At 37.5% G+C, this 288,358-nt stretch overlaps 2 protein-coding genes, 2 long non-coding RNA genes and 1 pseudogene across 7 annotated transcripts in view; 2 read left to right on the top strand and 3 right to left on the bottom strand.

Moving 5' to 3' along the window:
• The first annotated feature begins 38,914 nt into the window (after positions 1-38,914).
• On the top strand, positions 38,915-157,570 carry KYNU (kynureninase). Of its 2 annotated transcripts, XM_055397943.2 has the most exons (14): positions 38,915-39,047; positions 48,742-48,933; positions 64,879-64,999; positions 74,175-74,257; positions 87,057-87,118; positions 89,061-89,132; positions 90,605-90,679; positions 93,444-93,590; positions 117,762-117,860; positions 118,627-118,700; positions 146,575-146,627; positions 148,849-148,934; positions 155,044-155,274; positions 156,583-157,570. In XM_055397943.2, the coding sequence occupies exons 2-14, from the start codon at positions 48,765-48,767 to the stop codon at positions 156,700-156,702; spliced, it is 1,392 nt and encodes a 463-aa protein (XP_055253918.1). In that variant the 5' UTR covers positions 38,915-39,047; positions 48,742-48,764; the 3' UTR covers positions 156,703-157,570. The 2 variants fall into 2 exon arrangements, with proteins under 2 accessions (XP_055253918.1, XP_088685302.1); XM_088829176.1 differs by lacking the exon at positions 93,444-93,590.
• LOC129538008 (cytochrome b-c1 complex subunit 8 pseudogene) lies at positions 154,375-154,880 on the bottom strand (annotated as a pseudogene).
• A 74,069-nt stretch (positions 157,571-231,639) lies between the features above and the next one.
• Positions 231,640-245,121, bottom strand: LOC129538486 (uncharacterized). The gene is made up of 3 exons (XR_008682223.2): positions 244,787-245,121; positions 243,314-243,373; positions 231,640-231,959 (listed from the first exon to the last, which is right to left on the bottom strand). It is a non-coding gene; the product is annotated as an uncharacterized LOC129538486 (long non-coding RNA).
• Positions 245,122-257,035: 11,914 nt separating this feature from the next.
• The window catches only part of ARHGAP15 (Rho GTPase activating protein 15), a 725,608-nt gene continuing 694,285 nt past the window's right edge, over positions 257,036-288,358 (top strand). For all 3 annotated transcript variants that reach the window (XM_055398711.2, XM_088829189.1, XM_088829187.1), the window contains exon 1: positions 257,036-257,192. The gene's annotated coding sequence lies outside the window, so the exon portion shown is untranslated. The remainder of the gene's footprint in view (positions 257,193-288,358) is intronic.
• On the bottom strand, positions 273,956-282,126 carry LOC148778556 (uncharacterized). The gene is made up of 3 exons (XR_016035548.1): positions 281,956-282,126; positions 277,646-277,715; positions 273,956-274,705 (listed from the first exon to the last, which is right to left on the bottom strand). It is a non-coding gene; the product is annotated as an uncharacterized LOC148778556 (long non-coding RNA).

The following is a 288,358-nucleotide window of genomic DNA, read 5'->3' on the forward strand; positions in this document are numbered from 1 at the left end:
TTATCAGAGAAATGCAAACCAAAACCACAATGAGGTACCATTTCACACCAGTCAGAATGGCTGCTATCCAAAAGTCTACAAACAATAAATGCTGGAGAGGGTGTGGAGAAAAGCGAACCCTCTTACACTGCTGGTGGGAATGCAAACTAGTACATCCACTATGGGGAACAGGGCGGAGATTCCTTAAAAAACTGGAAATAGAACTGCCATATGACCCAGCAATCCCACTGCTGGGCATACACACCAAGGAAACCAGAATTGAAAGAGACACATGTACCCTAATGTTCATCACAGCACTGTTTATAATAGCCCGGACAAGGAAACAACCTAGATGTCCATTGGCACAAAAATGGATGAGAAAGCTGTGGTACATATACACAATGGAATATTACTCAGCCATTAAAAAGAATGCATTTGAATCAGTTCTAATGAGGTGGATGAAACTGGAGCTTATTATACAGAGTGAAGTAAGTCAGAAAGAAAAACGCCAATACAGTATATTTACACATATATATGGAATTTAGAAAGATGGTAACAATGACCCTATATCAGAGATAGCAAAAGAGACACAAATGTATAGAACAGTCTTTTGGACTCTGTGGGAGAAGGCGAAGGTGGGATGATTTGAGAGAATAGCATTGAAACACGTATATTATCATATGTGAAACAGATCGCCAGTCCAGGTTCGATGCATGAGACAGGGTGTTCAGGGCTGGTGCACTGGGGTGACCCTGAGGAATGGGATGGGGAGAGAAGTGGGAGGGGGGTTCAGGGTGGGGAACATATGTACACCATGGCTGATTCATGTCAATGTATGGCAAAAACCACTAAAATATTGTAAAGTAATTAGCCTCCAATTAAATAAATTTTTTAAATTGTTTTAATTGCTTATGATATGCCTGCAATTGGGAAATAAAAACAATTAAGGAAAAAATTTCAAACATTAGCCTGTCTTCTGAAGCTAAAACTCTAGCATTAGATTAATGAATAAGTTAAAACCAAAATATTATTATAGATTGCTATAAATTTCATGAAACAGGGATCTGTGCAAAACAACAGCAGATGGCATTAGTGATGATATGGCATCCTTTCAGTCACTGTGTGGTTTGCTCAGAAATAGTGTTTTCTGGGTATGATTTTGTTTTTGAAAATATTACTACATTACATCTAAAGAGTACAGAACCTGGGTTAATGTTGAAAATACTAGTTTAAAAAAGAAGTGTTTAACTGTAATGAAACTGAAAGTTGTATCAATGAAAATAATTAAAAATGTAAGAAAAGTGACAAATTTGGCATGCTGGGTGTGAATCTTTTGAAAATAATATCCATTTTGAGGAACAAATAGCAGAGCATACATCATGTGAAAAGTACTGTGCCTACACAGAAGGCAATAACCCGCAAGAGGGGTCTGCTGTTCCCTCATCCCCCATCTGCTCTGTTTTTCCAGAATTTTAACCAACATCAAACAACCCTATACATGTTTCTTATTTACCAGATTTTTTGCTCATTTATTCCCATAAACCATAAGTTTACAAGATCAGGGTTTTCTCACCTGGTAAATTTCAAAGCACCATGAATAGTACCTTATGCATCAAAGTGTTCAATAAATATTTGTTAAATCAAGAAGCATTAAGTAAATGAGTACACAAATGAACCAATAAGGAATCTAATAATTAGAAAATGAGTACTGTTGGATGAATTCCAAAAATAACTCACACTATTGTGCTTTTTAAAGTACTCTGAAGCAGACCCATTTAACCTTGCCTATTTTTCCTTTTTCCTATAGAAACCTGGTATAATTTCTACATAAAAGTAATTTTGATTACTTATTTTTATTGAAGTAAAATTGAATTAAAATGTGTTAATTATTGCTGTACAGGAAAGTGACTCAGTTATGTATATACATTATTTTTCATAGTATTTTCCATTATGGTTTATCAGATGATATTGAATATAGCTCCTTGTGCTACAGTAGGACCTTGCTGTTTATCCATTCTATATATTGGTATACCAGTTTGTTGAATCCCAAACTCAAAATCCAGCTCTCTTCCACTCCACACTTCGGCAACCATCAGTCTATTCTCTATGTTCCTGATTCTGTTTCCTAGAGGGGCTTATTGTGTCATATTTTAGATTCCACATTAAGTGATTTGGTATTTTGTTGTTCAGTCGCTCAGTCATGTCTGACTCTTTGCAACCCCATGGACTGCAGCACACCAGGCTTCCCTGTCCTTCACTGTCTACCAGAGTCTGCTCAAACTCATGTCCATTGAGTCGATGATGCATACAACCATCTCATCTTCTGTTGCCCCTTTCTCCTCCTGCCCTCAATCTTTCCCAGCATCAAGGTTTTTTCCAATGAGTTGACCCTTCACATCAGGTGGCCAAAATATTGAAGCTTCAGCATTGGTCCTTCCAATGAATATTCAGGGCTGATTTCCTTTAGGACTGACTTATTTAATCTCCTTACTGCCCAAGGGACTCTCAAAGTCTTTTCCACTACCACATAAATTCTTCGGTCCTCAGCCTTCTATGTGGTTCAACTCTCACATCCGTAAATGACTACTGGAAAAACCATGGCTTTGACTATACAGACCTTTTTCAGCAAAGTTATTTCTTTGTTTTTTAATATGCTCATATAGTATTTGTCTTTGTCTTTCTGATTTACTTCACTGAGTATGATCATCTGTAGTTGTATCCCTGTTGCTACAGATGGTTTATTTATTTCTTTTTTACAGCTGAGTAGTATTTCTAATTTTGATTACTTATTTCTCTTATTAAAATACAAGAAGATGAGGCGAAAAACACTGGCGTAGTAATTTATATGAGCAAATATAGGGATTCTTCTAATATTCTAATATGATGGCCAACATACTCATTCATCAGTTTAAAAGATGTGTTTTAAGCATCTGCTATGTGTCAGGAGTATAGTTTTGAAAAGGAAGACAATATTATGGACCTCATGAAAGCAATGTAAAGAAGTAAACAAACTGTGTTATTTCAGTTCAGTTCAGTTCAGTTCAGTCACTCAGTCGTGTCCAACTCTCCACAACCCCATGAATCATAGCACGCCAGGCCTCCCTGTGCATCACCAACTCCCGGAGTACACTCAAACTCATGTCCACAGAGTCGGTGATGCCATCCAGCCACCTCATTCTCCGTCGTCCCCTTCTCCTCCCGCCCCCAACCTTTCCCAGCATCAGAGTCTTTTCCAGTGAGTCAACTCGTCGCATGAGGTGGCCAAAGTATTACAGTTTCAGCTTTAGCATCAGCCCTTCCGATGAACACCCAGGATTGATCTCCTCTAGAATGGACTGGTTGGATCTCCTTGCAGTCCAAGGGACTCTCAAGAGTCTTCTCCAACACCACAGTTCAAAAGCATCAATTCTTCGGCGATCAGCTTTCTTCACAGTCCAACTCTCACATCCATACATGACCACGGGAAAAACCATTGCCTTGACTAGACGGACCTTGGTTGGCAAAGTAATGTCTCTGCTTTTTAATATACTATCAAGGTTGGTCATAACTTTCCTTCCAAGGAGCAAGCATCTTTTAATTTCATGGTTGCAATCAGCATCTGCAGTGATTTTGGAGCCCAAAAAAAATGAAGTCTGACACTGTTTTCACTGTTTTTCCATCTATTTCCCATGAAGTGATGGGACCAGATGCCATGATCTTTGTTTTCTGAATGTTGAGCTTCAAGCCAACCTTTTCACTCTCCTCTTTCACTTTCATCAAGAGGCTTTTGAGTTCCTCTTCACTTTCTGCCATAAGGGTGGTGTCATCTGCATATCTGAGGTTATTGATATTTCTCCCAGCAATCTTGATTCCAGCTTGTGCTTCTTCCAGCCCAGCGTTCCTCATGATGTACTCTGCATATAAGTTAAATAAGCAAGGTGACCATATACAACCTTGACGTACACCTTTTCCTATTTGGAACCAGTCTGTTGTTCCACGTACAGTTCTGACTGTTGCTTCCTGACCTGCATACAGGTTTCTCAGAGAGTGATAAATGTAATGAAACTTAAAATGGAGGAGGGGCGAGGATCTTGCTTTCAGTCAAAGTATTTAGGGAGAGTTTACATCAGAGGTAACTTTTGCATTGAGACCAAAATGGAGAGACTACACACTCAATAGGAAGATAGGAGAACAGAGTTTCCTAGGAGAGAGGACAAGTATTAGAGATTAGAGTGAGGCAACATGGGCACTGTTACAGAGAGGAATGAAGGCCAGGACGGCTGGAGGCCACTGAAGAAGGAAGAATACAATGTGTGTTGAAGTCAGAAAGGTCTCAGGGACCTCAATCATGTTGGGCCTTGTTGACCACAGAGAGTGTTTAGCCTTTCGTTCACTTGTATTTTGCTGGAAGGTTTCATCTTGCAAGTAACACAATTTGATCTATTTTTGTTAAAAAATATCCCTAGCTGTGTACAGCAAAAACCTGCACTAGTGGGGAAAAAATATCTTCCTAGTGTGTAATTTTCTTTTTCCTATGAAATTGCTCAGTGAAAAAGATACTATGTTGAACTACTATTACAATTCTACATGTCTTACCTTCCATACTTTAAAAGTCACAGTTTTGTAATTTTATTCATGTGTACCACAATTACAATTTTTTTTTTTTATGGATCATTATTGTTTGACAAAAAGTCCACATTTCTTTAAAACTAACCTCAGTTCTGCAGAATGTGGCGGGGGAGGGGATTAATGACTGTTATTCCAGTCCAAGGATATTACTTTTGATATAAATATTCTAAATTTTGGTTTACTTAAGTCTTTTTCAGTACAATTGCACATTAACTTTGGGAGATAGCAATGGGTAAAACTCATCAATATTTCACTTGTCATTCCTTCTAAAAAACTAAAACCTGATGGGCTAAGGTTAATTTAAAATCTAAACCACAATGTTATATTAAATTCAGTTTTGGCAGTTAGCAGATATTTTTTATCCTACAACAACAGATGTGACTAAAAAAATTGATCTTGTTTACATCCCTACAATTGTATGGATAGAAATCAATATTAACAATATCATTTACCATTGCATGTTCTGGCCAGGAAATTTTAACCATTCATAAGTCAGGTTGAGCTTGTTCTCCACTGCAGTGTCACAGCCTACTTCTGATGGAAAGCAATTTTATCTGCAATTGGCTAAGTCATTTATCTTTGTGAGACATCACAGGCAGTAGATGGCATCAGCAAGTAGATATAGGGAAACTGCCATCATTAATTATAGTGAGGGCTAGAATTGGGGTCACTGAGATTCCAGTGACAGACTCTCAAAGAAGGTAATACAACTTGTGATTCAAACACAATTAAGTGTAATACATTAATGTCCATTTAGTCACCTCTTTAAGTTGCAGAATTAACTCTAAGTCTTCATGATGATGACTAGTGTCCAACCAAATTTGGGAGTGTTTGATCTGGATTTAATATTGTCTTTGCAGTTGAGCTTCCTGACAAGATTCATGACAACCATCCATGTGCAATGGGGAACTTCATCCAGTATTTGCACACAAAAAAATAAAGTGAAGAATGAATACTTCAGGTAGTTTTTCTCCCACATTTAGTTATTTACATGACTACAATTTTCAAGAATAATTTGCAGAGAAACAACAAGTTTTGATTCTATGGAAAGTTTTCTGTAAATGTTATTTAGCATACAGTTATGTAAAAACATCATTATTTTGACAAATAGGACACACTTTCAGAAAATAAAATAGAGTATACAGGATTATGTGAAAAATGTGTGGCATGTTGGTCCCTGGTACAAGATATTTAAATCTAGCTGATTCTAAGAGCTATTAATCAATATTAATTTAGTTATTTATCCATTTAGCTATTGACCTTTATATTTTCTGTAGGAAAATTTGTAGTTTTTAAATACAGTTCTCCTTATACTCATCCATATTTATTATAGTTTGTTTCTCCCCAGCCTCTGGTTCTTACATTTGATGACTTGTATAGCACTTTGCCATGGTATTCCTTCTACTTAAACTCATTAATCTCTTTTAATATTTTGAGTATATTTAGCATTGAAATTTAATTTTGACCTGTTTCATTTTTTTTCTTTTCTAAAATCACTCCAGTATGTCTACTAAAGCTTAGCAGAACTTTTATGTACTGTTTTATCCATTTTTAACTTTCCTAAATTAGAAAGTAAACATTTGTAGTAAAATTCACAACCCATTCAGAGAATTCCCTGATTACATAAATCAGTGATCAAATACATATCTGTTACAAATAGTGTGGTTTTTTTTTTTTGCTTTTTTGCTTTTTAACTGATTAAATTAAAAATATGTTGCAATATGTAAGGTTGCTTTTGGTAGAAATTCTAAGTTTACATTCAAAAAGATAAAATTTATACATGTCTCAGAGATGAGTATGGTTCTTATAAACACCCATTATTTACCTGTCACCTATCAGTATTCACATTTATAAGTTAGTGTGTGTGTGTGTGTGTGTGTATTTTAAGTGGTCAGTGGATTGGGGGAATTTGTTTGTTTGGCACAATCACAGGAAAACTTTGTGTGAGTGCTTAGTCACTCAGTCCTGTCTCTTAGTGACCTCATGAACTAGACCCCACCAGGATCCACTATCCATTGGATTTTTCAGGCAAGAATACTGGAGTGGGTTGCCATTTGCTTCTCCAGGAAATTTTCCCAACTGAGGGGGCAAACCCACAGCTCCTGTGTCTCCTGAATTGTAGGTGGATTCTTCACCTGCTGAGCCATCAGGGAATCCAAGTTTCACCAAACACTGAGAAAAAAATGATAAGTTGTATATGTCCCTTTTGTTTCTGTTCTTTCTTTCATTTTACTATTGACTTACAAATATAGACTGTATTGGAGTGATGGAATAGCAATTTACTGTCTCTAGCTCGCTTCACATTATTAAAAGCAAAACAGCACACTGCTTTTGATTCAAAGGAGACAGTAAAAATTTACTCACATTCTATAGGTGAACTCTTTCCAGATACATTTCTCCATCCAGACCGATGTTTCTTATCTTCTACATCTGTTAAGCAATGGATGGAATATAAGAAGAATAATCCCTGAGCATATTATTATGAGCACACTGTTCTCAGGCCATGACTCATCCAGCGAGCCTCCTGTTGGAGTATTCTTACATGAATATTATCTCATGGAATCCTCGCAGCTGTCTATGAGGAAGGGAGACATGATATATTACTTCAGATGGGAGGAACCTGAGACTAACAGAGGCTGCCTCTCACAAGACTACATACTAGAAAGCGGCAGTTTCTCACTAAGGATTCTGTGTGTTCTGACTTTAAAATCCACATTCTCTCCACATCACATAGCCTCTGAAGCAGATCTTAGCACAGCTGGCAACATCAGCAAAGCACCATTAACTACTGGGTTCTGTTATTCAGCCTCTAAGAACTTTTTGGCCAGATTACACAGCACCAGTTCTTGCTTTAAAATTTAAAAAAATAGAAGAAAAGAAAGGTAGAAAGCAGTAAGAGTCAGTCTTCTTCCCATTGGAATAAGTGGTAATATATATAATTTTTCAATTAAAAAATGTTCAAAAGTTACCAGACAGTTTCAGTGGCCTTCCGCTGACAGCTTCAAAGTCCACCAACCTTAATCCATTAATACATGTGAGGCATTTCCTTCTCATGCTTCTAGTCGCAAATATATCTGGAACAAATGAGGCACTGAAATTTGTGTTACCTATTTAATTTTCCTACATAATTGAAAAGAGTATGGTAGCACTGGGAAAACTGAAATGGGAGAAAGAGGAGAATGAAGGAGCCCTCTCCATTTCACTATTTGTTTACATTTGACCTTGTTCATAAATCAAATATGACTGTGCAAGTTAGAAAAATAAATAGCATCATTAATGTCTTTAAAAAGACACCGATGACAGTTCCACACAGGCTTTCAAGGGAAACAATGGTGTTTTGGAAGCTCTTTTTTTTTTTTTTGTTTTAACATTTCGGGTTAGCATCAGGTACAACTACATCTCATAGCAATTCTTTTGTGCCCTACTAAGTGTCAGGATTCTGACAGGTGCAGTGCTCAACTGACTCAGAGTAACAAATATCATACTTTTGGCTCATATGTATGGCCTCTGCTTTTATGATGCCATCTGCAGAGAAATAAATCATCATAAAGTTGACTGAGTGTGTCCTATGTACATATGCTTGACTGTGTTTGATATAATTGACTGACGACAATAAAAAGAAATTAGAGAAAAGAGACATCAGTGTTGTCAAGTGATTGGCAGCTGACCCAGGACTCCCAAAGGACAGTCAGGATATGGATGGGCTAAGAGGGAAAAAGAAGCCATCTGAGAAGAGTAGGAACAGATAGTATGGAAAGATGATAACTGCATGACATCTGTGTCTTGTGTTTGGAGGGGATTGCATGTGGTGGAAGAAAAAGGAGAAATATTTTGCAAAGTTAAAACGTTAGTCTTATTGAAATAGTTCATGTTGCTAACTAACAGGAGATCATTTGAAACTGTAGAATTCGGTGAAGTTACTGTATACCATAATTTGGGTTTTATTTTTATCTCACATTTGACATCTCAGCACAATAGCACTTTTAGCACACAGAGAAAGAATTAAGTGAGCATTCTGTTTAGGTTGTGACTTTCACGCTTGTTCAGTCTCTGTATGCATGCATTTAAGTCATTAAGTCATGTACCATGGACTGTGGCCCATCAGGCTTCTCTGTCCATGGGATTTCTCAGGCAAGAATATGAAAGTGGGTTGCCATTTCCTCCTCAGGGGATCTTCCCCACCCAGGGATCAAACCCACATTTTCCATATCTCCTGCATTGGCAGATGGATTCTTTACCTCTGAGCCACCAGGGAAACCACCCAATCTCTTATATACCAGAATATAGTAGAAATTCAATGTAACCGATTTAAAAGTCAGTGTCCAGCCAGACTGGGGCACTCTATATTTAAAGTAAAATTTTAAGATGTTTTGGGAATGATTGCATAAAGAGAAAGAAATAATATATATAAAATAGGTGAACTCATATCTGTTATGAGAGTTAAATATATGTTACTCTAAATATTTATATGCAATGAACTATAATATCCACACAGGAGGTTTTGGTTTAATGTTAGTTGCTCATGTTAAAGAAGTAATGGAAAAAATTATGCAGAGTTTTTCTGATGATCTGTTTGGATTTATTGCCATCTTTCTCCTGCTTCAGAAATCTTATTACTCATCAGATAAGTTGAGTTCTTAGTATTTTCTTGTTAATTCCTTCAATTATTTTTGAAGCTTTAGTCCTGCTTTTTTAACTTTAGTGCCCTGCACATGTCATCGTGTCCTTTGGAGAGCAGTGTTCCTAAATGAGAGAGAGGGGATTTTTTAAACTTTTCCTGGAGGATCTTTTGAATAGAGTTGATATTAAAAGAAAATATAAAAGCCTGTACACCACTTATACATGTTGAAGTCCTAGATTTGAATTATCCCAGTCTTAGAAATTGATTGGGATAGAAATCTAAATACTTAGAAATCTTAGAAATCTGAATATTTTAAACTTGGTCTTATAAGTAAATGGTCAAGGCAAAGTATTTAATTGCTGTAGGGTGGCAGACTACAGACTATGCCATTGCAAAATATGCCACTTAAGCACAGGGGTTATTTTGAACTGAAGTTAACTGCAAGGAATTAGTTACAAAAAGTTCTCTGACTTGCTCCTTTATCTCTAGAAGCAAAGCATAAATTTACAAAGGTATCTCTACTCTCTTATCAGTAGGAAGAACAAAGTTAACCATCAAACAGTAATTTGTACCTCTTAATAACATACCTCTAGTTTGTCCCTGCTCCCTTAATAGATAAGTAACAAGGCTACAAGGAATTAACCATTATCATATAATAACTTTGATAAAGTATAATCTATTAAATTTTTGAATTAGTATGCTCTAACTTGAAACTAATATAGTATTGTAAATCAACTATGCTGCAATTTTTAAAAAAAAGAAAAAGAAAGAAAAGTTAATTACTGAAGAAAAGTTTAGATAATAGCCTGGAAACAGCATCAGAGGAACCTACATGACAAGATACAGTAACTAGGCTTTATCTATCAATAGTTTATCAATAACTTCATATACGCAGATGACACCACCCTTACTTCAGAAAGCAAAGAAGAACTAAAGAACCTCTTGATGAAAGTGATAGAGGAGAGAGAAAAAGTTGGTTTAAAACTCAACTTTCAGAAAACTAAGACCATGGCATCTGGTCCCATCACTTCATGGCAAATAGACGGGGAAACAATGGAAACAGTGACAGACTTTTTTTTGGGAGGCTCCTAAATCACCACAGATGGTGACTGCAGCCATGAAATTAAAACACGCTTGCTTCTTGGATGAAAAGCTATGACCCACCTAGACAGCATATTAAAAAGCAGAGACATTACTTTGCCAACAAAGGTCCATCTAGTCAAAGGTATGGTTTTTCCAGTGGTCATATATGGATGTGAGATTTGGACTATAAAGAAAGCTGAACACCAAAGAATTGATACTTTTGAACTGTAGTGTTGGAGAAGACTCTTGAGAGTCCCTTGGACAGCAAGGAGATCCAACCAGTCTATCCTAAAGTAAATCAGTCCTGAATATTCATTGGAAGGACTGATGTTGAAGCTGAAACTCCAATGCTTTAGCCACATGATACAAAGAACTGCCTCACTGGAAAAGACCCTGATGCTGGGAAAGATTGAAGGCGGGAGGTGAAGGGGATGACAGGATGAGATGGTTGGATGGCATCACTGACTTGATGGACATGAGTTTGAGTGAACTCCGGGAGTTGGTGATAGACAGGGAGGCCTGGCGTGCTGCAGTCCATGGGTTCACAAAGAGTCGAACATGACTGAGTGACTGAACTGAACTGAAGAGTTTCTCATATATTTACCTTTCCACATTTTCCTGCCCCTACAGACTTAGATCCTTTCCACTTCTTTAGAAATGCATTATTTCTTTGTTAAGATGCTGTGTAAATCCAAGTTCTAACCAAATCTTTGAGTTATTCATATCTGAGTGCTCCCATGTGCCACGTGTGATGTACATATTAATAAAGTCTGTTTCTGTTTTTCTCTTGTTGAATTTTTTTTCCAATCTAATTTAAAGGGCTCCAGCTAGAGAACCTTGATGGGTAGAATAAGAGATTTTTCTTCCTCTCCATCAATTAATTCCAAAGTTCTGTGAGTTTCTCTGTAAATGTTTATGGCTATATAATTTTATGCCACGCTTAGCTATAACATTCAATACGAGAACTTTGAGTTCCAGCCATATAATGCTGGGCAAATCCTTTCTGTACCCAGCCTCACCATATGGTGTAGCCCTTAAGATGGATAGGAACAATGAACCTAGTGAGCTCCTGTGCAGGGAGTGGAATAGAAATGACAGATAACATGACAAATAGAAGAAACAACCAGTTAATCAGTCAATATTGATATATAGTGTTCCTACTAGATTCCGTGTCTGGCATCAGTCAGAGATAACATGGGCTTTGCCTTAAAATATCTGATTTGGAGATCTCATATTTATTCCCATATTTCCAAATATTTATTCCAATGTTCCAAAATTCTAATATTTATTAAATAATTAAACATTTAAGAGCCAACAGTGACATTGAAAATAGTTAGATATCAATGTTATATAGAACTATTAGGACTGAAATGTTTAGGGAAAGACTTTTTGGGTAGGAGCTTGTAGCAGGATTTAAGATGAGGAAGTTTCAGAAACAAATATTCAAAGTATTCTAAGAAATGGGAACAAATGAAGTGGAGAAAGTAAAGAAAGACTAAAGGTGGAATATTTTGGAAATAGTGAGGTTTCACTCAAGGGAAGACTCGATCAAGGCATTCCAGAAATAACAAGAAGTTCAGTTCAGTCGCTCAGTCGTGTCCGAGTCTTTACAATCCCATGAACCGCAGAACACCCGGCCTCCCTGTCCATCACCAACTCCCAGAGTCCACCCAAACGCATGTCCATTAAGTCAGTGATGCCATCCAACCATCTCATCCTCTGTCGTCCCCTTCTCCTCCTGCCCTCAATCTTTCCCAGCATCCGGGTCTTTTCAAATGAGTCAACTCTTCGCATCAGGTGGCCAAAGAAGACCAGCTTTTATTGAAAATATCATGAATCATTCAGCAGCGGAAAAGGGGACACAATTGAAGGACAGAGTGCAAAAAGTGTTGAAATAGAGTTCAACAATTAAAACAGATTTAAAATCATCTTTCTTACTGATAATCTGTTGATATTCTGTACATAACAGGTGTCCAAATAATACCAGAGAATTATTGTCTGGGCAGAATGAAATATGTCAGTTTAAAAGTCAAGTTGAGACTTTTCTCCCCTGAATATGTTCTGACTTTGGAGATTTAAAATGATCAGTTTCTATCACTGGTAGAGAGAGAATACACGGAATATTGAATTTAAGATCTATCATTTGCTTGAGCTACAGTATAATAGTTTAATTTTGAAAACAGTATAGCTGAAATAGTCTTCATACAGGAGCTAGATAATAGACTGTAACAGAATAGAAGAAAGTACAGTATATTTTTTTAAGGTAAAAAGCAGTTGCCTTCAAATGTTTGTATATTTTAAATGTAAATTATTTTCTTTTAAGAGAAAATATTGCATTGATAATTGATGCAAAGGGATTATATATATATATATATATATATATATCTGTGTGTGTGTATATATATATATATATATATAATCTGTTTTATTTTCCTGTGTTGTAAAACTCATTTTCTTACTCTAAAGAGAGTTCTGTGAAATATTCCACAATGTTTGGAACAAATCTGACCTTTAAGGAAATGGATTTATATAAACTATAGCTAGGATTTTTCTGTATTTCTATGCAATTTATTTCTTTGTAACATTTCATGTAGGCTTATTATGATGTTATCTATAGAAGCATTTAGGCATGTTTAAAATAGTAAAGAAAAAGTCAAAACTTGAAATTGAACAAAGAATTTAAAGTAGTTACTAAGACTAGAGTTCTTCAGTAATGAATTTTAGAATTAAGATCAAATTCTCACTACAGAGATTGTATATCTGAACAATTTCCAGTTGTGACCCAGTAACCGAGACTTCTCTATAGACATGGCCTATAATTGCCATCATTAAGAATTTTATGGATATTATATATAAAAGAAACACTAGAGAGGCCTCCTTTGAAATTGATGACTGCTATAACTCAGAGGCATTTACATGAAAAAATTTGTAATAAAGAATAAGTCCAGTGGTGTAAGAACAAGTTGATTTCAATCACAGTTTGAAGTTAAAGCATTTGGGGGCCACAGTGAGTGTCTATGATTACAGGAATGTTCTGTAGAATGGTGTGGGGAGAGTTTCTGAAGCTATTCTGAAGAAGATAAATGAAGCATGATGGCAGTATTTTTCACTGGTTATTTTTTTCAATAGATATTTTGTAATGAACTAAACTGAATAAACATAAGGTGACTTGGGAAAAGAAAATCTGATAGATCTGAAAATATAGGTACTAGAATGATCCCTGTATGTAATGATGAGCAAAAGAAGTAGTTGAATTCATCAGTGTAACATATCCATGGAAAATGGACATACCATGTACTGTTATTGTTAGGAAAAGAGCTGGAACTTCACAAACATCAAGTAAAAACATAGTAACACAAAAGGCATTTTGGAAAAATGCTGCCTGAATGGATGTTCTGACCATCCAGTCTTCTCAATTACAATAATATCCTCAACTATTGTTTTTCAGGTGGTCATGTATGGATGTGAGATTTGGACTGTGAAGAAAGCTGATCGCCGAAGATTTGATGCTTTTGAACTGTGGTGCTGGAGAAGACTTTTGAGAGTCCCTTGGACTGCAAGGAGATCCAACCAGTCCATTCTAAACGAGATCAGTCCTGGATGTTCATTGGGAGGACTGATGCTAAAGCTGAAACTCCAATATTTTGGCCACCTCATGCGACAAGTTGACTCACTGGAAAAGACTCTGATGCTGGGAAGAATTGGGGGCGGGAGGAGAAGGGGACGACAGAGAATGAGATGGCTAGATGGCATCACCAACTCTGTGGACATGAGTTTGAGTGAACTCCGGGAGTTGGTGATGGACAGGGAGGCCTGGCGTACTGTGATTCATGGGGTCATGAAGAATCAGACATGACTGAGCGACTGAACTGAACTAAACTGATTGCTCTTATATGAATTACTATTGAATAGATTGTTAAAGTTTTAGGCTTTGTTGGGTGTTGAGGTAATGAGGAAATAATTAAGAATACCACACTCTAGCAATCCCACTACTGGGCATACACCCTGAAATGAAATGAAGTGAAGTGAAAGTTGCTCAGTCATGTCTGACTCTTTGTGACCCCATGGACTGATGGAGCCTGCCAGGCTCCTCTGTCCATGGAATTCTCCAGTCCAAAATACTGGAGTGGGTAGCTGTTTCCTTCTCCAAGGGATCTTCCCAATCCAGGGATCGAATCCACGTCACCCTCATTGCAGGTATATTCTTTACCATCTGAACCACCAGGGAAACTCATATACCCTGAGGAAATTGAAAAAGTTACATATACCCAATGTTCATTGTAGCACTATTTACAATAGCTAGAACATGGAAGCAACCTAGATGTCCATGGGCAGATGAATGGATAAGGAAGTTGTGGTTATATATACACAATGGAATATTACTCACCTGTAAAAACAAACACATTTGAGTCAGTTCTAATCAGGTGGATGAATCTAGAGCCTATTATACAAGGTGAAGTAAATCAGAAAGAGAAAGACAAATATGGTATATTAACATATATATGTGGAATCTAGAAAGATAGTACTGATGATCCTATATGCAAGGCAGCAAAGGAAACACATACATAAAAAATAGACTTTTGGACACAGTGGGAGAAGGAGAAGGTGGGATGATTTGAGAGAATAGCATTGAAACATATACATTACAATATGTAAATATTATAATGTATTTACAATACATATGGATGTGAGAGTTGGACTGTGAAGAAAGCTGATCGCCGAAGAATCGATGCTTTTGAACTGTGGTGTTGGAGAAGACTCTTGAGAGTCCCTTATACTGCAAGGAGATCCAACCAGTCCATTCTAAAGGAGATCAGTCCTGGATGTTCATTGGAGGGACTGATGCTAAAGCTGAAACTGCAATACTTTGGCCACCTCATGCGGCGAGTTGAGTCACTGGAAAAGACTCTGATGCTGGGAAAGGTTGGGGGCAGGAGGAGAAGGGGACGACGGAGAATGAGATGGCTGGATGGCATCACCGACTCTGTGGACATGAGTTTGAGTGTACTCCGGGAGTTGGTGATGGACAGGGAGGCCTGGCGTGTTGTGATTCATGGGGTCGCGGAGAGTCAGACACGACTGAGCGACTGAACTGAACTGAACTGAGGAGTTTGATGTATGACACAGGGAAGTCAAAGTTGGTGCTCTGTGACAACCTGGAGGGATGGGGTGGGGAGGGAGATGGGATGGGGGTTCAGGAGGGAGGGGACACATGTATGCCTATGACTGATTCATCACGATATTGTAATTATACTCCAATTAAATTAAATAAATAAAAGGATACCACTATCTAAACTCTAAGATCAGAATAGCTCTATTACTGTTCAGAGCTGGTCTGAAGTGTACAGGCAGTGGGTTCCTATCCCTCGGCACTGCATCAAATATATTCCCCTGTAAAATCATAGGTGATTGCCCTTTTTGCACAAAACCCTGTCCTGGTAAGCTTAACTACCTAGGTGAACTGTATAAAATGCAACTCTTGCACAGACGATCACTTCTAAAATAAAGAAAACATCGAAGTGGTTGCAGTGAAACAGTTACACAAGCTGAAGTTTTTCCCTATGAAAGCCTGAGGCCAGAAAGACAGAACTCTTGTCTTCAAATTGAAACTCAAACTTGGATCTGGAAAGAAAGAGAAGCTATACTCAAAATATTTATCTTTTAGCCAGAAGGATGCCTGGAGACAGAGGGCAGACAGTCTTGTGGTGAGAATTCAGTTCTTAGGTTCTTAGAGAAAACTCAGTTTGCAGAAATCCATGGACTGCTGGGGGAGGGAAGGAAGGTGGCATTTGAACAACTGTGTAGTGCCAGGAATACTCTTGCCTGGGGAGCAATGCTGCAGCATCATACCATTGGATACACTTTAACCTAAATCGCATAGGATAGCAAGGTTTTCAGCAAAAGAGACTGTGATGGAGGCTCATCAGAGGGCAGACAGGCTGTGGGTGGTACATCACCAATACCCAGCTGTAGATACTACAGCAACTCCCACCACTTGTATTCCTCAGTGTAGCTCAACAGCTTGATCTGAGTCATAAAGGCAAATAAAGCTGAGGGTAAATATATCCTCAGGGCTTCCCTGGTGGCTCAGAGGTTAAAGCGTCTGCCTCCAATGCGGGAGACCCGGGTTCGATCCCTGGGTCGGGAAGATCCCCTGGAGAAGGAAACGGTAACCCACTCCAGTATTCTTGCCTGGAGAATCCCATGGACCGAGAAGCCTGGTAGGCTACAGTCCATGGGGTCGCAAAGAGTCGGACACGACTGAGCGACCGAACGGAACGGAAATATATCCTCAAGGAAATTTAGCACAAAGCACAGAACACCCAAGGGAAACAACCCAAAAAAGTAGGGTCTTCTAGTGAATCTGAAATTTGAATATAATTTTGAAACTGAATCTGGAGAAAACAGATGAAATGGTTACAGAAACCAAAAGGAATACTGGAGATTAATTCAATGATCATAATAAGGCATCATTATGGAAGTATAATTTTTAAATTTGAAAATATCAAAAATACTGAAAAAGGAGATGGTCATTGTTAAAAATGAGATTAGTATTCTGAAATCTTGAAGTGGCAAAAATTGCAAAGAGACTAAAAAGGGATCTATTAAGACAAAACCAGGATGTCTGACATGTGAAATATAGGAGCTAAAATAAAAAGGGAATGAAGAGGTTGGGGAGAGAGAATTTAGTAATTGTCTCTAAATTACATGGGAAGAATTTTCCCATGCATGCACACACACTCACGCATGCTCATGTGCACACCCACGTAGAAACATTTGGTCAAATTTTAATTCATTCCCCTATAATCACTCATTCTTTTATTCATCATCTGCATCTTTTTCAAACCACCATTCATGACTTATTTACATTCATGTGGAACTAATAATGTATAGTTTGTGTCTATTTGCTTTATTCTCACAAATTATATTATGCAATACAGCTCATTGTGTAATACAGCTCAGGAAAATGTCATAATTTTGGGTTTCACTGAACATTTCACTTTTGATCTCTATTTTTTTGAATAGAGATAAATCTTGTTCTTCCACTATTATATGTATTCCATCTTATGCACGTCACACATTTGTCCATAATTTCCTTTCCTTGACAGCATTTCCATATCCTTGCTATGCAAAACATGCTAAGAAGGATATGAAGACACATTTCTTTGTGTAAGTGTGGGAGCATTTGGATAGGAATTAGAGCTGATTTCCAGCTGAATAACAAGAGCTATATCTTTATCTCAGGGAATGCCTGGTTGTCTGATTTTTGAATTGGCCAAAATAAGGGCAGTAGAGTATATGATATTCTGCTTAGAGTATGGTCTCCCCGACAATACTCAAAGTAAGCTTCTTTACTGATAGTTTGCAACTGGCCTAACCAGTTTGATGAGCCTGATTTATCTACTTAAAGAACCACTGAGAGCTTTTGGGAGGAACTCTCCCAAGATATAATTCCTTGTACATATCCTGGCAGTTCAAGTCAGAGACTCAGCCAGTCCCAGAGCACAGCGATTGGGTCCACAGGGGTTCACACTATGGACATCTCTGAGAGCTCTGAGGCTTGCCTGCATTCGCTTGAGAAAATCCTCAAGTGGTATACTCTGTGACTGGGCTGCTGCTGCTAAGTTGCTTCAGTCATGTCTGACTCTATGCGACCCCATAGATGGCGGCCCACCAAACAACCCCATCCCTGGGATTCTCCAGGCAAGGACACTGGAGTGGATTGCCATTTCCTTCTCCAATGCATGAAAATGAAAAGTGAAAATGAGTGAATGAGCTAAGTCAGTTGAATATTCAAACTGGGGGGGGAAACATAATTACAGATCTCTCTCCAGAAGTCAAATTGCTAAATCATAGGGGGTGTTCCTGTTTCATTTCAATAAATTGCCAAAAATGGTCTATACAATGTCTTTTCTAGACCTAAGGCCACAGGACATTGCACTTTTACTTATTCTCCTCAGCTCTAGATATCATTTGAATTTCTATCAACATGATAGTTAAAAGTAGCTCATCATTCTGTTACTATACACTTCTCTGATTCCAAAAATATTTGTGTATCTCTTCAAAATGTATCAGCTATTCAGGTTTTCCCATTGTGAACTGTGTATTTTAATCCCCTGTTTATTTTTGTATTATTTTTATTGTGTTTTGGTCATTTTTCCTGAGGAATTATTTAGATATTCTTAATATTAATCTTGATTTAGGTCATATCTGAATGGTCTAGTGGTTTTCCCTACTTTCTTCAATTTAAGTCTGAATTTGGCAATAAGGAGTTCATGATCTGAGCCACAGTCAGCTCCTGGTCATTTTTTTGCTAACTGTATAGAGCTTCTCCATCTTTGGCTACAGAGAATATAATCAATCTGATTTCGGTGTTGACCATCTGGTGATGTCCATGTGTAGAGTCTTCTCTTGTGTTGTTGGAAGAGGGTGTTTGCTATGACCAGTGCGTTCTCTTAGCAAAACTCTATTAGCCTTTGCCCTGCTTCATTCCGTGCTCCAAGGCCAAATTTGCCTGTTACTCCAGGTGTTTCTTGACTTCCTACTTTTGCATTCCAGTCCCCTATAATGAAAAGGACATCTTTTTTGGATGTTAGTTCTAAAAGGTCTTGTAGGTCTTCATAGAACTGTTCAACTTTGGCTTCTTCAGCATTACTAGTTGGGGCATAGACTTGGATTACTGTAATATTGAATGGTTTGCCTTGGAAACGAGCAGAAATCATTCTGTCGTTTTTAAGATTGCATCCAAGTACTGCATTTCAGACTCTTTTGTTGACCATGATGGCTACTCCATTTCTTCTAAGGGATTCCTGCCCACAGTAGTAGATATAATGGTCATCTGAGTTAAATTCACCCATTCCAGTCCATTTTAGTTCACTGATTCCTAGAATGTCTATGTTCACTCTTGCCATCTCCTGTTTGACCACTTCCAATTTGCCTTGATTCATGGACCTAACATTCCAGGTTCCTATGCAATATTGCTCTTTACAGCATCAGATCTTGCTTCTATCATCAGTCACATCCACAGCTGGGTATTTGTTTTGCTTTGGCTCCATCCCTTCATTCTTTCTGGAGTTATTTCTCCACTGATCTCCAGTAGCATACTGGGCAACTACCGACCTAGGGAATTCCTCATTCAGTATCCTATCATTTTGCCTTTTGATACTGTTCATGGGGTTCTCAAGGCAAGTATACTGAAGTGGTTTGCCATTCCCTTCTCCAGTGGACCACATTCTGTCAGACCTCTCCACCATGACCCGTCCCCTTATGATTATACAGTGGAAGTAAGAAATAGATTTAAAGGTCTAGATCTGATAGATAGAGTGCCTGATGAACTCTGGACGGAGGTTCGTGACATTGTACAGGAGACAGGGACCAAGACCATCCCCATGGAAAAGAAATGCAAAAAAGCAAAATGGCTGTCTGAGGAGGCCTTACAAATAGCTGTGAAAAGAAGTGAAGTGAAAAGCAAAGGAGAAAAGGAAAGATATAAGCATCTGAATGCAGAGTTCCAAAATATAGCAAGGAGAGATAAGAAAGCCTTCCTCAGCAATCAATGCAAAGAAATAGAGGAAAACAACAGAATAAGAAAAGCTAGAGATCTCTTCAAGAAAATTAGAGATATCAAGGGAACATTTCATGCAAAGATGGGATACATAAAGGACAGAAATGGTATGGACCTAACAGAAGCAGAAGATATTAAGAAGAGGTGGCAAGAATACACAGAAGAACTGTACAAAAAAGATCTTCATGACCAAGATAATCATGATGGCGTGATCACTCACCTGGAACCAGACATCTTGGAATGTGAAGTCAAGTGGGCCTTAGAGAGCATCACTATGAACAAAGCTAGTGGAGGTGATGGAATTCCAGTTGAGCTATTTCAAATCCTGAAAGATGATGCTGTGAAAGTGCTGTACTCAGTATGCCAGCAAATTTGGAAAACTCAGCAATGGCCACAGGATTGGAAAAGGTCAGTCTTCATTCCAATCCCAAACAAAGGGAATACCAAAGAATGCTCAAACTACCGCACAATTGCACTCATCTCACACGCTAGTAAAGTCATGATCAAAATTCTCCAAGCCAGGCTTCAGCAATATGTGAATCGTGAACTTCCAGATGTTCAAGCAGGTTTTAGAAAAGGCAGAAGCACTAGAAATCAAATTTCCAACATCCTCTGGATCATGGAGAAAGCAAGAGAGTTCCAGAAAAACATCTATTTCTTCTTTATTGACTATGCCAAAGCCTTTGACTGTGTGGATCACAATAAACTGGAGAATTCTGAAAGAGATGGGAATACCAGACCACCCGACTTACCTCTTAAGAAATCTTTATGCAGGTCAGGAAGCAACAGTTAGAACTGGACATGGAACAACAGACTGGCTCCAAATAGGAAAAGGAGTATGTCAAGGTTGTATTTTGTCACCCTGCTTATTTAACTTATATGCAGAGTACATCATGAGAAATGCTGAGCTGGAAGAAGCACAAGCTGGAATCAAGTTTGTCAGGAGAAATATCAATAACTTCACATATGCAGATGACACCACCCTTATGGCAGAAAGTGAAGAAGAAATAAAGAGCCTCTTGATGAAGGTGAAAGAGAAGAGTTAAAAAGTTGGCATAAAGTTCAACATTCAGAAAACTAAGATTGTGGCATCTGGTCCCATCACTTTATGGCAAATAGAGGGGGAAACAGTGGAAACAGTGGCTGACTTTATTATTGGGGATTCCAAAATCACTGCAGGTGGTGATTTCAGCCATGAAATTAAAAGAAACTTACTCCTTGGAAGGAAAGTTATGACCAACCTAGACAGCATATTAAAAAGCAGAGACATTACTTTGTCAACAAAGGTCCATCTAGTCAAAGCTATGGTTTATCCAGTGGTCATGTATGGATGTAAGAGTTGCACTGTGAAGAAAGCTGATTGCCAAAGAATTGATGCTTTTCAACTGTGGTGTTGGGGAAGACTCTTGAGAGTCCCTTGGACTGCAAGGAGATCCAACCAATCCATACTAAAGGAGATCAGTCTTGGGTGTTCATTGGAAGGACTGATATTGGAGCTGAAACTCCAATACTTTGGCCACCTGATGCAAAGAGCTGACTCATTGGAAAAGACCCTGATGCTGGGAAAGATTGAGGGCAGGAGGAGCAGTTGACGACAGAGGATAAGATGGTTAGATGGCATCACCGACTCAATGAACATGGGTTTGGGTGCACTCTGGCAGTTGGTGATGGACAGGGAGGCCTGGTGTGCTGTGATTCATGGGGTTGCAAAGAGTCGGACACGACTGAGCGACTGAACTGAACTGAAACTAACTTGTCACTTTTCTGTTCAGTTCAGCTGCTCAGTCGTGTCGGACTCTTTGCGACCCCATGGACTGCAGCACGACTGGCCTCCCTGTCCATCAGCAACTCCCGAAGTTCACTCAAACCCATGTCCATGAAGTCGGTGATACCATCCAGCCATCTCATCCTCTGTCTTCCCCTTCTCCTCCTGCCCCCAATCCCTCCCAGCATCAGGGTCTTTTCCACTGAGTCAGCTCTTCACATGAGGTGGCCAAAGTATTGGATTTTCAGCCTCAGCATCAGTCCTTCCAATGAACACCCAGGACTGGTCTCCTTTAGGATGGACTGGTTGGATCTCCTTGCAGTCCAAGGGACTCTCAAAAGCATCAATTCTTTGGCACTCAGCTTTCTTCACAGTCCAACTCTCACATCCATACATGACCACTGGAAAAACCATAGCCTTGACTAGACAGACCTTTGTTGGCAAAGTAATGTCTCTGCTTTTTAATATGCTATCTAGGTTGGTCATAACTTTCCTCCCAAGGAGTAATCGTCTTTTAATTTCCTGGCTGCAATCAGCATCTGCAGTGATTTTGGAGCCCCCCAAAAATAAAGTCTGACACTGTTTCCAGTTTCCCCATCTATTTCCCATGAAGTGATGGGACCAGACGCTATGATCTTAGTTTTCTGAATGTTGAACTTTTCTGTTAGCTGGATCTATAACATTTCATTTCAGTTTCCTCCTCTATAAATTAGAAGCAGAAGCAGTAATAGTACCTATAGCATTTTTTTTTTCCATCTAAAGATTAAGGGAGAAAAGACAGATTAAACACTAGTACATTACTTCACACTCAGGATTAAATATAGTTATTTATTAAGCTTGTTTCAAATTGAACTGATACTGTGGTTGGGTCTAGAGACACAAATAAAATGAAATTTACATTTAATTTTAGTTTAAATGGAAAGTGAATAATTTATCTCACCAAAGTCTAAGACTAGACACAGGAAACAGAGAATGTAGACTCTGGAGATAAATGGAGGAAAATGTGACTAAGAAACTAGGAGCCATTAATCTGCTCTTAAACCCATGTTAGCCTGGAACTCCTGCCTCTATGGGGTTTTCCTGGTGGCTCAGGGAGTAAAGAATCCACCTGCAGTGTGGGAGACCTAGGTTTGATCCCTGGGTTGGGAAGATCCCCTTGAGGAGGGCATGGCAACCCACTCTAGTATTCTTGCCTGGAGAATCCCCATGGATAGAGGAGCCTGGTGGGATACAGTCCATTGGGTCACAAAGAGTCGTACATGACTGAGCAACTAAGCACAGCACACCTGCCTGTGTGAAGAGCAGACTCTGCCGCTAAAGCTGACCTGTCTTTGTGCAGCAAGCATCTGACCTGCTGATGATGGAGAAACTCACATGTTTTCACCTGTGCTAAATATATCCATTGAATCCATACATTTATACTTTCAAAACTGCAACATTTTCATTACCATTACTCTTGCCCCTAGTGCACGATTTATCACCCATACTTTCAAGCCATTTTCAGGAAGGTATCATGAAACACAGAGTTGTATCTGATTTCTTTACTGATGAAAAACCCTGGTGGGGTGGGGAACTACACTGTTAATGTCATGATAGAAAGTGGAATCATTCATGAATTCATGAGGCAAAATATGTTTTCTAAAATCTATCACAGATATTGGCAGAGAGATATGAAAAACAAGGGGCAAGTGGAATGTTCTTATAAGCACATGGAGTTTTCTCTTGGTAGAAACTTTTCCATTTAGTTCCTAAACATATTCTCTAAACGTTGAAAATATTTTAGAACTTCTCAGGAAATGATCTTTAAAGTAAATGGCTAGTGTTTGATAAATTCTTACTCCATTGCCCTTCTGTGGCTCCTTCAATCAATACCTCTGTTCTTGGCCAGATTCTTCACTAGCAAGGAATTCTGGGGAGCATTTTATATTCACTTATCTATATCAGGTTTGTCTATGATACTCACCCTAGGTTGGTAAAAACATCCCATGCCTTGAAAAATTAGTTCCTGAAATACTCTGTTAAGGAGATGAAAGACCACAACGAGGCACAGATGAAAACGGCACAGTGTGAGCTGCATTAACGGGGACTGCCACCAGCAAGGAAGAAATGAGGAGCTTCAGGTGGGTATACACACTTCTTTTATTTTTTTTAATTGGAGGCTAATTATGTTACAATATTGTATTCGTTTTGCCATACATTGACATGAATCCGCCCCCGGTGTACATGTGTTCCCCATCCTGAATCCCCCTCCCACCTCCCTCCCCATGCCATCCCTCTGGTTCATCCCAGTGCACCAGCCAGGAGCATCCTGTATCATGCATTGAACCTGGACTGGCGATTCATTTCACATATGATAATAATCGCTCATTTCCCCAAGCAGAATCACCATTGCTGTTGCTGCTGCTAAGTCGCTTCAGTCGTGTCCAATTCGTTGCCATTTCCTTCTCCAATGCATGAAAGTGAAAAGTGAAAGTGAAGTCAATCAGTCGTGTCTCACTCTTAGCGACCCCGTGGACTGCAGCCTACCAGGCTCCTCCGTCCATGGGATTTTCCTGGCAAGAGTACTGGATTGGGTTGCTGTTGCCTTCTCTGAGAATCATCGTTCAGTTCAGTCGCTCAGTCGTGTCCGACTCTGCGACCCCGTGAATCGCAGCATGCCAGGCCTCAATGTCCATCACTGACTCCCGGAGTTCACCCAAACTCACGTGCATCAAGTCGGTGATGCCATCCAGCCATCCCAGCCTCTGTCGTCCCCTTCCACTCCTGCCCAATTCCATGAGGATGTATTTTCAGGATATTGTGAATAATTAAATTATAGTCAAGTTCTCTAGTGATTTAATTTGTCAAATGTAAATATGAAATAGCTACTATTCTTGGAAGCTTTTCAGACCAGTTAATCCTTTATTACACTAATCAATACATTCAATTAATTAATCAAGTGGATTACCACACACAATTCACGTAAGGACCATGCATATTCTATGGCTATCTAAACTGAGCTAATCCTCTAATATAATTCAGTGAGCATTATATGTGTTCTCCTATCATGTTTGGATTATTACAAAGGTATTGCATGCTGTTCTATAAACTCTATATTAGTGGACCCAAGTTTCACAAACATAATAGGCAGTGTTTCGTTTATTGTGTAATTATACTGTACTCAATATGTAGAGCACAAGAAGCTTAGTAATAAAAACATTAGTTGTATCTCAAAAATCATGAATGGGATACTTAATAAGCAAAGACTTTGGGTCAACTCTTAGACTAACAGGCAGGACTGCAAAAAATAAACTTTTCATAAAATCTCTTTAGCTGGAAGTGTAAAAAACAATCATTTTGTGGTTATACAGGGAAATGATTAATTCTAATTTTGTAGATATGTTTGTATTTCCCCAATCATCCTTATGATTGCTTATAACAGAAGCAACTTCATTTTTGAAAGAGTGGGCTGTGAGGTTTTGACAATGAAGAAAGAAGTTCCAATAAAGCATATTTTTCTTTCTAGCATTTTGACACTTAGTTTAGTATTTAATGGGTATTTTTATTTATCTGATGGCTTCTCAAACAATATTTTGTTTTATTGGTAGATTTTCCTTTATTTTAATTAAAATTGCATACCTCTATCATGTTTAACTTATAATTTTTATGACAATGATACATACATTAAAATAGTTTTTACAGAGCATTGACACAAAATGGTAGTATTTCAACACTGCTTTCTATTTGAAGACCACAAGTAGATCTTTGAATATTAGAAAACCTAAAAAATTAACATTCGAGAAATAAACATAACTTTCACCTTTATCAGTTTGTTTTGTGTCTACTTAAGACCTCATGTTCTTTTCTGATAATGCTGGGTCTACATGGTAAACAGATCCCCAGACTTATGGTTCAGAATTTTGTTTTGTTTTTAGTTTCATATTCCATTGCCATAATGCTTTTTCCTTTTGCTCTTGATTACAATTAATGATATGTTAATATATTTAATTATCAATGTAACTGGTTAATAATACATCCTGGTGAATAAAAGCAGTGCAGAGACAATATTTTAATAACTTGAATATACAGAAAAAATATATACTTGAAAAAGGAATTAAAGAAAGATAAAAGTTTATGCTCAAGTAACAGTGCTCTAAAAGGAAGGTAATCATGCATATAGATACATTAAGAAAGCCTATGCTAAGGGCTATTGACAGCAATACAGAAAGTGTTACAGGTACAAAAATGAAGGCATGCATTTTTATTAGCAGCAGAGGGAAAATAGAGTGATACTGGAAAAAAGAAGAGGCAAAGGAGAATGAGAAAAAAAGATTAAACAGATTTGCACTATAGAAGAACTGATAAGAACAAGAGATTTCAACGTAGAGGCTGTCAGCAGAGAAGGCGGTTTGGATTTGCCAATTAGGAAATCATTAAAGTTGTTACTAGAGAAGAGACTCCGTGACACAGCAGAAGTGGAAGTAAGATTTAAGAGGAGCTCACAGTTAAGGAGGCACTTTAAAGGCGTTTCCACTCTGTTCTTCTCTTTGAAGCCAAGAGAAAACTGAAAACTTCTTAGGAAATAGAGAAGAAATCTCTCTTTAATAAAATGGGCATTGGCTATAACTGCAAACCAAAAATATGATGAATAGCTGCCGAATACAAAGTCTCAGACCTAACATGTCTGGGTGCAAACAGTGCACTCATCTCATTTGAGCCCTGGAGTTCTCCCAAGGTGGTATGGTCCTATGGGTCCCGTAAAGAATATCTTATCCAGAAAGTAATTCTGGAAAATTGAATAGGCTGGAGAACAATCTCTAAGCTCCATTCTACTCTGAATACAGAAAAGAGACATAAGAATGGAAGAGGAAGTACATAGATCAGCCATCATCATACAGAATTGCAGTCAGTATGGTAGTGGGAGGAAAGAGAAGGAGCAATTCACTTTACTTAAATCATCTCACAACACAAAAATCTGTGTCACCTGGAGCTAAATTCTAAGCCATGTTGATTTACTGCTTCAGCAATAACAAAAAAGAATCGAAACATACTGGGCAGATAAATCCCCTCACATCTCCTGAATATATCAGTCATGCTTCTGAATTATGGAGGATTTGAACTCTCTCAGCATAATCAGTCAGTTAAATAAAATAAAAATAAGAAGCATTATAAAACAGACAATAAACTTTGACTAGAATATAAAGAAAATTTTAAATTAGGCAAAAATATAAGTTCATTCTTGGAAGAGAGCAACCAAGAGAGAAAAGAATATTTCAAATAGAAGAAAGAAACTACATAGAGGAAAAGAGAAGAGGGTGGAGAGTTTGGAGCCATCAGATTCTCAAAGTGAGTTTCGCATGACTGGATTATAGTACCCATGGGGAAGAAGCACCTAAAATGAGGTTACAGAAGTAGGCACAGGCCAAAGCATAACGTTCTTCATATGTCAAGTCAATAATTTCATTCCTCCCGCATACAATTTTCAAAGGTCTTTAAGCAGCATTTAACACATGATTTGAAAGATTAATCTGCAAATGACAAGGAATTTAGATTACAAGGGAAATATTTAGACACGGAAGCAAATTAAGACATTGCATAAAGGAAATTTTTTAAAAGTCATAAAATGATGACAAGTTTGACTTGGACAAGCAGTAAGGGTAGAAAGGGATAAAAGGAATGACTAGACAACACTTGGTAAAATTGAGGACTCCATAGGTACTTTCTGTAAAGTACCTATAGAGTGACAATTCCATGATCTCATAAAGAGTCACAGATAAAAGGAAATTAAGAACATTTCTCCTGCACATTGTTTCCTGCTGATGATATTTTTGTTTTCTATTAGTGTCCTTCAAAAATTTAAATTTAAGATCATCCTGCTTGGTTACTAATTGCTGTTAATAAAACAGTAATGTCCAATTGCATCCATCCTGTGTTAGGGCACTGAGTCCAAAAGTCCATTCTTGTAGGCACAATAAAGTTACAGGATTCTCATGAGAGTGGAATAGTTACAAGGAATTCTTTAGGGATAATTACAAGCGATTATCTATATTCTGACAAAGAACAAAGAAAATTAAAAACATAGAAGTTAGAGGATTAGAGGATTTATAAACTGCCCTATTGAAAGTAGGTCTGATGTAAGCTGGACAGAAGATGTAGCTAGTCACTGACCACTTTACAGTTACCTCCTGGCTTGGATACCACAGTAAACATACAGACCATAAAGGCTTCTTGTCTTATAAAATATCTGATCAAACAAGGAGGGCTAAGGAGATATGACCCTACATTTTGAAGGCTTCCTCAGAGGAAGGACCATGAGGGTGAATATTTTAAATAGATTCTCGAGAGCATATAATACTAAATCAACAGGTAAGGAGTAACTGAATTACTGAGCAGCAATTAGGAGCCAAAGTGAGACAAGGTAAATTAGTATAGGAGCAATAATTGCCTTCATATTTATTTATGTATCCATTATTTTTAACTAGGGTGGCTAATTTATATTATCAATTAAAAGGTTACATGTAGGCTGAAAAATAAATATATTGATGCCATAGACAGATTACTATATAGTAAATATAAGAGGAAATTAGAACTGAGTGATGTAAATGAAAAGTCTCACAGAATGCTAAAGTGTTAGTTGCTCACTCGTGTCTGACTCTTTTGAACCCATGGACTGTAGCCCACCAGGCTCTTCTGTCCATGGAATTTCCCAGGCAAGAATACTGGAGTGGGTTGATATGTAGGTAGGGCAAAAAATTGATTTTAACCTTCCCAGCAGCCAAACAGTAGTGCAATTCTTCTTGATTTAAAAAAAAAAAGAAACTAAGATTTGAATGATATTTCTCCTATAATTTTTCAAAGAAAAATCAAAACATTGAGGTAAAAAAACATAAAGTGAAATGCATGATTCTATTTTTGCTTCTCTCAAGTCACACTGAGGCAGTAAGTCAAATCGGAGTTCTATAAGATTCAAATTCATTAAGAGCCAAAAGAAATGACGTTCAAGTGTGAAGCCTAAGGTAAAGTCTTAAGATTGTGAAAAGTCACTCAGATGTCCCTGATTTCCCCAGGTACTTCTAAATGCTAATGATATCCTTGAATATTCATCCTCAGAATGCCCTCCTTTGTTCCAAGGATATGTGTAGAGGGGAAAATATACTTTTAATCACCTCTTTCCTGTATTCTTATTTGAATAAATATCTTTCATTTAGTAGATTATTTTAGTCCATTAGACGTTTTCTCTTTACCAAATCATAATGTGCTAAACACCAACACTATTTTTTTTATTTCCACCAAGTATAACATGGACAGGCTTCCCTTTTAGCTCACTGGTAAATAATCCACCTGCGGATGCAGAAGACACGGGTTTGACCCCAGGACTGGGAAAATCTGCTGCTCGGAAATGGCAACCCAGTCCAATATTCTTGCCTGGGAAATCCCATAGACAGAGGAGCCTGGCAGGATGCAGTCCATGGGGTGGTAAAAGAGTCAGATATGACTTAGTGACTAAACAACAACAGCTATAACATGGACATAAGACTTTTGGCTGGAAATTTAGGTAGAAAAAAAGTTTACATTGTAGGACAGTAACATGAGCAATCACTCAGCTTCTTTGTCTCACTCTTATTTTATCTTGCCTATTACAAAATCTTCCTGCTTGGGCCACCACCCACATTTGATTGTTTTCTATATACTGTAGAAAGGTAACATAAAATTAAAAGCAATTACAACTGTTAATAATAAATATTTGAAATAACTGGGAAAGAATTATGAAGTAAAACCAGTGAGATTATGTGAAAAAACAGAATACAAAAAATAAGAAATTGAGTAAAAATAAATAATAATAAATAGTAAATGACACAGCAAATAATAGCAAATTCTTGACTATGTCAAGAAAATAATTTAAAATAACAAAGATTAAAATAAATAAAAACTGAAAATTAAAAGTCATTTAGGAAATAAAATAGGGAAAGACATTTTAAAAAGTAAAATAATTAAAATTATAAAAGAATCAATATTGGAGTAATAAATAATAAGTGAACATAAGAATCAAATTGGACAAAACTGAAAAGTTAAAGCAAGAAAATTGTTTGGAAAAGATTAATATTAAAAAATAAGTTTGAGTTCTATGGCTGTCCAGTGGTTAAGACTTCGCCTTCCAATGCAGCAGGGTGTAGGTTCCACCCTTGGTTAGGGAGCTAAGACCCCACATGGCTTGCAGCCAAAAAAACCAAACAAAACAGAAGCAATACTGTAAAAAGTTCAATAAGAACTTTAAAAAAATAAGTTGAGAAGGAAGGAGTATATGGGAATTCTCTGTGCTTTCTGCTCACTTTTGATGTGACTCTAAAACTGCTCCAAAAAGCACAGCCTACATAAAATAAAAAAAGAGAAAAACAGACAAATAAGTTGAAGAAAAAAAAAGTAAAAGCCATATAAAGAAGAAAAAAATATGCTAAAATGTATGTCTTCTGAGGCAGGAAACAAAAAGCAAAAATAAGCAAGTGGGATTGCATCAAACTAAAAAGTTCTTCACAGCAAAAGCAACTGTCGACAAAATGAAAAAATAACTCACTGAATGGGACATTTACAAACCATGTATCTGACAAGCGAGTAGTATCCAAAATATGTGAAAACCTCATTCAACTCAACAACAACAAAAAAACAACAGCCAATTAAAGAAATGGGTAGAGAACCCAAATAGACATTTTTTCTAAACTACTTCCCCCAAAACAAGCAAAGAAACAACAAAAAAAAATAGAGGTGGCCAAAAGATACATAGAAAGATGTTTAACGTTATTTATTACTAGGAAAATGCAAATCAAAACCACAACTATCGCCTTATGTCCATTTTAATGACTATTACTAAAAAGGCAAGAAATAACTGTTGGAGAGAATGTAGAGAAAAGGGAAGCCTTGTGCAGCCACTGTTGAAAACAATAGAGAGATTACTAAAAAACAAACAAGAATAGAACTACCATACAATTCAGCTAATCTACTTCCAGGTATTACTATTTCCCTGAAGAAAACAAAAACACTAATTCAGAAAGATGCATACACCCTTATGTTCATTGCAGTATTATTTACGTTAGCTCAGATATGGAATCAACCTAGTGAAGTGAAAGTCACTCAATTGTGTCCGACTCTTTTTGACCCCATGGACTATACAGTCCATGGAATTCTCCAGGCCAGAATACTGAAAAGGGTAGCCTTTCCCTTCTCCAGGGGATCTTCCCAATAGGGATCAGACTGTGGTCTCCTGCATTGTGGGCAGATTCTTTACCAGCTGAGCCACCAGGGAAAGCCAGAAACAACCTAAGTGCCCATTTATAGATGAATGGATAAAGATGTGGTTTGTTTGTGTGTGTGTGTTTATACACATATATGTGTATATATATACACACATATATATATGGGCTTTGCTGGTGGCTCTGATGGTAAAGAATCTGTCTTCAATGCAGGTGACCAAGGTTTGATCCCTGGGCTGGGAAGCTCCCCTGGAAAAGTGGTTGGTTACCCACTCCAGTATTCTTGCCTAGAGAATCCCATGGACAGAGGAACTGGTGGGCTACAGTTCATGAGGTCACAAAGAGTCAGACATGACGGAGCGAATGTTTTCGTTTCAGGTTCATACACACATACATACACACAAAGGAATACAATTCATCCATAAAAAGTAGTATTGTCATTTTTGACAACATGGAAGGATGTAGAGGGTATTACGTTAAGCTATTATGATAAGTCACATGGAGAAAGACAAATAACATTTGATTTCACTCACATGTGTAATATAAAAAACATACAACAAACAAAGAATCAAAATAAATGAACAAACTAAATCTAACAAAAACAAACACACACATAGAGAGAGCAAAGTAGTGATTACTAGAGAAGGAGTGTGGTGGGAGACCAAAATGGGTAAAATGACACCACTAAATGGGTGTCATACAGAGGGAAACTAAATTTTTGGCGGTAAGATGTCAGACTTTATTTTTTTGGGCTCCAAAATCACTGCAGATGCTGATTGCAGCCATGAAATTAAAAGACGCTTACTCCTTGGAAGGAAAGATATGACAAACCTAGATAGCATATTAAAAAGCAGAGACATTACTTTGCCTACCAGGGTCCGTTTAGTCAAGGCTATGGTGTTCCCAGTGGTCATGTATGGGTGTGAGAGTTGGACTGTGAAGAAAGCTGATCGCCGAAGAATTGATGCTTTTGAACTGTGGTGCTGGAGAAGACTCTTGAGAGTCCCTTGGACTGCAAGGAGATCCAACCAGTCCATTCTAGAGGAGATCAATCCTGGGTGTTCCTTGGAAGGACTGATGCTAAAACTGAAACTCCAATACTTTGGCCACCTCATGCGACGAGTTGACTCACTGGAAAGACTCTGATGCTGGGAGGGATTGGGGGCAGGAGGAGAAGGGGACGACAGAGAATGAGATGGCTGGATGGCATCACCAACTCGATGGACATGAGTTTGAGTGAACTCCGGGAGTTGGTGATGGACAGGGAGGCCTGGCGTGCTGTGATTCATGGGGTCGCAAAGAGTCGGACACGACTGGGTGACTGAACTGAAGTGAACTGAACTGAAGCTCACTGAAGTGTATACAAAAGTTAAAATATGATGTTGTACATATAAAACATATAATGTTATAAACTAATGTTTGATAATAAAGAAACAAAGAAAAAGAAGCGAAAGGAAAGAAGAAAATAACTTTTGCATTGCCTGTTCCCATTTTGCAGTTATCACAATTTCAATACTGCTGTCGTTGAATTAATGATGTCAATATACTTATTACATTGTGTCTTCTGTTTTATATCAATGGAAACTTCAAGACATCTCCCCTAATCAAGAGAATGATGACTGCAGCAATGATATTACTTTGAGAAAATTTGTCGTTAAATAAATAAATAGTAAAAGCAATAGGAAATGGCAACCTGCTTCAGTATTCTTGCCTGGAAAATTCCATGGACACAGAAGTCTGACAGGCTACACTACATGCACTCCCAAACAGTCATACATGACTAAGCGTGTACACACAAACACACACAAGCAATAATACTATTACAAAATGGTTTGCTGCTGGTACTGTTACTGCTGCTAAGTCACTTCAGTCGTGTCCGACTCTGTGTGACCCCATAGATGGCAGCCCACCAGGCTCCCCTTTCCCTGGGATTCTCCAGGCAAGAACACTGGAGTGGGTTGCCATTTCCTTCTCCAATGTGTGAAAGTGAAAAGTGAAAGTGAAGTCACTCAGTCATGTCTGACTCGTAGCGACCCCATGGACTGCAGCCTACCAGGCTCCCCCGTCCATGGGATTTTCTAGGCAAGAGTACTGGAGTGGCTTGCCATTGCCTTCTCCAACAAAATGGTTTACTTGAAAGCAAATCTTTCTCTACAGTGGGAGTTTTAAAATCCTTAATGTTCATCTTATAATCATCTAATTTTCCTCTGTTCAGATGTGATGACTCATTGAAAGCAAATTTGCCTTTTTCAAAACTATTTTGAAAGCATTTATCTTTTCCAGACTAATCTGAAAACTCTTTGTAGCTCAGCTCTGATTGTCTTATCAGCTAACTATCTGAATACAGAGGAGAAAATAGACACTTTTAATAATTCCAGTTCTTCATGTAAACAGACATTTGGGGAAAGTGATATGCAAGCATATATAACAGACAATATTCAGGTTCCCCAATAGAGCACAAATATAGACTGCCTTTATGCCTCTGAATTTAACTGTAAGGGAGAAAATGCAATCCAATAAAAAGTGAGTAGGTTATAGGAATTTTAGTTTACAATTTTAATTATCAAATGGCAAAATGTCCTTTGCTTATAATAGGCTCCTGTATTTCTTCTTCTTTTTTTTTTTTTTTTTAAGAAGAAGTACAGGAAGAAGAGGACAGAAGAAGTACAAGAAGAAGAGGACAGGAAAGCCTGTGCTCATCACTGGGGAATTTTCCTAATTACCAAAATTCTAATTTTTATAATAACCAAATATATGCCTCATAGGAAAGAGAGAACAGATTATCTATTGAGCCTAGTGATTTGTTATTTGCTATCCCTGTTAGATGTAAGGAAGAGGGGAAAAAGGGGAAGAGAAGGGTAAGGGGTAGAGGAGAAGGAGATGAGGGGAAAGGACAGGAGGGAATAGGGAAGAAGAAAGAATAGGGAAGGGGGCAAGAGAGTGAGAAAAGGCAGGAGAGGAGGATTAAGGAGAGTGGAGGAGGAGGAGAGGGCGTAAGAAAAGGATAAGGCAAGGAAGGAGAGGAAAGGAGAGAGAAAAAAAAGAGGAGGGAACAAAACAGAGGAGAGAGAAATCCAGGTGTGTGTGTTCTGTTCCTTCTATTTTTCCCTACCCATGTAAACAAGACCCAGCATCCCTTGGCTTCAGAATGGAAATTGCTAGACAAGAACCCCCTGACCTTACTGCAAGGAGATCCAACCAGTCCATTCTAAAGGAGATCAATCCTGGGTGTTCATTGGAAGGACTGATGCTAAAGCTGAAACTCCAATACTTTGGCCACCTCATGCGACGAGTTAACTCACTGGAAAAGACTCTGATGCTGGGAAGGATTGGGGGTGGGAGGAGAAGGGGACGACAGAGAATGAGATGGCTGGATGGCATCACCGACTCGATGGACATGAGCTTGAGTGAACTCTGTGAGTTGGTGATGGACAGGGAGGCCTGGCGTGCTGTGATTCATGGGGTTGCAAAGAGTCGGACACGACTGAGCGACTGAACTGAACTGAACTGAACTGATGCTATATTGGTTAACCCCAAGAGGAAGGGGAATGAGTGCTTGGGAGTGCAGAGTCATGAAGCTGGGAAAGGAGAGGCAGAAGGAAAAGTGAAAAGGAGGCTATTAGGCTGTCCCCAGAGGATTTGCTGTTTGTAAAATACCTGGGATATTTCCAATATCCCCTTTGAAGAAGGAAGGAGAATCCCAATAATGATAGATTAAATTTCCCTCCACAGAGTAAAAAGTGATCTCCTAAAATATTCATATTTAATTAAAATATAGATTAATGTAAAAGTTACTATATAGTGTAGAGGAGGAAAAATAATATTCCCTCTACCCTTTTGCATTCTTAGCCAGTACCTCTGCAATAAAAAACAGATTAATAAGAGAAAACAGAGGTTTATTAATATAAATACCTTATGTATACATAGGAAATACCCAAGAGAAAAAACAAACTCTCAGAGGTTGTTTAAAATTCAGGCTAAATGTCCATATTAACAAGAAAATGTAAGGGGGTTGTATGACAATTTGTGGAAAACAAATGATTTTTAGGAAATATCAATGGACCCTTAGAAGAAAAAGTGAAAGAGAAGATAGTTTGTGAGAAGTTTTGTTGATGTGATGTGAACTTCTGGTTCCTCTGTGATAAGAATCAATATTCCCTGGTTAATCGAACTTCTGAGAAGGAAATTTATGAAAACTGAGTTCCTTTCAGATCCATGTTTAAAAGGAATTCACAGACATCTCGTCCCTGCATTTGCTATTTTTCAAGTGCTACAGCTCAAACTAGTAAATATACCACAGTGGCATGTTTGTGGTGACACACAGACAGCATATTAAAAAGCAGAGACTACATTTTGCTGACAAAGGTTCATATACTCAAAGCTATGGTTTTCCAGTAGTCATGTACAGATATGAAATTTGGACCATAAAGAAGGGTGAGTGCCAAAGAAGTGATCCTTTCAAACTGTGGTGCTGGAGAAAACTCTTGAGAGTCCCTTGGACAACAAAGAGATCAAACCAGTCAATCCTAAAAGAAATCAACACTGCAAATTCATTAGAAGGACTGAAGCTGAAGCTGAAGCTCCAATCCTATGGACACCTGATGCAAAGAGCTGAGTCATTGGAAAAGACCCTGATGCTGGGCAAGATTGAAGGTGGGAGGAGAAGGAGACGATAGAGGATAACAGGTGGATGGCATCACCAACTAAATGGACAGGAGTTTGAGCAAGATCTGGGAGATGGTGAAGGACAGGGAAGGCTGGTGTGCTTTAGTTCATAGGGTCGCAAAGAGTTGGACACAACTGAGCAACTGAGCAACAACATCCTGAACTCCTACAATCATTTTTTGGGGTAGCATATTCTGCTATACTTCCACACATGAGTTTGAGATTACAGTTTTTTATCAGTTCATCCTCCCTGGCCTCCAAGGTTCTCTTTTATTTCTACAGTTCAGTTCAGTTCAGTCTCTCATTCGTGTCCAACTCTTTGTGACCCCATGGACTGCAGCACGCCAGGCCTCCCTGTCCATCACCAACTCCCAGAGTTTACTCAAACTCATGTCCATTGAGTCGGTGATGCCATCCAACCGTCTCATCCTCTGTTGTCCCCTTCTCCTCCTGCCTTCAATCTTTCCCAGCATCATGGTCTTTTCCAATGAGTCAGTTCTTCACATCAGATGGCCAAAGGATTAGAGCTTCAGTTTCAGCATCAGTCCTTCCAATGAATATTCAGGACTGATTACCTTTAGGATGTATTAGTTGGATCTCTTTGCAGTCCAGGGACTCTCAAGAGTCTTCTCCAACACCACAGTTCAAAAGCATCAATTCTTTTGTGCTCAGTTTTCTTTATAGTCCAACTCTCACATCCATACATGACTACTGGAAAAACTATAGCTTTGGACTAGACAGACTTTGTTGGCAAAGTAATGTCTCTGCTTTTTAATATGCTGTCTAGGTTGGTCATGTTTTATTTCTACAGATCACTTCTAATAGCTGGAGCTGAACAGACCACTAGTCAGCATCTTTGTCTTCAATCTCATACTCATTTTTACTTATTGAACATTTAGCATAAGAGTTTCATAGTTGGATTCTATACCCTGGGATTCTTACAGGAATAGTGTGCCACACTGAATTTAATTTGATTAATAATAACCACAAGCTCTCACTGAAATATACTCTATGTCAGGCACTGGCCCAGTCTTAATGAATAAGCCCTGAAGAGTAAAGATAAAGTTCACAGTTTAAGAATTAGCTTTTGAGAGAAGGGAATTTCTGTCATATTCCAAATCATGAATTTTGATGGAAAGAACTGAATCAACTTCTGAAAAAAAAAATTCAACAGATATTTTCTTAGCTTCATTCATGGGCAATCTCAGAGGAGGATAAAATCAAATTCTCTGCTTTTCAGAAACATGTTGTAGGTGAGATGTCATACATGGAAATTAGTAGACAGCTCTGAATCGGTACAATAGTTTAACCTGGCAACATGTTTCTTCTTTCAGTTTCCAAGAAGGAAGAAATATAAGCTCACTCTGTTCTCTCTTTTCCCTTTACAGCTGGCTCTGCAGTGGATCTTGCATTCACCACTCCCCCACAACTTGTTTTCTCACAACCTGTTTATATTTTTAGGTGCTTATGGGAATATTCCCTGGAGAAGGCAATGGTAATCTACTCCAATATTCTTCCCAAGATAATCCCATGGACAGAGGAATCTGGAGGGCCACAGTGGTCACAAAGAGTAAGACATGATGCAGTGACTAAACAACAATGTGAATATTATAAAGATTTTATATTGAAAAACCATTATATCACCAGGTACAAAGAATATGCTTAATAATTTTAAAAAATAAATGAAGGGAACATTTTTTTTAAAGACAGATTTATAAAATATAAGATATAGGTTGATAGAGTAGACTCCAAGTGAGTTCTTTAAAAGTGGCTATGCTAAACACTAGTTTTTAAGACAATATTTTGATGGAATGGTCTTTAACATTATCAAAAGACTTTAGAAGAAGTGTGAAAGCAAGACACTTAATCTCTACTTTTGTATGTATCTATATCTGTCTCCTGTAGTTAAAGGAGTATAATTCTACCAAAAATGACAGACTTCAGACTCAATTCCTAGATATTGGAACATGGCAAATTATCTAACATTCTTACAGTACAAGGAATAACTGAAATAGAAAAAAAATACAAAATTTTAGATACTCTGGATTCAAAGTTTTATTCTTCCAACTTAAAAAATTAAGACATTCCTCTTACACTATAGTATTATTTTAGATGAGATTCATGGGATGACACATATTTTCTTTTCACTGTACAATTACTTGTACAGAAGTAATTTTGTATGTATCTCCATTTCTTGGATACTGGAGGGTAATACTTTTGTTCTGGATCTTTTTTATTTTTTTAAAGGATGCGTTACTTATTAACTTGTGTGTCTTGGTACACTGGCTTTCTACAAGCATTGTTTTCTATATCTCTCAGTAATCTCAGTAAATAAAAGTGATTTAATTATTTCGCTGCAGTCTCTATCTTTGGTCTTAATTCTGAAACATTTTGCTCATGGTTTTTAATATCTAAAAGAATATACAATAAAAGCCCCAAGCTTGGGAATAAACACAAAGAGATAATGAAGGTAGAATAATAGATAGCCCACAAGCTTAAAGGAATAATTTTCATTTACAATTTCCTAAGCTAGTTTCTCTTGCCTAGAAAATCCCATGGATGGAGGAGCCTGGTGGGCTGCAGTCCGTGGGGTCGCTAAGGGTTGGACACGACTGAGCGACTTCACTTTCACTTTCACACATTGGAGAAGGAAATGGGAACCCACTCCAGTGTTCTTGCCTGGAGAATCCCAGGGACGGGGGACCCTGGTGGGCTTCTGTCTATGGGGTCACACTGAGTAGGACACGACTGAAGTGACGCAGCAGCAGCAAGCTAGTTTCCACATGATCTTCTAACACTGACTCTTTTTCTTCCTTGATTGTTTTGTTAACCATCTAGACTGATGATTTAGGACTTTTTTAAATGCACCTATTAGGCAATAAAGTATATCCTAGAATTGAGGGCCAATATTAAACTTTCAACTAAAATGTTAATTCATTAAGTGTCAAACTCTGTTTTCAGACCAGAAACTCACAATGCTTTTGACAGTGAGGCACTACCTCAAAATCCAAGTTTTCTGGATTACCTCCAGATTTAGGAAATAACTTTTCTCCAGTCCTTAGCGTGTTTCATAGCCCAAAGCAAGAAGGAATATGAATTTGGGGATTTAGTTCCTGGACAAGCTGGTTCAGCTCACACACAAAAGAGGATAATCCATTTACTCTGCAAGAGTATTACAGGATGTGGTTGGTTTACATTCCCAAAGATCTTAGTGAACAAGAAAGTGTTTACCTAAGTCTAAAAGGCAGAGCTTCATAGGGGACAGTGCCCTAAGCAGAGTCCCTAGTGTTTGAAATACAGAGTAGGAGCAGCATTTTGTTTAGATGTCTGTCAGTGACTGGTGATTTACCGTCAGAATACATAAGAGTGGGAAGAACTAAAATTAGTTCACAAATTCCCCATAGGGCGGAGTCTAAGCAGAAGTGCTTTGACTTTCTCACTCAGAAGTCTTGCCTATATTTGTAAGCTATTCTTGAGAGGTTTCACTTTGTTGAAGAGAGACACTGGGAGCTGTGGACACCACTGGAATCCTAATTGGTAAGTTCTGAGATATTGATATACTCTACACAAATATACATTCAGTGATTTTTTTTAAAGGGATATTCTCTCTGCTGGAATTCCTGTCATAATGCTTTAGCAGTTTCTTCTACTAGATTCTTCTCTTTCTTTTTTTTTCCTCCAAATTATTTTCATAAAAATGGTGCAGCACTCTAAGTGTCTTTACCATTAAAGACCCTTTATCCCTGTGGGTTAAATGAAGTTATTAAAATATAAACATATAGTATAAAAGTATCAAAGTCAATAGTACCCTGCGATTCATCTACTATAAGATAGTTATAGATGAATAAGTTAATCTTGGTGTGGTGTGGATACTCTCTTAGTCGTGTCCAACTTTTTTGCGACTCTATGGACTGTAGCCTGCCAGGCTCCTCTGCCCAGGGAATTCTCTAGGCAAGAATACTGGAGTGGATTGCCATTTCTTGAGTTTAAATGGTAAGATTAGATGAAAATTCAGATCCTGAAGTAAGCTTTTTAGATCCTGTAGTAAGCTTTTTAGATCCTGTGCTTTCTGGGGACTCTTGTCTGATGTTGCTATTAATTATGTTTAATTTTATTTAGAGAAGTGAAAATGTCTATTTCTTGAATAAGGTTTCTTCCCCTTTCATTTTGTGAAATATTTGCCTAAGAATGGAAAGTTGAAATATTTTTTTCTATATAGTTAAAATAGTTTACTTCTTTCCTGTTTATATTTTGAGAAGGGAGAGGTATTTTTTAGGTAGTAATATTGGACCAAACGCCTTGAATTTATTAATGTGAAACAGTATGTGATTCATATAAGCTTAGATATAAAGTGTGCAGCTGTGTCAGTGATGTCTCTTCATTCCTCAAACAACTATACATTTAAAGAGCATTGTTCTGTGCACATATATTAAATAATACTCTCTTTCTCAAGCTACACACTTTCTTTATAATTTGCTTTGCCAGGTTCTAAACTTCGAACTCATGTGAATAATTTGCTCATTTCAGGAATGAAATCTGAAACTGTGTAAAGATTAACCACTGGGTGAGGTGAAAGTCCCTGTCATGTCTGACTGTTTGTGACCCCATGGACTAAACAGTTCATGGGATTCTCCAAGCCAGTATACTGGAGTGGGTAGCCGTTCCCTCTCCAGGGGATCTTCCCAACCCAGGGATAGACTATCACTTATTTAACTATTTAATTTACTTGTTAATTTATTTAGCTATTTAACCTGAGAATCTGTGGGTAACTAGGAGATCTTGAATTCCATGATTCCACAAAAATGTTTTTATAACTATAGAATTTTCTTCTTTAAAATTTTAGTCTTTTTATAAAGAAATTTACTTATTTGATCCTAATTTATGATCTTGAAGTAGAATTAAAGATAGTTTTATATAAATCGCAGCATGGAAATTTTAGGTGACTTGCCTAAGACCATCTGTGTACATAACCACTTTTTAAATAAAACTAGCACTAAATATATGAAATATAAAATTTGGAAGTTTTAAATTTGGCTTGAATTGCTTTATTTCAATATCAGAGCTCGTCAATTTACCTTAAAATGGTAAACCTAAACGAGGCATAACATTCTGGTTTGTGAAGTGCTAACTGACTTGGTGGCAAGGTAAGTGCAGAATTTAGCAGGAATCATTCATGATGAGTTAATAAATTGCTTTCTTAGAGTGAGGGTACTGTGAATTGTATTTACTCCTGTTGGGGGCTGTTGGCAGGATGGCACCCAGGGTGCTCTTCTGGAAAGAGTATTTCACCATCAAGTATCTTACTACCGGGGCAGGTGAGGTTTTGATACTCAGGCTGTGACAGGTCTAGAAGCAGGCCTGGACTTCACCCTTGCCCTCACTAGGACTGAAAGGATTGATTAAAAAGAGTAGATGGATTTATAGCCTGTGGAGCTTTGCAGAGTGAGTACAGGGGTTAAAAGAAAGAAAGAAAGGGAATGAGCCAAAGAAACACTGCAAAAGAATAAAAAATTAGATGGAAGAAATGAAAGGTTCAAGTCTGTGTCAGGATTCTCTGCGTATTCCACCCACGTGCCCTGTCAAAGACAAGTACCGCTTGACTCAGTTCCTCGGGCAAAGTGCTGTCCCAAATTGTGAGCTCTGTTATCTTTCTCTTTCATTTTTGTTTCTACTCTATTGATTCCAGAGTTTGCTCTCAAAATAGGGAAAAACGACTCTAATCCCTCAGAATTGGTACAGGGATTAAACAGGAAGCAAATATAAAGAGGCCCATGATTTAATATGAATATCTTTTTTGTTAAACAAAGAAAGTCAAATTTTACAGAGGATATAACAAGAGAAAATGAATATATGTTTGTTTAGGTAACCCATTAGAGTTTAGAGTCAGCCCTGATGAACTCACAAAGTGCTGACTCTCCAAAGGAAATCACGAATATAAGGCAAGCTCTCTTAATTCGGAATCCCACTGAAAAAAATCTTTTTAAAATCACTTCCCCATGGTTAAAATGAGAAGGGTATTCCTAAAGTAACAGTCATTAATCCTGTCAAATAATTCACCAAACTATTTTGTGCGTCTTATTCAATTGCCAGTTTAAGGGATTCAGTTCAGTTCAGTCGCTCAGTCGTGTCCGACTCTCCGCGACCCCATGAATCACAGCGCGCCAGTCCTCCCTGTCCATCACCAACTCCCGGAGTACACTCAAAATCATGTCCACAGAGTCGGTGATGCCATCCAGCCATCTCATTCTCGGTCGTCCCCTTCTCCTCCCACCCCCAACCTTTCCCAGCATCAGAGTCTTTTCCAGTGAGTCAACTCGTCGCATGAGGTGGCCAAAGTATTGCAGTTTCAGCTTTAGCATCAGTCCCTCCAATGAACATCCAGGATTGATCTCCCTTAGAATGGACTGGTTGGATCTCCTTGCAGTATAAGGGACTCTCAAGAGTCTTCTTAAAGGCACTGCTAAGGCATGGGATGGCTGCAAAGATAAATTACATGAGATTCAGTCCCCCGACTCAAATATAGTTCAGATGTCCTTTTCATTATAGGGGACTGGAATGCAAAAGTAGGAAGTCAAGAAACACCTGGAGTAACTGGCAAATTTGGCCTTGGAGCACGGAATGAAGCAGGGCAAAGGCTAATAGAGTTTTGTCAAGAGAATGCACTGGTCATAGCAAACACCCTCTTCCAACAGCACAAGAGAAGACTCTACACATGGACATCACCAGATGGTCAACACCGAAATCAGATTGATTATATTCTTTGCAACCAAAGATGGAGAAGCTGTATACAGTTAGCGAAAACAAGACCAGGAGCTGACTGTGGCTCCGATCATGAACTCCTTATTGCGAAGTTCAGACTTAAATTGAAGAAAGTAGGGAAAACCACTAGACCATTCAGATATGACCTCAATCAAATCCCTTATGACTATACAGTGGAAGTGAGAAATAGATTTAAGGGACTAGATCTGATTGATAGAGTGCCTGATGAACTCTGGACGGAGGTTCGTGACATTGTACAGGAGACAGGGACCAAGACCATCCCCAGGGAAAAGAAATGCAAAAGAGCGAAATGGCTGTCTGAGGAGGCCTTACAAATAGCTGTGAAAAGAAGAGAGGCGAAAAGCAAAGGAGAAAAGGAAAGATATAAGCATCTGAATGCAGAGTTCCAAAGAATAGCAAGGACAGATAAGAAAGACTTCCTCAGTGATCAATGCAAAGAAATAGAGGAAAACAACAGAACAGGAAAAACAAGAGAGCTCTTCAAGAAAATTAGAGATTCCAAGGGAACATTTCATGCAAAGATGGGCTCGATAAAGGACAGAAATGGTATGGACCTAACAGAAGCAGAAGATATTAAGAAGAGGTGGCAGGAATACACAGAAGAACTGTACAAAAAAGATCTTCACGACCAAGATAGTCACGATAACGTGATCACTGACCTAGAGCCAGACATCTTGGAATGTGAAGTCAAGTGGGCCTTAGAAAGCATCACTACGGACAAAGCTAGTGGAGGTGATGGAATTCCAGTTGAGCTATTTCAAGTCTTGAAAGATGATGCTGTGAAAGTGCTGCACTCAATATGCCAGCAGATTTGGAAAACTCAGCAATGGCCACAGGACTGGAAGAGGTCAGTCTTCATTCCAATCCCAAAGAAAGGGAATGCCAAAGAATGCTCAAACTACCGCACAATTGCACTCATCTCACACGCTAGTAAAGTCATGCTCAAAATTCTCCAAGCCAGGCTTCAGCAGTATGTAAACCGTGAACTCCCAGATGTTCAAGCAGGTTTTAGAAAAGGCAGAGGCACCAGAGATCAAATTGCCAACATCCGCTGGATCATGGAGAAAGCAAGAGAGTTTCAGAAAAACATCTATTTCTGCTTTATTGACTATGCCAAAGCCTTTGACTGTGTCGATCACAATAAACTGTGGAACATTCTGAAAGAGATGGGAATCCCAGACCACCTGACCTGCCCTTGAGAAACCTGTATGTAGGTCAGGAAGCAACTGTTAGAACTGGACATGGAACAACAGACTGGTTCCAAATAGGAAAAGGTGTACGTCAAGGTTGTATGTTGTCACCTTGCTTATTTAACTTATATGCAGAGTACATCATGAGGAACGCTGGGCTGGAAGAAGCACAAGCTGGAATCAAGATTGCCGGGAGAAATATCAATAACCTCAGATATGCAGATGACACTACCCTTATGGCAGAAAGTGAAGAGGAACTCAAAAGCCTCTTGATGAAAGTAAAAGAGGAGAGTGAAAAGGTTGGCTTGAAGCTCAACATTCAGAAAACAAAGATCATGGTATCTGGTCCCATCACTTCATGGGAAATAGATGGAAAAACAGTGGAAACAGTGTCAGACTTTGTTTTATTGGGCTCCAAAATCACTGCAGATGCTGATTGCAGCCATGAAATTAAAAGACGCTTGCTCCTTGGAAGGAAAGTTATGACTAACCTTGATAGTATATTAAAAACCAGAGACATTACTTTGCCAACCAAGGTCCATCTAGTCAAGGCAATGGTTTTTCCCGTGGTCATGTATGGATGTGAGAGTTGGACTGTGAAGAAGGCTGACCGCCGAAGAATCGATGCTTTTGAACTGTGGTGTTGGAGAAGACTCTTGAGAGTCCCTTATACTGCAAGGAGATCCAACCAGTCCATTCTAGAGGAGATCAATCCTGGATGTTCATTGGAGGGACTGATGCTAAAGCTGAAACTCCAATACTTTGGCCACCTCATGCGACGAGTTGACTCACTGGAAAAGACTCTGATGCTGGGAAAGGTTGGGGGCGGGAGGAGAAGGGGACGACGGAGAATGAGATGGCTGGATGGCATCACCGACTCTGTGGACATGAGTTTGAGTAAACTCCGGGAGTTGGTGATGGACAGGGAGGCCTGGCGTGCTGTGATTCATGGGGTCGCGGAGAGTCGGACACGACTGAGCGACTGAACTGAACTGAACTGAACAATAGGCCAGCAATTCAATCAAACTATTGTAAGTAGCGAGCTTGTAGTAAAGATGCACTCGGAAGACAGAAAAACAGCTCATGGGATTCTTGGAACATTCAAGAAGCTAACCTCCCAGGCCTTGTAAATGACTTCCTGATTGGCTTATATTGTCACCTTTTCAGGAGCCATAGCTATTTATCTCTTGCCATCCATGTAACTAAGTGATTCTTACTTGCCTTTGAAGTCACTTCATGTTTTAATAATCAGTGGTTCAGTTTGACTCTGAAAAAATGAGTCACTCAAGACAATACTCCTTCCAAACCCTACCATTTTATTGCTTCTCTCTCTTAAATTTGTGCTTGCTTCTAACTGAATAAATAGCTATATCTCACAGCTCAGATTCCTGAAAGAATCGAATTATATGCTCAGCTAAACACCATCAGGACTGTTGGGCTAGAGCTTTTATGAGCAAGTCACTCACAGACCATTGATAAAATAGTGCATTGTCTTTAGTGCACCAAGTGTCCAGCAAAAGCCTGATCTACTATTAGGCAATTGATAATGTCAAACAGTAGTGCTATTTAAAAGGCAGGTTCCTTCATCAGAAAAGTAAAGCTAGAAATGCAGATAAAATCAAGTTGTAGGCATGCATGCATGTTTTTCCCATATATACATATGTATCTAAATAACTACAGTAACTAACAGAATGTATTATTTTAAGAGGTGTGCTCACAAGTGTTACAGGTATTCAGAGGGAAAAAAAAAAAACTACTTTTAGCTCAGATAACATGACAGAACTCATGAAAAACAATGATATCTGAGCTAGGACTAGAAGAGTGACCAGGATTTGAATATGTAAAAGGAAAAGTAGTATATTTTAGGCAAAGGGGATGATAAAAATCATAGAGATAGAACATTTCATGAAGATGACAAATAATTTAATATGGAATCCATCCATCCATCCTACCATCATGCGCTCAGTCATGTCTGACTCTTTGCAATGTTATGGACTGTAACCCTCCAGGCTCCTCAGTCCATGGGATTTTTCCAGGCAAGAATACTGAGTGGATTGGGATCTTCCCGACCCATGGATAGAACCCACAACTTCTGCATCTTCTGCATTGCAGGTGGATTCTTTACACCTTGAACCATCGAGGAAGCCCTAAAGTGTGTGTAAGCATGTGCTCAGTTGTGTCCAACTCCTTGCAACTCCATGGACTTTAACCCACCAGGCTCCTCTGTTCTTGGAATTTTCCAGGCTAGAATACTAGAATGGGTTGCTATGCACTCCTGTAGGTGAAGTTCCTGACCCAGGGATTGAACCTGTGTCCCTTGCTTGCATCTCCTGCATTAGCAGGCAGATTTTTTACTACTGTGCCACCTGGGAAGCTCCAATTTAGTATGGTCAGGTATTAAAAGAACCAAAAACATTAATAACAAAATCAATTAACATTCTTATAAGAGCATGGATCAAAGCAGTTGAAAACTACTATGAGCACCAAAGCTAAAAAACATACACATTTAAAGCTCAGTATTCTTACCTTTGAATATAAAGGATGGCTCATCAGGGGAGACCACTGGCAACTGAGAAAGGAAGAGTTCAAATAAATAAGCAGGAGAATTTAAGTACAGAATACAGGAGGTGTGTCTACTTAGCTGGCATTGTGAAACATTCAGCTATGCAACTCTTAATTGTCTAACACTGTGTGTTGGTTGGGGTGGAAGGAGATAGAGTGAGGAATAGGAGAAAGATGATTGAACTGCGATCTCTGTTAGTTTCCATTGGTCCATAAGAGTTCTAACCCCTAAGTACTGTCTATGAGTTGAAAAGTATTAAACTTATATCTCATGATTCAATTTTCCCATGAGCTACAGACTCAAACATCCAATACTTGACATTTTTACCTGGGAGTCTTAATAATCATCTCAAACTTAACATGTCCTAAACATAACTCTGATTTTCCTCCTGAATTTGTTTCTTTCCCAGGTATTTCTTATTTCATCACTTTGAATATATTCACTCAGAACCCAAAGCTAAAGGTCGCTCCCTTTCTTGTCCTCACCAGAGATAATTTCTTTACTTTTCTCTCCAAAATATACCATAAATCCACACACTTCTTCTTTTCCCCTCACCACAATTAATTTACTATCATTTTTCCCCTGAAGTACTAAAATAATCTCTTTTTCATCTTATAACTCATCAAAAGCAGAAAAATGAGTTTTATTTAAAGTTATATCACTCTGCTATTCAAGATGCTCCAACGGTTTCCCACTAAACATAGAAAAACAGCCAAACTCCTTTCTGGCCTTCAGAGTCATCATGATAAACTATCACCTCCCCCTCTCTTACATTATAGTCTTCCCTTCTCTCTGCTTCCATGAGTTGAACAACCCAAACCTGTCTACATGTCAGGACTTTGCACATTTCATCATCTTCCAGATCTAGGTCTTCTTCATATATCTGACTTCCTAACAGGATTCAGAAATTCTCCTATGTCCTTACCTTGACCCACTCCCTAAGGTAGCAATTCCATGCCCCAGTGACTGTATCCCATTCTTTACTATCTCTACTCATAGCTTTTGAAACTATCTAAAGTTATATTATTTTCTTCCCTTCTTGCACTAAAATTTGAACTCAACAAAAGTCACTATTTATATACTTTGTTAGATGCTGCTGTTTTATAGTACTTGGAGCGATAGTACAGGTGCTCAATAAATATCTGTTGAAAGAGTACAAAAATGGAATACTGTATACATGGGGTCAACAACAGTATAAGTATTTAAAAAAACTAGCTTGAGAAAATTTCTTGACACCCACCAGTATCTAATCTCAGAGAGTGTTCTAGCAGGCTCCTAGCTGTGTGTGTTAAATTAGATGCCAACCCCTCAGGCCACAGTTTAAACATAAGCAGCTGAGCCTCCTTGACTAAGTCTAAGCATAATTGGCTGCCTTTGAGACAGGCCCTGGGACAGGTAAGTCTGAGCACTCAAGCCCATTAAGAGCTATTACTCAGGCTTCCTACTCTTTTGTGTCTTGGGACTTCAGCCCTATGGGTTTTCACAATTTTATGTTTTGGGGGCTTATCTCTTAAATACATGTCTTAAAATTTGAAGTATCTGATGTGGGAGCAAAACCCTTTGTGCCTTAGGGAGAAGCCCCAGCCTTTGCTTCCCTTCAGAAGGTGGGTCACCACACAGGCAAGAGGGGGTGTTAAGGCCAGACAATATCCTAGCCTCTGCTACTCACTTCAGTGTGGTTTTCTCTTTGATTTTCCAATGTGTAGTTGATGCTCAGCCAGTCTTTACGTTTTTGGTTCAAAGGACATTGTTCCATATGTGGCTGTAGACTCTGTGTCTATCAGTATATACCTGCACTGCCATCTTGACCTGGAAGCCTGTACAATTCTTGCTCAATTGAAAAAAAGAAAGAAAAAAAAAACTGAAATTTGGGGAAATATAAGTATTTTTTAAAAAGAAATAGAAATCTCCATTGCTGTTTATCCCTTTCAGAAATTTAAGTTTTCTTTCCAAAAATGCAGGAAGTGTTAGATGATGATTAAATGAAGCAGGATGTGGTTTCAAGTAACACCAGAGGTCCACGCTTTGTTCAAGAACGATCTATATTCTTGTAAAAGAGAAGTGTTTCATAATCAGCAGTTCGTAGATCTCTTTGGTCTTCATATGGGGAAAAAAAATCACTAACATTATTTAAAGTATTCAAATATTTTTCATTGATATTGTTTTTATTCACAGTAAATAATTTGCTAGGGTTCTATTGTATATATGTCTCTATTTTTAAAACTATGATACAAGAATTACTAGGGATGGGAGAATTGAGGAGAGCTAGAGAAAAAGAAGATGAGCTCAGCAGAGCACTGCTCTTCTACACTTTCCACAAAAGTCACAAAAGCCTCTTTACTCTCACCTCCTAGTAAGTAAGATGTCTAAAAACAAGATGCTGACATTATATATGTTTGAAAATCATTAATTTGTACCATTTCTCAGAAAATAAAAATGGAAAGAGCTAACATTTATTGAAAGTTGACCTTGTCTTAAGCATCATTACCTAATTCAGCTTTTCAAATGCCTAAGTTATTATAGTTTTCATTACATAAGAAAAACTCAGGCATGGGTTTGAATTCCAATTGTTAATTATATCATTTGTGAGGTTGGAAAGACTAGAAACAGTTAAAAAAAAAAGTGTTTTACCTAAAAGGCTAATTTTCTACTGAAGAAAAATGACGGTGGCTTGATTATTTTTAACTTTTTTTCAAAGGTATTTTTAGAGGAGAACTTGTAATGGAGCCTTCACCTCTTGAGTTACCAGCTGATACATTGTGGCGCATCGCATCTGAACTTAGATGTCACCCAACAGATGAGAGAGTTGCTCTCCGCCTTGATGAGGAAGATGAGCTGAGGCACTTCAGGGAGTGTTTTTATATTCCCAAAATGCAGGATCTGCCTCCAAGTAAGAACACTGGAAAAGGTTTTACTTTCCTTAATCAATTTATTATTATATTTTCTACTGAATGTGTTTATCACAAATCTTTGAAAAGCATTGTTCTGTTACATAATAGAGCCATTACAATCGTGTCTGCAAACAGCAGATTCCTGGTGGCATTAAATCCACCTGTCAGCCTAATTTAGTCACAGATCCTATATGTTTCCTCTCCTCTGCTGAAAAGAAAAATACTTACAGTGTTCTTATATTGTCATCTAGTTCTCTGAACAATAGAATGCCTGATTGAAAATTATAGCAAATTTACTTGTTCTCTTACTCAGAGCTCAAAACAATTCCTTTTCAATACAGTATTAGAATATCTTTTATGTTCTGGTATCTAGTTCATGACAGCACATTAGTCTAAGAGGGGATATTATTCTGGAACTTGGATATATTAGGAGGGGTATTACATAGATATCGAACTCCGTGTACTGTGGCACGTATCAGTTCAGTTCAGTTCAGTCGCTCATTCGTGTCCGACTCTTTGCAACCCCATGAATCACAGCACGCCAGGCCTCCCTGTCCATCACCAACTCCCGGAGTTCACTCAAACTCATGTCCATCGAGTCGGTGATGCCATCCAGCAATCTCATTCTCTGTCGTCCCCTTCTCCTCCTGCCCCCAATCCCTCCCAGCATCAGAGTCTTTTCCAGTGAGTCAACTCGTCGCATGAGGTGGCCAAAGTATTGGAGTTTCAGCTTTAGCATCAGTCCTTCCAAAGAGACTTACTTAATAAATAAATAAAATAAATCCCTAAGAAATGCATACTGCTTTTTAAAAACTTAATACTGAATCTGTTCTTGTTTTGGAAGATGTTCTGTTTAAAAAAAGAAACTGACTCTTATATTTGGAGGATGTTCTGTTTAAAAAAATAAAGGTAACAGGTTAAAAAAAATGAAACAATAGTTCTGTATTTGGCTTTGCTTCATTTTATGTCAATGAAAAAGGCTACCAGTTTGAATGGAACTGATCTACCAAAATGGATTTCACATACTTTATAATTCAGTCTAATTTCCTTTTTTCTTCAAATTAAGTGTGGCAGATACAATTCTGGATATTGTAATCTAAGAGCATTACCTAATATGATTTTAAAATGAGAATTTTTTAAAAAGTGCACTTTGCTTTGAAACTTAAGGGATAAAAAGGAATATTAATGTGTGAAAATGATAAAATTAAGTCCAGGAATATTCTATCATGATGGGAAGGCAAGGGCATGGTAGTATACAGAACATAGTGTGGAAGTCCTTGAAAATTACAAGGACCCACTTAAGACACGTTAGATGGGATGACCCTGTTGTCCCAACACACTCTCCAGCCTCTGGGCTACCTGGGGCTTTAATGAGCCCCTAGATGAGGGTTGCTTCCCTGGTGGTTCAGAAGGTAAAACATCTGCCTTCAGTGCGGGAGACCTGGGTTGGATCCCTGGGTTGGGAAGATTCCCCAGAGAAGGAAATGGCAACCAGCTCCAGTATTCTTGCCTGGAGAATCCCATGGAAGGAGGAGCCTGGTAGGCTATAGTCCACAGAGTCTCAAAGAGTCGGACATGACTGAGCTATTTCACTTTCACTTTCTTTGACTTAGATGAGGGATGACAGCAGAACCCCGGAGTGCCACAGAATTTATGATTGCCCTCCACACACAACAGAACTATGAATTGGGAATCAAGGCTCTAAAATTTTATGATATTCTAATTTTCTCATGATTAAAAAAAATATTTTGTTCCTTTTCATGAAGGATAAGAAAAACAGACACAACAAAGTAGGCAAGCAACAAAGCCTTTCCAGTGAGGGTAGATAATAGTATCAGAGACAAGGAAGAATAGAAAAAGAAAATGGCTAGTGGTACATGGTAGCTGCAGCCTGGGCCGAGATTTCTTGGAAAATAATGCTAAATAATGGCTACATCTAGACACAATGGCTATTTCCTCAACATTGGAGGTGATACAATAGGAGTTTTGACTTCTTTGTCTGTCTTTCTTTTCTTAAGATGTCTTTTTCAATGTAATACCATTAGGGATTTGGGTTTTCAGGGACAAAAGTCTATTGAAATGAATGCATAGACAGAAAGTTAAAATGCTATTTTGAATTCATCATTTTTTTCTTAAGCCTTAAGAATTAAGCCTTGAACTTAAGCCTTATTAACTAACATAACTCTCATCCTCATGTTGAGTCACTTACTTTCAACAAACATTTATTAGTTGCCTCTACACAGTCCCCCTCATGCCTTGAAACATGCTCACAGTGTTTATCCTGGGAGGCACTGTGGTCTGATTTTAATACAGATCAACATAGGGCTCTTTAACTAAGCTTTGAGATAATTTAATCAGAACCCAGATAAATATAGCAATGCACATGTAACCACTGATTATACTTAAAAGCTGACTCAAGTATCCTAATTATGGGTATCACATTTTTATAAATAGAAAATATCTTAAAAACTACAAACTTGGTTAAATTACTGTTGATTCTTAAAATATATGTATAAGTGTGTTAGTCACTCAGTCGTGCCCGACTCTTTGTGACCTAATGGACTGCAGCCCACCAGGCTCTTCTGTCCATGAGATTTTCCAGGCAAGGATACTGGAGTGGGTTGCCATTTCCTTCTCCAGGGGATCTTCCCAACCCAGGGATCAAACCTGGGTCTCCTGCACTGCAGGCAGATTCCTTACTGACTGAGCTACAAGGGAAGCCCAAATATATATATATATATATATATATATATATACACACATAAAGGGAAAGAAGATGAATTGATTCAGTAAAAATTAAATCAATTTAAACAATTAATTTGTTTAAAAGTATAGTTTTGAATGATACAAGGTTTTACTTCATTAACCCCAAGAATTTTTCTAAATTAGTTATTGTCAAAGTGTGATCTTCTGACCAGCATGTGAAGATCACCAGGGAACTAACTGGAACTTGCCAGTTCTTGGTTACCACCCCAGAATTACTAAATCAGACACTCAGGGAAATCCAGTCATCTGTACTAGCTCATTTTGGGTTGTGTCACAGAGAGTTAGACTAATTAACTTCTGCTCTCATTATGCTTACTCTAGGAGTTCCTTACTGTCTGAAGTTTCATCCTTTCAACAAATATTTGTTAAGTACTTAGTCTGTTTGAGATACTATTCTCAAAACAGTTTATCAGTGGACTAAAGAGCAACATTATCACATCCTGAATGTTTTGTTCTAGTATAAGGACATCTAATCAAGAAAATTACAAACAATGCAAGGTGTACTCTGTCAGATAGTGCTCTAAGAGTTATAAGGGCTGGGAGGGTGGGAGGAGTTTCATTTTACTGAGGGGGCTCAGGGAAGGAAACACTGATGAGATGATATTTGAACAGAGGTTAAGAATTAAGTGAGGAAGTGAAACTCAAGAATATGGAGATGAAGATAACCCTGATGGCTCCTTCAATTTGGCACTGCCAACCATCTTTAGTAAGTTAAATTTAAGCTATCTAAATAAGATCTACTCTTATTCTGACTTTGTCATATTTAGCACTGATTACATAAAACTGACATAGAAAACTGTCATGCTTGAGTTTGTATCCAGGGCTTTCACATAACATAATGCAGGCTCTTTAGTTCAGCTATTGGTAGTCTCAGAACAGTGATGAGTAGGAGGTAACAGTAAACAAAATGAGGGAAAGTATGCTTTTCAACATAAACTGGAATGTTTTATTTAAGGACAGTTAACATTGTGTTAGACAAAGGCTTTATCCAGTTATAAAAGACATATGGTTAGGACTATGTGATTTTAATAAGGACTTCCCTGTAGCTCAAACAGTAAAGAATTTGCCTGTGATGCAGGAGACCAGGGTTTGATCCCTGAGTTGGGAAGATCCTCTGAAGAAGAGAATGGCAATCCACTCCAGTATTCTTGCCCGGAGAATTCCATGACAAAGAAGCCTGGTGGGTTACAGTTTGCGGGGTCACAAAGAGCCAGACACAACCAAGCAACTTACACACACACACACACACGTGATTTTAATAATGACTTAAATATCTAATATACATAAGAAAAACAATGGAGTATCTCTTAATTAAAAGCTAAATTTTGTAGACATGTTGAACTTCTAGAGGCAGTTGTATTCTGCATTTTAGGGAGGAACAATTAAGACTTATTTGTATCCTTCTCTTTTCTTTTGTATTAGGCTATCTGTTCCCTAGAAATAGAGACTGATTGCTCTATGTATGATTGGGTGTCATCTAGGCAGACTCCAGTGGGAAGGCAGCCAATAAAGTCTTATCCTTCAGAGGAAAGAACATTTTGCAAGCTATATTTCAAATAATAGGAGCAGATAGGGTCAAAGAAGAAAAGTGTGTGTGTGTGTGTGTGTGTGTGTGTGCTCTCCCTTGAAGAAAGCTCCCGGAGGTAGGCTTATTACATACCTACCTACCTGCCATGACCCCATCTATATGCAGGGAAGACTGAGTGTAAAATATAATTTTTATGCTTGTGTTACCAAACCAGGTTTAATCTGCAGCATGACAAACACTGAGATGCCGAGATTTGTAGCAAGAAAAGGGTTATTCATGAGAGACTGAAGCAAGGAGACAGGAGAGGAAATCTCAAAACCTCTTCCCTGAAGGTGAAGCGTTTTAGATACTATGAGATAAAGAAGCAGGGTAGTCTGAGGCATGGGGGAGGGGTGAAGAAGGGTAATTGGAGATTAAAAAAAAGTGAGGTAATGATCCTGCAGAGGCAAAACTGAGCTACATTCTTCTTCATGGGACACATGTGCAGAAAATGGTGAGCTTAGCATGACCTGAGGGTGGACTTTTTTGCCCTCTGACATCAAAAGTTTACTTATCAGATGCTGGCACATGCCCAGTGATCTCAACCAGTTTTAACTGGTTTGAGCTCAAACTGGCCTGGGTTGACTCCAAGTTCCTGAATGAAAACTTGGGAAAACATATTTATTCAGCTACATGCTGCTTAGAGGATATGCAAGTGTGTGTAAAAAAACAGTGAAAGCCAGCTTAACTGGTAAAGGCAGATTATAGCTTATTATTCATTAAGCAAGTTATCATTTAATGGATCTAATTGATGACTATTCTGTTTCACTTAGAAGCCACAAGGTATTGTTTTGCTTTGTTTTTAATAAGAGGATTATGTCCAGGCCTTCTGAAATTTGACTATATGATAGACTGGCACATATATTATTAATAAAATGAAATACATAAAGATCATCAGTTCAGTTCAGTCGCTCAGTCTTGTCCTTTGAGACCCCATTGATTGCAGTACGCCAGGCCTCCCTGTCCATCACCAACTCCCAGAGTTTACTCAAACTCATGTGCATTGTCGGTGATGCCATTCCAACCATCTCATCCTCTGTTGTCCCCTTTTCCTTCCACCTTCAATCTTTCCCAGCATCAGGGTCTTTTCAAATGAGTTAGTTCTTCGCATGAGGTGACCAAAGTATTGGAGTTTCACCTTCAGCATCAATCCTTCCAATGAATATTCAGGACTGATTTCCTTTAGGACGGACTGGTTGGATCTCCTTGCAGTCCAGGGACTCTCAGAGTCTTCTCCAACACCACAGTTCAAAAGCATCAATTCTTCAGTGCTCAACTTTCTTTATATAAAGATCATATGGGTATATATATATATAAATATAAAATTCTTAAAAATTAACCTTTCATAAACAGATTATAATAACTGGTATAAAGAGTATTACAACCACATATTTATGATTTTAAAATGAGTATCTCTTCCAAAGACATAATATCCAATACTGGTATCTACCAACATATTTACAATTAGGATGCTGTTTGGCCAACTCTAATATTAGTGGGGTGTTCTAAACACACTGAGTGCTCTTTTTGTGGACAGCATTATAGTAGAAAATTTATATATGTTGAAGACATAAAATTCTATTCAAAGACTCTAAAATAGTTACAACTAAAAATTTTAAATAGCTTCATTAGAATGTCAATAATTAATATATTAAGGGAGTATATTTCCTTTCAGGTAGCTGAACCTGATGAAATATAGCAGAATTTAAATCACTTCAAAAGCACCTGTTCTGGGAGGGCTACTTGTTGGCTTATTTTAACTACAACAGTAATGGTCTTGAAATATACTGAAAAGGTGGAATGTAGTGATAGTGAATAGGATCAAAAGACATCTGCTGAGGTGGGCAATCACTACTTGAGGCAACTAAATATAGGAAGTCTCCAGTAAGAGGCATTGCTACAGAAAAAAAGTACAAAAAAAGAAACCCATAAAGGAAAGATCTACTAATATAAAGGCACTAAAGCTAATGGACTGGTTCCAAATAGGAAAAGGAGTACGTCAAGGCTGTATATTGTCACCCTGCTTATTTAACTTATATGCAGAGTACATCATGAGGAACACTGGGCTGGAAGAAGCACAAGCTGGAATCAAGATTGCTGGGAGAAATATCAATAACCTCAGATATGCAGATGACACCACCCTTATGGCAGAAAGTGAAGAGGAACTCAAAAGCCTCTTGATGAAAGTGAAAGAGGAGAGTGAAAAAGTTGGCTTGAAGCTCAACATTCAGAAAACTAAGATCCTGGCATCTGGTCCCATCACTTCATGGGAAATAGATGGAGAAACACTGGAAACAGTGTCAGACTTTATTTTTTGGGGTTCCAAAATCACTGCGCATGCTGATTGCAGCCATGAAATTAAAAGACGCTTACTCCTTGGAAGGAAAGTTATGACCAACCTAGATAGCATATTAAAAAGCAGAGACAGTACTTTGCCAACCAAGGTCCATCTAGTCAAGGCTATGGTTTTTCCAGTGGTCATGTATGGATGTGAGAGTTGGACTGTGAAGAAAGCTGAGCACCAAAGAATTGATGCTTTTGAACTGTGATGTTTGAGAAGACTCTTGAGAGTCCCTTGGACTGCAAGGAGATCCAACCAGTCCATTCTAAAGGAGACCAGTCCTGGGTGTTCATTTGAAGGACTGATGCTGAGGCTGAAACTCCAATACTTTGGCCACCTCATGCGAAGAGTTGACTCACTGGAAAAGACTCTGATGCTGGGAGGGATTGGAGGCAGGAGGAGACGGGGATGACAGAGAATGAGATGGCTGGATGGCATCACTGACTCGGTGGACATGAGTTTGAGTGAACTCCGGGAGTTGGTGATGGACAGGGAGGCCTGGCGTGCTGTAATTCAAGGGGCCGCAAAGAGTTAGACACGACTGAGTGACTGAACTGAACTGAACTGAACTGAAAGCTAGATTAAGTTTTTCTTATCTTTATTTCCTCATTCCATTTACGAAATTAAAAGTAGCAGCAGTGAGGAACAAGAACAAACTACAGTCAACATATTCCTCTGTTTCAAACTATACTTTTCTAAATTAGATCAGCCCTGAGCTGGCAATGCGGAAAGCTTTGAATTGGAAATGATGTTGAAATTTTGATTTACATATATATATATATATTTTTTAATTGGAGGCTAATTACTTTACATTATTGTATTGGTTTTGCCATACATTGGCATGAATCTGCCCCGGGTGTTCACGTGTTCCCCATCTTGAACTCCCCTTCCACCTCCCTCTTGGATTAGATTTTAGACATATGAATGAACTTAAAGGATAAGCAATTAAGGACCAGAGTGATGAACATTTTTGATGCACTGAAATTACTAAGAAGCGAACAAATGAATATCCAGAATCATGAACTCAATATCAATCATATAACAACCTTTGTCAACAGATGAGACTTCAGACAAATGAGGTGAGGCCTGTTTGTTGAAAGCTGAAACTCTTGAGTTCTTAGACTATTTGAAGTCAAGTGAACCTTCAAGTTATGGGTTGAATTGTATCCCCTAAAAGTTTATGTGTCCTAACCCCAAGTACCACAGAAAGTTACCTTATTTGGAGATAGAGTGTATAAATGTATAGACATAATCAGGCTAAAATGAGCTCAATAAGATGGACCCTAATACCATACAAAAGGGAATATCTGGAGGCCAATGGCAAGAGAACTGATGAGAAATTACTAAAACGTATGCCCAAATTGATATCTCCTACTCAAAGAAAAGTAATATGAATGCATCATTTCCAAAATACATATTTTGACAGAATACCAAATCCTCAGTATGCTAAGAAACTACAAACATACAGCTAAGAAAATGACCAGTTTATGTCAAACTTGACTTTGGAAGAAAGAATAAATGCAATGAATATTTTCAGGAAAGGAAATCTTCCCAGACCATGAACAAGTAAATACCAAACAAACTTCCCAATAGACCCCAGAAGATGTCAAAGTTGTGCAATAGTTGGGCTGCTGGCACTGAGAGAACAGAAAATAAATTCTCACCTGGATCTCATCCATTCTCATGATTTTATTTCAGAAGACTCTAGACTTGGACTTAAACTATTAGGAAGTGGCAGAAAATTATCAGCAATGATCGGCGTGACAATCAAGAATAACTGACATGACAATTGATAATTTAAAGATGGAAAGCAATGAGTCATGACTGAATCTGAGATCCAGAAAATAATGGACATTCTAACCAAAGGACTTCTCTTGGCACAAATGAAGAACAGCTCCAGACATTCAGTGAACACACAATGAGTCCTGTAGCTGAGGAAAATTCAGAAGCTGATAACAATTTGGAAATGCTATGTTCAACTTCCTTTTCCCTTCAAGTATCAGTTCAGTTCAGTTCAGCCGATCAGTCATGTCTGACTTTTGCAACCCCATGAACCGCAGCATGCCAGGCCTCCCTGTCCATCACCAACTCCTGGAGTTTACACAAACTCATGTCCATTGAGTCGGTGATGCCATCCAACCATCTCATCCTCTGTCATCCCCTTCTCCTCTTGCCCTCAATCTTTCCCAGCATCAGGGTCTTTTCCAATGAGTCAGCTTTTTGCATCAGGTGGCCAAAGTATTGGAGTTTCAGCTTCAACATCAGTCCTTCCAATGAACACCCAGGACTGATCTCCTTTAGAATGGACTGGTTGGATCTCCTTGCAGTCCAAGGGACTCTCAAGAGTCTTCTCCAGCACCACAGTTCAAAAGCATCAATTCTTCGGCACTCAGCTTTCTTTATAGTCCAGCTCTCACATCCATACATGACCCTTCAAGTATGGTATATGGAAAAATTCCTGGGCTGTAACAAAGAGTTAGGAATTGAAGGGATTGTTTTCTTCGTGCAATTCTCTATTCTGGGATCTCTATTCTGTTCCATTGATACATGTTTGTGTTTGTTCAAAACCACATTGCTTTGATTACTGTGAGTGAGTGATTGAGTGAAGTTGCTCAGTCATGTCCGACTCTTTGCGACCCCGTGGACTGTAGCCCACCAGGCTCCTCCATCCATGGGATTCTCCAGGCAAGAATACTGGAGTGGGTTGCCATTTCCTTCTCCAGGGTATCTTCCCGACCCAGGGATTGAACCCAGGTCTCCCACATTGAGGGCAGATGCTTTAACCTCTGAGCCACCTGTAGTTTTATAAAATAGTCTGAATTCTGCGAGGGTGACACCTCCAGCTTTGTTTATATTCTCAAGATTTCTGGCAATTTGTGGCCTTTCAGAATTCCATATGAAATTTAGGGTTATTTATTCTAGTTCTGTGAAAAAAATCATGGGTATTTTGATAGGCATTGGATTGAATATGAAGATTGCTTTGGGTAATATGGTCATTTTAACAATATTATTTCAGCTCTACTTCATGGGACAACTTTCCATTTATTTGCAACACCTTCAATTTCCTTCATTAATGTTTCTAGAGTATAGATCTTTCCCTATTTTAGCTATTTATTTTTTTTTGTTTTCTGGGTGTTTTATTCTCTTTGATGTGATGAGTCACTGAGTATGAGTTTGGCTTAAATGGCCGTTATTATGTTGAGATGTTGTCCCTCTATATCTGCTTTGATGAGAGTACTTTTTTTAATCATGTGCGGATGTTGATTTTTGTGAAAAGTTTTTGCTGCATCTATTGAGATAATCATGAGATTTTTATCTTTCCCACTGTGGTGCATCACATTGATTTGTGAATGCTGAGCCATCCTTGTGACTGTGGAACAAATCCAACTCGATTATGGGTGTACGATCATTTTTATATAATATTGGATTCCATTTGCTAATATTTCATTGAGGACTTTTGTATCTATAGTCATCAAAGATACCAATATGCATTTTTTGTTTTTGTTGCAGTTTTTGTTTTGTAGTTTTTGTAGTCTGTTTAGTTTTTATATCAGATCAATTGTGGACTCATAGAATGAATTTGAGAGTGTCCTTTTGATCTCTGTGGGATAGTTTGAGAAGGATAGCTATTGCTGCTGCTGCTGCTCAGTCTCTTCAGTCGTGTCCGACTCTGTGCGACCCCATAGACAGCAGCCCACCAGGCTCCCCCGTCCCTGGAATTCTCCAGGCAAGAACACTGGAATGGGTTGCCATTTCCTTCTCCAATGCATGAAAGTGGAAAGTGAAAGTGAAGTCACTCAGTCGTGTCCAACTCTTAGCGACCCCATGGACTACAGCCTACCAGACTCCTCCATCCATGGGATTTTCCAGGCAAGAGTACTGGAGTGGGGTGCCGATAGCTATTAGTTATCCTTTATATTTTTGCTAGAATTCCCGTGTGAAGCTGTCCAGTCTTGGACTTTTGTTTGCTGGGAAGTTTTGATTTGATTTTGTTTTTTTCTATTACAAACTCATTTTATCTAATAATGATTGGTCTGTTCAAGTTGCCTATTTCTTCTTAATTCAGTTTTGGCAGGTTGTATGTTTCTAGAAATTAATACAGAACCCCATGAGAGCCCAGAGCACCAAATTTCAATACCAATTTTTCTTATTCTTCTGGCACAAGAGAAACCGAGGCCCCCACAGCTTAAAGGTCTATGGATCTTTGATGTTGTAAAGATCTGATGGGATTAGGCTGGAGAGAGGAATGTTATCTCATCATTCTTATTATAAAAGGTACTTTCTTGATACTCTATTCTACTTCTTTACCTAATGCCAATGGAATGCTCATATGATGTTATTAGATGTGCTTTAAGACAAAAAAAATGCAACCAAGTAAAAGGAAAATAAAGAAAATGGGGAACCCACTTTTGGAAGACATGTGACAAAATACTTTACAATTCTGCTTTTCTTTCATAAGAACATATTTTAAAAATGATTTTCTAAATAAAAGTAACCCAATACTTCAGTTCAGTTCAGTTCAGTCACTCAATGGTGTCTTTTTGTGACCCCATGGACTGCAGTACACCAGGCCTCCCTGTCCATCAAGAACTCCCAGAGTTTACTCAAACTCACCTGCTTTGAGTCAGCAATGTCATCTAACCATCTTATCCTCTGCCGTCCCCTTTTCCTCCTGCCTTCAGTCTTTCACATCATGAGGGTCTTTTCCAATAAGTAAGTTCTTCGCATCAGGTGGCCAAAAGATTGGAATTTCACCTTCAGCATCAGTCCTTCTAATGAACACCCAGGACTGATCTCCTTTAGGATGGACTGGTTGGATCTCCTTGCAGTGCAAGGGACTCTTAAGAGTCTTCTCCAACACCACAGTTCAAAAGCATCAATTCTTCGGCGCTCTTCACAGTCCAACTCTCACATCCATACATGACCACTGGAAAAACCATAGCTTTGACTAGATGGACCTTTGTTGGCAAAGTACTGTCTCTGCTTTTTAATATGCTGTCTAGTTTGGTCGCAACTTTTCTTCCAAGCAGCAAGTGTCTGTTAATTTCATGGCTGAAGTCACCATCTGCAGTGATTTAGGAACCCCCCAAAATAAAGTCTGTCACTGTTTCCATTGTTTCCCCATGTATTCAGCATGAAGAGATGGGACCGGATGCCATGATCTTAGTTTTCTGAATGATGAATTTTAAGCCAACTTTCTCACCATCCTCTTCCACTTTTATCAAGAGGCTCTTTATTTCCTCTTCGCTTTCTGTAATAAGTGTGGTGTCATCAGCATATCTGAGGTTATTGATATTTCTCCTGGAAATCTTGCTTCTGGCTTGTGCTTCATCCAGTCCAGCATTTGTCATGATGTACTCTGAATATAAGTTAAATAAGCTGGATGACAATATACAGTCTTGATATATTCCTTTCCCAATTTGGAACAAGTCTGTTGTTCCATGTCCAGTTCTAACTGTTGCTTCTTAACTTGCATATAGATTTCTCAGGAGGCAGGTAAAACCACCTCACACTGCATTCATCTCACAAACTAGCAAAGTAATGCTCAAAATTCTCCATGCCAGGATCCAATAGTAAGTGAATTGTGAACTTCCAGATGTTCAAGCTGGATTCAGAAAAGGCAGAGGAACCAGAGGTCAAATTGCCAACATCTGTTGGATCGTTGAAAAAGCGAGAGAGTTCCAGAAAAACATCTACTTCTGCTTTATTGACTATGCCACACCCAATACTTGGTTGTCTATAAAAGCACCACCAAGAAAGAACAAGAAAAAAAAAAAACATGGGAGCAGATATCTGGGTGATTGCCTCCTCTTCCTGGGTTGTTGATAAGGCTGACACACACAGAACATGTTTAGTCTTTAAACTATCTTTAGAATACTCAGTTGAAATCTAACCCATGATGCACTGACTGAAACTTCTGAATTCTGAATAAAATCCTTCAAAATTTGTTCTCTAGATTGACAAAGACCTGCTAGATTAATCCAATTTAAGTGTAAGAACAATATTTATATCTCTACTGGGACAGACTTCAATTCAGTTCAGTCACTCAGTCATGTCTGACTCTGTGCAACCCCATGGACTGCAACATGCCAGGCTTCCCTGTCCATCAGCAACTCCTGGAGCTTGCTCAAACTCATGTCCATTAAGTTGATAATGTCATCCAATCAGCTCATCCTCTGTGACCCTCTTCTCTCCTGCCCTCAACCATTCCAGCATCAAGGTCTTTTTTCAGAGAATCGTCTCTTTGCATCAGGTGGCCAAAGTATTGGAGATTCAGCGTCAGCATCAGTCCTTCCAATGAATATTCAGGACAGAGTTCCTTTAGAAATAACTGGTTTGATATCCTTACAGTCCAAGGGACTCTCAAGAGTCTTCTCCAACACCACAGTTCAAAACCATCAATTCTTCAGTGCCCAGCCACCTTTATGGTTCAGCTTTCATATTCATACATGACTACAGGAAAAACTATAGCTTTGAATATGTGGAACTTTGTTGGCAAGGTGAAGTCTCTGCTTTTTAATATTCTGTCTAGGTTTGTCAGAACTTTTCTTCCAAGTAGCAAGCGTCTTTTAATTTCATGGCAGCAGTCAACATGTGCAGTGTTTTGGAGTCCAAGAAAATAAAGTCTCTCACTGTTTCCGTGGTTTCCCCATCTATTTGACATGAAGTGATGGACCAGATGCCATGATCTTAGTTTTCTGAATGTCTAGTTTTAAGCCAGCTTTTTCACTCTCCTCTTTCACTTTCATCAAGAGGCATTTTAGTTTCTCTTCACTTTCTGCCAGGGCTTCCCTGGTGGCTCAGATGGTAAAGCGTCTGCTTGCAATGCGGGAGACGCAGGTTCGATCCCTGGGTCAGGAAGATCCCCTGGAGAAGGAAATGGCAACCTAATCCAGTACTCTTGCCTGGAAAATTCCATGGGTGAAGGAGCCTGGTAGGCTATAGTCCATGGGGTTGTGAAAAGTCAGACACGACTGAGCGACTTCACGTTCAGATATAGTGTCATCTGCATAGCTGAGTTATTTGATATTTCTCCCAGCAATCTGGATTCCAGGTTATGCTTCACTCAGTTGGACCTTTCACATGATATACTCTGCATATAAGCTAAATAAGCAGGATGACTATATACAGCCTTGACATGCTCTTTGTCAATTTGGACCAGTCTGCTGTTCCATGTCTGGTTCTAACTTTTGCTACTTGACCAAGAAAAAGAAATACAAAAAGGCGAAAATGGTTATCTGAGGAGGCCTTCCAAATAGGTGAGAAAAGAAGAAAATTGAAAGGGAAAGGAGAAAAGGAAAGCTATATCCATCTGAATGCAGAGTTTCAAAGAATATCAAGGAGTGATAAGAAAGCCTTCTTAAGTGATCAATGCAAAGAAATAGAAGAAAACCATAGAATGGGAAAAACTAGAGATTGCTTCAAGAAAATTAGAAATACCAAGGGAATATTTCATGCAAAGATGGACACAATAAAGGATAGAAAACATATGGACCTAACAGAAGCAGAAGAAACTAAGAAGAGGTGACAAGAATACACAGAAGAACTATACAAAAAAGATCTTAATGACCCAGATAACCACAATGGTGTGATCACTCACCTAGAATCAGACATCCTGGAGTGAAATCACTCACCTAGAATCAGACATCCTGTAGGCAGCATCACTACAAACAAAGCTGGTGGAGGTGATGGAATTTCAGTTGAGCTATTTCAAATCCTAGAAGATGATGCTGTGAAAGTGCTGCACTCAATATGTCAGCAAATTTGGAAACTCAGCAGTGGCCACAGGACTGGAAAAGGTCAGTTTTCATTCTAATCTCAAGGAAAGGCAATGTCAAAGAATGCTCAAACTACCGCACAATTGCATTCATCTCACACGCTAGCAAAGTGATGCTCAAAATTCTCCAAGCTAGGCTTCAACAGTACATGAACTGAGAACTTCCAGATGTTCAAACTAGATTTAGAAAAGGTAGAGGAAGGAGAAATCAAATTGCCAACATCTGTTGGATCATCGAAAAACAAGAGAATTCCAGCAAAAAACATCTGCATCTTTGATATGCTAAAGCCTTTGACTGTGTGGATCACAACAAACTGTGGAATATTCTTCAATAGATGGAAATACCAAACTACCTTTCCTGCCTCGTGAGAAATCTCTATGCAGGTCAAGAAGCAACAGTTACAACCAGACATGGAACAATGGACTGATTTCAATTTGGGAAAGAGTCAGACTTAAGAGATGCCAATGAAAAACAGAGACAGTATCTATAAAGGCTGTTGGGTTGAATTAAATGGTAGCCTTTAAAAAGTCAGCAAAGGTTTAAGTAATCTAAATAAAGACAAGAATACAACCAAATTATTCCAGTAAAATTTTAGCAGAAGTTTAATCTCTCTTTCAATAAAATTAAGATAAAACTTCAGTTCAGTTCAGTTCAGTTCAGTCGCTCAGTCGTGTCCGACTCTCCGCGACCCCATGAATCACAGCACGCCAGGCTTCCCTGTCCATCACCAACTCCCGGAGTACACTCAGATAAAACTTAGAAGAACACAATTATAAACCTGTGCATTTCTAGAAAATACTTTAACCCTATGGTTTGATTTTCTGCTGAAAGTGTATTTATTGCAACCAAGGTAGAATTAAAAATTAGTGTAGCTCTCACTTATTTGAATAAGAAGTAAATAAAGAAAAGAATCTTTGCCTAAACATGTATGCATAGAGAATAAAAATATACACATTTAATATATCCACTTCAGATATATCAATAATCATTTAGATCATTTCTACATGCTGCAACACCAGTTAATGCAGAGTATCATTACTTGTCAAATTCTGATAACTTTCTGCCATAACTAGATGGGCTGATATAATTTCTGTAAAAATTCTTGTTTTAACTTTTTTCTATTGGCTATTTATTATTGGAAGTACTTGTTCATCTAGATTTTTTCATGGAGCATAATACATATGACAAATCTAAACAATAGCTTCTAAATATTTAAATTATATTTTAAAATATAAATGTAAAATATTATTTTTAAGAGAACCTGATGCTATACTTGGAAGGAATTGTAAGATGTTTCTCATCCTTCTTGGAGTTGCTGCTGCTGCTGCTAAGTCGCTTCAGTCGTGTCCGACTCTGTGCGACCCCATAGACGGAAGCCCACCAGGCTCCCCCGTCCCTGGGATTAAGTACATTAATTGTTTGTAGTGGATAAACAGTGCCAAATGGAATAATGTTAATTAATTGAATTTTTTTTCATTTTCTTCTATTTCAGTTGATTTATCTTTAGTGAATAAGGATGAAGAAGCTGTCTATTTCTTGGGAAATTCTCTTGGCCTTCAACCAAAAATGGTTAAAACCTACCTGGAAGAGGAACTAGATAAATGGGCCAAAATGTAAGTATTATTTCAAAAACTAACAATCAACATCTCATACAAGAATTTTAAAAATCACTCTAGACTGTCTTATATTTGAAAAGGTGTAAAGTAGAATCTTAGAGCAGAGAGGAACCGGAGGGATTATGTTCAATGAGTGATAAAATGTTCTCATTTTATGGATGAAATAACTGAGGATCAGTAAATAAGGTCATACGGCAAGTTAGTGGTAGAATCAATAGTAAAGTTTTTTAAATATTTAAAAAATTAAGCTCCTCCTCTGAATTGGCACAGCTATGTCATAAGCAATTATTTTATTTTTTAAATTACTAACAAGGGACTTAATATTTAGGATTCAGTTTAGTGTTTTTATTATTAGTTCTTGGCTAAACTCTAGCACACCAATTTTTATAAATAAGAAAATAAAATTTTTTGAGGGGGGACAAGAGGTTGAGTAGAACAGAAGGTACTTCCCTCACCAAACTGAACTTGATTATTGAGAAGATAGGTATCCCTGTTGGCTCAGATGGTAAAGATTCATGCCTCTGCCTGCAATGCAGGAGACCCTAGTTCAATTCCTGGGTTGGGAAGATTCCCTGGAGAAATGCAGGGCAACTCATTCCAGTATTCCTGCCTGGGGAATCCCATGGCCAGAAGAGCCTCGCAGGCTACAGTCCATGGGGTTGCAAAAGAGTTGGCTACGATTAAGCAACTAATACTTTCATTGAGTATTTACATTAGTTTAATATTTTTAGCTATATTATAAATCCCTTAAGGAAAATAACTTAAATCTTATGTACTTCTTATCCTTCCCTAATAATTACTGACAGCTAAAACTGGAATTTTTTAAAAAATATATTAACTATTTAAACATTTATATTATTTGAATATTAAAAATAGTATAAGTATTTTAAAATATTTTTGATTCTTAGAATCTGAAAAATAGATGAGGGGGAAGCTAAACCTAAAGCACAAGGGAAAAAAAGAAATTCAGGAATATGAAACCGTACCAGATAAGAATTCTGAGCAAGATATTTAGTTCTCATAGAAACTCAGAATGACTTTTCCAGCTTTCTATATTCTTCAGGTCAGTGATCTTTTCTATTGGGAACAAAACCTCTTCTTTAAAGTTAAGTTTAAACTGACTGTGCCAATGATTACTACCATGGCTATTAGATAACACTGCAGAGTTCTTAATTTTAGTGGTTAAGAATGTAAGTTCACAACTCAGTGCAAGAATAATAGAGTTTTATACAATTTATTAGGCCTATTATAATTTTATTTGCATAACATTTATGCATACTTTGAAAAGTAAATATCACTACATTTGGAAGCATTCTGCACTTGCAGGCTTTGGTATTTTAAAATATGAGGGTCATAGTTAATAAAAATGGTTAATATTCATTTTTGGCCTGAATGTAAAATATAGCAGATAATTAGATTGAACTTGAAATTTGGAAAGTGTCCTTGCCTCTTAGATATTTGTTCAGCAAACCGTGCATGTTTATCCTTCATGTATATTCTAAAATATGCCACTCTGCTATCCTATTTGCATCCTTTCAGTTATCCTACTTTATTAAGAGAATGGTTGATTATTCTCAAAACATTTACTCCAGTTATGTTCAGGGAGAGTATCTCTCTGTCATAATATCCTCCTAATGTTGCTACCTTTCAATTTTATATTTTACGTTGTGACAACAGAAAATTACATACTCTTAACCCTCCCTACCTATTTTTCATCAGACATGATTTAGCAAGGAAGTATGTTGTAATACTTCAAGCAATGTAAACTGAATTTTAAAAAAACTTCTTCTGAGTAAAAGATTAGATAACTAGTTGGTTTTATTTAGTCTTTTTGTTGTAAACTATGGTGTCCCAGTCAACATCATAGTGCTGCCAGCCCAGCGATATCAGTAGTATTTGAGGTTCACGAACACAGTCTTGTTTCCTTCCATCCCACCCCCAATCTTTAATCTCAAATGCGTTTGTTCTTTCATTTTTTGCTCCTAAATATTTAGCTTAAAACTCCACTCTAGCCTTTTCAGCTAAGGTTATGTTGGAAATAAAACGTTTCCTCTATCAACTTACATTCTAGTGGTTGGGGGCCTGAGGATTAATTGACAACTGATAGATTAGGTTTCTAGGTGGTACTAGTGGTAAAGAAACTGCCTGCCAATGCAGGAAACACAAGAGACACAAGATGCATGTTCAACCCTTGGGTCAGGAAGAACCCTGGAGTAGAAAGTGATAACCAACTCCAGTATTCTTGCCTGGAGAATCCCATGGAAAGAAGAGCCTGGCAGGCTACAGTCCATGGGGTCGCAAAGAGTTGGACATCATACAGCACGTGCACACACACATACGCACACACACACACACGCAAGCATAGATTAGCAGGAGAAAACTTTATTTTACATGGGTACAGAAATGCACTACAGCAATTCACTTATCAGCCAGAGTTAGGGATTAAAACCAATTTAACAAAAAGCGGGGAGTTTTGGGGCTTCAGTAGGAAAGTATGGTCGGCTCTACTGGGCTTTTCCATCTTGATAATAACCAGCAGAATCTTTCCTGCTTGGGAGCTCCCCAAGAGAAAGATTGAGGGAAAGTAAATGTGTAACTCCTAGTACTAGGGGCCATTCCTCTCTGATGGTGGGTTAGTGGTGGTGGTATTTTCAGGAGGCTTTCCTTAAGTCTGGACAATGTTTCTTTCTTAGGTCAAATATGCTTTTAAAGTAATCTTCCTGCCACTCAGGTGGCCTATTGTTTCCTTCACTTCCCTTACTAACTATTGCCTTTGTTTTTGTACTAAATTTCCCCTGCATATGTTTGGTTTACCTATGGATCTGGAGCCACTCATTATTGTAATGAGTATCATCTGATTATCTGTTCTTCTTCATCTCCTCCAACCCTACTTTTGCCCTACTTCTCAGAAGATACCCAAACCAAGACAGTGCCCCCCCATTCCTGACCAGTGAGAGATTTTGAGAACTGAGTCAAAGAGAGCTACACAGTCACTAAATAGTGTACCTTAAAATTAGTTGCTTAACAGAGGAAAATAATATTAAAAATTTATAATCTTAACAGTAACTGAGACATTTGAGTGTTCTAAGTAAAATATTGCCCTGGGATATTGATATCAAATCTCTGGGCATCCATGACCTGTAACATTCAGTTCAGTTCAGTTTAGTCGCTCAGTCATGTCCGACTCTTAGCGACCCCATGAACCACAGCACGCCAGGCCTCCCTGTCCATCACCAACTCCCGGAGTTCACTCAAACTCATGTCCATTGAGTCGGTGATGCCATCCAGACACCTCATTCTCTGTCGTCCCCGTCTCCTCCTACCCCCAATCACTCCCAGCATCAGAGTCTTTTCCAGTGAGTCAACTCATCGCATGAGGTGGCCAAAGTACTGGAGCTTCAGCTTTATCATAAGTCCTTCCAATGAACACCCAGGATTGATCTCCTCTAGAATGGACTGGTTGGATCTCCTTGCAGTCCAAGGGACTCTCAAGAGTCTTCTCCAGCACCACAGTTCAAAAGCATCAATTCTTCGGCGATCAGCCTTCCTCACAGTCCAACTCTCACATCCATACATGACCACGGGAAAAACCATAGCCTTGACTAGACGTACCTTTGTTGGCAAGGTAATGTCCCTGCTTTTAATATGCTATCTAGGCTGGTCATAACTTTCCTTCCAAGGAGCAAGCGTCTTTTAATTTCATGGCTGCAATCAGCGTCCGCAGTGATTTTGGAGCCCAAAAAAATAAAGTCTGACAAGGTTTCCACTGTTTCCCCATCTATTTCCCATGAAGTGATGGGACCAGATGCCATGATCTTCATTTTCTGAATGTTGAGCTTCAAGCCAACCTTTTCACTCTCCTCTTTCACTTTCATCAAGAGGCCTTTGAGTTCCTCTTCACTTTCTGCCATAAGGGTGGTGTCATCTGCATATGTGAGGTTATTGATATTTCTCCAGGCAATCTTGATTCCAGCTTATGCTTCTTCCAGCCCAGCGTTCCTCATGATGTACTCTACATATAAATTAAATAAACAGGGTGACAATATACAACCTTGACGTACTCCCTTTCACATAGGAAATACCATTTGGCTTATGTTTTTCATCTTCGAGGTCACAATCTTTCATGGACTATTGTAGACATACTACCTACTTATCTACAAAATAAACCATCACCAGTCATAATTCAGCTCAACTTTATAATTCATGTGACTGCCATATTTGATAACTTTACATTAAAGAAAAGTCAAGAATACAGGCACACTTAGAAATATTTTAGGACTCAATTGATTTCTTCTAAAACTTCAAGTGATTCAATAAAGACTATGAAAATAAAATGCTTACCTCTGTATTTTTTAAATGCCTATTAGTATTTTCCAAATTCATTTTCAACTGTATATGATTTCTAAACTAGGTTAATAACACTTTATTTGGAGAATAAATTATTTGTTTGATGAAATGATAATATGTAGATTATTTTAATTTTCTGAAATAGAAAACTTTTAGTGTAATTTCGCTCTTTGATATATAATAATTAGTTATCAGCAAGAAGATAAAGCAACAATAAGAAGCAACAATATCATATGCTTGTTCATTGTGGGTCTGCTAAGATGGATAGGCAATAAACTTAATTTAGGGGAACATTTAAAATTGAATATTCACTAATGACCCAGATCAATTAAAGGAGAATAACATGAGTTAGTAATCATAGTGGTAAAATTCAGCTATGTGAGTCCTGAAGAGCAGATTGTAAATTGAAAGATGTATGTTGTATCCCTAGGTAGTAATCACTATATTATTTGTCTTCTGGGTTATCCTATTTGCTAGACACATAAATGTCTTTCTTTTTCATAGGAGCAAAAAGTTGCCACAGTTGTGTCTTTATAGGGATTCTTATAAAAACTGAGACATTTTAGGTAGAATTACTTAAAAAGAAAAATAGCACGCTGAATTACACAGTAGGAACAAACTGCCTGGCTTGCAGTGACTTAGCTTACATGGTAATATGTGTGCAGAAAGGGCGCTGGTGAAGCACACGGAAGACGTGTGCTTCTGCAGACCTGCAGTCTCATTCAAGTTAAGGGTTTCTTTCTTTAAAAAATATAAAGGTATATTGTAGAGGAGGAAAGACTTGCCCCCTACTCTCATAGGTCCATTACTAGGTCTAGGAAATAAAGTAATAGGCAGATTAACAGAAGAAAAGGCATAAAATTTTATTACTTTTCAATATTACATGCATGAGGGCACCACAGGTAAAAAAAAAAAGAAATGATCATCCAAAAAAAGCAACGAGATTTGAAAGCTTATATATTGTCTTAATAGGGGCTAAGGAGGAGCTATATGGGTCACTTTGAGAAAAGTAAATGATTTTTAGGAAGGATGAATAGGCTGTTAGAAGAATAGATGGGAAGTGTGGTAGTTTGTGACAAAGTCTATCTGGCTGTGGTGCTGACTTCGTCTCCTCTCTTGTGACCTGAGTCAATCTTCCCTTGTTGATGAAACTTCTGAAGAGGGAATTAATGACAATTGAGTTCTTTTGGAAGATCTGTCTTCAGGCAGATAAGGGGAGTTCAGAGATATCCTCCCCTTGCATTTGCTCTTTTTCAAGTACCTCCAGCACAAGATAATCCTTATGCCCAAGCAGCAAGTTTTAGTGTGACATATTCTGACTCCAGTATGATAAGAAAGTACATGGTATGACATGTTACATAGCTTTTCCTGACATCTCTGTTGGCTAATCATCAACTGGGTCACAGAAAAATGTTGTGATATCATTAAGGGAGACTCTGTGAAGTCTTATTTATTTGCGTAGTGGGGGGAGCTTTTAAAAGCAGGCGCACTTTTCATTCTGTAGGATGGTTAAAGCGCAGTCCTATTTCAAAGAGGATCCACATTTCTATTAACTTCCTAATTAGATTTTATATCCTGAAATCTAATTTCATGAGCAAATACTGCTCTGCAGACATCTCAGCCGACTCACAGCAATGATTGATGCAATGTTAGTGAGTGAACTCTTTGCTATGCTCTCTTTTCCTTCACAGAATTAGTAAAAGAAGATTGCACCTACACTGCAACTATTTTAAGCAGTTTAGAATGAAAACAACATAAGCTTTCTCTCAAATTGAATATGCATGTTTATAACTGCACTGTGATCCACATCAGCTCTCTCTAATGACAGGCCACTTTGAGTTTATTTGAGTAACACTTCCCAAATACATTTCACTACCCTAGGCTAGTAGACTGGCACAATGAAGAAGTTGATTCTGTGTGTGATATCTTAAAGGAAGGGAGATGCCAAAAGCATTGCAGGAAGAAACGGATCCTTAAAGATTATTACCATGGTGTCTACCAGGGTGAGAAGTAGGTGGCATAACATTCTGAGATATAAATTCTCTGAGGCAGAACATAGAATTTTACTGCCTAAATGCAATAAGATGTATTGTGCTATCAGCAAGGCCATGAGTTCTATGTGATTAAAATAAAAAGGATCCAAGTATCTGCCTTTAACTACTATTTAATAAAGATTTTTGTCTTTAGCATTTATATTGGAAGTCAAGAAAGAGGCAAGCTGCAGGCTATCTAACAATAATATGAATAATACCCACTAACAATTGTCCTCTTCCTCCTTAGTTCTTATGGTCTGTTTATTCTCAAAGTCTTCTTCCCTCATCTCACTTTATATAGTAACTGAAGTGTTAGTTTAAAAACTGTTTTACACCGCATGCTGATGTGTGTTAGTGGGCAGTGTTAGTTGCTCAGTCGTGTCTGACTCCTTGCAACCCCATGGACTGTACCCCGGTGCCAGGCTCCTCTGTCCATGGAATTCTCCAGGCATACTGGAGTGTGTGCCATTTCCATCTCCAAGGGATGGATCTCCAACCCAGGGATTGAACTCTGGTCTCCTGGGTCTCCCGCATTGCTGTAAGATACCATCTGAGCTACCAGGGAAGCCCTCACATGCTGATGAAGTGAGTTTTAACATTAGATTTGCATTAGGAAAGACAACTCAAAAAAGGAGTACCATGTACCAAGATCTTTCACATGGTATCTTATTTATTTTTCATAGAAATCCTTTAAGGTACATATTATAACCCATTTACTTTTATAAAAGTGGGAAATTAGGTACTATAAGCATCTAATAAATGTAGCCTCGTACGTAGTATTGACCTAGAACTAGCTCATCCCAGGTGATGGAGTCAATTGTTAAACATTCAGGATCTTCACTGATGGGGGTATTCACACCACAGAAATCAGCAAGGGCTCCTCTCCAGTTTCCCCACTGCTCTGTAAGGGGGAAAAATCCCTTTGGCCTTCTGAGGTTTTAACTGATAGCCTTGTAATAAAAGAGAGGTTAACAAAATAAAAAAAGAATTTTGCTTATTAACACAATTTATTAACATGAATACCTAAAGGATACATAGGGAATATTCAGGGAAAAATGAATAACTCCTGAAGGCGGCTGAGAATTCAAGCTTAGATCTCATTTAATAGCTAAAGAGGAAGAAGGATGCAGGCCTCTTAGGGGATAGTTAAGGACTTCTATGAAAGATGGATGGATCCCTGAAGAATAGATAGGAGGAATAGTCTGAAGTTTATCCGGAGGGTGGTGTTGCTTGTAGTCTCTCCTTGCTAAGAGACTTCCCAGGTAGCTCAGATGGTAATGTGTCTGCCTGCAGTGCAGGAGACCTGGGTTTGATCCCTGAGTTGGGAAGATTCCCTGGAGAAGGAAATGGCAACCCACCCAGCTATTCTTACCTGACGTAGTCCAGGGACAGAGGAGCCTGGTGGGCTACAGTGGACACAACTGAGCAACTACAATGCACACACTCTGCTAAGAGTCAATCTTCTTTAGTTGATGAAACTCCTGGGAAGATTTATGATAACTGAGCTTCTTTCGAAGGATCTACCTTTAGGCAGATAGCAAAGTTCAGAGAAAGTTTCTCCTTAGATTTTCTGTTTCTTCAAGTGCCTATAGCACAATATGATGAATGTGCCACAGTGATGTTTTAGGATGGCGTATTCTGCTACCCTTCACCTCTGAGAGAAGGTTTCCCAGCTCACCACTACCAGCTTATTTAATTCCAGAATGTGTATTCATCACAGTTAACACTATACATAAAGCACATGCTTATTCCTTTCTTCCAAGTTTACATAGTCTTTGGATTCCAAAACAATTAAGAACAGTCTATTCCAGAGCTTTCTAATATACAAGTTTGTAACAGCACACAAAGTCACTCTCTTCTTTATTTCTTCTCCTATTTTTCAAATGTATTTGCCTTCCTCATTTGATAGAAATGACTTGAGAGTTGACATTATCTTATGTATTTAGCACTTTTTACATTATGCCTACTGAGATACTTACTAGATTAACAAAATTGAGCTAGAATTTTCTAGAAAATACGGGATTCCCACGTAGCTCAGTGTGGTAAAGAATTCACCTGCCAATTCAGGGAACACAGGAGTGATCCCTGGGTCGGAAAGATCCCCTGTAGGAGGAGATGGCAATCCACTCCAGTATCCTTGCTGGGATAATCCCATGGATAGAGGAGCCTGGTTGGCTACTGTCCATAGAGTCACAAAGAATGAGACAGGACTGAGCACACATGCAGGTGAAGATATAGTATCGTCTCTGATTATTGCCAAGTTTCGCTATTAACTTAAAATGTCATCATGAGTATAGTCACATCTTATATACTTCTATTTAACTCACAGATTATAATTGAATTTTAAAATGTGATTAATAATCACTTTAATTCTAGCCTCAAGTAGTAGTAAAATGTTGTAGTATAGATATAATTATATGCAATGGTATACGTGTAAGATATTCAAATAGCCTTAAAATTTTCAAAAGAGAAAAAATAATATCTTAGATGCCAAAATAGGGAAAGATAATTAAATATTATATGGTCAACACTCCCTATACTTCCCATCAAAAAGGAAAACAAAGAAAAATTTTTAAATTGCAAGTTAAAAAGCAGAGTTCTCAAATATTACTTTTGGTTTTTTAAAAAGCATGCTTTTTATTAAAACATTACAAAGACTCACTTAGAAATGTTCAGTCACTAATGTTGATATTTGAAAATTACACACACAGTCACACAGACACACAGAGATACATACTATACACACAGATGCACACCAAAACTAAGATTGTTATATCCCTTTTCAATTTCAGGGGAGCCTATGGTCACGATGTAGGGAAACGTCCTTGGATTACAGGAGATGAGACTATTTCAGGACTTATGACTGACATTGTGGGTAAGTACAAAGTGACTTTTTTCTAAAAAACTCATAAAGACATAATCATTTGGTTATACACATAGGTTATAAGATAAATATTTTATTGAAGAACATCCTGATTTTTCATTTTAATCTATAATACTAAAGAGTAAATGTGCTTTTAACTGAGACTCGATTGCTAATGTTGTTTTTTTCCCTTATATATGCTAAGGCTATTATTTACTCATCAATGAAAAACGTCTGCACTTATAATTAAGGAAATTTTATAGAAATCAACTTCAATTAGTTTCCTAAGAGTTTATTATATGGTAAAATAAACATTAACCTTCACATGCTAAAGGCCTAAAACACCAATATGTTTAGGTTCATTTCAACTTAATCTGTGGTGATCTTTTAAAATTACGTTGAGTGCTGTTGAAAATAATATCATTGATGCTGTATTTTCAGTCTATGATGTATTTCCTAAAGTGAATTCTATATACTGTTGGTAAAGCTATTCAATATAGTTTTAAATGGAAAATGTGTTATCATATTGAAAAAAGTTATTTGTTTAATCGAGTAGATTATTCAGCATTGCTTAAATTCTTATATGAAATTTAAGGCATTAAACTATATATATATATATACTTGTATGTCTGTTTCAGTTCAGTTCAGTTCAGTTGCTCAGTCGTGTCCGACTCTTTGGGACCCCATGATTCGCAGCATATATACATATACACACACATATCTATCCCATAGTATCTCCTACATAAAGCCACTTCTTTAAGATCAGAAAATATAACAATCTTCCCTAAAATATACAAATAACCACAGAGAATTAAACAAAGTGAGGAGACAGAGGAATATTTCCCAAACAAAGAACAGCAGGAAACTGCAAAGAACTAAGTGAAGTGTTGATAACTAATCTAATCTACTCAATAAAAAATGCAAAGTAATTATTATAAAGATGCTCAATTAATTCAGGAGAATGGGTGAAAATAATGAAGAGTTAAACAAAGAGTTAGAAAATATAAAGAACCAAACAGAGCCAAAGGAAACAACTGAAATAAACTAGAAGGAATCAACAATAGAGCAGATGATACAGAGTAATGTATTCCTGAACTGGAAAACAGAGTAGTAAAAATTACTCCAGCTGGCTCAGAGGTTAAAGTGTCTGCCTGCAATGCGGGAGACCTGGGTTCGATCCCTGGGTCTGGAAGACCCCCTGGAGAAGGAAATGGCAACCCACTCCAGTATTATTGCCTGGAGAATCCCATGGACAGAGGAGCCTGGTGGGCTACAGTCCACGGGGTCACAAAGAGTCGGACACGACTGAGCGACTTCACTGTCACTAAACAGAAAAACAGAATAAAGAATTGAAAAACAGGGACAGTTTAAGAGATATCTGGTACAATATCCAACCTACTAACATTCACATTATAAGGGTTCCAGAGGGAGAAGAAAGGGGCAGAGAAGTTATTACAAGTGATGATTCCTGAAAACCTCCCTAACCTGTGAAAGGAAACAGACATCCAGGTCCAGGAATCACAGAGGGTCCCAAATAAGATCAGCCCCCGGAGGTCCACACCGAAACACATTTGTAATTAAAATGTCAACAAAATAAAGAGAAAATCTTAAAAAAGCAGCAAGGGAAAAGCAATTTATTATACATAAGAGAACTCCCTCCCCCCCAAAAAAAAAACAGTAGCTGACTTTCCAGCAGAAACTCTGCAGGCCAGAAGGGAGTGGCATGATATATTTAAAGTGGTGAAAATAAAAAAGCCTAAAATCAAGAATACTCTGCTTGGCATGACTATCATTCAAATTTGAAAGAAAGCGAAGGAATTTCATAAATAAGCAAATGCTAGAAGAATTCAGCACCACTAAATATGCTTTACAGGAAATGTTAATGAGACTTCTGTAGGTGGGAAGAAAAGGCCACAAGTAGAAATACAAAAATTATAAAAGGAAAAATGTCACTTTTTTAAATGTCCTATACACAGCATTCATTTGTTCTGTAATGATTCACATTTTAAATAGTGCTTTCTGACAACATGCCAGTTGGCTCTTCTTTAATAGGATAATAAGAATAGCAGTTCACATTCAAGGTGGCGGTATCACCAGACCACATGAGAAGGGTAAGCAGAGACCCTCTGGGCATGTTGCGGGCATGTTGTCTAGGGCAGAGTATTTCTAAAGGAAGGAAACAACAGAGATTGGGAGAAAGAACACCCTTGTATTTGCAGAAGTCATTACTCTTTCTAAGTAGTGGTCATATTACCCTTGCTGGTAACCCCATGTAGGGAGAAGAGGCAGAAAGGAGCATATCTTGCTTTAGATGCTTGGTTGGGGTGTTGCCTGCAAGAAGGAAGTTTACGGACACATTTGACAAGACACTATTACCCACATCTATCAGGTGAAGCTTCCTCAATCCTCAGCCACCATTCACACCCTCTGTACTGACAGCAAGACAGGACAGAAACCTTTAGCTTTCATTCTGTGTTTAGCAAGGAGAGATTAAAAATTATCATAGTCAAAATAATTTATGTTAATATAGTTTGTAAACAGACCACAAATAATTTAGGAACACTACATTTCTAACTTCTTATGTATATCTGGGACTCATCCCAGAATAAGGACTGTCTTCTGCCCCAAATAGACCCCCAAAAATAGATCCGCAAGAAATGATTTTTACATTTTCAGTTCAGTTCAGTCGTTCAGTCGTGTCCAACTCTTTGGGACCTCATGGACTGTAGCACGCCAGCCTTCCCTGTCCATCACCAACTCTCAGAGTTTACTCAAACTCATGTCCATTGAGTTGGTGATGCCATCCAACCTTCTCATCCTCTGTCGTCGCCTTTTCCTCCCACCATCAATCTTTCCCAACATCAGGGTCTTTTCAAATGATTCAGCTCTTCGTGTAAGGTGGTCAAAATATTGGAGCTTCAGCTTCAACATCAGTCCTTCCAATGAATATTCAGGATTGGTTTCCTTTAGGATGTACTGGTTGGATCTCCCTGCAGTCCAAGGGACTCTCAAGAGTCTTCTCCAACACCACAGTTCAAAAGCATAAATTCGTGAGGGCTCAGCTTTCTTTAAAGCTGCCTAAAGTTTCTGGCTTCCCAGAAAGCCTCAACACGATAGAGAACCAGATGATTCTAGATGGCTCAGTCTGGGCTGCAGAGCCACCACCCAAGTTTAAATATTCAGTTGACTATGAATTAAAAGTGATAATACCTGAAAACCTCCCTAACTTGGAAAAGGAAACAGACAGACATCCAGGTCTATATATCAACTGGGTTAAGCATGAATGAGCATGGAACACACTCATGCTTACTATAGGCCAAACTGCTAGACTTTTAAGAAAAATAAGTTCTTAGTTTAAGAACTATGTGAATATGTAACCTTTTCTATTCAAAAGTTAAAATAAATAAATAAATAAGCACCTAGATAGAAAGGTTGCAAGCAAAAGCAAGCTCTGTTTGCTGCTATTTTTGAGTAATCACTACACTGTACACATTTCTACCTCTTTTATGTGGTTATATTACAGGATCAGAATATCAGTTTCTAGTTTAAAATAAGAGGTTAAGTACAAACTGAAATGCTCCCTTCTGTTCCAAACACAGAAAAATAGAAAAAAAAAATTAGATTAACAAACATATAGCAACACTTAAAAATTAAAAAAAAAATCTCTATTGATCAGAAATACAGCATTTGCTAAAGAAAGAAGCACTTGGAAGCTGGAAGCACAGTATTTGAGGAGTAGTGCATGGAGCCAGCATGAGTATGTAGGGTCTGAGTGCAGGACTCGCACAAGAAGCCCCATGTTTAATCCACAGAGCTCTGGATGCCTGGGGTTCAAACCCAAAGTCACGACATTTTAACCAGGAAGGGTAAAAGTGAAAGCATAACATCTCCTTCCAAACCAGTCAGGATCTTGGGAGCACAGAGCACTTGGTCTGACTGCCAGCATAATCCCGAGGATATGTATACCTACATGTATAGTGTTATGGAGAAAATTCTCACCTGAACAACCCTGGATTGCATTTATAAGTGTGTTGCCTAGTTGTCTGATAATGCTTTTAATCTGTGTTCATTTCTTAGAAGCCAATTATATTCATTCAAATGCCTAACATGTAAATCAAAAAAAAAAAAACACTCAAAAAATCCTGCACTAGTTTGATCTGTTTTCCTTAGATGTGGACTGTTTTTTCTTTGCTAAATTTGCTTTCAGAACATAAATTGCATTCTAATTCTATTATTTTGTGATTAATATTTATCATGCTCTAAAGAGGAGTTAGGATGTTAGGCCAGAGAAGTAGTAAGGCAATTATTTAGTCAGATTTATAAAACCCACAAAACTTACAAAAAGATATCTTTTCACTATTTAAAAGTTTATAGTTCCACTGCAACTTACTAAATGTGCATGTGTTTTTTTCCCAGCAAATATGTATATGTCATAATGATCAATGAAATTTCAAACCAGCCCACCTCTCATTATTGTTAATAAGATTATTTAAAAAAGAATAAATATTCAGATTACTTAGATAAAAGTAACAAAATTGAACTTATTAAAAATGTTTTAAACAATATTTATCATTTCTAGCTTTAAGGATTTTTGTGTCTTTGAAATACCACACAAAGGCATGTGACATGTTGTGGTTTTGTCCTTGAATGTTGTATTAATTAAATTAAGTCATCTAATCCTAATTATATAGTATATAAAATAACAATTATCTTTTGAAATGAGCAAAGTCACGTTTGTATATGTGGAACTCAGTAAACAGTATATGTACTATTTATTTTATATATATATTTCTCAAAGTTTCAAGCCTTAATATGACAAACGAATTGTCATATTTAACTGGAAATATTATCAGTGCATCATTAAATCTAAAATAGCTTCTTTATTTTAATGATTATTTTCTTAAATGTCTATTTTGTTCTCTACAATGTATGTTTTATCAGAAGAAATAATTCTACAATTTTTTTTGTTATTGTTGACAGTATCTGCAAAAGAGGACAAGAACACTATTTTAAAAGCTTGTTTTTTAAATTTTTTTTCAGTAGCTAATACCTGTCCCCCAATTTATTTACTTTTAAAATTGTATGCATTAGTCAAATAAATGGTTCTTAATTTAAGTTTAAAAATGAATGAGTTTACTTTGTTTGCTTTAGTAGGAACTGATTCTTTTATAAGGTATTTGTGTATGTGTTCATGTCTGTCTTTTTTGCTGAAAATCCCAGGTTTCCTTTTTGCCTTGGTTACTAGTAAGTTCTGAGAAAATCTGGTAGAGTGAAGTAGCAAAAACATTTAATAGCTTCTAATTTGTTTCTCATCAGCATATACTGTACTTTGTGGCAATTTTTAAAAATCATTCTTTCTCACCTTAAAAGCAAGAAACCTAATATCCTCTTTGGAGGTAGATACTGTATAAATAAAAAAAATTTAATTATATGGTAACTACAGAAGACAGGAGCAGAAGTCAAATTGATTTTTGCTACTTGTGGGCTGTCTAAATGAGTCTGGAGCAAACAAACAAGCTGTAATTTTTGGACTACGATTGAATCTTCCAGGTAATTAAAACCACAGCCTTTATTTTGTCATAATACTTCTGAAAAAGAAGGAACAGGAGGATAATGAAAATTATTATGTGTACAAATTGATAGAGTGAATAGAGAGGAGAAAGAGGTAATGAGCAACCCTATTTACTCTACATAGAGAAAATAATTTCCATTTCATATGAGATGAAAAACTTTTAATAAAACATTTATATATATTATCAAACATTATATCCATTTCTTTCACTTTTCATATATATAAAAACAAATGAAGCTTATCACATACATGTTACATGCCTTTTTATAGTATTTCAAAGACACAGAAGTCTCTAAAGGTAGAACTGCAAAACATGGAATAACTTTCCCTTATAATTAATGTCACATTATCAGGGTGCTAGAAATAGAATTGCTGAGGAATATTATTAATATTATTATTAAGCCTAATTCTCCCTGGGTACATAAACATTATAGAGGGCTAGATACATTCATTTTGGCTTATAAAACTATTGTAATATGAACATAAATTTGCTTTATGAAACTTGAGGTTGACCCTCAGAGAGGTAATATCCCTGGGAGCTCTCTCCAGATAGCCATGAATCATCAAGCACACTCAAGACACCTCTAAGGACCACAGGAACTTGCTACTTGTAAAATAGAGTGGAAAGTTCTCAGATTTAGCTTAACTACAAACCTTAGAACAAAACAATAATATTTGCATCTGCTTAATAAAATATACAGAACTTGGCATGGCAGTTATGAGAACCCTTTTATCAAACACTAAGCAACTAGGGACCCTGTCATTCTTACTTCGCAAAACATTTGAAATTAAATGAGGATGAGAAAGGTGCAGAAGGATATTAGTAATGAACATGGGCTTCCTATATTTGATGTACAGGGAGCAGATAACCTAGACAACACTTCCAAATGTTATCTTGAACAAAAATGTTATTTATTTATTTTTCTGAGAGAGAAAGATTTTTGTCTCCTACTTCCTATCTGTGAGAATTTTAAGCAAGTTAGTTCATCTGCTTGTACATTAGTTTCCTCATTTATAAATGTGGAAAATAAAGTAGATAACTTATTGGATTACTGTGAAGATAATATAAGTCACACTAGAAGTGTTTGCACATAATAAGGGCTCAATAAACATTAATGTGTTAGGCGTGGATATAAGAAGGTAATGCTTGTATATAAGTTTCACCTTCTGGTAAAGCAAAAAATTGTGTTCAATAAATAAGCAGTTCTTACTCTTCAAAGGACAACCCTGTTTCACACACATCTCAGATAAAATAATTCAAATTTTTACACTTACTGCAGTGAGTTGTAGGTGGTAGGCTGCAGTCCGTGGAGTCGCTAAGGGTCGGACACGACTGAACGACTTCACTTTCACTTTTCACTTTCACACATTGGAGAAGGAAAGGGCAACCCACTCCAGTGTTCTTGCCTGGAAAATCCCAGGGACGGGAGCCTGGTGGGCTTCCGTCTGTGGGGTCACACAGAGTCGGACACAACTGAAGTGACTTAGCAGCAGCAGTGAGTTGTACATGATCTTCTAAAGTAAAGTTAAAATGAAAGTTGCTCAGTTGTATCCAACTCTTTGTGACCCAATGGACTATACAATCCATGGAATTCTCTAGGCCAGAATACTGAAGTGGATAGCCTTTCCCTTCTCCAGGGAATCTTTCCTATCCAGGGATAGAACCCAAGTCTTTTGCATTGCAGGCAGATTCTTTACCAGCTAAGCCACAAGGGAAGCCAAAGCATACTGGAGAGGGTAGCCTATTCCTTCTCTAGCAGATCTTCCCAACCCAAGGGTCTCGTGCAATGCAGGCAGATTATTTACCAACTGAGCTATCAGGGAAGCCCAACTTCTAAAGTAAAGACTCTCAAATCTTGATAAGATTTCAGGAAGTTTTTTAGAAATCCTTGGACTCCAATAAATTTTCATCCAATTCTTGTAGTACTTTCATTTTTAATTTTTATTTAATTATAGTCAGATAGATGAATAAAGAAAAACAAAAGTGTTAGTGTTAGTTGCTCAGCCATATCCAACTCTTTGTGACCCCATGGACTATAGCTCGCAAGGTTCCTCTGTCCATGGAATTTTCCAGGCAAGAATACTGGAATGTCCATTCCCTTCTCTAGGGGATCTTCCTGACTCAGGTATCAAACTCTGGTCTCCTGCATACAGGTGGATATTTTACCATCTGAATCATCAGGTAATGGAATATTACTCAGCCATAAAGAATAATGGAATAATGCCTTCTGCAGGGACATGAATGAACTTAGAACATATTATACTTAATGAAATAAGTAATACAGATAAAGACAAATACTTAATATTATACAGTAACAAGCAAACCTGGCCTTGGAGTACAGAAAGAAGCGGGGAAAAGGCAATAGAGTTTTGCCAAGGGAACACACTGGTCATAGCAAACACCCTCTTCCGACAACACAAGAGAAGACTCTACACATGGATATCACCAGATGGTCAACACAGAAATCAGATTGATTATATTCTTTGCAGCCAAAGATTGAAAAGCTCTATACAGTCAGCAAAAACAAGACTGGGAGCTGACTGTGGCTCTGATCATGAACTCCTTATTGCCAAATTCATACTTAAATTGAAGAAAGTAGGGAAAACCACTAGACCATTCAGGTATGACCTAAATCAAATCCTATATTATTGTACAGTGGAAGTGACAAATAGATTCAGATGATTAGATCTGATAGACAGAGTGCCTGAAGAACTATGGACGGAGGTTCGTGGCATTGTATAGGAGGCAGTGATCAAGACCATCCCCAAGAAAAAGAAATGCAAAAAGGCAAAATGGTTGTCTGAGGAGGACTTACAAATAGCTGAGAAAAGAAGAGAAGTGAAAGGAAAAGGAGAAAAGGAAAAATATAAGCATTTGAATGGCAGTGTTCCAAAGAATATCAAGGAGAGAGAAGAAAGCCTTCCTCAGTGATCAATGCAAAGAAATAGAGGAAAACAATAAAATGGGAAAGACAAGAGATCAAGAAAATGAGAGATACCAAGGGAACATTTCATGCAAAGATGGGCACAATAAAGGACAGAAATGGTATGGGCCTAACAGAAGCAAAAGATACTAAGAAAAGGTGGCAAGAATACACAGAAGAACTATACAAAAAAGATCTTCATGACCCAGATAATCACTATGACATGATCACTCACCTAGATTCAGACATCCTGGAATGCAAAGTCAAGCGGGCCTTAGGAAGCATCACTATGAACAAAGCTAGTAGAGGTGATGGAATTCCCGTTGAGCTATTTCAATTCCTACAAGATGATACTGTTAAAGTGCTGCACTCTATATGCCAGCAAATTTAGAAAACTCAGCAGTGGCCACAGGACTGGAAAAGGTCAGTTTTTGGTTCCAGTCCCAAAGAAATGCAGTGCCAAAGAATGCCCAAACTACTGCACAATTGCACTCATCTCACACGCTAGTAAAGAAGTACTCAAAATTTTCCAAGCCAGGCTTCAACAGTAGGTGAACTGTGAACTTCCAGATATTCAAGCTAGAATTAGAAAAGGCAGAGGAATCAGAGATCAAATTACCAACATCCATTGAATCATCAAAAAAGCAAGAGAGTTCCAGAAAAACGTCTACTTCTGCTTTATTGACTATGCCAAAGCCTTTGACTGTGTGGATCACAACAAACTGTGGAAAATTCTTAAAGAGATGGGAATACCAGACTGCTTGGCCTGTCTCTTGAGAAATCTGTATGCAGATCAAGAAGCAACAGTTACTACTGGACATGGAACAACAGACTGGTTCCAAATTGGGAAAGGAGTATGTCAAGGCTGAATACTTTCACTCTGCTTATTTAACTTATATGCAGAGTGCATCATGGATGAAGCACAAGCTGGAATCAAGATTGACAGGAGAAATATCAATAAATTCAGATATGCAGATGACACCACCCTTATGGCAGAAAGCGAAGAAGAGGAGCCTGGCAGGCTACAGTCCATGGGGTTGCAGAGTCGGACACAACTGAGAGACAAAACAGAATCTAAAAAATAGTACAAAAGATGGTATATGCAAAGCAGAAACAGACGCAGGGATGTAGAAAAGAAACAGTGGTTTCCAAAGGTGAGAGGGAAGTAGGGGGAAGAAATTAGGTCAGTTACAACCTACAATGTATAAAATAGATAGCAATAAGGATATATTGATAGCACAGGAAATTACAGCCCATACTTACAGTTTTTGATGTTTCAACATTAGTTCAAAAAAGCTCTTAGGAAAAACAAAAGGAACAAAGAAAACCAACTTGAAAAAATTTTGACTTGCTTTAAATGAAGATTTATTGTCATATGGAATGCTGATAATATTGAAATATCTTAAAGGTACAAACGTGAATTTCAGAAATACAAATTGGACCAAAAGAAATAGGTCAATTAAGTACATTTTCTTTTGAAAATAAGTTAAAAATCCATCTGATTTGTAGCACATGCACGTTAAGAACACTTGATTCCTTAGGTACTTTAGGTCATATTTGGAATAAACATTTCTGTTAATGTTCTGCAGCCTTAATACATGCACCATCCTTAGCTCTACAGGGGTGTGCATGCACACATGTTAAATACACTGACCTTCTCCTTGACAAAGTTCATAAGCAGTTAGGGAGGGCATTTGTGAAGAACTTGATTGAATTTAAAGTGCTAAGGTGGGATAATTTTTGTGTTTGTGGGCAGACAAATTCAAGTCAGTGAAGGGTTACTTACAAAGAACTGACCCAAGTTTTAGCAGGGCGTTGAGAGTGAGTGCAAAGCACAGGGCCAAATGTACGTCTAGATTAATTCAGCCCAGCACTTGTGGCTCATCACGTTCCACGCATGAAAAAAATTAGGTGATCTAAAATGAACACTGTATTCTTTGAAGGACTAACATTTCTTAGGCAAGGATAATTATTTTAATCAGAAGGTAATCATTAAGCAAAAATGGAATGCCTGGCCTTGTATAGAAATTCTACCTCTCTTTTTTTATGCATCTTCCATATCTTTGTTTTCATTTAATGGTCAATTTATAAATTATTTTATCCTCTTTTGATTTCTTCTCATTACATTGTTTCTGGCTTCCCATTGGCTCAGTGGGAAACAATCCCCCTGTGATGCAGGAGACGCAGGTCTGATCCCTGGGTTGGGAAGATCCCCTGGAGCAGGAAATGGCACCCACTCAAGTATTCTTGCCTGGGAAATCCCATGGATAGAGCAGCCTGGTGGGTACAGTCGATGGGGTTGCAAAAAGAGTTGCATACAATTTAGCAAGTAAACAACAACACAGTCTTTCAAATGCTTTTCTTTCTATTAGTTCTGCTCTTTCTTGATACAGTCATCCCTCAGTTTTTTGGGGGATTGCTTCCAGGAGTACACACTGGACTCCTGGAATGATATCCATTCCCTCCAGGATATCAAAATAGGTGTACGCTCAAGTCCCTAACATAAAGTGGGTTGTTCCATGAATACATCTTTCCTCCATATCCATGGGTTTCACATCCATGGATAAGGAGGGTGAAATGTATTATTTTTCCTTTCTTTTCTCCTTCCACATTCCCCGCCAGAATATTTTTTATTAAAATGAATAGTTTTCAGAAAAGATGTGTGTAAAGAAGTTAAGAGTAATATCAGATTGATGTCTTAGATGATGTTTTGTTTTATAAGTAATAGTGAGAATTCATACCATAATGCAAAGAAATAAAATAAAGCTGACAGCATTTTTTTAATCATATTTCAAAAATATGTTCATACCATAGGAGAAGATGTATGCCCCCGTATACAACATAAGCTATCTAGCATGTTTGAGACATCTGATTTAGTGTGAGGAATGCAGTATGAAGAACTTCCCTGTGGCTCACACGGTAAAGAATCTGCCTGCAATGTGGGAAACCTGGGTTTGGAAGATCCCCTGGAGAAGGAAATGGCAACTCACTTCAGTGTTCTTGCCTGGATAATTCCACGAACAGAGGAGACTGGCAGGCTACAGTCCATGGGGTCTCAAGGAGTTGGACACAACTGAGCAACTAACATATATATATACATACAGTATGAGGTTGTTATTGTCCTTGGACTTCAGACACTATTCACCTTACAATGACCAGAGATACATATTTAACAGCCACCATGTGTTTACCAATCTTGCATATCAAGTGGGGAAAGCCATCCATCAAATGCAACAAGTTTTTCTTGACTAGATCAAAGCAAGGCCTTTCTTTAAATGGTTATGTTGAAATATAAATTCCACTTATCTCCAGCGGCCTCCCCTCAAGTGAATTTAACCTAAAAATCTATCTACTAATTAGAATAATTATCCTACTTACAGTCTATTCTTTGAGTAAAATGGGATTCTATCAGAAGTATCTTATTGGCTACAAAGCGCAAGACTTGTATGAAGCATTTTCTCTTACACCTAGTACAGCCTTACAAACATTATGCTCATAGCCTCTTTTTCTCAGTAATGGTAAAGAGATACTATTTTAATTACCTTCAAGAGACATCATAAGAAGCAAAAAGGGGGAAAGTATTATTACCTTGGTTTGTGTTCTGAGTTCTTAAGTATTCACTGTGTGCTTTCTCTCTGGGTCTGTTTCTAGCGGTATAACCCTTGTTAATAGGAATTAGATCAGATTATGATTGTGTTGTGGTTATCTTAATTTTCCATGTTTTCTTCATCAAACAATACATATTTATATTAATTATCTCATATCTGTGTGAATAAAGAAAACCCAGAGCTATTTAGCGTTTACTGCTAGCTTTTTTTGTCTTAGGAACTACTGTATATTTCACTGTAATAACAGTGAATTATGTTTAGCAGCATTGCCTTCTTTTATTAAAGGTGCATTTTAATTTGATGTTAGAAACAACCAGCTTTAAAGATGTGATTGGCCTTCAATTCTTTTTAGATTCCTCTTGGAGATGCACTTACCACAAAAATGTGCTCTGTGGGAATTTGGCAACCTAGCTGATGATAGGATAAATCATTTTTAGTTTACAGGAGAAAGCAAATGCTTCACTATTATGTTTTTATTATTTATTATGTCAAAAAGGAAATGTAATTTTTAGCTAGCTATATGCATGTGAGTCCAAATATCGTTTGATAAAATTAGTCAAGTGGGAAAACTTTCACTTCTTTGTGATGACACATCAAATATGCCCTTATCACTAAAAACATTAAAGATGAAAGAGTGATACTTTGTTTTTCCAAGCACCCTTAAAACTAACAAAAAAAATCTAAATTATGATATATTTATTTTTCAGGAGCCAATGAGAAAGAAATAGTCCTAATGAATAGCTTGACTGTTAATTTACATCTTCTACTGGTAAGCCGCCTTTCCCACCAGTGTTTAGAATACATTCATTTACAGAATCTGATTTTTACTATCTTTAATTCATGAGGATTTGGAGTTTCACTTACTTAAAAATAAATTGTGAGATTATTTTCAATTCTACCAGGAAATGCTGGGCCCTGCTAGAATGGCTTCTTCATAATCATGGGAGAGTTGTCTCTTTACAAAGAGCTTTAGAATACATAAGGAATATTCCTTAGAACATAAGGAATAAGAGTCACAGTTGATGAAAAGCTAAATTGCTGCAAGCACACAAAATAATGATGTAAAAATGGTAGCAAGCAGTGATCTTTTCAGAAAGACATTTTTCCAATATGCTTAGTTTTAGAGGGTGGGACTACGGAATATTATGTTTCTGTACATCAATTTTGGGGGGTATATTAAAAAAGACCCTGCTGCTGGGAGGATTGAGGGCATGAGGAGAAGGGGGCAGTGGAGAATGAGATGGTCTCAATGGACACGAAATTGCACAATCTCCAGGAAATAGGGAAGGACAAAGAGTCTTGGCCTGCTGCAATCCAAGGTATCGCAGAGAGTCAGACATGACTTACTGACTGAACAGCAATAATAAACATCAACTGAGTCACTCTGTTTAGGTATTTCTTACATTCTAAGAATTTGATAATATATATACCTTAAACTATATATTCTTGGTTTGAAATATGGTGCCTAGAGTAATTGATGTCATGAAAATTTTGTATTTCATTTTTAAGTGAGATTTTGAAAGTATGTCTATAGGACAAAGATGCACTATTAAGATACTGATATTTTATTTTTATAATATTCAGACATAATTATTAAACATGCCTGAAGGGAAGTGCTTATGGAGTATGTTAAGTATGATGGTAAACAGCATTATTTTCAGTTTGGACAACTCTGGTTTGGCTCCCAGCTAGATTCCTTAATACCTATTTGATTTTGGACAAGGGTATTGGCATTTCTGGGTTTCCCAGGTGGGTCAGTGATAAAGAATCACCTGCAGTGCAAGGGACACAGCTTCGATCCCTGAGTTGAGAATATCCCCTGGACAAGGAAATGGCAACCCACTCCAATATACTTGCCTAGGAAATCCCATGAACAGAGGAAATTGGTGGGCTACAGTCCATGGGTTGCAGAAGAATCAGGCACAACTTAGCAACTAAACAATTGGCATTTCTAAATCTTAATTTTTTTCCTTTGTAAAAAATGAGGACAATAATATCTACCTCATCGTATAAAACATAATAATATGTGAAAATTGCTTTAGCACCCCGGCCAATGATCAACATCCAATTAACAGTAGAAATCATCTTCCTTATTATTATTGTCAGTCAGTATTCTCCAAGAACTGCATGGAGAAATGAAAAGGCTCCACTGAACACATGAGCTACTTCTCCCTGGTGACTCTAGAAATCCCAAATGTTTCATTAGGGCAAAGGAACTTTCAGTTGGACCTAAAATTAGATTTCATACAATCATAAAACTTTATAAATATTATGTACTAGGAACCAAATCTACAGCTCTAAATAAATCACTATGAATAAGACATACATATAGACAGGCTTCCCAGGTGGCACTAGGTAGAATATGATATTTCAGTCTCAGAGCAATTGCCATTAAGTGCATTGAGATTTTCAATTTTCAATTAATTTTCAATTAGCATATAAGTAAAGTTTGAGAATTTATTTTTATCTGATTCACATTTTTCTCTCAAATTTGCTTTCCTATTGGTAAACATAATGAGCAAATATCTTCTTTTTAGAATTCATTGGAAACAAGGCTAATTGGAAACATGTACCTTTGATAGCCATCTAATTGTATAATTAATTAACTCCTTTAAAATGCTGGAGATTATAAAATTAAAGTGTGGTATAAAAATGAACAAATGTCTAAGTTGTACATTAATGCTTTTCTCAATAAATCCATTTCATTGCAGTTATCATTTTTCAAGCCTACACCCAAACGGTATAAAATTCTCCTAGAAGCCAAAGCCTTCCCTTCAGATCATGTAAGGATTCTTCAAATGATATTTATATTCTCTCTACTCTTCCTAAAGGAGCATATCATTTGCCTGACTTGAATGTTTATTCACTAGTCTTTTCTAAGTAACGTTATAATAAAAAGATCTGTCAAATGCTTTTGATTTATGCATTTTTATAGATTATAGCTTTATTTCTTTTGTTCAAGTAAAACATGTGTTAAGGGAGGAAAGAATTGAATAGGAACATTGATTTATTAGTCTTTTTAAAGACACTGAACAAACTACTGGTCTAAATTAAGTGCAGTCATAAATGTTTTATTAATTCTTGTTGCTGTTTTATTTTATTAAATTAAATCAATACACACCCCAGTACTTAACCCTTTAGCTACCTAAAGTAGGAATATAAACATTTATCTGTCCATTTGCTTTCATAACACACTAGCATAATTATTGGTAGTTTTTAATTTAAAAAAAATGTATTGAAGACTTTAAGAATTTTTTTTGGTTCAAGGAAAACAATCATGCTACTTCTTCAGCAATTTCAGTTGATAAGAAATTTGACTGTTACAGACACCAACACAGCTAAAAGCATATTTCAGTTTTAGTATTAGAGAAACTTGATTTCCATTTTTATATTATCACTATTTAAGTATTCTAGCCTATATCTTTGGAGAAGGAAATGGCAACCCACTCCAGTGTTCTTGCCTGAAGAATCCCAGGGATGGAAGCCTGGTGGGCTGCCATCTATGGGGTTGCACAGAGTTGGACACGACTGTCGTGACTTAGCAGCAGCAGCAGCCTATATCTTGTAATTTCAAGGCACTTAATCATTCAAATAAATAGCCATGACTTACTAAGAAGGATCAAGAATCTTTATCTTGAAAAAATTCAGGGTCCCTAAAATTTCTGGTTCCCATTTTCATCCAAGGCTCTCAATGAAGGAAACTTTTTTACCCTTTTCTTATACTAGCCCACTCTTTCTAGGGCAAGCCATTTCTGTATCCTGCATTGAAGCCTAGCAATGCAGGCTCACTGCTCACGTTGGTTATTTTGTAAACTCTGTTTTGACTCAAATTAGGTGGGGAGGGAGGTGGGAGGGGGGTTTAAGATGGGAACACATGTATACCTGAGGCAGATTCATGTCAATGTATGGCAAAACCAATACAATAATGTAAAGTAATTAGCCTCCAATTAAAATAAATAAATTTTTTTAAAAAGATTAATTAAATATCTTACTCAAAAATTTCTTATATTTCTAAAGAATAAATTAACCTTACATTTCTATCCATATAATACTTCTGTTTCAAAGGATGTTCAGATTTCTGCATGTAAATTATGTTACATTTTTCTCTGATACATTCTGTTTAGTCACTTTTAACCTTGACCTTGAATTTAATATGATAATATGCTTTTATTGTTATTTTATTACCTTTTTTTGAGATATTCTAATGTACTTCTGTGCACTGGAATTGATTTAATAAATCATCTTTCTTTTCCAGTATGCTGTTGAGTCACAGCTGCAACTTCATGGACTTAACACTGAGAAAAGTATGCGGATTATAAAGCCAAGAGAGGTATATAAGAAAGAGAAATAAATATTCGTCATGCTTCTATTTAGTATTGATTTTTTCTTCATTTTCTTCAAAAGTTTATTATCTTCATTACTTTAATGGAACTTTCAAGAAAGTATAAAAGACCTATACTCTGTTACTATTAGGTCATTTTGCTTAAAATAGAAACTTAACTCAGAACTGTATTTATTTTAATTTTTTTGAGGGCTAATTGCAACCCACTCCAGTGTTCTTGCCTGGAGAATCCCAGGGGCGGCGGAACCTGGTCGGCTGCCGTCTATGGGGTCGCTTAGCAGCAGCAGCAGCAACAGCAGCAGTCATATTATAAGCAAACTATTTTCCTATTAATATCACTGGAGTCTGCCATATTCTTCAGTGGGATGGGAGGAGATAGCAACTTGAATATATCATTTTCAAATTTAAATGCCATTGCTTGTGGGTGCCATTAAAATTACGTTAAAAATCAGTTATATTTGTTGAAATTGAATGATGCCTATCTTTTTGCCCCTCTTAATCTAAATACCAAACGTTTGCCTCTGAGTTTAGTCTGGAGTATTGTAAGGAATTATTGTAGAAGAAAGAAATTAGGTTTACAATCTCGTTATTACTCCCCAGGAAAATCCCAGTGACTTTGTGTTACTTACTTTGTCTCTGAGATTTATTTATATTTAAACAGATAACAAAGGAAACAGTTTGACTTGACCATATGTTTAAGATCTAAAATACTGTGCCCTTTACGTTAATAAAGCTGTTAGGCTAAGTTGTACAGGCTTTGATATCTAAACCCTGCAGCTTGTGTAACTTGGCACCAACAGATCCACACAGGATAAATTTTAGGTTTCACATATGTACGACACTCCCAAGTCAATGTTTGAACAATTATTTCTTTCAACCCCAAACCAACTTGAGAAATTAAAGATCTACTCTATTCACTTCTTTTTGCCAACATGTTATTAATGGAACAGAAAGTTCTCACAGCTTTGGAATGATATATCTCATATATTATATATAAATTGCTTATTTCTAGCAAAAATGACTATAGCCATCACAAGTTTTTTGTTTTTTTCAAGTAATAAGTGTTGTGGAGTTGTACGACTTAATCATAAATTTGGGACTACTCTTTAACATTACTAGATTGGAGCAGGTCAACATGAAACAGAACCATATCTTATCACTGAAAAATAAATTTCTCATTTGCTTAGTTCCGATTCTTTAAAGAAATAAAGCATTAGTATATAGAGCACTTTCCTTACTTTTTTTAACAATTATATTGAAAAAAATTTATTAGCTTCCTCTACAGGAAAAAAAAAAAAGAGAGAGAGAGGTTGAGATGTTACTAATTTTACTTTAAATTTTTTTTCTTAGAATTACTGAAATCCTTTTCTGCATGTATAAAATACACATCACTTAGAAATTCAGAGATTTCATTGTCAACTCTATGTTTTAATTTAAAATTTATTTTTAACTGGAGGATAATTGCTTTACAGTATTGTGCTGGTTTCTGCTATACAGCAGTTTGAATCAGCCGTATATCCCCCTCCTTCTTGAATCTCCCTTTCACCCCCACATTCCACCTCTGAGGGTTGTCACAGAGCACCAGGTTGAGCTGCCTGTGCTATACACCAACTTCCCACTAGCTGTCTGTTTTACATATGGCAATGGATTTGTTTCAGTGCCATTTATTCAACTCCTCCCCCTCCCCCACTGTGTCCACAGTCTGTTCTCTGCGTCTTTGCCTCTATTCCTGCCCTGCAAGTAGGTTGACCAGTACAATTTATCACTCTTATATTTATAGATTATCATTTTTGCAAACAAGTCTCAGACTACTAGCAGAAATTAGCATACTATTACATTTGTGATATATATTATATATGCCTAATGTGGGACATACTAATTGGCAAATAATAAGTTACCAAAATTAAAAACAATTGAAAAAAAATCCATTAATACTCTAATGAGTTTTCCCCAAATATTAATGTAGTTAATGATGGTTTGACTTCAAGACCGTGTCAGATTTAACAGTGTAGAAAATTCATGAAGACTTAATAAATAGATGAGAATTATTAGGCTACAAATTTATAATTTGTATCTGGAAGAGTTCTTTCACTCAAGTTGTTTATAAGACCAGCTTAAATCATTCTGCACAATATTCACAAAGTAACTGATCACTGAATTGTGGGAGAAAAGTAACCTTGATAATATTGAATTTTATTGATAGCTTCTTTGTGTTTGGATCTTTCCCTTCAGATTGGTATAGAATAGATCTTACTCTTAAATGAATAGAAAATATTAGGCTAAGTTTCACTCAGATAATGATGTATATGTGTCTTTTTATCTGGAAAAAAATTAATAATTTTAGATTTATAAGTAAAATATTAATTTCCAAGAAATCAGTTTTGACATTTAATATTTTATGGACATCCTATTTTTTGGTATTTTATTGGATGGGAATAAAAATGAAATAATTTATAAGTATCTAAATAGTAAAGATCAATTGAAAAACTGAAGAATAAAATCAGGCAATAGAGTTTTTCAAAAACTTATACTTTATAAAATACTTCTTACTATTGTATTATCATTTCTTACTAACAAAAAGCATGTTCATATACATGTTCTTGCGAGATTTTTGAAGATTCTTAACTTGAAAAAAATACCTTTGCTTTTTCTTATGTTAAGAAAGATCCCAAGGTGATTTTTGGATTGGGAAATATAAACGAAAAAGTTGTCATTGTGGATGTTATGTGATTTATGCCTACCACGACTTTAGGGGGAAGACACATTGAGATTAGAGGATATCCTTGAAGTAATTGAGAATGAAGGTGACTCTATTGCAGTGATCCTTTTCAGTGGCCTGCATTTTTATACTGGACAGCTCTTTAATATACCTGCCATCACAAAAGCAGGACAAGCAAAGGTATGTGCACCATTTCCTCCTCCCTGCTTTGTCCAGAGCATCACTCTGCTGTGGAGCATTCAAGTGCACTTTTAGTAGAATACATTTGTCTTTTTCTGTGTGAAATTATGCATACATACACACACACACACACACACATATATATATATGAAAATGTTAGTCACTCAATCGTGTCTGACTCTTTGCAACCCCATGGACTGTAGCCTGCCAGGTTCCTCTGTCCATGGATTTCTCCAGGCAAGAATACTGAAGTGGGTAGCCATTCCCTTCTCCAGATCTTCCCCACCCAGGGATCAAACCCAGGTCTCCCATGTTGCAGGCAGACTCTTTACCATCTGAGCCACCAGGGAAGCCCCATGTGATATATATAAAGTTTACTTTGCCTAAAGTAAAATATTTATGCTTTAAAATATATTTAATATATATTTTTTAAAATATAAATTTTATTAAATGCACTTTAAAATATAAATACTTAGCTTTAGGCATCTCTATTTAAACCTCTTTTGTTACTTCTGTGGTCATACCTCCTTATTAGCATCTGCTATCTCAATGTCTACCTCTAATCAGCAGGATGGGTGAGCTTCCTTAAGTGCTGTCATTGGTATAGAACTGCTCAGTCAGCAGAAGTAGCCAATACTTAGGATAGTAACTATATATTAGGACTATTGGAAACCCAACTCTGGTGCTTTGTTGCACTATAACTCATTCTAAATATAATCTATGCTTATTAACCCTATGTACCTGAAGAAGGGGAGATGAAGAATAAAAGTTTACCATAGATGGGATTTTACCCAGTTTACTTTAAGGAAGTCATTATACTGCCTATAATGAGTAATTTTCCTTAAATACTACTGAATAATACTTACACAGTATATTATTATGAAACAGTAACTCTTTATATATGTCTTGTGAAAAAGTGTTTTAGTATGTTTGCTTGAAAAAAATAAGAGGGAAGACACTTAACAGTTATAATTTGTATTTAAAATCTTTAAGTAAGTGTTCTATTTGATTCCGCAAACAAGAAATATATTTAAAAAGGTAACAATCAAATTATATTCTTAACATCAGTAAGTGATGGGATTAGTACATAAGTGAGATCTAGTTAATATATTCAGTTATTGAAGCTAATGAATGGAACTAATGAAAAGAAATTTAGCACCATTACCATTGGTCTCTAGGAATTTCCAACCACAACTTCCAATAGATTTGATAAATGTGAAAGTGGTACATTACAAAAGATATAATGATGATGTCTTCTTAATTTAGATATTAAAGTTTAAGCACCAAAATAAACATAGTTCAACAAAATATCATATTTTAAAACGTTATGGAAGTAATTAGAAGTCCCTGATCCCCTTACTATACATGCATGTCTCATTAACTTTCATAGAAATGAGACAGGAAGGTAGAGAAGAAAGATGGTGGGTTTTGGAATCATTCAGTCTGAGGTTCCAATCTTTGCTAGGTCAGTTAATTTTATAGGAACGTGGGCAAGTTACTTGACTTTTCTGTCTTTGTTTTCAAAAGTGTTAGTTGGAGTAACAGAACCCATTTGATGAATGACGTGCTGATTATGAAGCTTGTGAAGTATCTATTCAGTTCAGTTCAGTCACTCAGTCATGTCCGAGTCTCTGCGACCCCATGAATCACAGCTTTCCACTGTCCTGAACAAGCATGAAGTTAAGAGTGGCTTAAATATACATTTTCTTTCATTTCTCATTAAAAACAAAATAAACTTGTTTACTAGATATTACATGTAACTCCCATTTGACTACTCTGATGCTAAAACCATTCTTTCAGTATTTTGCAGGCTTTCTTTCACTTACAAAGTATAGTAACCGCCTACCATGTAAGACTCTCATGGAGTTTTCGGTCATAGAAAGCAAGGTAGGAATGAGTAGTTCCATATAAATGCAACTGTACAGAAGTGATGGATACTACGGGAGTGAAATGGTGATCTAGCTGATTTTAATTTATCCATTATCAAAATTATTTTAACAGATATTTATACTACTGCTAGACAATTCCCTCCATTCTCAATGAAGATTTAGAAAAAGTATTTAAAATGTAGATATAACTCTCTTGGGTGGCCTATGAAGATAAAGCTGAAGAGAGAGAAAGAAAATTAAAGGTGTCCAAGAAAGAGTTGGGAAATTTGAGGGGAAAAAATGCCATTAAAAGAGTCACTATTATGAATGTCTAAGTGAGATTAAGAAAAAAAAAAGGAAAGTTTCCAGAAATATGGTTGGAACGAAAACTGATTGATTAATAAAAGCCAACATTAGTAGATTTTCAAGTAGAAACTTCAAATGAAAGAGAAGTGGGAGATAGGATTTTTCAAAAATATATTAAAGAAATACATATATATCAAAAAGATCACAAATTATAAGTGGTTAGATGAGTTATTCTGAACTCTTATAACCATCACCTAGATCAAGAAATTTCTAGAACATTTACAAAACTCAGAATCCTCCATGTATATAAATATGAATACATACATATTAGTTTTGTCCATCTTTGAACTTCATATGAATGGATTAACATACACTGTTTTATGTCTTTTTTTTTTTTGCTCACTACTATATTTGTGAGCAAATAAATATACTATATTCATCCATTTTTGTTCAAACAGTAGTTTTGAGTGTTTTACTTTTCATTTCAGTGTACTATTGGATTATATGAAATAGATCACCATTTAATTTTTTTTTTCATTCTAATCATTTGAGGGCTATTACAATAAATTCTACTCTATCCTTATAAATTTATATCCTTATAAAATTTCTTTGGGTATGCATTCATACCCATTTCTGTTAATTACATGCCTAGAATTGGCATTCTTAGAACATAATGTTCAGTTCAGTTCAGTCGCTCAGTCGTGTCCAACTCTCCGCGACCCCATGAATCACAGCACGCCAGGCCTCCCTGTCCATCACCAACTCCCGGAGTACACTCAAACTCATGTCCACAGAGTCGGTGATGCCATCCAACCATCTCATTCTCCGTCGTCCCCTTCTCCTCCCGCCCCCAACCTTTCCCAGCATCAGAGTCTTTTCCAGTGAGTCAACTCATCGCATGAGGTGGCCAAAGTATTGCAGTTTCAGCTTTAGCATCAGTCCCTCCAATGAACATCCAGGATTGATCTCCTTTAGGTGTATGTTAAATCCAGATCAACAATGACAACTTTCCGAAGGTTTATATCAATTGGTCATATACTCTCACCATGAATTTCTGTAACTCTACATTCTCACCAACAGCAAATCTGATTAGTTTGTAATAATAATGCATTGCAGTTTTAATATGAATTCCTCTAACTATTGGTGAAGTTGAGGATATTTCAAATGTGAACTTGCTAAGTTTGTTTTTTTCTTTTATGAAGTGCTTGTTCAAGTGTCTTGTCCAATTTTTCAATTGGCTGTCTCTTTGTTATAAATAGTATAGAAATTGATTCTGACGGAAGGAGATAAACGATTTCTAGTGATCATCTAAAAGGAAAACTAATAAATTAACCAAACAACAACTGGTAGTATAGTATGGCTTTGAGTCACATAATGAATTTAGAGAATGCTGAGGCTTTACTTAACTGAGGAGAAGACCTGGGGTCATGACGAGTGTATGAGGCCAATGAAAACTAAGCATAAGATCAGGTTGCTGCGGCTGCTGCTGCTAAGTCACTTCAGTTGTGTCTGACTCTGTGCAACCCCATAGACTGCAGCCCACCAGGCTCCACCATCCCTGGGATTCTCCAGGCAAGAACACTGGAGTAGATTGCCATTTCCTTCTCCAATGCGTGAAAGTGAAAAGTGCAAGTGAAGTCGCACAGCCATGTCTGACTAGTAGCGATCCCATGGACTGTAGCCTACCAGTCTCCTCTATCCATGGGATTTTCTAGGCAAGAGTACTGGAGTGTCTTGCCATTACCTTCTCCGAAGATCAGGTTAGAGAGCCATATTATAAGGGAAGGCCAGCATGTGAAAAGAGACATCATTTTCGTGTTTGTCTCTGAAGCTATCTACTTAATTTTGTATTATTGGCCAACCTACTATCTTTGGAGCTCTCCCTTACATATATATATATATATATATATATATTCTATTACTTATTTGTATTAATAATTTATTCTCATCTACACTCACTGGGTGTTCCCTATTTTCCCCTGAATTACTGTCCCTAGAGATTTTGATTATTATCACCAGTCAACTTTCACTACCAAGTAAAAGCTATAGGCTACTCCTACACTTGAAAATTGTTATTTATGACCACCTAACTATTACACTCAGAAGTTCTATATGCACCTTGAGATCAGTATGCTCCAGAGTTGTCTACCTCCAAAATACCACTACTGTTTCACACCACTATCCTTATAGTCCTTTATAGACTCAATCCTGATATTTTCCAGTTCTTTACCTTTTCAACCAATCACTTCTTAATTCTTTCCTCTCAAGGTTAGTCTTTCCTTTAATATTCCTCAATCAATTACAAAGTTTTTCAGCTGCAAGAGAAAAAGTCCCAGAGGAAAAAATAGCTGAAAATTAGAAATTTATTTTTCTCACAACAGAAGACTTGAGGCAGGAGTTTGCTAGGATGCACTAAGCAGTTTGGTAACGTTGGTATGACATCTCCAGGGCTTTCTGATCTGTCCTTCAGATTTCTCATGTCATAGTTGCTAGGAGAGTTGTTCCAAATCCAGATATCACAGGTCTCTTTAAAGCGCTAAGAAAGAAAAGAGGAGAAAGAGCACTACAGTTTTATCCATTCCTTTCATCCAAAGTGTAAAGTCTTTCCCAGAAAAACCTAGCAGTTTCCAGTTTATGATTCAATGCTTTTTGAAGCAGTAGCTTTGAAGAAGCATGAGTAAAGGAGTTTTTAGCTTTTATGGACCTAAACCAAAGAGAGGCTAAAAACAGAGCTGGGAAGGGGTTTAGGTTAACAAACCCCAGTTCTTCTTGCATCTTCCAATTATACCCCCATGGAACATCATTACTTCCATTCTTCTAGCCCTCTTTAATTTTTCCTTCTTTCCTTCTTTTTTTCATATTTGTTTTATGCCTCATTTCACAAAGCATTTGAAACCAATTCATGGGAAATTTAATAGGCAACATAATGAAATGTAAAGAGAGAGAAATAAAAAGAAAATCTAGATCATCTGGTTGAATGAATAATAATTATCACAAATAATAATTTCTCAACCCGGACTATGATAAGAGACAGGTAATTAGAAATTATTGTCAATGGGAACTCTTGGTATAGAAGGTAGACTAAGTCTTGGTAACAAGCAAATACAGCCATAAATGCCTTCACTGTGATAAATGTTTATTACTTGCTCATGCAGCAATCCAGGATCAGGTTACCAGGGGTTCAGGGTTGTATCCTATGACTTTCATATCCTAGAACTTCTGTTAATATTCAGCCAAAGGAATGGGATTTATTTCCACTTGTATTCCATTGATTAATGCATGGTCATTGTTGGGAAATGAAGTATATCTATGTGCTCAAGAAGAAGAGCTATTAGCTTTGCCACCTGGAATTCAGGTATTTTTGCTTGCTGATGGAATATTATACTATAATTCTGAAAGTAGTGAAACATTTTCATTAATGAAATATTTAGATAGTAGAGACAGAGCCGACTTGGCCTTGAACTCTAGCCTTTCTATTAGTTTCTAGCATAGCTTAAGTGGCTTAATTCATTTACCAATGTGACTTCATTTCTCCACTTCATAAATGGGGAAGGTAACTGTGCCTACTTCATGTATTTGCTCTAAGCAGAAACAAAGTACTATTCCTAAAACAGTGCATTACAAGTAATAAGCAAACATTATCAGCATATATAAAAAAAATCACAGTGTAGTATCCAACCTACAAAAAAAAAAGAAATAATTAATCCTTAGAAAATGAAATATTCAGAACTTTACTTGGACACTTCTACACTAGATTATGAAAGTAAACAAGAAGCAACGTGGTTAGGATTCAACAGACTAGACTGAATTTTTTTTTATTTATTTAGGTAATGAACTAACAACAATTTTAATAATCTTATCCTTAAAAAAAACTCATTGCCTAATGCTTGTATTCCACTTTCCCTCTCCAATGCCATACAAAACGTCCTTCAGTACTCTGGAACTCATGATGCCTGGCAGACAGTGGTTCCAAATAAATAATTTTTGACTGAATGAATGATTAATTATCTTATTTATCACATATTTTACACTATTTTCCTGTATATGGATGCTGGAATGTTAGTTTCTTTTAGCCTAAAAAAAATTGAAATGTAAATTACAGCCAAAAAGAAGACTAAATTTTGCAGCCCTGTGTTTTGTTTTATTAGCTTCTTTTTTGTTGTGTGGCACTCTCTAGTGGGTGTGAGTATGAACATCTCTTAGACCCAACTATAAGCTCCCTAAATTATTAATAAATAATAATTGCAATTATAACCACAAAATTTAAATACAGAATGAATTAATTCTGGATTCAGAATAATACATGACAAAAGCAGAAATATGAATAAAGACATCATTATAATAAAGAAAGACATATTTTAGCTTTAACATCATTTAATTAAAACTGAGGTATCTAAATAACATTCATATATAAATGCATCACTTCATTGATGCATCCACTTATCTTCAGGGAAGGTTTAAATTATTGTTAAAAATTTTTGAGACTTTTTAGGAGACAAATAATTGATCAAACCTCAAAATTCAACAGGCAGCTTGACTGAGATGCTTCTAGTACTGACGACTAGGAGTCATCTCTCATGGACTATTACAAAAGAATAATATCAGTAATACTTGCATGAAATCAAGATTTGAGCAGTGAATCAGTTAGGAAAAATCAGTACCAGATACTTTTATATACAACTATAACATAAACTGGCATGTTGTAGGAAATTTTTATAGATAATGAATAAACCTTTTCCTAGAAGATTTAATATTCAGATGCTCAACATTAAGTAATCTTTACTAGAAATTGTAGTACATTCAGCCATTATTTTATTAAAGTCACTGCCAGTTCACCAAACAGGATCGTGTCCTTAGTGCATAAAAAGAATATTGTCTCTATATTCTCTGTAATAGAGCAATACACATTTGAATCTTTTATCCATTCTTTCTATCAGTAAATATTTGACGAGCAAATTATAATAATAGAATTCTAAACAGGAACTCCTAATTTAGCCTGGAGTGTTAGACTGACCTTCTTAGACAAGATGAGACCTTAGCAAATTCTAAAATTATGAGTATGAATTAACTAGGTAAAAATCCCTCCAGAGGGCAGATAATATGGTGGAGCCATTCTACATATTAAAAAAAAAAGTTAGAATTGCAAGAAGCAAATATTTCAGTATAATTTGATATTTGAAAAGGCTGTATGATTTGATAGAAAAGGTATGATAAAAAATGAGTCTATAAAGCAGACAGAAGCTGGGTAAATAAGAGCCCACTAAGCTATATTGTATGTCTTGAACTTCTCTTAAAGATATAAGGAGCCATTGAAAGCTTTTAGACAATGAAACAAACTGGGTTTTGTTTAATTTTAAAAAGATATGCCCTACTTACAGGAATGGGTAGGGAAAAGATGAATAAAGAGTCATCTGCTGTCTCTATGCAAAAAGTTTAAAACTCTCTGTCATGATACAGTTCAAAAGATAGGGGTACCAGAGGACAGATCCATTTCTTACCAAATGAAATATTTTCTGTCTCTTCATAGATCACTCCTATTTAAACAATTTATCTTAGTGATATTAAAGACAAAATTTGTAAAAACATTAGAAATGAAGGATCTGTATTCAACTCTTATTTCACTCAGATTTACAAGACTAAAAACTAAATAACACACACACACACACATACATACAGAGTCAGAGAAAGAGAGAGAGAAGGGAAAAAATGACCTAAATTTTAGATGGACCATCTCATTAACTAAACATACTTTACTTGGGGAATAGCAAAGGATTATTCTGTTTAGAAATACAAAATACACTCTCTGTAGTTTATCCAAGTAGGAGCCTGGAGTCAATGTTGGTGAGGATCAATGCCCAAGAATCTAAAAATTTTGAGCTGTCGCTAAGAAGTTTTCATCAGATGTTTTATCTGATTTAAGCTTTTAATTAAATGGACCATGTGAGGAAGATTGATTAATTCTCAATAGAAGAGAAATTTGCACTCAAGATGTTTTAGGATTACAGATCTGAGAAAAGCAAGACTCCAAGTTGTCAATCAGGATTGTTGCTTTGGCAACCACTCTCATCAAAGCCATGGTGGATAATTATTTCTTCTGATCTAGCCCCATCCAAACCCAGCATTCCCCAAAAGAAAGTGTATACTTCGGGTTTCTTTTAGATGATATGCATTTTACAAAATACACGTTGCCTTAGATTAAGGCTGTGCTTAGTCACTCAGTCATGTCCAACTCTTGTGACCCCATAGATTGTAGCCTGCCAGGCTCCTCTGTCCATGGGATTCTCCAGGCAAAAATACTGGAGTTACTTAAGATCTATATTTTTTAGCCACTTGATAAACAAAGGAGGGGTGATTTAAGTCTTTGTTAAGCTGAAAAATAAGTGTTTCAACATGAAATGTACACATACATTTTGATTTAATCACTAACCACACCATAAGAATGGAAAGAAAAATGTGTATCTCATGGCAATCAATGGGAATTTCAAAAGACCTTTAAGCAGGAAAAAAAAATCCCCAATAAAATGTGAGATTTCTCTTAATGTCCTTCTTCATGTTATCCTTATTTAATCAGGTAAATTATGTAGGCAAACAAAATTAGAGATATCAAAGACTGAGCTGAGAAGGCAGTGTTCATTTTCTTAGGAAATCATCCTAAGTAAGGTGGTGAGCAAAGAGGATGACTATAACATTGTCTATAAAAACTAGATTTAAGGGAAGAAATTAAAGAATGATGTCTTTAAGAATTATCCCATAAACTTCTTTGCAATATTATCAAGTTCAATATACAGTAAGCTTAATAATATAAGCAAATTTGGTTAAGAAATTGAGCATTCAGATTGACATAGTAATCACTAGAAAATCATATTAGGGAAGAGTGTACTTTCATCTCTAATCAAAATGGTGCTTTCTTCGATATAGAGCACCATTACCACATGATGAATAAATTAAATAGTTGCTTTAAAACCAATGTATAATAGGATAGGTAGATAAAACAGATATGTAAAGGTTAAAGGTTTCCACTCACCCAGAAAGTAACTGCCCATTATTGGGAAGGTTGTAATTAGGTCCTGGTGTCTCCTATTTGATCCCTTGCCTCATTTTTCCCACATGATGCCCATCACTCTTCTACCATTTGTGGAATGTAGTTCAAACCACTTTAGCCTTTTTATAACTGTGCATATACTTAATTTAATATTGTATTTCCTCTGCTCTCCTTCACAAGCTTATATTTAAGCTAAACCAAATGTTTCACATGTTTTCTGTACAGATGCCACACTGTTTCCATGCCTTTATTCTTAGTTTTCCTTACTCTTAGAACTTTCACATATAAAGATTCTATTCCTCTAAACCAGCTCGACCACTATCTGCTTCACAGGTTATGACTGGTCCTAGAGAACTGCTGACCCTCTTTGCATATTAAAAAATTTTAATCACATGCCAATAATGAAAGATCAAAAGATTTCATATAAAAACTCCTAGTTTTAAATACCTTCTGAAAAGTGACATGTTTGGCAACATTAGACCATCTTTCCCCTAGGATAGCAAGTGGTAAGACTGAGTCATAGCTCTGCCCACTAGATGAAACTTTAGTTCTTCAACACAACTCCCATTTCTATCTACTGACCTCAGCACTGAAGCAGAGTGACAGCTGGCATATGTATTTCTACTTACATTGCATCATTCTTACAAAAATGAGTAAAGGGGAGTATTTCTTATAGGCTCAACTCACAATATTTCTTGACTAACTCCTGTGGAAACATGAGGGGGCGATCCTTGATCTTTGTCATAAAATTTTTCTCATTCCTCTGTGTCAGGCTAAATCTATCTTCCTGTTGTATTTCCTAGCATGATAGAAAATGTATTACTGGTCCCATTTTGCACTATCTTGTAATTATTTATATGCATATCTATAAAATTTAGGAAGCTTTGGTAAGTAGAATGTTCAATGACTGATTGAGGTTAGACCTTACAAACTGCACAGGCTCTTACTAGTGCTTTTCATATACATAATTACTTATCATTAAATGCATACCTGTTTGGTCAGTGAATGGATAAATGTGTATATCAGTAAGAATGGATTAGGCTGTTTTATGGATCACATATTGCATAAAAAGCATAACTGTGCTCCCATTTAGCTAGAATCAGAAAATTCTGAAGAATTACTTATAATGGTTAATTACTCTAAAAAAATCAAAATACTTGTAAAATTTGAGTTCTTTTTCAAATTCCATTTCTACAGTTTGACATACTTAGGGTATGCAGACAACTCTATTAAGTTATTAAACATTAAATAAACTAAATTAAGCTTGAAAAATTACCTTGAGCTATTTTTCCCATCTTGGGTATCCAAAATAAATCAAACTATATTTTGTGTGAGAACCTTGCCAGCTGGAGAAAGACTCTAGAAGAGAAGAGTATTACTCAATTTGTTTTATTTTTCTTCTTTGGTTTTGCACTTACTTCTGACAATAAATAGAGGAGACAATAGCTATTTTTTCTGGTAAAAGAAATAGCTGAAATTTACTCTTGAAAGCACACTCTGTTAGGTAGTAAGACATTTTTACCTGCAAATTACACAACACTTTAGAGTCTGAAGGGTTTTTGTCTTTTTTTCTCTCTCAAATCCTTTACTCTTCCTGCCAAAGTTAGCTCTTAGCTCTGTCTCAGACCTTCTTAACACACACCGCTCCCCCCCACACTTAAATTTCATTAGCAAAATGCTCCCAATACTCCTACTTTCTATTTCTCATCTCTGAATTTGCCAATCTCATCAATCTTTACTTTTAAAAAAGTCAGGCTAAAGGATGAATCTAGTTTCTGCAAGAGTGCTTTGTACAAAGGTAATAATACTAGGTGCTGCTGATGGCTTACTGTGCTTCGGGTACTTGGGATGTAGTATTTACAATATTCCCAGCTATGCTAACAGGGAACTTTTCCCATGATTCACTAAGGAAAACTGAGTCTGGGAGAAGTTAAGCACTTGTTCAAGCTGACTTAGCCATCCGGGAAACTGGAGTCTGGCTCCATACCTTTCTTTCCACTATATTTTCTCCTTTTACTTCTGAAAACTTAATGTGTAATGACAAAACAGCCTCAACATTTGGAAAGTCTAAGAAAATATTTATAACCCTCTTTCTTGGTTATTTTTCCTTGGGAAACTGAGGCCCATTTCTTCAGGGTTGCATGGTCATCTCTTCAGTTTAGAGAATGTTGAAAACTGCAGTTTTTACTTTGCCCTAGATGTCAAGGATAAGAATCAGAATTATTGCCGAATAAGATTCTGTCAGTGCCAGCATTCAACAGTACCCCAGCTCAGAAATTCAAACACACTCCTTCCAACTGCTCTCTTTAAGAGATGCCCCGAGACACTGATGGGTCTGTTAGGTAGTTCCACTGGTAAAAGCTCTCAACAATGACAGTGTCATTGCCCTTCCTGTTAGCAGCTCTTTGGGGCTTTTAGATGTGTTTGCAGGAGCCCTTTCTCTAATTAAATGAGCTGACCAACTTCTACATGATTGGGAAGCTAATCTACATGACACTGGGGAGATTTTCAACAGAAAGTCCACTGAACCCTTTAATGGTAGCTGAGTTACAGATATGACCTCAATCAAATCCCTTATGATTATACAGTGGAAGTGAGAAATAGATTTAAGGGACTAGATCTGATTGATAGAGTGCCTGATGAACTCTGGACGGAGGTTCGAGACATTGTACAGGAGACAGAGACCAAGACCATCCCCATGGAAAAGAAATGCAAAAGAGCAAAATGGCTGTCTGAGGAGGCCTTACAAATAGCTGTGAAAAGAAGAGAGGCGAAAAGCAAAGGAGAAAAGGAAAGATATAAGCATCTGAATGTAGAGTTCCAAAGAATAGCAAGGAGAGATAAGAAAGCCTTCCTCAGTGATCAATGCAAAGAAATAGAGGAAAACAACAGAATAGGAAAAACAAGAGACCTCTTCAAGAAAATTAGAGATTCCAAGGGAACATTTCATGCAAAGATGGGCTCGATAAAGGACAGAAATGGTATGGACCTAACAGAAGCAGAAGATATTCAGAAGAGGTGGCAGGAATACACAGAAGAACTGTACAAAAAAGATCTTCATGACCACGATAGTCACAATAACGTGATCACTGACCTAGAGCCAGACATCTTGGAATGTGAAGTCAAGTGAGCCTTAGAAAGCATCACTACGAACAAAGCTAGTGGAGGTGATGGAATTCCAGTTGAGCTAATTCAAGTCTTGAAAGATGATGCTGTGAAAGTGCTGCACTCAATATGCCAGCAGATTTGGAAAACTCAGCAGTGGCCACAGGACTGAAAGAGGTCAGTCTTCATTCCAATCCCAAAGAAAGGCAATGCCAAAGAATGCTCAAACTACCGCACAATTGCACTCATCTTACACGCTAGTAAAGTCATGCTCAAAATTCTCCAAGCCAGGCTTCAGCAATATGTAAACCATGAACTCCCAGATGTTCAAGCAGGTTTTAGAAAAGGCAGAGGCACCAGAGATCAAATTGCCAACATCCGCTGGATCATGGAGAAAGCAAGAGAGTTTCAGAAAAACATCTATTTCTGTTTCATTGACTATGCCAAAGCCTTTGACTGTGTGGATCACAATAAACTGTGGAACATTCTGAAAGAGATGGGAATCCCAGACCACCTGACCTGCCTCTTGAGAAACCTGTATGCAGGTCAGGAAGCAACAGTTAGAACTGGACATGGAACAACAGACTGGTTCCAAATAGGAAGAGGTGTACGTCAAGGTTGTATATTGTCACCTTGCTTATTTAACTTATATGCAGAGTACATCATGAGGAACGCTGGGCTGGAAGAAGCACAAGCTGGAATCAAGATTGCTGGGAGAAATATCAATAACCTCAGATATGCAGATGACACCACCCTTATGGCAGAAAGTGAAGAGGAACTCAAAAGCCTCTTGAGGAAAGTGAAAGAGGAGAGTGAAAAGGTTGGCTTGAAGCTCAACATTCAGAAAACAAAGATCATGGCATCTGGTCCCATCACTTCATGGGAAATAGATGGAGAAACACTGGAAACAGTGTCAGACTTTATTTTTTGGGGGCTCCAAAATCACTGCAGATGCTGATTGCAGCCATGAAATTAAAAGACGCTTGCTCCTTGGAAGGAAAGTTATGACCAACCTTGATAGTATATTAAAAAGCAGAGACATTACTTTGCCAACCAAGGTCCGTCTAGTCAAGGCAATGGTTTTTCCCGTGGTCACGTATGGATGTGAGAGTTGGACTGTGAAGAAGGCTGATCACCGAAGAATTGATGCTTTTGAACTGTGGTGTTGGAGAAGACTCTTGAGAGTCCCTTATACTGCAAGGAGATCCAACCAGTCCATTCTAAAGGAGATCAATCCTGGATGTTCATTGGAGGGACTGATGCTAAAGCTGAAACTCCAATACTTTGGCCACCTCATGCGACGAGTTGACTCACTGGAAAAGGCTCTGATGCTGGGAAAGGTTGGGGGCGGGAGGAGAGGGGGAAGACCGAGAATGAGATGGCTGGATGGCATCACCGACTCTGTGGGCATGAGTTTGAGTGAGCTCCGGGAGTTGGTGATGGACAGGGAGGTCTGGCGTGCTGTGATTCATGGGGTCGCGGAGAGTCGGACACGACTGAGCGACTGAACTGAACTGAACTGAGTTACAGAGTACTCTCTAGAAATTTCATTCTGTCGCAGGTATTTTGACCCCTCAACTTAATATCAGATTCCAGGATTTGAGAAAGACAGACAGACAGATGGACAGAGAGAATAGATTAATAAAAACTCCACTATCTCTGCCTTTAAAGAGTAATATGGGGCATGCTGCTGCTGCTGAGTCACTTCAGTCGTGTCCGACTCTGTGTGACCCCTTAGACGGAAGCCCACCAGGCTCCCCCGTCCCTGGGATTCTCCAGGCAAGAACACTGGAGTGGGTTGCCATTTCCTTCTCCAATGTGTGAAAGTGAAAAGTGAAAGTGAAGTCGCTCAGTCGTGTTCGACCCTTAGCTATCCCACGGACTGCAGCCCACCAGGCTTCTCCATCCATGGGATTTTCTAGGCAAGAGTACTGGAGTGGCTTGCCATTGCCTTCTCCGAATATGAGGCATCAGTCAGTCAGTTCAGTTCAGTCGCTCAGTCGTGTCCGACTCTTTGCGACCCCATGAATCACAGCATGCCAGGCCTCCCTGTCCATCACCAACTCCTGGAGTTCACTCAAACTCATGTCCATCGAGTCGGTGATGCCATCCAGCCATCTCATTCTCTATCGTATGGGGCATAGAGGCACATAAAAAGGAAACTGCTCTAGACTGTGTTAGTACTTGTCAAAGGTAAAAACAAATCTGTGAAAATGTCTTAGAAAATCAATCTAGTCTAATACCACAAAAAGTAGAGTTGTTCATGTTCCAGTTCATCTTAAAGATTGGGTCAAAACCACACACTGCAAATTCACTCAAGAATAAGTCAGATAGTGTGGGAGGTGCAATCCCACTCAACTTCAGAAACTGTCATTTTCCTCCAGGCATCTATTCACAGAACTAGAGCGCACAGCTATTAAGACAGAGCTTTCTTCCAGACTCTAGTTGCCAGTGTTCCCCACACGATACCTGGTTAGCTAAGTAAATTCTATAGCTGAAACAGTTCTGGAATTTAAACAGAGTACCTTGAGATACATATTAATTAAAAAAAAAAAAAAACACAGAGGCTGTCTTTCCCATGACATAAATAGAGCCTGGAAAGGTGTCTAAAAAGGCACTAGGTTGGCCATCTTCAGTATCTGGGTGAAGTTCTACCACCCCCATTCAGGACTCTGGGGTTTCCAAGCAAAGACAAGCTCTTTAGGATGTGCCCGTGTCCATTCTCTTCTTCCCAATATTCCACCTCCTGTCACTTTATCGTTACTTTTCCAACAGAACACATTCTTCATATTTTCTTTTATAACTGTAAGCTACTATACTTTCTGAAAGCATGGCTTGATGTAAGACGGTAACAAAATCCTAATACCATTTTACTTTACTTTGTACAGATTGACATATACATATTTCAGAATGTATTCCATTTTCACTTCTTAGCTAATCCAAAATTCCAAACCAGAGTTTTTAAGTCACCAAGTGAAAGCATTCATTCTGATTTCGATTTCAAGTTAAAGGTACTCATTTTAATTTAATGAACTCCTTTATATCTGTGCCAGCCTTTGTTATGACTCTTTTTTTTATTCAAAACTCTCCCTTGTTGAATATCTTATCTTTTTCAAAATTCAGTTCTCTGGAAACTTCCAAGTATAATCATGGCTCCCCAAATCCCTAGGAACAGCCCACATGAGAGGCAGACATGTTTGGTTTATTAGTGCTTATTGTCACTTCTGTACACATTTTTGCATAAATACCATCAATCAATAGCTCTAGGAGAAAAAGGTAGTTTTCTTACTCAAATTATCATGTAGTGTAAGGACTATCTGGGAAATCATCCTTCTCTGTACATTTACATTTTAAAATAATATTTTGATAGAAGATACATTTCAAATGATTACACAATAACCTTAGAAATAATTCATCATATGGTCTAGAGTAAAATCTTGTCTACCCTCCCAGTTTTTCTTGTTTCTGTTCCTGTTTGCTGCTGAACTTCAATATGAGCATTTATAATTATCAAGTCACAGCTTCCTGGATGGGATATTGTGTGTAGTTTTTCTCTTGCAGTACATATGCTGATTATTTACTTCTGGAATCATTTATTATCTGTAAGAGCCTCAGAGCTAAAATAGCTTTGAGTAGCATTTAGTTTCTGCCTTAAAGAAAATTTTAAACGTTGGTACTAGTTGCCAAGCTACTTGATTTCTAAAATATTTACTGCAGCTCCACTTGGAAGATTGTGTTGTGTACTTTTAACTTATGAGTTTATTCTCACTTTGTACTGCTATATGTTTTAATAGTGAGGAACAGCTATTCCCATCAAACTCTTGCTATAAATATCAATAAATAAATACTCTTGCTTAACATACCAATTCAAAACAACAACAACAAAAATAGTAGATAGCTCTGTTAGATAATTGGGGGAAGGAAAATGTTATACAGATTACTTATTGACTTTAAGTGAAAAATAAACACCATGCAAGAATTAATGCATAGTTCATGCTTATAGGGTTGGCTCAGATGGTAAAGCATCTGCCTGCAATGAGGGAGACATGGGTTCAATCCCTGGGTCAGGAAGATACCCTGGAGAAAGAAATGGGAACCCACTCCAGTACTCTTGCCTGGAAAATTCCAAGGATGGAGGAGCATGGTAGGCTAAAGTCCATGGGGTCACATGACTGAGTGACTTCACTCCTGCTTATAACCAGAGTTGGATGAAAAGGAAAAAAAAAAACTGAAAGGGTACTTGAAAATCATAATAAATTTATGCTGGGTGAAAGGAAATACCTTTGGGATAAAAATTCACTCTGAAATGATATACTATATTTACAGAACTGGTAGAGGCCCCTTTTACAGAGTATTGCTTCTTCTTCATTTTTTTTAAATTTAATATCTGTGCATTACTTTGAACCATAGCAATTGAATGAATTTTACAAATTTTAGTGCTTCAAGACAGTGGCAAGAAACCCTATCATCTGCCTCTTCCTCAATCTCACCCCGCCCTAGTACAATTCAACATCTCCTTAATTATGAGCTTCTCTGGGAAGTGCCAGGATCAAAACTAACTAGCCAACCAGTTGTTTTTAATCCCCCCTTTGTCTATCCTCTCTATCTAGATATGAACACACACACATACGCACTCCTATCATTTTTTAAAAATTTTTTATTAACTGTCTTCAAATTTTCCCACCAGTTTTTCTTTTTAAGGTAACATTATCCAAATGTATAGCAATGTACTTCTGAAATTGTTTCCTGTGACTTTATATGAACCAGGAGTAACATTAACAATACATAAAAATCTGCTTGGTATGGTGTGGAAACTGTAGTTCCCATAAACAGTCTTGAGAGCAGTCATACTCCTAATACTAGTATCCAATCACTAACCTTGAAGGAATCTTGCAGGCAACTATAATTTACCCACCATGATGCTAATGTCACTTCCAAGGGCATCCTGAAGTTTGGACATGCACCCAGCTTGCACGTAGGAATGGCCACAGTCTACATGACATGCTTCCTTTGCAGATACTGCCAAAATAACCTAGGTGGTTACTCAAGTGGGCCAAAGGCTACTTACCTATCTTAAGTATTTAATTATTTTAACAATTATATGAACATACAAATGCATACAACATGTCTTTAAGTTCTGTGTATAGGTAAAGTGTGTAACATAATTACCCTTTTCACACCAAATTTGCTACTTATTGATGATCTTCATAATTGATAGGTTTTTGGGGAGTGAATAAAGAAGAAAATAATGATATCAGTCCAAAGTCAATCTGTTACAGGATAAACCAAGAAAGTTATGAGGACTTGAATGCTACAAGGGATAAAATTAAACCGTACTATTCCATATTCCATTTTAATAGATAAAAAAAAAAAGATTAATTTGAAACACAGTGAGATAGCTGCCTAGAAATCTCAACACAGGCCCTATGTGTATTATCATACAGGTTAGAAAAATTCTTAGTATTGTGCTATTCATGATATTCCTTGTTTTATTGAAAGGAATTTTAAATATATTTTAAGCTACTATTGATTGCCCAAGAAATTTCATTTTAAAAGAGTCCAAGCCTGAATGAATGATTTATGCAATAAAATTGCAACAGAAATGAAGGATATCAAATAATATTCTTTTACATTTAGCTTCAGTTTACATAATAATTATTGACAATTACCTGGCTTTATTATATGTTCTTTTGTTTACTTATTCATTAAATAATTCAATACTTGAATTTATATTATATAAAAATAGAAAAATAGTAAGATTGGAAAATTGCTAGATGAAATTTATGCAAGGAGAACTATGAGAGAAGAGAGAGGTTTGGCAAAGTATCTTCCTATGGAAGTTACTTTATGATCAAAATCTGAGCTACTCAGGCAAATGGGAAGGGAAAGAATACTCTAGAGACAGAGAAATGTTTATGCAAGAAGAGGAAAGTAAGTGTAGGACACCTGAGATAGAAAGCTGGGAAGAATCAGGTCATAAAGGTCTTTAAAAACCATACCAATGAAAATGAGTTACATTCTGAATTGAACAGGGGATCACTGAACGGACACAGGAAGTCAAATATATGATTTAGAAAGTTCATTGGAAGAAGGCAGGATGGAAGGAGTCAATAATTTGGGGATTGACTATAAAGCCAGGTGACATGGTGGCTGAAAACTGCTGTGCTTGTAATGTCATTTATCATTTATATTTGTCACTGTCTTTTATCAATGAGTGAGTGAAAGTCACTCAGTCATATACGACTCTGCGATACCATGGACTATACAGTCCATGGAATTCTCTAGGCCAGAACACCGGAGTGGGTAGCCGTTCCCTTCTCCAGGATTTACCAATGAGAGTCAAAGCAATTGTGGGTAATTAATCCAAATCTGTTGAAAATATTTGATTTATATTTTAGCATTGCATAAAGTATGCACTCAAGTGTGCAATGTATGTTTTCAAGTATTCATATTGTTTTACCTACTATTTTTCTTAAAATAATAAAAATATTAACTAAATGGCCAAAGTTTCGGAAAACTCTTAGCGTTTTCTTTAAGATGCTGCCATCTAGTGAAACTTCTGTAAAATCACTTTGTGATGATCACATTCAAGTTTGTATCTTAAGGTCATTTACTCAAATTAATCGCATTTTAATAACTTATGTTCTCTGCCATCCATGGGGAAAGAATTGCACATGCATTAAAATATATTGTAGGAACCACAAGTGATGTTTTTTTTATATTGTGCCACATATGTGACCACAGGGCCTTTAACAACATGGTATGGTGGGTGAAATTACATAGTTTCTTCATCAGGCTATTCTTTATAATTAACTGATAATATAAGTGCTGCATTTTTATTCCTTGAGTTTCGTAAGAAAAATTGTGCTATAAAAACTTGTCTATGGGAAGCTGAGGAATAAAAATCACTTCATAAAAAATAACTTCAATTAGAAATGTCGGTGAGATAAAAGAGAATTTTAAATTCATAACTTTTTTCCCCAAAATTTAATTTCATTGAAATTATCAAAATTGTGTCTTAAAATACAAACTGCACATATATGTGCATTTGTATATATCTACTAAGCCTAAACATTAGTCTGCAAACCTGGTTTTTGTGTGTGTGCTCAAACGCTGTCATGTCCTACTCCTGGTGACTCCATGGAATGTAGCGTGCCAGGCTCCTCTGTCCATGGTATTTTCCAGGCAAGAATACTGGAGTGGGTTGCAGGTTCCTACTCCAGGGGAACTTCCTGACCCAGGAATTGAACCCAAGTCTCTGACATCTCCTGCACTGGCAGGCAGATTCTTTACTACTGTGCCACCTGAGAAGCCCCAAAACCTCTAAATCTTGATGGAGATTAATTGTACTTCTTCCCTGTTGCTCCAAAAACATGTTAATGTGAAGTATCTATCATGTTTTTGGACATGTTGCTCATTTTTTGTGTTTGGGAAATAAAATAGCTATAAGAACCTTTTTTCTTTTATGAGATTCTAGTTTTGGTCACATTATAATGAGTAAGTTTTCTAATTAACCGACTCTCCAGTATATTGAGTTTTCTCCATGGAAACCAACGCTATAGGGTTGGGGTCAGCAAATCTTTTCTGTAATGGCAAAAACAGCAAATATTTCAGACTTTCCTTTCATGTGATCTCTGTTGCAATGATTCACTTGTGCTTGCAAAAGCAACCATAGGCAATATCTAAACAAATGAGATTACCTGTCCTCAAATATTACTTTATTCATTAAAAAGCTCATGGTTTGCATCCCTCTATTCTGGGGAAAACGAAGTGTAGTCATTCAGTCATGTCTGACTCTTTGTGACCCTATGGACTGTAGCCTACTAGGCTCTTCCATCCATGGGATTTTCCAGGCAAGAGTTATACTGCAGAGGGTTGCCATTTCCTTCTCCAGAGAATCTTCCTGACCCTAGGATTGAACCCAGGTCTCCCACATTGTAGAGGGACACTTTACTGTCTGAGTCACCCACCAGCGAAGTCCCTATTCTGGGGAAAGTACCTGTAATAGCAGTTCGGAGTTATTTATTTTTAAGAGGTGTTAGAACAATCAAAAAGTGGGTCCTTCTTCAATTATTAACTTCAAAAAACATCAGTCAATAGATGTATTTCTTCAAAGTTGCAGGAAGTCTAATGTTTTAAGAAGGTAATCATTATATGTGCTCTTAGTAAGGTAACAATAAAAGAACTCAGAGGTAAGACATGTTTGCAAAATGAACACCCTCATTTAATGACTTTTTTAAAAAATTTATGTTCATGTACAAAGTTGTCTTAATGTAGAATGAATCACTATATTATCTAGCTAAATGTTTTCACATTTTGTTCTGCGGAGGAAATTGGTTTTGATGTTAAGCAATTAAATTAGGAAATTACTACTTGAGTACAGTTTGGATAATATAAATTTACTGCTCCATGCTTTCCTTCTGGGAATTTAGTGTAAAGAGTCTTACATTCTAAAACACTGAGTTCTACCAGGTAGACATACAAAATACTTGAAACCATACAAGTAAATAATTGAGATAGAATAGAGTCAGTAAAAGATTGTTCAGGTCTCAAGTCAATGCACACAAAGAACACAGCATAGATTCAAAAACAGCATTGTTTTTATGGCTCTCCTGAGAAATATGTATGCAGGTCAAGAAGCAACAGTTAAAACTGGACATGGAACAACAGACTGGTTCTAAATTGGGAAAGGAGTATGTCAAGGCTGTATACTGTCACCCTGATTATTTAACTTATGTGCAGAATACATCATGCAAAATGCCGGCTGGATGAAGCACAAGCTGGAATCAAGATTGCCAGGAGAAATATCAATAACCTCAGATTCGCAGATGACACCATCCTTATGGCAGAAAGTGAAGAAGAACTAAAGAGCCTCTTGATGAAAGTGCAAGAGGAGAGTGATAAAGTTGGCTTAAAACTCAACATTCAGAAAACTAAGATCATGGCATCTGGTCCCATCACTTCAAGGCAAAAAGACGGAGAAACAGTGGCAGACTTTATTTTTGGGGGGCTCCAAAATCATTGAAGATGGTGACTGCAGTCATGAAATTAAAAGATGCTTGCTCCTTGGAAGAAAAGCTATGACCAAACTAGACAGCATATTAAAAAGCAAAGACATTACTTTGCCAACAAAGGTCCATCTAGTTAAAGTTATGTTTTTTCCAGTAGTCATTTATGGATGTGGGAGTTGGACTAGAAAGAAAGTTGAGCACCAAAGAATTGATGCTTTTGAACTGTGGTGTTGGAGAAGATTCTAGAAAGTCCCTTGCTACAGATGAATGGATAAGAAAGCTTTGGTACATATACACAATGGAGTATTTCTCAGCCATCAAAAAGAATGCATTTGAATCAGTTTTAATGAGGTGGATGAAATTGGAGCCAATTATACAGAGTGAAGTAAGCCAGAAAGAAGAACATCAATACCGTATATTAACGCATATATATGGAATTTAGAAAAATGGTAACCTGAACCCTGTATAAGAGACTGCAAAAGAGACATAGGCATTTAGAACAGTCTTTGGGACTCTGTGGGAGAGGGTGAAGGTGGAATGATTGGGGAGAATGGAATTGTAGCATGTATATTATCATAAGTGACCAGTCCAGGTTCGACGCATAAATTTTCCTCTGTTCATTTCTTTGCAAAAAAAAAATTAAAAATAAAATAATAATAAAAAATAAAATAATAAAAAAAAAAAAAAAAGAAAGTCCCTTGGACTGCAAGGAGATCCAACCAGTCAATCCTAAAGGAAACCAGTCCTGAATATTCATTGGAAGGACTGATGCTGAAGCTGAAACTCTAATACTTGGGCCACCTGATGCAAACAGCTGACTCATTTGAAAAGACCCTGATGATATGAAAGATTGAAGGCAGGAGGAGAAGGGGATGACAGTGAATGAGATAGTTGGATGGCATCACCGACTCAATGGACATGAGTTTAAGTAAGCTCCGGGAGTTGGTGATGGACAGGGAAACCTGATGTGCTATAGTCCATGGGGTCAGAGGGTCGGACATGACTGAGTGACTGAACTGAACTGAAGTTGCTTCAAGCCATTTCTGACTCTTTGCAACTCTAAGGACTGTGTGCAACCCAGGCTCCTCTGTCCATGGGATTCTCCAAGCAAGAACACTGGAGTGGGTTGTCATTTCCTATTCCAGGGGCTCTTCCCAAACCAAGGATAGAACCCGAGTGTCCTACATTTCCAGCATTGGCAGGTAGGTTCTTTACCACTAGTGCGACCTAGTCAACTTTATGTTAACCGAACTAGGCAGGACTTGGTTGCAGGGATGCTTCTAGTTTAAGCTGAGGTCACTACTATGCCCTAGGTATTATAAATAGTGCTGCAATGAACATTGGGGTACATGTGCCTTTTTCAATTATGGGAAACTTTTACGTTCTTAAAAATTATGGAACTCCTCAAAGAGGTTTTAATATTGTTTATGTATACCTATATTTACTGTATTTGTAATAAAAACAACTTTAAAATATATTATCTATTTAGGACAAAAACACAAACCCATTACATACTGACATAAATATTACATTGTTAGGGGACAAAACTGCAGTTTCTAAAAGAAATGAAAAAAGAATGTTTTATATTTGGCATATATTTTATATAGAAATATAAATCTTTGCAATTTGACTTAATAGAAGGCAGTTGGTTTTATATATCTTCTGCATTTAATCTCTTGATTTTTTTCTTTGTGAAATATAAGAATAAAATTTGACCTTGTACAGATATATATTTAGAAAAAGTACAAGTAATATAATAGCTTTTTCAGTTAACTGTGAATATTCTTTGATCCTATACCAGAATTTGACAAGGAGAATTTTCTGGGATTTGTGGTATGAAATGTGAAACCAAATCAATGATCTTTCTATGCTTTGCTACTTTAAAATCTATTGGCTGATTTTTCATTTTGAATAGATCTTTTATCCATGCATAATATGTAACAATATGTCTTGATCATTTGGAAAATATCAATTCATTAAGTTATGTATATTTTCTAAATATTTCATATTTCATTATATGTTCTTTTTATAATTATATGTTACTTCTAAACTCACCATAAATATCTTTAAATACTGGAAAATGATTATATTTATGGAAATGGACACAAGCTTTCCAAAATTCCAATTTCTCTTGGTAACTACTTTTTTCCTTTGGCAACAAATCCTGCAAGTTATTTTCCTCAAATTGATAGACTCACTTCATTTTTCAAAATATGTCTAAAATAACTAAGTATGATTTACTATCATTTGTCTGTAAGTTGCTTTTTCATGCAAAAATGCCTTTCTATGAAGTTAAAGTGGGTAACTTAGCTTGCAACTCAAATAATTGCATAAGTGCATTACTTTGACACAAACATCCTACTTAGGATGTTGTTAAATGTTTTATGAATAATTCCCATATTAAACCTTAAAAGAATAAAATTAAGGTATTAACATTTTATACAAATGTATTATTTTTAAACTTGTACCAAGGAGATATATAACTCAAATTAACCTTTTCATGCTGTAACTGAATGCACACAATGACAATACAAGTTTTGACAACCTTGATTTGTGCGAAGATGCCAGCAATTTAACCCATCATTGCTTCTGCATTATCAGTGCAAAAGTCAACACAGTGAAGAAGGCAAAGAATGTCTTCTTCCTGGCCTGAAAACTTTTGACCTGGCAGGGTCTTAAGAATGCCCAAGATTTTATGATTCACACTTTGTGAGTCACTGCACCAAAGGATGAACTGCATTTATGGTACAGCATTTTGTCAACAATTTTCTTAAATATACTTGTATTTGTTATTTTGAATCATTAAGCAAATTCAAAATGTTATTATGTTCTTCCCCAGGGTTGTTTTGTTGGCTTTGATCTAGCACATGCAGTTGGAAATGTTGAACTTCATTTACATGACTGGGGAGTTGATTTTGCCTGCTGGTGCTCCTACAAGGTATCAACAGACTAGTTAATATATTTATATCCTTTTAGTCCACACTAACATTAATCTAAATGTAAAACTTGATCAGTGTTCAATTTTGGGTATTTTAATTACTTTCCTCCATTTCCTTCATTACTGTATTTTGTGACTTTAGTTAATTGTAGAATCACTTAATGAATAGTATAGGTTATTAAGTTTTGGTATTTCCATCCTTTATATATTTATTCCTTCAATTCTGACTTCTATGAAAAAATCAGGAAGTTCCGGACAAAACCTCCATACTTAGAACTTAATTCAAATTTAATCTAGTTTTTTGTTAATATGTTGAGAAATTTCTACATAAGTTAAAGATAATTCTTATGGAATCAACTTTGTATTGACATTTGAAGACAAGTTTATTGACAGGGAGCATAGAAATAGAAGTGATTTTAAGTGTTTTAAAAATATAATCTTTTATTATAATTTAAATATTTTGTGGCAAAATAATTGAAATGAATGAGTTTGAAATCATATAACTGTCAATAAAACTGAACTGTTATCTACCAGTTGGGGCAAAAACTGGCCAAAATAGTAATAGCTATTTATTCCTAATTAATAATGCTACATTTCATTTTTTTTCTTTGAGCAAAGTAAGCCCAAATTGTGTTTTATAATAAAAGTTAAAATAATCACACATTGTAATCTTTTCAAAGTTGATTTCATAACAAAAATGTCAAATTATTATTTTTATCAAATATATTTAGGCAAACCTATACAGTTTAATTTACTCTCAATCCAGTATTTAAATACAGGAGCAGGAGGTCTTGCTGGTGCCTTTGTTCATGAAAAACATGCCTGTACAATTAAACCTGCGTGAGTACTATCTTCAGATTTTCTTTGGTGATGGATAAATGAATTTGAATTAATTAGTGTGCTAAATTTACATGTGTTCTTTAAGATGCTATCCAATAAGAATTGGGTTTGATTATAATTATTTTACTACTTTGTGAACAATGATATGCTTTATCGGAAATAAATGATTTCCAAAGAGTTCACTCGGTTGAACAAGAAATTTAATCAGAAAAGGGAAGCTTCAATGCTAAAAACGAGTCCCTGTAATCATGTAGAGCAGATGGTTTAATGCAAAGAGACTACTTAACTTTTTTTCAAAAATTAGACTTTAGAAAATCCGGGTTTCTCACATTGATGAATAAATCAAAGGCAACCAGAACTGTGCCTAATAGAGCTTAAAAGTGCTACGTGATTATTAAAATTACATCTACCTTTAAAGCTGGAAACTTATAATATGGTCTTGTAAGGAATATCTTCTGTCCTAAAAGATTTTATAATCCATGAAAACTGAAGAAGCTGAACACTGAACAACAGACTGACTACATAAAAAGAAATACTCTTCAATTTTTATATAGCACTCTTCACTTTTTAGAGCAAGTATAAATGCAAATGTGATACACCAACAAATTTAACATTTTTATTTGACTGGGGAACTCTTCAGTGTTTCTATTATTTTTATCTGGTATGGAGGAAAAAAAATAATATTCTTTAAAAATATCCTTTCAAAATTGTATCAGAATGTGTGTGATGAGGAGACTGTCTAGACTCCTAATAGGTAATATAATAATGTTTGATTAATTTTCCGAATCTTCTCAGTCACTGGCTGAATGGTATAATCTTTATGAGAGTTGAAAGTGAATTAGTAATAAAGCTTGGAGCCCCTCACATTTTTTAGATTCTCTGCATATAAATCATACAAATTTAAGATGATTTTCTACAGTTCGTTTAATTACATCTAAATTTCTTCAAGATTTTAAAGTTTTAAAATTCAATAGAGCATTTTTTAAACAGGTATTTGCTAGGCACTCATCTACCTTGAATATATTGTCAGGACATTAGATTTCTCCCCTTGTTCCAAATTCTGCAAAGAATATCTTAAGTATGGGCTTCCCTGTTGGCTCAGCAGTAAAGAGTCTGCCTGCCAAGCAGGAGATGCAATTTCAATCCCTGGGTCAGGAAGATCCCCTGGAGAAGGAAATGGCAACTCACTCCAGTTTCCTTGCCTGGGAAATCCCACGGCCAGAGGAGCTTGGAGGGATACAGTAGCAGCTCATGAGTAGCACTCATGGCTACTACCATGAGGTACTACAGTTGGACACAAACAACTAAACAATGACAACATTAGATTTCTCCCCTTGTCCCAAATTATCTGAAAAGAATGTAAAAAGTATATTATAGGATGACCATGCACATTTTTAAAGATCTGTTTTTCCTTTATAAACAACCCCATTGCTAACATTTTACCTAGCCTAAGTGTTTTCCACATAGATGGTATGTAAGATATTGTTTGCTTTTGTGCGAATTCTCACCACCTTGAACATTTCCAACTCCCCACTTATTTAAACTGCACTAGAGGAATCAGCAAAGGGAAGCAGGGGTATGGTAAGTAATGTACACAAATTCTAGAGAATGCAAGCATTAGTAGTCAAACTCTGATTTTACAGCATCTCTATTGCACTTTAGAGTTCTTTCACCATTATTTGCCCTTCATGGCTGAGGAGCAGGAGAGGGCAGAAGGGTTGTAGTGTGCTTGCACGTGCCTCATCTTGTAGAATCCCAACATCCTCTAGACCCAGTGAGTAAAGTCGCTCAGTCGTGTCCAACTCTGCGACCCTATGGACTGTAGCCTACCAGGCTCCTCTGTCCATGGGATTTTCCAGGCAAGAATACTGGAGTTGGTTGTCATTTCCTTCTCCAGTAGGTAAGTGTTAAGTCTGTGCTCCCAGGAGAAAGACCATGCAGACAGTGCAGATTTACATTCCAGCCTGATCACTTCCCCGCTGGTCCTGAAGAATTTTCTTGATTTCTCAGTGTTCTAGTCTCTTGATAGAGAACATAAGTATCTACCTCATAGAAAGTTATTGTGAGGTTAAAATGGGATAATGCAGGTAAAACAGCACAGCCACTGAAGCGTGATAGGTGATCCATACATCTAGGGTAAGTATCTTTTTGCCTTACTATGAAGTTGCATGTTAACTTGTAGAATTTTGCCTAGTAGAGATCACTTCTCCTCAATAAGGAAACATACCCTTAAAGGTTGTGGTTTGTGACCTTTGGGATATCAAAAGAATTTTGTACCTATGGCCAAGCTCAGACTGACCCTGTAAGTCTCTATTCCTGGAATTCTCTCTTATACTGGCCTCACCATCTTACTGGCTCATCTGCTAATTATGAGTTGATTGAGATCTTTATATGTGTTCATTTTATATTTGTACAAGAGCCATGCTTGTACAATCTTTGATTTGTACAGTTTGAAAATCACATGCTATTAACTTCTGTTGCATTTTAAGTATCTAGTTTGGAGATCAACAAGACTCAAACCAGTCTGACACACGTAGTCCTTCTAACAGGAAACCCTGGTTGTTGTTTCTTTGTTTATCAGTTGTTAAAGCTTCTTTTAATGTGATATTAGAGGGACTAGTTCCAATAGTACCAACTTTTACCCTAAGTGCAATATAACTACTATTGTTGTTAACTTTATGAAGTAAACTTTGTGCTTAAAAAAGGGTGACATCTAGTGGCTAAACATGTTATTTCAAATAAATAGTACACATAACTTTCCTGGTCCATTTATTCTTTATCTATGATTAAAGTATAATTTTATTTTCTATCATTTGACCATATATTTATAGTGCAATAATTGTGTATCCAAAGGCTTTGATAAAGAGGTAGGACAGGATGGACATGGTAGTTAATGTCAGGTGCATTTTAGGTACAATGTTAAACAAAATGCATAAATGTTTATCAAGGTTGAGAAGAAGGGTACTATGGGAGTGGATCCTGCAACTTGTAACCCTGAATTCTGAAAGTTTAATATTAAGTGTATAATTTCAAAATATCTTTTATATGATGTTCCCATTAGCAACTGGCAAATTACATCTGTACCAAGAAATTTCACCATTTTTTGTTTATTTAAATAGGTGTTTTGGTCATTGCTCAAAATTGGTGAACTAAGACTTTCTCCAAGAACCCTTTGCCAATAAAAATAATGAGTAGAGGCCAGGGTCAATCTACTGTATTAAGTATTATAATTAAAATTATTAATCTCAGCTATAATTTGACCTTTTCCTAGTTTATCATCACGTTTTTCTCATTCCAGTATCATATTCTAAACCTTATCTGTAGCTAAGAATTATACTAAATAAGGACTGGTTCTGAGTAAATGTCATCTTGTGTTTTTTGTACTTCATGTCTGAAAATTTTAGTGTATCAGTTCAGTTCAGTTGCTCAGTTGTGTCCGACACTTTGAGACCCCATGGACTGCAGCGCACCAGGCCTCCCAGTCCATCACCAACTCCCGGAGTTCACCCAAACTCATGTCCATCGAGTCGGTGATGCCATCCAGCCATCTCATCCTCTGTCGTTCCCTTCTCCTCCTGCCCAAAATCCCTCCCAGCATCAGGGTCTTTTCCAGTGAGTTAACTCTTTGCATGAGGTGGCCAAAGTATGAGCTTCAGCCTCAGCATCAGTCCTTCCAATGGACACCCAGGACTGATCTCCTTTAGGATGGACTGGTTGGATCTCCTTGCAGTCCAAGGGACTCTCAAGAGTCTTCTCCAACACCACAGTTCAAAAGCATCAATTCTTCGGCAATCAGCTTTCTTCACAGTCCAACTCTCACATCCATGCATGACCACTGAATAAACCATAGCTTTGACTAGATGGACCTTTGTTGACAAAATAATGTCTCTGCTTTTTAATATGCTATCTAGGTTGGTCATAATTTTGCTTCCGAGGAGTAAGTGTCTTTTAATTTCATTGTTCTGCACTATGAAGGAAATACTTGCAGCTGTTAGAATTCATACATTAGAAATATATCACCTTTTAAAAAAAGTCCTTCAAGTGAAAGCATTAATTACTCAGTCATATCCAACTCTTTATGATCCCATGGACTGTAGCCTGCCACTCCTCTGTCCATGAGGTTTTCCAGGCAAGAAAATATTACTGGAGTGGGAGCCATTCCCTTCTCCAGGGTAATCTTCCTGACCCAGGGACCGAAACCAAGTCTCCTGCATTGCAGGTCCTTAAAAATCTTGCATTTTTCTTTTAACTTTATAAGTGTTGATCTTTCTGAAAGACTTTAGGTCAATACTTAACTTTTTTATTTTAGAAGATTCAAACATATGCAAAGCCTGTAAAATGATTCTTTTGCAAAAACCCACAGACTGCAATTCAAGACACCACCCATCACTTCTTGGTTTTTTTTAGAGAGACTCTAGTAAGAAACAGGAGTGAGTTATTAAGATTCTTTCTGTGGCTTACTTTTTTTTTTATTCTATTCAGTGAAATCATAGATACTAGAAAATTGCTGTTCCTCACTTTCCATGCTGGCATAAAGAATCTTTCAAATGCTCTCACATATTAGCTCTCCTGAAATTCTTGCCTCCCCCCATAATTTTTTTAAAGTTTTCTGAGTGGTCAAGAATGGAGCCTACTGATAATTTTTTGAAAATGCTAGAATTTCAAATCCTGCCAACACATTTCCATAAACAGTTAGAGGTATTTGATTGAAGGCTTTAAGTAGAGATGACATTTTTAAGGCTTTATTAAGAGCTTGAGTCATCTCCTTTATTGTAATAAGTAATTTGCAGGTTAGAAAGAACCAGCAGAAGAGGCTGGCTGACATCAGTGCATGGGAAGGCAAATTTTAGAACTCAGAAGTATAGATTATTACTACTATTATTATTATTTGGGAACTTAAAAAATAGACACATAAAACAACATAAGAAAGTCTAAGAAAGGATAAAAATAAGCATCAAAAAAATTTATAAAAATGGCTTAAAAATTATAAGCATGTTTCACAGTTGATCCAACAGAACAATTAGTGTTATATAGAGAGATCATCCACTTGTTCTGGGGTGTGATGATTATATATCTGATTATACTTCCTTCCCCAGGCAATGCTGAAGAATACCACAAACCCTAACTCATCTATAATTTAAACCCTGTTCTGGTTTCTGTGATTCTTTCTGACTTACTACTTATCACATCTTTTTCTAGTATCTATATAAGGTCTTGGTATTAAAGACTGGCAGAATGAGGGAGTGTCAGTAGTGGTAGCAAGGTGGGTGAATTCACAAGACTTCAGATACTTGTAAATGGGATAGGCCAATACCAATATATTTCTCAGTGAAAGTTTTCACAGAATCCTAAAACTATGACTCAGACCTCCCAGGGCATTTATTCTATGCATTTAGCTTGTTTCTGGAGTTAGATGTTCAGTATGAATTAACATGGATAGCATCTTAGCCACAACTTCCTGCCCTATCAGACAGCCATATTAAATGTACTTGGCCACCCTTTTTCCTTAAAGTTACCTCTCACAACCCTATGTTACCTCCCAGAGCCCTAATCTTCCAGTGTATCATTTCCCGTTGCTTCTGCTCCAATGTATGATTGCTTTTCTGTATTTGATAAACTTTACTCTTTCACTTTTTCACTGATTCTCTCAATGCTTCAACCCTGGTCGTTTTAACTCGGATGTATCTCATCTACTGTAATGATGTCAACAAGACATTTGCAGAAGATACCAACTGTATTTCTAGCTTTATGACTTGCTTACTTTCTATCCTTTACTTTTATCTGATTGCAAATTGCAAGAGCTTCTGATTATCAAAGTATTATTCTAGTCCCAAAAGATACATGACAATGTAGGAAAGTAAAAACTGTGAACTACTCACTTATAAAATTAACCTTTACCAAACACTTTCTCAATTAGTATTATCTCTATGCATTATTATAAAAAATATTTTGGTCTCTTGCTGATTATAGAATGTTATAACACAGTAAAACTTTTATGCAAATGAATTGTAAAGTAAAATTTTTCAAGAGATTCAGCATTTCATGATGCAAGTTATACTGAAGAACTGCTGAATCACAAAATCATGAACAATGAGAATATGTTAGCGTCAAAAGCATTAACAAACCAAGTAGAGGAAATTAGGCATGGTACTTCAGAATCAAATGACTTGAATATGAGGGATTAAGAGGAACTGATGAATGCTTCAAAACTTTAGTGGAAATGATCATCTTTATGCTCATTCTAAAAAGTTAAATATAACACAAAAAAGATTCTAGCTTGCTACCATGACATTTGCCAAATACACCAAAAAAAAAAAAAATCAACATTTGATTTACTATTCATACTTTTTAATAATTTGCATATTATTATTTTAATGTAAGTTTTGCCAAATTTAAATTAAATTTGTTATACAATTTAAAATTTTATTTTTCAAAAGCATCCCAATCAAATCTCTTATTTTTTCCTTCATTATTTACTACAAAACTATGGTTACTGGTTTAAAATAGATCCATTTTAAAAGGCCTTTTCCCAGTATTCCATGCATTCTCAGTTGCTCAGTCATGCCTGACTCTGCAACCCCATGGACTCTAGCCCACCCGGATCCTTTGTCCGAGGAATTATCCCAGCAAGCATACTGGAGTGGGTTGCCATTTCCTCCTCTGGGGGATTTTCCTCACAGAGGGATCAAACCCAAGGCTCCTGCAGCTCCTGCATTAGCAGGCAGATTCTTCAAAATAAAAGCCGCTTAGTCCTGTCTGACTCTTCATAACCCCATGGACTATATAGTCCATGGAATTCCCCAGGCCTACTATAGTCCATAGAAGGTAGCCTTTCCCTTCTCCAGGGGATCTTCCCAAATCAGGGATCAAACCCAGGTTTCCCACATTGCAGGCAGATTCTTTGCCAGCTGACTCACAAAGGAAGCCTAACAAATAATGAGGACTTCTAATATATCCATATATCTTTCCAGTCTTAGGAATTAAGCATGATGAAGCTTCCATTTTATCCTGCTCCAACACAAATATCCTGTCTAAGGTGCTCACTGCTTTATCAAATAAAGAGAATGTCTCTCAGTCATTTGAGGAGGCATGAGCAAATATAACCAACATTTATTTTTGTACAGGAAACTTTCATGGATAGAAATAAATATAGATGCTGCATTTTTTTTAAATCATACAACCCATTTGGAGAGATATTGTTTCAATAGTTGAATAAACAATTTAAATGATAGGCAATATAGGGTTAGAATATGTGCCACAAGGCAATTCCTAAATAACTGCTGGGTAAATTCTCATGTATCACCATAGGAACAGTGAAGGGATAGATAACTCGAGCTCCTTTGGACAAGCTTGAAGAAGTTTGTGGTGAAATTTACAGATACTGTTCCTCTACAAAATGGAATGCTATGTTAACTAAGTGCATAAATTTAATCTGTTACTTTGAAAGCTGAAATTGTTGCCTATGAGAGAGATTTCACTCTAGTTTCATAAATTTAAGGAAGTATAATGAATTACTTAAATGGCTTTTCTCTAAAGGATATGTCAAGTGATCTTTTTATACACTTGATAGAATTCTTATGGAATCTGAGTTATTGACTTCACATTTAAAAGTCTGCCTAGGATCATAATCTCACTCTTTATCTCTTTTCTACAGTATTTTAGAAATTATAAACAGTAGTAAAAACAGGTTTGCTTCATATTCTCACTTAGTTCCAGAGCCATGCTTGTGAGTGGCTTATGCCTATAAGAAATCCTAGTCTCCAAATCCTCATTGTAAAGGATCCAAAGGAAGACAATATGATTGGAAAAAACTCAACTATGGATCGATGACACATAAATCATTCCTATCTTCATTCAGAACCATTTTAGATCAATAATTCTAAAAGGATCCCTCACCTTCACAGCTTGACTTTTTATTATGCAAATCATCCAGATAATTTTTGAGTGTGGTGAATTTAAGCTGTGATGGTAAAAATAATGTTTATGCACTGAGGCATGATCACAGTTAAGAATAATTTCAATAAATAATCTGATTTTCTCAACTCAGATAAAGGAATCCTGACTCTTAAAGCAGGAAGAGTAATTATCAGCATAAAACTACATTAAAGTCAATGTTGTTTGCAAATCACTATTCTCAGATAATGATGACATAATCACTAATATGAGAAAACTGAAGTCCTTTGAAACCTCAAATTTTATTTTCTCTTCGAAAATTGCAGTCTAGTGTCCCTGAAGATTTATCACGTCAGTGAATCCTTTAGACACAAAATGCAAACTTGTCAAAGAGCTTCACCTCTTGTTTTAATTACTTCAAGTTTTGTCCCTAAAATGACCTTCAGAATATAGAAGTTTCTTTTTTAATATAAAATATAAAGAGCTATTGCTAAACTTTATTTGTTCTTGTTGAGAAAACACATGTATCCATCTGACTCTATAAGAGGTGCAGTGATACATGTTGTGTGGGGCAGCATGGGAAACTATTCATTGCACAAGAGCCAGTGGGTCCTGCTGCTTCCAAGATTGAGCTGGGCTAACTTCACAGGCCACGAGAATGCTTGTAATGCACGACTCAAAACAAAGGTCTGAATTCCTGTGATTCAGTTTCTCTTTGGTCACTTGTTTTTAATTCCACCCCAGAAGAGAGAATTTGATTGAGTGGAAATTATCCTTTTCTCTAGTGTTGAGGTTTGTCTTCATCATAATAAGTTCATGTAAAGATAGACTGCCTTTACTGTCTTCTAAATCTCTGTTCCAATCAGATTTGTTCAAAGTCTCAGAAGATTTGTCCTTAGTATGGAAACCTAGACAGAAAATGACCATTTGAATCTTTTTTTTTTGTAAGGGTGCCTGTGATCTTTGTGAGAATTCATTTTAGTATGTCCAGTGTGATTCTTTGAAAAATTGACTATAACATAATTCTAAATGTTAAAGTACAGGGACATTGTCCTTCTGATCTTCCTTTATTATCATAATCCATAATGCCCAAGAATATATATATATATCTTTATTTTGTTGTTGAATACATGGCTTTTTCTTTACTCTCAGAATAATGGACAAACCATCTTCTAGCATATGAAAGCATTTCTACTTTGCAAGTTACTCTGAAGTGAGTATGATTTGCAAAATACTGTCAAATTAAATATGTATTTCCATATGCTTCTACAGAGACTAAATATATCCATGAAAACCAGCCATAGACAACTTTAAAAATCCTTTAATCAACATTGCAAATAGTTCTTTCTAAAGACTTAGTTCAGAAATCTTGATGTGTTTTATGATTTTTAGCATCAATATCACATAGAGGATTATAAACCAATATTTTAAAATAATAATAGATTTCAAGAAGATAAGCAGAAAATTTTTGCAAATGAAGAAAATATTGATTTAGCTCGTGTAAGGACAAAATACTATTCTGAATCTTCAGGAAACAGTTTTCAATAACCAAAATTTATAATATCAGGAATTTTTGTAACTATGTTTATCATACTGTTAGCTCACTGGACATATTTTAACAAGCCTTCTTTTGAGTAAGATTTGAAGATGTAATTGAATATGTATCAGAACCAAGTAAAGCACTCTCTCATAACGATATTTCCAAATGATTGGGCAAATGAGTGGATGAAAAGGAATTGAATCCCCATAACTCCTCAAACTCCTTTCCAAAGCAGCATTAAATCAGTTGACTTAGAACAGAGCAGAGCAATAGTGAATACTTTTTTTTTTTTTAAATTAACAATTGATAAAGACCTTCTTTACTAAGAATGAGTTGGTAATATTTTACCTATCTAATGTTATGGCCATATTGAGCCTTGAAATAGTCATGCTTGGAAACTCATTGCTGACAAGGAATGAATGCACAATTCACAAGCTGAAACATCCCATTTGTCAAGATTTTCATCGTCATTAGCACCTTTGAATCTGTTCTATCACTTAGCCATAAGTTTACTTCTCCTTCAAATGTGCTCTTTACTAACTGCTTAGATTTAGATGCTCTCTGCTCCTTCTCTTACTTTTAGTTGAGCTTCTGTTTTTGTTTTTGTCATTTGTTATAGTTTATATCTACTGCTTTCCCTGATCCTCATTCCTATGCAGTAGCTCCACCTTTCTTATTCTAATATCAACTTGAACTTTAGCAATTTTCTTCCTCTTTCCCAAGCCTTTCTTCTTCTTCTGCATGGTAGCTTAGCAATATCAATGCTTCACTGTAAGAGGTGATCTAAAAATTTACTAGGATACTTATGTACTGTCCAACCATGCTCATGTCATACCCAACTGATCTTACTTCCCTGAAGGCAGAGTTGATCAAACCCACCCTTGTTTGCATTTGGCATCCTACTGGATTTCTTGCTTAGAAAAGACTGTCAATGGAGGCTAGAAGAAACACCTTGACCAATTGTAGAGGGATAGAGCTTCAGTCAGTTCAGTTCAGTCGCTCAGTCATGTCCGACTCTTTGCAACCCCATGAATCACAGCACATCAGGACTCCCTGTCCATCACTAACTCCCAGAGTCCACCCAAACCCATGTCCATTGAGTCGGTGATGCCATCCAACCATCTCATCCTCTGTGATCCCCTTCTCCTCCCGCCCCCAATCCCTCCCAGCTAAGGATCTTTTCAAATGAGTCAACTCTTTGCATGAGGTAGCCAAAGTATTGGAGTTTCAGCTCTAGCAATAGTCCTTCCAATGAACACCCAGGATTGATCTCCTTTAGAATGAACTGGTTGGATCTCCTTGCAGTCCAAGGGACTCTCAAGAGTCTTCTCCAACACCACAGTCCAAAAGCATCAATTCTTCGGCCCTCAGCTTTCTTTATAGTCCAAATTTCACATCCATACATGACCACTGTAGAAACCATAGCCTTGACTAGAGGGACCTTGGTTGGCAAAGTAATGTCTGCTTTTTAATATGCTGTCTAGGTTGGTCATAACTTTCATCCCAAGGAGTAAGCATCTTTTAATGTCATGGCTGCAATCAGCATCCGCAGTGATTTTGGAGCCCAGAAAAATAGTCAGCCACTGTTTCCACTGTTTCCCCATCTATTTCCCATGAAGTGATGGGACCAGATGCCATGATCTTAGTTTTCTGAATGTTGCGTTTTAAGCCAACGTTTTAAATTTCCTCTTTCACTTTCATCAAGAGGCTCTTTAGTTCTTCTTTCCTTTCTGCCATAAGGGTGGTGTCATCTGCATATCTGAGGTTATTGATATTTCTCCCGGCAATCTCAGTTCCAGCTTGTACTTCCTCCAGCCCAGCGTTTCTCATGAGGTACTCTGCAATAAGTTAAATAAGCTTGGTGACAATATACAGCCTTGATGTACTCCTTTTCCTATTTGGAACCAGTCTGTTGTTCCATGTCCAGTTCTAACTGTTGCTTCCTTTTCTGCATACAGGTTTCTCAAGAGGCATATCAGGTGGTCTGGTATTCCCATCTCTTTCAGAATTTTCCACAGTTTATTGTGATCCACACAGTCAAAGGCTTTGGCATAGTCAATAAAGCAGAAATAGATGTTTTTCTGGAACTCTCTTGCTTTTTCTATGATCCAGCAGATGTTGACAATTTGATCTCTTGTTCCTCTGCCTTTTCTAAAACCAACTTGAACATCTGGAAGTTCACAGTTCCAGTATTGCTGAAGCCTGGCATGGAGAATTTTGAGCATTACTTTACTAGCATGTAAGATAGAGCTTGATATAACTAAAAAGAAAGACAGGGAAAAAAAGTTTAAAATTGTATATGAAAAGAAGTTAATATTGTCACTGAACATTATGGAAAATTTTTGACTTATAATCCTTTCAGGCATAGCTGAATTATGTCCTTGTACCACATTTACATTCTTTAAAGAAACATTTATTGGACATCTACTATAGTCCAGGCATTTTTAAAAAATCTTTTGGATATATGGATAAATGAAGCAAGGAATCCTTCCTCTTATAGAGCTTACATTCCATTAAGGACAGATGGATTATGTACAGAGCAAATTACATGATACATTTAAATTGATAAATCCTATGGATAATTGAAAAACAGGACAGAAAAAGGGATATAAGAATACTCTGGAAAACTTGGCCATGAACAGTATTCAAAAGGCATTCAGGAAGGCTCATCATTGGGAAATATGATATGGATGAAGAGGTGAAGGAGGTGAAGAGTGGGCCAAACAATTATTTAGTGAAGAGGGTTCCAGGCAGTGGAGTAGTTTATCAAAAGCTCAAAGACAGGAGAGTGTTGAGAAAGCCAGCATGTCTGGAACAGATTGAGCAAATTGTATATTACTGAGACAAAATGGTCCAGGAAATACAGATCCCTATAAGGCAATGTAATGACTTGGGATCCATTCCTATTTTTCCTAAAAAGTGGCATGATAGAGCAGATTTAAAATGATCATTCTGGTGGCTTTCTTGGGAACAGGTGGTAAGAGGGTAATGTTGGACTTTGGAAAACCTGCTGGGGAGCCATTGAGGAAAGAAGACAAGAGGTGACAATAATTTAAAGCAGGGAATCAGCAGAGGAGGTGATGAGACGTTGTAGGCTTCTAGGGCTTCCCTAATGTCTCAGACAGTAAAGAATCTGCCAGCAATGCAGAAGACCTGGGTTCGATCCTTGGGTTGGGAAGATCCCTTGGAGAAGGGCATGGAAACCCAGTCCAGTATTCTTGCCTGGAGAATCCCCATAGACAGAGAAGCCTGGCAGGCTACAGTCACAAAGAGTTAGATACGACTGAACAAATGAACTGACTGACTGAACTGGGAGGAAATAGAGAAAAGTTTGGCTAGAGGGACAGGAATGAGGGGAGAATTAAAGACTGATGTCTGTTCAAATGACGCTGTTACTCAAATCGCATACCGTTGTTTCATTTATCAACTACAAACATATTTCTTGAGTATCTACTAGGCAAAGCAGTATGAAAACACTGGGAATTCAGAAATATCTTCTTGGAATTTATCATCCAGAGTGACAGGGAAAAGAGAGAGAGAAGTTGGAGAAACCTTTTGCTGAGGAGGTGATACATGAACTGACTGGAGAAATCCTAACTTTTAGTCAAACTGAAAGGGAACAGTCAGTGGTGGGGTGTTTAGGCAGGATTATCAAGGTCCTTGTGTTTCAAATTAGAAGTTTTGATTTTTATCTTAAAAACAAAGGGGCTCAAGTCCCAACACCTTTCCAGGTCTTGGTTTGATTATGGGAAAAATAAATAGTTACACCTAGACATCTCTAAGATTCACTTCCAGTTTTTAAACTCTGATTCTCCAGTAATAAATATGAAGCTCTGAAAAAAGAAAACTGCTGATAGGGATAACTCAGAAACTAAAACTAATTTAATGGAAATCTATTCATCATCGAGCATATTGATGAGTCTGATGACCCTCTGCCCTTCCGGTTTTTTTTTTTTAATAGGTGGATACAGTAAAGCCCAATAAATTGAGACAAATTTGTAACAAACTTTACTGCAATCTTCTCATCTTTGCCTTTTCTCAAGTATGAAAGGGTACCCTGTTCCCATTTCTTAAAGTCCAACTGCCAAAAAATCTTGTTGTGAAAATTAAGACTATATAAAAGCGATGTGAATTAATAAATTTCTCATTATGTCCTGAATGAATAACTTTCTCATTATGTCCTGAATAAAACAACCTTTGAGGAACTTTTGATTCTGTGAAACCTGATTATTTGATAAGGATTTTAAGTACTATACTTTCACTTAAGGTTAGCTTATAGAGGTGAAGAAAGAAACCCCAACCCACTACAGTATTCTTGCCTGGAGGATTCAACAGACTTAGCAGCCTGGTGGACTATAGTCCATGGGGTTACAAAGAGTCAGACATGATTGAGTGACTAACATACAAACACACACTAACTTATAGAGGACATTAGGATATGACAGACATTCAAACTTATCTGCAATTGCTATTATGGATTTTGTTTAAAAATAAACAATTATGTTGTACACACAAATGTTCTATTTTTTGTGTTGCTGTAACAGTTTCGTTGATTCAACACATTTTTTGAAGTCATGTAAGCAGTAAGACAATTGTATTTAGTTCTAACTTGTGACCTCAAAAGACAAAGAGAGAAAAATAAGAGAAGAGGGGTGGGAGGCTAGGAAAGAAGAAAATGAAGAAGAGGGAAGAGAAGATGAAAAGGAAAAGGGAAAAAAGAAGAAACTTGCTCCCAATCAAGTTTACATTTCTAAGCACAGACTTAAATGTATGGTAATAAACTGCCAAATAAAGGACATTATAAAAGCAGTTTTTATGCAAATATATTTTCTTAGAAAAGACTGTGATCTAATTTCTTTATGTGTTGGATTGTGTTCCAATGATTAATTGCATTTTTAACAGAAGTCAGGAAAACTGGGATAAGCTGTTTTGTTTAGTTTTGGTGAGTTATGGGGTGAGGAGAGGTAAGGGACTTGCAGAATAATTTAAATTAATTCAGTGCATGAAATATTTAGGGCTTCATACTGGAGATTTTGCCATTAAAGGCTTGCTAAGGAGATCAAGGAGCGTTTGGATATTTCATTTTATAACTCTTAGCATCCAAAATCATATTCAGTGGATCCCTGGTGGCTTCCTCTTACTGAATCTGAATATCACATCTCAAAGATGCCTTTATTATAAGTGCTGTTTTCCATTTGATAATACTTATTTGAAAATCCTTTTAGGAAATTCATCATGTTCAAAGAACAAAAAGCCTATTAAAATCTTTACTTTTTATTATTTATTGGATCTATTCCAACAACTTCTCTCAAAATTTTGCTAATATCTTCATTCCAAGTAAATTAACAACCTGTTTTATTTTTAATTTTTGATGGCAACAGATTAAAATTTCTATCCAAGTATGATGTGATAGCATCTTAATTGTTATTATTCATATTTAGCTCATAGATATGATTTATGAGCCTGTTGTGATAATAGCTACTTATAACTTAATTTAATGGTTTTTAATTTTACTTCATTAGCTTTAGAATATTTGCTTATTAGAATTCATGCTAAAGTTTCATTTATATTACATTTCTTTTGCATTTTGATTTACATTTCCTGTGTTACAAGTGGTGAGAGTCTTAAAATGAATTTAACTTTCCCTGAGATTTTTTGAAATGTATTTTGAGTTTGAATAACTGTGGTTCTGGAGAAGACTCTTGAGAGTTCCTTGGACTGCAAGGAGATAAAACCAGTCCATTCTAAAGGAGATCAATCCTAGGTGTTCATTGGAAGGACTGATGCTAAAACTGAAACTCCAATACTTTGGCCACCTCATGTAATGAGTTGACTCACTGGAAAAGACTCTGATGCTGGGAAGGATCGGGGGCGGGAGGAGAAGGGGACGACAGAGAATGAGATGACTGGATGGCATCACCGACTCGATGGACATGAGTTTGAGTGAACTCTGGGAGTTGGTGATGGACAGGGAGGCCTGGCCGTGCTGTGAGTCGCAAGAGTCGGATATGACTGAGCGACTGAACTGAAGTATTCTTTGAAATAATCATTTCTTTATTGACTTTAAACAGTCCCCATTTCATTTGTCGAGGCTTCAAGGTGCAGTATATGATTGATATGCTTATTCAGATTCACCGTATTAGATCCATAGGTTCACACATTTTGAAGAAGAGGAAATGACTACAGAGATTATCAAAGATCAGAAGGAATAATTTTTTTTTTTTTTTCAGGAGAAGCATTGTATATAAATAGAATGTGGCTGTCATCTAGCCTGGTGTTTTGCTAGGTCTGAACCCCAAGTGTAGTATTTAAGTAATCTAAGGATTATAGGGTTTTTTTATAAGAATCTGTGAAGAATTTTTAAAAAAAGTGTCTCGGGTGATTTTGCATATGTTTATGAATATACCTGGTCATGATAGTCCATATCTACATTTTGGGCTTCAAGGACCAATTATTGTATTATCTTCGACTATTTATACAGAGTCTTGGAACCTCAGCTTTCTCATCTGTATAATGAGGATGATAACATTATCTACATCATATGATTCTTTTGAAGATTAAGTGATTAGAACTATGTCTGACTCATAATGAAATCTCAATTAACGTTTGTTTTTTTTGCTCTCAAAATTAACAAAACAACTTATGAGAACCTAAATCAGGAAGAACCCACATATTCCCAAGTCAAACTCTTTTTGGGTATTTTTACAAGATCTTTACTTAAGGTTTGAGGACAGTCAATCACTTGTTTTCACATTGTTCATTTTTATTATTTGGAAAATAATATGGGGAAAAGACTTTATCTCTCAAACATATTATCTTAATAAAAAATATTTTCCTTTTCTTATTTAAATTAACAATGATTTTCAAAATTTTGATCTAGTTACGGTAAAAGTTATAAGAGTATGGACTCTTATATTTAAAATATATCATTGATGGTGTTTATCATGAAAATATTCAGAATATTCAGAAATCAAAGAAGAGATTCTAAGATTTTTTACTTCACAAGGAATTAAGTGTAAAAGGAAATTTTAATAAGACAAGGTGTCATTCTTTTGTTGTAATACACCATTTAAATTATTATTTTTTATCATGTAAAAGTATAGAGCAATTAAATTTAGAAAGCTGCAATTATTTTCATTGAAATAACATTTAGAATTTCATTAAGATTATAGATATCACAAACGATTACAAGAATATGACAATTATTAATCTTTTATATCAGAATAAATATTCAGTAAAGAAAAGCATCATATGAAAAATCAATCACACAACATGGAATATCTCCTCCATCCTATTTTTTCATAATTGTAAGAGTGTTTGTATTATGGTTTGTTGAATTCTTCTGATGAATATTTTCTTCAAGTTATTGCTTTGGTAACAGAATTCAATGATGTTACTGTCACATCTAGATATTAGATTTTCCTGCCATACATTTGATCCTCTGACTCTGAAGCACTCTGACCCAGAGTGAAAATTATTAGGGAATTTGGGCTTCCCTGGTAGCACAGAGGTTAAAGCGTCTGCCTGCAATGTGGGAGACCTGGGTTCAATCACTGGGTCGGGAAGATTCCCCTGGAGAAGGAAATGGCAACCCACTCCAGTATTCTTGTCTGGAGAATCCCATGGATGGAGGAGCCTGGTGGGCTAGAGTCCACGGGGTCGCAAAGAGTCAGACACGACTAAGCGACTTCACTTCACTTCTTCTTCATTGTATAAAAAGCCTCTATAAAGAGTCATCGTTTACTTTCTTATGTTGCTCTTACTCTACTTCTCTTAGTGAATTCAATAACCAGGTTGATGAAATTGAAACTCCTCACCCTTTCTGAGTCTCTAATTTCATTTTTTCAGTATTTAAATCCACTCAATATCTCACTCCTAACAAAATCTGTCAACAACTCTGCCTTCTTTAACTCTTGTTTACTATCAAACGTCTAGGTTTTGGTCCATTTTCCCTCTCTCAATTCTTTCCACTTTGTTATTTCACCTGAATCCATTATTATTGATGAAAAGTCACAGGTCCCACCCACAATTCTTAATAGTGAGCCTCATAATGTCATGAACACCAGGAGGCAAAGATGGGGGACTATGCACCCACCCTTTGTTGAATTAATATTTGTTTAGTTAGCTTCACACCCATACCCAAAGACTTTAAGCTCTTTGTGGGAAGGAACCATTTCTATTTTAGTTCAGCTTCCCACCCATACCCAAAGACTTTAAGCTCTTTGTGGGAAGGAACCATTTCTATTTTAGTTCACTGTACTATTTCTATCTTTTGCTTCTAGCAAGGTGTGTTATTAACTACTTTTGCAGAATTAATGATTGAAATATAGGAAAACTCTAATAAGCCTGTTTTTTTAAAAAAATGTAATTTAATTAGTACTACAAATGACAGAAATGAGTCACTTATAAAAAGCATCAACTCTAGCTTCATGGTAACCTCATTAAACTATTTTACTCTGCTCTAGTTGAGTCTACTCTACTTTACTTTTAGCTTCTGCTCTTCTGCTCAGCTCCTAGGCACTGATGATCTCAGGTTCTACTAGTTTATGGGTTCATTAAGATACTTGTTTTGAATTCCCTCCTTCAACTGCCTTCTGAGGATGTGTATCAAACACAGTTTCTAACTGTGGGTCAGTGTTCCTGCTCACTTACTGGGCAGGATATGGGCTTAACCAGCTATGTTCCTTTAGATGATCACTCAAACTCTGTAAGCCTTTTTTCAAACATGAAATGAGAGAAACAATACCTACCTCAGTATGTTGTTGCAGATTAAGTAAGGTGACTGAGACAATCTTGCCCACTTTTCCAGCAAACATGTCTTTATTTCTGCCCTTTTTTCCTTAGCAGTTCACTATGCAAAAGCTTTGCCCAACCATGTCTTTTGAATAGGATTTCCTGTTGGCATGAGAACAAATAATCTGATTAACTAGACCACTATGAAATGTTGTATAGGATTATATAATTTTCATCCAGAAGTGACACAGATGTAGGGGCCAAGGGTGATGGATGATAAAGAATTAGAATCGCCAATGGGACTTGTCCCAGTGTCTTTTGTAATAAGCCACTGAATTATTGTTGCTTAGTTGCTAAGTTGTATCTGACTCTTTTGCAACCCATGGACTGTAGCCAGCCAGGCTCCTCTATCCATGGGATTTCCCAGGCAAGACTACTGGAGTACCTTGCCATTTCCTTCTCCAGGGGATCTTCTCAACCCAGAGATCGAACCAATGTTTCTTTCATTGCAGGTAGATTCTTTACCACTGAGCCACCTGGGAAGACCAAGCCACACAATTTCTTTAGTGAATAAATTCAAAAGAGGCATCAGTTCAGTTCAGTTCAGTTCAGTCGCTCAGTCGTGTCCCACTCATTGTGACCCCATGAATCACAGCACGCAAGGCCTCCCTGTCCATCACCAACTCCTGGAGTTCCCTCAAACTATGTCCATCGAGTCGTTGATGCCATCCAGCCATCTCATCCTCTGTCGTCCCCTTCTCCGCCCACCCCCAATCCCTCACAGCATCAGAGCCTTTTCCAGTGAGTCAACTCATCGCATGAGGTGGCCAAAGTATTGGAGTTTCAGCTTTAGCATCAGTCCTTCCAATGAACACCCAGGACTGATCTCCTTTAGGATGGACTGGTTGGATCTCCTTGCAGTCCAAGGAACTCTCAAGAGTCTTCTCCAACACCACAGTTCAAAAGCATCAATTCTTCGGCAATCAGCTTTCTTCACAGTCCAACTCTCACATCCATACATGACCACTGGAAAAATCATAGCCTTGACTAGACAGACCTTGGTTGGCAAAGTAATGTCTCTGCTTTTTAATATGCTATCTAGGTTGGTCATAACTTTCCTTCCAAGGAGTAAGCGTCTTTTAATTTCATGGCTGCAATCAGCATCCACAGTGATTTTGGAGCCCAAAATAATAAAGTTTGACACTGTTTCCACTGTTTCCCCATCTATTTGCCATGAAATGATGGGACCAGATGCCATGATCTTAGTTTTCTGAATGTTGAGCTTCAAGCTAACTTTTTCACTCTCCTCTTTCACTTTCATCAAGAGGCTTTTGAGTTCCTCTTCACTTTCTGCCATAAGGGTGGTGTCATCTGCATATCTGAGGTTATTGATGTTTCTCCTGGCAATCTTGATTCCAGCTAGTGCTTCTTCCAGCCCAGAGAGGCATATCATCATCAAATAATGAGGCAACTTGTAAACAATTGAAATATTATATTTGTATTTTTTAAGATAAAAATTTAAAGTACTTCTATGGATTCAGTAAATAAAGCATAAAAATGATGCCTTGATCTCAGATACAGAATCAGATCCAAGTATTTTTTTCTCTAAAGAAGAACACATTTTCCGTTTGTGTATTTACTTATTTCTTTCTTATTTGGGTTATGAACACGTCATCAGTACTTTTGCTGCTGCTAAGTCACTTCAGTCGTGTCCAACTCTGTGTGACACCATAGATGGTAGCCCGCCAGGCTCCCCCGTCCCTGGGATTCTCCAGGCAAGAACACTGGAGTGGGTTGCCATTTCCTTCTCCAATGCATGAAAGTGAGAAGTGAAAGTGAAGTCGCTCAGTCATGTCCAACTCTTAGCGACCCCATGGACTGCAGCCTACCAGGCTCCTCCGCCCATGGGATTTTCCAGGCAAGAGTACTGGAGTGGGTTTCTATTGCCTTCTCCCATCAGTACTTTTAGCATTGGCTATTATTTTCTCCTGTGATACCATGTTCATACACTAGGTCTTTGATGTTTCTGTCAGATATACCCAGCAATCATAATTCATACTCTTGAATTTTTTAGTAGCACTACACAAACAAAAATGACAAATACGTAGTCTTTTTAATGAATACAGAAAAATGAAAGAAAAGTTGCCAAATTTAAAAAAAGTATTGAAGTACTCTTCCAATGTTTATTTTGAAGTCATTGAAAAAAATGGGAAAAATTGCCATTTTTTTAATGACCCTATTTCACAGCCACTGTATTTGCCTCAGATTTTTAAAAAGCATAATGCCAAGAGGAAATTTTTTAATTCATTTCCAACAGAAAGCTTTATGTGCAAAACTGCTTATACACTGTTTTTAATTTGTAACTACAGAAATTTTCATGAACAAACTGCAGTATTTTTCTTCTTTTTCAAAAGATAAAAGTAATAAAACAATAATCAATGCCTCTATACTAAATGATAGTGAATAAGTCTAATTCATTCAACTAAAACTTCTTTCTTAATTCCTTTTTTTATGCAACCATAATCTTAATCTCAATAGAAAGGATGATATTGCGTTCCCCTCCATAGTTCCCTACTGGCTAAAAGAATAAGTTTTCAATAAATTCACATCATGATAAACATAAGTACCTCAAACAAATTTCACAGTGATTTTGCTTTCCAGTGAGATTCACTTTATCTCATTGATATAGCTCAGTTACATGTTCAAATTAAGATATGTTCTGGTTCTGATACAAAGCATGTGAACACTTTGACAAATATATTTTTCATTTTTTTATTGATTCCAGTTGTCATCAGAAATTTGATAATTGTTTTAAAAGTTGTAAATGTCATCAGGTTATAAACTTAGGTACACAAGTAATTTTATTTATTTTTGTCTATCAACTCATTTGATGCAGTAAATTCAATCTTGTAACTTGGAGGTATACTTAATGACTTTTGTTATTTTTCTCAGAGTTTAAGCTCTGTCTGTTCAGAGTTTTTGTTTGTTTCCTTTTTTTTTTTTTTTTGTCCTTTTCTCCTTAGGATACCATTTAAGATTGCAAAGGTGAGTGATGTACACAGACATAGATAAAAGAGAGATATCCAGTCCACAGCCAACTCCTGAATCCATTAAATTGTGCCTGTCACACCGTTGGTTATCTGCTTCCATTACTACTGCACCCTCCAAGATGTCTATGGAACTATCATGACAATATGCCCTTTATCTCAAGTTCCACTGGGGATACTGAATCTCTTAGTCCCTTCAATTCCCTTCTCTGTGGGCACTGGAATTTCAGGATACTACCTTGGGTCTCTTGAGTTAATATGATCCTAAGTTATAAGCAAAAGTGCTATCACAGGTCCATTCTGCTAACATTTTTATATGAAGACTACAGCACCAAACTGGCCTGGAAGAATTCTTACAAATGGTTTTATTGCCTAGTAGGTCTGAGGGAATATGTTGCATGAATTTCTATCTATATATCCTCCTGAATGTATCTGGAGTTCCCATTTATTTCTCAACCATCCCAACTCATATCCCCTAGAACTTAACTTGGGGCAGGGTGTGTAGCCAGTTCTGTATTAGGAGTATGAATCCAGTCTTTCTCTTCCCATACTGAAGCTTCTCATTCCTCAGCATTCAGAACATTATTTTAATCATGGAAAACAGGAAATGGAAGAAACACTTATTGTTTCTTCCATTCTCTTTTCTTTTTGCTGTTTACAGCATAAACTTTATGCTGGGCTACTGTATGAGATGTGATAATCAGAATTCAAAAATGTCTATACATTGCAAGTCAGAAGCCTTGGCTTTTAAAGATTACCAACTCTGTATAAGTTTCAAAATCTTGTCTTGGAACTCAAAGCTAAAAGGAGTTTGGGTACTATATATATCCTTTGGTGCTTTCCACCTAACAAATGAACCTAACACAATAAAATTTGATTCACTATGGATAAGAAAGTTTAGGAAAATATTTGTAAATGATGAAAAAAACTTTAATTAAAGCCTTCAAAGTTTTTCTCTTTTACCACCCAAAATATTTTTTCCAAACAATATTATGTCAGTCCATTATCCATGAAGACAGATTTTTCAAACATGGGAAACTGGCAATTAATACCTGACTAAAAATATCGTTTTACTTATAAATATCACTATTTATTTATTTATTTATAAATAGTATAATATAGACAGTATAAATACTGTTTATTTATTTATAAATACCACTAAAACTCAACATTCAAAAAATGAAGATCATGGCATCCGACCCATCACTTCATGGCAAATAGATGGGGAAACAATGGACACAGTGAGAGACTCATTTTCTTGGGCTCCAAAATCACTGCAGATGGTGACTGCAGTTGTGAAATTAAAAGACACCTGCTCCTTAGAACAAAAGCTATGACTAACCTAGACAGCATGTTAAAAAGCAGAGATGTTACTTTGCTGACAAGGATTTGTCTAATCAAAGCTATGAGTTTTCCAGTAATCATTTATGGATGTGAGAGTTGGACCATAAAGAAAGTTGAGTGCCTAAGAATTGATGCTTTTGAACTGTGGTGTTGGAGAAGACTCTTGAGAGTCCCTTGGACTGGAAGGAGATCAAACCAGTCAATACTAAAGGAAATCAGTCCTGAATATTCATTGGAAGGACTCATAGTGAAGCTCCAATCCTTTGGCCACCTGGTGTGAAGAACTGACTCATTGGAAAAGACCCCGATGCTGGGAAAGATTGAAGGCAAGAAGAGAAAGGAATGACAGAGGATGTAATGGTTGGATGGCATCACCAACTCGACTGACATGATTTGAGCAATTTCCAAGAGTTGGTGATGGACAGGGAAGCCTGGCATGCTGCAGTTCACGGGGTCTCAAAGAGTCGGACATGACTGAGCAACTGAACGGGACTGAGAAATATCATACAAAAAAGGAATAGAACCTAAAATGGACTATAAATTTTCTAGTAAGCTTTTATTCTGCTTTATTCTGGAAAAATCATTTGACAACAATTCCAAAGTTGAATATTAAATGCACATCTAGAAATTTAGTAAACCAAATTTAAAAATCAGAAGATTCATTTAAAATCCACTCGTACAAAAAGAAAAAAATAAAAGTGGAAAAGGAAGGTGGTGGGAAATTTGCCCTCCTAGTCTATATGTGTTCGGTCTTTGAACACGTTGTTTTGATTATCTGGAACACTTTCCTTTCTCTGTGCTGAAATATACACATTCTTTTGCTCATCAGAGCCTCCCCTGACCATCACCACCCTGGTTCAGCTGTCCTAACACATGCTTCCCCTATCAACCATTTACCACACCTCACATCATTCGCATTAAAACCACTCCTCTACAAACATTAAGAGCCGGTCCCTGATCTCATGAACTTATATTCTAATTGAGGAAGAAAAAATTAAAAAGTTAATTATTTAGTTCATAAAAACACTATACGTCCTATCCTAATATATCTTTATTTTTTGGTTTCTGGTCTCTTGTAATCATTCCCTTTCAAGACACAGAATGCTTTTTTATTCACTTCTGATGTAATGACTATGTGATATTTTACAATATAGATTTACCATAGTTTATAAAACTAGTCTTTTATTGAAGAGAGTTTAGGCTATTTTCAATCTTTGATTATTACTGAAAGTTATACAGTGACTATACTTACGCATAATTCACTTCATACTTGGACAAGTTCTTCTGGAGAGCTAAACTCCCAGAAGTAAATTTTCCAGGTCAAAGAGTATATGTATTTGCAAATTCCACAACTGTTATTCATTTGTTTTCTAGAGGGGCGCATCTATAACACATATTCCAACAAGAATACATGACAGTAACTTATAAAATTTGTTAATATCAATAGAGTTCTTAATAAAACTTCTGAATTTTTGACACTTTGAGAAGTGGGCACTGGTTATTTGTTGCTTCAGTCACCAAGTTGTGTCTGACTTTTTGTGACCCTGTGGACTGCAGCACACCAGGCCTACTTGTCCCCCATCACCTCCCAGAGTTTGTCCAAGTTCAAGCCCATTGCATTTCCCTTTAACTTTAATTTGTATTTTTCTTAACAATAAATAGATGTCCCTCTTAAAAAATAATTGAGAGCCATTTCCTTTTTCTGTCTGTGTTGGTCATTTTTCTTTGGTTGTTACTTTTGCATTATGATCTCTAGGTATTTTTATACTAGAAAGTTCAGCTTCTTGTGACATAAGTTGCAAATGATTTTTAAAAAATAGACTGTCATATGATACAACTTTCTCTTATGATTTATTGGTCTATGGAGATGATCCTATAACTTTCTCTTTAGTTTTATTAATATTATGAATAGTATATTAATAGATTTGCTCATTGTTTTCATTTTGACATTTTATAATGTTGCAATGTTTTATAGAAATATTCAACTTCATTGCTCTTATTTTTTACGGATGTTTTACTATCATTTATTTTCCATATGGCATTAGAATTAGCTTGCAAGTCCTAAATGAAAACAAATAAAATCTATTTGCATATTTTACTGGGATTATTTAAATGTATAAACCCATTCAAGAAGAACTGACTTTTTTCTTGATGTTGAAAATTATTCAACTCTATGTTCTTGTTCAGATTCAGGAATATTTTTAAAAAATTATGTAAGTCTGAAATATTTTTTGCTAATATATCAGTTTGCTTTCAATTTCAATTTTTTAATTTCACTTTTAAATTTAGTTCTCATATTAATTTATTAATAGATATTTAGTTCTCATTTTAATTTTGTACAAGACCACCATGCTAAATTATCTTTTTGTTCATACTAGGTACACAATTGTATAATTTTAAAGCAGTGATGATTGACTATCTCTTTTTCAATTTTCAGCTGCAAAATATTAACATTAAAGAAAGCACCTTTGGTGTTTCTCCATTAAGTACAGGTGTGGTTTGGATGTGAATTAAGCAGAAGTTAAAAATTTTAACATTTTGGCCATAATTATATATAAATGCATGTAATATATATTTATCCTAAGATCAACTCTAAATATTGTCATCTCTATTTTATAATTTTGAATATATATTCTTTCAAATATGATTTTTTAAATGGCTATATTTCATAACATAAGCATCATATAATTTATTTTTTCTCTCTTACAAGATACTGGGGTTGCTATGACACTGTAAATAGTACTGTGCTCATTGTCCTAGCACACACGTTTTCAGTTCAGTTCAGTCGCTCAGTCGTGTCTGACTCTGCGACCCCATGAATCACAGTACGCAAGGCTGCCCTGTCCATCACCAGCTCCCGGAGTTCACTCAAACCCATGTCCATCGAGTCAGTGATGCCATCCAGCCATCTCATTCTCTGTCATCCCCTTCTCCTCCTGCCCCCAATCCCTCCCAGCATCAGAGTCTTTTCCAGTGAATCAACTCATCGCATGAGGTGGCCAAAGTATTGGAGTTTCAGCTTTAGCATCAGTCCTTCCAATGAACACCCCAGACTGATCTCCTTTAGAATGGACTGGTTGGATCTCCTTGCACACACATTTTAGTGTACTCCAAATAGTCTTTTGCATGAATCTTAAAAAGTAAAAGCACTTAGACAGAAAACTATACATAGCTTTAATTTATATTTTTAAACTGTACTCCATAAAGATTTTATTATTTATTATACTCATTATTCGGAGAAGGCAATGGCAAGCCACTCCAGTACTATTGCCTGGAAAATCCCATGGATGGAGGAGCCTGGTAGGCTGCAGTCCGTGGGGTCGCTAAGGGTCGGACACGACTGAGCGACTTCACTTTCACTTTTCACTTTCACACATTGGAGAAGGAAATGGCAACCCACTCCAGTGTTCTTGCCTGGAGAATCCCAGGGACGGGGGAGCCTGGTGGGCTTCCGTCTATGGGGTCACACAGAGTCGGACACGACTGAAGTGACTTAGCAGCAGCAGCAGCAGCAGCAGCATACTCATTATTGAACAGAGTTTATTTATTTTTACTGAATCCTTGATGAAAAAAGACATCTAAATTTTAAATAACTTTGCCAATTTAATATGTGAGGTATGTTTTCATCTTTATGTGGTTTCATATTTTTTAATTTTTACTAACATTGAGCTTTTTTCTTCCTGGAATTCATGGAGCACTTGCACTTCTCTTTTTATAAATGTCCTTTCCATGCTTTGTGACTGGGCAGCTTTGGGGACACTGCCCTTTCTCTGATGAAAAAACTCTTGGTGGAAACTCTTTTAAATGTGGCAAACAGCATCCTTCTCCCCATCATTAGGTCCTTTTGTCTGTCTTTTTAACACAGAATTTTAAATGTGTATGAATATATGATACTATCCTTTATATTTTATTTGGTTTTAATATTTTACTTTTACAAATTAAATAACTATGTGAATATATTTTCCTCATCTTTGCATTTTTTCAAATTTTACACTTATCACTTATTATGTAATTGTATGATCTGAGGACCATTTATATTTTCTGTCACATTCCATTTGTCTCCCTGATGCTTCTCGTGACAATTCTATCATCATTTATTTAATGAATTTTGTCATATAGGCTTCCCTGATAACTCAATAAAGAATCCGCCTGCAATGCAGGAGACCCCAGTTTGATTCTTGGGTCAGGAAGATCCCCTGGAAAACAGATAGGCTACCCACTCCAGTGTTTTTAGGCTTGCCTTGTGACTGAGCTGGAAAAGAATCCACCTGAAACGCGGGAGAACTGGGTTCAATCCCTGGGTTGGGAAGATCCACTGAAGAGGAGAAAGGCTACCCACTCCAGTATTCTGGCCTGGAGAATTCCATGGACAGTCCATGGAATCGCAAAGAGTCCGACATGACTAGCGACTTTGACATGTAATGTAGAGCATATTCACCTTTATACTCGGTTTCAAAATTTATTATTTTTAGACAATGAGATGGCTGGATGGCATCACCGACTTGATGGACATGAGTTTGAGTGTACTCCGGGAGTTGGTGATGGACAGGGAGGCTTGGCGTGCTGTGATTCATGGGGTCGCAAAGAGTCGGACACAACTGAGCGACTGAACTGAACTGAACTGAATTGATTCTGTATAAACATAAAAAAAATTGCCAACTTTAAAAAAAAGTACACTGGAATTTTTAATTTTGGCAGTGTTAAAACTAGCGTTTTATTTAGGAAGAGTTGATTATATTAAGAATACTGTACTTGTATCTTTCTCAAATTTTATATTTTCTTCATACTATTTGTAATTTTTATCTAATAAGCACACATATACATATGATTTTTCCTGTATATTTTATACTTTATGTCTGGCCAATTAACATTCTTATGAAACTCTAAAAGTAACCAATTTCTTTAGAAAATTATTAAAATTTCAACAATTTAGAGGTTATTTTTATGTCATTTCTCTTTAGGATTCCTATTGCAAAAAGAATACATTATTGTATTAATCACTTTTCTTTTTTATTTTCACCTGTTTTAAAATCTAAAGAAACAACATTTTTGTTCATTTTATTTTATTTTAAACAACAAGGTCATTAAATATAGCTCTTCAGATTATTTAACTTTGCAAATATATAACCAGTAATATGAAAAAATTAATTTTTATTCTCTCTGAGGTTAATTGTCTTATGATAGCACATGACATTTATATGCTTAAGTATTTATGACTCATATCACAAATGATTTTAATATGAAGGCCCAAGAGTCCTATATTAATTCTGATTGTATTTATAGTCCAAAATAGCTAATGCTACTATATATGTTTCAGGTTAGTGGGATGGTTCGGCCATGAACTAAGCACCAGATTTAAGATGGATAACAGTAAGTGTATTCAATGTTGCTTCACAAGTCATTTTATTTTAAGTTTATTTCAGTTTTCATCTTTGTATGATATGTAATATGCATGCCTCATGGAGAATGCACTTTGAAAATGCCACTAAAAATTCTTAAAATAAGAAATGACATTTCCTCAATGTAAGACTAAGTATTCATAGATTTTAGTATGATTTTGAGTCTATCCTTTTATAGGGAAATAAGAGAAAGCAAAATCAGACAGCAGAGACAGAAAGGAATCACTGTCCTTAGAGTCAGGCCCAGAGAGACTTAGGTATCAAGCCCATTTTGCTGTTTTGTGATGCTGTACAAATTTGATCATTTTGGACTTTTAATTTTTTTCCTCATGTATCTAATGTGAATAATAATATCTATTTCAGGGTTTGGTTTGAGAGTAAAACACGTTCAAAGCTGTAAACTAAGCAACATACTAATTAATGAATGTTCAATTTTATCCACTCTTTTCCCAAATTGTCCTCCTTTTGTGGCTTTTTCCACAAGCATGCATATGTGTATGCTAAATCACTTCAGTCATGTCCAGCTCTGTGCAACCCTATGGATTGTAGCCTGCCAGTCTCCTCTGTCAGTGGGATTCTCCAGACAAGAATAATGGAGTGGGTTGCCATGCCTTCTTCCAGGGGATCCTACCCCCTCCTAAGGGATCAAACTTGCATCTCATGTCTCTTGCATTGACAAGCGTGTTCTTTACCACTAGCACCACCTGGCAAGCCCGCTTTCACCACATACCAAACAGTAACCCCAGTGGGTAGAAATTAAAGTACATAATTAGTGCAGGGAGTTCTTAAACTGCCCTACTTCTCTTTCCTGAGTGACTTTATTCTTCCATCACACGGGATACAGAAAACTTCCTAAACATTCTGAGAAATCAACTTAAACTTGATCCTTTAGACTGCTTCCAATCCTGAGATTTGATGTTACATATATACACATTTGCACCAACCAACATGCAAAGGATAAAGATGGGCCCTTTGAGTCAAATCAGGAAAGCTATATTTTATCTTAGCTGCTGAAATCATGAGCTATTTTATACAGTTATTTAAACTGTTTGTAATAGGTTTTCTTATCTGTAAATGAGAAAGTTGGATTAGATCAGGAGTGGGCAAAGTGTTTTTTTCTGTGAAGGATCAGACTGTAGATATGTTAAGCTTTGGAGGCTAACTGTGGCACGTGCACAACTGTGCTATTGTGGTACTAAAGCAGCCATTGAAATATATAAATAAGTGAACAGGGCTATGTTCCAATAAACTTTTATTTGCAAAAATAAGGAGTGGGCCAGATGTGACCCATAGGACATAGTCTGACTAGCCCTCATTAGATGAGTATCTAAAGACCCAGAAAATTCTCTCACTCTAAGTTAGTATTAGTTTTCAATTTGCTCTAACTAGTAATTTTAACTTTTGGATTTAACTTGCAACTATTCAATATAATGAATTATATGAGAATATTGTCTGTTATTAACTTGCCTTTTCAATATATTCTTAGGCAGATCATTTTTGTAAACCACATTTTTTCCTCTTTTCTAAGAGAAGTCACTTGATGTAGTAATTCTAGTGTTAAAAGTCACCTTCATACATCATTTCATTCACATTTCTGCCTTTGGAGGATATTACAATTACAAGCCATTCAAGTCTTGATATTTTGCTGTCATTGACATGGTTTCTGGTAGGAGGCCTCTATGGACTGTGACCCGTGGAGACTGCTACCGCCATTAGGTCTCAGAGGTGGGGATGAGGGAGAGGTTTGCTGCTGCATCATGGCCTGGGCCCGGCTAGTGGACAGCTGTAGAGAGAGCTCTGGGGCTCTGTGGAATGCAGCCCTGGGGCCCCTAGTTCATCTGCCAGTTCCAAGGCCTAAGGCACCGATCCGTCTCTCACTGTGCTCTCCTCTACAAGCACCACTGCCAGGCTGACTGTTAACAGAGCAGGACCTCTAACTGCCTGCTAAGAATCTTGCACTAGAAGCTGCGTGCCTACCCTGTCCCTGTTACAGAAGCAGACAAGATGAAGCTGCAGGTGAAGGAAAAATAAACCAGTATTTTAGGTCCATGAAGTTTCTATTAATTATCTCAAAAATCTTGGGAAAAAAAGCTTTTAAGTCTTACATTTTTCCCTTCTACTTTACTGTCATTAAAATATCCATAAAGGACACTTTTTTGATACATCCTATAAAAATGATATTAATTTTTCAGAACTGCAGTTAATCCCTGGAGTCAATGGATTCCGAATCTCAAACCCTCCCATTCTGTTGGTCTGTTCCTTACATGCTAGTTTAGAGGTAAGTGATCTATGCATCAAACTTCCCACATTGTCACCTTTCTCTTTATCTGATTGTGACATGCTGTCATATTTTATCTGTTAATCAGCTAGGTTAATATGCACTGTGCATAAACAATGAGCAAAGGACAGGGTTCTCCTATAGGACAGTGACTGTGGCTCATGTCACCCTTCATTTATATCTCCAGTCCCCACCCAGCACAAGGCTTGGCAGTGTTGGTACTTAATGTTCAATAGAACTTAGTTGGGGTGACGTATATTTAGTTACACTTAGAATTTGTGTGAAGTTGAATGAGTCACTGGATCTTCTATTAGTCTTTCTATATGTAAAATAAACCTGAAATATTTGTCTTTGTTAATTCACTCATTCAATCATTTATTAAAAATTTATCATGTGTCGGACAATGTTGTGATTACTGGGGACTCATTTCTCCTAGTTCTGTGAGTCAGTGAGCTCACAAAGTGCCATATGACAAAATTATAGGAGGACTTACTGTAAGGGGTGAGGGAAAGTATGAATAGTCAGAGTAAAGCAGAGATTGAGTAAGGCTGTCCCATGAGATAGGGTGTATTTTCCCCCTTATTGGGGTTTCTATGTCATTATATCCATGTGTAATCTTCACTGTTAATGGCTTAGTATTTTTCTTTAAGTTCTTTCATATTTTTACTTGAAAGTAGTCTCACTCTAAATTATAATACCCAAAGGGTCAGTTTGATTTTCTAGACATGCATGTCTATTACTTCTATATATCTAGGTACTTACCTATAACTATTCGTTTATATACACATGTAATGCATATACATGTATATGCATATACATACCTTCTAATTATTTGGATATCAGATATTCATTAGTTTCAGATTGAGACAAAAATTTATCTAAGTAAATATATATTATTAATAATTATATACTCTATGATAATGAGCTTCCCACGTGGCCCAGTAGTAAAGTGTACCTGCAATACAGGAGACACAGCAGGAGCCTTGGGTTCAATCCCAGGCTTGGGAAAATCCCCTGGAGAAGGAAATGGCATCTCATTGCAGTATTCTTGCCTAGGAAATCCTACGGACAGAGGAGCCTGATGGGCTATATAGTCCTCGGGGTTGCAAAAAGAGTTGTCAGATACAACTTAGTGACTAAAACAACAAATATGATAATAGTATTAATACACATATTAAAGAAATGCATATTTTATATACATAAAGTATATTTTAAGTAAATATACATATATATTTCTAATAGAGATCTTAAATACATAGACATTAAAATATAAATTTGATTTTTTTAAGTATTGAAAGCCTCCTAAAATCATCTAGTTTAGGAAATTCTGTTGTGCCGTATTACAGCATGAGTGACTAGATAAAGACTTCAAAATCTTTTCCAAACCTAAAATTCTAGAACTCTGCGAAAATTCACAGCAGCTTCTCATTCTGGCCACTGGGCGGCAGTGTCAAGTTCCTCTGTTTTTATACAGCTTCACCACTAGATAGTAGTAATCAGCTCGTTTCATTTCATCCCAATTTAAAAAAACACCTACTCAGTGTTACCACTAGATGGAGCTTGTGCTATTTTCAGGTTTTGGCAGATTTTTCTGTTTTGCGATGAAATAGACCCAGTAACAAGATTTCTCAGTGATACAAATTATATTTGGGGAGGGGTGGGGGAGTGATTAAATCTGCTTGGCAAACCAAATAATTATATTTGACTTGTTTTTAAAACATTCAACCTGAGGAACAGTTCCATTAAACATTGTTGTTTTTTTTTTAAAGAAAATAACGTTTTGCAAACTTTGCAAACTTATATCAGGAAGAAGATGAATTATTGATACAATAAGGAGAAAACAAGGCACGAAGCCATACCTTAGAAAGAAGTTGCACTTAAAGTTATTTCCTCTGATTTTACTCATCTTTGCAAATTATTTCCTAGCCATATCTAGAAAATACCTTTTAGACACTATCACTTCGGTGTTTTTTTCAGGGGACTGATTTCAGTATTCACCTCTCTGCCACAGAAAAAAACAGATTCCTATTTTCCCTGCCAATAGTTTTGCTCCACACTGTATAACAGTCACCTAGATATGGTTTTTATTCTCAGCTGGAATCTGAAAACTGATGTATCTTCTACTTTAATATCTAAACTTAAGCCTAAGAAAAGGACCCTAAAGCCCCAGAAAACGGATGTACACTTCTCTTGAATTTCTCATCACTTAAGTATTTCTCTTCAGCCTCATGGAAATACCGTATTAAATGATTCACTGTCGAGGCTATATTTTTACCAAAATTATCTTTAAATAATCAAACCTTGAGTTGAAGAAAGTATTTTTTAAATTCTTACTTCCCATTACAAATTTCAAAATTCTGAAATTACAAAACAATATATTTCACTATTTCTCATTCTCTAGGTAACTGTTAAACTGTTGTTCTTTCTAGATGTTTCTGAACTTACTATATGACTATTAGTTAATTAACAATTCAGCACTTATTTATTTTAAAATTTTGCATATAGGAGATAAGTTGAAGTTTGAGTAAGTGAAAGAAATAAACACACAAATCAAACTACATTTGTTATCTCTACTTCCATTTAGAAAAATATTCTTACACAGTAAAATACCAACTGAAGGAGAGATTTTATATTTAAGAATCTATATATATTGGGACTTCCCTAGAGGTCCAGTGACTAAGACTCCACACTCCCAATGCAGGGGGCCTGGGTTTACTCTCTGTCAGGGAACTAGATCCTAAAGGCTGCAACTAAGAGTTTGCATGCTACAACAAAAGATGCTGCATGCCGCAACAAGGGCTGATATTCCCATGTGTGAAAACAAAGACCTGGTACACACAAATAAATAAATATTAAATAAAACTGCAAAAAAAAAAAAAAAGAATTGATGTACATGGACATGATTTCAGATTTGTAATACAAAGATTTTTTTTTAATTAGTTATGGCATTGTTCACAATGTGTATTTGATTGAGGGATATGGTGAAAAATAACACTTTATAATCAGTTTCAAACCGTTTCTTTATACTGTTTTCTATTTAATAAGTTATGCAATAATTTTAAAAATACTGTGAATAAAGAGGAAGAATAAGGTAGGAAGCAGGAGGCAAATATTCCATCCCTTACTGTGACACTAAGTATGACCTTAAACAAATGACAACTGCTCTTGAATTCATTTGCCTCCGCCTTTTAATGAAGATGTTTGGACCAGATTACTTCAGAGGTCACCTCAATCTTCCAGTTAGTAAACATGACATTAAACAACACTTACATTTTATATTGAAGGGTCTTATTTATACAGAACAACAGGTAGGCAATATAATTATTTAAATAGCTTCAAAATATAAAATTAGAGCATGCAATTAAAATATAGGGCAAGTCAGAAGAAATGTACTCTGCACTTCCTCAGAAAGTTATTAGGGACCAAATTTTAAGAACTTAAGAGTTGAGAACATCATGTTATACTTATTTTTCTTATTTAAAATTATCTAACTTTGAATTTATTTTAGCTAGTAAGAAAAATAACCCAAGTAGTGGAAATTCTGCCAAGAATTCTGTTATAAACTGAATATTTTCAATTTGCACTTTTCATTTTTCCTAATTTAAAAAAAAAAAATTCCACAGTGTTGAAAGCATGAAAATAATGAGAAGCAAAAAAAAAAAAAAAGGCTGTGGGGGATATTTGCTCTACTTCATTCACTGTTAACTCCTATTATCCCCTCTTAATATTTTTAACTGAGGCTTCTGAAGAGACTTTTACACTCTGTGAGAAGAATTTAAAGCCACCTCAGAATGCAGCTTCTGACTGTAATGTGGAAAATAGTTTTACATTTAAACCTTACTTGATTATTTACAAAGAGTACTGATATGTTAAAATCAAGATAGTTGTCATGAAAAACTTTTGCGTTTTTGTTATCAAATCTGCAAGAGCAAAACTTCATTAAAAAAACCCTATAATCTTAATATTCCACAAAGTCTTACTGACTTATGAATACAAGTGAAATATCATTAAAAGTACTAATTTATACAGTGCCCCATCTGCATCTTATGGGACCCAAAGCAGATCCAGCAAGTTTACTAGAATTACTTAAATAATTAAAATGTCTTCAAATTACTATGAATCTCCAAAGAGAAGCTTGGAAAGATTCCTGTTTGGGTTTTTGTTTTAATTCCAAGCCTGACAGTCAGACCACTGGGTGGACCACACTTTACCTGTTCCTTGCTCCTGCCTCCTGTGAGAATGTTGATTCTTGAATCAGGCTCTCTGTGGCCATTTTGTTTTACATAGGAAATGAAGAGATGCCTCCTACCAAACTCCATGTAACGAGGGTTACCCGACTACTAAAGCAGCATTTTTTTGCACTGAATATGTCAGACATTAGCTTCTACTTTCAGCTGAACTCTTTCCAGGTTGCAGACACACTCCATGAGGTCTGGTTGGGGAAACAGACAGATGCCTTGCTACTGTCTGATACTCTTCTCTTCTTTCAATATATTAACTTAAATATAACTCCCATCTTCTCCTTCAGCCAAATACATACCCTCCGCAATAGGTCAAGAAAATCTGCCTGGACAGTTTGAGTCCTATTAGAATGCCTACCCACACATGCCATGTGTATATACAGAAAGAACTATTTTCATAGACTTCATAAAGTATAGATATCACCAAATGACCCTATTTTTGCTCTGTGGCCTGCCATGATACAAAAAAGGGACATTAAGTGGCTGCCACTGCATCATTCTCTGTTTGCAGTTCATTCAGTTCTTATATGTAGGATATATTTTTAAACTCTACTTGACCTTAAGAGATAAGCTAAAAAAGCTTGTCTGTTCTGACCCCTAATGTTCCAGCACCAGTTATTGTGTGCCCTTGTCACTCATCTTAATACAAAAAACCTCAAGAAGCAAGTGGCAGTATTTTCACACCAGTGTTAAAGAGTTGAGCAGCAGAAAAAAACTATGAAAGAAGAAAAAAGAAAGACTTCAATGCTTTCAATGCAAATGCTTCAGTAATATATAAGCATTATCTAACATTACTTGCTTTCCTGCCTGACAAAACTTAGCATCATTTTTAACTCCTTGTTTTCTTATTGTTAAACTGAAAGAGATTTAGGAATTGGTAAAATGATTATGAATAATATTGGTAACATTGCCTTCCACATAAGCATTGAACTCTCACTGTACTTTTTTGTGGACTAAACAAACTTTATACAGGGATAAAAAGAAGAAAAAAATCTTGATTATAATTGTATAAAATGTTTGGAGGAAAAATTCTGACATTTCTAAAATTTTAAATCCATTTATTAAGGTATGTTTTACTTGTACTAATTATATGAAGCTAATTCAAAATAGCTCTGAAGGAACATTACGTTAACTTATTTTTTTCTGCTTGTGCAAGTATTTTTTAAACAACATTTGTACAGCTATTCTATCACGGAAACTTTTTTTTTTTTTTAAAGCCAATAATAAGTTTATTGTGTCTTCAAGACACTACAATATACACTCCTCTCCCAGAGAAGGGTCTTTCAGAGACAAGGAAGCATTATCCAGATGAGTAGCTTATTTGTCATTTTCATAGGCAGCTGGATTCTTCCTCTTCGATTTCTCAAACTCCTGCGTTCCCCATGTGTAGACAAGATAAAACACTATGAACGGCGGCGCGACGCGAAGGATGCACGCCCGACTTCGGCGCAGCACGTTGGGGATGCCCTTGCTGAAGTAGTGCGGAAAGGAGCGCTGCTCGAAGGGCGACAAGCTGTAGGTGATCACATGCCGCACCCGTGTCAGATGCCCAAATTGGCGGCCCATGGTCGCGGCGGCCTCGAGGTCACCTCGCCCGCCACAGCGCAGGACCCTCCGGCTTCCGTCCGCCACTTCCGGTAGGATCGGACACCGCGCCCGGAGGCAGTGAGGTCACTTCCGGGAGAACTAGTTCAATATTTAATGGCAAAGTACTTAAAAGACATGTTTTTTATGAAAAGATTATCTAAAATGCGATGTTTTATTGGAAAGGACAGAAGCAGGCCTTCCCTTTTTATACGTGATTTACAGTTAATTTTACTTTATAAATGAACAAGAAACTGTGAATCTGATTGTTTCTCATTCTGCAGATCTTTAAACAAGCAACTATGAAAGCACTGAGGAGAAAATCTATTTTGCTAACTGGTTATCTGGAATACATGATCAAGCATTACTTCAGCCAGGACAAAGCAGAAAGCAAGAAAACAATCGTGAACATAATTACTCCATCCTGTATAGAGGAACGTGGCTGCCAGCTCACCCTAACATTTTCTAGTCCAATAAAATACATTTTCCAAGAACTAGAAAAAAGAGGAGTGGTTGTAAGTGTATCTCTTGTTTTCCTACCAGGTTTTCTCTATGGGTTGCAAATGTTGAGGATAAAATTTGAATTTTTCAGTTTATGCATTTTTCTATGATACTTAATTTGGATCAGTGAGGATAAATTAAGTGCCAACTAAGTATTCAGCACTTTGTTAACTAAATGCACAGAGATCTGTTATTTCTGATAAAAGGGAAAACACCACAAATTTTGTTGTAGGAAACAGTTTTATGTAACTTATCCATTCTTTTCGTTATAGATTGGGCAGAAAAAAAAAAAATAGTGAAAACCCCAATATAAATTTGTGGAGTAAGTGGAATTAAAGATCACGTCAATATAGCAGAGGAAGAAAAAGGAAATTAGTCTTGTTTAGTTTGATTGAAATAAGTTATTTTCAACCTGTTCACTGCAGTCAAGAAAGATATGTAGACAAATCTTAAGAGTGTTAACATTGTATGGAATATATGTTTTTTTTTGGTGTTTTTTACTATTGTGCCTAAAATCATCCTCTTTGTCTCTTGAAGAGAATTAATAATTGTTTAATGAGCAATTCCAGGATAAATAGTGATATCTATTTCCAGGGATAATATAATTTAGAAAATACTGCACTCAGTGTTCCAAACCTTTAGGAGAGATTTCCCCAGTTTTTGGAGACACATAGAATATCAGCAATCCAAATAAAATTCTGCCATTTGCAAGCCATGTGCTCCTGTGAAAGTTGGTAAACATCTATTGACTTGAGACTTCTCATCCATATTGGAATCAAATATACTTACCTCAAAAGATGTTATTGAATTAAATGTGACAGCAAGCACAAATCATTTGTTATATTGTCTAGCCTGTAGGGGTGTCTCTTAACAACAGAGTCACAGTGATCTTCAGACAACTGAATTATCTAATTCATGAGATTAGGGATTATTGAATTCAATGGAAATATAATTGACTAAAACTCTCCAGATCTCAGTGAAGTTCTCATTCATTGAAATGTGTGCAAGGATTCCAGTCTCTTCAGGGTCTCCCCACAGATAAACTACATACCCGATCTATTGGATGCTTATAAAGGATGAGTACACTTCAGGAAAGTACTTCAGACATTAATGTACCAACCCATTAATATTTTAATTATTATTAAGAGAATAGCTTCAAATAACACAAACATGACATTTTACTTAAAGTGAAAAAAATGCTTACATATTAAATTTTAGGGTAATCAGTATGAATGTTTTATGCAAGTTTCTCTTGAAGGCAGATTTCCATTATGTGAAAAATGTTAACATTATTGTGGCTTTACTTTTTGTTTCCCCTACAGTGTGACAAACGGGAGCCAGATGGCATTCGAGTGGCTCCAGTTCCTCTCTACAATTCTTTCCATGATGTTTATAAATTTATCAATCTGCTCACTTCTGCACTTGGCTCTGTAGAAACATAAAATAGCAGTATTTTCCACAGCAACTAAAGCAAATAAAATGGAAAGCCTGCAATTACCTTATTACTATTATTCATGTCTTAATTATTGGAAGTATTTAAAAACTGATTACAATTAACTGGAAATGAATTGCATACTTCATAGGAAAACATGACAATTTTGCTAAGGATCTGTGGTCTTGAGATCTCTATGGCTGTCCAACTTCTTGGTGTTTGGTGAATAAAAGTATTTATTGGTGCAAGTATTATGTACACAGTCTTGATTATCTGTCACATTTCATAGTTAATGAAATGGTTTCTGTTGGTTTAATTATAATTTGAATGACAACTTCACATGTATGTAGAAATTTTTGTATCAATTTTAGAAATATTATTTTAATTTTAATTTTAATTTACCAAGCAATTTCTTATAGGCACTGCCATTGAACAGTCTGAAGAATGTATGCTTTTTACAATGTTCCACCTAACTCCAATCTAAGGAACACAAAATACATTTTCTAGGGCAGTGGCTTTCAAATACTTTCGTCATAATCTATACTAAGAAATGCATTTAATATCAGGGTGTAATTTGTGTACATGCCTTACTTCATTGATTCTAATATACAACTTTTAATCACATTTTAACATCCGGTAAAGAAGAAATATCTTTCAACTTTAAATCAACAGCTTCTTAAAATTGCCACTGGCCATTCTTTCATGTTACCATCCCTGATGCTGCCATGATTCTCATACTGAGTATATATCATCCTAGATCTGGTTTTAAAGTTGTATACATAGTAGAAGCAAAAGTTGCATAAATTATTTGCCTGTGCTTTAATATTCATTACTTTATGTCATCACAACAAATGTTGGTTGAAGTTCATTAAATTGATTTCTTTATTTTTCATGGATGTCCTTTTATTTAATGTTATCATAATCTCTTGCTTTTGTTTAATGGGAATCACTCTGGATAAAAGACTTTAGATGCTTCTCTTCTGTAAAAGAGTGAAATAAATCACGTGAAGATTCTTGCAGTTGAGGATCAGAGTTAGGAAATAAGTGCTCACTTCTCAAGCCCTGTCCCAAATCTATGGACTTTTCTTACTCACTGTGAAAGGAAAACTGCAGTTACATTCATCCCTGTAAGATTCCCCTAGTTTTTAACTGTTAATGCCATAAACACTATGCAAGAATTGGCAAAATATTCCACACTTCTGTACATAAGCAGCAAGAAAAAGTAAGTATGATGTAATTATTGCCCATGATGAAACAAATTAACTTAGCCAACCACTTTGAATGGCAGAGTTAAATAAAAGTTGCAGAGCTCCGACACCAACACCAGCAACAACTGATATTTATGGAGAACTTCCTACATGCCATCCATTCTGCTGTTCTATTTATATGCTATCTCATTTAGCTGAGTAGTTGCATAATTACTTTAGAAGTGCTTTCCACCTCCACTTTTGGCAAAACTCATCCTCATAGATGGAAAAATTCTCAAGACCTTAAAATCTGACCATAAATGACATCATCTACAAGAAACAGTTTTTGAACCTCATCAGTTCAGTTCAGTCTCAATCCTGTCCAACTCTTTGCGACCCCATGAATCACAGCACGCCAGGCCTACCTCCATCACCAACTCCCGGAGTCCACTCAAACCCATGTCCATTGAGTCGGTGATGCCATCCAACCGTCTCATCTTCTGTTGTTCCCTTCTCCTCCTGCCCTCGATCTTTCCCAGAAATAGGGTCTTTTCCAATGAGTCAGCTCTTCACATCAGGTGGCCAAAGTATTGGAGTTTCAGCTTAAGCATCAGTCCTTCCAATGACACACAGGACTGATCTCTTAGAATGGACAGATTGGATCTCCTTGCAGGCCAAAGGGCTCTCAAGAGTCTTCCCCAACACCACAGTTCAAAAGCATCAATTCGTCGGCGCTCAGCTTTCTTTACAGTTCAACTCTCACATCCATACATGACCACGGGAAAAGCCATTGCCTTGACTAGACGGACTTTTGTTGACAAAGTAATGTCTCTGCTTTTTAATATGCTGTCTAGGTTGGTCATAACTTTCCTTCCAAGGAGTAAGCGTCTTTTAATTTCATGGCTGCAATTACCATCTGCAGTGATTTTGGAGCCCAGAAAAATAAACTCTGACACTGTTTCCACTGTTTCCCCATCTATTTTTCATGAAGTATTGGGACCAGATGAGATGATCTTAGTTTTCTGAATGTTGAGCTTTAAGCCAACTTTTTCACTCTCCTCTTTCACTTTCATCAAGAGGCTCTTTAGTTGTTCTTCACTTTCTGCCATAAGGTTAGTGTCATCTGCATATCTGTGGTTACTGATATTTCTCCTGGCAATCTTGATTCCAGCTTGTGCTTCTTCCAGTCCAGCGTTTCTCATGATGTACTCTGCATAGAAGTTAAATAAGCAGGGTGAAAATATACAACCTTGACGTACTCCTTTTCCTATTTGGAAGCAGTCCGTTGTTCCATGTCCAGTTCTAACTGTTGTTTCCTGACCTGCATATAGGTTTCTCAAGAGCCAGGTCAGGTGGTCTGGTATTCCCATTTCCTTCAGAATTTTCGACAGGTTATTGTGATCCACACAGTCAAAGTCTTTGGCATAGTCAATAAAGCAGAAATAGATGTTTTTCTGGAACTTTCTTGCTTTTTCCATGATCCAGAGGATGTTGTTAATTTGATCTCTGGTTCCTCTGTCTTTTCTAAAACCAGCTTGAACATCTGGAAGTTCACGGTTCATGTACTGCTGAAGCCTAGCTTGGAGAATTTTGAGCAGTATTTTACTAGCGTGTGAGATGAGTGCAATTGTGCGGTAGTTTGAGCATCCTTTGCATTGCCTTTCTTAGAGATTGGAATGAAAACTGACCTTTTCCAGTCCTGTGGCCACTGCTGAGTTTTCCAAACTTGCTGGCATATTGAGTGCAGCACTTTCACAGCATCATCTTTCAGTATTTGAAATAGCTCAACTGGAATTCCATCACCTCCACTAGCTTTGTTCGTAATGATGCTTTCTAAGGCCCACTTGACTTCACATTCCAGGATGTCTGGCTCTAGGTGAGTGATCACACTATCGTGATTATCTGGGTCGTGAAGATCTTTTTTGTACAGTTCTTCTATGTATTCTTGCCACCTCTTCTTAATATCTTCTGCTTCTGTTAGGTCCATATCATTTCTGTCCTTTATCAAGCCCATCTTGCATGAAATGTTCCCTTGGAATCTCTAATTTTCTTGAAGAGATCTCTAATCTTTCCCATTCTTTTGTTTTCCTCTATTTCTTTACATTGATCGCTGATTGGGGCTTTCTTATCTCTCCTTGCTATTCTTTGGAACTCTGCATTCAGACGCTTATATCTTTCCTTTTCTCCTTTGCTTTTCGCTTCACTTCTTTTCACAGCTATTTGTAAGGCCTCCTCAGACAGCCACTTTGCTTTTTTGCATTTCTTTTCCATGGGGATGGTCTTGATCCCTGTCTCCTGTACAATGTCACGAACCTCCGTCCAGAGTTCATCAGACACTCTATCAGATCTAGTCCCTAAATCTATTTCTCACTTCCACTGTATAATCATAAAGGATTTGATTTAGGTCATATCTGAATGGTCTAGTGGTTTTCCCTACTTTCTTTAAGTCTGAATTTGGCAATAAGGAGTTCATGATCTGCGCCATAATCAGCTCCTGGTCTTGTTTTTACTAACTGTATAGAGCCTCTCCATCTTTGGCTGCAAAGAATATAATCAATCTGATTTCGGTGTTGACCATCTGGTGATGTCCATGTGTAGAGTGTTCTCTTGTGTTTTTGGAAGAGGGTGTTTGCTATGACCAGTGCGTTCTCTTGGCAAAACTCTATTAGCCTTTGTCTTGCTTCATTCCGTGCTCCAAGGCCAAATTTGCCTGTTACTCCAGGTGTTTCTTGACTTCCTACTTTTGCATTCCAGTTCCCTATAATGAAAAGGACATCTTTTGGGGGTGTTAGTTCTAGAAGGTCTTGTAGGTCTTCATAGAACCATTCAACTTTAGCTTCTTCAGTGTTCCTGGTTGGAGAATAGCCTTGGATTACAATGATATCGAATGGTTTGCCTTGGAAACGAACAGAGATCATTCTGTCATTTTCGAGATTGCATCCAAGTACTGCATTTCTGACTCTTTTGTTGACCATGATGGCTACTCCATTTCTTCTAAGGGATTCCTGCCCACAGTAGTAGATATAATGGTCATCTGAGTTAAATTCACCCATTCCAGTCCATTTTAGTTCACTGATTCCTAGAATGTTGACGTTCACTCTTGCCATCTCCTGTTTGACCACTTCCAATTTGCCTTGATTCATGGACCTAACATTCCAAGTTCCTATGCAATATTGCTCTTTACAGCATTGGACCTTGCTTCCATCACCAGTCACATCCACAACTGTGTATTGTTTTTGCTTTGGTTCCATCCCTTCATTGTTTCTGGAATTATTTCTCCACTGATCTCCAGTAGCATATTGGGCACCTACTGACTGGGGAGTTCATCTTTCAGTGTCCTATCTTTTTGCCTTTTCATACTGCTCATGGCGGTCTCAAGGCAAGAATACTGAAGTGGTTTGCCATTCCCTTATCCAGTGGACCTCATTCTGTCTGTGGACCACATTTGAACCTCATAGTGGTACACAAAAAAAGGCATAGCTTCAGCTCGCAGAGACAGGTAGCTTAGTGGGGAAATAGATTGTAAACCCATAAACATCCAAGTAAATATATACTCACAAACTATAACTTCTTCTAGGAAGATAAATGGTGATATTTTTACAGAAAAATCTTAGGGGTATTCACTAAATGGTTGAGTAAAAGAAGGTATATGAAGGCACTTATCAGTTTATGTTCCAAAGTATTTCATGTTATTTACATCAGAATTACATCAAATTGTGTTTAAAAACCATTCAAAGCATAATCAGCACTCTGTCTTTATCAGGTAGGTGAGAAACAGTATTAGAAACTAACTTTCTCCCACTTGCATCCCCTTCCCTCCCTAAAGAGATAATCATTGAATTAAATGTTGTGTTAATAATTTCCTTTCTCTAAAATTTTATAACGACATATTAACCCATAAAAATATATTAGCCAAACTTGCCTGTGTGAGCTTTATATAAATTTAATCATACTGTATATATTCTTCTGCTTCTTTTATTCAGGTTCTTATTTTTGGAGATTCATTCATTTGTTAGACATAATTTTTCATTCATTTTCATTGTGGCTCAGTAATTTATTATATAATAGAAATTGTTAATTCATTTTACTACTGATGAAGACGTGAGTTATTCCAAACATTTGTAATATTGCAGCAATGCTGCTATTAACATTCTTAGTGTACACATTCAAAAGTACAACCAGGACACACTACTGTGAAAGTGCTGAGTCACAGGCCAAACACATGGTCAACTTCACTGTGTACTGGCAAACTTTTCCAAAGTGACTGTACCAGTTTCCATGCCAACCAGTGGGACATGAAGATTTCCATGATCCTCACCTTTGCCAGTGGTAGCTGTTGACTGCCTTCGTCATGTGTGCGTGTTAAAACAACCAAGGTGATTATTAAAATAACAGAGAATAAATTCTTCAGCTTCCACACAAGAAGAAAAAAAAAATGAAACACACACACCACACTAGTTAATGCTTCAGACAACATTCTTAATTTGTGGATTAAACCAAAACCAGAATTTTTTCCTGGATTTTACACTTGTCCAGCCTCTTTTGCTTTCTGTTTTCTCCTTCCCTTCCCAGGTTTTTTGTTTTTTTTTTTGTGATAAGTAATAATTGTTTCAGTAAAATATATTTATCCAAATCCCTGTCTGAAGGTCTATTCCTTGGGAACTAAAGCTAAAACAGCATTTCCTTTAGCTAATCTTAATAATCAAAGATATTAATATTTTATGTGTGTGCATGCTCAGTCACTTCAGTTATGTCCAATTAGTCACAGACCCTTGAACTATAGCCTGCCAGACTCCCCTGTCCATGGGATTTTCCCATCAAGAATACTGGAGTGGGTGGCCATGTCCTCCTCCAGGGCATCTTCCTGACCCAGGGGTTGAATTTGTGTCACCTGTACTGCAGGTCGATTCTTTATCCATTGAGTCATCAAGGAAGCCCAAGAATTTTATATTCCATATCTAATATATGATGAATTTACAGTTGTTTCTGTTGGTTTTCACATAAAATGCTAGTTTTCTTGTATATATTGCAATTGCTAACTTTATGGCATTCCTTTATCTTGGCCTTTTGAAATTCTTTGAGAACTGGGTTAAAGTGTATTATTTGATATTCATGCTTGCTTCTGCCAGCTGCCCTGGGTCACTTGTGATTTTTTTTTCAGGCTTTTCAAATCACATGAACAGCATGCAACTGGATAGGTTAATCCATGTGGGGACCAATTAATATTTACAAATCTTCAGAAGATAATTAATTTTTCTTGCTGATCTTTTCCATATTTTTCGTTGTCAATATTATGCCAACCTCTACTATCAGCATACTTACCTTGACCACACTAGGCTTATCTCATGTCCTATTTAGTTATCAGCTCTGAAGCTCAGTGACTCTGGGATTTGGCACATACTCAGGATGAAAGCCATGCTTTGATCCTAAGCTTACTTTGATCTTTGCTTACTTCCCAGGTTCCTGTTTTAATTCATTTTGGGGTTCTAAGAATTTCTCACTTTCATGCCATCTCAATTTAGAAGGTTTTTTTGGTTGTTGCTTTTCTTTTGTTCTTTTTTATCTGTTATCGGATCCCTTACAACATGCTAAACAGTCAAGTGAAGGTTTATGACTGAAAACCAAAACAATGTATATACTTATTGTTTTCTTAAGTATAGCATGTGACAAATGAATCTTACTTTCTCAATAACTCATGCATATCAATATTAATATCAATTATTTTATAACGATACCCTTGGGTGCTATTGTAATACACAGGTCTGTTTATGTAACACTAAATTGTATTTATTATACAAAACTTACTGGAGAAAAGGCTGGATGTAAAGTCAATAACTTATTTTCAAATTAAAGAAATAAGCATTGTCTACAGCTATTTTCTGCTCAATAGCTTTCAACATACTCTTGCATTCAAAACTATATGGGTTTACATTCAAATTCCATTATATCTTTTGTTTCATAAATTGAGATTGTTAGAGCAATGATTTTTAAGTACTGATAAATGGATTTTGGCATAATCTTAAGAAAGAAATCCACAAACAACATGAAAGCACATCATAAAACAACGCAGTAATCACTGGGTTAGGGTACTACTCTCTTACTGAGAAGGTTGATTTGTTGCTTCTGTGGACCATTATTATCTGCATTATATGTTTGATAAAGGTATGAGATATGTACCTGGCCCTCTAAAATTCATTTTTAATCTCAGCAAGATATTCTCAAAGAACAAAATGATAAAGAGGATTACTATAAACTAATGGATTTAAACGTTTTTGTTGTAGTTTGGCTTATTGCAATTATCATTTTTTTTAATGATCTAGTGTTTCAATTTTTGACTGTTTCAAGTGGCTCCTGAATCCTTTTGACATTACCTTAGCTATTTTTTGATAGCTTCGTTGCTTTTTAATTGACAAGATATAGGCTTACTTTGAATATTTCCTTCTTCAAACTTGACATCACCCATTTCTTTAAAAATATTCAATCTCTTTTGGAAAAAATGGTATTTAAAAACTATAATCTTAACAGTAAGAGTTCTCATTATAATTGGGTTGATCATTACTTCCACAATTTTGAGTTAAAGAGGATAGGAAATAAACATCTTTGAGAAAAATTACATCTTTTATTTCATATTCATATTTTCAATTTAACCTAGGATAACAGAACTTTTAATCTACTTTATATTTTATTTATTGTGCTGGAAACTTTGGTTCTAATTATTAATCCTAGTTTTATCATATATACTATATACTATTGTATATACATTCAATACAAGCATATATAATATATAAATAGTTTTAGAATTAGTAATACTAAAGCTGTCATAAACAGTATGGTGAAAACACGTTAAGAGCTTTTGGAAGCTTTTGTTTTTTCCTTAGAATATGTTTCACTAGGAATAGTTAGTCAGATTACTGTGTTTAATAGGCGCTTGTAATAACTCTTCTTTGTGTGGTTGTGCTCTGTATGATTATATGTATAGAACTATATACATAGTTAGAGTCACTACTTTGGAATCAACTTTTCAATCTTTATAAATTCCCTTTTAAATTTAAAAGTTATTTCAGAATTGTGGAGACCCAACCAGTCCATTCTAAAGGAGATCAATCCTGGGTGTTCATTGGAAGGACTGATGCTAAAGCTGAAACTCCAATACTTTGGCCACCTCATGCGACGAGTTGACTCACTGGAAAAGAGTCTGATGGTAGGAGGGATTAGGGGTGGGAGGAGACGGGAACGACAGAGAATGAGATGGCTGGATGGCATCACCGACTCGATGGACATGAGTTTGAGTGAACTCCGGGAGTTGGTGATGGACAGGGAGGCCTAGCATGCTGTGATTCATGGGGTTGCAAAGATTGGGACAAGACTGAGTGACTGAACTGAACTGAACTGAATATACTCAGATAATTTTAACTTCAAATCTGCAAGCCAGCTATACTCAGAAAAGTCTGGATTCTCTTCGTATTCCCTTAACCCTATCTCTTCACCCTATTTATACATATCTTTTATGCTTTGATTTACCCCTTCTATTATTTTACATATATATAGACAGATAGATATACACATAGATAGACATAAACATAGGTAAATACATGTATATTTCTCTCCTTTACATGTAGTAAATATAGTAGCATGTTGCAAATACTTGTTTCCACTTTGGAAAAACATTCATTTATAAACAAAAAAATTAAAGTTAATACTTAAGGAATAATAGAATTAGGATATAACTCATTTTCAATTATTACTAGAATAGTTCAGCAAAGATCAAACATTTTAGGAAAAGTTGATAAGAAAGTCCATAGTGGGAGAATTGGATTGTTACCACCCGAACTCACTGATCACCACCAGTACTGCTAAAAATGGAGCAACTTCTTACTATGTGCCTGAGAAGAGAAGTCGCTCAGTCGTGTCCTACTCTTTGCGACTCCATGGACTGTAGCCCACCAGGCTCCTCAGTCCATGGGATTTTCCAGGCATGAATACTGGAGTGTGTTGCCATGCAGTATTAAGCAGACACAACCACTTAAGCAATATACTGTTGTCATTCAGTCGCTCAGTTGTGTCCCACTCTTAGCGACTCCATGGACTGCAGCACAGCAGGCTTCCCTGTCCTTCACTATCTCCCTGAATTGGCTCAAATTCATGTCCACTGAGTCGATGATGACATCCTCTGTCGTCCCCTTCTCCTCCTGCCCTCAATCTTTCCCAGCATCGGGATCTTTTTCAATGAGTCAGCTCTCTGCATCAGGTAGGCAAAGTATTGGAGGTTCAGCATCAGTCCTTCCAATGCATATTCAGGACTAATTTCCTTTAGGATTGACTGGTTTAATCTCTTTGCTGTCCAAGGGACTATCAAGAGTCTTCTCCAGCAACACAGTTTGAAAGCATCAATTCTTCAGCACTTAGCTTTTTATGGTCCAATTCTCACATCCATACATGACTACTGGAAAAAAAAAAAAACAAACATAGTTTTGACTATACAAACATATGTCAGCAAAGTGATGTCTCTGCTTTTTTAATATGCTATCTACATTAGTCATAGTTTTTCTTCCAAAGAATAAGTGTCTTTTAATTCTGAGGCTGCAGTCACTCTCTGCGGTGATTTTAGAGCCCAAGAATATAAAGTCTGTTACTATTTCCATTTTTTCCCCATCTATTTGCCATGAAGTGATGGGATCTGATGCCATGATTTAGTTTTTTGAATGTTGACTTTCAAGCCAGCTTTTTCACTCTCCTCTTTCACTTCATCAAGAGGCTCTATAGCTACATACTTAGGAAATAATAAACCTGAGTCCATTAAAACATGTAGGGCTATTTTCCAGTTTTATAACAACATGAGGAATGGAGGAACAAGCTAAATGACCCAACAGAGAAGAAAATATGGGTCACTCTACATGACAACTGGCTGCATTTCTTCAACAAATCACAGCATGAATAAAACAAGGAAAGGGTGAAGGAGAAGGAACTACTCTGGATTATAAGACTGAAGAGACAAAGCAGACAAATGCAATATGTGGTTTGGATCTTCATTCAAAGATCAAATATAAAAAATATGTTGCTGAGATAACATTTGAATGAGAAAATAATTTTATTCAATTTGTTAGCTGTGGATAGCCACTAAGGATATAAGAAGATCCTAATATATCTAAATATATATACCATGTACAAAGAAATAAAATGACGTGAAGCTTGGAATTTGTTTTAAAATTCCCTGGTCCCCTTCAGTGCTCCTCCAAAAAAAAAAAAATATGAAGCCGAACAAGTCACAACAAACTTGGTGGCTTTAAACAACACACATTTATTATCTTAAGAGTTTTGTAGGTTAGAAATCTAGTATGAGTCTTCATTAGACCAAACTCAAGGTTTTAACTGGATTATATCTCTTTATGAAGATTGCAGGGGAAAATCCATTTCCTTGATTTTTCCAGCTTCCAGAGACTGTCCGAGTCCTTGGCTCTGTCTTCAAAGACAGCAATGTTGCATCTCTCTGACTCTTTCATAATCACAGCTCCTTCTAACTCTCCTCTTCTGAGTTGTTCTCCTTTTAAGGGCCTTTGTGATTGCCATGAACTCAGTTGGACAAGCCAGGATCATTTCCCTATTTTTAGCAACCTTAATTCCATCTGCAATCATTATTCTACTCTGCCATATAATGTAAGATATGCACACGTTCTGGGGATTAAGACATGAATATCTTTCAGGGGCATTATTATTCTTTCCCAAGAAGATGATGAATGGATGGAAGAAAGAAATTAAAGAAGGGGGAAAGTGCTGCAAAATATTGACAATTTTAAAACTAGACAATAATCTTTGGAATTCTCTATACTTTTTTAATGTTTGAAAATTAAGAAAATACTGTTAACAGTGATGACTTAGCTGAGAATCCAGGACACTTGCCTCAAAATTCATGCTTTTAATAAGATCATTTATTTAATATCCCCCAGTACATATTCTCATGATGGAAACAATCTCTTCTGCCCCCATGTGTCAAAAAGTTGTTTCCATAATTCCCTTATGAAGGATTTTTGCAAGGAATATTATATTTTACATGGTATTTGCATATTTGTTTTTTCATCCTACTTTAATATCCTTAATCAAATGAGAATAATACTTTAAACCATGACCTCACGAAAACAAAGAAGCTAACAAACACTGGATTTCTGGGCCTCAGTTGCAATTTCAATCACATATACTCATATTATTTTAGGTGAAAAGAACTGCATTTGAGTGCCAATATTTACTAAACAGAGGTCTTAATTTACTCTTTCCCAGTATGTGGGAGCTTCATTTCATGCAGCTCTTCTTGCACTCTATTGTGCTAAAACAGCAAGCTTGTCAAGAATGGAGACATTGCAGTGATATATGCAGAGTCTATGGGAGACATTTTCTCTATGGGTTAACGTAAGTAGCTGGATCAAAGTCAGGACATAGATGCTACAGCTGGTCTGGGAAAAAAAAATGGCAATTAAGAAGAAAAAAAAAGAACAGAAAGAGAGAATTGCAGACAGTCTTTTTTTAGGTGGCAACAACAGAACCAGACTGTTTGAATTTGGGAACTGACTCCAAATGTCACATTTTTCACTGAATTCTAAATAATATTGCTATTTCATAACTGTTATTTGGTTGTATTGATGGCCATACTAACTTACTTTATAATAAACTTGTTACATGTATTTCATAAACTATATTTGTTATCTTTCTATTTCTTATATATCATTCTCTCAACAATACTTAGGAGGATTGAAGAAAAGCATATTAAAGCTTAGAGAACACTTCCTTTGAATGGCTTTCAATCCAGTCAAAACTGGCACATTTGTTGTGATCAACTCATGCACTCTGTGCTGTTCAATAGCCAGTACCCATGTGATTACCTATCCATCAGAAACCTCCCTCTTCTTTAAAGATTTCAATGTGTATTTTTGTTAGAAAAGCAAAAATAAAATAAGATAAAGAGAAAATTAAGTGTTTTAAGTTAATTTCTTTGGGAAAGTTGGGTAACATCATTTTCGGGTAGCAAAATTACTGTATACTAATCTATATTTCCAGGTAACAGCCATCTTTCTCACAAAATGATAGCAAATTAATAAATGTGCATAAACATAGAAATACCCTCAAAATGATAAGGGTCAAGAGTGTATGGAAGATGCCAATACACTCAAAACTTGAAAGTAAGCTGACTTAGCATGACAAAGAAAACTGAAATATAGTTGCCAAAATGAGAAGGGAGGCTATCAAAAAGTATTAATCTAATACAGGTCAAAGCCATTGAAATGTTTAGGAATTGAAGATGCCTGTTATTTATGAATACCAGGATATATACATGTAAATCCTACCTTCTTACACCCACAAAGTCAAGAGTTCACTTTCTAGAAAGGATCAACTCTTATAGCTCTAAGACTTAGGGACATGAGGACAGTTGAGAAAATAGACAAACCATTTAACTATAAGTTGAGTGATTTGGTAAAATTTTGCAATAATGGTGAAAGTCCTTGTTCTCTTTTCTCTACTTGGCTCCCAAGAAATTATACATGCAGCCAGGGTTCAGTTCCCCTCCAGCCCAACCCAGGAATACGATTATAGACCTCTCACTGGGAAAACTGTCCAGTCCAATTGATAGGAAGTACAAATCTTTACGTGGGTCTCATTGTGACACAGTTCAGTTCAGTCGCTCAGTCGTGTCCGACTCTTCGCGACCCCATGAATCACAGCACACCAGGCCTCCCTGTCCATTACCAACTCCCGGAGTTCACTCACACTCATGTCCATTGACTCGGTGATGCCATCCAGCCATACAGTGCCGCCCACCAATCAGAAAGTTCTGCTCCTGTACAAAATTGTCGCCCTTGATTTTCAGAGTTCAGAGTTTTAAATGAACAGCTGTGAAGTATCACCACACACTGAACAGTAACATTCAAAATTCAGAATAGAACCCAAAAGAACAAACAGGAAATAAGCAATACAATGAAAAAGAACGAAAAAGAAGAAGAAAGGCGGGGGGCGGGGGGGGAAGCTGCAGTTAAAAATCTTCCAATAGAAAGGAAAAATCTTTGAACAAGAAAACTATATAATTAAAAGGATTCAGAGAATAAGAAAAAAGTCCTTGAAAATTAAGAAAATATATATAATATCAGAAATTAAAAAATCAAAGGAAATTCTAGACTATAAAATTGAACTGTCTCAAGAGTAGAACAAAAAAGTAGATAGTTAGAAGTAACTAGAGGTCAACACCCATCTAATAGTGGCTGCAAAATAAAAGGGCAAAGAAAACAAAAAGAAGAAAAATTATCAAAAAATGAAAACTCCTCCCAAGAACTTTTACCAAAACAAAGATGTGCTTTCAGAAGAGGCTCAATAAGTACTAAACACATTTTTTAAATATAAATCACATTATGGAAAAAAATGTTAGACACTGGGGATATAAAGAAGATTCTAACAAGTTTTCTAGAAAAAAAATTGTTACATTAAAAACATTAGCAATCATGATGAAGAAATTCTTACTACCAAATCTGAAAGAGAATAATGGAGGATATTTTTGATATTTGGATAAAAAGTTATTTCCATTTGAGATTTTGATTGCAACCCAAACTATTAATTAAATGTGAAGACAGAATAAAAATGTCTTCAGGTAAGCAAGGTTTTAGAATGTTTTCTTTCCACGTACTACTTCTCAGAAGCTACTGGAAAAGACTGAGCAGCCTGCATTCACATGCCCCTGTACACACACACATAGAGGCAATGAGATTCCCAAAAGGAGCAGGAAAAGAGGTCTCATGACAACAGGCCCAGAGCAGAACCACTCCAGGCTGGAGTAAGGGCTCCAAGATGTGGATATTTACTTCTTCTCTGTGTCTGTCTCTCTCTCTCTCACATACACTAACTGATGAAATACCTAACGCCTCTTTTATTTCACTATCCTGATAATAGTTTAAAATTCTACTAGAACTAATTTGAGAATTCAAATTAGTAAACAGACAACAATACTGAACAAATGTAAAAGAAGATAATTATTAACTGTAAAAATAAGATTATACAATAAAAGAAACATTATCAGAGTAAACCATGTGGTATAGAAAATAAACCCTCTATTTCTCAGTTTAATATTACAAAAAATGCTATGTTCTAAATATGTTGTAACGTATGTCCTGACTCTTCATATGCACACAACACCAGCTGTAAATAATATCTATGAAGTTATAAACTTGCAAACAATGAATACTGATGTAATGTAAATTATGATTTCACTGTATTTGGAGGATGGGGGAAAAATTTGTGTTTGTGCATATGTGTTCATGGGCCATAGAGAAGAGGAAGATCTATAACTAAACCCTCAATTTTCACAGTAGGAAAAAATAACGTTACAAATTTGAAGATGAAGAAATAGCTATAAATTCATATTTATGGAATAATATGGAACTCAATATAGGTAGAAACAGCTAAAGTGTTTTAGAGCTGTCACCCCTTGTTTAGCAGGACAGGAATTAAAAGTAAGTGTTGATGGGTCAGAGGACTGCTGTTTTGGATATAAAAGTTGAAACATGCAAAGAAGTGTGCTGTAAGAGTTTAGTTCACAGACGCTGAAACCAAGATACAGGGTCCAAATACTGGGTCTACCATCTACTAGTTATGTGATCTTGTGACATAAATGCTCAGTGCTCCCATTTCCCTTTTTTAAAATTAGACAATAATAGTATTACTTCATGGGGTTGTCAGATATTAAGTAGTTTAATACACAGAATAATTTAAATAGTGTGTGGCACACATTAGTAGTGCTGGAAGTTTAGGGTTACTATTAACTATTTACATGAGCTACTTTGACAAAATAATTTTTAAAAATACAGGATACACTGTGCAATATAAAGAATTTAGTTTTTAAATAACTATGTTTCAAAACTAAAAGTTGAATTATCATTAAAATAAAACTATCTTAAACTACTAAAGTATGTTTTTTACTATTTAATTTCTAAATAAGAGCATTCATTAATTATCCTTAATTGTGAAAGATTAACTTCTGTCTATTGTAACTATCAGTATATGAACATATGCCTAAGATATGAATTAAAACTGATTTCTAAAAACCAGAATCTCATTCATCAAAGAAATGAAGACAGCAAAACCGACTACAAACTAATTAATATTTTTCAGAAGGCTAATTAATACTTTTGGTAATATTTATTCTTTTCAGCTGAAGATTAGTCCTATATCTGCTCTGACATGCTCATATAATAGCATCTATGCCCTCTATGCTTCAATTTAATATTAAGATAATCCTAAATTCTCAACATGCTTTAAGATATGTCTTATTCTTTCATATACAATTAATTAGTCCAAAATTTCAACAAAACTGACACTATCTTTTTTTTGGTCCTCATTAGAGGCTAAGGACATTTTTTTTTTGGTTTGTATAAAAAACCATGTTTAAAGACATGCTAATTAGAGGGAAAAATAAGAGGTAATGTTTGTTTGTGGTGGTTTTATTAATTTTAACATATACTAAACCATGATTTTGTTTGTATTTATATTTTCAACATACAATGTAAATAAGAACACCTCCAGATATTCTTTTGGCAAGTACAAAAGCTGTTTATTCCATGGATGATATAGACAATAATGTATGGCTCATAATTAGAAAGAAAGCTGTAACTTAAGTTCTGATGGCATTCAAACAGTTTGTGTGTAACTAAACTAAGGCTGTTAGTGAATGGCAGCTTTAAAACATTTTAAACATGTGGACCAAAAATTGAATTTTTATTATTGTAAACGAAAAGGAAGATTTCTGGAGAAGGCTAGACAACATACTGTAATCCAAGCTTGAGCAAGTTTAGGAGGTATGGTGTCGTATAAATAGAAACCTACTCTTCCCTTTATGTGTTTAACATGCATAATCTGAAAAAGAGGAGAGATATGGAATGATAATGTATAACATCATACATCTAGTGCAGGAATAGAAAAGCTTTTATTCTGAATATCAGAAGCTCAAAGAAGAATCTCAAAGAAACATATTTATCTTTGCAAATCTAGGTACATCCTGAAATTTTTGAATAAGATACATTTTATGAAAAAGATTAACTTGAGTGAGTTTGTATATGTGTATGTGATGACTAAAAGAGAAAATTGAATGAGGGACAAAATTTAATCCAGTCATTGCTGTCAAACATATGACAACATTTAAAGACATTTCTAGCAAGCAAAGTTTGAGTACAGGAAAACTACATGATAAAAAAATATTTATAGTCCTTTGTTCATCCAACTCAATATGAGCTATTTATAGCTTATGGAATATTTCAAAACTATATTCATAATTTATTACATAGAGAAAATGAAAGACAGAAAAGAATAATATAGGGGGAAAGTAGTGACAATGGATTAAGAGAACTGAGAAAGTAAGTTTCTTTGTTCTGAAACATTTGTAATAAAGTTCAATTCATTTTATTTGCAATGTTTAGGAATTTAGCAGAGAATCATTTATTAATACAGAATCCTGCATACTGTAGGTATTTTTATATTATTTACTATATTTTGAATGCCTAAGCTGTGTAAGCTATGTTAACATAAAAATAAGTACAAAATGGCTACAGTCAAAAAATATAAGTAATATCAAATGCTGGTAAGGCTGCATAGAAACTTAATTACCAATACACTACCGGTTAGGATATAGAATAGTAAATCTACCCTGCAGAATAGTTCAGCAGTTGCTTCTAAAACTTAAAATATGCATATAATACAACCAGTAATGGTACTTTGGGAAATTTACACAAGGGAAATTAAAACTTATGTTCATGTAAAGAAATTGTTACAAAGTATTTATAACAACTTTATTCATAGTAGATAAAATCTGAAAACAACTCAAATATCTTTCAATGAATGAGTGATTAAACAAACTATGGTACACCAATACCTTGAATGTTGTTCTTTTATCTTTACCTCTTTAGTTAATTTAAATTCACTTTCTCCAATCGATAGAAACTTTTTTTTTGCCTGGAAGCTTCTCCTTCTAGAACAAGTTGAGTATCTTTGACAATATATTCATTCACTTGGGAATGTCTTTAACGCAGAGCTTAATATATTGAATGAATGAGTGAATCACTGTAGCACAATTGATTAATCTCTGAGATATGGAGAATATTTGAAAAAATGAGAAGTCTTTAATGAAAATAAACTCTTGTCCAACCAAAAATTACTTTTGTTTCTTTCTTATTCATTTCTGTTGAGTTCTCAGAAATCAAAAACTTCACATTTTTCTAACTGGTTTCATTATTTCATATAATAGCTATCTAATGGATATCATGATAAATAATAACTCAATAAAAATTTGAGTTAATTGTTTTCTTAACATGTGCCCGACTTGTCTAAATATGTCATATTTAATCCCTATCACAACCTTATGAGATATAGGATTATTATACTATTATTTTGTTCATATTCTAGATAAAGCAGGAGAGGATAAGATCAAACAACTGAAAAGTAGCAGAGTTAGGACCCAACTCTGGGTCTGTCTCTAGAGCTCAAATACTTAACGAACATTCATTATTCCCTCTCTTGAAGAACACTGATAATTTGACGTATTTTATTTGCTCTGGTTTCCCCACCTTTCATAATATGCATGGTAAACTCATAAAATCCTAAGTTTGCAAGTTTATTTCCTCATATGTAAACTAAAATAAAGCTACTTGCTTTATTTACTTCTCAGAAAAATAAACATTTTATAAACTTTGACGTTCTACCATAAGGCCTTTGTCACAGGCAATGATATACACTGGTTTCTTTTCTGTCTTAAAGTCATCTTGCCATGTTCCTGCCTTATACCTTTTGATCTGCCATCTTTCTATTTCTCAATTTAGCCTTAATTAGTTTTTCAGACTTCATCTCTCTAAAAGAAGATGCATTTCAACTAAACACTATATGATTCACATATTCATCATTTAGAAGTACAGGCATAACTTGTTCTGTTGCACTTCACTTTATTGCTGCCGCTGCTGCTGCTGCTAAGTCACTTCAGTCGTGTCCGACTCTGTGTGACCCAATAGACGGAAGCCCACCAGGCTCCCCCGTCCCTGGGATTCTCCAGGCAAGAACAATGGAGTGGGTTGCCATTTCCTTCTTCAATGTGTGAAAGTGAAAAGTGAAAGTGAAGTTGCTCAGTCGTGTCCGACCCCTAGCGACCCCATGGACTGCAGCCTACCAGGCTCCTCCATCCATGGGATTCTCCAGGCAATAGTACTGGAGTGGCTTGCCATTGCCTTCTCCGTCACTTTATTGCACCTCACAAATATTGCATATATATTTTTTACAGACTTGAGTTTTATGGAAACTCTGCATTGAGCAAGTTACTTGGTGCCATTTCCCCAGTAGTCTTTGCTCACTTTATTTCTGATTACATTCTGTAATCTTCACAGCTATTTCAGACCTTTTCATTGTTTTATATTTGTTATGGTGATCTGTGATCATTGATCCTTGATGCTACTATGACTCACTGAAGGTTCAGATGATGGTTGGCATTTTTTTTTTTAGCAAAAAAATAGTTTAAAATTAAAATGTGTACTTTTTTATAGACATAATGCTATTGCACCCTTAATATGCTACACTGTAGTGTAAACATAACTTTTATACGCACAAGAAAAAAAATTCCATGTTCCTAGCTTTATTGTGATATTCACTTTATTGTATAGATCTAGAACTGAACCCATAATACTCCAAGGTATGCCCCTATTAACTGAGCCCTGGCTACAGACACATCGTCATGCTAAGCTCAGGGATTAGAAAAAGGACAATCATCCAAGCTGCAGGGAGTTCAGAATCTGGGGAGGCAGCCATAATGTAGATACACTCCAGACAGTAAAGTAGTAGAGTTTTGGTAAGGGTTGTAAAGAAAAAGGAGAGAGTGTGCCATGGAAGACTGACCAAGGTAAATTTCCATCCACAGGTTGGTCGGGGAAGGTCTCCATCGAGGAACTGATTAAATGAGACCAGGAGAATGAGAAACAGGGAACCTAGCGTGGGGAAAGAACATTCTAAACAAAGGTTTGAAAGGGCTTCAGGTAGAAATTAGCTTGTTTTTTGAGAAACATAATAGACAAAATTTCCTATTTAAAAGGTCAAAAGCTTTTTCTAACATTTTAAAATATTTTTTCCAGTTTTCCTATTACATAGTTTGATGAAACAACAATGAGAAAGTACATTAGTTTATGAATGCAGTTTTAAAAATGAGTTTTGAGTTTTCCTGTGGCTAATCCAGTGAATATAAAATAGTCGATGAGGCAACATCAGGCTGAGATGAGTGGTAATTATTTCGAAACAAAACATCTATTGGATCTTTGAATGCTCCTTTTATTCAATCAGTTCTCACCCCAAGGGAGAGAAGTATTTCTCTATTTGTCCTACATTGACAATTCAACTACAAGCCTTATACCAGGGTCAGCAAATTAAATCCCGTCCAACATCTACTTTTGTTTAGCATGTAGGCTAAAAATGCTTTCTTTTTTTAAAATATATTTTCAAATGGCTAAAAAGTTTTTAAAGAACAATATTTCATGAATATGATAATTATATAAAATTCAGATTCCATTACCAACTATTTTTTTGCTGAGGGAGAACTCAGACACACTCACTTGGCCATGTTTTATCCATGGCTTCTTTTAATCTCTAAGACCAGAGTTGTATAGTTGTCACAGAGACCTTATCATCCACAAAACAATACCATCATCCACAAATATTTACTTTCTAGTCCTTTACAGAAAAAGTTCACTGACTTCTGCATTAAAACATTGGTTTGTTGAGGTGTTATCAACAACACATTCATGACACTAATTCTCAATTCAGTTGTGCACCCATAGTTTTCATTGTACACATTAAATATATACAAGCTGCCTTTGCTACTTTTAACTTTCAGAACAGTATCTTATTAGCACACCAGATATTCAAATAATTTTATTTTGAAAAACTATATGATTTTTTTGTTTGTTTAACCGTAAGTTTTAGTAGCTTTCTACATTCTATTTCAGGATACTGATTTTTTTTCTGACATTATAATACATAAAGTTAACATTAGGTGTCAGTATTTTACATATTATTTAGTAAGTGTGTGTCAATGAAAAAGTATTATTACAGACAGCAATTTCACTGGAAATTTTTAATTTTGTTACTGTGTTTTTTTCCCTTGGTTTCTGCATTATTGAAATGTTCTTTATGATATCTCATAAGAGAAAAAATGAAATCATTTAAAATGTGATCCATTTACAGGAGTCCACTTGCCAGCTGAATATAACTATATCCTTGGTTGAAGTCACAAAGAATAGAAGATATACCAAATTCTGGACCAAGCATTCCTGAAGTGTATTAATTTTAGCCTCTAAATTTTGAGATGATTTGTTAAACACTTAAAGAGAGTTAGAACAGTTGGATCAATCCCTAGTGTTGTGGACTATAGAGAGGATACAAAAAACTCTTAAATTGGCATATAAATTATAACTTGCTGGTAAAGTGAAAGAGAAGAATTTGAATATTATGACTCAGTCAAGCCAAAAATATAACATTCTTACCCCCAATTCCAAAAAGTCTGTTGCTTGAAAGCCCTATGAAGCAACTGGGAATAAGGTTGGGAGGGAACTCAAACCTGCTAATGAAAGGCATTAACTCATATGAGCACAAAACCAGATCTGGTCCAAACTCATGTGATCAATATTTACAGAAGGCTATATATATTGCTTCTATTTATTATACTTAGTGTGAATATTCATACATTTGGTTCAGCTCAGTTCAGTTCAGTCACTCAGTCATGTCCGACTCTTTGCAAAACCATGAACCGCAGCACGCCAGGCCTCCCTGTCCATCACCAACTCCCAGAGTCCATCCAAACCCATGTCCATCGAGTCGGTGATGCCATCCAACTATCTCATCCTCTGTCAACACCTTCTCCTCCTACTCTCAATCTTTTCCAACATCAGAGTCTTTTCAAATGAGTCAGCTCTTCACATCAGGTGGTCAAAGTATTGGAGCATCAGCTTCAACATTAGTCCTTCCAATGAACACCCAGGATTGATCTCCTTTACGATGGACTGGTTGGATCTCCTTGCAGTCCAAGGGACTCTCAAGAGTCTTCTCCAACAACATAGTTCAAAAGCATCGATTCTTCAGCACTCAGCCCTGTTTATAGTCCAACTCTCACATCCATACATGACCACTGGAAAAACCATAGCCTTGACGAGATGGACCTCTGTTGGCAAAGTAATGTCTCTGCTTTTTAATATGCTAGGTTGGTATAACTTTCCTTCCAAGGAGTAAGCATTTTTTAATTTCATGGCTGCAGTCACCATCTGTAGTGATTTTGGAGCCCAGAAAAATAAAGTCAGACACTGTTTCAACTGTTTCCCCATCTATTTGCCATGAAGTGATGGGACCAGATGCCAGGATCTTAGTTTTCTGAATGTTGAGCTTTAAGTCAACTTATTCCACTCTCCTCTTTCACTTTCATCAAGAGGCTTTTTAATTCATCTTCACTTTTGCCGTAAGGGTGGTGTCATCTGCATATCTGAAGTTATTGATATTTCTCCCAGCAATCTTGATTCCAGCTTGTGCTTCACTCAGCCCAGCGTTTCTCATGATGTACTCTGCATGTAAGTTAAATAAGCAGAGTGAGAATATACAGCCTTGACACACTCCTTTTCCTATTTGGAACCAGTCTGTTGTTCCATGTACAGTTCTGACTGTTGCTTCCTGACCTGCATATAGGTTTCTCAAGAGGCAGGTCAGGTGGTCTGGTATCCCCATCTCTTTCAGAATTTTCCACAGTTTATTGAAATCAAAGGCTTTGGCATAGTCAATAAACCAGAAATAGATGTTTTTCTGAAACTCTCTTGCTTTTTCGATGATCCAGAGGATATTGGCAATTTGATCTCTGGTTCCTCTGCCTTTTCTAAAACCAACTTGAACATCTGGAAGTTCATGTTTCACGTATTGCTGAAGCCTGGCTTGGAGAATTTTGAGCATTATTTTACAAGTGTGTGAGATGAGTGCAACTGTGTGGTAGTTTGAGAATTATTTGGCACTGCCTTTCTTTGGGATTGGAATGAAAACTGACCTTTTCCAGTCCTGTGGCCACTGCTGAGTTTTCCAAATTTGCTGACATATTGAATGCAGCACTTTCACAACATTGTCTTTCAGGATTTGAAATAGCTCAACTGGAATTCCATCACTAGCTTTGTTCATAGTGATGCTTCCTAAGGCCCACTTGACTTTACATTCCAGGATGTCTGACTCTAGGTGAGTGATCACACCATCGTGATTATCTGGGTCATGAAGATTGTTTTTGTACAGTTCTGTGTATTCTTGCCATCTCTTCTTAATATCTCTGCTTCTGGTAGGTCCCTACCATTTCTGCCCTTTATTGAGACCAAGTGATACTATCCTAGGCCTCACTGGAAGTGATATGCCTTATGTGATGTATATATCATATTGCTTTGTAAATCCAAAAAAAATTCTAAATAATATGTAGATCCAAATGTTTCAGATAAAGTGTTGAGAGTCTATATTATGTGGCAGTTGAACATGTCGTTTTAGGAGTTATAGTATTAGGTTAAATTTTAACTCTGTCACTTACTAGTACAAGGTCATGGGTAAATTATTTAGTCTCTGTGTACCTTAATTTCCCCATTTGCAAAATGAGGATAACAAGTAAATGCTGATATATTCACAAAGTATATCTTCAGGCAGACTTATCCAAATATTATTTATGAAGATAGAAAATTAGACACAGAACTATAAGGGACTAATTTTTGGCATCATTAAAAATCTTGTTTTAGAATTTTTAAATATTTTAAAATGCCATACATTCAACACTGTAAATAGATTTTGAAATAGTGAAAACATGATTGCTACTCCAGAGAAGAGAAAATCAGAAATAGACATTAATATGATTAAGCCAGAAGGAGCTAAACAGAAGTGCATTTATTGTACCGTTTTATGAAAGTGAAGAGGGAGAGGAGTTTTAATCCCACCTAAGAGGATAAATGACATCTTCTCTTTTATAGTAGCTTGAAATTCGCAAAAGCCCCAGCCTCATCGGTTATCATTAATGGAAGAAGCAAGAGAGTGAGGAAGGAAACAGCATCACATAAAGACAGAGGTATCGCTGCATCGACCGATTCACTTTCAAAAACAACTAAATTGTACTCAAACAAAAGAGACTAAACATACAAAACAGTCTAGTTGTTTGGGTGACTGATGCAGCCCTCCACTCTATTGAATATTCTGAGGACCCAGGTAGAATATGAGGTTTGATGGCAATCCCTCCTCACCTTATAGATGCTTCTTGGTACCCAAGCATGACTCACACTGATGGGATTCTAGTGTTTAAGGACAAGGTCTATTTTTTATAAGTATTTTCAAATATTTAGTTTTCCAACATATAAGCCATAAACTTTATCTAGAAGTCAACCAAAGTATCTCATTTGCCAATGATGCAGAAAAGAACTATCCATACTGGACTTACATAGAGAATGCAGGTCTCCACACAGAGAACAATCTTGTGGACACAGTGCGGGGAGGAGAAGGTGGGGTAAATCAAGAAATAGCACTGACATACATACAACACCCTGTGTAAGATAGATAACTAGTGGGAAGCTGCTATGTAACACAGGGAACCCAGTGTTCTTCTGTGATGACCTAGATGGATGGGATGAGGGTGAGGCGGGAGTGAGGGGGTTGGAGGGAGGGAATAGATATATAATATGACTGATTCACTTTTTTGTATGGCAGAAACCAACACAACAATGCAAAGAATTATCCTCCAATTAAAAATAAAAACAAAACAAAAAAGAAAATAAGTCTCTGAAATGTCACCTTCTTTGAAGATCTGCAGTTAGACTGGGGGTCAGTGGAACCCTTACATCCATTCTACTACCTGCATCTTAAAGATGTACAAACTCAGGACCAGCATAGTCAAGCATGAGAACCCTAAACTTGTCACTCTATGCCTGTTATTTTTCCTCCTTCTTCTATACTATTTCTGTGAGGATTCCAAAGTCCTCAATTACTACACTACCCTCTCAGTGGAAATAACAATGGGGCTTGTTGGTCATTCTGTTTGCTGCCGAAGTGTTCTGAGAAACTTGCTTCCATACTGTTGGAAAACAGAACAGCACCTCAGAGGATTCTCTGGCTTCAATCACTATACGTTTCAAATATGGGAGAGTCAGCCTGGAAAGTAAGATCTATTCAGTGATTTGCTGGAAGTGCAGGAGAAACTCTTTTCAGACATGAACCTCCATCTCAGCCAGGAAGAGGTATCCCACCTCTGGGAGTCCTTGCTTTGTCTCCCCACACCTGTTTCCACTATTCTCGCATTAACTTTGATGAGAAGCAATGAATAATTTTAGCATTTTTCCCTTCAAAATGTGTGAAACTAAACTAGCCCCACTTCCTGAAGCCTATGAAAAAGTGGAGATATCCTCTGAGAATCAGTACTCCCTTCAACCTCAGTTCACTAGGCCCAAAGTCCCTCAGTTCTCAGGAATGCACTAGTTTTTTTCTTGTAGCCTATCAAGTTTTGAAATGAATGTACAGGCAGAAATTAGGAGAAACAGAGTAGTCATACTCTACCCACAAACTTTCATCTAATCTATAATTGATTTTTAATCTATTTAATATTAGAAATTCAAAAAATAATGTCTTCTTCCATAACCAACTCTTTATAGATATCCTCACAGGGGTAACTTGTCAACTTTAACTGGCATGAAAAGTGAAAGTGTTAGTAGCTCAGTCGTGTCTGATTCTGCGACCCCAAGGATTTTAGCTTGCCAGGCTCCTCTGTCCATGGAATTCTCCAGGTAAGAATACTGGAATGTCCATTTCCTTCTCCAGGGGATCTTTCCAACCCAGCGATTGAACCTGGATCTCCTGCATTGCAGTCAGATTCTTTACCGTCTGAGAGACCAGGGAAGCCCCTTCCTTTTTAATAGCTATATAATTATTAGCATTTACGATTAAAAATCTGAAAATAGTGAGATGTATGGAAAGAGTAACATGGAAACTTACATTAGAAAAAAATCTGAAAATAATTTTTTAGGTGGTCACCCATGTTCTCTTTGAAGTTCAAAGTTGCAGGAAACAGGCTCAGATGGAAATTTATGTGCAAGAGGTTTATGTGAAATGCTCTTGAGATGAACATGTGTTTGTGGGTGTGGGGTGGAGGGATGGTAGAGGCAGCAGGACTGTGCTGATAGATAAAATGAACTTTAACACAGATGCAACAAAATTCCCAAACAGTTGCACAGGGAGTCTAGATTACAATGACCCATCAGAATTGCCTTCCAACTGTGGTCCCTTGTATGGAGTCCCAACATTATTGTCATAGATATAAGAAGCTAGAACAGAGAGGTAAATTAGGGGCAGGCCCGACCTCAGCTAGCCACAGAAACTCACTTAGAGAGGTCTGTGTCCACCAATCCACTAACCATTGTTTTGAGGAATGAGAGTTTTGCAGCTAAAGAGTAAGAAATAGGCATCAAAGTCAGAGAACAAAGACAAAACACTTGGGTCAGAAAAACAAGATCAAAGATTTGGGATCAAATGCAGGTGGGATAGTCTAGTATTTCCTATACCAATCACTTCTAGTTCCTGTAGCTTGTGTGCATAGATGTATGAGAGATGTCAGGTTCAGCTATCATGAAAAGAAGAGGAGTAATGATCTCCTTCCTGCCAACACCATCTTGATTCCCCCTTTCCCTGAATGGTTTCTGATCTTTTAACAAGCCTGGGTACATGTGTGTATTTTTTGACAAGCCACCAAAACTTCACATTTCATGTAGAAATGTTATAAGAGCCAATATATTTGAATATATGCATACATATGTATATGTATACACACAAACACAGGTATACACACTCATGGAAACACATATTCAGAAGTCTATGCAAATACCTAACCCTGACAGATAAGTGCATATGGCTTTTGGGGATGTGGCATATCCTTGAAGATTGTTTGGTGTAACTAAAAGTCTAATCTGAAGTTTCTTTTGTTTAAAAGAGAAAATTTTTTTAATCTAGCTCTTTTTTAACTACTAGAATCAGCTCTCAAAATTTATTTTTATGTGTTTCCATAAAATTTAATAAACTTAATAATTAAAAAGATTTATAAAGGGAAAATCATCCTTAACCTGGTCTGAGACAGACTTTTTAATTCACAACCTCCTTCTGGGAAGAAATTAGCATTCCTGATAAACTGCTTAAGCAATTTCCAGATAAACTGTTAATGGTATTAAGACCTCTTCTGGGAAACCAGTTGTCATCCCACTCTGCCAAACAGTAGTCAAGAGTTCAATGATCTTTCACCTCTTTCACCAAACATCTTTCCCTTTCTGTGAATGGTTTAAAAAAAGACATCTTACACTCTTTCGTATATGTTTATGTGTATGTCCGTGTGTATATATCAAAAGAGAAGCTTAAAGTTGTCCAATTTAGAATTTTTAATAATCTAAAAATAAAATTTGATTAGTACATAACTAAATTTTCTGGGGGAAAAAGTTTCAAATAAGAAGTATTTCATTAATATTGGTTCCATTTAGATTCTCTGAACATTTTAAACTACAGTTGTGAATATATTCAATAATACTTGATTTCATTCTTGAAGACTTACATTGCCTGAAAAATATGTAAGTAGTTATATAATTCTTATAAAATTTACTAAATTAAATTTTAAAATAGAATAAAACTATGCCAATGCACATTCCAATACTGTACATGAACTTGATGAGATTTTAAGATCTCAAGTTGAAACTGATTTCAACTTTGCATATTTTAACTGGAGTCATTAGTTTCAGTTCAGTCACTGAGTCATGTCCAACTCTTTGCGACCCCATGAACCACAGTATGCCAGGCCTCCCTGTCCATCACCAACTCCCGGAGTATACCCAAACCCATGTCCATCGAGTCAGTGATGCCACCCAACCACCTCCTCGTCTGTCCTCCCCTTCTCTTCCTGCCCTCAATCTTTCCCAGCATCAGAGTCTTTTCCAGTGAGTCAACTTGTCGCATGAGGTGGCCAAAGTATTGGAGTTTTAGCTTTAGCATCAGTCCTTCCAATGAACACCCGGGACTGCTCTACTTTAGAATGGACTGGTTAGATCTCCTTGCAGTACAAGGGACTCTCAAGAATCTTCTCCAACACCACAGTTCAAAAGAATCAATTCTTCAGCTGCTGCTACTGCTGCTAAGTCACTTCAATCGTGTCCAACTCTGTGTGACCCCACAGACGGAAGCCAACCAGGCTCCCCCGTCCCTAGGATTCTCCAGGCAAGAACACTGGAGTGGGTTGCCATTTCCTTCTCCAATGTGTGAAAGTGAAAAGTGAAAGTGAAGTCGCTCAGTCGTGTCCGACCCTTAGCGACCCCACGGACTGCAGCCTACCAGGCTCCTCCATCCATGGGGTTTTCTAGGCAAGTGTACTGGAATGGCTTGCCATTGTCTTCTCTGATTCTTCGGCTAAATCTGCTAAATTCTCCAAAACATTTCAGATATTTAAAACAGCAAGTGTGCATAGTTTACTTAACAACAATGGCAAAATATCATAGATATGATTTTCTAAAACATTTTATATACTAATTTTATATCTTCTCAGGTTTAAAAAAGTACTACATATAATGACACAGTTATGTCACCCAATTCAGTTTTGGTGGTTACCTTCCCTTGAAATTTTTGGAACCGCTTTTACTTTTCTGGTCTTTAGAGACCAGAATATATTGAACATAAAGGAATAGATCCTATCTGGGATTCTAATGGATTCCCCATATATATATAAAGAGGATTCAACAGTCTTCATAACTTAAAATGTGCAGACATTTAAGTCTTATCATTACCAAATTTTCCAATGAAACAAGATCTGTAATCCACACTGAGAATTAAATTTGATTTTGCATTTTTTTTCCTATGGAAAAGTGTCTCCAATCAAGATCTAAAGACCCATGAGCTTGAAAGATCCTCACATTACCTTGGTATTCTACAAACTTTAGAAGATATAACAATTGCTAAGCTACACCCAAAGTTATGTTGCTAATACTGGTGGATCTAGAATTTAAAGCCAGATCTGTTGGACCTCAACATCTATTATAAATATTCTAGGCAAAAAAGACAGACGATCTCGTGCACAATCCAGATCTTGTTACACAGATGATCCGCTATTTCTTTCACCATTTTTTTTTAAATGAGCTTTTATTGCTGTTTTGTTATTTGTCTTTGCAGAATTTATATTATCTAGTATATAATAAGCTTTTGCAAGCACTGTTTGCAAGTCCTTGCTGAATGAGACATTACTCCTATACATGTGGAAACTCCTATGAAAATAGTTGTTGAATGAATGGAGCAAAAATTTTTAAAAAGCAACACAGATTTATGTTATTTAGTACTTAAAGCAGAAGAGATTTTTTTTTGGAGGGGAAGGGGAAAATGAACCCTTTAGCAACGTATAATTTTCAGTACTTCTATATGTTAAGGCATTAGTTCTAAAATACTCTAGGCATTTACACAAGCTTTATTTCATTCAAGCTTTTCAATAACCTGGCAAGAGTCATTGCAATATTTTTGTCTAGTATTATTGCTGTGAAGTCACTAAAGAAGTTAAGGAACTTGAAAAAGGATAAAGATCAAGTCTTAGGACCAACCAGACTGCAGAACCCAGTGTGTTTGATTTCAGCGGTAAAAGGAAATAGTTCTTCTTCTGACCATACAGAGAGTACTGAAAGAGCCTTATTGTTGAAATTATTCTCTACCAAAATGCCGAGCATTCTTAGTAAAAACATTTAAACAAATTTTCTGTATTCTTCAACTAAATTGATTTGAATGTAATACTACTCATATTGAACCAGGCATTTGAGAAAATCTAAATAAATGCCACATTTATTTCCATTACTTCCAACCCAATTTTAATGCACCCCTTACCCTCCAAACACATAGCCTTTTTATCGTCCAGCTGGTCCTCACAACTTTCCTGTGTTCTTTTTCCTATCCTTATACAAATCTACCGTGAAACTCTACTAATATCTCATCCTCAATATGGTTGGAATTAAATTTGCTGTCTTTACAACTGCTCCCAAAAAAACTTTGTTTCTATTCTTCATCTTGCATCCTCTATGTCATTTAATAACCTTACCAGCTATTCATTAACCCAAGCCAGTCATTGATGGAATATCCTGTAAGCCTCAAGTTTCCAGATTTAATCAATAACTGAATTTAATCAATAGTGACAATTCTATCAAGGCTACCCCTCTTCCAACAACACAAGAGACAACTCTACACATGGACATCACCAGATGGTCACTATAGAAATCAGACTGATTATATTCTTTGTAGCTGAAGATAGAGAGGCTCTATATAGTTAGCAAAATTAGGACCTGGAGTTGACAGTGGCTCAGATCATGAGTTCCTCATTGCAAAATTCAGACTTAAATTGAAGAAAGTAGGGAAAATCCCCTGGATCATGGAAAAAGCAAGAGAGTTCCAGAAAAACATCTATTTATGCTTTATTGACTATGCCAAAGCCTTTGACTGTGTGTATAACAAAAATGTGGAAAATTCTGAAAGAGATGGGAATACCAGATCACCTGACCTGCCTCTTGAGAAACATGTATGCAGGTCAGGAAGCAACAGTCAGAACTGTACATGGAACAACAGACTGGTTCCAAATAGGAAAAGGAGTACATCAAGGTTGTATTTGTCATCCTGCCTATTTAATTTATATGCAGAGTACATCATGAGGAACGCTGAGCTGGAAAAAGCACAAGTCAGAATCAAGTTTGTCAAGTTTGAGAAATATCAATAACCTCAGATATGCAGATGACAGCACCCTTATGGCAGAAAGCGAAGAAGAACTAAACAGCCTCTTGATGAAAGTGAAAGAGGAGAGTGAAAAAGTTGGTTTGAAGCTCAACATTTAGAAAACTAAGATCATGGCATCTGGTCCCATCACTTCATGGGAAATAGATGGAGAAACAGTGGGAACTGTGTCAGACTTTATTTTTTTGGGCTCCAAAATCACTGCAGATGCTGATTGCAGCCATGAAATTAAAAGATGCTTACTCCTTGGAAGGAAAGTTATGACCAACCTAGATAGCATATTAAAAAGCAGACACATTACTTTGCCAACCAAGATCCATCTAGTCAAGGCTATGGTTTTTCCAGTGGTCATGTATGGATGTGAAATTTGGACTATAAAGAAAGCTGAGGGCCGAAGAATTTATGCTTTTGGACTGTGGTGTTGGAGAAGACTCTTGAGAGTCCCTTGGACTGCAAGGAGATCCAACCAGTTCATCCTAAAGATCGGTCCTGAGTGTTCATTGGAAGGAATGATACTAACGCTGAAACTCCAATACTTTGTCCACCTCGTGCGAAGAGTTGACTCACTGGAAAAGACTCTGATGCTGGGAGGGATTGGGGGCAGGATGAGAAGGGGACGACAGAGAATGAGATGGCTGGATGGCATCACTGACTTGATGGACATGAGTTTGAGTGAACTCCGGGAGTTGGTGATGGACAGGGAGGCCTGGCGTGCTGTGATTCATGGGGTCGCAAAAAGTCGGACACAACTGAGTGACTGAACTGAATTGAGGGAAAACCATTAAGCCATTCAAGTATGATCTAAATCAAATCTATTGTGATTATACAGTGGAAATGGCAAACAGAATCAAGGGATTAGATTTGATAGAGTGCCTCAAGAACTATGAACAAAGGTTCATAACACTGTACAGGAGGCAGTGACTAAAACCATCCACCACCCCCCTCGAAAAAAATGCAAGAAGGCAAAGTGGTTGTCTGAGGAGGCCTTATACATATCTGAGAAAGAAGAGAAGTGAAAGGCAAAGGAGATAAGGAAATATATACCCAACTGAATACAGAGTTCCAAACAGCAAGGAGAGCTAAGAAAGCCTTCTTAAGTGAACAATGCAAAGAAATAGAGGAAAACAATAGAATGAGACAGACTAGAGATTTCTTCAAGAAAATTAGAGATAACAAGGGAACATTTCATGCAAAAATGAGTACAATTAAGGACAGACATGGTATGGACTAAACAGAAGCAGAAGAGATTAAGAAGAGGTGGAAAGAATATACAGAAGAACTGTACAAAAAATGTCTTACTGACACACCATAATGGTGTGGTCAATCACCCAGAACCAGACATCCTGCAGTGTGGAGTCAAGTGGGCCTTAGGAAGCACTACTAAGAAATAAAGCTAGCAAACATGATGGAATTCCAGGTGAACTATCTCAAATCCTAAAAGATGATGCTGTTAAAGTGCTGCACTCAATATGCCAGCAAAATTGGAACACTCAGCAGTGGCCACAGAACTGGAAAAGGTCAGTTTTCATTCCAATCCCAAAGAAGAGCAATGCCAAAGATTGTTCAAACTACTACACAAATGTGTTCATTTCACATGCTAGCAAGGTAATACTCAAAATCCTTCAAACTAGGCTTCAACAGCATGTGCCCAAGAACTTCCATATGTACACGCTGGATCTAGAAAATTGCCAACATTGGTTGGATCATAGAAAAAGCAATGGAATTCCAGAAAAAAATCTACTTCTGTTTCACTGACTACCCTAAAGCCTTTCTCTGTGTGGCTCACAACAAACTGGAAAATTCTTCAAGAGATGGGGATACAAGATCACTTTACCTGCCTCCTGTGAAACTTGAATGCAGGACAAGAAGTAACAATTAGAACCTTACATGGAACGATGGATTGGTTCCAAATTGGGAAAGGAGTATGTCAAGGCTGCATATTGTCACCCTGCTTATTTAACCTACATGCAGAGTACATCATGCAAAATTGTGGGCTGGAAGAAGCACAGCTGAAATCAAGATTGAAGGAAGAAATATCAACAACCTCAGACTGACACCACTCTAATAGCAGAAAGTAAAGAGGAACTAAAGAGCCTCTTGATGAAGGTGAAAGAGGAGAGTGAAAAAGCTGGCTTAAAACTTAACACTGAAAAAACTTAAATCCACAGAGTGTTGAGGTGGGGAACCCCCAACCATGTCAGATTCATTTCACATATGATAATATACATGTTTCCATCCATTCTCCCAAATTATCCCACCCTCGCCCTCTCCCACAGAGTCCGAAAGACTGCTCCACACATCCGAGTCTCTGCTGTTGTCTCGTATACAGGGTTATCGTTATCCTCTTGCTATATTCCATATATATGTGCTAAAATACTGTATTGGTGTTTTTCTTTCTGGCTTACTTCACTCTGTATAATAGGCCCCAGTTCCATCCACCTCATTAGAACTAATTCAAATTTATTTTTTTAATTGCTGAGTAGTACTCCATTGTGTATATATACCACAGCTTTCTTATCCATTCATCTGCAGATGGACATCTAGGTTGCTTCCAGGTCCTGGCTATAATAAACAGTGCTGCAATGAACATTGGAGTACATGTGTCTCTTTCAATTCTGGTTTCCTCGGTGTGTATGCCCAGGAGTGCGATTGCTGGATCACATAGCAGTTCTATTTCCAGTTTTTTAAGGAATCTCCACACTGTTCTCCATAGTGGTTGTACTAGTTTGCATTCCCACCAACAATGTAAGAGGGTTCCCTTTTCTCCACACCCTCTCCAGCATTTATTGCTTGTAGACTTTTGGATAGCAGCCATTGTGACTGGTGTGAAATGGTACCTCACTGTGGTTTTAATTTGCATTTCTCTGATTATGAGTGATGTTGAGCATCTTTCCATGTGTTTGTTAGCCATCTGTATATCTTCTTTGGAGAAATGTCTGTTTAGTTGTTTGGCCCATTTTTTAATAGGATCGTTTATTTTTCTGGAATTGAGCTGCAGGAGTTGCTTGCATATTTTTGAGATTAATCCTTTATCAGTTGCTTCATTTGCTATTATTTTCTCCCATTCTGCATCTTTTCACCTTGCTTATAGTTTCCTTTGCTGTGCAGAAGCTTTTAATTTTAATTAGGTCCCATTTGTTTATTTTTGCTTTTATTTCCAATATTCTGGGAGGTGGGTCATGGAGGATCCTTCCGGAGGTGTATAAATTAGCCTGGGATAGAACCTGCATGCTGAATTTACTAATTAAGAAATGAGAAACCAGAACTATAAAGGTGGCATAGAAATACAAGAAACTATTCTTAAGTAATCTTTTAAAACTTTGAACAGAGTTACAGATTTTACCATTTGTTATAAACTGGTATATATAATTTAACCAGAACCAAAAGAAAAATAGTATTGTGTGAATTCTGAAGCACTCTCAACATGTTTTAGGAATAATGTGGACTTTCTTGAGTTTTACACATTCATAAGTAAATGGTCTGTATCTCGTGCCTTTGTTGGCTTTCTGTGAGCTGTAGTTTCTGGGAAGTGAGCAGCTCTCATTCCTGTAACTCCTATAATCCAGTCATTTGTGTGCCTCCTTCATGTGGATTCAGTACGGCTGTGGTGCTGTTATCCCTCTGATAGGAACTCTAACTCGGTTTAAAGCCTCAAAGGTCTGTTACTTATTTTTATTTTATATTGTACTATATTTTATTTACAGTGTTGTGTTTGTTTCAGGTGTATAGCAAAGTGATATAGTCATATATATATATATATATATATATATATATATGAATTAACAAAAACAGTTCCCATCTTTTGATGGGGTGCTCATGATTTATAACATAAATGGCATTATTTTGAGAGATGGATAACTTAGGTATGGCATTGGGTTTTTTTTCTTTTTGCAGCTTGAGGCAGTTGTAAAATAATTTAATGTAGCTTTTTACAAATGTGTATTCTATAGTATTTTTTCATTTGGTGAAATTTTAACTGTTAATATTTTTGGCATTGTGCTTTGTACCATTTATTAAATAAAAATTTTTTTAAAAAAGCACTGAAAAAACTAAGATCATGGCATTAGATCCCATCAACTCATTGCACATAGATGGGAAAAACATTGAAAACAGCGACAAACTTTATTTTCTTGGATTCCAAAATGCATATGGTGACTAAAGTCATGAAATCAAAAGATGCTTCCTCCTTGGAAGAAAAGCTATGACAAACCTGCTGCTGCTGGTGCTTAGTCACTTCAGTCATGCCCTACTCTGTGCAACCCTATGGGCTGCAGCCTGCCAGGCTCCTCTGTCCATGTGAATTTTCCAGGCAAGAATTCTAGAGTGGGTTGCCATGCCCTCCTCCAGAGGACCTTCCTGACCCAGGGATTAAAGCCGGGTCTCCTGCACTGCAGTCAGATTCTTTACCCCTGAGCCATTAGGGAAGCATGCTGCTGCTGCTGCTGCTAAGTCGCTTCAGTTGTGTCCAACTCTGTGCGACCCCATAGATGGCAGCCCATGAGGCTCCGCCATCCCTGGGATTCTCCAGGCAAGAACACTGGAGTGGGTTGCCATTTCCTTCTCCAACATGTGAAAGTGAAGTTGCTCAACTAGTAGCGACCTCATGGACTGCAGCCTACCAGGCTCCTCTGTCCATGGGATTTTCTAGGCAAGAGTACTGGAGTGGCTTGCCATTGCCTTCTCTGCAGGGAAGCATAGACAGTGAATAAAAAGCACAGACATCACTTTGCTAACAAAGGTCCGTATGGTCAAAGCTATGGTTTTTCCAGTAGTTATGTATGTATGTGAGAGTTAGATTATAAAGAAGGCTGAGCACTGAAGAATTGATACTTTCAAACTGTGGTGCTGAAGAAGACATTTGAGAGTCCCTTGGACAACAGGGAGATCAAGCCTGTCAATCCTAAAGGAAATCAGCTCTGTACATTCACTGCAAGGATGCTTGAATTGCTGATGCTTGAAGCTCCAATACTTTGGCCACCTGATGCAAAGAACCGAGTTATTGGAAAAGATTCTGATGCTGGGAAAGACTGAGGGCAGGAGGAGAAGTGGGTGACAGGGGATGAGATGATGGGATGACATTGATTCAATGTACATGAGTTTGAGCAAACTACGGGAGATACTAAAGGACAGGGAAGCCTGGCATTTGCAGTCCATAGGGTCACAAAGAGTTGGACATGACTGAGTGACTAAAACTCCAATACTTTGACCACCTCATGTGAAGAGTTGACTCACTGGAAAAGACTCTGATGCCAGGAGGGATTGGGGGCAGGAGGAGAAGGGGACGACAGAGAATGAGATGGCTAGATGGCATCACACTCGATGGACGTGAGTTTGAGTGAACTCCAGGAGTTGGTGATGGATAGGGAGGCCTGGCGTGCTGTGATTCATGGGGTCACAAAGAGTCGGACACAACTGAGCGACTGAACTGAACTGAACTGAGTGACTGAACAACAAAACCTCCTACCACTCCTATAATTATTTTTATAATATTCAATTTCCATTGTCAGAATTATAGTTTATTCAGTATCTTTTTTTTTTCTTTGCCTTGGACTCATGAAAATTAACCTCTTCTATACTTACCTGTCTGGAGGCATAGCCTACATTTTGAGTTCTCCACATTATAGCCAAAATATAACAGGAAAATAATTTCTGATTGAATTTCATTTTAAAACTGTCACTATTTCCAGGGATTTGGGGACAGAGTAAATGTCTGGTTCTGAAACCCTTTCAAGCCTCTTTTTTCATCATTCATTTGTTCCTCTAAACCGCTCTTCCAGAATTAATTATGCTTTCTCTTGATGTGTGCCATCTGACATTCTATGCTTAGAAGACATTACTCATGCCTTGTCCCCTGGTTACCTTCTATGCTTCAAAGTGTTGCCCAAGTCTTGCTTAACTTGCTATTGAAATTGTTGCTAAAGGGTATTATCCTTACCTCCCATAGCAGGAAAATATGAGCAATCTAAATATTTTCATAGCAAAATTAAGTACTTCTTTGTGTTTCCATTGTAGTTTTGTACTTCCCTGTTTTCATTCCTGTCTATTGTATTGATCTTGATGTATTTACTAAGTACTGGAAAGAGATTTGGAACATAGTAGGCATTCATGGAATGCCTTGTTCACTTGAAATATTAAATATACTCATGATATTTATTATTAATTGAATGTAACCTTCAGAAAACCGAGATACAAATTTTTTAAAGACCCATGCTAGATTCAGAAATTATATATGTAAAGCAAAAATAAAAATAAATTATGCTAACTAAAAGTAAAACACTGTACTTATATGACTTTGAATAGCATGAGAACTTAAGATGAACATGAAAAATTTTTGAATAAAAATGCTCTAAATTAATAGAAGAATGGTTAATAAGACATGTTTATAGTACTTCTATATGACACAGTGCTGAGTATTTTACTTTTCTTCTATTTTTAGTTCATTTTAGAACATACTTGAGCATTCTATTGGATGACTCTTTGGATCAATTTTATTAATTTAAACAAGTGGGATACTGAAATTTAGATTAAGAAAGAAATATTAAAGTGAAAGATAAGATAGAGTCATAAAACAATGAAGTTGGTACAAGTGAGGGAATATAAAATAAGTCAGATTAAAAAATTAAAAGTTCATTTGTCTGATGTCATGCCATGTTCTTCACCACATTTAGCATCTTTTCAAAGAAAACAAATGTTCCATAAGTTCACTGAATTTTATTTTGACTAGGTTGGGTGTATTTGTTAAAAACATAGTCTATAAGACTTCTGGTGGGGAACAGTTTAGGTACTGTTTTGACCAGTTAAGTAATAAGTGGAGTTTTATGTTTTGTTCTGTTCTGTTGTGTTTTCTGGCTTTTGTTTTCTTTTGTTTTTATCATGCACCAAAGTTTCACTCAATATTGGTGACACATTTTATTTACATGCCTTGCAACTTCCATAAATGACACAGTTATAGATCAGTAATTCATGCTTTTTTATTCTTCAATTTTATTACCTAAACTTACTCTTCTAAGAGTCGTTTTAGGTTTCTAGTTAAATATAAGTGAAAATTGATTGGAGTATTTCTCAATGGAATTTTATCTTTATTTCATCATAATTGCTTCATATTTGAATAATGACAGATGAACTGCCTCATTCAATTGCAGTTTTAAGGCTTTGAAGTCACAATAACAGCACAGGATTTAAATCCTCAAGCCATTATTATAGCAGAAAAGACACTAGGGAAAATGAAAACTTATGGTGCCATAATTTGATGGGGAAAAAAAAGACTCCAATAGTTACAGCATATTATTTCTTGGACAATTTCATACCTAAAACATTATGACACAAGAGTGAACTGGAAAGTTACACAGTGGTACCACCTTCCTAAATGATTTCTACAGCAATATTTTATAACTATTGGACCAAAATTCACATAGTAAGTAAATGGCACTAAAATTATTCTGCTTTAGGATAAAATATTATCTTAGTGGCATTTATAATTATATTCAGCAACAACTGTATTTCAGCAATAGAGAGTTCATCAGAACTTTTTCTCTGACATTTACATCAAGGGCTGAGTACTTGTTAATACTCCAAGGTATGCATTTCAAAGTTCTCTTTGTCTTTGTATTCAATTTTAAGTAATGAATCAAACAATTTTAGCCCATGAAAAGGCTAAATTTTTTTTTAAATCTTGCATTTAAAATGTTATTAAATATAGCTAATATGTTTTGCAGCAGCATATTTATACATGCAATGCTTTCATTTTTTATTTTAATAAGCTATTTTTATTTTTTCACAAATAAATTGTTTTTAAAAGTCATATTTATTTTTAACTAATTTATTTTTTTATTGTAGGATAATTGCTTTATAGAGTTTTGTTGTTTCCTGTTCAACCTCACCAAGAATCAGCCATAGGTATACATATATCCCCTCCCTTTTGAATTTCCCTCCCATCTCCCTCCCCACCCCACACCTCTAGATTGATACAGAGGCCCTGTTTGAGTTTCCTGAGCCGTACAGCAAATTCCTATTGGCTATCTATTTTACATATGGTAATGTCAGTTTCCATGTTACTCTCTCCATACATCTCACCCTCTCCTCCCCTTTCCCCATGTCCACAATTCTATTTTGTACGTCTGTTTCTCCACTGCTGCCATTAAGTAAATTCTTCAGCACCATTTTTCTAGATTCCATATATATGCATTAGAATACGATGTTTATCTTTCTCTTTCTGACTTACTTTACTCTGTATAACAGGTTCTAGGCTCATTCACCTCATCAGAACTGACTCGAAGGTGTTCCATTTTATGGCTGAGTAATATTCCATTGTGTATATGTACCAGAACTTCTTTATCCATTCATCTGTTGCGGGACATCTAGCTTGCTTCCATGTTCTAGCTATTGTAAATAGTGCTGCAATGAACAGTAGAATACATGTGTCTTTTTCAATTTTGGTTTCCTCAGGGTATATGCCCAGGAATGGGATTGCTGGGTCATATGGTGGTTTTATTCCTGGTTTCTTAAAGGAATCTCCATACTGCCTTCCATAGTGGTTGCATCAATTTAGATTCCCACCAACAGTGCAAGAGCATTCCCTTTTCTGCACATCCTCTCCAGCATTTAATGTTTCTAGACTTTTTGATGAGGGTCATTCTGACCAGTGTGAGGTGATATCTCATTGTAGCTTTGATTTGCATTTCTCTAATAATAAGCGATGTTGAGCATCTTTTCATGTGATTGTTAGGCATCTGTATGTCTTCTTTGGAGAAATGTCTGTTTATGCATTTTTCCCACTTTTTGATTGGGTTGTTTGTTTTTCTGGCATTGAGTTGTATGCTGCTTATATATTTTGGAAAATAATTATTTGTCAGTTCTTTCATATTCTATTACTTTTCCCATTCTGTAGGTTGTCTTTTCACCTTGCTTATAGTGTCCTTTGCTCTGCAAAAGCTTTGAAGTTTTATCAGGTCCCTCTTATTTACTTTTGTTTTTATTTCCATTACTCTAGGAGATGGGTCACAGAGTATTTTGCTTTGATTTGTGTCATCAAGTGTTCTGCCTATATTTTCCTCTAAGAGTTTTATAGTTTCTGGTCTTACATTAGGTCTTTAATCCATTTTGAGCTTATCTTTGTGTATAGTAATAGGAAGTGTTCTAATTCCATTCTTTTACATGTAGCTGTCCAGTTTTCCCAGCACCATTTATTGAAGAGGCTATCTTTGTCCCATAGTATATTCTTGCCTCCTTTGTCAAAAACAGGGTACCCATAGATGCATGGGTTTATTTCTGGGCTTTCTGTCCTGTTCCATTGGTTTACATTTCTGTTTTTGTGCCAATACCATACTGTCTTGATGACCATAGCTTTGTTGTATAATCTGAACTCAGGAAGATTGACTCTTCCAGGTCCATTCTTCTTTCTCAAGACTGCTTTTGCTACTCAGGATCTTTTGCATTTCCATATGAATTGTGAAATCTTTTGATCTAGTTCTGTGAAAAGTGTCATTGGTAATTTGATAGGGATCACATCGAACCTTTAGATTGCATTTGGTAGTATACTCATTTTCACAATATTGATTCTTCCAACCCAGGAACATGGAAAATCTCTCCATCTGTTTATGTCATCTTTGATTTCTTCATTCAGTTCAGTTCAGTCACTCAGTCGTGTCCAACTCTCTGTGACCCCGTGAATCACAGCACGCCAGGTCTCCCTGTCCATCACCAACTTCCGGAGTACACTCAAACTCATGTCCATAGAGTCGGTGATGCCATCCAGCCATCTCATTCTCTGTCGTCCCCGTCTCCTCCTGCCCCCAACCTTTCCCAGCATCAGAGTCTTTTCCAGTGAGTTAACTCGTCGCATGAGGTGTCCAAAGTATTGCAGTTTCAGCTTTAGCATCAGTCCTTCCAATGAACACACAGGATTGATCTCCTCTAGAATGGACTGGTTGGATCTCCCTGCAGTCCAAGGGACTCTTAAGAGTCTTCTCCAGCACCACAGTTCAAAAGCATCAATTCTTCGGCGATCAGCTTTCTTCACAGTCCAACTCTCACATCCATACACGACCACGGGAAAAACCATACCCTTGACTAGACGGACCTTGGTTGGCAAAGTAATGTCTCTGCTTTTTAATATACTATCTAAATTGGTTATAACTTTCCTTCCAAGGAGTAAGCGTCTTTTAATTTCATGGCTGCAATCAGCATCTGCAGTGATTTTGGAGCCCAAAAATATAAAGTCTGACACTGTTTCCACTGTTTTTCCATCTATTTCCCATGAAGTGATGGGACCAGATGACATGATCTTTGTTTTCTGAATGTTGAGCTTCAAGCCAACCTTTTCACTCTCCTCTTTCACTTTCCTCAAGAGGCTTTTGAGTTCTTCTTCACTTTCTGCCATAAGGGTGGTGTCATCTGCATATCTGAGGTTATTGATATTTCTCCCAGCAATCTTGATTCCAGCTTGTGCTTCTTCCAGCCCAGCGTTCCTCATGATGTACTCTGCATATAAGTTAAATAAGCAGGGTGACAATATACAGCCTTGACGTACTCCTTTTCCTATTTGGAACCAGTCTGTTGTTCCATGTCCAGTTCTAACTGTTGCTTCCTGACCTGCATACAGGTTTCTCAAGAGGCAGGTCAGGTGATCTGGTATTCCCATCTCTTTCAGAATTTTCCACAGTTCATTGTGATCCACACAGTCAAAGGTTTTGGCATAGTCAATGAAACAGAAATAGATGTTTTTCTGGAACTTTCTTGCTTTCTCCATGATCCAGCGGATGTTGGCAATTTGATCTCTGGTGCCTCTGCCTTTTCTAAAACCTGCTTGAACATCTGGGAGTTCACGGTTCACATATTGCTGAAGCCTGGCTTGGAGAATTTTGAGCATGACTTTACTAGCGTGTGAGATGAGTGCAATTGTGCGGTAGTTTGAGCATCCTTTGGCATTGCCTTTCTTTGGGATTGGAATGAAGACTGACCTTTTCCAGTCCTGTGGCCATTGCTGAGTTTTCCAAATTTGCTGGCATATTCAGTGCAGCACTTTCACACCATTATCTTTCAAGATTTGAAGTAGCTCAACTGGAATTCTACTAGCTTTGTTATAATTTTCTGTGTACAGCTCTTTTGTCTCCTTAGGTATGTTTATTACTAGATATTTAATTCTTTTTGTTGCAATAGTGAAAGTGATTGATTCCTTAATTTCTCTTTCTGATTTGTCACTGCTAGTACGTAGAAGTGCAAGTGATTTCTGCATATTGATTTTGTATCCAGCAAATTTGCTGGATTAGCCCTAAATTCACTGAGTAGCCCTAGTAACTTTCTGATACCATCTTTAGGGTTTTCATGTCATCTGCCAACAGTGAGAGCTCTACTTCTTCTTTTCTGATCTGGATTCTATTCTGTTTCTTCTCTGATTACTGCAGCTTGGACTTCCAGAACTATGCTGAATAATAGTGGGGAAAATGGACACCCTTGTCTTGTTCCTAATCTTAGGGGAGATGCTTTCAGTTTTTCACCATTGAGAATAACGTTTGCCGTAGGCTTATCATATATGCCCTTTACTATATTGAGTTAGGTTCCTTCTATGCCCATTTCTTGAAGAGTTTTAATCATAAATGGGTGCTGAATTTTTTCTAAGGCTTTTTCTGCATCTATTGAGATTATTATATGGTTTTTATCTTTAAATTTGTTAATATGGTGTATCACATTGATTGATTTCTGTACATTGAAGAACATTTGCATCCCTGGAATAAACCCAACTTGATCATGGTGTATGAGCTTTTTGATGTGTAGCTGAAATCTGTTTGCTAAAATTTTGTTGAGGATTTTTGCATCTATTTTCCTCAGTGATAACAGTCTGTAGTTTTCTTTTTTTGTGTTGTATTTGTCTGGTTTTGGTATCAGGGTGATGGTGACCTCGTAGAATGAGTTTGGAAGTGTCCCTTCCTCTGCAAGTTTTTGAAAGTTTTAGAAGGATAGGCATTAGCTCTTCTCTAAATGTTTGATGGAATTCTCCTGTGAAGCCATCTGATCCTGGGCTTTTGTTTTTTGGGAAATTTTTTATCATAGCTTCAGTTTCAATATTTGTAATTGGGTTGTTCTAATTTCCATTTCTTCCTGGTTCAGTATTGGAAGGTATGACACTTCTAAGAATCTGTCCTTTTCTTCCAGGTTATCCACTTTATTACCATATAGTTGTTCGTAATAGTATCTTATACTTCTTTGTATTTCTGCATTGTCTGTTGTAACCTCCCCTTTTTCATTTCCAATTTTGTTGATTTGATTCTTCTTTTTTTCTTGATGAGTCTGGCCAAAGGTTGGTCAATTTTGTTTATCTTCTCAAAGAACCAGCTTTTAGTTTTATTAATCTTTACTACTGTTTCTTTCATATCTTTATGATTTTTTTTCCTTCAATTAATTTTGGTGTCTTTTTGTTCTTCTTTTTTCTAGTTCTTTAGGTGTAAAGTTAGGTTGTCTATTTGACATTTTTCTTGTTTCTTAAGGAAGGATGGTATTGCTATAAACTTCCCTCTTAGGGCTTTTTTGCTGCCTCCCACAGGTTTTCAGTTGTTATATTTTCAATGCTATAATACCAATACAATCCAATCTCAAAGAATAAGAAAAACATTGAATAGACAACCTAACTTTACACCTAAAACAACTGGAAAAAGAATAACAACAACAACAAAAATAGGACACTGAAAGATGAACTCCCCAGGTTGGTACGTTCCCAATATACTACTGGAGATCAGTGGAAATAATTCCAAAAATAATGAAGAGATGGAGCCAAAGCAAAAACAACACCCAGTTGTGGAGGTGACTGTTGATAGAAGTAGGGTCCGATGCTGTTAAAAGCAATATTGCATAGGAAGCTGAAATGTTAGGTCCACGAATCAAGGCAAATTGGAAATGATCAAACAGGACATGGCAGCAGTGAATGTGGACATTTCAAGAATCAGCGAACTAAAACAGACTGGACTGGGTGAATTTACTCAGATGATCATTATATCTACTACTGTGGTCAAGAATCCCTTCAAAGAAACTGAGTAGCCATCATAAATGCAATACTTGGATGCAATCTCAAAAACGACAGAATGTTTTCTGTTCATTTCCAAGGCAAACAATTCAATATGAGAGCAATCCAAGTCTATGCCCCAATCAGCAATGCTGAAAAAGCTGAAGCTGAACGGTTCTTTGAAGACATACAAGACCTTTAGAACTGACACCAAAAAAATATGTCCTTTCATTATACAGGACAGAAATGCAAAAGTAGAAAGTCAAGAAACACCTGGAGTAACAGGCAAATTTGGCCTTGGAGTACAGAAAGAAGCAGGGCAAAGGCCAACAGAGTTTTGCGGAGAGAATGCAATGGTCATAGCAAACGCCCTCTTCCAAAAAACAAGAGAGAAGACTCTACACATGGACATCACCAGATTGTCAACAATGAAATCAGATTGTTTATATCTTTGCAGCCAAAGATGGAGAAACTATATACAGTCAGCAAAAACAAGACCAGGAACTGACTGTGGCTCAGATCATGAACTTCTAATTGCCAAATACAGACTTAACTTGAAGAAAGTAGGGAAAACCACTAGACCACTCAGATATGACCTAAATCAAATGCCTTACAACTATACAGTGGAAGTGAGAAATAGATCCAAGGGATTAGATCTGATAGAGTGCCTGAAGAACTATGGATGGAGGTTCATGTGGGGGCAGGGATCAAGATCATCTCCAAGAAAAATAAATGCAAAAAGGCAAATTGGCTGTCTGAGGAGGCCTTACAAATAGATGTGAAGAGAAGAGAAGTGAAAAACAAAGAAGAAAAGCAAAACTATAGAAAGAATAGCAAGGAGAGATAAGAAAGCCTTCCTCAGTGACCAATGTGAAGAAATAGAGGGAAACAATAGAATAGGAAAGACTAGCGATCTCTTCAAGAAAATTAGCGATACCAAGGGAACATTTCATGCAAAGATGGGCTCAAAAAAGGACAGGAATTGTATGGACCTAACAGAAGCAGAAGACATTAAGAGGAGGTGGCAAGAATACACAGAACTACTGTACAAAAAATATCTTCACGACCCAGAAAGTGTGATCACTCACACTCACCTAGAGCCAGACATTCTGGAATGTGAAGTCAAGTGGGACTTAGGAAGCATCATTACGAACAAAGCTAGTGGAAGTGATGGAATTCCAGTTGACTTACTTCAAATCCTAAAAGATAATGCTGTAAAAGTGCTGCACTCAATATGTCAGCAAGTTTGGAAAACTCAGTAGTGTCCACAGGACTGGAAAAGGTCACTTTTCTTTCCAAACTCAAAGAAAGGCAATGCCAAAGAATGCTCAAACTACCGCACAAATGGACTCATCTCACATGCTAGTAAAGTCATGCTCAAAATTCTCCAAGTCAGGCTTCAGCAATATGTGAACCATGAACTTCCAGATGTTGAAGCTGGTTTTAGAAAAAGCAGGGGATCAAGAGATCAAATTCCCAACATCCGCTGGATCATCAAAAAAGCAAGAGAGTTCCAGAAAAACATCTATTTCTGCTTTATTGACTATGCCAAAGCCTTTGACTGTGTGGATCACAATAAACTGTGGACAATTCTGAAAGAAATGGGAATACCAGACCACCTGACCTGCCTCTTGAGAAACCTGTATGCAGGTCAGGAAGCAACAGTTGGAACTGGACATGGAACAACAGACTGGTTCAAAATAGGAAAAGGAGTGCATCAAGGCTATATATTGTCACCCTGCTTATTTAACTTATATGCAGAGTACATCATGAGAAACACTGGCCTAGATGAAGTACAAGTTGGAATCAAGATTTCTGGGAGAATTATCAATAACCTCAGATATGCAGATGACACCACCGTTATGACAGAAAGTGAAGAAGAACTAAAGAGCCTCTTGATGAAAGTGAAAGAGGAGAGTGAAAAAGTTGGCTTATAGCTCAACATTCAGAAATCTAAGATCATGGCATCCAATCCCACCACTTCATGGCAAATAGATGGGGAATCAGTGGATACACTGGCTGACTTTATTTTTCTGGCCTCCAAAATCTCAGTAGATGTTGATTGCAGCCATGAAAATAAAAGATGCTTGCTCCTTGGAGGAAAAGTTGTGACCAACCAAGACAGCATATTAAAAAGTACAGACATTGCCAACAAAGGTCCATCTAGTCAAAGCAAGTTTTTCCAGTAGTCAGGTATGGATGTTAGAATTGGACTATAAAGAAAGCTTAGCGCCAAATAATTGATGCTTTTGAACTGTGGTGTTGTGGAAGACTCTTGAGAATCCCTCAGACAGCAAGGAGATTCAACCAGTCTATCCTAAAGGAGATCAGTCCTAGGTGTTCATTGGAGGGACTGATGTTGAAGCTGAAACTCCCATACTTTGGCCACCATTTGCAGAGAAATGACTCATTAGAAAAGACCCTGATGCTGAAAAAGATTGAGGGCTGGAGGAGAAGGGGACGACAGAGGATGAGACAGTTGGATGGCATCACTGACTCGATGATGTGGACATGGGTTTGGGTGGACTCCAGGAGTTGGTGATGGACAGGGAGGTCTGGCATGATGCAGTTCATTGGCTCACAAAATGCCAGACATGATTGAGTGACTGAATTGATGTGAACTGATATCCATTTGAATGCAGAGTTCCAAAGAATAGCAAGGAAAGGTAAGAAAGCCTTCCTCAGTGATGAATGCAAAAAAATAGAGGGAACAACAAAATGGAAAAGATTAGACATTTCCTCAAGAAAATTAGGGATACCAAGGGAAATTCTCATGCAAGTTCAGTTCAGTTCAGTCGCTCAGTCGTGTCCAACTCTCCGCGACCCCATGAATCACAGCACGCCAGGCCTCCCTGTCCATCACCAACTCCCAGAGTTCACTCAAACTCATGTCCACAGAGTCGGTGATGCCATCCAGCCATCTCATTCTCGGTCGTCCCCTTCTCCTCCTACCCCCAACCTTTCCCAGCATCAGAGTCTTTTCCAGTGAGTCAACTCGTCGCATGAAGTGGCCAAAGTATTGGAGTTTCAGCTTTAGCATCAGTCCTTCCAATGAACACCCAGGATTGATCTCCTTTAGAATGGACTGGTTGGATCTCCTTGCAGTACAAGGGACTCTCAAGAGTCTTTTCCAACAACACAGTTCAAAAGCATCAATTCTTCGGCGATCAGCTTTCTTCACAATCCAACTCTCACATCCATACATGACCAAGGGAAAAACCATAGCCTTGACTAGACGGACCTTGGTTGGCAAAGTAATGTCTCTGCTTTTTAATATACTATCAAGGGTGGTCATAACTTTCCTTCCAAGGAGTAAGCGTCTTTTAATTTCATGGCTGCAATCAGCATCTGCAGTGATTTTGGAGCCCAAAAAAATAAAGTCTGACTGTGTTTCCACTGTTTTTCCATCTATTTCCCATGAAGTGATGGGACCAGATGCCATGATCTTTGTTTTCTGAATGTTGAGCTTCAAGCCAAACTTTTCACTCTCCTCTTTCACTTTCTTTTTTTTTTATTATTATGTATTTTTTTATTTTTTCAAAAACAATTTTAGGAATCTTTACTTAAAAACAACCTTATCTTAAAATGGAATCACTTTAGTTTTACGAGCAGCAAGCAAAGTACAGAAGCAAAAATGCATTACAGGAGCATTAAGTTCTACATTAGGTCACAGCGTCTAAAATGAAATCACACACATAATATCATTTTTCAGGATATCTCGGAAATAGTTATTTCCCAGGATGTCTGAACCATAGCTACTCTATTTTGACTTCCAATTGTAAAAAAAAAAAAAAATTTTTAATAGTCAAAGCAGATTTCACCATTAATGACGTCAGTGTTTTTCTAGGTAAGAGAAGATGCAAGAATTGGAACTCATAAATCCTTTTTCTGAAAAGATCTAACTATCTGAAGGCCTGTTCTGCCAATTTTTTTTTTTTTTTTTTTTTTTCAGAGCACAGAGTGCCTCATTCCTGATTTTCACCCTGAACTTCTTTCAGGGGGTGTTGAAGGTCAGCAGCTTGCAATGGTCATGATGTAATCTTTGTAGAGGCAGCTGGCAAGGACCAACTTCCAGTCAGCTGGGTCCCTTCATAGCCACATATCTGACCATGTGACACCATTTCATGGCCATTGTGTCCTGCGGTGCTGGAAAGGCTCATTCCCAGGTCTAGGGAAGTGATGGGCCACTCAGTGTGCTAAAATTGGACCAGGCCTTGCAAGTAGCAAAAGTATCTGGACCACTGTCTTACTAGCCTCCTGGTCCAGGAAAATATTTCCTCTTGTTGCTTTTTCCCATACCCAGAGTCACATTATTACAATTATTGATCTCATATGGAACTGTCAGTTCAGCATTATATCACAGGCTCAGTGAAACAAGTGACATAGAAAATAATATAGCCATAGCTAGCAGTTATTAGTAAAATAAGAATTATAAGTCAAGAACTTTCATTAGATAAAGCCTGGTATACCCCAAGTCACCTGACTTCATTCGTTAAATGATCATAGTCTGGTGTTAATCTGGTTGTACATTATGGAGCATCCGACCTTTATCTGAAGATTGGTTACTGAGATAAGCCTTAGAAAGTAACCTAGAGTGTACTTTTTAATAACTTAATTAAATCTTTTAGCAGTATCACGTAACAAGGAACTGTCTCAGCAATGAGTCTTAGTAAACACTAGACATTAACAAAACTAGAAACTTAATTTAACAATTTACAAAACTTAATATTCCGTGATTTTTCATTATGGAGGCCCTGTAGCCAAGGAGGCTTTAACCCATCAAATAAAAAATGAGGTTTGTCAGGGAGCTGGAAAAAGCCAAGCAGCCATCTTTGATTTCCCATAGCCCTGACTCTGATTTCCAGCTATTGTTTTTAATTTTCCAATTTAGAAGCAGACTGTTGCCATGGTTTAAGGACATTAGGATGGCACAAGTCTAACAGAGTTTTTGTATAAGTAGAATGAGCTTTTACATGTCTACAAACCCGACAATTGGATTAATTTCTAAAGCTAGTATAGGATCAGGCCTATGGTAGAAAAGCATTTGACTTATATGCAGAGGGCTAAGAAGTCAAGAAAACATTATAAATGATCATACGAATCAGGTCCAGCATCTTGGGCAAGCTGTCTACCTCTGATGTCGTCATCTTCTCATCCTGGTGTAGTGTACTTTCTTCTGAAAAAAGTCCTTCCATCCAGGTTCCTCTTTTACTTTCATCAAGAGGCTTTTTAGTTCCTCTTCACTTTCTGCCATAAGGGTAGTATCATCTGCATATCTGAGGTTATTGATATTTCTCCAAGCAGTCTTGATTCCAGCTTGTGCTTCTTCCAGCCCAGCGTTCCTCATGATGTACTCTGCATATAAGTTAAATAAGCAGGGTGACAATATACAGCCTTGACACACTCCTTTTCCTATTTTGAACCAGTCTGTTGTTCCACGTACAGTTCTAACTGTTGCTTCCTGACCTGCATACAGGTTTCTCAAGAGTCAGGTCAGGTGCTCTGGTATTCCAATCTCTTTCAGAATTGTCCACAGTTTATTGTGATCAACACAGTCAAAGGCTTTGGCATAGTCAATGAAGCAGAAATAGATGTTTTTCTGGAACTCTCTTGCTTTCTCCATGATCCAGCGGATGTTGGCAATTTGATCTCTGGTGCCTCTGCCTTTTCTAAAACCTGCTTGAAAATCTGGGAGTTCTCAGTTCACATATTGCTGAAGCCTGGCTTGGAGAATTTTGAGCATGACTTTACTAGCGTGTGAGATGAGTGCAACTGTGTGGTTGTTTGAGCATTCTTTGGCGTTGCCTTTCTTTGGGATTGGAATGAACACTGACCTTTTCCAGTCCTGTGGCCACTGCAAATATGGGCACAATAAAGGACAAAAATGGAATGGGGAAGATGACTGAGGAATAGGACAGGGCGACCTCTTTCTCCCCCATAAATTCAGCAAAAGAACATTTGAATGCCAAGTAAATCCCACAAAACAACTTCTGAATGCCAGCAGAGGACATCAGACACCCAGAAAAGCAGCCCATTGTCTTCGAAAGGAGGTAGGAAATAGTATAAAAGATAAAAAGAGAGACAAAAGAGGGAGGGACGGAGATCCATTCTGGGAAGGGAGACTTAAAAAACAAAAAAAGAGAGAAGTTTCCAAACACCTGGAAACACTCACTGGTGAGTGTTTGGCGAGCCTTGGAACCTCAGAGGGCAACATAACCAGGAGAGAAAATAAATAAATAATTAAAACCCACAGACTAAGTGCCCAGAGGTAACTCTCAGCAGAGAAGCGGCACAGACGCCCACACCCCCCACTAGCAAGCGGGGGCTGGGCAGGGAGGTGCCGGCTGCAGCGCTTAGAGTGAGGACCAGGCCTGAACGCCTCAAGAGCAATCTGAGGGCGCTAATGGAGACAGCTAAGCAGACTTTGGGATAGGAACCCCGCAAAAAGGTGAAAAGCCTGCAAAAAGGCAAAAAGCTCCAACCTAAGACACCACCAGCCCCGCTTACAGAACAAAGGACTGAGCAGAGCGAGCCGGCTGTGGTCGGCCCACCCCCCCATCTCCCACCGAGACAGGCAGGGGAGGGCGGCTAGAGCTGGAAGGGGGCAACCACGGCCCCAGAGAGGCTTCCCATACCAAGCTGCAGGCAGGCTTTGTTGCTAACCAAGACTTCTTGGGTTCAGGCCAGTCGATATCCGCCTGAGAAGGTGCTCCAGTTGTACACCCAGAAAACCGAGTGGCAGGGACCAGGGAGGCGATAAGTCGCAGCAACTGCGCTCACCAAATGCCTGGTCACCTGAGCTGCTTGGACTGGGGAAGGCACAGAACGCAAACCCAACCAAGTCTGTGCCTTTGTGGAGTACCCAAGTACCTGAACCTGAGCCGCTCAGACCTGGGAAGTGCATGCAACCCAGCACTGGCCTCATACAGTTCCCGGCAGAAAAACCTAGAGCCTGAGCAGCATAAACAGGGAAAGCATACACGCCATGAGTGGGGGCAATCCCAGTGTAGCTGAGAAACTGCAAGACTCCCCACAGATGCCAGTGATATTTGTTAGCAGGGTCCCTCCCTCCCCACAGCACGACTGACCAGGTGAGCCTATAAAAGTGTCCGCCACCACCCCCTTGTGTCAGGATGGGAATTAGACACTGAAGAGATCATCAAACAGAAGAGATTAAACAGAAGGAAATGCCTTGGAAGTGACAGATGGAGAAGTCTTGAGCCTACTGCAAGAATAAGACTGAAAACCAGAGGCAGAGGCTTAAGGCCAAATCCTGAGAACACCAGAGAGCTCCTGTTCCAGGGAACATTAATTGATAGGAGCTCATCAAATGCCTCCATGTATACACTGAAACCAGGCACCAATCAAGGGTCAACAAGTTTCAGAGAAGGACATACCATGCAAATTCGCCAGCAACACAGGAGAATAGCCCTGAGCTTCAATATACAGGCTGCCCAAAGCCACTCCATACCCATTGACATCTCAAATTCATTACTGGACACTTCATTGCACTTCAGAGAAAAGAAATTCAGCTCCACCCACCAGAACACCGACACAAGCTTCCCTAACCAGGGAACCTTGACAAGTCACCCATCCAACCCCACACACAGCAAGGAAACTACATAATAAAGAGAACTCCACAAACTGCCAGAAGACGGAAAGGCCACCCCAAGCACAGCAATATAAGCAAGATGAAGAAGCAGAGAAATACCCAGCAAGTAAAGGAACAAGATAAATGCCCACCAACACAAACAAAAGAGGAAGATATAGGGAATCTACCTGATAAAGAATTTCAAAATTTTATAGTGAAATTGATTAAAAATCATGAAAACAAAATGGAGTTACAGATAAATAACCTGGAGAAAAGGATTGAGAAGATGCAAGAAAGGTTTAATAAGAATTTAGAGGAAATAAAAAAGAGTCAATATACAATGAATAATGCAATAGATGAGATCAGAAACACTCTGGAGGGAACAAAGAGTAGAATAACGGAGGCAGAAGACAGGATAAGTGAGCAAGAAGATAGAATTGTAGAAATAAATGAAACAAAGAGGAAAAAAGGAAAAAGGAATTAAAAGAAATGAGGACAATATTAGAGACCTCTGGGAAAATGATAAACACCTCAACATTCGAATCATAGGAGTCCCAGAAGAAGAAGACAAAAAGAAAGACCATGAGAGAATACTTAAGGAGATAAAACTTGAAAACTTCCATAAAATGGGGAAAGAAATAATCTCCCAAGTCCAAGAAACCCAGAGAGTCCCTAACAGGATAAAACCAAGGTGAAATACTCCAAGACACATATTAATCAAATTAACAAAGATCAAACACAAAGAACAAATATTAAAAGCAGCAAGGGAAAAGCAATAAATAACACACAAGGGGATTCCCATAAGGATAACAGCTGATCTTTCAACAGAAACTCTTCAGGCCAGGAGGGAATGGCAAGACATATTTAAAGTGATGAAAGAAAATAACCTACAGCCCAGATTACTATACCCAGCAAGGATCACATTCAAATATGAAGGAGAAATCAAAAGTTTTACGGACAAGCAAAAGCTGAGAGAATTCAGCATCATCAAACCAACTCTCCAACAAATGCTAAAGAATTTTCTCTAGACAGGAAACATAGAAAAGGTGTATAAACTCGAACCCAAAACAATAAAGAAAATGGCAATAGGATTATACTTATCAATAATTACCTTAAATGCAAATGGGTTGAATGCCCCAACCAAAAGACAAAGGCTGGCTGAGTGGATACAAAAACAAGAACCCCATATATGTTGTCTACAAGAGACCCACCTTGAAAGGAGGGACACATACAGACTGAAAGTGAAGGGCTGGAAAAAGATATTCCACGCAAACAGAGACCAAAAGACAGCAGGAGTAGCAATACTCATATCAAATAAAATAGACTTTAAAACAAAGGCTGTGAAAAGAGACAAAGAAGGAAACTACATAATGATCAAAGGGTCAATCCAAGATGAAGATATAACAATTATAAATATTTATGCACCCAACATAGGAGCACCACAATATGTAAGACAATTACTAACAAGTATGAAAGGGGAAATTAACAGCAATGCAATAATAGTGGGTGACTTTAATACCCCACTCACACCAATGGATAGATCAACTAAACAGAAAATTAACAAGGAAACACAAACTTGACAAACTTTAAATGATACAATAGACCAGTTAGACCTAATGGAGCTCTATAGGACATTTCACCCCAAAACAATGAATTTCATCTTTTTCTCAAGCGCACACAGAACCTTTTCCAGGATAGATCACATCCTGGGCCATAAATCTAGCCTTGGTAAATTCAAAAAATTGAAATCATTTCAAGCATCTTTTCTGACCACAATGCAGTAAGATTAGATCTCCATTACAGGAGAAAAACTATTAAAAATGCCAACCTATGGAGGCTGAATAACATGCTGCTGAATAATGAAATCAAAAGAGAAATCAAAATATGCATAGAAATGAATGAAAATGAAAACACAACAACCCAAAACCTGTGGGACACTGTAAAAACAGTGCTAAGGGGAAAGATCATAGCAGTATAGGCACACCTCAAGAAACAAGAAAAAAGTCAACTAAATAACCTAACTCTACATCTAAAGAAACTATAAAAGGAAGAAATGAGGAACCCCAGGGTTAGTAGAAGGAAAGAAATCTTAATTAGGGCAGAAATAAATGCAAAAGAAACAAAAGAGACCATAGCAAAAATCAACAAAGCCAAAAGCTGGTTCTTTGAGAAGGTAAATAAAATTGACAAACCACTAGCCAGACTCATCAAGAAACAAAGGGAGAAGAACCAAATCAATAAAATTAGAAATGAAAATGGAGAGATCACAACTGAAAACACAGAAATACAAAGGATCATTAGAGAATACTATCAGCAATTATATTGCAATAAAATGGACAACTTGGAAGAAATGGACAAATTCTTAGAAAAGTACAACTTTCCGAAACTGAACCAGGAAGAAATAGAAAATCTTAATAGACCTATCACAAGCATGGAAATAGAAGCTGTAATCAGAAATCTTCCAGCAAACAAAAGCCCAGGTCCAGACGGCTTCACAGCTGAATTCTACCAAAAATTTAGAGAAGAGATAACACCTATTCTACTCAAACTTTTCCAGAAAATTGCTGAGGAAGGGAAACTTCCAAACTCATTCTATGAGGCCACCATCACCCTCATCCCAAAACCTGATAAAGATGCCACAAAAAAAGAAAACTACAGGTCAATATCACTGATGAACATAGATGAAAAAATCCTTAACAAAATTCTAGCAATCAGAATCCAACAACACATTAAGAAGATCATTCATCATGACCAAGTGGGCTTTATCCCAGATGCAAGGATTCTTCAATATCCACAAATCAATCAATGTAATACACCACATTAACAAACTGAAACATAAAAATCATATGATTATCTCAATAGATGCAGAGACAAAATTCAACATCCATTTATGATAAAAACCCTGCAGAAGGTGGGAATAGAAGGAACATATCTCAACATAACAAAAGCTATATATGACAAACCCACAGAAAACATTATCCTCAATGGTGAAAAACTGAAAGCATTTCCCCTAAAGTCAGGAACAAGACAACGGTGCCCACTCTCCCCATTACTATTCAACATAGTTCTGGAAGTTTTGGCCACAGCAATCAGAGCAGAAAAAGACATGAAAGGAATACAAATTGGAAAAGAAGAAGTAAAACTTTCACTGTTCGCTGATGACATGATCCTCTACACAGAAAACCCTAAAGACTCTACCAGAAAACTACCAGAGCTAATCAATGAATACAGTAAAGTTGCAGGATATAAAATCAACACACAGAAATCCCTTGCATTCCTATAAAATAATAATGAGAAAATAGAAATAGAAATTAACGAAACTATTCCATTCACTGTTGCAATGAAAAGAATAAAATACTTAGGAATATATCTACCTAAAGAAACAAAAGACCTGTACATAGAAAACCATAAACCACTGGTGAAAGTAATCAAAGAGGACACTTATAGATGGAGAAATATACCATGTTCGTGGATTGGAAGAATAAATATTGTGAAAATAAGTATACTACCCAAAGTAATTTATACATTCAATGCAATCCCTATCAAGCTACCAATGATATTTTTCACAGAGCTAGAACAAATAATTTCACAATTTGTATAGAAATACAAAAAACCTCGAATAGCCAAAGCAATCTTGAGGAAGAACAATGGAACTGGGGGAATCAACCTGCCGGACTTCAGGCTCTACTACAAAGCCACAGTCATCAAGACAGTATGGTACTGGCATAAAGACAGAAATATAGATCAATGGAACAAAATAGAAAGCCCAGAGATAAATCCACACACCTATGGACACCTTATCTTTGACAAAGGAGGCAAGAATATAAAATGGAGAAAAGACAGTCTTTTTAACAAGTGGTGCTGGGAAAACTGCTCAGCCACTTGTAAAAGAATGAAACTAGAACACTTCCTAACACCATACACAAAAATAAACTCAAAATGGATTAAAGATCTAATTGTAAGACCATAAACTATAAAACTCCTAGAGGAGAACATAGGCAAAACACTCTCCGACATAAGTCACAGCAGGATCCTCCATGACCCACCTCCCAGAATATTGGAAATAAAAGCAAAAATAAACAAATGGGACCTAATTAAAATTAAAAGCTTCTGCACAGCAAAGGAAACTATAAGCAAGGTGAAAAGACAGCCTGCAGAATGGGAGAAAATAATAGCAAATGAAACAACTGACAAAGAATTAATCTCCAAAATATACAAGGAGCTCCTGCAGTTCAATTCCAGAAAAATAAACGACCCAATCAAAAAATGGGCCAAAGAACTAAGCAGACATTTCTCCAAAGAAGACATACAATGGCTAGCAAACACATGAAAAGATGCTCAACATCCCTCATAATCAGAGAAATGCAAATTAAAACCACAATGAGATACCATTTCACACCAGTCAGAATGGCTGCTATCCAATAGTCTACATGCAATAAATGCTGGAGAGAGTGTGGAGAGAAGGGAACCCACTTACACTGTTGGTGGGAATGCAAACTAGTACAGCCACTATGGAGAACAGTGTGGAGGTTCCTTAAAAAACTGGAAATAGAACTGCCATATGATCCAGCAATTGCACTGCTGGGCATACACACCGAGGAAACCAGAATTGAAAGAGACACATGTACTCCAGTGTTCACTGCAGCACTGTTTATTATAGCCAAGACATGGAAGCAACCCAGATGTCCATCTGCAGACGAATGGATAAGAAAGCTTTGGTACATATACACAATGGAGTATTATTCAACCATTAAAAAGAATACATTTGAATCAGTTCTAATGAGGTGGATGAAATTGGAGCCTGTTATACAGAGTGAAGTAAGCCAGAAAGAAAAACATCAATACAGTATCAGTTCAGTTCAGTTCAGTCGCTCAGTCGTGTCCGACTCTCCGCGACCCCATGAAACACAGCACGCCAGGCCTCCCTGTCCATCACCAAATCCCGGAGTTCACTCAAACTCATGTCCACAGAGTCGGTGATGCCATCCAGCCATCTCACTCTCGGTCGTGCCCTTCTCCTCCCGCCCCCAACCTTTCCCAGCATCAGAGTCTTTTCCAGTGAGTCAACTTGTCGCATGAGGTGGCCAAAGTATTGCAGCTTCAATACAGTATACTAACGCATATATCGGAGAAGGCAATGGCAAGCCACTCCAGTACTATTGCCTAGAAAATCCCATGGATGGAGGAGCCTGGTAGGCTGCAGTCCGTGGGGTCGCTAAGGGTCGGACACGACTGAGCGACTTCACTTTCACTTTCACACATTGGAGAAGGAAATGGCAACCCACTCCAGTGTTCTTGCCTGGAGAATCCCAGGGACGGGGGGAGCCTGGTGGGCTTCCGTCTATGGGGTCACACAGAGTCGGACACGACTGAAGTGACTTAGCAGCAGCAGCAGCAGCAGCAACGCATATATATGGAGTTTAGAAAGAGGGTAACCTTAACCCTGTACATGAGACAGCAAAAGAGACACAGGTGTATAAACAGTCTTTGGAACTCTGTGGGAGAGGGTGAGGGTGGGATGATTTGGGAGAATGGCATTGAAACATGTATATTATCATATGTGAAAGGAATCACCAATCCAGGTTCGACGCATAATACAGGATGCTTGGGGCTGGTGCACGGGGATGACCCAGAGGTGGGATATGGGGAGGAGGGAGGTGGGAGGGGGGTTCAGGAGGGGGAACACATGTATATCCAGGGCAGATTCATGTCAATGTATGACAAAACCAACCAATATAATATTGTAACATAATTAGCCTCCAATAAATATTTTAAAAAATAAAATAAAATACATGCAAAATAAAAGAAAAAAATAAAGGACAAAAATGGTATGGACCTAACAGAAGCAGAAGATTTTAAGAAGAGGTGGCAAGGATACACAGAAGAACTGTACATAAAAGATCTTCACGACCCAGATAATCACAATGCTGTGATCACTTACCTAGAGTCAGGCATCCTGGAGGTGAAGTCCAGGTGAAGTTCGTAGGAAGCATCACTACGAACAAAGCTAGTGGAGGTGATGGAATTCCAGTAGAGCTACTTCAAATCCTAAAAGATGATGCTGTGAAAGTGCTGTACTCAAAATGTCAGCAAATTTGTAAAACTCAGCAGTGTCCACAGTACTGGAAAATGTCAGTTTTCATTCCAATCCCAAAAAAAGGCAATGCTAAATAATACTCAAAGAACCACACAATTGCATTCATCTCACATGTTAGTAAAGTAATGCTCAAAATTCTCCAAGCCAGGCTTCAACAATACATGAACTGTGAACTTCCAGATGTTCAGGTTAGTTTAGAAAAGGCAGAGGAACCAGAGATCAAATTGCCAACATCCTCTGGATCATCAAAAAATCAAAAGAGTTCCAGAAAAACATTTATTTCTGCTTTATTGACTATGCCAAAGACTCTGACTGTGTGGATCACGTTAAACTTTGGAAAATTCTGAAAGAGATGGGGATACCAAACCACCTAACCTGCCTCTTGAGAAATCTGTATGCAGTTCAAGAATAGTTAGAACTGAATATGGTACAACAGACTTGTTTCAAATCAGGAAAGGAGTACATCAAGGCTGTATATTGCCACGTTACTTATTTAATTTATATGCAGTGTACATCGTGAGAAATGCTGGAGTGGATGAAGCACAAGCTGGAATCAAGATTGCCGGGAGAAATATCAATAACCTCAGATAAGCAAATGACACCACCCTTATGGCAGAAAGTGAAGAAGAACTAAAGAGACTCTTGATAAACGTGTAAGAGGAGAGTGAAAAAGTTGGGTTAAAGCTCAACATTCAGAAAACTAAGATCATGGCATCTGGTCCCATCACTTCATGGGAAATAGATGGGGAAACAGTGGCAGCCTTTATTTTGGAGGTCTCCAAAATCACTGCAGATGGCAAATACAGCCATAAAATTAAAAGACACTTATTCCTCAGAAAGGGAAATTGTGACCAACCTAAACAGCATATTAAAAAGCAGAGACATTACTTTGCCAACAAAAGTCCATGTAGTCAAGACTATGGTTTTTCCAGTAGTCATGTATAGATGTGAGAGTTGGACTATAAAGAAAGCTTAGCTCCAAAGAATTGATGCTTTTGAACTGCAGTGTTTGAGAAGACTCTTGAGAGTCTCTTGAACTGCAAGAAGACCTAACCAGTCCATCCTAAAGGAAATCTGTCCTGAATATTCACTGGAAGGACTGTTGTTGAAGTTGAAACTCCAATACTTTGGCCACCTGATGAGATGTGGTGACTCATTGGAAAAGACCCTGATGCTAGGAAAGATCGAAGGTGGGAGGAGAAGGAGACAACAGAGGATGAGATGGCTGGATGGCATCACCGGCTCAATGGACACGAGCTGGATAAACTCTGGGAGTTGGTGATGGACAGGGGGGCCTGTCATGCTGTAGTCCATGGGGTCGCAAAGAGTCAGACAGGACTGTGACTGAACTCCCTCTTAGAACTGCTTTTGCTGCATCCCATAGGTTTAGAGTTGTGTTTTCATTGTCATTTGTTTCTAGAAATTTTTTCCCTTTTGATTTCTTCAGTAACCTCTTGGTTACATGGAAATACGTTGTTTAATCTCCAAGTGTTTGTGTTTCTTACAGCTTTTTTCTTGTAATTGATATCTAACCTCATAGTGTTGTGGTTGAAGATGCTTGACACAATTTCAATTTTCTTAAATTTACTGAGGCTTGATTTGTGACACAAGATGTGGTGTATCCTGGAGAATGTTCCATGTGCACTTGAGAAGAAAGTGTATTCTGCATTTGGATGGAATGTCCTGAAAATATCAGTGAGATTTCTCTCATCTAATGTAACATTTAAGACTTGTGTTTCCTTATTAATTTTCTATTTTATGATCTTTTCATTAGTGTGAGTGGGGTATTAAAGTCTCCTACTATTATTGTGTAACTGTCAATTTCTCCTTTTATGTCTGTTAGTGTTTTTCTTATGTATTGAGGTGCTCCTATATTCAGTGCATGGATATTTATAATTATTATAATAATTGATACCTTGATCATTATGCATTGTGCTTCCTTATCTCTTGTAATCTTTATTTTAAGTCCTATTTTGTCTGATATAAGGATTGCTACTCCACTTTCTTTTGTTTCCCACTTTTATGGAATATATTTTTCCATCATCTCACTTTCAGGCTATATGTGTCTTTAGGTCTGAAGTGGGTTTCTAGCATATATATAGGTCTTGCTTTTGTATCAATTCAGCCAGTCCATGTCTCTTGGTTGGTGCACTTAATACATTTACATTTAAAGTAATTATTGATATATATGTTCCTATTGCCATTTTGTTATTGTTTGGGGTTGATTTTGTCAATCTTTTTCCTTCTCTTGTATTTCTTCACTATATAAGTCCCTTTAACATTTGCTGTAAAGCTGGTTTGGTGGTACTGATTTCTCTTGACTTTTGCTTATCTGAAAAGTTTTTTATTTCTCCATCAATTCTGAATGAGATCGATGATGGATACAGTAATCTTGGTTGTAGATTTTTCCCTTTCAGTACTTTAAAAATATACTTCTATTCCCTTCTGACCTGCAGAGTTTCTGCTGAACGATCAGGTGTTAAACCTATGGGGTTTCCCTTGTATGTTCAGTTCAGTTCAGTCACTCAGTCGTGCCCAACTCTTTGCGAACCCATGAATCACAGCACGCCAGGCCTCCCTGTCCATCTCCAACTCCCAGAATTCACTCAAACTCATGTCCACAGAGTCGGTGATGCCATCCAGCCATCTCATTCTCTGTCGTCCTCGTCTCCTCTCACCACCAATCCCTCCCAGCATCAGAGTCTTTTCCAGTGAGTCAACTCTTCGCATGAGGTGGCCAAAGTATTGCAGTTTCAGCTTTAGCATCAGTCCTTCCAATGAACACCCAGGATTGATCTCCTTTAGAATGGACTGGTTGGATCTCCCTGCAGTCCAAGGGACTCTTAACAGTCTTCTCCAGCACCACAGTTCAAAAGCATCAATTCTTCGGCAATCAGCTTTCTTCACAGTCCAACTCCCACATCCATACATGACTACGGGAAAAACCACAGCCTTGACTAGATGGACCTTGGTTGGCAAAGTAATGTCTCTGCTTTTTAATATGCTATCTAAGTTGGTCATAACTTTCCTTCCAAGGAGTAAGAGTCTTTTAATTTCATGGCTGCAATCAGCATCCGCAATGATTTTGGAGCCCAAAAAAATAAAGTCTGACCCTGCTTCCACTGTTTCCCCATCTATTTCCCTTAAAGTTATGGGACCAGATGCCGTGATCTTTGTTTTCTGAATGTTGAGCTTCAAGCCAACCTTTTCACTCTCCTTTATCACTTTCATCAAGAGGCTTTTTAGTTTCTCTTCTCTTTCTGCCATAAGGGTGGTGTCATCTGCATATCTGAGGTTATTGATATTTCTCCTGGCAATCTTGATTCCAGCTTGTGCTTCTTCCAGCCCACGTTCCTCATGATGTACTCTGCATATAAGTTAAATAAGCAGGGTGACAATATACAACCTTGACACACTCCTTTTCCTATTTGGAACCAGTCTGTTGTTCCATGTCCAGTTCTAACTGTTGCTTCCTGACCTGCATACAGGTTTCTCAAGAGGCAGGTCAGGTGCTCTGGTATTCCCATCTCTTTCAAAATTGTCCACAGTTGATTGTGATCCACACAGTCAAAGGCTTTGGCATAGTCAATGAAGCAGAAATAGATGTTTTTCTGGAACCCTCTTGCTTTCTCCATGATCCAGCGGATGTTGGCAATTTGATCTCTGGTTCCTCTGCCTTTTCTAAAACCTGCTTGAACATCTGGAAGTTCATGGTTCACATATTGCTGAAGCCTGGCTTGGAGATCAGTGGAGAAATAACTCCAGAAAGAATGAAGGGATGGAGACAAAGCAAAACAAATACCCTTGTATGTTACTTGCTGTTTTTCCCTTGCTGCTTTTAATATTCTTTCTTTGTGTTTAGTCTTTATTAGTTTGAATTAGTGTGTGTCTTGGCATATTTCTCCTTTGTTTTATCCTGTATGGACTCTTTGTGCGTCTTGGATTTGATTGACTATTTCCTTCTCCATGTTGTGGAAATTTTCAACTACAATCTCTTCCAAAATTTTCTCATACCCTTTCTTTTTCTCTTCTTCTGTGACCCTAGAATTTGAATGTTGTTGTGTTTGATATTGTCCTAGAGGTCTCTGAGCCTATCCTCAATTCTTTTCATTCTTTTTACTTTATTCTGCTCTTCAGAAGTTATTTCCACCATTTTATCTTCTATCCCACTGGTTCGTTCTTCTGCTTCAGATATTATACTATTGATTCCTTCCAGAGCATTTTTAATTTCAATAACTGTGTTGTTTGTCTCTGTATGTTTACTCTTTAATTCTTCTAGGTCTTTGTTAATTGATTTTTTCATTTTCTCCATTTTGTTTTCAAGGTCTTTTATCATCTTTACTATCATTATTCTTCATTCTTTTTCAAGTAGTTTGCCTATTTCTTCTTCATTCATTTGGACTTCTATGTTTCTAATTTATTCCTACATTTGTGTAGTACTTTTTCTTTTTCATTATTTTTTTTTTTTAACTTATTGTGTTTGAGGTCTTTTTCCCAGTCTTCAAGTTTGAATTCTTTCTTTCTTTTGGTTTCTGCCCTCCTAAGATTGGTCCAGTAGTTTGTGTAAGCTGCATATAGGGTGAGATTTGTGCTGAGTTTTTGTTTGTTTTTCCTCTGAATGGTAAGGCTGAGTGAGGTGGTAATCCTGTCTGCTGATGATTGGGTTATGTTTTTGTTTTGTTTGTTGTTTAAATGAGGCGTCCTGCACAGGGTACTACTGGAGGTTGAGTGATGCCTGGTATTTTATTCAAGAGGTGTCCTTTGTGTGTATTCTCACTATTTGATACTCACTAGGGTTCTGGCCAGAGAAGGCAATGGCAAGCCACTCCAGTACTATTGCCTAGAAAATCCAATGGATGGAAGAGCCTGGTAGGCTGCAATCCCAGGGGTCACTAAGGGTCAGACACGACTGAGCGACTTCACTTTGACTTTTCACTTTCACACATTGGAGAAGGAAATGGCAACCCACTCCAGTGTTCTTGCCTGGAGAATCCCAGGGACGGGGGAGCCTGGTGGGCTTCTGTCTATGGAGTCACAGAGTCGGACACAACTGAAGTGACTTAGCAGCAGCAGCTGGGTTCTGGCCTGGACAATTCCCTGCACTGAAGAAGTCCTTGGGTTCATAAAGAGTCAGACAGGACTCAGCAACTTTCACTTGAACTTGAACTTGAAGGGTTAATTCTCTGGTAGTCTAGCGTCTTGGAGTCAGTGCTCCCACTCCAAAGGCTCAGGGCTTGATCTCTGCGCTGCTATGCCCTCCAGGCCTCTCCATGTGCCTGCCCAGTTCCTAGCTCTCAACTCTGGGATCCCAGTCCACGCTCCTGGCTCCCGGTCCAGGCTCGTTATGCAAGCCCCCTGCTTTCAGTTTTTGACTAAGACACTCTATTTCTACCAATGTTGCATCAAAAGGTTTTCAGAATCTCAAAATACAAAGTAAATAGAATAAATAAAATCCATAAAAAACATACTTAACATAACCCCTTGTATAAAAATACATACATAATAGGAAATATTTGTAAATGATTATAGTGACTAACATGAACGTGAAAATGGCTCCCAACTGAACTTCAGAAAAGTGAAAGTAAAAGTGTTAGTTGCTCAGTCGTGTCCAAATCTTAGCGACCCCGTGGACTGTAGCCCACCAGGCTCTTCTGTTCATGGAATTCTCCAGGCAAAAATACTAGAGTGGGTTGTATTCCCTTCTCTAGGTGGTCTTCATAACCCAGGGATCAAACCCCAGTCTCCTATATTACAAGCAGACTGTTTACCATCTGAGACATCAGACAACTTTCTAAAGGGGATTTTCCTCAACCATTTATCAAAGCAAGTTGATACTCCTAACAAATCAATACCTTTCTCAAAAAATAAAATTATGTAAAATAAAAATAATTATGCATTACAGAATTAAATTTTGTACCAACACTAATTTTGTGAAGTTAGAAAATCCAACAAATTTTAGTTTCTTCACTAATAGGAAGAACATCATTAGATACTTTTTGTATGAAAGATCATAAAATACTATGAATGAAGCACTTTAGAAGCAGTCAAAACTCTTTTCTCTAATTTCATAGATGTTTTCAGTGCAAATAGAATCTGTTTAAATTCTAAAACTTTGCTTGCTTACATTTTAATGCTGTTTACCTGGGTCTTCCCTGGATTAGCTGTAAAGAATCCATTTCCAATGAAGTGGACCTGTTTCAGGATCCCTAGGTTGAGAAGATTCCCCTAGAGAAGGAAATGGCAACCCACTCCGTTATTCTTGCCTGGGAAACCCCATGGACAAAGAAGTGTAGTGGGCTACAGTCTATGGTGTCTAAACAACAACTGTTTAACTACTGGGATGTTCTATATCATTTGAACTCTAGGGGAAATGTGAGATTGTGTGTTCTATCTATGCACTCAGTCAACTTCTCTTTAAGTTGAAAACTATTAAATAGATCAGCATGGACTTATGGATCCTGAGGATGAGTCTACAATTTAAGGAAAAGGTATTTTTACTTTAGGGGTTTCCAACTCGGGGCTTCCCAGGTGATTCAATAGTGAAGAATCCACCTGCCAATGCAGGAGACACAAGAGGTGCAGATCCAGTCCCTAGACTGGGAAGATCCCCTGGACCAGGAAATGGCAACTGGCTCCAATAGTCTTGCCTGGAAAATTCCATGGACAGAGGAGCCAGAAGGGCTGCAGTAGATGGGGCCACAAAGAGTCAGACACAACTGAGTGACTGAGCACACACGTGCACACACACACACACACTTTATAGAGGAGAGCTTATTTGGTACATTATATGTTTATTTATAAAAAGATGTCCTTTTCATCATAGGGGATTGGAACACAAATGTAGGAAGTCAAGAGATACCTGGAATAACAGGCAAGTTTGGCCTTTTGAGTACAAAATGAAACAGGTCTAAGGCTAAGAGAGCTTTGTCAAGAGAACACACAAATCATGGCAAACACCCTTTTCCAGCAACACAAGAAACGACTCTACACATGAACATCACCAAATGATAAATATCAAAATCAGACTGATTATATTCTTTGAAGCTGAAGATGGAAAATTTCTATATAGTCAACAAAAATAAGACCTATATTTGACTATGAGTCAGATCATGAGTTCCTTATTGCAAAATTCAGACTTAAATTGAAGAAAGTAGGGAAAACCACTAGGCCATTCAGGTACGACCTAATTCAAATCCTTTGTGATTATACAGTGGGAGGGAAGAATAGATTCAAGAGATTAGATCTGGTAGACAGTACCTGAAGAGCTATGCGCAGAGGTTTGTAACAATGTACGAGAGTCAGTGACCAAAACCATCCCAAAGAAGAAAGAAATGCAAGAAGGCAAATGGTTGTGTTAGGATGCTTTACACATAGCTGAGGAAAGAAGAGAAGCCAAAACCAAGATGGAAAGGGAAAGATATACCCAACTGAATGAAGAATTCCAGAGAATAGCAAGGAGAGAAAAGAAGGTCTTCTTAAATGAATAGTGTAAGAAAGTAGAGGAAAGCAATAGAATAGGAAAGACTAGAGATCTCTTCAAGAAAACTGGAGCTATCAAGGGAACATTTCGTGTAAGGATGGGCATGATAAAGGACAAAAATGGTAGGGCTCTAACAGAGGCAGAAGAGATTACAAAGAGGTGGTAAGAATATACATAAGAACTATTCTAAAATGTCCAGATAACCATGAGAGTATGGTCACTTACCTAAAGACAGATACCCTGGAGTGTGAAGTCAAGTGGGCCTTAGGAAGCATTATGACAAACAAGGCTAGCTGATGGAATTCCAGATGAGCTATTTAAAATCCAAAAAAGGATGCTGTTAAAGTGTTGCACTCAATATTCCAGCAAATCTGGAACACTCAGCAGTGGCCAAAGGACTGCAGTGGTCAGTTTTCATTCCAATACCAAAGAAGGGAAGTACCAAAGATTGTACAAACTATTGTAGAATTGTGCTCATTTCACATATTAGCAACGTTATGCTCAAAATCCTTCAAGTTAGTCTCCAGCAGTACATTAACTGAGAACTTCCAGATGTACAAGCTCGTTTTAGAAAAGGCAGAAGAACCAGAGATCAAATTGCCAACATTTGTTAGATATTAGAGAAAGCAAGAGAATTCCAGAAAAACATCCACTTCTGCTTCATTGACTACACTAAAGCCTTTGACTATATGGATCACAACTAACTTTGGAAAATTCTTCAAATGACTAGAATACCAGACCACCATACTTGTCTCCTGAGAAACCAGGATGTGGGACAAGAAAAAATCTATTAGAACTGAACATGGAACAATGGACTGGTTCAACTGGGAAAAGAGTATGACAAGCCTGTATATTGTCGCCCTGCTTGGTTCCTTTATATGCTGAGTACATCATGCGGAATGCCAGGATGGATGAATCACAAGCTGGAATCAAGATTGCTAGAGAACTATCAACAATCTCAGTTATGCAGATGGTAGAATAGTAGAAAGTGAAGAGGAACTAAAAAGCCTCTTGATGAAAATGAAAGAGAAGAGTGAAAAAGCTGGCCTAAAACTTGACATTAAAGAAATTATGATCATGGTTTCTGATCCCATCACTTCAAGGCAAATAGATAAGGAAGAAGTGGAAGTAGTGACAGATTTTATTTTCTTTGGCTGCAAAGTCATTGCAGATGGTGACTGCAGCCATGAAATTAAGAGAAGTTTGCTCCTTGGAAGGAAAGTTATGACAAACCTAGAGAGCATATTAAAAATCAGAGTAATCAACAAAGGTCCACACAGTCAAAGCTGTGGTTTTTTCCCAGTAGCTATATATTTACATGAGAGCTGGACCATAAAGAAGGCAGAGCTCTCAACAATCAATGTCTTCAAATTGTGGTGCTGGAGAAGACTCTTGAGATTCCCTTGAACAGCAAGGAGATCTAACAAGTTTATCCTAAAAGAAATGAAACCTCATTATTCATTGGAAAGACCAATGTTTAAGCTGAAGCTCAAATACTTTGGCCACTTGATGCAATGAGTTTACTCACTGGAAAAGACCCTGATGCAGGAAAGACTGAAGGAGAGAGAAGAGAGTAGCAGAGGATGACATGGTTCAGTAGCATCACAGACTCATTGGACATGAATCCAAGAAAACTCCAGGATACTGTGAAGGACAAGGAAGAAGCTAGATACAGTCCATTGGGTTGCAAAAAGTTGGACATGACTTAGCAAATGAACAACAAAACTTCTTTGAACTGAGTAAGATCTAGCATCCTCAAACTGGTCAATTAACTCTAATCACCCATATTTCAATTTACTATGATTCAAATGTCCATTTGCCAACTTATTTCAGTTAAGTTCCTTTCTTTAAGAAAGAAGATGAAGCACTGAGGATTAAATGTTGGCAGCAAATGTTGGAGTCTAGAGATGGCAAGAAGGAAGAAGAAGAATACCTGAATGGAAAAGTATCAAAGCTTATTTGTCTTTCTGTACCTAGATGCAAATGTAGTGGTTTCATATCTAGGAACATGTTATAAAGAAAACTCTTTCCATGCCACATTTGAGAGTTCATTCTTATGTATGTTGATAAGGAGTCTGGGACCCTTGAGGAGGAGAAAGGGGTCTGGGGTTCTCAAGGAGGAGAAAAGGAAAAACATTTTTATATATATTACTTTGTCTTAATCACAGAAGATATTTTTTCTTAAACTCTGAGTTGTCTAAACTTTCTTCAAGCCGAGTTAATGATTACATAACAAAACAATTAATCTTGCCCAAGGGTATGTTTTTCCTAAAGCTCTGCACTGTTCAGTTCAGTTCAGTTCAGTCACTCAGTCATGTCCGACTCTTTGCGACCCCATGAATCACAACACGCCAGGCCTCCCTGTACATCACCAACTCCCGGAGTTCACTCAAACTCATGTCCATCGAGTCAGTGATGCCATCCAGCCATCTCATTCTCTGTCATCCCCTTCTCCTCCTACCCCCAATACCTCCCAGAATCAGGGTCTTTTCTAATGAGTCAACACTTTCCATGAGGTGGCCAAAGTATTGGAGTTTCAGCTTCAGCATCAGTCCTTCCAATGAACACCCAGGATTGATCTCCTTTAGGATGGACTGGTTGGATCTCCTTGCAGTCCAAGGAACTCTCAAGAGTCTTCTCCAACACCACAATACAAAAGCATCAATTCTTCGGCGATCAGCTTTCTTCACAGTCCAACTCTCACATCCATACATGACCACTGGAAAAACCATAGCCTTGACTAGACAGACCTTTGTTGGCAAAGTAATATCTCTTCTTTTTAATGTGCTATCTAGGTTGGCCATAATTGAGCTGACTGTGGCTCAGATCATGAACTCATTATTGCCAAATTCAGACTTAAGTTGAAGGAAGTAGGAGGGCAGAGAGGGGTTACTCCACGTTCAAGGTCAGGAGGGGTGGCCGTGAGGAGATAACCCTCGTCCAAGGTAAGGAGCAGCGGCTGTGCTTTGCTGGAGCAGCCGTAAAGAGATACCCCACGACCAAGGTAAGAGAAACCTAAATGAGACAGTAGGTATTGCGAGAGGGCATCAGAGAGCAGATACACTGAAATCATAATCACAGGACACTAGTCAGTCTGATCCCATGGACCACAGCCTTGTCTAACTCAGTGAAACTAAACCATGCCGTGTGGGGCCACCTAAGACGGGCGGGTCATGGTGGAGAGGTCTGACAGAATGTGGTCCACTGGAGAAAGGAATGGCAAACCACTTCAGTATACTTGCCTTGAGAACCCCATGAACGGTATGAAAAGGCAAAATGATAGGATACTGAATGAGGAACTCTCCAGGTCGGTAGGTGCCCAATATGATAAAGGAGATAAGTGGAAACATAAATCCAGAAAGAATGAAGGGATGGAACCAAAGCAAAAACAAAACCCAGTTGTGGAGGTGACTGGTGGTAGAAGCAAGGTCCAATGCTGTAAAGAGCAATGTTGCATAGGAACCTGGAATGTTAGGTCCATGAATCAAGGCAAATTGAAAGTGGTCAAACAGGAGATGGCAAGAGTGAACGTAGACATTCTAGGATTCAGTGGACTAAAATGGACTGGAATAAGTGAATTTAACTCAGATGACCATTATATCTACTACTGTGGGCAGGAATCCCTAAGATTAAATGGAGTAGCCATCATGGTCAACAAAAGAGTCCTAAATGCAGTACTTGCAAGCAATCTCAAAAACGACAGAATGATCTCTGTTCATTTCCAAGGCAAACCATTCAATATCACGGTAATCCAAGCCTATTCTCCAACTGGTAATGCTGAAGAAGCCAAAGTTGAACGGTTCTATGAAGACCTAAAAAACCTTCTAGAACTAACACTGAAAAAAGATGTCCTTTTCATTATAGGGGACTGGAATGCAAAAGTAGGAAGTCAAGAAACACCTGGAGTAACAGGCAAATTTGGCCTTGGAGCACGGAATGAAGCAAGGCAAAAGTAATAGACTTTTGCCAAGAGAACACACTGGTCATAGCAAACATGCTCTTTCAACACACAAGAGAAGACTCTACACATGGACATCACCAGATGGTCAACACCAAAATCAGATTGATTATATTCTTTGCAGCCAAAGATGGAGAAGCTCTATACAGTTAGGAAAAATAAGACCAGGAGCTGACTGTGGCTCAGATCATGAACTCCTTGTTGCCAAATGCAGACTTAAATTGAAGAAAGTAGGGAAAACCACTAGACCATTCAGATATGACCTAAATTATATCTCTTAGGATTGTACAGTTGAAGTGAGAAATAGATTTAAGGGACTAGATCTGATAGATAGAGTGCCTGATGAACTCTGGATGGAGGTTCGTGACATTGTACAGGAGACAGGGATCAAGACCATCCCCGTGGAAAAGAAATGCAAAAAAGCAAAATGGCTGTCTGAGGAGGCCTTACAAATAGCTGTGAAAAGAAGAGAAGCGAAAAGCAAAGGAGAAAAGGAAAGATATAAGCATCTGAATGCAGAGTTCCAAAGAATAGCAGGAGAGATAAGAAAGCCTTCCTCAGAGATCAATGCAAAGAAATAGAGGTAAACAACAGAATGGGAAAGACTAGAGATGTCTTCAAGAAAATTAGAGATACTAAGGGTACATTTTATGCAAAGATGGGTTCAGTAAAGGACAAAAATGGTATGGACCTAACAGAAGCAGAAGATATTAAGAAGAGGTGGCAAGAATACACAGGAGAACTGTACAAAATAGATCTTCAAGACCAAGATAATCACGATGGTGTGATCAATCACCTAGAGCCAGACATCCTGGAATGTGAAGTCAAGTGACCTTAGAAAGCATCACTATGAACAAAGTTAGTGGAGGTGATGGAATTCCAGTTGAGCTATTTCATATCCTGAAAGATGATGCTGTAAAAGTGCTGCACACAATATGCCAGCAAGTTTGGAAAACTCAGCAGTGGCCACAGGACTGGAAAAGGTCAGTCTTTATTCCAATCCCAAAGAAAGGCAATGCCAAAGAATGCTCAAACTACCACACAATTGCACTCATCTCACACGCTGGTAAAGTAATGCTCAAAATTCTTCAAGCCAGGCTTCAGTAATACGAGAACCGTGAACTTCCAGATTTTCAAGATGGTTTTAGAAAAGGCAGAGGAACCAGAGTTCAAATTGCCAACATCCTCTTGATCATGGAAAAAGCAAGAGAGTTCCAGAAAAACACCTATTTCTGCTTTATTGACTATGCCAAAGTCTTTGACTGTGTGGATCACAATAAGATGTGGAAAGTTCTGAAAGAGATGGGAATACCAGACCACCTGACCTACCTCTTGAGAAACCTATATGCACGTCAGGAAACAACAGTTAGAACTGGACATGAAACAACAGAGTGGTTCCAAATAGGAAAAGTGGTACGTCAAGGGTATATACTGTCACCCTGCTTATTTAACTTATATGCAGAGAACATCATGAGAAACGCTGGGCTGGAAGAAGCACAATGGATTCAAGATTGCTGGGAGAAATATCAATAACCTCAGATATGCAGATGACACCACCCTTACAGCAGAAATTGAAGAGGAACTAAAAAGCTTCTTGATGAAAGTGAAAGAGGAGGGTGAAAAAGTTGGCTTGAAGCTCAACATTCAGAAAACTAAGATCATGGCATCTGGTCCCATCACTTCATTTGAAATAAATGGGGAAAAAGTGGAAACAGTGTCCGACTTTATTTTGGGGGGCTCCAAAATCACTACAGATGGTGATTGCAGCCGTGAAATTAAAAGCTCTGTACTATTGATTATATAACAACAAGGGCTTCCCTCATAGCTCAGAATCTACCTGCAATGCAGGAGACCCAGGTTGATTCCTGGATTGGGAAGATTCCTGGAGAAGGAAATGGCAACCTACTGCAGTATTCTTGGCTGGAGAATCCCATGGATAGAGGAGCCTGGCAGGCTATAGTCCATGGGACTGCAAGAGTTAGACAGGACTTAAACAACCACATTTTCTCAAGGACATTTTTCTCCCTCTTAACAAGAACCTTCTGACTAATCTTGTTATCTTAAGACCTATGTTGTGAGAGTGGGTCTGGTAAAAGTATATAAGGCCTGATAAGAAGACTAGTGAGTGGAGCACTCTCTGTCCCCCTTCTGATGTCTATGTCAGAAGTTTTCTCTGTCCTTTTTTACCATAATAAAACTTCTGACACACAAGTATCTGAAGCCTGGTCTCTGGTCCCAAAGCTAAATCTCCTTCTTTGGAGATCTGGAATCTGACATAAGCTACCATAAGCTATCACATTCACACCTTACTTTCTTAACCCAACTCTTAGATTCTAAATAATTATCTCCTGTCTTCCAGCTCTGATGCCTTTATTTCTAAAACCCTTCACTGAAAAAACTTCTTGACCACAGTGCTCCAGCACTAATATAATAGTTCTTTTCCCCATTCCCTCCTAGATCTGCTCCTAACATTTGCAGTATCAAGGGTAGGATCACAAATAGCAACTAAATATTTCAAGGTTGCAAAACATACAGTTAATAAGCTGCAAAATAAAACCTTATTCTGATTTTCTATCTTGAAATATATTCCTTTATAAAGTCCTGAAAAACAAGTTTCAAAATTAAATCCACCCTGAAACGAGGGTGCAAGGGAACCAATCCTCTGCTCTTGGTGTTAAGTTTGAGCTCTGCTTTCTCTTCTCACCCTGGGCTCTAGCTGGCGGCTGAAGGACTCTTCAGTTTAGCTCAGTTCAGTTGCTCAGTCTTTGTGACCCCATGGACTGCAGCACGCCAGGCTTCCCTGTCCATCGCCAAATCCCAGAGTTTATTCAAACTCATGTCCACTGAGTCAATGATGCCATCCAACCATCTCATCCTCTGTCATCCCTTTCTCCTCCTGCCTTCAATCTTTCCTAGCATCAGGGTCTTTTCCAATGATTCAGTTCTTCACATCAGGTCGCCAAGGTATTAGAGTTTCAGCTTCAGCATCACTCCTTCCAATGAATATTCAGAACTGATTTCCTTTAGGATGGACTAGTTGGATCTACTTGCAGTCCAAGGGACTCGAAAGAGTCTTCTCCAACATCACAGTTCAAAAGCATCAATTCTTTGCAGCTCAGCTTTCTTTATAGTCCAACTCTCACATCCATACATAACTACAGGAAAAACCATAGCTTTGATTAGATGGACCTTTGTTGGCAAAGTAATGTGTCTGCTTTTTAATATGCTGTTTGGGTTGGTCATAACTTTTCTTCCAAGAAGCAAGCATCTTTTAATTTCATGGCTGCAGTCACCATCTGCAGTGGTTTTGAAGTCCAAAAAAATAAAGTCTCTCACTGTTTCCCCATCTATTTGCATGAAGTGATGGGACCAGATGCCATGATCTTAGTTTTCTGAATGTTGAGCTTTAAGTCAAACTTTTTACTCTGCTCTTTCACTTTCATCAAGAGGCTCTTTAGTTCTTCTTCACTTTCTGCCATAAGGGTGGTGTCATCTGCATATCTGAGGTTATTGCTAGTTCTCCCAGCAATCTTGATTCTAGCTTGTGCATCATCCAGTCCAACGTTTCTCATGATGTACTCTGCATATAAGTTAAATAAGCAGGGTGACAATGTATAGCCTTCACATACTCCTTTCCCGATTTGGAACCAGTCTGTTGTTCCATGTCTAGTTCTAACTGTTGTTTCCTGACCTGCATATAGATTTCTCAAGAGGCAGGTTAGGTGGTCTGGTATTCCAAACTCTTTAAGAAGATGGTATTCCCATTTTTGCAGCCAAATATGGAGAAGCTCTATACAGTCAGCAAAAACAAGACCAGGAGATGACTGTGGCTCAGATCATGAACTCCTTATTGCCAAATTCAGACTTAAATTGAAGAAAGTTGGGAAAACCCCTGGACCATTCAGTTGTGACCTAAATAAAATCTCTTAGGATTACACAGTGGAAGTGACAAATAGATTCAAGGGATTAGATCTGATAGAGTGCGTGAAGAATTACGGATGGAGGTTCGTGACATTATACAGGAGGCAGGGATCAAGACCATCCCCAAGAAAAATAAATGCAAAAAAGCAAAATTGTTTTCTGAGGAGGCCTTACAAATACCTGTGAATAGAAGAGAAGTGAAAGGCAAAGGAGAAAAGGAAAGATATACCCATTTGAATGCAGAGTTCCAAAAAATAGCAAGAAGGACTCTTACTCTCATACATATATGGCTTAGTCTAAACCCTCCCCTCAAAGAGCTCTTAGTGAATGGTACACACATCTGGCAGTGTGACCTTCTTTTTGGTAAATGGAAGCAGGGAAGAGGCTTTAATAAGGTCTGGAAGCAAGGTCATAGGGCAGGAAGCTGACTCTTTGGGTAACAAATTCCTAATTTTTTATATTAGTAGGTACCTAGGGGTTCAGAGACACCAGTTCAAGCTGGACACGTGCCCCTGGTCCCATGGATTCCCTCACTCATAGGAAGGAGCAGTGTTGGAAGAGAACCAGAGCATGGACCTCTGAAACGTGAATCTCATCCCAAAGTAGGGGATCCTCTACTCTCAATCACATGCAAGGGAAGAAGCAAATTAAGGCCATTCATATTATTATGTGAATAGTCAGTGATACTCATCTTTCAGTAAGGCTGAAATGACCCCTATATGTGAAATAAATGAGGTCACCAACTTTGAATTTTAAAGATTAATTTGTAATGTGGTTGTTTAAATCTTGGATTCCTCTTGTCAGATGGGTCAGCCAAAGCCTGCTTAGATTATAATATAGTTGAAATGATACTGAAAGAGTAAGTGAGAGATGACAATAATTCTGCAAAACTGGTTAATTACATATAAAAACATAAAACAAAGGGAAATAAACCCAGAAGTTTTTTATTTCTTATAATTCTTCATAATATTTGAAATCTCTCAGTAATGTAAAAAAACTATGATCTTTTCTACCAAAGAGAAAGACATAAGAAATAAAGAAATGATAAATATTCACAAATAGAAAGATGTGTGTATGTGTGTGTGTGTGTGTGTACCCGGCTTGTGAATAAGGTTCCTAAAGATAGCAGTTCATTGCCAGCCCTTTGTTCCCTTCCCTTCCTGGTTCCCCTTTCCCATAAGAACAATTTGGCAGGCAAATTTCGTGGACTTTACCCTGGACATGCCAGAGAACTAAAGTGAAAGAAAGTGAAGTCGCGCAATCGTCTAACTCTTTGTGACCCCATGGACTGTAGCCTACCAGGTTCCTTTGTCCATAGGATTTATTAGGCAAGAATACTGGAGTGGGTTGCCATTTCCTTCTCCAGGAGATCTTCCCAACCCAGGAATTGAACCCAGGTCTCCTGAATTGTAGGCAGACGCTTTACCGTCTGAGTCATGAGGGAAGTCTAAAGAGAACTAAAGAGGTGAGGAAAACAGTTAACATAAATCTTTTACTCAGAAGCCTACAGGTATTACTCATGGCCCCATCAACCAATAAAAAGACTTTGGGAAGATTGTGACTCTATGTACCTCAGCCGATGAGGAACCAGGGGAGAGAACTTGCATTCTAGGGATAAAATCAACCGGATTTCCCATTTGATGTGACTGCCCACCAGACACCCAATCTTGCAAGACCATAAAGTCTGGATTCCCTCTGCACCCTATGTCTCCGTTCTTTGAGTCTGGGCTGGTGAGCAAGCATGTTTCTCACAGTAAAAACTTTTTATCATAATTCTAGTAGCTAATACCCTGGGACCATTTACATCAGATTCTCCATAACTAACACTGAAATTCAAGAAGAGAACTTAAAGAGCAAGGTGGTGACCTTATATTGTTTTGTCAGGTTGAACCTGGAGCATTGCCTTTGGGCATGGCTAACATCTAGCCAGTATGGATGCGAGGCTATATCTGATATTTATGTGCAAATCCATCTAGTTAGCGTCTATGCCTTACTACTGTCTAAATATTTCATATATTATCCTTGTTTTCTGAATCTGTTCATTAGCTTTGGGGGAAATCAAATAAAAAGTTAGCTGAAATGTAGTCTCAAACAAACTGTATGCCAGAAACTAAGAAATGTATTTTAAATACAATAAAACCTTACAATAAATCACAATCAGATATAACAGGAATGTTACTGGTCCTCCACTCTTCAATCTTTCATTAGAAAGTGAGCTTTGTTCTGTTTTTTGTGTTTTTTTAAATCTTTTAAGAGGGTAGGCAAAGAGTACAGAGAGGCAGCCTTGATTCAGGAGACAGGAGGTGTTCTACATTCCCAGTAATTTTCTGCCCAAATCTTACCAGATTTGTCTGAGTGAGTTAAAACAGGCCCCATCTAACTATGGGGGCTTCCCTGGTAGCTCAGTGATAAAGAATTTGCCTGTCAATGCAGGAGACACAGGTTCAATCTGTGGATTGGGAAGATCCCTTGGAGAAAGCTACGGCAACCCACTTTAGTATTCTTGCCTGGGAAGTCCCATGGACAGAGAAACCTGGTGGGCTACAGTCCATGAAGTTGCATAACAATCAGACACGAGTTAGCGACTGAACAACCACCACCACCCCACAGTTCAAAAGCATCAATTCTTCGGCGATCAGCTTTCTTCTTCTTCACAGTCAACTCTCACATCCATACATGACCACAGGAAAACCATAGCCTTGACTAGACGGACCTTTGTTGGCAAAGTAATGTCTCTACTTTTTTTTTTTAAGTAATTAATTTATTTTTTTATTGGAGGCAAATTATTTTACAATATCATATTGGTTGGTTTTGCCATACATTGACATGAATTTGCCCCGGGTTTACATAAGTTCCCCCTCCTGAACCCCCCTCCCACCTCCCTCCTCCCTTTATCCTCCCTCAACTTTCCTTCCAAAGAGTAAGCGTCTTTTAATTTCATGGCTGCAATCAGCATCTCCAGTGATTTTGGAGCCCCCCAAAATAAAGTCTGACACTGTTTCCACTGTTTCCCCATCTATTTCCCATGAAGTGATGGGACCAGATACCATGATCTTTGTTTTCTGAATGTTGAGCTTCAAGCCAACCTTTTCACTCTCCTCTGTCACTTTCATCAAGCGGCTTTTGAGTTCCTCTTCACTTTCTGCCACGAGTGGTGTCATCTGCATATCTGAGGTTATTGATATTTCTCCCAGCAATCTTGATTCCAAAGGGATTTTACTCTACAGATACACAAAACAAGGAGAGAAGATGGAGACATTAGTCAATATGTAAAGACAAATGGGAAAGTTTCCCATAGTAAGAGTTGGGCAAGACAGAGGAACTTTGAGTTTGGACAGCAGAATCTTTATCAACTGTGAAAGATGCCTATATGCGATTCCACAAACTGGAGAAAGACTCAGTCATGTCTTCCCACACAAGCAGCATTTTATTACTGTATGACATTGTCCTGTATCGACCAGTATCACAAGAAGTATTTCCTTGAATTAAATGGCATAATACAAGTAGTTACAACCTATTTACTGGAATATTTGTTAGTAAGTTTGTATAGCAGACCTTTGATGGCTTTGCTTTGATATAAGCATATAGGATGAGGAAACTGGACTCTGGCCTCCCGTTGATTCCCTGATTCTTCCCTTCCTTTGATTCCCTGTGTATCTACACACACACACACAGGACCTACAGAACTATTTTTCATTAATTATGTAGTATATACTTGTTTATAGCTGAAGATAGACTATCCTGTTAGATTTTGTGTCTTGCTAAATTTTGCAACTTAAAATTTACCTACAGTAAAAAATAAAAGCAATCATATTGCTTAAAACACATTTTAGCTAAACTCTGATTTTAAAGACTAGAAACAATTGTTTATCCAATGACTATTTTCCTGTTCTTCTGAGGAAACCAAATACTAACTTTCCTTTTGACTGTCAATGTGCTCAGCTGAAATATTACGTTTATAAACTTTTCCTTTCTGGTTAGTAGTGGTGAACAAGCTATAAGCAAGATTGCTTGGTGGAACATTTGGGAGAGTGCTTTTTCGCCTATCTGTCTTGGGCTTCATGGAACTCAGACATGAAGGCAGGAACTAAGACAGTCATTTTAAGACTACAAGGCTAAAGGTAAAAGCATCACAGGTATCTAGACCTTGACCATCCAGAGCCACTGAAAAAGGGCTAGCCACTGTTTACTTCTAAGATTTCTCATTATGTGAGAAAAATTAACCCTATGTCTCCAAGCCACTGTCACTGATTTTTATTTTTTTAAATATGTAATTGAGTCCAATTTCAACTGATAGAAAGGGTAAGTGGGAACCATCTTTAACTTGTGTTGAACAAAAAGGTACTCTGAAACTCAACATGAATCAGATACTCAGTAAGTGTTTACTAAAATGTATCACCACAGTTCAAAAGCATCAATTCTTCTGTGCTCAGCTTTCTTTATGGTCCAACCCTTACATCCATACATAACTACTGGAAAAACCATAGCCTTGAATCCATTCAACCCTAAAGGAAATCAGTCCTGACTATTCATTGGAAGGACTGATGTTGAAGCTGAAACTCCAATACTTTGGCCACCTGATGTGAAGAACTGACTCATTGGAAAAGACCCTGATGCTAGGAAAGGTCAAAGGCAGGATGAGAAGGGGACAACAGAGGATGAGATGGTTGGATGGCATCACTGACTCAATGGACATGAGTTTGAGCAAGCTCTAGGAGTTGGTGATGGACAGGAAAGCCTGGTGTGCTGCAGTCCATGGGGGCACAAAGAGACACGACTGAGCAACTGAGCTGAACTGAAATGCATCAAACTAACATTCCACATAGCTTTTTAATATTTATAAAGTGGGTTTCAGAAACACTGTCTTATTTGAGCACTGCAAAACGTCAAGTAATTCAGTTCAGTTCAGTTCAGTCGCTCAGTCGTGTCCGACTCTGCAATCCCATGAATCGCAGCATGCCAGGCCTCCCTGTCCATATGCTAGACGCTAAACCAGGTGCTGGAGTTACCTATTTCAAGCAACACGAAAGCTTATTTGAACAAATAGAGCTCATATTCTTGAAGAAGGTAAACTGAATAAATAGAACAAAATAAAATTCAGTACAATAAAGAAAAAATAGGAGGCCAAGATAAAAATGTGGAACAGAATGGGGTGCTTCATAGATAGGTTAAGAGAGAGATGGCATCTTAAGCTGGCATCTGTAGAAACTACCTATGAGAACAATGGAAGGTAAGTATGAGGAGTGGGGTCAGAGCCTCTCAGGAAGAACAAGCAGCTAGAATAAAGGCCTCAAGAAAGAACTTGGCATTCTCAGGAAACTGGAGGATTAGAGGGGATAAAGCAGTGTACAAAAGAGAAGGTGTCTATTATGTCTTAAATACTCAAGAAATATTTGTTGAAAAGCTATAGTGAAATAATTCTATCAACATATTTAATCAATTATAAGTAGGACTGAATTATATGCTAAAATTGCTCAATTTTTAACCTTGACTCAGTAGCTTATAGTTTACCAACAATACTCTCCTTATTATAATCTAAAATATAATAACTAAATGACAGTAGAAGACCTCATTGATAAAATTGATATGTTTTTAACTTGCAATATTTTTTCACAGTTCAATACACTTTTTGAGTACAGTTAACGTCATGGGAGAAGGCAATGACAAGCCACTCCAGTACTATTGCCTAGAATATCCCATGGATGGAGGAGCCTGGTAGGCTGCAGTCTGTGGGGTCGCTAAGGGTCGGACACGACTTAGTGACTTCACTTTCACTTTTCACTTTTACACACTGGAGAAAGAAATAGCAACTCACTCCAGTGTTCTTGCCTGGAGAATCCCAGGGACGGGGGAGCCTGGTTGGCTTCCGTCTATGGGGTCACACAGAGTCGGACACGACTGAAGTGACTTAGTAGCAGTAGCAGCAGCAACGTCATGGTAAATAGATGGGGAAACAGTGGAAACAGTGTCAGACTTTATTTTTTGGGGCTCCAAAATCACTGGAGATGCTGACTGCAGCCAGGAAATTAAAAGACGCTTGCTCCTTGGAAGGAAAGTTATGACCAACCTAGATAGCATATTAAAAAGCAGAGACATTACTTTGCCAACCAAGGCCCATCTAGTCAAGGCTGTGGTTTTTCCCGTGGTCATGTATGGATGTGAGAGTTGGACTGTGAAGAAAGCTGATCGCCGAAGAATTGATGCTTTTGAACTGTGGTGCTGGAGAAGACTCTTGAGAGTCCCCTGGACTGCAAGGAGATCCAACCAGTCCATTCTAGAGGAGATCAATCCTGGGTGTTCATTAGAAGGACTGATGCTAAAGCTGAACCTCCAATACTGTGGCCACCTCATGCGATGATTTGACTCACTGGAAAAGAGTCTGATGCTAGGAGGGATTGGTGGTGGGAGAAGACGGGGACAACAGAGAATGAGATGGCTGGATGGCATCACCGACTCGATGGACATGAGTTTGAGTGAACTCCAGGAATTGGTGATGGACAGGGAGGCCTGGCGTGCTGTGATTCATGGGGTCGCAAAGAGTTGGACACGACTGAGCGACTGGACTGAACTGAACTGAATGTTAATTCGCTTATTAGAGTATCTACCAAAATTATCAGAATCAGTAAATGAAAGACATTAGACTGGAAGTAATGAAGATAATTTTCAACAATTTCTTCACTTTGCTCTATGCATGATCATGCTCAATTAGATGCTAAAATGATGTTAGTAAGGTTTGTTGAAGAGGGTGGGGGAAACTTATTGAGAAATAAAGGCATCAACTGCCTTCATTCTGAAAGTATCTACCTCTATTTGATCAGGACATATACAGAGTAAAATTTCTAAATATTTGATTTGATATTTGAGGTTAAAAATGGATAGAATCTTTCATCAAAAACAGTTACTCATTATATATCATTTTGGTGAACATTTTAATGTTATCGGTTTTAGACTATCTCAATATTTTTAAATTTACCCAAGATATGTATGAACTTGAAGAGAAAATATACTTTTGAGAGTAGTTTATCATTCTTCATTTTCTAAGGGTTACTGAAGTATAGTTGATTTCATATCTAAATATTATTTTTGAATGCATAAGAAAGTTTATATATTATAGCTCAAGCATTATAATGAGCATTACTATATTGAATGGATCTGTATATACTACGATATCAATAAAATCACATATCCTAGAATATTTTTTGGCCACCCATCACAGTATGCAGGCTCTTATTTCCTTGTTCAGTTCAGCTCAGTCACTCAGTCGTGTCTGACTCTTTGCGACCCCATGAATCACAGCACGCTTGGCCTCCCCGTACAACACCAACTCCCAGAGTCCACCCAAACCAATGTCCATCTAGTCGGTGATGCCATCCAGACATCTCATCCTCTATCATCCCCTTTTCCTCCTGCCCTCAATCTTTCCCAGCATCAGGGTCTTTTCAAATGAATCAGCTCTTCGCATCAGGTGGCCAAAGTATTGGAGTTTCAACTTCAACATCAGTCCTTCCAGTGAACACCAAGGACCGATCTCCTTTAGGATGGACTGATTGGATCTCCTTTCAGTCCAAGGGACTCGCAAGAGTCTTCTCCAACACCACAGTTCAAAAGCATCAATTCTTCGGCGATCAGCTTTCTTCACAGTCCAACTCTCACATCCATACATGACCACTGGAAAAACCATAGCCTTGACTAGATGGATCTTTGCTGGCAAAGTAATGTCTCTGTTTTTTATGCTGTCTAGGCTGGTCATAACTTTCCTCCCAAGGAATAAGTGTCTTTTAATTTCATGGCTGCAATCGCCATCTGCAGTGATTTTGGAGCCCTAAAAAATAAAGTCGGTCACTGTTTCCCCATCTATTTGCCATGAAGTGATGGGACCAGATGACATGATCTTAGTTTTCTGAACGTTGAGCTTTAAGCCAACTTTTTAACTCTCCTCTTTCACTTTCATCAAGAGGCTCTTTAGTTCTTCTTCACTTTCTGCCATAAGGGTGGTGTCATCTGCATATCTGAGGTTATTGATATTTCTCCCAGCAATCTTGATTCCAGCTTGTGCTTCTTCCAGCCCAGCGTTTCTCATGATGTACTCTGAATAGAAGTTAAATAAGCAAGGTGGCAGTATACAGCCTTGACGTACTCCTTTTCCTTTTTGGAACCAGTCTGTTTTCCCATGTCCAATTCAAACTGTTGCTTCCTGACCTGCATAAAGATTTCTCAAAAGGCAGGTCAGGTGGTCTGGTATTCCCATCTCTTTCAGAACTTTCCAGTGTTATTGTGATCCACATAGTCAAAGGCTTTGGAGGAGTCAATAAAGCAGAAATAGATGTTTTTCTGGAATTCCCTTGCTTTTTCTATGTTCCAGCAGATGTTGGCAATTTGATCTCGGGTTCCTCTACCTTTTCTACAACCAGCTTGAACATCTGGAATTTCATGGTTCACGTATTGCTGAAGCCTGGCTTGGAGAATTTTGAGCATTACTTTACTAGTGTGTGAGATGGGTGTAATTGTGCAGTAGTTTGAGCATTCTTTGGCATTTCCTTGGGATTGTAATAAAAACTGAGCTTTTCCAGCCCTTGGCCACTGCTGAGTTTTCCAAATTTGCTGACATATTGAGTGCAGCACTTTCACAGCGTCATCTTTCAGGATTTGAAATAGCTCAACTGGAATTCCATCACCTCCACTAGTTTGTTCGTAGTGATGCTTCCTAAGGCCCACTTGTCTTCACATTCCAGGACGTCTGGGTCTAGGTGAGTGATCACACCATCATGATTACCTGGATTGTGAACACCTTTTTTGTACAGTTCTGTGTATTCTTGCCACCTCTTCTTAATATCTTCTACTTCTGTTAGGTCCATACCATTTCTGTCCTTTATTGAGCACATTTTTGCATGAAATATACCCTTGGTATCCCTAATTTCTTGAAGAGATCTCAAGTCTTTCCCATTCTATTGTTTTCCTCTATTTCTTTGCACTGGTCACTGAGGAAGGCTTTCTTATCTCTCCTTGCTATTCTTTGGAACTCTGCATTCAAATGGGTATATCTTTCCTTTTCTCCTTTGCTTTTCGCTTCCTTTCTTTCACAGCTATTTGTACAGCCTCCTCAGACAGCCATTTTGCCTTTTTGCATTTCTTTATCTTGGGGATGGTCTTGATTCCTATCTCCTATACAATGTCACGTACCTCCATCCATAATTCGTCAAGAACTCTATCAGATCTAGTCCCTTAAATCTATTTCTCAGTTTTACTGTATAGTCATAAGGGGTTTGATTTAGGTCATACCTGAATGGTCTAGTGGTTTTCTCCACTTTCTTCAATTTCAACCTGCATTTGGCAATAAAGAGTTCATGATCCAAGCCACAGTCAACTCCCGGTCTTGTTTTTGCTGACTGTATAGAGCTTCTCCATCTTTGGCTGCAAAGAATATAATCAATCTGATTTTGGTGTCAACCATCTGGGGATGTCCATATGTATTTCCCTGACCAGGGATCAAACCAGCACTCCCTGCATTGGTAGCATGGCCTTTAACCACTGGGCCACCAGGGAAGTTCTCCTAGTTTTTTGTTTTTTTTTTAATGAAGATTTTCTGTGTCCCATATTTCAGTTCAGTTCAGTCACTCAGTCGTGTCCGACTCTTTGCGACCCCATGAATCACAGCACACCAGGCCTCCTTGTCCATCACCAACTCCCGGAGCTCACTCAAACTCATGTCCATCGAGTCGGTGATGCCATCCAGCCATCCCATTCTCTGCTGTCCCCTTCTCCTCCCACCCCCAGTCCCTCCCAGCATCAGAGACTTTTCCAGTGAGTCAACTCATCACATGAGGTGGCCAAAGTATTGCAGTTTCAGCTTTAGCATCCTTCCAATGAACACCCAGGACTGATCTCCTCTAGAATGGACTGGTTGGATCTCCTTGCAGTCCAAGGGACTCTCAAGAGTCTTCTCCAGCACCACAGTTCAAAAGCATCAATTCTTCGGCGATGTTTAGAAACTGTAATTCAGTAAGTCACTGGATAAACATTGAAGTTCTTTTTAAAAATTCTAATCATTTTGGTGCAGAAGTTTTGACCAGCTTGAGGGGAATATAAACAAGCAGCAAGCATTGCCCTCAATCTTTCAGTTATGCAGTAAAGGTTGGTAAAGAATCTGCCTGCAGTGCAGGAGACCCAGTTTGATTCCTGTGTTGGGAAGCTCCACTGGAGAAGGGATAGGCTATGCACTCCAGTATTCTTGAGCTTCTGTCGTAAAGAATCCACCTGCAATCGGGATACCTGGGTTTGATCCCTGGGTTGGGAAGATCCCCTGGAGCAGGGAAAGGTTACCCACTCCAGTATTCTGGCTTGGAGAAGTCCATGGACTGTATAGTCCATGGGGTCGTAAAGAGTCAGACACCATTGAATGACTTTTCTTTCTCTTTCACTTTCAGCCATAGGAGGAAGACAGTATTGTTTCCTGAGAGCAACAGTATCAGTTTTGTCCATTGTGTGGAAGAATAAATATACATATTTTAGTTTAAATAACTGAGTATATCTTGAGAATGAAAATGAAACCTAGCCGAAGAGTAATTTCAGGATTTTTTTTTTAACTAGAAACTTTTCCCCTCTAGCTGTCTGCAGAAATAGATTATTTCTAATTTCCTGATTTAGTTATAGTCATAGTGTACATAAAAACAGATTTGATTTTCTTGGAATCAAACATAAAATGAAAGCCAAAGTCTTATCACTGAAACAAGACAGCAGTTTTGCAGAGCTGTGTACATCCTTTGAACTCAGATGACATTGTCTCAGAGGAAAAGATGTTTGATGAGTTTTTTACACTTTAAAGCTCTTGCTAAGGAAAATGAGCTGGGGATCTCTTTTGGTAGAATTGAAGGGGGGTGGATCATTTCCTCTTCAAAAGATGAGGGGAAAAGTGTCATTTTCTATTTCCCTTAAGTATCATTCTTTCAAATACTTGTGCGACAAGAGGTTCAACAGGCTTAGATTTGGGGTTTTAGTTTTTCACAAATACATGTAGGACTTAAATGGCCCTGTACATCAAAAGGAAGGGACAGGGAGAGAGAGAGAGAAAAAAAATCCCTAGAAAGAAGAAAATCGTGCAGAAAACTCTTGAAAAATATAGTTCATAATATTGCTACAATCCATCAATATACTACAATTTGAAAGGAAATTAACAATTGAAAATCAAAACTGAATTAAGTAACACATTGTACATTTAATTCAAGTTGTCAGTGATAAACCAAGTGAGAAATACTCTTTAGAGATAGAAACTTATAAATGCATTGGTTCATTTAACAAATACATATCACAAGTCAAGCTCTGTACTAGGTGCTATTTACCTATACAGAGGATGAGGTTAGATTGAGTAAACAAAGAACAATGAGAAATAAGGTGATATAAGAGTGGAAGGAGGGACGAAAGGATGAAATGAACTGTGACTAAAAGGATGAGCAGTGCAAAGAAGAAAAGCCAAAATTGGAAGGATCGATGTGTTGAGAACAGTGACGGGTCTGAGACTTTGTACTAAATACAAGCTGACAAACCAATCTGCTAAGGTTTCACATATGGCAAAATACAGGAGAGTCCTGGGTCAGAGACAAAGAAGTTTTACTTACTGGACAGGAAACAGCCTGTGCTTCAAGTCCACATCATCTTCCCTTGCTTCACAGATCCCTGAAGGCAATATGCTGATAGGTTCAGCTGGATAAAGTATACAAAATAGGTTTGCATCACAGCTACGGGAACTTAAAATATAAACCCTGATTTGAAGGCAAACCTACTCAACCAATCTTTGCCCCAAAGGGAGATATAATCTTCACTATCCTGAGCAATAAACAAAATGCCCCTCGACTTCAGGAGAAGATACAATACGTTCCAAAGCTGTGTGCTATACAAAATTCTTGAAACATTACTCCAGAACAAAGTCATTAGTGCCTCTGATTTATAGATGCCAGAAACACAAGAGATCCATGGGAAAATTTCTCCCAGTGGATGTAGAAAGTACAACAGTTTCAACTAGCAAATGTTGCTGTACTGTGACACTTTATATCTTAATGGGCTTTTTCATTAGACCAAAATATTATTGGCATAAATTATTCTTCCATATGATCTTTTAAAATTGTGCTCAGCTAAATCATTCCTAAACAACTGTTTGTAACACACACAAGTATGAACAACCCATGATAAACTTACAAAGACATAGTTTTCAGGTATTTTCACCATACATGTTTTAAAGGTGGTTTTAAAGGATCCATGACACTACCCTTATGGCAGAAAGAGAAGAGGAACTCAAAAGCCTCTTGATGAAAGTGAAAGAGGAGAGTGAAAAGGTTGGCTTGAAGCTCAACATTCAGAAAACAAAGATCATGGCATCTGGTCCCATCACTTCATGGGAAATAGATGGAAAAACAGTGGAAACAGTGTCAGACTTTATTTTTTTGGGCTCCAAAATCACTGCAGATGCTGATTGCAGCCATGAAATTAAAAGACGCTTGCTCCTTGGAAGGAAAGTTATGACCAACCTTGATAGTATTTTAAAAAGTAGAGACATTACTTTGCCAACCAAGGTCCGTCTAGTCAAGGCAATGGTTTTTCCCGTGGTCATGTATGGATGTGAGAGTTGGACTGTGAAGAAAGCTGATCGCCGAAGAATCGATGCTTTTGAACTGTGGTGTTGGAGAAGACTCTTGAGAGTCCCTTATACTGCAAGGAGATCCAACCAGTCCATTCTAGAGGAGATCAATCCTGGATGTTCATTGGAGGGACTGATGCTAAAGCTGAAGCTGCAATACTTTGGCCACCTCATGCGAAGAGTTGACTCACGAAAAGACTCTGATGCTGGGAAAGGTTGGGGGCGGGAGGAGAAGGGGACGACGGAGAATGAGATGGCTGGATGGCATCACCGACTCTGTGGACATGAGTTTGAGTGTACTCCGGGAGTTGGTGATGGACAGGGAGGCCTGGCGTGCTGTGATTCACGGGGTCGCGGAGAGTCGGACACGACTGAGCGACTGAACTGAACTGAACTGAATTAACTATTTTTAGTTATTCTTATTGTTGTCATCATTTTAGAGAAAAAAATATATCCTTGGGGTGTTTACCAAGTCTAGCAGTTTTACGCCTCTTATTATAATTTTCTCCATGTCCTAATTGTTCTCATTTTTGGCAGTGTCAAAAACAGGGTTGGGGACGTCCCTGGTGGTCCAGTGGCTAAGATTCCATGCTCTTCATGCAGGGGACCTGGGTTTGATCCCTGGACAAAGAACTGGATCCCACATGTCACAACTAAGATCCTCCATGCTTCATGAAGACCCAGTGCAGCCAAATTAAAAAGAAAAAGACCACCAACAACAGGGCACTTCAGCCTCATTATTGTGTTCTTTCACAAAGGGGTCAAAACAGTGTACTTTAACCTAACAAGAGAGAGATGCTTTTATTGTGTTTCAGCATGCATCACAGTGGTACCTTCAGTTCAGTTCAGTTGCTTAGTTGTGTCCAACTTTTTGTGACCCTATGAACCACAGCACGCCAGGTACCTTATTGTAATCTAAAATCTTGAAATAGTAACCTAAACTTTGTTTCTGATAATTGCTGTAACATGGAGAGAGAGGTAGCCAAGATAGTAGGTGAAAAGAAACTGAACTCACTTCCTTCTGTTGACACACCAGAATTATGACTACTCACAAAGCAACTATCTATGAGTATGATCTGAAGATGAGCAGAAAAGATTTTCCACACCTAATGACAAAGAAAGAACCACAGCAAGTGAGTACGGAGCCAAAGACATAGTACAGTCAGGACACACACCTCTGGGCTGGCAATTCACAAAAAAATAAATACCATAATCATTCAGGTCCTCCCCAAGGTTGAGGGTCTGTGCCCCATATTGGGTTACCCATCCCGAGGGTCCTGCACCAGGAAGATGAGCCTCCAGAACATCCAGCTTTGAAAACCAGTGATGTTTATGTTCAGGAGAGCTGGATGACAATGTAAAACAGAGATTCCGTTCTTAAAGGGTATATAGAAATATCACAAGCTCTGAGTCCCAGTATATGGACAATAATTAAAAAGGGGTCTCTACTTGCTGATCTTAAGAGAGCCTCCTGGAGAAACAGAAGGCAACTAGGACTCCTTGTAACAACAGGACACTGGTAGCAGCCTTTTCTAGGAGGTCATTCTATCATAATAGCACCAGCAGTGATAAGTGCCATTTTGGAATCCTTCCTCTAACCTGTTACTGCCTGGAATAGAGCCATACCATGCAGCATGTTGGCACTACGCCTATCCCCCTCTGGCCACACAGATGACCCTGTAGGGACCAGTTCCCACCTTCCCAGTGGGCCAGAACCAGCCCTGCAACCTCCCTGAGTCATGTAGACAGCTGGCTGTACCAGCCTGAGTCACTCCGGGCTACCCAGTCAATTGCAAGGGAAATATATCCCACCTTCCAGCAGCCCAGAGCCAACACACAAGGCATGGCCTCACAGCCAGCTGGGCTGGGGGCCAGCCCACCTACCAATATGCCCACAGCAGTCAACCTTTCCACATCAAAAGTACATGCAGCCCACAAAGAGCATACCTGTAGAGCACCGAGCTCTGGTGACCAGAGGGGAGCGTGCTGCTGAGCCTGATAGATGATCTGGAAGACAAAGTAGTGGAAATCATCTAATCTGTGCAGAGAATGATATTTAAAATATGAGGATGACTTAAAAGATCACTGGACAACATTTGCATTATAAGAGTCCCTTCAGAAGGAGAGGAGAGAGAAAAAAAAGCAGATAACTTGCTTGAAGAAATAATAGATGAAAACTTCCGTAAGCTGCAGAAAGAAATAGACATCTAAATCCAGGAAGTACAGCATCCCAAACAAGATGAACCAAAAGAAATCCATAAAAAAACACATCATAATTAAAATGTTAAGAATTAAAAATACAGATAGAATCTTAGAAAGAGAAAAGCAAAGAGTTATATACAAAGGAAATCTCATACGACTATCTGTTGACGTTTAGCAGAAAGCTTGCAGGCCAGAAGGGCGTGGCACAATGTATTTAAAGTGATGAAAGGAAAAAAATTTAAAAAAGAAAAACACATCCAATAATATTCTACCAAGCAAGGCTATCATCCAAATCTGAAGGAGAGATAGAGTTTTACACACAGCAAAAATGAAAAGAATTCAGCTCTAGAAAACTGGCTTTAGAAGAAATTTTTAGATGATGCCCATGCAAGATCTGAAACCATAAAACTCCTAAAAAAAATATACACAGCCTGATCTTTGACATCAAAGCAGAAAAAAAATTTTTTTAATCTGTTTCCTCAGGTAGGGGAAGTAAAACCAAAAATAAACTGCTGCTGCTAAGTCACTTCAGTCGTGTCTGACTCTGTGTGACCCCATAGACGGAAGCCCACCTGGCTCCCCCGTCCCTGGGATTCTCCAGGCAAGAACACTGGAGTGGGTTGCCATTTCCTTCTCCAATGTGTGAAAGTGAAAAGTCAAAGTGAAGTTGCTCAGTCATGTCCGACTCTTAGCGACCCCACGGACTGCAGCCTACCACACTCCATCCTTGGGATTTTCTAGGCAAGAGTACTGGAGTGGCTTGCCATTGATGGCATCTGCAATTACAAGAAGCGATTCAGCAATCCCTAGCTGTGGCAAAACAGAAATATTCTGAAGGAGCAGGCGGCTCTCTGCCAAGATTCGGTCCCAGCAGTTAGGTAGGACCGGTGACTAGTGACGCCAGATACACGGGCGAGAAAGGATGTGAACCAAGAATCCAGCGTTCCCGGACTGCCACTGCCACGCTCGCTCCGGACACCAAAACAAGAAACATGGACACACGCCCACACTCAGGACAGCCCCGGGAACTCCATTAAAAGCCCCACCGCCACCCTCGCCCTGGGTCCTGGGGCCGGCAGGCTGACGGCCAAGGGAGACCCCCGGCCCCAGACTGGGCCTGCAGCCCAACACCGCGGCGGCTGATGGTCGCCCCGTGCAGAGGAGGCCCAATCCCGGGCTCCACTCGCGCCTTCTCCCTCCCGCCCGCCGGACACTCACGGGGGCGCCGTGAAGACGCGCGACTAGAGGAGGCCTCCTCGAGTCGACCCAAGGAGTGGGAGAACGGGGCCCGCTGGCACCTCCCGGAGAACGCGGTCGACAGCTGTTCCACCAGGCCTGAGGTGAGGCCAGGCCCAGTGCCTCCCGCCTTCAGCTGGGCCAAAGCGCCAGCGGTGTGACCACCAGCTCGCAACCTGCCCCTTCCAGCCTCGTCGGCGTCCACGGTGTTAGGTCTCAAGGAGATGGCGGGCCGGAGGCAGAACTGAGCAGGGCGACGCCGCCAAACAGCAAAATCGAAAAGCGGAGAACAAGGCCAATACAGCGGGACTACATCAAATTAAAAAGCTTCTGCAACACAAAAGAAATGATCAACAAATGAAAAGGCAGCCTACTGAATGGCAGAAAATATTTGCAAATGATATAACTGATAAAGAGTTAATATGGAAAAAAAGATGTTCAACATCACAAATCATTAGTGAAATGCAAATCATATCAATGAGATACCATTACACCTGTCAAAATGGCTATCATCAAAAAGACAACAAAGATGAGGGTTGGTGAGGACATGGAGATTGCACTTAACTCTGTTGGTGGGATTGAAAACTGGTTTAGTCATTATGTAAAGCCAAAAAAAAAAGCAATTTCACTTCAGGTTATTTATCTGAAGAAAATGAAAACTGTAATTAGAAAAGATAGCTGCATCACTATGTTCATTGCAGCATTGGTTACAACAGTCAAAATACAGAGGCAACCTAAGTGCTCATCAATAGATGAATCGATAAAGAAGTTGTAGTATATGTACACAGTACAGTATTACTGAGCCATAAAGAAAATAAACCTGCCATTTGTGACAACATGGATGGATCTAGATAAGTAAAGTAAATGAGAGAGATACTGTTAAATACTGTATGCTATCACTTATATATGGAATCTAAATAAAACTAAATCTAAATCAAAGGATGTGAAAACAGGTTTATAGGTACAGAGAACAAAAGGGTGGTTGCCAAAGGTGGGGATATAGGGGGATGAAATGAAGGAAGGAGATTAAGAGGTAAAAACCTCCAATTATAAAATAAATAAGCTATGGGAATGCAATATTAGCATAAGGAATATGGTCAATAATCCTGTAATAACTTTATATAGGGACAGATTTTACTGGACTTATTGTGATGATCCTTTCAAAATGTATGCAAAAGTCTCAAATCACTATGTAGTATACATTAAACTAACATAATAGTGTATATCTAGGATATTTCAATTTTTTTAAAAGAACAATAATTTGAAAAGATAAATGCAGCCCACTATCATTGCAGGATAGCTTCATTTTTATATAAAAAATTACTTAATAACTGACTCTAGAAATGTTAGTCCTAAATTGTAGCAACTGCCAATTTCTGTGATAAATACCCCCATCGTGGCCAATTTCAAATTACCAACATGGTGTCACAGAATACAGCTTGAGAAGATAGGTTTTATTTGACTCTTTTAAGGTAGCTTAAGCCTGCTCCAGCAACACTAGTGAACAGCTTCACCTATCACTTATACCTTCCATTTGTAATATAGTTCATTGGAAAATTGGAAGGCTAACATTTAATTTGTAGATGGCAAAATAAAATTTACACCCAGTATGATAAGTGCCAAGTCATCACAGAGAAATTAGAGTCCTCTCTGACTGGTGATTACGGGATTTATACATTACCTTATTTATTAAAATAGAGGACACAGAGTCAGTCAAGAACTTTATCTACATTCAAACATGCCCATCTCTATAATTCACCAGCATGTTCCTTCAAAACTCAGCTCAGAAAAATTTCAGCTCATGTAAGTCATACCTGAATCTACCTTTCATCACAGTCAACCATTCTCTATTCTGCATTTCCGTTACATCCTGAAGTCTTTTGTCAAGGAAATTCTCTGGCTTTATCTCTTTATATTTTGTTCTCCCCTATTTTCTGTGTTTTCTGTATTTCCTTCCTTTGAGATGCATTCTATCTTTACAGCTTTTATTTATTCTTTAATGTTTTACATCCTTTTAGTACATACTAGGATTTTCTTCAAGTCTGTCTTCCAATTTACTATTTTTTTTCTGAACCTGTTATTAACTTTAATATGCTTTTTGAATTTTTAATCTTACTATGTTTTATTTTGTTTTATTACCAAATTTTACCTGAGAAACAGAAGGTGGAAAACTATAGTTTCTGGCTGAGAGTTCAAGATAATAGGTAAACTGGCATAAAGTGATAAAGTGGAAGTATCAGACATTTTACATCTGCATTAATTTCAGAAAATAAAAGGAAAAGTTCACCACCTACACTGCTATCAAAGTTTCAATATTTGTCATCTATTCATTAGAAAGATATACATTTTAAGGTTATTTCAGTTTTAAAGATGTAAAATACAAGTTGCTGATATATTCCATGAAATACAATTTTTTTCCATAAGCAGTTTTTACCTAGAAGTCATTTTTAGTTTCTAGTTCAATTCTATAGACAGGAAATAAAGAAAAACAATAAAAATTATAAACTCACCAATTCATAGAATTGCTTATTTTTCAGTTAGATAAAACAAATTATATCCTATCTATGATGATGTAAATGATCCTTCTATTTTAAGATTGAAAAATTTAATTGAAGCAAATTGTTTTATAGGTTATGTTGCTTCTTAACTGAAGAATATTTATTGCATGCTGGAATCTACTTTCCAAGAGTTATATCTGAAAAGTAATTATGTGAATAATTCAATCCTTGATTTATAATGATACATATTTATCAAGGAATCAAACTGGAATATTTCAGTTTGATGGCATCATAATATAGGAGTCCCATTCTAATTCATGATCCAGCATGGGTATAGTTACTATGGTAAAATTAAAAAAGGATCATCTTTCTACTGCTAGAAAAATTCTCTGGTAATCAAGAACATGAGGCTTCCCTGGTGGCTCAGCAATAAAGAATCTGCACAATGTAGTGGATGTGGATTCAATCCCTGGGTGGGGAAGATCCCCTGGAGAAGGAAATGGCAACCCACTCCAGTATTCTTGCTTAGGAAATCCCTTGAACAGAGAAACCTGGTGGGCAACAGTTGATGGAGTTGCAGAAGAGTCAGGTACGACTGAGCAACTAAACAACAACAAGTCAAGAACTTAAATCCTTAACATGAATTTTTAAAAATTTATATTTTGTTTTAAAAAAGTCAGTCATTTTTTTTAATGGAACTATGGTTATGTGGGAATCTATTTCATTTCTAATTTTTCTATTCAACTAAAATATACTCATTTTGTAGATTTTTTTAAGATTCCGTATAATCTTGAAATCTGAGGAACCTTATTTTTATGCTGACTTTTGCAGATGGTTGATGATTTTTTGATATGCAGTGTCATTTTCATTGTGAAAGCACCTTATATGGACGGATCTGCATGCACTCTGGCTTGAGGAAGTATTTGCTACATAGTTGTTTTGCATTTGCTTCTTCCAGAGGCCACCTGGTTTCACTGGTTTAGATTTTATATGAATTTGTAGACTTGTAGGCTGAGATCCAACCAGGCCATTCTAAAGGCGATCGATCCTGGGTGTTCATTGGAAGGACTGATGCTAAAGCTGAAACTCCAATACTTTGGCCACCTCATGCGACGAGTTGACTCACTGGAAAAGACCCTGATGCTGGGAAAGGTTGGGGGCAGGAGGAGAAGGGGACGACAGAGAATGAGATGGCTGGATGGCATCACCGACTCTATGGACATGAGTTTGAGTGAACTCCAGGAGTTGGTGATGGACAGGGAGGCCTGACGTGCTGTGATTCATGGGGTCGCAGAGAGTCGGACACGACTGAGCAACTGAACTGAACTGAGTCTCCTGTATCTTAGAAGATACCATGTATCTGGATCCTCAACATAAATCAGTTTTTAATTTTTCACAAAGACTTTTTTTTTTTTTAAATCAAGGACCCAGTATAGACAAGCTTTCTAGTTTTATCTATTTATTCTAGTTTCTCTTTTGTGATTGACATAGCCATTTGAGGGTCCTATTTTTCATCAGTAATCAGTTCTAACTGCTGGCTTTTGAGCAGATCTAGTGCAATCTTTTCATTTCCTTGGTGACCATGAACGTCTCTGACCCCAGGGACTACCTGCCTCTTCTATCTGCCATAGCAGCAGCCTGCAAGCTTACTCCTTTAGCTTCAGGTTTCCTTTTAATCCTATCTTTCAGTTAGTTTCACTTGCTTTTTCTGGGATGCTTCAGTTCAGTTCAGTTCAGTTGCTCAGTCGTGTCCGACTCTTTGCGACCCCATGGGTCACAGCACGCCAGGCCTCCCTGACGGTTAGCCATGTGTTTAATAGGAAGTCTTTCCATTTTGTACATACTCCCTACAGCATGAACTGCATGTCTTGTAACTTACTTCTTTCCTCTTTCTCTCCCTGGAGTAATATACTCCAGGATTTTCAAATAGAGTTGGAGGCTAGGACCTGGGACCCATCTATGTATAGATACCTAGAATCTTAAGGCTGCAAAAGTATGTTCCTGAGCCAGGAGCCTTAAGACATATCTTGACTACTTAAGTCAATACAAGAAAAACATCCTTTATCCCTGTTACAATGTCCAAATAAGCAAGATGGAAAGAACAAGCCAAGATGTGTTGACAGTTTCTTGATAGAAGTGAAGAGGACGGAGGGAGGTGAAGAATTTTATGGAAATTCTCATTTCCTAGCACAATGACTTGCACAATGTGCATACAAATGATTGTTTCTTACTTGGCATTCAGTACCCTACAAAATCTTGCCCTCATTGCCTGCTTTCTAGGCATGTATGTCTCTTTACTATTCTTCAACTGACAAGCCTGCTCTAACATTGCGTTTACTCTTTCTTCTGCTTGGACTGCGGTTCACCATATATGAATCAGGTTTCTCCCTGACTTTTTTTATGTCTTGTGTCAAGAGTCACCTTGTCAGAAATATCACTACTGAAAACCCTATACCTATCCACCTTCATCTAGATGCTCTCATTTCTCTCTTGTTTACATGAATTATCTAAGGATTGATGTCAAGGTTGTTCCTTAACTTTCACCTACTCAGGGTCATTGTTTATGGGAGTATCCCTTTTACATGTCAACATTAATAAATTTTCCTTCTCTACTGCATCATTGCAATCAGCATGTGCGAAGTGAAGTGAAAGTCGCTCAGTCATGTCCGACTCTTTGTGACCCCATGGACTGTATAGTCCATTTCAGAATACTAAAATCAAACTGGTAGTATTCTCTGTTTGCCACCTTTTTCCCTTCAAGGCATTGCATACTTAACTTCCTTTTAGATAATGATTTATTGGAAGAGTTGTGTATATTCACTATTTTCTGGTCTTGCTTTACTATCTCCATAGCTCTTACTATTCTTGTACATTATTAATTAATGTGATTTTACTCTTGCTTATTTTCTCTATCACCCCTCAATGACATTAAAATACCTTCAAGAAATTATATCCTTAGAGATTGATGTTGTGTCTAAATACCAAAGAAAATATCCCAAATATATTTGTTGAATGAGTGAGTGACTGGGTACATACATTTTTTTCCCCCAACAACAGTGTAACACTTGGTTGCAAGAAATGTCACATTTATTTTGTCTTTTTATAAATAATTTAAGGTCTTGTTCTCACCAACTTTAGAATTAAATTTCCATCATGATTTACACCCCGACCCCAATTCTACCATTCTACATCTAAGTTTCAAACTGTATAGGACTCCCTGTTGCTTCCACAGTGCTCAGGGAAGTTCCTCGGGTCATTATGAGTGTCACTGAAATACTTCTTGTCTAAGTTCAGGGGCATTATTGAAAACAGATAGTCCTGATGCTTCTGGCAAAATGCGGGATACGGAGATGTATCCACACTCTACTACAGGAACATCACGATGAACTCTTTCACAACTTTATTTTCTCTCTTAAAACCTCTCAACTCCGTTTTCTTGCATTCTAATTCTCACTCCTACTTTATTGACAAAATTGCTGCAATCAGAAGAGAATTCCTATAAATACTGCATATTTGTAGCCTGTCTGTGTCCTCTGGCTTCATTTCTTTTACAATGAAAGAACTGCTCATGTTTTCAGCCAAGGCTAAATCCATAAAACTTCCTGTGCCTGAGAACCGATTCCTACTCCTCTGCTTAGGAAGTGTATCATAACACTTTCCTTTCTATCTGGCATCATCAATATTTCTTTCTACAGGATCATCTTCATTTATTTTACTTCTATTATTATTTCCTATTTAGTTAGAGTAAAACTCCAAAAGGATATCTGTACCTGTTGTCTTCAATCTATTAAAATAAGATTTTCTCATCCATAACCTACTAAAACCTTTATCAAGATTATAATAACCTGTATGTCACTGTATTGAAAGTTAATTTTGTTGCTTTCTTTTACCTTGAGTTTTCAGTGGCATCTGACAATTTATGAACCTTTCACCCTCGAAAATATTTTCCTTTGGTTTCCAGGACATCAAAGTCATCTTTCCTCCTTCCTCCAAGACTACCCTTTTTAAGTCTCCTTGACTCTGTGTGAACCTATGGACTGTAGTCTGCCAGGCTCTTCTGTCCATGGGATTCTCCAGGCCAGAATATTGGAGTGGGTTGCCAAGCCCTCCTCTAGGAGTTTTTCTCAACCCAGGGATCAAACCCTCATTCTCACAACTCTCCTGCATTGGCAGGCAGGTTTTTTACCACTAGTGCCACCTGGAAAGTACCCACCCGAGGCCCCCCGGTCCTTCATATCTAACAGCAAAATAATCAACTCCGTTGAGATGATGATAAGCACCTCAAAGTTATCATTACTACAAGTCAACATGCCCCAATGTACCAGCTCTTCTGAAGACTTTTTTGTCTTTAGCTGTTCAGGCTGCTCAAAAGGAAATGGCTGTTGGATCCGTTTTCAGAACACATCCAGAATTTGACCATTTCTCCATTATACTTGCTACCACCAGTTTGGTCCAAATCCCAATCATTAATGCATGGATTACTGCAACAGCTTGCTAATTGGTCTCCCAGGTTCTATTCCCATTGCTTTGGTCAATCCTTCATACAACTGACAGAATGCCCTTGTAAAATCGTGAGTCAAATTATTTCAATGTTTCCCCTTCTTACTCAGATTTTTCAAAAAGAGAAGGGGAGACCACATGGTCTGGGCCTTATTACTTCTCTAACACTACTCCCTATATTCCTTTCTCTCACTTATCCATAGTTGCAGTGACCTCCATGCAGCCTTTTAACATCTCAGACACACCCTTATCCAGAGTCCCTGCACTTGGTACTCCCTCTCCCTGGAATACCCATCTTCCACCTCTAAATCCACATGACTACAACCATCACTTTCTTTAAATCTTTATTTCTTTGCTGAATCCTCTCATCTGACCTTCAATCCTATACCTTCTGAACATTTTATGTTCCATTTTACTGTTTTCATTCTTCTTATCAATAAAGTATTTTATGTTTTTCTAACTAATATACACATCCCTAAGCTTACTGTATTCCCTGGTACATACAAAGCCTTCAATAGGTGAACAGATGTGGCCCCCAGATTACAGTGTTCACCAATGCTGGACAGTTTCTTGCAAGTGGAGCAAGCTCTCCTCCAATGCAAGAAACCCATTTCTCTTTCCCATTTTTGTCACAGGAAATCAAAGTCTTTCTCAGTATAAGTCAATCCTTTTTTCTCTACTTTCCCTTAGCATCTAACTCATAACATCTCTTTGGAGGGCCTGGAAACTTCTGGGTTCTTCCCCCTAATTATACACAAATGCCCAGATACAAGTAAATATTACCTGAGTGACAAGAACCAAGACCTCAATCAGTTAACTTGTTGTGATAAAGGGGAGAAAACAATTCCTTGTGAGGGATTTATCTGAAGCTATGTTATACCAAAACTGGGTTGCTGGAACATAGTGCATGCATATATTTTATTTTGCTATTTTTTTTTTTTTTTTTGCCAAATTGCTTGTCAGAATAGCTTCAATTTACAGTTGGACCATCAATATTTGAGAGGTCCTTTCTATAAATTCTCATCCATATTTCTGCCATTTCAATAGGAGCTACTTTAACTTCTTTTTACAATGACTACTGGGGTGTTGTACATCTCTTTACATATTGATGGATATTAGTGCAGTCCTTTTCATGAATCGTTTATTCAAATTAATTTCTTAATTTCCATTTGGGTTTCCTATTGACTTGCACAAATCTTTTGTGAATCTATGCATGTTCTACCAATCTGCTATTTTTCTGTAACTTTGTCTACACTATTTTATAATTAACAGAATTATTTACTTATTATACAGTCAAGTCTGTATATTTTTTCTCTTTTCCTTTTAGGGATACTGTTTACAAAAGTTGTATTCTGCAAAAATATATTTCTTTATTGTATCAACACTATGGATTTACCTTTCAAATATAGATTTTATTCCATCCAGGGTCCATCTTTGCATGTGGCCTAATGTAGGAAACTCAACACTGTGTTCTGTGATTTAGTGAATGTGTCTTGCCAGCATCATCTACTAATCAATCTATTCCTTTTTGTTTATTTTATGATGTCACCTTTGTCATATATCAAGAACTCAAATAAATATGATCTGCTCTTGGACCAGTATTGAAATGTTTTTTTTTAATACTATGACTTGGACTATGTTGATATCTGACCAGTAAGTCATCAGTCTTTGCTGTTCTGTTTCAAAATAAAATAGGTATTTTTTGACATTTGTTTTTCCATGGAAATTTTGGGACTAGCCTGTTATGTTTCTTAAAAATTCAACTGCAATATAAATGAGATTTTATTGAATCTGTTGATTGACCTGGACAAATTGATGCATCTTCAGTGTTATTTTTCTCATTTATTCACATAGTGTATTTTTATTTATCAATTCTTTCAGTCTCTTCAATATAGATTTAAATGTAGAGAACTTTGGAGCGATCTGACTTCAGCATGAGTGCCAAGAATGATTTCCACCTGCTGAGTCTATCTTTCCTGTCCGTGAAGAAGCAAAATGAAACACAAGGGGTGAAACTTGTCCACAGTAATATTTGCTTGAGTTGTGTTGAATAAAATGTGGTTAGGAAATAGCACAGTATTTTAGAACAAAGACTGAGGGATCAGGGCCCTTGGTTCAACTCCTGGCTCTCTTGCTTACTAAACTGTGCAACTACATAACCTCAGTTTCCTCATAAGAGAGAAAAAAAAAGTACAATAATATTGGTTAATTCATAAGGTTTCTGTGAGGATTAAATAAAGGGATAAATGTAAATATTAAACACTGGAAAGAGTGAACATATTGAGTCCCAAGTATCAAAGTCTAAACTAGAGTAAGTAAATACATCTCTAGCCACGAAACCCAGATACATCACTGCCTAAGTTACTCCCTTCCCATCTTATATTAAAAAATCGTGCTTTGTTTTTATTTAACATCTACTTATGCATGATGAAAAATAAACATTGAAAATTTATATCTTCAAGTAGATGCTTGTGTTTATTTCCCATAAAGATACATTGGTGTTTTATATTTTTTTCGTATTCCAATATCTGATATTAGTACCTATGTAAAAGGAATGCTCTATATTCCTTGTTCTACATTTCTGAGCCTGATTTGGACTTGCTGTTTTAGTCGCTAAGTGGTATCCAACTCTTTTGCAACCCCATGGACTAGAGTCCACCAGGCTCCTCTGTCCATGTGATTTTCCAGGCAAGAAAACTGGAGTGGATTGTCATTTCCTTCTCCAGGGGATCTTCTTTACCAAGGGATCGAATCAACATCTCCTGTACTGGCAGGCAGATTCTTTATCACTGGGTAACCAGGACTTGGACTTACAAAGGCTTAAATCAAGTAGGATGTACTGAATATTTTTATGCTTCTTGGGAGGAAGCAGTATTTCTCAGCTCGTGCTAACATCTGCCTATCTTTACTATGTACAAAATATTTAAATCTATTTTTTTTCCTTTTCCTTTTTTATTTTAAACTTTTTATTTTGTATTGGGATATTGTCAATGAACAATGTTGTGATGGCTTCAGGTGGACAGAAAAGGGGCATACCCATATATATACAAGTATCCATTTTCCCCCAAACCCCTCTTCCCATCCAGGCTGCCACATAACATTGAGCAGAATTCCATGTGCTATACAGTAGGTCCTTGCTGGTTATCCATTTTAAATAGAGAATTAAACTCTATTTACTTTTTGCTGGAGGAGGTAGCTGGGAGAATGTGACCTCCACTTGAACCACAAATTGGACCAAGGCAATCAGAGGCTCCTCACCTCCTCCCCTGACCTGGAATGTATGTTCCTCCCACTGTTCCCATAGTGGGAGCCATTTTTAAGGACGAGCCTAAGAGAGTAATGTGTTATTGGGACTGTATGGACTATATGCTTAACTGAACCCAGTTAGGTCCTCTATATAAAATTTTTTAAGATTCTGGTGGACAAGTACAAAGATTTGTCTTGCAGCCACCCAAGACAATCCTTGTATGTGAGTTCTCTTGCTTATTAAATCTGCCATCTACCAGACTGGTAGGTGGTGCTAGAGATGAAGAACGTGCCTACCAATTCAGGAGAAATAAAGGGATGCAGGTTTGATCCCTGGGTCAAGAAGATCCCCTGGAGGAGGGCATAACAATTCACTCCAATGTTTTTTTCTAGAGGATCTTATGGACAGAGGATCCTGGCAGGTGATAGCCCACTGGGTCACAAAGAGCCAAACACAACTGAAGCTACTCAGCACACACACACCATTCTAGACTGGTCTGTGTCTTTCTTTGTCTCTTCTTGCTCTCAATGTATCGGGCCTACTTTCATATTTTACCTGGGAAGCTTTTGAGCTTACCAACCAATAATTGTATTCTGGGAGATAGATATTTTTATTTGTATATTGTATTATATACACAAATAACCTGAATTTCAGAGAATTTAATTGACTTGGCTAAGGTTAAATAAACAGCAGTGTCAGAACTGACGCCTGAAACCCGATTTCCTCACCTTCAGTATCATGTTGTTTCTATTTTCTCCACAACACTGAGGAAAGTTGAGTACAAACTGTCAGGGCTCTAAAAACTTAAAAAGATGCATCCTGGAATGACAACTGACAGTAAGTTCTACGGTAGATCTGAAATATGATTTTAAAAATGAGAGTCCTAGAGAAATTAATCTGCAGGAACATGCCATGCTTATCTTGGGCCATAAATACCAAACATATTTTTAAAGATTTTCTTTATGTGTGCCAGACATGCCACATCACTGAGAACTATTACACAGGTTTCTCGTCTAATTGGTTTTATGACAAGAGATTCTGATTTAATTTTCTCAGATATTTGGAAGAAAAGCTTTTCCTTTTGTGAAGATCCTACAAATCTCACAAAACCAGCCAAGCTTGGACATCCAGGAGCTTATTCTTAAAACTCCATGGTTCAATAAAAACACACACCCTTTAGTCATTTTGAGCTTCCTACTCCCACCCCAAATGTGTCTTGGACTGGTTAAAATTTGACATAGATGGGCACACAGCAGCATGCCAAAAATGATACCCCTTGAATACTTTATTCTTTCTTTTTAAGTCAGGCCACACAAAAAGTCATTCAGCCAGATCAAAAGCTCCTCAACAGATTTCAGAACTGCTTAGGAAACAGAGAGAACACACCAGAAAGAGAGCCACCACCAGGCAAATGTCACAGCCCACTTTAAATGAGTGCCTCTCACCCCCACCAGGTGACAGCAGGGCCCTGGGCTGTATTCTCCCAAGTTCTACTGCAGGCTGTCCAAAGCCTCATGAACTTAGTAACGGAGCACCTCTGTTTGGGGCCCTCCATGAGTCACACAGAGGCACCATCTCTGTTAGTGCCACTGGCCTCTTGGCTTCCCAAGCTAATAAACAGAGCTTTCCGAAGGCATACAGACCTGTTCCAGCCCACTGAGGAGAGCAGGCATTAGGCTTAAAACCCTTGCTAGAAGGCAGAGAAAGAGGAAGTGTCCCCAGGGCCTAGCAGGCTGCTCCTCCCCCTGCTCAAGTTTTAACTGCACATTTTGCCCATTAAATCAGAACTGATGAAAACTTTACAACTGTGGGTTGTCTGAAAATTGAAAATCACCTTGGAAAACAACAATATCGTTGACTATAGAAGGCAATTTCTTCAAATCAAGTAATGATGTGATGTGTGTGGTTAACTGTATCTGCGCAGGAAGTGGTTTTATTTTAGTTTTTTCTGCTCACTCCACCCCGCCCCTCCACTGCCCCGCCTTTTATTTTTTTCCTCCAGTACTGAAATTAAGCAGCATCCAACCTAGGCCTACTCTTATGACATGTGACTTGACTTGACTGTTTTTCGTTTTTGTTGAAAGAGTCATTAACAGTTAGAAGTTGATAAAAGTTTCAATAACAAGTCGGCACTGAGAGAAAGGTAAGTGAGTTTTACTTTGTATTAAACATGCAATTTAAACTCGAAAATATTTGGCAGAGTATTCTATGCTTCAGTAGCAACATACAAACCTTTCCAACAAAATTGTAACATTTTCACTTGTGACTGAAACATCAATTTGTTTCCTTGGGTGTAAAGAAGAATATTGTTTTTTAAATTTGCAACAGTTAAATTCTAAAGTTTTTAAAAGATATTACACTAAGATTTTAGAGTAAAATATTAAAAGCAGAGTTAGGTACACTTTTAGTTTCAAAGTGCTTCAAAAAGTAACTATGAGAGAAAATGTGAGACTTTGTATCTGACTGCTTGATAAAAATGTGCACTCTTCATGATCTAGATAATAAAGAGAAAAAGGCATTTCGTAAAAATAAGAAATAACATCTGAATCGCATGCAGCATGAAAGATAACTACTGTAAAGTATTGTATTAAAGTTAGCATGAGAAACCCTTGAAAAGGTGTAGTTTATTCAATTTGTAGTCTATTAAATGGCTATTAAAAAGCAGGAACCCTTCAAAATGCAAAAGAAAGTTCTCTAACATGATATTTGATTTTTTTCCCGTAAATTTTATTTAAGATATAGGGTGAAATGAGGGCAAGTTTCTATTTCATGAGTAAAACTCTGCATTTAAAAGAGAAGTCACAGACAAATTCACAGAGGATTACTTCTGGGAAAGAGGCAAATTAGAAATATACTTCTGTTATTTAGGTAATTATATAACTTTCTTTGAGATTTCTAAAACAATAACATCAGAAATCAAAATAATTTGTTAATCATAAACTGAGAAGAACTTTTCTTTTACAGTGACTTCTTGCTTTCACAGAATGTCTTTGTGTGCTGTAACATATGTATGAAAATTATAGAAGCATTGCTAGTACAGAGACAAATACCTAAAATAAATCTGACTGTAGATTTTTGAAGGAATTTTAATAAAAGCTCCAAGTATGATACACTCTTCCATAATATCATTTTTATTGTACTGTTGGATGGGGGACATGATGGCCCCACAACACTATTTTTTATGTTATTAAAAAATGGTTACAGGGTTGATAAGTGGCAACAATTTTCTTTTCTTTTATTGTCTTCTATTGAAAGACTCATATAAATGATTTTTGATGTCAATTTGGTAGGAAATTATTAGTTACACTAGTACACTCCATTTTAAGACCTCTTCAGTTGTCAATACTGAAGCTAGCTACTTGTTGACTATTAAAATGATCTTGGAAAAAACAGAGATTAGGACTTGATGTTCAATACATTTTATTGTTAGAGTATAAGAGAACCCTGCTAATATTTATTTGCTTTGATATTCTGATTAGCTTTTCAATTTGCTGCATTTCCTCACAATGGAAAACCGTATTTAAATTTGTCTTCAATATTAGGGTTCTGAACCTCTACATCTATAGAAGCTTTATAATTCAGATAGTTTTGGTTGATATGCTATTACTTTATTTCATTTTACTATAAAAGAGCATCACATGAATAAACATAGGCAGTACTTACACGTTAGCAAGAATGAATATCTGCATAAGCATTTGGTACTGAAAAAGTCCACTACAGTTTTTTAAGAGCCAAATTATTTTTTAAATGACTGTTTCTCGCAGGAACTGTTAAATAAAAATGAAAATATTTTATGGAGTATGTGTAAAATTAAGAATTAATTAAACATACTTATTATGAAATTATAAAGAGCAACAAGTAGAGATGATAGACATGTAAACTAAGATGCTCTCACATTGTAGAAACCAGTTATGTGCTATCTCTGGAAAGCACAGATTAAATCTTAAGAGAGTAAATTACAAATGAGTTACTATAGGTTATTATAACTTTATGCATTTTAAGTGAATAAGAAAAAATTCTGATGAAATAAAAACAAAGCAGAGGATCTCCTCTGGAAAGTCATTTTTTAAAGAAAAATATGCTCTTCCATTTGGGGCCAGGATTCAGCAAACTTCTGAAAGGCTTAATATTCCTTCTCTTATTCTTTTTAAAAGCTCTATCCCAGAGTGGCCTACTCCATCCCTAACTTAAGGTCAACCATCCTTGGTACCTATAGAAACAGACCATACTTTTTATTTTTTTCCCTTCCATCACACTCCTACTGTTGTTAAAAAATGTACACATCCTATTTTCCAGAAGTTAGGGCATCTGATGAAAGGAATCCATGCTCACAAGAGAAGACTCCAAAGCTTTGTTTCTTGTAATTCAGGACTCCCCTCCCTCCCAGTAGAATTTTAATAATCTCTCTCAGTAGACAAGATCCAAGGGAACAGCTAAATGTTGAGGACTCGGTCTCAAGTGAGGAGACTGATGCCACGGCAAATAGTTTTGGGGAAATATTTGGGGGGATAAAGAGTGTTTTGTTAACCATTCATCCTGTCTCTGGCAATTAAACCCAGAATATCCTGAGAATGTTTTACATGAAGGGTCCATCACAGAAATATGTCCATTTCATTAAGATATACCTAAAGAAATATATATGTTTCCTGCAGTGGATGAAAATTAATTGTACTATATTTTCAGAGTATTTTGCTATTTTCATACAATTAGAAACTAACCTAATCCAATGTTTTACATATGTATTTTAAATATCATTTAATATCCTGAACACTTTGGGTATCATATTTTTTGTACTACAAGATGTCATATAACTAAACTATAAAATGTACTTATAATTATTCTAAATTTCAGCTTATAGTAGATAAAACATCTTTGTTTGCAAATGATAGCAAACAAGCTAAAATTACCCTAGGCAATAGAGGTAGGCACTGACGTATATAACCGAAAATCCAAGGAGAGAAAAATCAGGCTGGACCCAGCAGCTCACACAGGGTTACCAAGATCATTTTCTTCATTCCTTAGCTCTTGTTCTCACTTTTCTATAAGCACTCTCTGGCAGAAGCTCATACTAAATTGACCAGGAGGCTTCAGGTTTACATCTCACTCTTTCAGAAAACTTTGTACAAAAGAATGTCTTTCCTCCACCACCACAGCAAAGATACCTCAGATTAAGATCTGACTGAATAAAAGCAGGTCACGTGACCATGCTGAACTGCTCATTGCCTTTGAGACTTAGATACCCTGAGTGACCAGGCTTGGGTAACTGGCTCACTCTCATACTGATGAGCCACCTTCCCCTGCAACACATGGGGTCTCAGCTGAAAGAGGGGGCTCCACACTGACAAACCAAAATTCTTCCCTCAGAAGAAAGGGAACTTCGTATTTTAGAGGTGAAAGCCATAGAAAACCATTATACAGCCACATAGGGTAAAATTTAAAAGCATTATTTGGGATTTCCCTGCTGGTCCAATGGCTAAGACTCCTGGCTCCCAGTGCAGCAGCCTCAGATTAGATCCCTAGTAAGGGAACTTGATCCTGCATGCTGCAACTAAGACCTGGAACAGCCAAATAAAGAAATATTTAAATAAAAACAAAAGCACTACTTAAACTTTCTAAGCTCTGTAGTCAGACAGAAACAATATCAGTTTAAGAGGAGGTCTAAATGAAGCAAGTGTTTTAATTAAACTGAATTTTAAAATATTTTTCAACAGCCATTCCTATGTGCTTCCCAGGTGACTCAATAGAAATGAATCGCCTGCAATGTAGGAGAGGTGGGTTCTATCCCTGGGTGGGAAAGATCCTCTGGAAGGAAGCAATTCAACCTACTCTAGTATTAGAGCTTGAAAAACCCCATGGACAAAGGAGCCTGGCGGGCCACAGTCCATGAGGTCCCAGAGTCAGACACAACTGAGCCACTGAGTACACATGCACCCCAAGTATAAACCCTTGCCCCTCAGTATTTACCTTCTAAAAGCTTATAATATAGTTGTTGTTTACTTGCTCAGTCGTCCCACTCTTGGCAACCCCACTGAGTGTAGCCTGCCAAGCTCCTCTGATCATGGAATTTCCCAGGCAAGAATACTGGAGTGGGTAGGCATTTCCTTCTTCACAAAATCTAGTAAAATGATTATATTAATAATTATAATAGCAACAAAATTTATCAAGTACCATAAAAAGATATAAGAAATGTTCTATTAGGATTCAGAACTTCATCGAACATTTTTGTCTTCCTATTATATGCCAGGCAATAAACTAGAGAATTTTGCAGACGTATCATTTACCATATTCCGTCAGCGAAATCAGGACAAAATTTTTAAATAAATATGTGTACAGTAGTTCCCCCTTCTCCTCAGTTTTGCTTTCCGCAGTGTCCACAATCAACCACAGTCCAAAACTACTGAAGACAAACTTCAAGAAATAATTCATACGTTTGAAATTGCTCACCTTTCTAAAGTAACTTGACGAAATCTCTCCCTGTCCTGCTCTTGCGAATCAGTGCGGAGTGTAGCATTTCCTCTGTAACTCACTCCGCAGCCATCTTGCTTATCAGATCCATGCTCTCCTGGGTTTGAAGTTTCGCGTTTGTTTTGGAGTCCCCCTTATTTCACTTCATACTGGCCCCAAAGCGCGAGAGTGGTGCTGCTGGCCTGGTTGTTTGCACATGCCAATGAAAAGCCCTACGTGCTTCCCCTAAGTGAAAGGGTGCGAGAGAAAAAATATATATATATGTCGAGGCTGCTAAGATTTACGGTAGGGACGAACCTGAATCTTCGATCATGAAATTGTGAAGAAGGGAAATAAAATCCTGTGTGTTTTGCTGTTGCACCTCAAACTGCAATAGTTATGACCACAGTGCATGGTAAATGCTTAATTAAGATGAAAAAGACATTAAATCCGTACAATAAAATAATTCGTGTTTGAGAGACCACTGTTCGCATAACTTTACAATATGTTGTTATAATTGTTCTATTTTATTAGTAGTTTTGTTAATCTTTTCCTGTGACTAATTAACTAATTAAACTCTATCATAGGTTTGTATATTAAGAAAAAACATTGTCTATATAGGATTTGGTACTGGGCTTCCCTAGTGGCTCAGAGCTTAAAGCGTCTGCCTCCAATGCGGGAGACCTGGGTTCGATCCCTGGGTCGGGAAGATCCCCTGGAGAAGGAAATGGTAACCCACTCCAGTATTCTTGCCTGGAGAATCCCATGGACGGAGAAGGCTGGTAGGCTACGGTCCACGGGGTCGCAAAGAGTCGGACACGACTGAGCGACTGAATGGAACGGATATAGGATTTGGTACTGCCTGCTTGCCTGGAGAATCCCAGGGACGGCGGAGTCTGGTTGGCTGCCGTCTATGGGGTCACACAGAGTCGGACACGACTGAAGTGACTTCGCAGCAGCAGCAGCAGCTTTGGGTAGAAAATCCCATGGATGGAGGAGCCTCGTAAGCTGCAGTCCGTGGGGTCGCTAAGGGTTGGACTCGACTGAGCGACTTCACTTTCACTTTTCACTTTCACACATTGGAGAAGGAAATGGCAACCCACTCCAGTGTTCTTGCCTGGAGAATCCCAGGGACGGGGGAGCCTGGTGGGCTTCCGTCTAAGGGGTCACACAGAGTCGGACACGACTGAAGTGACTTAGCAGCAGCAGCAGCAGCTTTGGGTATCCACTGTGGCTCTTGGAATGTATCCCCATGGATAAGGGGATGCTACTGTGGTAGTTTCCAGAGAAAGTTAGAACTGGGGAGATGAGAAACATTCTAAGGGACAGGAAAAAAATGTGTCAAAGGGCGAAAACTTGGAGTAACAATTTCCAAGGCAGAGTGAGTTGTCTCCTGCTGTTAGCAACAGTGTACTAGTAAGCGGTTGGGTCAGATAGTTTGAGATTCTGGTAGAGTGAACCTGCTGAGCAGATCATGACTCTTTAGTATAGGTTGTTGAGCAGGTGAAATTCCTAATTGGATGGACATAATTGCATCTGGGTGGGCTACGTAGCATCAGAATTTGTTTACTTCTTCCATTGGCTTAACTTTTGGTGATACACTCTTTAGGGTGGTTTGGAGAAATGATTGTCTTCTCTGAAGAGAGGTTCTTATATAGGCTGTGCTTATAATGTTTTTTCTTCTATATTGTGGAACTTTGATTGGTTGTTTTTAATTTTGAGAATAAGTGACACAGTGAAATAGTTTGAAAACAAAACCTAAATATAAACATTTTAGTGAAAATCTTTCTTATTTTCCTGCTTCTATATACCTCTGTTTTTTCCCACCTTAGCCCAACAAGTAACCACTTTTCATAGTTTTTTTTTTATGCAGAAGCATATATATATGTACACACATGTATGTGTGTAATATCTTTATTACATTAAAGGTAGTATGCTATATATATCTCTTCACTTTTTTCTTTTACTATTATCTTGGAGCTATTTTAATTATAAAGATAATAAACTGTCTAATTCTCTCTCTCCTTTTTTATAGTTATACTGTATTCCACTGTGTGGATATTTTGAACTTAATATAACCAGTCTCTTTCTTAAGAGAGTCATGAATGTTTTAATTTTTTTTTCTGCTGCTGCAAATAATGTTTTAATATAATTGTGTACATTTGAAAATATATCTATGGAATAAATTCCCAGAAATACTGTGTTTTTATAAGCCAAGAGATAAAATGATATTGATAGTTATTGCCAAACTGTCCTTCATGTTAGTTGTGAATTTTTGAACTTCCATCAGTACTTATTGAGAATACTGGTGGAGGCTTCATAGCTTTTCTAACAGATTGTGTTACCAAACATTTCAGGTTTTTCCAGTCTGCAGAAAACTGTGTCCTTATATAGTTTTATGTAATATTTCTGTTATTATGATTGAGGTAATCTTGTTTTTTAAAAGGTTAGTGGTCTTTTTGGTTTTTTTTACTAATAAAAGAGTGTATCCTTTCTCAACTGTATAATTAAGCACCAAAATCTTAGTTAAGTTCAAGGCTAGAATGAGATATTAAAGGAAGTATGGAATTGAGGCTATTGTATATAAAATATTCTTCTTATAAAGCCTGAAATAGGCAATAGCTAAAACGAGGATGAAATATGAATGTCTAAGTGAAGGAAAAGAGAAAAGAAATGAAAATAAAGAAAAAATATATATATTCAGATATCCAACAAGGTCTCAGAGGGTACAGTACAGATCGGTGTAATCACTAGCTCAAATAGATAAGTTAACCTGAAACAGAAGGAAGATCACTTTAATGAGTGTGTATGTAGATGAAATGGATATAGAGAAGATGAAATGAGGAGAGGAAGTTGAAGGAACACTTTCTTCGTTGATTCTATCTTCATTGAAGTGGTAGGAAAGCACATTTGATGAGAGCAGGTATTTAGAGGATGCCAAAGAATAGGCAGACTATCTTATTTTTAAAAAATCAGTCTTGTCAAAAACATACAACTGTGAATTTTAAAACTGATTTTTCTCTTTCGATGGGCATCAGCCCAATTCAATTCCATAAATAATTTTGAGCTCCAACTAAGTACAGTGTATTATGCTAGGAATTATTGGGGATACAAAGTCAGTGTGCTATTTAGCCCGTGAAAACTTCTTAGGTAGCTTAGTGTATAAACATAAGAATTTAAATATGAATTCATAAATTTAAAGTCAATGCTTTAGAAATATTACAGAACATGCTATTTTCAGAGTTTCAGTGGTTGTGCTATGCTGTTCTCAAATGCTCAGTCATGTCCGCCTCATTGTGACTCCATGTACTATAGCCTACCAGGCTCCTCTATCTTTGGGATTCTTCAGAATAAGAGTACTGAAGTGAGGTGCCATTTCCTCCTCCAGGGTAGCTTCGCAACCCAGGGATTCAACTTCTTCAATTAAGTCTTCCTTACCATTAGCACCACCTGGGAAGCCCAAAGTTTCATTTTGCTAAACTCAGTGGCTATTTATATCTTCATGTTATTCACATATGAGTTGCCTTTGATGCAACTAAACATTCCTTCTCTCTTGAAATTCTCTCCTTATTTAAATTCTATGATATTTCATTCTCCCAGTTTTTCTCCAAACTATTTGGATTCTCCTTTTCTGTCTCTTTGCTAGCTGTTCCCCGTTACCCAACCCTCTAAATTTTAAAATGTCCTGCACTTAATCTTCATATTTCTACTTTTTCGGTCCTAGCTATTGTCTTCTTAGTTTATTTCTATGCAATATTATATATTTCCATGATTTTAAATACTACCTGTATTCTAATCAACTCTCAAGACCAAGCCTTTTGTTTTTTAGCACTGAAGCTGTAAATGCTATTGCCTACCTATCATCTCCACTTGAATGTTTCAAGAGACAACAAAATGAGTATGTTCAAAAACTGGGATCCTAATTACTCCCCATCTGCCCCAACCCAGTGGCAAGCCACTCCAGTACTCTTGCCTAGAAAATCCCATGGATGGAGGAGCCTGGTAGGCTGCAGTCCATGGGGTCGCTAAGGGTCGGACACGACTGAGCGACTTCACTTTGACTTTTCACTTTCACACATTGGAGAAGGAAATGGCAACTCACTCCAGTGTTCTTGCCTGGAGAATCCCAGGGACAGGGGAGCCTGGTGGGCTTCCGTCTATGGGGTCACACAGAGTCGGACACGACTGAAGTGACTTAGCAGCAGTAGCAGCCCCCAACCCAGCCTACCTCTTCCCTATTTTCATTTATCTCATTTAATGGCACCACCATTCATCTCTCTGTTCAGAATAGTAAATTAAGAATTATCCCCAGTTTCATTCCTTCTCTCATACTGCCTATCCCAAACCAACATCCAGTTAATCAGCAATAAGCAGAACCTGCAAAATATTGATTCACCTCCCATAATCCTGTTTACTTTTCTCAGTGATTACTCTTAAAAAGGTATATATATATTCAGACTATTGCGTCTTTTTATTTTTTGTTTGTATACTGAATATTCCTCAAAATACCTGCTAAATGTATACACTACAAAACGTGGCATTTAAATGACATCACAATTTTAAATAGAACCAGACTTAGTAATTCACTTCCTAGCTTCAAGTTAGAGATAAATCATGTGAAATATATGGAGCAATGTTGATTTGAATGTTTTGAATGAACTCAAAAATGTTGAAGAATTAGCAGCCTGTAGAATGTTCCTGTCAGGTTTTCTGACTCTATAATTATTTTGTTTGTTTGTTTGTTTTTGTTATATCATTGCTGCTGCTGTTGCTGCTAAGTCACTTCAGTCGTGTCCGATTCTGTGTGACCCCATAGACGGAAGCCCACCAGGCTCCCCTGTCTCTGGGATTCTCCAGGCAAGAACACTGGAGTGGGTTGCCATTTCCTTCTCCAATGTGTGAAAGTGAAGTCGCTCAGTCGTGTCCTACCCTTAGCGACCCCACAGACTGCAGCCTACCAGGCTCCTCCATCCATGGGATTTTCTAGGCAAGAGTACTGGAGTGGCTTGCCATTGCCTTCTCTGTGTTATATCATTAAATATCATTTAAATAATTTGTCATTAAATGATAAATGTAATTTAGCATTTTCTTGCTTATCTGAGGGCAAAAAATCTGTCACGAAAACATTGGTGAAGAAAAAGATACAGAATAAAAGAAATTTATTAAATACACTTTTAATATATTTTATGTACAATATTTTTCATTTTGGATATGAGGAATCATTGTTACATGTGAAGTCCTTTAGTGGCTATCTTTACCCAAAACTGAATGGTCTATGAAAATATTGACTTTGTCTGCCTCTTCACTACTGAATACTGAGAACCTGGAACAGTGGTAGGCATATAATAAACACTCAATAAATCCCTGGTGGCTCAGAGGTTAAAGCGTCTGCCTCCAATGCAGGAGACCCGGATTCGATCCCTGGGTCGGGAAGATCCCCTGGAGAAGGAAATGGTAACCCACGCCAGTATTCTTGCCTGGAGAATCCCATGGACGGAGAAGCCTGGTACGCTACAGTCCATGGGGTCACAAAGAGTCAGACACGACTGAGCGACTAAACAGAACAGAACAGAAATATTTGATTAGTGAAAGAACAAATAATATGAAAGCTCAATGTGGGCTGTAGAGCCAGTGAAGGTTTTTCTGGAGATTTGTGACTTCTCTTGGGTCTCACACATAAGATAAACTTAGGGGAAAGGAAGCTAGAAACATATTTCAAACAATGACACGTTATGGATTCATTTTGAGTAACATGGCAATGCTGAAGTTGGGATTGGAACGTTGGATCCATTATATGTTGTGGAGCTTTTCTGAAACTCCAAAACAAATAACCCTCCATCTGAGAACATATTGAATAAACTGATAAAAAACACCAACTACCTCTAAGCATTTAAATTTTAAGCTGTTTCTCTAAAACCATGGTGTTACATTGAATAATTTTACTTATTTTAGATTCATTTCCTAAACAACTAGAGAACTTTTTGTTCTAGTCTCTGCTGATATAATGACAAGCTTGGAGTCATAACGAGATTTCTTTTTAAAATAGCTATAAAAGGTAAAATGCTCAGGAAGTTGAGTGCTGTATTAAGGGCATTTTTTTTTAATTAATCTTTCTGCTTCAGTTAAGTTCATATTAGAACTTTAAGGGATAGGAACTGAGCAGTGAGGCCCATATTAATCTTTTTCAGCTTTCTGCTACATGCACTGGGAAATCAAGTAGTCTGAGCCGCTATTCATACCTTGATGGTTCTCCTTAAGGAAGTAGAATGTAGGAGGAAAAAAATGAATGTTGATTTATCCCAGTGGTGTCTCCAACACAGTGGTAGGTACCATAAACAAACAATATTCCTTTCTTGTCTAGATACTTGCAGTAGCATGAGTCACTCATAAATGATTATTAGAGTGGAATTATTAATAATAATCATTAGTGCTATGATTTATTCACTGTGTATTATGTATCAGGTGTTTTGCATACATAATAGCATTTGAATCCTACAAAACTCATGTAAGGGAGGTAATATTCCCATTTAAAGATAAGAAAGCTTAGGTTAAGTGGTTAAGTGCCCAAATTTATAGTGCTATTTGGTAGGCTGAGGCATGATTCGTATGAAGATCCACATGATATAAAATTTTTGTTATTTTCCACTATGTCATGCTGTAGTTTCTAAGCCTGTTAGATGTCAGCAGTTAAGCCATACTGAACTTCATTCAGAAGGCCCTGTAGTCTGAAACAGTTTAGAAGGATCCTGCCTTGTTTCATATGTAAAACTATTCCATCTGTAAAAACCTGTCACTTATTGATATATATTTATGCAGACATCTACTTTATGTAGACATGTTATAAAATATGTGAGGAAGAAGACATTTTTTGCCTTAGTTTCCTGTTCCTCTCTTCTTATTCTCCCTGGACCCTATGTTTCCTTTCAGCCCTTAGATCCCACAAATTCTGTCCTAGAATCATGCTGTTCATTATGGTAGAAATTTGCCCTAGATGGCTATTTGACATTCAAAATGCACTAATCTAAACTGAGTGTTAAATAAGCACCAGTTTTTGAAGACAATAGAAACAAAGAATGTAAAATATCTCCTTAATATTTTTCATTTTATATGCTAAAATTATAACATGTCGACATAGTGAATTAAATAAAAAATATTATTTTAATGTGGTCACTTCTTTCATTTTCCCCATATAGTGTGGCTACCAGAAAATTTTAAATTACACATGTTACTAATTATTTCTAGTGGATGGCACAACTTTAGGCCATCTCTTCTTCTCACAAGATTACTTGATATTCTTACTCATTTTTATGATTTGAATTTAATCAATATGGTCCTTAAATTTTTATGTTTGGCTTTGGTCTCTCTCCCAGTATTGTTCCTGGTTCCAGTTGTCACTTGATACCTCTTCCCTAATGTCCAGTCAGCAGTTCAAACTGAGTATATGCCTCATGCGAAAACCATAATCTCCCTACAGAATCCCCATTCTCTTTCCAATATCTCTGTTCTTCAAATCACCTAAAGAAGTAAGCTTGGGATCTCCATGGACTCCTGTCCATACATCCAGTTAATTACCATTGGCATTCAGTTCCTTCTCTCTGTGTTAACTTATTGTCTTAGTTACTCCTTTGGTTATCCTTTAGGTCTTGTCTGCTGCTGCTGCTGCTAAGTCGATTCAGTCATGTCCGACTCTGTGTGACCCCATAGACGGCAGCCCACTAGGCTCCCCTGTCTCTGGGATTCTCCAGGCAAGAACACTGGAGTGGGTTGCCATTTCCTTCTCCAATGTATGAAAGTGTAAAGTGAAAGTGAAGTCACTCAGTCGTGCTAGACAATGGCAAAAGGGTCCTACTTTAGTACTCCTATTTCTCTTACGTCATTTGGCCTATGTAAACTTTATTTTATGTCTTTCTGGTGATGGTTGGGTTCAAGTTAATTAATACAAGTAAGAATGTCTATTGTCTATTTATGATCTATTTAGAGTTTTAAAAGTGACTTTGCATAATTATTTTATGTAGCTATTCTAGCAAGCTAGTGGAAAAAGCAGAAGATTTAATAGAAGACAAGGAAGCTTGGAGAAATAGAAGTGTTTGGGGACAGGCTGAGGACATATTTTTCCCAAGTTCTGGTCCAGAATGTTTTCATTTCTTATGGAGATAGTAAAGATTATATATATATGTATCAGTTCAGTTCAGTTCAGTCACTCAGTCGTGACTGACTCTTTGCGACCCCATGAATCACAGCACACCAGGCCTCCCTGTCCATCACCAACTCCCGGAGTTCACCCAAACTCATATCCATCGAGTCGGTGATGCCATCCAGCCATCTCATTCTTTGTCGTCCCCTTCTTCTCCCACCCCCAATACTTCCCAGCATCAGAGTCTTTTCTAGTGTATATATACATATATATGTATATGTATTTTTAATGGAATATATTGCTTTATAATTTGTGCTAGTTTCTGCTGTACAGCAAAGTGAATCAGTTTTCAGTTCAGTTCTGTTGCTCAGTCATGTCCGACTCTTTGCCACCCCATGAATCGCAGCATGCCAGGCCTCCCTATCCATCACCAACTCCCGGAGTTCACTCAAACTCATGTCCATTGAGTCAGTGATGCCATCCAGCCATCTCATCCTCTGCCGTCCCCTTCTCCTCCTGCCCCCAATCCCTCCCAGCATCAGAGTCTTTTCCAATGAGTCAGCTCTTCGCATGAGGTGGCCAAAGTATTAGAGTTTCAGCTTCAGCATCAGTCCTTCCAATGAACACCCAGGACTGGTCTCCTCTAGAATGGACTGGTTGGATCTCCTTGCAGTCCAAGGGACTCTCAAGAGTCTTCTCCAGCACCACAGTTCAAAAGCATCAATTTTTCAGTGCTCAGCTTTCTTCACAGTCCAACTCTCACTTCCATACATGACCACTGGAAAAACCATAGCCTTGACTAGACGGACCTTTGTTGGCAAAGTAATGTCTCTGTTTTTTAATATGCTATCTAGGTTGGTCATAACTTTCCTTCCAAGGAGTAAGCGTCTTTTAATTTCATGGCTGCAATCACCATCTGCAGTGATTTTGGAGCCTCCAAAAATAAAGTCTGACACTGTTTCCACAGTTTTACGTATACCTGTATCCACTCTTTTCTTAGGTTTCCTTCCTGTTTAGGTCATCACAGATCACTGAGTAGAGTTCCCAGGGCTGTACAATAGGTTCTCATTAATTATCTTTTTTTTTTAACATAGTAGTATACATATGTCAATCCCAATCTCCCAATTTGTTGCACCGCCTCCTTCTCCCTTGGTAAATTTGTTTGTTCTCTTCATCTATAACTCTCTTCTAATGTACAAATAAGTTCATCTATACCATTTTTCTAGATTCCACATCTGAGAGATAGTATACGATATTTGTTTCTCTCTTTCTGACTTGCTTCACTCTGTATGACAGTCACTATGTCCATCCATGTCTCTGAAAATGGCACAGTTTTGTTTCCTTTTATGACTATTATAATATTCCATTGTGTGTATACATATATATATATATGCTTTGTGTGTATACGTATACATTGTGTGTGTGTGTGTATATATATATATATGCCACATCTTCTTTATCCATTCTTCTGTTGATGGACATTTATGTTGCTACTACCTCTTGGCTACTGTAAATAGCGCTCCAGTGAACATCAGAGTGCATGTATCCTTCTGAATTATGTCTTTCTCCTTATGTTTACCTAGGAGTCAGATTCCTGGACCATATGGTCAGGTTTCTGATCATACAGCCAAATAAATAATATCTGGTTATCATGGCTTGGCTGCTCCCTTCCTCATAGTTTTTACCACATAGTAAATTGTAATGTAGGTGCTTCTCTGATAGGTCAGTTGGTAAAGAATCCACCTGCAATGCAGGAGACCTGAGTCCAGGCCCTGCATTGGGAAGATCCCCTGGAGGAGGGATCCCCACTCCAATATTCTGGCCTGGAGAATTCCATGGACAGTATACTCCATGGGGTTGCAAAGAGTCAGACGTGACTGAGTGACTTTCACTCACTTCGCTAGTGGTAGTTCTATTTTTGCTTTTTTAAGGAGCTTCCGTGTCATTCTCCATAGTGGCTGTGAAGTGAAAGAGAAAGTGTTAATCAATCAGTCGTGTCCGACTCTTTCTGAGCACAGTCTCCTCAGTCCACAGAATTTTCCAGGGAAGAATACCAGAGTCGGTTGCCATTTGCTTCTGCAGGGTATCTTCTTGACCCAGGGATCAAAACCAGGTCTCCTGCGTTATAGGCAGATTCTTCACAATCTGAGCCACAGGGAAGTCCAGTAGTGGCTGTGCAAATTTACATTTCCACCAACAGTGTAGGAGGGTTCCCTTTTCCCCACACCCTCTCCAGCATTTATTGTTTGTAGATTTTTTTGATGATGGCCATTCTAACCAATATGAGAGACAATAAATATAAAAGAGCATTGCCTGGGAAGTCAGAAAAAATAAAGTTAAATCTTGGGCTCCATCACTTGTTAGATAGTATATATGTTATTTTATATAATTTACTTAATCTCTCTGAGCCAGAGTTTCCTGATTTATTGTTGTTCTTAACTTGCTAAGTCATATCTGAATCTTTTATGACCCTATGCACTATATAGCCTGCCAGGCTCCTCTGTCCATGGGATTTGCCAGGCAAAAATACTGGAGTGGGTTGCCATTTCCTTCACCGGGAGATCTTCTTGACCCAGGGACTGAAACCACATCATCTCCATTGACAGGTGGGGTTTTTTACTACTGATCCATCAGGAAAGCCCTGATCTATAAAACAAGTCTTTTTCTCATATTATAAAAAAGCCCTGATCTATAAAACAAGGCTTTTTCTCATATTATAAAAAAATAATAATGTATATAAGGAACTTTGCCTAGCTGTGTCATAAAATACTGTTTTAGAAGGATTAAATGTAATGTGAATAGTAGTTGTAGTATAACTGTTCTATCAGATTGTCTTGAAACACATGATGACCATTTTCCCCTTCTTTATGATATAAAAATCATGTCAGGATAATTTTGGTTTATTTCAACTCTAATTAGTCTGACAAGATTATGAAACTCGTCAAAAGCAATTTCTTGCTATTAGTTTCATTTCCTCAATACAGCTGTGTGGGGGAGAAGGAAGGAGGTTCACTCTTTTCTTGTTTATTTACCAATTTTTGATTGATATGGAAAATTTCCTTCGAGCAGTTCAAGATGTGTCCTAACCAAAAATACCCTTTAATTTTGAAAAATTAATATTCATCACACAGAGCAGTTCAAAAAGTGGAAGGCAGCTACTGAGTCTTGGACCTAAAATTAAAATGAATCAAAGATGAACTACAGAAACTAGGAGAGAGGGGGAAAAAAAAAACAGTAGGTTTTTTTTACTCACTTTTATATTATATCTGATTTTTGCCTTGGATTATAAAGTATCAATGTAGATTGTTCACAAAGCATGGGGGGGTGTCCTAACAAAATACCCTCAGGGAAAAATAAGAAAAGATTTTGGAATGTCCAAGGTCTAAGGTGCTGATCCAGTGAGCAAAGTCTTTTTCTGCTTTTATTCTGTTTTGTTTTCCCCTTGAGGAAACCTGATGATTTCATGTGTGGAGGTAGACTGAATATACCAATCTCAGTCCTAATTCTGAAAGCACTTGGTATTCAGTTCAGTTCAGTTCAGTCGCTCAGTCGTGTCTGACTCTTTGCGACCCCATGAACCACAGCACGCCAGGCCTCCCTGTCCAACACCAACTCCCGGAGTTCACTCAAACTCATGTCCATCGAGTCGGTGATGCCATCCAGCCATCTCATTCTCTGTCGTCCCCGTCTCCTCCCTCCCCCAATCCCTCCTAACATCAGAGTCTTTTTCAGTGAGTCAACTCATTGCATGAGGTGGCCAAAGGTGGCACTTGGTATTAGACCATCCATTAAATGACAGAAGCTGTGGCAGTGGGAAGTGCCTGACAAAATAATTGGAGGATAAGTGGCTGTGGCGTTGTCCCCAGAGAATTAGCTACTTTCTACAGGTCAGAGAGTTTTAGGTTAGAAGTCTGGCTCTAAGAAAGGGGATTAACAAGTTTACCACAGTTGCAGGGTGGGAAATCAGTTTGAGAGGAAAACCAGAGACTAGTCAGCATGGCAGATGGGTAGAGAGTATGTCTTGAGTCAGGAATGGAGCCAAGGTGAGATGCACTGGGTATTCTGACTTTCCCTGACCATGGTGCACTGATCCCAGGTCCATTTGGCAGCTTTTGATGTGGAGAAGTAGGAAAGAAGCAGGAGAATCTAACACTTGGGACAGAGAATCATGACCATTCTAATATGGTGGCAAACTTGTACTTGTTGCAAATGCTCATTTTAATACTGGCAAAATTAGAGACAGAGAATTTCAGACAGGCACCAAACGTTCTTGGTCCAGTACAGAGTATCAACACTGAAAAAAATACAGCATTTGACTTTAAGGAGTCCACAGTCAATTTGGCAGGAGGGACATCTAACTCAAGTAGAGAACAGAGAACAAAAGAAGTCAGGATATGATTATGTGCCAAAATATAATAGAAACAGTAAAGGAGGTCAGAGCAGAGAGGGGGAAAAGGAACTTGCATAGCAAGAGCAAAGAGCACCCCACAATATCCTACTCTTGGTAATTTCAGATCATGTTGAAAAAATTGTACAAATAATCTCAGTAAATTTCCTTCTAAATTTGAGATGCAAATGCAGTCTCTTGGTTTTGTTCTTTATTTTCAATCCTACCAGCTTGGATTTTAAAATAATAAGATATTGAAAATGATACCAGTTCAATATGCAGCAGATGCTCTGCTCAAACCACAAATAAGAGAAGCAAAACTCCTAGAAGGGATTGACTCCTGGGGTCACAGTCACAGATATTCAGTCAGGTTATCTATGCAAATCAAGGGTGAAGGGAGAGAAAGCCTGATTCAGAGAGAACTTGTTCTGTTTGCAAGATGCTGAAGTTACACATCTCCACCTGATAGTTCTCATGCATCCCTTAACCAGTTCTTCACATCTCATCATTTTTCAAGAGAAGACACACAAATACAGACTTTTTTTAGAAAAAGTAAAATTTATCATGTTTCAATTGGAAGCTGATTCAAAATTCTCCAAAACATTGTTCAGGCCCAACAACATATGTCTGTGGGTTGAATTTGGTTGGCAGTCTGCCGGTTTTCCACCTCTTCTTGAATTTATAGCTGCTCCTAAGAAAGCAGGAGCAGGGTGTAATGATTAGAGAGAACTAGAGGCCTCCGAGTAACTTCTGTGCACACAATGAATCCTAATAAATGGCTGGAGACTGACTAACAGCACATTTACTTTATGAAAAAGCCTCCGTTTATGTATAACCTTTTCATTTAGGTCCTTCTTTTGTTTGTCTGCCTTTCACAACTAGGCTCATTTTCTTTACTTGGAAGAACAAACTCTTCTGCTGCCAGCCCTCCTCAAAGCATTGTTTTAACCATTAAAATGTCTCCAAAATTTAACTTTTTAAAATAATAGCAAATATAATAATCTTTAGTTTCCCTGATTTTCACAAAATCATAAAATATTGAATACAGATGAGAACATCTATACTTGTAAAGGATGAATTGTCATAGGGCAAAGAAAAGAGAGTTTTAGTTTTGTATACCTTAGGTGGCAATAATAACAGTAACAACAATTTAAACGTGTGCACACGTGCATGCACACACATGCATGCGTGAAATTCTCAGTGCATAGGATGAAGAAATGTAGCCCAAGTGTGGTTATATAACCCATCATATGTGTTATCTCTTAATAGGTGATTATCTCTTTTCCAGAAGTAGTCATGACAATGGATATAAATGATATGGGAGGACGCAGAGAAAAAGAACTACTGGTCAATAATTTTTAAATTAAATAGGTAATCCGATAGACATTTTAAAATTCTACCATTTTTGAATTCCTTTTTCACTTCAAGATGTCCAAGCCAAAATCCAATATTTTGCTTTATGAGGGGTCTAAATTAAGACAGAAATTTGGCTAAATTATTTCAAATTACAGTAACACTCAGTTAGCTTTAACCTAGTTTGATAATGCATATGACTATCTCTTCTAACTCCTACTTCCTGAGGAGAGGCCTCTGAAATCTACTTTGAGGAAAGACAAGCAAAACAGGACTTATTTCAGTGGGAAAATATCCCCTAAACAAATCCTGGGTTGAGGTTCCTAATAATGCAGCTGAAGCTCTTCAAGCAATTACTGCAACATAAGAGCCTTTAGTTAAACAGCCTAGAAAGGATACAATTTAAAATACATAATAACGGAGGATATTATAGTATCTTCAAAGACTAGCATTGAAAAACACACTCAAAAACTTTTAAATAATGTGGACTGCTAAAAATTTTTGCTATTTTGATATAACTGACTTCATGAAAGAAAGGCTTACTGTCCCCAAATTTCAGATTAAATTTGAATGAAAACAGCAATATTTTGTGGAATCTGTTTTGCTCTCATACTAAATATCTTTTGATGTTTAACAAGGAAGAGAATGGTTTTCCAAATATTCAAACTGACGTTGTTTTACTCAAACTTACTATGTTTATGATATGAACAATAACCAAAAAAATACTTGATGAAAGTTCTACAATAGACCTAGATTGCTTGTGGTATAAGCCAACTTCATTTTTCCTTTATGTAAAATAATTAATTTTGCAGCAAAAGTTAGGACTGGATATATGTTCTAGGTAGCTAAACATCATATTTTAATTAATCTCAAATAAGATATTCACAGTATTACTTACATGTACCTACGTGTCTGTGTGTCAATCTATATACTAGATAATAATTAATGCTAAATCACATACTAAATAATATATATTTATTTAGCTACCTACTCATTTCTCTTCTCGCTGTTCTCAACTGTGATCCACACAGGACTCCCCCAAAACACCAGCATATTCCAAAGGGAAGTTTAATTCCAGAAAACTTAATTAGAGCAAAAATATTAACAAGTATGGACCTAGTACCGCTGGTCTTTAAAAATAAGACACTGTAGTAATTGTAAGAATTTTAGTACAATGAAGATATGAAATAAAAAAAAAACACTATATAATTCTGTCAAAGTTTCTCATCAAAGTTCAGTGTGCATATGAATCACTACGGGTGGTGGCCAAACATGTTCTTTCTCAGGCTCATCCTCAGTCCTGCTAAATGAGAATATCCTGGGGAAGGTACAGTGAAGTATGAATGTCTATGAAGCTTCTCGCACTGATCTTTGAGAATCACTGCTCTATAGCTATCAGCTATCTTCTTTCTCACTACTAAAATCTTTTTTTTTTTTCATTTTTAGTTGAAGTTGAGTTATTTCTGACCCCACCTGCCAAGAGAAAGCTTAATGTAGGGGATCTTTAACTAATTCCAGTGAAATGGAGTTCTGTGAGTTTAATAATAAATTGTAACGAGTGATTATGGCTTTTAGTCTGCACTTAAGATATACAAATCAAATATGTTTGGAAGGACTGATCCTAAAGCTGAAACTCCAATACTTTGGCCACCTCATGCGAAGAGTTGACTCACTGGAGAAGAGTCTGATGCTGGGAAGGATTGGGGGTGGGAAAAGAAGGGGACGACAAAGAATGAGATGGCTGGATGGCATCACCAACTCTGTGGACATGAGTTTGAGTGAACTCCGGGAGTTGGTGATGGACAGGGAGGCCTGGCGTGCTGTGATTCATGGGGTCGCAAAGAGTCGGACACGACTGAGCAACTGAACTGAACTGAGCTGAACTGAACCTCCTTGTTTACAAGTCCCAGTGCCTCAGAAAGTCACACCTTCTTCACCAGGCATTGTTTTGTCCCTGACTACAACATCCTCTATTGGGAAATTGGTCATTCATCGCCTCATTCTCTTGCTAAGATTAAAACTCCACCTCTCTACTAAGTCTCCTTTGTGGGTAATCGATCTAGCTCTGAACAAATACCCAATGTTCAGAACTCTGACTGTAACAAACTTCCTAGCTGATAAAAATCTGCAAATCTGAACTTCTGAGGATTGCTCCTCTAAGAATGGGTATTTTTTCCTACTTTTTATTCAACTTGTAGCCCCAGTTACCAAGTATTTACCAAGACTGTAACCAGATAGTTATGTAATTATTAGACTCAATGTCACCTACTGTCAATACCTGTGGATAAGAGAGCTCTCCAGCATCTGTTCACTTCAGATGTAGAGCCAGGTCCCAGGTCCTTTTTCACCTAGATAAATCACAAGAGATGACAGTTCCTTCTAATTAAAATTATATATATATATTTACACACACGCACATATATGTGCTAAGTCGCTTCAGTTGTGTCTGACTCTGTGTGACCTTATGGACTGCAGCCTGCCAGGCTCCTCTGTCCATGGGATTCTCCAGGCAAGAATACTGGAATGGTTGGCCATTTCCTTCTCCAATATATATATGAGTTATTTATATAGAAAGAACATTATCCTACCTCACACCAAATAGCAGTTATTTCCAGAAGGATCACAGTTCTAAAAAAAGTTTAAACACCAAAACGTTTTAGAGGAAAATACATGAATAGTCTTTGTAGCCTTGGATTAGGCAAGGATTTCTTAAGAGGACAAAAAAAGCCACTAATCACAAAATTAGATAAATGATACATTGGATATATTAAAGCTAAACCTCTACTAATGAAAAGATAAGTGAGTAAAAAGCAACCTACAAAAAAAAAAAATCACTATTGCAACAGATATACTAAAAAGAAACTTATATCCAGGATCAAAAAACAACTCCTACAAATCAGTAAGTAAAGGACAATTTTGCACAGATACTTCCAAAGAATATCAAATAGCAATCAGCTACACAAATGAAATTTTGAGTGAAATAAGCTCAGCAATAAAAAGTATATATTCTAGGTTTCTGTTATATATAAGTTCAAAAATAGACAAAACTTAAGAAAATGGAATGATGGTTATCATTGATGGGGTTGGGGGTGGACAGTGACTGGAAGGGCGCTTCAGAGGGTTTTTGGAGTGCTGTTGATGTTGAGTTTCTCAGTTTGGGTGTGGTTACATGAGTGTGCATTCAGTTTGTGACAATTCATGTTACACAAACACAGGCGTACAGATACACACATATAAACACACAATGATTTAAAATGTACTTTATGCATATGTTATTGAGCAAGAAAGAAACCATTTTTAAATGCATTTAAAAAGTTATCCTGAAATATTTGTATCTTAATGATGCTATCATTGTCACAGCGATGGACCATATTACTGTCCCATTCTCAGACATGTCCCTTTGGCACTGAAATCCAATTCAATCAATTCAGAGTTTGAAGACATGAGCATTAGGGAAAGACTAATAGAATACAATAACAAATTTGCCAAATAAAACAAATGTCAGCCACATTTTACTACCATCCATTACTGACTCTCGTTAATTACTGTCGAACACTAATTATGCAATATGCAGCTTCCCCATATTTTAACGTGGGCAGGCCAAGATGGAGATAGAGGGAGCCTAGTGTACTGCAATCAATGTGTGATTAGATTTCTTCTGCTTGATAAAAGGGCTCTGTAACTGAGTCATGTCCTTTAGGAAACAAATGCTAGAGGACATGAAATTCTAGGAAACAAGCAATCACAGTTTGAAATGCATTTTTGCACTTGATACACTTCCAGCAAAGATCAGAGTCAGGTCTGTCCCAGAGAATGAGACAGCTTGTTTTGCCAGTGTTTTAATTCTGTGGCTGCCGAACAACTTGTACAGCTGATGTTTTCTCCTTAAAGTGACATTTCATTGTCCACTGCCCTAAGATAGTCACCCTGTTTTCCCTTAATTGATACTTGTAAGCAAGAGGCGGAAAATGACTCAGCATTTCTTGCTAGATTAGGTCAAAACTGACAGAGGAAGCAGAGAGAAGATTGCATTACTTATACCCCTGATGGTTCTCTTCTGTATCTAAGGAGATTGCCATTTCATAAAATTTCTTTTGCTGCCTGAACATCAATACAATAACACAAGCATTTAGTTCCTATTTGCTTTTCTTTCTTTTTTTTTAACTGCTTACCTGATCACCAGTGGGAAAATTCATAAGCAGTTCCACTAACTCTCAACTTTATTTTTCCTCTTTGTTCTTAATACAATGTAATTGTATCCTTGGACCTCTCTTCCTTAAATGCTTCGTTTTGTCTTTTCTATAGAGCCTTTACTTTTCTCTTCATTTGATTTATAACCAGAAGCATTAAACATGTCCCTGAAAGTTCCAAGTGAGGTTCCTGAAGGTTTTTGATTTTGTTTTTCCCGGATTGTGGGGTATTCTTATCATAAGATTAATGTTTACAAATAGATATGGTGGTATTTATTTTGACTCAAAGTTAATTAAGAAGCATCCCATGAAAATGCTACTGTTCATTGTGCAGCCTCAGTGACTGGAGATCCATTCTGGATCTCTTTTCACCAAGACTTTTGGAAAGAGATTATGTCTTTAACAAAGTCATCAAAAGTTCCCAGAATCTATAAGGCAAGCCCACATTCTTTAATAAAGCAGTAATGATGCTTTTGAACTGTGGTGCTGGAGAAGACTCTTGAGAGTCCCTTGGACTGCAAGGAGATCCAACCAGTCCATTCTAAAGGAGATCAATCCTGGGTGTTCATTGGAAGGACTTATGCTAAAGCTAAAACTCCAATACTTTGGCCACCTCATGCAAAGAGTTGACTCACTGGAAAAGACTCTGATGCTGGGAGGGATTGGGGGCAGGAGGAGAAGGGGACGACAGAGAATGAGATGGCTGGATGGCATCACCGACTCGATGAACATGAGTTTGAGTGAGCTCCGGGAGTTGGTGATGGACAGGGAGGCCTGGCATGCTGTGATTCATGGGGTCGCAAAGAGTCGGACATGACTGAGTGACTGAACTGAACTGAACTGAATGTTTCTGTGCATGCGTGCTAAGTTGCTTCAATTGTGTCCAACTCTTTACAACCATATGAACTGTAGACGGCCAGGCTCCTCTCTCCATGGTAGTGGGCTGTCATGCTCTACTCCTGAGGATCTTCCTGACCCAGAGATCGAACCTGAGCCTCATATCTCCTGCATTTGCAGGTGGGTTCTTTACCTCTGGCATCACCTAGGAAGCCCCAAGGTTGTTGTAATCCAGCTCTAATCCAGTCTGTATCTAGCTTTCCAAAATATCCACTCCCCTTTATTATGTGTTGTAGATGTTCACTTTGATTTTCCTTAAATTTTTTTACCTCAGCCTGCACTGCTCTTGAAATCCCTTCTCTGCCTTTTGAATCCTGTTTATCATAAAGTTTCAAGGTTATCGTATGGTATCAATTTCACAATCACTGGAAATTGCCCTCAGACCCATTCTCTGTTGCGTTCTAATCAGACTCCATTGTAAGTAAGCATGTGTATGTTCAAGTCTACTCCAGAATTTTTAATAATTTTTGTAGAAACTGTGGGACCTAGCAAGTCTATTTCTCAGGGTAGAGGCTCAATGATTATTTGAAATATAAAATATGTTGCATTTCTCCCAGTAGGATGAGATTAGTGGGCTAAGGTGCCCAGGGAGTGAGTGCCAGCAGCATGACACTAAGGTTGCCTACCACAGTTTTGTTCTGTACTTATTCTACTTAAAACACATTTATATTTTACTTGTCATTTTCGCCATTTAGGATACCCACGTGCAAAGAGAATAACTGTACTACCATTTATCCATGAAGCTGATCTGCCTGACTTTGTCAGTAAATGCAGCATATCACCCAGATTTCTTGATATAAGTTAACTAAATGCAAAGCCTTATTATAACATTTCCTATATGTAATATCTGTCCAGTCAATGTTACCCAATGATTTGGCTATGGTCAAATTCCTTTACTGTGATCTTCCTTTCTCATTATATTTGACATTTTTGAAACTGAGTTTTATTGCACTTGTTCTGCTTATGAAAATGGTCTGGGGAAATTAGACTTAATAGAGATGTAGAAGCCACAAGGGAAAAAAAAGGAAAAGGAAAGCAAACTCGAAGGAAAGTGAAATTAAAATGTTATTTTGGTAAATGGCTGCTCTGGTGGAGATGACAAACAATCGCAATGCAAGTTAATTACTGACCTATCGGGAAAGTGCAGCATGGAGGTTGTGCCACACATTACTGGAGCAACCACAGCCACAAGTCATTTCCACAGGGGAACAAACAGGCTGTGCTTTACCACAGATCAACAGAAGATCTTTCCAGGGGACAGAAATGAGTTTCTCACAGACACAATATCTGTCTGTGAAGTTTCCACACACTCTTAGTAGACCTGGAGAAAGCTCTTCCTACACATTCCGGAAAAGGAATGGGGTCATATTGCCACAAGGAGTTCCTGTGTGTTAAGGCAGAGAGAACCTTGGCTTTTGGTGGTTGTGGTGGCCTGCTACACAGTGGAAACCCAAGCTAACACCCAAGGAATGGGAAACACTGGGGCACACTCAGTACTTACCTCTGACATAGTTCTCCTCACCGAGTCTTTAGTGGGAATCCGTGTCAGGCAAGAGAGTCCTTCCATTTAGAGAAAAAACATCAAGCACCCAAAGAAAATTGGAACTTGACGGAGACTTTTTCTTTTGTTAGAACACAGAACCCTGCTCAATCCCAGTTCAGTTCAGTTCAGTTCAGTTCAGTCGCTCAGTCGTGTCCGACTCTCCGTGACCCCATGAATCACAGCACGCCAGGCCTCCCTGTCCATCACCAACTCCCGGAGTTCACTCAAACTCTTGTCCACAGAGTCGGTGATGCCATCCAGCCATCTCATTCTCCTTCGTCCCCTTCTCCTCCCGCCCCCAACCTTTCCCAGCATCAGAGTCTTTTCCAGTGAGTCAACTCGTCGCATGAGGTGGCCAAAGTATTGCAGTTTCAGCTTTAGCATCAGTCCCTCCAATGAACATCCAGGATTGATCTCCTCCAGATGGTCATAAATGTGGTCGTTGTTTTTTTTTTTTCAAATAAGAAACAAAATGTTTATCTGAAATGGAAATAGGCTAATGTTCATATTTTTTAAATTTTGTGTGATTTTCCAAATATACTTTAATGTTGGCTTCAGAGGGTATGAAAAGCATTGCTTATTTGCAGCCTCTAACTTACCATGAAATATCCTTCATTCATTGGTCCTTAGACTCACTGGCCAGAGTAAGTTAGACATATATTTTTTAAAATAAGAAATAAATTTGATCAGAAGCATTTCTATTGGTAATGTTTTCCTGGACTATGTACTCTGGCCTTAACTAGGTTTCATATTTATTTTCCATTTCTGTATTCTGCAAACATTTATTAAGTCTTTATGGTTTTGTCAGGAAACACAGGGACGTAAATAATTAAAGACTTACATGATCAACACTTAATATGGGTGCTCCACGATCATTTTGTCCACCAGATCTCCATCAGATTTCCTTTGGAATTATTGTTACCTTATTTTTCCAGACACAGTTTCCACCTAATCTGAGGGTCTGTGACCAAGGCAAGGATGTTTGGAGATGTAGCACTTGAGATCTGTCCTGGGACTACTTTGAACAGTCTGGGACACTTTGGGGAAGAACCATCAATATCCTTCAACTTTAATTTTCTCTGCTCTGTATCACGAAAATAATTTCATAGTGTCCATTCAGTTTCTCCTAACTCAAATAATTCTTAATATACTTTTATTTTAATGTTTCTGATGGGAAAGAGACATTAAAAATAAACATTCTAACTCAAAAGGGCAAGATACTGAGACAATGTAATTAACAGAGTGCAACAGATAATTGACAGAGCAGCTATGAAATTTAGCATTAGATGAAATATCACATTCATTCCTATTTAGGTATTTGCAGTGTGAGTGGGAAAATTAGATCCAGAATATCACTGAGCCAAGTCTGTTGAGCAGAGCCAAAGTTTGTGGGGCTCTTATGAAGTGCATTCTCATCACTGTTTCCTGTTTTTTAAACAGTATTGAAAGTGGAACTGGTGTAATATCACAAGCTATTCTTGCTCTTCTCTTGGTACATACAAAATCAGGAAGTCTAGAGAAATTGTGAAGGCAGCCTTAGTGATTTACATTTAAATTTCTAACTCAAGGATGTTTATTTGGACAGTTTTGTAAAATAAAACTGACATTTTAAACACATGTAAAATGAACTAGTTCTTCAGTATTTTCCTTAGGCATCCACCATGCTTCTGTGTGCCTCCTGTAAGAATATAAATGCATTAGTCATCATTTTTTCTAATAGAATTTAATAACAGTGATGATGATGATGATGTTATAGAAGGAACACAGGAAATACTGAATAAGCATGTAGATCACATGAAACAAACAATATGACATATAGTTAGCAGAATGCTTGATGTTCTGAAACTGTATAGAAATAAGCATAGAAAAGGGCTTCCCAGGTGGCACTAGTATAAAGAACCTGCTTACCAATGCAGGAGACAAAAGAGATGTAAGTTCAGTCCCTGGGTTGGAAAGATCCCCTGGAGGAGGGCATGGCAATCCACTCCAGTATTCTTGCCTGGAGAATCCCATGGACAGAGGAGCCTGGCAGGCTATGGTCCATGGGGTCGCAAAGAGGTAGACACAACTGAAGTGGCTTAGCACACATACACAAGCATAGAAAAATATTATTGATTTTACAATATACTCTACCAAATCTAGAAACTTGAGGGTTAGTGAGAAATGAAAATACAGGTGGAACAACAGAATATAATTTCAAAACCCTATGCATATTCTTGGAATAATAACAAAAAAGACTCATTGATTAGAGCTCTTCATTGCCTTTCTTAACGCATCCTGAAATTAATACTTCCAGGTTCCTGGAATTATATTCTTCCCCTGATGCTGGAAGCAAGTCATGATGGACCCTGGGGTTTGAGGGTTTCTTTCGACTCATAGTTGGGCATACTTTATAATGGAGTTTGTTCCCCTAGAAACTTCTTTCATAAAGACTCAAAAATTAGAGCACCATGGCAGGCCATCACATCACAACTCCAGGAGACACCATTTACTAGAATACGATCCTGATCTCCTATGCTTAGTCACAAATGCTGCCTGCGTCTACATGTACTTAGAAAACACACGAAGTAGAATAACCAAAGCTCTTCTACTAGAAGATGTGTTCCCATGTAGCCAGAAAAGTTTCCAGTGTGAGACTCTGGTAAATGCTTCCTCAGAGTTAATGTGAAATCTGACTAATCATTTATGGTATTGTGTTAATTGCTATAATCACTCCTCTCCCATATATACATCTAAGTGATTCAATGAGCAGATGGATTAAGTTAAAAAAAAGTATAACTAAGAATTGATGACGGCCTTTCAGAAATATTGACCCTGTGGATGAGATGGGGCCTAAGTAGGTGGGAGGGTTTTGGCAGCCACAATGTTAGAAGGATCATAGTGTTCAAGGCAGAGGAAAAAGAATAGTAAGGTGTGGGCAAGGGAAAATGGGAAAGTTGAAGGAGTCTAAAGAGAACTATGACTTGCAAAATTTGGTGTAAAACAGCCTTATCTACTTGGTCTGAGAGGTTTCTAACAGGATGAAAAAGAATAAATCAGCTCTGAACCCACAGAGTGCAACAGTTAGAAGTTTCAAGCCACCAGTGCAACTGTCATTTCTGGCAATTATATTTCCTTCCTCCTCTGTCCTCCCCTCTTCCTCCGTTCCTGCTGGGGGTGAGGGGATCCTGATTCCCTTTGTCTTGCACTCAAGATGTTTGTGTATTACTCCAAGGAAAACCCTCTTGCCAAATTCTCTTCCTCAGAGTGTCTAGAATACCTTGCCTCTTATAGCACCGGTCGGCTTAGGAGGGTTGAGGCTCTCAGTTAATCCTCCAGCCTGATGAGAGGACAGAAGATAATCAGACTTGCCCACAAGGAGACTAAATACCATTTCCTTCATGAAATCCAGCACTTGTCTTCAACTTCCTGGCACCGTAGTTTTTCTTTATAACACATGTCTAAATTTACCTTATAATTTCACAGTTATTTGCATACCTCTGCACTACCAAGCCCTTTGCCCAAAAATGCCCAACTTGTCTTAATTTAGCTCCAGCATCGGCTGTTCTTCTTTTGCAGACTTTCTCTCTCTACACCTCACCATTCCACCAGTCTAATGTCTTTGCTTCTCTTCCCACCTGGGCACAACTCTTTTCACATTTATTTTGATTTATTTATTTATCACACTCACTAAACTACTATAAAGCACTTGGTTGAAGCAAACAAAAAACACAAAAACACAAAAAAGAACCTCTACTGTAGTTGTCTGTCACTCTGGAAAATCTCAATAAACCTTAAATAGGTAATTTATTTTCTGTGGGTAAGAGGAAGTTTGTGTCATTTTCTGTATTCTTCTTAGAGCAACATGAAACCACCATATTACAAATATGAGAATAACTATAAATAGTATCAAGGGAATACCATTGTAAAACAAAATACAGACCATGTTGAATAAAGAGAAAAAAGGGTGCAATGTGATTTCAGCAAAATGTTAACTGGGGTCAGTTGGGAAAGGAAGTGATAGAAAAAGGAGAGAGTAAGAGAAGAGAAATAACATTAACCAGTGTAGGGGGAAAGCAGCTTAAGAGAAAGATCTAAAGGAGGAATTTTGAAATTCCTTTCTGCAGATTGTGCCATAGAAAACAGGTGGGGAAGCCAGATAAGAGGCTTTTTAAAGAAATCCAGCCTGTTGACGGACACCCATCCCCAGACAAATTATGGGTTAATTGTGAAATCAATACAAGAATGCAGATGTTGATTTGATGCTGAAATGTGTGCAGTCTGAGGAAGCAACATTTCCTATAAATGGCACATGGTGAGGCTATGTAAATTCAGTGGCTTCGCGCTCTTGGTCAGAGGATAGTGGCTTTAGCCAGAGTATTTCCCTCACCAGTGTGACAATCACATTATCTTTGGAGTACAAATCTAATGAATAATGTGGAAGGTAAAGCCTTGAATGAACTCCAAGGAGAATCCAGATTTTTTTAGAAAAGATGTATATGTTTAATACTTGATTCTCCTCAAGCATCATCACATCCCTTGGGCATCAGATCATACCAAAGCATTTACATTGCTGCCTATTTGCCTGAAATTTCGGAGCTCTGTAAATCTGCAGTAGTATTTCTCCAGCTCCCGCTTTTTCAGCACAGTGGTATCAGAAGTGAAAAGGATGGTGCAGATCATAGCAGTCCTCTTAGTTGACCATGCACCCTCACTCTCAGTTTTGTTCCAAAGATAGAACAAGAGGCCGTGGACTTGTTCAAGGTCATGAAAGTGGACATTAGAGACTGTGCTGCCACTAGAAGTCATCATGAGTTCTCTTTAAGCAACTAGTCTAATTATAATGAATCCAAGGTCTCCATCACAGTCATAGTGCCTAGATTCTCATTGTTTCATTCATAATTACTTTGTTCACTGAAACTCTGAAAAAAGTCACACTTTTATTAGTAGCACTTTATCAATGTAAAAAATCCATTCAGTTCAGTTCAGTCGCTCAGTCGTGACCGACTCTTTGCGACCCCATGAATCACAGCACGCCAGACCTCCCTGTCCATCACCAACTCCCAGAGTTCACTCAAACTCATGTCCATCGAGTCGGTGATGCCATCCAGCCATCTCATTCTCTGTCGTCCCCATCTCTTCCTGCCCCCAATCCTTCCCAGCATCAGAGTCTTTTCCAGTGAGTCAACTCTTCTCATGAGGTGGCCAAAGTATTGGAGTTTCAGCTTTAGCATAAGTCTTTCCAATGAACACCCGGGATCGATCTCCTTCAGAATGGACTGGTTGGATCTCCTTGCAGTCCAAGGGGCTCTCAAGAGTCTTCTCCAGCACCACAGTTCAAAAGCATCAATTCTTCGGCGATCAGCTTTCTTCACAGTCCAACTCTCACATCCATACATGACCACTGGAAAAACCATAGCCTTGACTAGATGGACCTTGGTTGGCAAAGTAATGTCTGCTCTTTAATATACTATCTAGGTTGGTCATAACTTTCCTTCCAAGGAACAAGCATCTTTTAATTTCATGGCTGCAATTAGCATCTGCAGTGATTTTGGAGCCCAAAAAAATAAAGTCTGACACTGTTTCCACTGTTTCCCCATCTATTTCCCATGAAGTGATGGGACCAGATACCATGATCTTTGTTTTCTGAATGTTGAGCTTCAAGCCAACTTTTTCACTCTCCTCTTTCACTTTCATCAAGAGGCTTTTTAGTTCTTCTTCACTTTCTGCCATAAGGGTGGTGTCATCTGCATATCTGAGGTTATTGATATTTCTCCCGGCAATCTTGATTCCAGCTTGTGCTTCTTCCAGCCCAGCGTTCCTCATGATGTACTCTGCATATAAGTTAAATAAGCAGGGTGACAATATACAACCTTGACGTACTCCTTTGCTTTATTTTGAAATTATGTCTTCTTGGCTATGAAAAATTGATGGTCTCAATAATAAATAACACACAGAATAAAACCAAAAATGTATTATCCTGTATTGGGGTATATGGAAAAAACTATTTATATCATCTGCCTATGATTGCATTTACTTTTTAAAACACGCTGATATATTTAACCTTCTATATCTTATTCTAGTTATGTATAGAGGCAAGTTCCCTTATGCATACATTAGTGGTCAGATTTGATCCATTTAAAAATTCTATTAAATGTAGTTGTAATCATATTTCTGTGGAATAGTGGGGATAAGACTTTCCTTATTTTATTACTTCAAAGTTGTATTTCCAATGTTGTCAAAAGAGCCTTTTTATTCTCAATTAAATATGTTTTTAAAATATGCCACTCATAGGATTATAAAAATGAATATATTTAAAATAAATGAAAATAAAATACATAGAAAAATAATTTGGTTCAGGAATTCTTAATACAACTATCCT

Source organism: Moschus berezovskii, chromosome 2 (assembly GCF_049115385.1).
Source record: "Moschus berezovskii isolate FMDL1 chromosome 2, NW_MosBer_1.0, whole genome shotgun sequence".
Classification (NCBI taxonomy): Eukaryota; Metazoa; Chordata; class Mammalia; order Artiodactyla; family Moschidae; genus Moschus; species Moschus berezovskii.

Coding starts and splice junctions, on each gene's coding strand:
- KYNU (XM_055397943.2), top strand. CDS start 48,765: ATGGAGCCTTCACCTCTTGAGTTACCAGCTGATACATTGTGGCGCATC. Junction 87,119..89,060: donor TTAATTTACATCTTCTACTG/GTAAGCCGCCTT, acceptor ATTTCATTGCAG/TTATCATTTTTCAAGCCTAC. Junction 93,591..117,761: donor CAAAAGCAGGACAAGCAAAG/GTATGTGCACCA, acceptor GTTCTTCCCCAG/GGTTGTTTTGTTGGCTTTGA.